The sequence below is a fragment of the Capra hircus genome, chromosome 6 (assembly GCF_001704415.2).
Source record: "Capra hircus breed San Clemente chromosome 6, ASM170441v1, whole genome shotgun sequence".
NCBI lineage: Eukaryota > Metazoa > Chordata > Mammalia > Artiodactyla > Bovidae > Capra > Capra hircus.
The window spans coordinates 85,179,500-85,467,857 of NC_030813.1; the positions used below are offsets into that span (position 1 = coordinate 85,179,500).

The 288,358-nt window shown below is 38.0% G+C and overlaps 5 protein-coding genes and 2 pseudogenes across 6 annotated transcripts; all 7 read right to left on the minus strand.

Moving 5' to 3' along the window:
- LOC102173083 (UDP-glucuronosyltransferase 2B4-like) lies at positions 1,814–24,849 on the minus strand. Its single transcript, XM_005701678.3, has 6 exons — positions 24,111–24,849; positions 23,286–23,434; positions 7,351–7,482; positions 5,591–5,678; positions 3,144–3,363; positions 1,814–3,031 (listed from the first exon to the last, which is right to left on the minus strand). The coding sequence occupies exons 1-6, from the start codon at positions 24,847–24,849 to the stop codon at positions 2,752–2,754; spliced, it is 1,608 nt and encodes a 535-aa protein (XP_005701735.2). The 3' UTR covers positions 1,814–2,751.
- On the minus strand, positions 39,677–61,080 carry LOC102174018 (annotated as a pseudogene).
- On the minus strand, positions 67,266–90,941 carry LOC102173552 (UDP-glucuronosyltransferase 2B4). The gene is made up of 6 exons (XM_005701680.3): positions 90,203–90,941; positions 89,376–89,524; positions 75,542–75,673; positions 71,882–71,969; positions 69,017–69,236; positions 67,266–68,915 (listed from the first exon to the last, which is right to left on the minus strand). Exons 1-6 carry the CDS (start codon positions 90,939–90,941, stop codon positions 68,636–68,638), a joined length of 1,608 nt encoding a protein of 535 aa, XP_005701737.2. The 3' UTR covers positions 67,266–68,635.
- On the minus strand, positions 101,330–118,009 carry LOC102174295 (annotated as a pseudogene).
- LOC106503958 (UDP-glucuronosyltransferase 2C1) lies at positions 140,351–174,443 on the minus strand. Its single transcript, XM_018049523.1, has 6 exons — positions 173,659–174,443; positions 168,334–168,482; positions 166,673–166,804; positions 148,380–148,467; positions 145,268–145,487; positions 140,351–140,876 (listed from the first exon to the last, which is right to left on the minus strand). Exons 1-6 carry the CDS (start codon positions 174,377–174,379, stop codon positions 140,597–140,599), a joined length of 1,590 nt encoding a protein of 529 aa, XP_017905012.1. The 5' UTR covers positions 174,380–174,443; the 3' UTR covers positions 140,351–140,596.
- Positions 193,282–237,837, minus strand: LOC102168532 (UDP-glucuronosyltransferase 2C1). Of its 2 annotated transcripts, none has more exons than XM_018049524.1 (6): positions 235,491–237,837; positions 215,083–215,231; positions 213,108–213,239; positions 211,146–211,233; positions 209,784–210,003; positions 193,282–194,304 (listed from the first exon to the last, which is right to left on the minus strand). In XM_018049524.1, the coding sequence occupies exons 1-6, from the start codon at positions 236,209–236,211 to the stop codon at positions 194,025–194,027; spliced, it is 1,590 nt and encodes a 529-aa protein (XP_017905013.1). In that variant the 5' UTR covers positions 236,212–237,837; the 3' UTR covers positions 193,282–194,024. The 2 variants fall into 2 exon arrangements, with proteins under 2 accessions (XP_017905013.1, XP_017905014.1); XM_018049525.1 differs by lacking the exon at positions 235,491–237,837 and adding an exon at positions 215,394–215,482.
- On the minus strand, positions 239,199–282,831 carry LOC102175670 (UDP-glucuronosyltransferase 2C1). Its single transcript, XM_018049526.1, has 6 exons — positions 281,972–282,831; positions 264,123–264,271; positions 262,165–262,296; positions 260,433–260,520; positions 258,326–258,545; positions 239,199–239,742 (listed from the first exon to the last, which is right to left on the minus strand). Exons 1-6 carry the CDS (start codon positions 282,690–282,692, stop codon positions 239,463–239,465), a joined length of 1,590 nt encoding a protein of 529 aa, XP_017905015.1. The 5' UTR covers positions 282,693–282,831; the 3' UTR covers positions 239,199–239,462.

The window sequence follows — 288,358 nt, forward strand, 5'->3', positions numbered from 1 at the left end:
TGAATCAGTTCTGATGAGATGGATGAAACTGGAGCTGATTATACAGAGTGAAGTAAGCCAGAAAGAAAAACACCAATACAGTATACTAACACATAAATATGGAATTTAGGAAGATGGCAATGTCGACCCTGTATGCAAGACAACAAAAAAGACACAGATGTGTATAACAGACTGTTGGACTCAGAGGGAGAGGGAGAGGGTGGGATGATTTGGGAGAATGGCATTCTAACATGTATACTATCATGTAAGAATCGAATCGCCAGTCTATGTCTGACGCAGGATACAGCATGCTTGGGGCTGGTGCATGGGGATGACCCAGAGATATGTTATGTGGAGGGAGGTGGGAGGGGGGTTCATGTTTGGGAACGCATGTAAGAATTAAAGTTTTTAAAATTAAAAAAAAAATAAAAAACAACTAGGTTCTACCAGATTATTTATTCTGCAAATCATCTTTTGGAAAGTAATGTACTGACTCAATTTTCATTTCCTCAAGCACAAATGAACTTTGTCACATTCTATGTAGCACTGATCATTTAACTTCTGTGAATTTCCTACTCATCTTCATTTATTTTCATATTGGGTTATTGACTCTTTGTTGGAGATTTGTAGTGGTTCTCACTACAATAGCCACCAATTCTTTGTCTGTTTAAAGAAAGTGATGTCTATACTGTTTTCATCATGACAAAAGAGTGAAAGTTTATATATAAGTCTTATGAGAGGGATGGGACAATATGCTCTGAGACAAATGACAAAAAAATGAGAAATGCTGATCTAAAGTGTGGTTATATAGAATAATAGCCATTATTTCAATTTGTGTTTAACATGTTGAATTTCACACCATAGCTGCAAGTAACTAAGTGATTCTGTGTCTTGGTTTGAAAGAATGTGTGTATATATATGTATATATGGGTGTGTGTGTGTGTGTGTGTGTGTGTGTGTAGATAGATAAATATGCATGTAAATGTAAATATATGGGCTTCCCTGGTGGCTTAGTCAGTGAAGACTCCACCTGCAATGCAGGAGACCTGGGTTTGATCACTGGGCTGGGAAGATCCCCTGGGAAGGGAATGGAAACACACTCGAGTATTATTGCCAGGAGAATCCCCACTGACAGAGGAGCCTAGCAGGCTATAGTCCATGGGGTTGCAAACTGTTGGACATGACTGACCCACTAAGCACAACATAGCACATATAGATACATGCAGGGACATTTGGAAAAAATGAACATTTCATAAGTCCCTTTAGAGTACAGGTTATATACATATATTTGATATGCAACTGAGACCTTATACACCTTATCAAGGGCTGAGTATGGTAATGAAAGCAACCAGGTGACTATTTTTTTTTTTAACATTTTACTTTATATTGGGGTATAGATGATTGACAATGTTGTAGTATTTTTAGGTGACCAGTGAAGGGATTCAGCCATATATATACATGCATTCGTTTTCCCCTCAAATACCCCTATTATCCAGGCTGCCACATAACATTAAGCAGAGTTCCATATGCTATACAGTAGGTCCTTCTCAGTTATCCATTTTAATATAGCAGTGTGTACATGTTGGGCCCAAACTCCCTAATTATACCTCCCATGCATCTGTCCCCTTGACAATCATAAGTTCATTTTCAAAGTCTGTGAGAATGTTTGTTTTGCAAGTTCATTTGTAACATTTCTTTTAAGATTCCACATATAATGGCTGCCATAGGATATATCTTTTTCTCTGTCTGACTTATTTTACTGAGTATGACAATCTCTAGGTTCATCCATGTTGCTGTAAATGGTATTATTTTATTGTTTTTAATGGCTGAGTAATATTCCATTGTATATACGTGCCTCATCTTTATCCTTTCCTCTTTCAATGGGCTTTTAATTTGCTTTCATGTCTTGGCTATTGTAAACAGTGCTACAATGACAGTGCATGCATTGTTCTGGATCATGCTTTCCTCTGGATGCATGCTAAGGAGTAGATTGCAGGGTCATATGGTAGCTCTAATTTTAGGTTTTTAAGGAAACTTCATGTCATTCTCCATAGTGTTGTACCAATTTAAACTCCCAATGAGGTGACTAATCTTAAAGATGATTAAAAATAGAGAATTAGGTAATGAAATCAAAGATTTTCAGAAATATCTCAGTTTTATACGATGAAGCAGGTAGCAGTTGCTATATTCCCAATTCCACAAATATTCCACTGTTAAACGAGTTAAACTGGATGAAGGCAAATGACTCGCCATGGCTTTAGGTTAAAAAATGATGCTGAGGCTGGATGGACAGTAAAATCCAAGTGTTAGTGGTCTCACAAATGAAATGAAGGGGTGCATATTTTGATACAATTCCAATTATTGAATAGCTTCTATAGCAAGATAAAACTATAGAATTCTATACCAAAATAGAGTAAAAATTCTGAATATCTACAAAATAATATGGATACTATGAATAGACTTGTTACTGTACTTGTAACTATGCACAACCTGTGAAACACAATTAAATTCAATGATTTCAGTATAGCTTTTGCATTAAAATAATAAATTTCATTATATACCCTATAGCTTTATTCTCACTGAAGATTTCACCAGTTTTATTCTTGGCACGACTTATTTCCAATTTGTAAACAGGAATAAAATCACTTGAAAACAATTTTGATCTGAGATGCTAAGTTGTGAATTGTTGTTTTGTCACAGGGGAAGCTCATCATAACTCTTTTGTGCTGGAATTAACTGGAGGAGTTCCATCTAGGGGCATAACGCCTTCAGCTACTCTCTCTTTTGCTTCTTTCCAGTTTTAGCAAACTTGCGGTAACAAAAGAGAAAGCACTTTGTGATGACAAATACAACAGTTGCCACACAGGCCAGCAGGAACCCAATCACATCCAGAGAGTGGTACTGGAACCAGGTGAGGTTGTGGGCGGCTGGCCTCAGGTGCTTGGCTCCTTTGTGGCGCATGACAAACTCAATCCAGAAGACTGCTCGGTCCAGGGGCTTTATAGGCTGATTGCGTTGAATGGTGGATAACCACATAGCCTTCTCTTTGTAGCTAAAGGGAAAGCAAAGAAACATCAGTTTAAAAATGAACTAGCTTCTGGCGCAACTGTTATATTTGTTGTTGTATTTGTTGTCACAAAATGGACTGAAACAAATATACTTACGAAGGATTGTTAATGACTTCCTTCAATGCACTGAGCAGATCTCTTGCTGACATTGTTTCCAAGTCCACTCTGACAGCTGCTCCCTTGGCTTTCACTCGGGCAATGTTATCAGGTTGATCAGCAAACAAAGGAAGGCCCACCATAGGGATCCCATGGTAGATGGCCTCATAAATGCCATTGGTTCCACCATGAGTTATAAAGGCTTTGGTTTTTGGGTGACCTAGAATTGTGTGAATTTCAGTAAAATTATTAATTAAAAGTCTTAAAAATAAACTAAGAAATGAGCATTATAATGCAAATGAAATAAGCAGTGCCTTTTAGATAACATACAAAACTGTATTTAGATTGCTTCAGAATTCAGAATAAGAAATCCCTAAGTCTGCTGGAGAGGTAAGTGAAGACTTCATAAAGAGCTATGTACTTGAACTTCACAAATGAATCCACGATTGGTAGGTGAAAATCCTGAAAGGGCATTCTGGGTAAAAGAAAATATTTTTGCAACAAAAACAGGGAGGGCATGTCAGAAATATAATCTCTAAAACAATAATGAAGCCATTTAGTCTGATAGGAAGTGTGTCAAGGCAACAAGAAGGGTAAATGGCAGTGGTAGTGGAACCAGAGGAAGGAAAAGCTACAATTTATCATGAAATGTGTGACCACTTGATATAAAACATATGGATGTTTTCTGATAGAAAATGGAGCGTCACAGGTAATAAAAAGAGGAATTCTTATTTCTAAGTATCATTAAAATTATCCGTAGGGAGTGATCAAAATTCTCCAAGCCAGGCTTCAGCAATACATGAACCGTGAACTTCCAGATGTTCAAGCTGGTTTTATTTATTTATTTATTTTTAAATAAATTTATTTATTTTAATTGGAGGTTAATTGCTTTAAAATATTGTATTGGTTTTGCCACACATCAACATGAATCCACCACAGGTGGTTTTAAAAAGGCAGAGGAACCAGATATCAATTTGCCAACATCTGCTGGATCATCAAAAGAAAAAGAGGGTTCCAGAAAAACATTTATTTCTGCTTTATTGACTATGCCAAAGCCTTTGACTGTGTGGATCACAATAAACTGTGGAAAATTCTGAAAGAGATGGGAAGACCACCTGACCTGCCTCTTGAGAAATCTTATGCAAGTAAGGAAGCAACAGTTAGAACTGGACATGGAAAAACAGACTGGTTCCAAATAGGAAAGGGCATACGCCAAGGCTGTATATTGTCACCCTGCTTATTTAACTTCTATGCAGAGTACATCATGAGAAACGCTGGACTGGAAGAAACATAAGCTGGAATCAAGATTGATGGGAGAAATATCAATAACTTCAGATATGCAGATGACACCACCCTTATGGCAGAAAGTGAAGAGGAACTAAAGAGCTTCTGATGAAAGTGAAAGTGGAGAGTGTAAAATTTGACTTAAACCTCAAACCTCAACATTCAGAAAATGAAGATCATGGCGTCCGGTCCCATCACTTCATGGGAAATAGATGGGGAAACAGTGGAAACAGTGTCAGACTTTATTTTGGGGGGCTCCAAAATCACTGCAGATGGTGATTGCAGCCATTAAATTAAAAGATGCTTACCCTTTGGAAGGAAAGCCTAGACAGCATATTAAAAAGCAGAGACATTACTTTGCTGACAAAGGTCCATCTAGTCAAGGCTATGATTTTTCCAGTAGCCATGTATGGATGTGAGAATTGGACTATAAAGAAAGCTGAGAGCAGAAGAATTGATTCTTTTGAACTGTGGTGTTGGAGAAGACTCTTGAGTGTCCCTTGGACTGCAAGGAGATCCAACCAGTCCATCCTAAAGGAGATCAGTCCTGGGTGTTCATTGGAAGAACTGATGTTGAAGCTGAAACTCCAATACTTTGGCCACCTGATGTGAAGAGCTGCCTCATTGGAAAAGACTCTGATGCTGGGAGGGATTTGGGGCAGGAGGAGAAGGGGATGACAGAGGATGAGATGGTTGGATGGCCTCACTGACTCAATGGACATGAGTTTGGGTAAATTCCAGGAGTTGGTGATGGACAGGGAGACCTGGTGTGCTGTGGTTCATGGGGTCACAAAGAGTCAGACACACCTGAACGACTGAACTGAACTGAACTGAAGGAATGGAAAAGATAGGAGTAAGGGGAGAATTCAGAGACAGAACAGTGCACAGTTACTTAAAATTTTACAGTGAAATGTAATTATACCATAGTAAACATATTTTGATTCTGGAGGTAAAGGATGTGACCATGTATAACACAATGCAGTTAAAATTTCTCATTGTTTTTTTCCGCTGGGGCTAAACATAGCAATGAAGGAGTAAAGTTGTCTTACTTAAACTCAAAGGAGTTTTTGAATAATAAATGCTGTATGTTTGTTTCCTATTGAAGTAGCATCACTCTGCTCAGGTGTTACTCATGTTTTCAATATTTTTCTGCCAAGTCTTACCAAGAAGGTCGTTCTGGGGTATCCACTTATACAGACGAGTATTGGGCCCTAGGGTATCTGGTGTTTTGCCATCATATCTCCAGAGAACCTGTGAAGGTAAAGGAAATACCTTATTCCATGAGTTCAACTTCAAAGTCATAGTGTTAAAATTTTAAGCAAATAAAATTTAAATGCTTCTGTCTAACATATAAGTAAATCAGAGCATGAGGCCTTAATTGTTAATAACTACTAATATACTACTGAATAGCAACACCCACATTTTACGGACTCATTTTCAGGTTCAATCTGAGATGGAATGCTATCATGACATCTCACATATGATGACATAGAAAATAGGTTTTCAATGGCGAATTCAAATATTTAAGAAATTTTTACATGGTCTTATTTCTAGGGCAGAAAGACTATGGCAAATTACTAATAAACCACATATTTTTGTTTTAGTTTGTATTCTAAATCTCATTTTAAGTTTATTCACCAATTTCTTTTTAATTGTTATGTGTTTACTTATACCCACATGTTAATATAACTTATTTTATTAGAATTTTGCAATTTTATTGCAGAGAAGAAAATGCATGCAATCAACAACTTAAGAGAAATACTCTGCTTGTTTATATTTATTAATAATAAATTAATTAGGGCTGTCTAGGAAATATAATTTCATTTGATTACAAATTGTTAAATACTACTTCCAAAAATAATGAACTGGAGGTTTGTTTTTTTTTTTTCCATAAATCTGGATTATTGGAAAAGGAAATGGCAACCCACTCCAGTATTCTTGCCTGGAGAATCCCATGGACAGAGGAGCCTGGAGGGCACAACCCATGAGATCACAAGAGTCGGACATGACAGCAACTAAACCACCACCACCAGATTATTACCACTATTATCATACTAGACTTGGAAATGTTTTACCTTTAGAAAAAAAGAGTCAATTGGTAATTTGTAAGGGACAACAAGGCTGTTGAAAAAGTTTCATAATTGTGACACTAAAGTTATTCAACTGACCCTGAATGCTTCAACAATGAAGCAGAAAGCACTGAGTATTGATTAATATGGTCTCTAGGTATAGCAGCAAAGTAAGAACCAGTTTTGTAGTTCCAAGCAATTCTCATAAGCTAGATTATAATTTACTAGCGTTTAACTTCTATTTGCTCTGTGAATGTAAAGTAACCTTAGTTTTTCAGCAAGAAATTAGCCTAAGCAATTAAGAGAAGCCAACCTTTCTCTGAATAGCAACCTGGAAAGCACACTGATTAGGTCTGTTTCAAAGCTTAGGCAATGTAAAAGGGACCAGGAATTCCTGCCAAGTTCAAACTGCAAGAAGCGCTCCAGACTTTTATCAATATTTCTTAACATTATTGAGAGGCCACATATACCATGAAAATTCAACTCCTGAGACCATCTGTCTGTGTATCGTGTCTTCAGGAGTCCTTCGGGAAAATGGGCAAATGACAAGACAGAATTTGGTGATTTCTTTTCTTGTCCACACTACCATTACAATACCAAAATTCACACTAGATCTCTTGCATATTTTCTTTGTGATTACACTGTTAATCCAAATTTAATGTCAGGAAGACATTCTATGTACTGTTCTACCATCTACCATATATATTTTATTATTTTTTTAAATATAAATCTGAGATAATTTGGAGATATCTTAATAGTTTGTCCTTCTTGCATAATATATCTGTAACCAGGGCTTTTTACAGAATTTAATAGTTTCCTTAAGTACTTATCCACTGTTAAGTCATTTTACATACTTTTTGTGGAATCTGGGCAAGAGCTGATGCAATTACATTGACTTTTTCTTCTGTTACGTTACTGATCATTGACCCCAAAGTAAACACCACAATACCATTTTCTCCAGAGCTCTGAACAAACTCTTCCATTTCCTGTGAAAAAGAATTTACTTCATTACAAATGAGCAACAACAGCATAGCAAACAATATTGAAAAGTCCGCCAGAAAAAAAAAAAAAACAAACTAAAGAGACAAAATCAGACATAGTCTAGAAATTATTAAAGTAGTCACTGTTTTTTTTTTTTTAATATCATGGTAAAATGAATATAACATAAAATTTTACCATCTTAATCATTCCTATGTGTATAGTTCAATAATGTTAATTATATTCTCACTGTGCACCAATCTCCAGAACTTTTTCATATGGCAAAGATGGAAGTCTGGTCTGTACCCATTAAGAAACTCCATTTTCGTCTTTCCTCAGTTCCTGGCAACAATTATTCTACTCTATGTTTGCACAGATTAGATAAGTTTTGATACTTTTTTCAAGTTGGATTGTACAGTCTGTCTTTTCACCTCTGGTTTAATTCACTTAGTATAAGATTCATTCATGTTGTAACATGTGTCAGAATTTTCCTTTAAAGACTGAGTAATACTCCATCTTTTTGTATCCACAACATTTTGTTTATTCTGTTTATGGATGCTTCAGTTGCTTCAGCCTCTTGGCTCTTATGAATACTGCATTCATGAATATGGTGTGAAAATATCTCATTGGGATCCTCATTTCAATTCTTTTGTATATATAACCAAAAGAGGAATTGCCACATCATATGTATCGGTGCTATGCTTCAACAGTATGTGAACTGAGAACTCCCAGGTGTACCGGCTGGCTTAGAAAAGGCAGAGGAACCAGAGATCAAATTGCCAACATCCGTTGGATCACAGGAAAAGCAAAGGAATTCCAGTAAAACATCTATTTCTGTTTTATTGATCATGCTAAAGCCTTTTGACTGTGTGAGTGACAACATACTGTGGAAAATTCTTAAAGAGATGGGAATACTGCCTTACCTGCATCCTGAGAAACCTATATGCAGGACAAGAAGCAACAGTTAGAACTGGGCATGGAACAATGAACTGGTTCAAGATTGGGAAAAGACTAACTCAAGACTGTATCTAGTCACTCTGCTTTTTTCATTAATAGAGTGTACCATGCAAAATGCCAGGCTGGATGAAATATAAGCTGGAATCAGCATTGTTGGGAGAAATATCAACAACCTCAGATAGGCAGATGACACCACCCTAATGGCAGAAAGTGAAGAGGAGCTAAAGAGCCTCTTGAGAGTGAAAGAAGGTGAAAATGCTGGCTTAAATGCAACATTCAGAAAACTAAGATCAGAGTATCTGGTCCCATCACTTCATGGCAAATAGATGGGGAAACAATGGAAACTGTGAGAGACTTTATTTTGGGGGGCTCCAAAATCACTGTGAATGATGACTGTAGCCATGAAATTAAAAGATGCTTGAAAGGAAAGTTGTGACCAACTTAGCGTATTCAAAAGCCAAGACATCACTTTGCCGACAAAGGTCCATACATTCAAAATATGGTTTTTCCAGTAGTCATGTATTGATGAAACAGTTGGACTATCAAGTTGACTGAGCACCAAAGAACTGATTGTTTTGAACTGTGGTGCTGGAGAAGACTCTTGAGAGTCCCCTGGACAGCAAGGAGATCAAACTTGTCAATCCTAAAGGATATCAATCCTGAATATTCATCAGAAGGACTGATGCTTTGGCCAATACTTTGGCCAGCTGATGCAAAGAGTTAATTCATTGGAAATGACCCTGACTCTGTGAAAGATTGAGGGTAGTGGGGGAAAGGAAGACAGAGCATGAGCTGGTTGGATAACATCGTTGACTCAATGGACATGAGTTTGAGCAAACTCCAGGAGATAGTGAAGGACAGGGAAGCCTGGCATGCTGTAGTCCATGGGGTGGCAAAGAGTCAAACACAATTGAGCAACTCAACAGAAACAGCGTGTATTGACAGGTTTTAAATTAGGAGATGTGTATTCTTACCACATACTATATAGTTAGTTTATAAATGACTATAAAGTCATTTCCCTCCTGCCCTCTTGATTCTCGAACACGCTAACTTCACATCTTTGACTTTGGTCAGTTGTGTATTTCAGTATTAAACACCAAAATTTTATTTTAGAAAAATCTGAGGAAACTCCATACTGTTTTTGAAAGTGAAAGTGTAGTCACTCAGTCCTGTTTGACTCTTTGAGACCCCATGAACTGTAGCCCACCAGGCTGCTCTGTCCATTGAGTTCTCCAGGCAAGAATACTAGAGTGGTTTGTCATTTCCTTCTCCAGGGCATCTTCATTACCCAGGGATCAAACCTGCTCTCCCTCAGTTTATGTAGGTTCTTTATCATCTAAGCCACCATGGAAGCTCCTACAGTTTGTAGTAATAGGTGTCTTTTTTAACAGGTGATATCCCTGAGGTCCTTGGGAAGGAAATAGATGAAATGAGGTCAATTTCTTCTATTATGTATATTTGTGCAAATGTGTTTGTGTATAAGCAGGAAATGAGATAGAGCCAATACACAGTGGTGACAAGGAGATACTGTGAAACAATATTATAGAGAGACTCTTTATCAGTTATGTTATTAATTACTAACAGATTCTTGGACATCTACACTGCAGGGTTTAAATCACCTCTAATTCTTTATTACTGTAGATCTAATAAACCATTTATTTATTTCAGATAGACTTTCTGAAGAACTATTTTAAACGTTAGTTTATTCATTATGATTTCATTTTCCTTACTATGAGCACTAAAAAAAATCCATGATTCAAATTTGTTTATGTCTGTCATTCTCTAACTGTCTTACATTAAACTTTGTCGTAATTTCCCAGACTCTGTCTCACTGAATTACTAATCACTGTTATTGAAGAGTCTGGCTTGTAGTTTGAAAGTTCTATGAAATAGTCCTATGAATTTAATATATAACCCAGAGATATGCTTGAATAGCAAAGAGTCAGACACGATTTAGCAATTGAATAACAGCAATGCTTGAGCAGTTACATATTTGAGTTACCATAGTACTGAGTTTGTTTATATATGACATCCTTTGTCCTGAACTAATATTGTATAATTGATGTCAGAGTACGACGTGTTATGTGAGGGACCCTAACATCATCACTTCAGTCCCCCCAGGATCACAGTGGGAGAGGTACCCCATGGCCTTCTGCAGTAGAGGTCTGGTCACGTTTTGAGTTCACTTCAAACTAAATAAAGCTCCTCAGAAGTTCACTTCAGTCACTTAGTCATGTCCGACTCTGTGACCCCATGGACTGCAGCATGCCAGCTCCTAATAAATCTGTATTTTCCTGCAATTGTTTCTGAATTATTTTGTCTTATGATTTTGACTCCATTTCATTTTTAAAAATTGTTACATTTTATTCTACTATTAACAGACTAATTCCACATTTCTCAATATACTCTATTACAAAAATTGTAGATGAGCAAAATTTTCCTGGATATCTGATCAAATCTATGTACTCACCTTTTCTTATTTCTTTTTTCTGTTTTAAATTCACTATTCTTTTCTCTCTCTAGATAATGACTGAATTCCTCTATCACAGAATGTATACTTTCTGATCCTAATTATTGGTATCAATTTTTTTCAAAACTATTTTTAACAGAAAAAGAAACGAAAAAAATGTTCAGACTTTAATATTGCAGACTATATATTGTGTAGCACATTTTTTCAGAATATAATTTCACCCTAATGATATCAGTCACAGTGATAAGGCCACTAAACTTTCTTATGACTCACATGGTGCATCCAGGTAATGTATGCATTCTAGTGACCTGTAGCAGGATTTAAATTTACTTGTCTTCAATGTTTTGTCTCAATGACTTGCTACCCAATGGTGCTTCATCCATACTGTGAAAGATGCATCTGTTTGCTATTATTATAATATATTCACTTTTTATAAATTAATTACTGATATGTACTGACTATTCTCATTCCCTGATAATTTTTATGAAAATAATACAGACTTATGGCAAAAAATATGCAAAAGCATAGAAAATTATAATAGGAAATAGATTTACTAAACTCTCTATCTAGGAATTCCTTAGTTTCAAATTCACATGTTTTTAGAAAAAAATGGAAGTATATTTTATATAGAAAATTATATAATAATTTTAGAAGATTATATAGATTATATAATTATATAAATTATATAGATAATTATATAGATTATATAATCTATATAATTATGTAGATTATATAATTATATAATTTCAGATGTATAACTTGATTTGATAATTTATATTTTATAATATGATTGCCATTTTATTATTGATTGAACCTTTATTATGTCTAATAATTATCATTGCTTTTTTGGTGGGAATAATTAAGATATAGTCCCTTGGAAAGTATGATGATTATAATATTATACTGTTGTGTATATTCACTATTCGGTACTTTAGATCTCTAGAACTTATTTACTATAAGATGCAAACATATACCCTTAAACATCTTTCCTATTCTCCTATCCTTTAGTCCTTGGTAACCTCTATATTACTTCCGTTTTTACAAGTTTGGCATTTTTATTTTTATTTATTTATTTTTTTAAAATTTTTATTTTTACTTTATTTTACTTTACAATACTGTATTGGTTTTGCCATACATTAACATGAATCTGCCACGGGTGTACATGAGTTCCCAATCCTGAAGCCCCCTCCCACCTTCCACCCCATATCATCTCTCTGGATCATCCTCGTGCACCAGCCCTAAGCATCCTGTATCCGACATTGAACATAGACTGGCGATTCATTTCCTACATGATAGTATACATGTTTCAGTGCCATTCTCCCAAATCATCCTACCCTCTCCCTCTCCCACAGAGTCCAAAAGTCCATTCTATACATCTGTGTCTCTTTTACTGTCTTGCATACAGGGTTGGGTCCAAGTGATATTATACATTATATTTTTCTGTTTTTTCAAAAAGGTAAACAAGACTGACCACATCTAACTAGATTTACCAAGAAAAAAAGGATTCAAAACATGAAAATGAAATAGGAGACATTACAACTGATATGACAAAAATATGTAGGATCATAAGAAACTACTATGATGAATTACATGATAACAAATTACACATTGGAAAAGAATAGACAGCTTCCTAGAAACAACCAAGACTGAATTAGGAAGAAATAGAAAAGCTGAACTGTCCCAATGAGTAGATATTGAATCATAAATTAAAAATCTCACAAAAATCAGAACCAGATGCGTTCATTGATAAATTCTGTGAATATTTAAAGAAAATTAATGTCAGTCCTTCAGAAAAATCTTCCCCAAAATTAAGGGGTTGGAGGGAAACTTTTCAAACTCATTCTACAAGGCCAGCATTATCCTGATACCAAGTAGATAAACACTTAACAAGAAAAGAAAACTATAGGACAATATCCAGACTGAATGTATATGCAAAGATTATCACTAAAATATCAGCAAACTGAATTTAAGAATATATTTAAAAGATTATATATCATTACCAATGGAATATATCTCTGGGATGTAAGGATGGTCCAACATACCCGAAAATATTTCTAATACATTTCATTAATAGAATGAAATATAAAATAACTTGGTCATTTCAACAGATGCACATGAACAAAAAAAAAGCATTTGAAAAGATACAACATTCTTTCATAATAGAAACTCTCATTTTTTAGGTATAGAGGGAACCTACCGCAATGCAATAAAGACTTTGTGTGTATATATATATACACGCACAAACCCAAAGTTAATGTTATCCTCAACAATGAAAACTTGAAAGCTTTTCCTCTAAGATTGGGAACAAGAAAAGGATGCCACTAGCACACTGATTCAAAATAATACTAGAAGTCTTAGTTACAGTAACTAGGCAAAATAAAGTGTAAAAGGCTTCTAGAAAAGAGGGCTTCTCAGTGGTAAAGAATCTGCCTGCCAATGCAGTAGATGCAGGAAACGTGGGTTCAATCCCTGGATAGGGAAGATTCCCCGGAAGTGGAAATGGCAACCCACACCAGTACTCTTGCCTAGAAAATTCCATGGACAGAGGAGGCTGGTGGGCTACAGTCTATGGGGTTGCAAAGTCAGACAAAACTGAGTGACGAAGCACACATGCACGCAAACAGAGAGGAAGAAGTAAACTTGTCACTTTTTGCAGATGGCATTGATTTTTGCACAGAAAAGATAGATTTAACCACAAAATTGAGCTAATCAGCAAATTCAGTAAAGTTGCAGGATGTAAAATCAGCATAGAGAAATCCATTACATTTATATGTGATATTAATGGAAAAGCTACTCCATTTACAATAGGACCAAAAACAAAAAAAATAACTAGAAATATAACCAGTAAAGTATAAGATCTTTGCAGTAATAACTCTAAGACTTTGTTGAAAGAAATAGAAGAAAACATAAATAAATGGAAAGACATCCTATGTTCATGGATCAGCATATGTATATTGTTAAAATATCCATGCTACCCAAAGCCAAAGGCATTACACCTCCAAATTTCAAATTATAGTACAAAATTGAAGTCGCCCAGTCGTGTCTGACTCTTTGTGACCCCATAGCCTGCCAGGTTCTTGCATCCATGGAATTTTCCAAGCAAGAATAATGGAGTGACTTGCCATTTCCTTCTCCAGGGAATCTTTCCAACCCAGGGATCGAACCCAGGTCTCCAGCATTGAAGGCAGATTCTTCACCAGCTGAGCCACAAGGGAAGCCCATCTACTTTGCTATGGTACAAACGGATAGCATTTAAAGCAATATGGTACTGGCCTATCAATTCCAGTACATACCAATGAAGCATAATACAGGGTCTAGAAAAAAATCTCTGCATATACAGCCAACCAAAATTCAACAAAAGAGCCAAGAATACCCAATGAGGAAAGAATAATCACTTCTTTTACTTCTGAAAAACCTGAATAAACATAGGCAAAAAAAAAAAAAAATGAAATGAGACACCTATCTTACACCCTCAAAATATTACCTCAGATTTATCAAAGACTTAAGCATAACACCAGATACCATAATACTTTTAAAGAAAATGTAGAGATGATCTTCCTTAACAGTAGTCTTGAAAGTGATTGTTTTTTTTAATATGACATCAAAAAAAAACAAAAAACAAAAAACAACAACAAGTGGGACTGCATCAAACTTAAAAGCTTCTGTGCAACAAAGGAAACAATCAACAAAATGAAAACACAACCTGAAGAATGGGAGAAAAATTTCACAACTACATATTTAGAAAAGGACTAATATCCAAAACATATATAGAACTCACAAAACACAATAGCAACAAAAAATTCAATTAAAGAATAAGCAGATAAACAAAACAGACATTTTTCAAAGAAGACATCCAAATGGTCACCAGTTATCCATATCAATATCACTAATTAGGGAAATGCAATTCAAAGTTAGAAAGTCCATCACTAAGAAGAGGAAAGTGTTGGTGAGAATGTGAATAAAAGTGAATGTTTTTACACTGGCAATTGGAATGTAAATTGGTCCCATCTTTATCAAAAACGAAGTGAAATTTCCTCAAAAAATTAAAAATAGATCTACTGTATGAGCCAGCAGTTCTACTTCTGTGTATATAACCAAAGGAAATAAAAATAAGGTAGATGAAATACATGCATTCCCATGTTTATTGCAACAATATTTGCAGTAATCAAGGAAACAACTTAAGTGCCCATCAATGGATGAATCCATATGATGTGATAAATATACACACAAATGCACGCATGAAGACACACACTCAGAATGTAATGTTATTCATCCATGAGAAAGAAGGAAATCCTGCCATTTTTGACAACCTAAATAAACATAGAGGACCTTATGTTAAAATTTGTGCTTTCATTCTAATCTTTTTTCTACTTCTATCATTAAATATGCATTTGATATATATATATAATTGTAATTCCAGCTTATATTATGTTTTATCCTAGAAGAAAATTGTGATCTTATATTTATTATTTTCCAACTAAACCTTATAGCTGACAGTGTAATTAAGCATTCTTTGATGAAATCATTGTAGTGGTATGATGTGAGCATTTACAAATTATTTAACCATTGCTTTAAGTGAAGTCGCTCAGTCATGTCTGACTCTTTGCGACCCCATGGACTGTAGCCTATCAGGCTCCTCTGTCCATGGGATTTTCCAGGCGAAAGTGCTGGAGTGGATTGCCATTTCCTTCTCCAGGGGATCTTCCTGACCCAGGAATTGAACACAGGTCTCCCACGTTGCAGGCAGATGCTTTACCATCTGAGCCACCAGGTAAGCCCTTTATTTCTATTATTTCCAGTGTTGACATTTTTAAATTATTTCCCAACATATCATGTTAGGACATCTTGATCTTGTCCGACTCTTTGCGACCCCATGGACTGTAGCCTACCAGGCTCCTCTGTCCATGGTATTTTCCGGGCAATAGTACTGGAATGGATTGCCATTTCCTTCTCCAGGGGATCGTCCCGACCCAGGGATTGAACCTAGGTCTCCTGCATTGTAGACAGATGCTTTACCGTCTGAGCCACCCTGGAAGTCCTAAATAGTGTATAGTTTCATATAAGTATATTATGAAGCAAAATCTATAAGCATTGTTATGACTTGATGCATTTTGTCAAATATCCTAATTCTTTAACAAGGGCAGAAATTTTCTTAGAATCCAATAATTACTGGAAAAGTTAATGGTGTGAATAAGCAGTTTCATTATGCAATGAAGTTCTCACAGTCATTGAGTTTGAATTAAATCTTGTCTCTTCAGCTTGGAAATAATAGCAAATATTGCTAATTTATCACAATTATACTACTATTCATGTTTCCCTTCATTCTTCTTTGTCTTCTCCTAATCTTCTCTCCTACTAACATTATCACTATCCTGAAATGAAAAAATGGAAATTTCAAAAATAGGGTTAGATAGCATAGAACTTTCACTATCTATGTCAGCCTTTGGACTCTGGGAAGATTACTATAGGTAATCCAAGCAATTTGCATTCAAAACAGATATTACACACTGCTATATCTAAAATGGATAACCAGCAAGGACCTAAAAGATAACACAGGAACTCTGCTCAATGTTATGTGGGAGCCTAGATAGGAGGGGAGTTTGTGGAAAAATGGAGACATGTACGTGCATGGCTGAGTCCCTTTGCTGTCCACCTGAAGCTATCACAACATTATTAATTAGCTACATTTCAGTAAAACTGGAATCAGTTTAAAAAACAGTTAGAACTGGACATGGAACAATAGACTGGTTCCAAATAGGAAAAGGAGTACGTCAAGGCTGTATATTATCACCCTGCTTATTTAACTTATATGCAGAATACATCATGAGAAATGCTGGTCTGGAAGAAGCACAAGCTGGAATCAAGATAGCTGGGAGAAATATCAATAACCTCAGATATGCAGATGACACCACCCTTATGGCAGAAAGTGAAGAGGAACTAAAAAGCCTCTTGATGAAAGTGAAAGTGGGGAGTGAAAAAGTTGGCTTAAAGCTCAACACTCAGAAAATGAAGATCATGGCATCTGGACCCATCACTTCATGGGAAATAGATGGGGAAACAGTGGAAACAGTGTTATACTTTATTTTTGGGGGCTCCAAAATCACTGCAGATGGTGACTGCAGCCATGAAATTAAAAGACCCTTACTCCTTAAAAGAAAAGTTATGACCAACCTCGATAGCATATTGAAAAGCAGAGACATTACTTTGTCAACAAAGGTCCATCTAGTCAAGGCTATGTTTTTCTAGCAGCCATGTGTGGATGTGAGAGTTGGACGGTGAAGAAACTTGAGTGCCGAAGAATAGATGCTTTTGAACTGTGGTGTGGGAGAAGACTCTTGAGAGTCCCTTGGACTGCAAGGAGATCCAACCAGTTCATTCTGAAGGAGATCAGCCCCGGGATTTCTTTGGAAGGAATGATGCTAAGGCTGAAACTCCAATACTTTGGCCACCTCATGCGAAGAGTTGACTCATTGGAAAAGATTCTGATGCTGAGAGGGATCGGGGGCAGGAGGAGACGGGGACGACAGAGGATGAGATGGCTAGATGGCATCACGGACTCGATGGACGTGAGTCTGAGTGAACTCCGGGAGTTGGTGATGGACAGGGTGGCCTGGCATGCTGCGCTTTACGGGGTGGCAAAGAGTTGGACATGACTGAGCGACTGAACTGAACTGAACTGAACTTGGAAAGATCTCACATGCCTCAGGGCATCCCCAGGGGCGACTAAGCACATGCACCACAACCACTGAGCCTGCAAGTCTAGAGCCTGCAAGCCACCTCAGTGAGAAACCCATGCACTGCAACTAGAGAAAGCCAGCACAGCAACGAAGACCCAGGACAGACAACATTTAACTAATTTTTAAAAAGAGACCACAAAACAGTTGGCTAAAGATTGCTTGCTTTCTATTTATGTCTTAAGTCAATTTAAAACAGACTAGATTCTTGGTTTTGTTCATAGGGAATATTACTTTATACATAGTATTCCTTATATTTTGAAACTACAGATGGTTTTAGATTCAACTGGTAGAAATTGTGGCCTCTCACTTTTATTTTTTTTAATCTGTACAGTCTTTATGGTTTGTATAGGGGTAGATTTTCTCTGTGCTCATTCTGTTAAGTATCTATGATGTTGGGACCTGCATTCCTTAAGGGAACTTTTACTGTGGTTTTCTATAGGGTTCTGGAGAAAACTCTTGAGAGTCCCTTGGACTGCAAGGAGATCAAACCAGTCAATCCTAAAGGCAATCAACCTGACTATTCTTTGGAAGGACTGATGCTGAGGCTGAAACTCCAATACTTTGGTCACCTGATGTGAAAGGCCAACTCATTAGAAAAGATCCTGATACTGGGAAAGATTGAATGCAGGAGGAGAAGGGGACGACAGAAGATGAGATGGTTGGATGGCATCACCTACTCAATGACATGAGCTTGAGGAAACTCTAGGAGATGATAAAGGACGGGGAAGCTTGGTGTGCTGCAGTCTGTGGGTTAGCAAATAGTTAGACACGACTGAGCAATTGGACAACAAGAGGATCAGTGTAGGCAGAAAACATCTGTTCTATTAAGATAGATGGAGTTATCTCTTTCATGCTGTAAGATGTAAACCCCTGGGATTTCAAATGAAGAATGGTTTAAATGCTGATGTAAAAGCAAGTAAGGTTTGGATTTGGCTGCAAATTACTAAGGCAACATTTATATTTTTGAAGAAGATTTTTCATTTTATCTAGAGCACTGGTAAGGAGCCTCAATTCTTACAAAAATTTTTTTACATTTCATCTTGCTCATCTGATTGCCAAAAACTTAAATTTCTTAATACTAAAAAAAGTTTAAATGTGAATTAAACTTTATTTAAGTAAATTTTGTTGAATTTATTAAATTATTTTTATTACCTTTTTAGGTAAGTTAACTTTTAAAATTTGCTTTTAAAAGATTCCATGGGATATGTATTCTCTGACAGTTTGCTGGATAATATTATCTTGATGATTAGGAAAATCATTTCAATTTCAATTAGAAATTAGATTTATGTGGCTGGCACACATTGGGTTATTGAAAATATGTTATAGTAACAAATTAAAGAAAATAATTAATATTTCTTCTGGATCACTGAGTATGGGCTAGTGACATTTTGGATAATTCACATGTGTTAACACATTTTTCCATCAAGGACAATATGAGGTTGGTGCTATTATTATATAGCGTGGTTACATCTCTATGGACATTTTTGACTAGTTTTCCATCACTGCCTTTATCTTGCAACTACCTGCTAAATGAGGTCCCTTTCCACTCTTGCTGCTTTATAATCCAACAAGGTAACTATATCCTGTAATTTTATTTTTAATGTGACCATCTCACCCTTTTCTTTACCCTTTTATGCCCTACTAAATGTGCCAAACTCCTTACAATTATATGTCTGCAACTTAAATCTCCAGCATTTTCTGCTTCTTTACTCAGCCTCTTCCTGTTTAGACTGAACCTGGACTTCTTGGTAACTGTCATGACTATGCTTTTCTTTTGTATCTTCCTCTACCTTCAGCTCAGTTCAGTTAGATAGAGTTCAGTTGCTCAGTCATGTTTCTCTCTTTGAGACCCCATGGACTGTAACATGCCAGGCCTCCCTGTATATCACCAACTCCCAGAGTTTACTCAAACTCATGTCCATTGAGTTGGTGATGCCATCCAACCATTTCATCCTCTATCATCTCCTTTTCCTCCCACTTTCAATCTTTTCCAGAATCAGGGTCTTTTCAAATGAGTCAGTTCTTCACATCAGGTGGCCAAAGTATTGGCTTTTCATCTTCAGCATCAGTCCTTCCAATAAATATTCAGGACTGATTTCCTTTAGGATGGACTGGTTGGATCTCCTTTAAGTCCAAGGGACTCTCAAGAGTCTGCTCCAACACCACAGTTCAAAAGCATCAGTTCTTTGGTGCTCAGCTTTCAATAGAGTCCAACTCTCACATTCACACCCTACTGGAAAAACCATAGCTTTGACTAGATGGATCTTTATTGGCAAAGAAATGTCTCTTGTTTTTTTTTTTTTTTTAACTGTATATTTGGATATCTGTATTATTTTTTCTTGTATTTTAATTTTAATTTAATTTTATTTTATTTTTTAATTTTTTTTTTAATTTTAAAATCTTTAATTCTTACATGCGTTCCCAAACATGAACCCCCCTCCCACCTCCCTCCCCACAACATCTCTCTGGGTCATCCCCATGCACCTGCCCCAAGCAAGCTGCACCCTATGTCAGACATGGACTGGCGATTCAATTCTTACATGACAGTATACATGTTAGAATTCCCATTCTCCCAAATCATCCCACCCTCTCCCTCTCCCTCTGAGTCCAAAAGTCCGGTATACACATCTGTGTCTTTTTTCCTGTCTTGCATACAGGGTCGTCATTGCCATCTTCCTAAATTCCATATATATGTGTTAGTATACTGTATTGGTGTTTTTCTTTCTGGCTTACTTCACTCTGTATAATTGGCTCCAGTTTCATCCATCTCATCAGAACTGATTCAAATGAATTCTTTTTAACGGCTGAGTAATACTCCATTGTGTATATGTACCACAGCTTTCTTATCCATTCATCTGCTGATGGACATCTAGGTTGTTTCTTGTTTTTAATATGCTACTTAGATTGGTCATAACTTTTCTTCCAAGGAGTAAGCGTCTTTTAATTTCATGGATGCAGTCACCATCTGTGGTGATTTTGGAACCCAGAAAAATAAAGTCAGCCACTGTTTCTGCTGTTTCCCCATCTATTTGCCATGAAGTGATGGGACTGGAGGCCATGATCTTCATTTTCTGAATGATGAGCTTTAAGCCAGCTTTTTCACTCTCCTCTTTCACTTTCATCAAGAGGCTCTTTAGTTCTTCTTCACTTTCTACCATAAGGGTGGTGTCATCTGCATATCTGAGGTTATTGATATTTCTCCCGACAGTCTTGACTCGAGTTTGTGCTTCTTCCAGCCCAGCGTTTCTCATGATGTACTTTGCATACAAGTTAAATAAGCAGGGTGACAATATACAGCTTTGATGTACTCCTTTCCCTATTTGGACCCAGTCTGTCGTTCCATGTCCAGTTCTAACCGTTCCATGTCCAGTTCTTGACCTGCATATAGATTTCTCACGTGGCAGGTCAGGTGGTCTGGTAGTCCCATCTCTTTAAGGATTTTCCACACTTTGTTGTGATTCATACAGTCGAAGGCTTTGTCCTAGTAAGTAAAGCAGAAATAGATGCTTTTTTGGAACACTCTTGCTTTTTTAGTAATTCAACTGAAGTTGGAAATTTTCTCTGTTTCCTCTGCCTTTTCTAAAACCAGCTTGAACATCTGGAAGTTCACGGTTCACATACTGTTGAAGCCTGGCTTGGAGAATTTTGATTATTACTTTACCAGCATGTGAGATGAGTGCAATTGTGCAGTATTTTGAGCATTCTTTGGCATTGCCTTTCTTTGGGATTGCAATGAAAACTGACCTTTTCCAGTCCTGTGGCCACTGCTGAGTTTTCCAAATTTGCTGGCATATGGAGTGCAGCACTTTCACAGTATCGTCTTTCAGGATTTGAAATAGCTCAACTGGAATTCCATCACCTCCACTAGCTTTGTTCATAGTGATGCTTTCTAAGGCCCACTTTACTTCATATTCTAGGATATCTGGTTCTAGGTGAGTGATCATACCATCATGATTATCTGGGTCATGCAGATCTTTTTTGTATAGTTCTTCTGTGTATTCTTGCCACTGCTTCTTAATATCTTCTGCTTCTGTTAGGTCCATACCATTTCTGTCCTTTATCGAGCCCATCTTTGCATGAAATCTTCCCTTGGTATCTCTAATTTTCTTGAAAAGATCTCTAGTCCTTCCCACTTTATTGTTTTCCTCTATTTCTTTGCATTGATTGCTGAGGAAGGCTTTCTTCTCTCTCCTTGCTGTTCTTTGGAACTCTGCATTTAAGTGGGTATATTTTTCCTTTTCTCCTTTTCTTTTCACTTCTCTTCTTCTCAGCTATTTGTAAGGCCTCCTCAGACAGTCATCTTGCTTTTTCTGCAATTCTTTTTCTTGGGGATGATCTTGATACCTGTCTCCTGTGTAATGTCAAACCTCCATCCATAGTGTTTCAGTCATTCTGTCTGTCAGATCTAAGCCCCTGAGTCTATTTCTCGCTTCCACTGTATAATCATAAGGGATTAAATTTAGGTCATACCTGAATGGTTTAGTGGTTTCCCCTCCTTTTTTCAATTAAAGTCTGAATTCGGCAATAAGGAGCTCATGATCTGAGCCATAGTCAGATGGATTGTTTTTGCTGACTGTATAGAGCTTCTTCATCTTTGGCTGCAAGGAATATAATTAATCTGATTTTGGTGTTGACCATCTGGTGATGTCCATGTGTAGAGTCTTCTCTTGTGTTGTTGGAAAGAGGGTGTTTGCTATGACCAAAGTATTCTCTTTGCCCTGCTTCATTCTATACTCCAAGGCCAAATTTGCCTGTTACTCCAGGTGTTTCTTGACTTCCTACTTTTGCATTCCAATGAAAAGGACATCTTTTGCGGTTGTTGATTCTAAAAGGTCTTGTAGGTCTTCATAGAACCATTCAGCTTCAGATTCTTCAGCATTACTGGTCAGGGTATAGATTTGGATTACCGTGATATTGAATGGTTTGCCTTGGAAACGAACAGAAATGATTCTGTCTTTTATGAGGTTGCATCCTAGTATCGCATTTCAGACTCTTTTGTTGACTCTGATGGCCACTCCATTTCTTCTAAGGGATTCCTGCCCACAGTAGTAGATTTAATGGTCATCTCAGTTAAATTCACCCATTCAAGATCATTTTAACTTCACTGATTCCTAAAATGTTAATATTCCTTACCTTCAATTATTCCTGAGTATCCTTTAGAATTCACCATAATTATCAATGCCTCCAAGATATTTTCTATGATTCCTGCTGAATGTTTCTTTGGCATTTTGATCTTTCTTTATAGTAACACATTTTATTATTTGCTTTCATTCTGTCTTTCTAGATAGAGTATCCAGTGGCAGAAACTGTGTCCACACCATTCCTCTGCATGTTAGCACTTATTTCTGGACTATGCTTGTCCCTTTGTAATTATTCTTTAATGAATAGTTTATCTCTATTATGTTGAATTATAAAGGCCTTAATTTAACTGACATATTTTCACAGTCTCCCAGGTATCCCACTTTATTTTGCCATGATAATGAAATTCAGGTACTTGTGTTGGTATGGAAATATATCAGTTTCTAACTGGAATGTCAATATCCAGCTTCCCATATATGATTCACTGTAACCAAAATTCTAGAATTTTTAAGATTATTCTAACTGAAAATGAAAAGTTAACAAAGCAGAAAAAAAAGGAGTAGGTGACCTTAGGCAGGGGTTTGGCAGGTTTGCAGTGGAGGCCTCCAACAAATTCAAAATTTGGCAGCACTGGGCGAGGAAATTCAAAATCCCAATAGGTTCGAATCAGCCACATATCAGCTTTTCCAATTGTCTCTAAAAATGTAGTGGGTCTTCCTTAAAGGAAAAGCAAAAACAAAAGTAACAACAAATACTAGATCAAATGAGAATATTGCCATATGAATATATTAGGTAATATGGGGAAAGGAATTTGAAATAATGTAGAGAAAGATGTTTGAAAGTATATGTTCTTTGATAAAGCAAATATATATGTGTGTGTATACATATAATATGACATGATATAATGAAATATGATTGGGAAACTTTTACGCATATAATGAATAATAAAATATATAGTATGGAAACTGAGCTACACAAGTAGAAACAGTTTCTAAATGCTACCTAGATACTTGCACTACAAATATGTTTGTAATTCCTTAATCTACTTGTCTTCATTTATCAAGATATTTTATGAGGTTTCCAGGGAACTTTTTAAGTTAAAAGATGAAGTTTCATGAGTTACATATATAATTGTTTGGAGAAATTTTAAGTGCTTCAATTTGTGGTTTAAATTTCTTGAAGTGTCCTATACTAGTAATGGGCCACAAGGTTCTATATTACCCTGTGATTTAAGTGTTTCCATAATACTTATGGGATTGATGGGTCGTTTTATATTTTCATTACCTCATTTCCTTGTAAGAGACAAAATCCTGTGGCTTTATGTTTATGTGGTCACCTTCCAAGGCACTTGGAAAATTAGGACTTCATGCTACCAACCAAAAAGATGACTTACCTAGTACTTCACTGTAAAACTCATTCCATGTCTTCATATCAAATGTCTGGAAACAGAAGTCAAAATAAAGTACATATATCATATTTTTGACCCTTTCCATAAATGTCATGTGATCACTTAATGCTGATAATATAACAGGTACATAGGATGGTGGGAATGAAAGTTGTCCACTATACTTTTCAAACAAATAGCCAGGCGAAAAACGGAGACTGTACACTAATGGTATTCCAAGTATCTCAGTCAGCAGCTCACCACAGGGTCCAACGGCATCTGCAAGAAGGACATCAAACCTTGATTCCTGTAGTTTTGTTATAAGTTTCTTTTTTGAAACAACTTCTTTACACATTTTCATAAGCATTCCAGAAAATTCCCAAAGTAAGCTTTTCAACTCGTTAAATGATAAAACATTTGTCCAAAATGAACTTTTTGCCATATATGTCCATTTCTCAATCAAATTCTTGACAGCATTCTCAAAATCATCTTTAGTTAAAGATACAGGGAAAATCTCAAACTTAAAAGCAGATGGTTTGTTGGCATCAGTAATAGTGGAAGCTGAAGATATTAGAACAGTCACCTCATGACCCCTCATGACTAGTTCATCCAGAACTGCCTTCATATTCATCCAATGACTAAATTCCACTGGCCACACCAGCACCTTTCCACAACTCCCAGAGCTAAAGTAGCAAGTCAGCTGTAGCAGCAGCAGAAGTGAGAGCCATTTCATAGACATCTTGCTCATATGCAGTACTTAAAAATTACTCTATCATTTTGGTATTGCTCATGCTTATATCCCAGGAGAAATCAATCAAAGGAAGTTAAAAGTTAACTCCTACACTTCAAATAACTAAATTTTATGAGTAGTCAGCAGCTGGGGAAATCAATTGAAAGGGCAAAGTGTAGAACATTTCATGATAACAAAGTGTTTAATATTGTTTTGTCAGTATTATCACTGATCTAAAAGTTAATGATCTTGCACATGCAATTCATCTATGTTATTAACATGTAAGAGAGAAATGTATAGACTACTATAATAACAACAGCATGTGAGTGGACCTTATGTCTGCAGTCTCCTTGACACTGAAGTAGATAAGATGACATCCACAAGTTGGAAGGTTAGGAGTTCCAAACACCTGTACCCCCAACAAAAACAATAAATGAACAAGTAGAAATCAATTTAAATTGCACTGGTTAAGTTCTGGACTACAACAAAAATAGAGCAGAAACCTTGCAGAATGCAAAAACTGAGCATGGCCATGTAGCAAAGCATGGAAAAGCTTTTTAACTAGATGACTGTATCTCCCAGTTCAGAGCTTGACACCAGCAAGGATTCTCTCAAAGGGATTTCATCCCATGGAGAAAAGGAGAATAGAACTCTGGCAAGTCTCACCATCATAGACATTTGAAGTCTTTGCTACTGAGAACTTACAGTCTTTACCAGCACTGATTCTAGCTGACAGAGCTATCCAGAGTCCTTGCTACTGTGTCTTCCAATTTTGACAAGTTGCTGTGGGGAATATCTGACCTTAGGGACCTGATACCTTCATACCCACCTTACCTTCCTTGATTGTGACCATAGTGCCCTGACAGGTATGGGATGAGAGCTGCTGCTGTGTGCTCTGCCCCCAGCTTTTATCTTAGTGCTTAGTCTTGCCATAACAAAAGCCATGCTGCTATTGCTTGAACCTGATTCTGTATTCCTAGTTGTAGCTTTGACTGGTTATTACTTAGGCTGAGCTGCTGCTATTCTACAGCTTATTCCTGGGTCCTAAATCTCAGCTTCACTTTAGCATTGTTTGGGCCACAGTGCTCCTACACTTCACCTCACACTGTGTGCTAAGTCAGTGCTTTGACCCACCACAACTGGGAACACACCACTGCTGCTCTACAGTCCACCTCATGGGTCCTGACGTGTGGCTTTAACAGGCCATCACTGGGACCATGATGCTACTACTCTGCGACTTCTCCTGAGGCCAGAGTTGGAATTTTGACTCATCATTCCAAGGCTGTGCTGCTATATGACACTGCACTCCTAGGCCTAAGCTACTGTGGAACTCTGTCATATATATATCAGGGCTTGCACCACTGCTGCATTCTCCCTGCTCCCCATGTTGCTGAAGCAAACAACAAACATAGACCCCAGTCCCATGGGAGAATTATATGTGCTTGTACCCACGAGACTGGTACTTCTGCCCCAGCCAGTACAGTTGCACCTCAGGGCCAAAGTGATACAATTGTTCCACTTCAGCCTGACCTAAGGTCTTTGGCTCTACTGCCTTTCTGAGTGCCAATTTGTATCTTCTCAGTTATAGTTACTTCCATGGGCCAAAGAGGAGAACAGTAGGGCCTCAGAAGCCTTTATTACCAAGTATCTCAATGGCCCTAGCCAACACTACCACCACCCATGAGAACTCTCTAGTTTTGGTCACAGAAGATCCATGCAGTCTGCACAGATGTTGATCTATGCTGATGGAGATGTAGAGAAATTACGCAGTCATGCACTCTCGAGAACAAAGATATTACATCCCACTCAACTAGCACCCTCACAGCCAATTTGAGGTGAAAATCTTTCCCCAACAAAGTGAGTTCAGAAAGGCTGGAGAAGGTGACAGTTACCTCTAAAACAGAGACATCATCAAAAACAATGAGAAAAGTGGAAAAATGAGGAAAATTAACATCACCAAAGGGACAAACAATTTGCTAGTAACAGACCCCAAAGAAATGGAGATCTACAAGTTACCAGAAAATAATTCAAAACAATTGTTTTAAGGAAGATATGTGACATTTCATAGGACATAGACAATTCAATGAAATCAGGAGAAACAATGCATGAGCAAACAAAAAGTTTAAAAATGAGAAAAAACTTATAAAACCAACTAAACAGAAATTACAGAGCTGAAGAATACAATGAATTAAAGAATATAATTGCTATCTCTAACTTTAACCCTTAAATTATTACAATGGATTAAAATCTAATGAGAAGCTTCAACAATAGAGTCACCAAGAGTTAATAGAAGGAAGAATATTCAAATTTGGGGACAGATCTCTTGATATTATCCAGACATGGGGAAAAATAGTAAGTATAATGAAAAAGAAGTAAACCTGTGTGAACTGTGGGACACTATCAAGGAAAGAGTATTCACATTATAGGAATCCCAAAAGGAGATGAGGGAGAAAGCAGGCAGAAAATTAATTTAAATATTTAATGGATGAAATTTCCCAAATCTGTGGAAAACTGTGGACATCTAAGTACATGAAGTCCAAATATCCCCAAACAGATTCAACCCAAATAACTCTTCATTTAAAAGTATTATAACCAGGCACTGAGAACTGAGAAATGCAGAATTTAGGAAGCATCGGTGTGCGGGGGGGGGGGGAACCTCATCATATACAAGGGAATACTGATGAAATCATCAGTAGATATCTCTGTAGGATCTTTTAGGCCAGAAGAAAGTGTATGTTGTACGCAAAGCACTCAAAGAGCATACCGTCAACCAAGAATCCCTTGTTCACCAAGTCACCCTTCAGAAATGAGATAGAAAGACTTCCCGTGACAAACAAAAACTGAAGGAATTCATTGCCATTAGACCTGCCTTAGAAGAAATGCTAAATGAGGGTCTTCAAGCTGAAACAAAAAGACATTAATTAGTACCGTGAAAACATATGACAACATAAAACTTACTGGTAAAGATACCCATATAATGCAAAACAGAGTGCTTGAATACTGCAATGATAAATTCTACTATATAGATCAAAAACAGAAATATATTAAAAAATCTGTATCTATAATATTTTATTAATGAATGAAAAGTACAAAAATATTTTAAGTAAGACATTAATAACAAAATGTGGAGGGTGCCAATTAATATGTAGAATTTTTCCATGGAATAGATGTTAAGATTTCAGTTTAGAAAGTTTTACTGTAAGACATATTATGAAAGCTTCTTGGTAATAATAAAACAGAAACATAATAACTACACAAGTAATAAAACAATAAAAGCACACTACTCCCAAAACATCAACTTACAAAGTAAAACAACAAGAGAGAAAGAAAAGAAATTACAAAAGAATCTGAAATCAATTCACAAAATGATGACATCTGTTAATAATTAAGATAAGTTTAGTTCAGTCGGTTCAGTCACTCAGTCGTGTCCGACTCTTTGCGACACCATGAATTGCAGCACGCCAGGCCTCCCTGTTCATCACCAACTCCTGGAATTCACCCAAACTCATGTGCATCGAGTCGGTGATGCCATCTAGCCATCTCATCCTCTGTCATCCCCTTCTCCTCCTGCCCCCAACCCTCCCAGCATCAGAGTCTTTTCCAATGAGTCAACTCTTTGCAGGAGGTGGCCAAACTATTGGAGTTTCAGCTTTCACATCAGTCCTTCCTAAAAACACTCAGGACTGATCTTTAGAATGGACTGATTGGATCTCCAAGTGACTCTCAAGAGTCTTCTCCAACACCACAGTTCAAAAGCATCAATTCTTCAGTGCTCAGATTTCTTCAAAGTCCAACTCTCACATCCATACATGACCACTGGAAAAACCCATAGCCTTGACTAGACGGACCTTTGTAGGCAAAGTAATGTCTCTGCTTTCCAATATTCTATCTAGGTTGGTCATAACTTTCCTTCCAAGGAGTAATTATCTTTTAATTTCAAGGCTGCAGTACCATCTGTGGTGATTTTGGAGCTCAAAAACATAAAGTCTGCCACTGTTTCTACTGTGTCCCCATCTATTTGCCATGAAGTGATGGGACCAGATGACATGATCTTCGTTTTCTGATGTTGAATTTTAAGCCAATTTTTTCACTCTCCTCTTTTACTTTCATCAAGAGGCTTTTTAGTTCCTCTTCACTTTCTGGTGTCATCTGCATATCTGAGGTTATTGATATTTCTCCTGGCAATCTTGATTCCAGCCTGGGCTTCTTCCAGCCCAGTGTTTCTCATGATGAACTCTGCATATAAGTTAAATAAGCAAGGTGACAATATATAGCCTTGACGTACTCCTTTTCCTATTTGGAACCATTCTGTTGTTTCGTGTCCAGTTCTAACTGTTGCTTCCTGACCTGCATACAGATTTCTGAAGAGGCAGGTCAGGTGGCCTGGTATTCTCATCTCTTTCAGAATTTTCCACAGTTTATTGTGATCCACACAGTCAAAGGCTTTGGCGTAGTCAATAAAGCAGAAATAGATGTTTTTCTGGAACTCGCTTGCTTTTTAATGATCCAGCGGATGTTGGCAATTTGATCGCTGGTTCCTCTGCCTTATCTAAAACTAGCTTGAACATCTGGAATTTCACGGTTCACATACTGTTGAAACCTGGCTTGGAGAATTTTAAGCATTACTTTACTAGTGTGTGAGATGAGTGCAATTGTGTGGTAGTTTGAGTATTCTTTGGCACTGCCTTTCTTTGGGATTGGAATGAAAACTGACCTTTTCCAGTCCTGTGGCCACTGCTGAGTTTTCCAAATTAGCTGGCATATTGAGTGCAGCACTTTCACAGCATCATCTTTCAGGATTTGAAAGAGCTCAACTGGAATTCCATCACCTCCACTAGCTTTGTTCATAGTGATGTTTTCTAAGGCCCACTTTACTTCACATTCCAGGGTGTCTGGCTCTAGATGAATGTGAGTAATCACACCATCATGATTATCTGGGTCATGAAGATCTTTTTTGTACAGTTCTTCTGTGTATTCTTACCATCTCTTCTTAATATCTTCTGCTTCTGTGAGGTCCATACCATTTCTGTCCTTTATTGAGCCCATCTTTGCATGAAATGTTCCCTTGGTATCTCTAATTTTCTTGAAGAGATCTCTAGTCTTTCCCACTTTATTGTTTTCCTCTATTTCTTTGCATTGATCACTGAGGAAGGCTTTCTTATCTCTCCTTGTTATTCTTTGGAACTCTGCATTCAGATGCTTATATCTTTCCTTTTCTCCTATGCTTTTAACTTCTCTTCTTTTCACAGCTATTTGTAAGCCCTCCCCAGAAAGTCATTTTGCTTTTTTGCATTTCTTTTCCATGGGGATGATCTTGATCCCTGTCTGCTCTACAATGTCACAAACCTTTGTCCATATTTCATCAGGCACTCTGTCTATCAGATCTAGTCCCTTAAATCTATTTCTCACTTCCACTGTATAATCATAAGGAATTTGACTTAGGTCATACCTGAATGGTCTAGTGGTTTTTCCTACTTTATTCAATTTAGTCTGAATTTGGCAATAAGGAGTTCATGATCTGAGCCACAGTCCGCTCCTGATCTTATTTTTGCTGACTATATAGAGCTTCTCTATCTTTGGCTGCAAAGAATATAATCAATCTGATTTTGGTGTTGACTATCTGGTGATGTCCATGTGTAGAGTCTTCTCTTGTGTTGTTGGAAGAGGGTGTTGCTATGACCAGTGTGTTCTCTTGGCAAAACTCTATTAGCCTTTGCCCTGCTTCATTCCATATTCCAAGGCCAAATTTGTCTGTTACACAGGTGTTTCTTGACTTCCTACTTTTCATTCCAGTCCCTATAATGAAAAGGACATCTCTTTTGGGTCTCAGTTCTAAAAGGTCTTGTAGGTCTTCATAGAACTGTTCAACTTCAGCTTCTTCAGCATTACTGGTTGGGGCATAGACTTGGGTTACTGTGATACTGAATGGTTTGCCTTGGAAATGAACAGAGATTATTCCATCATTTTTGAGATTGGGTCCAAGTACTGCATTTCGGACTCTTGTTGACCATGATGGCTACTTCATTTCTTCTGAGGGATTCCTGTCTACAGTAGTAGATATAATGGTCACCTGAGTTAAATTCACCCATTCCAGTTTATTTTCGTTTGCTGATTCCTAGAATGTCAACGTTCACCCTTGCCACCTCCTATTTGACCACTTCCAATTTGCCTTGATTCATGGACCTAACATTCCAGGTTCCTATGCAATATTGCTCTTTCAGCATCAGACCTTGCTTCTATCACCAGTCACATTCACAGCTGGGTATTGTTTTTACTTTGGCTCCATCCCTTCAATCTTTCTGGAGTTATTTCTCCACTGATCTCCTGTAGCTTATTGGGCACCTACTGACCCGGGGAGTTCCTCTTTCAGTATCCTATCATTTTGCCCTTTCATACTGTTCATGGGGTCCTCAAGGCAAGAATACTGAAGTGGTTTGCCATTCCCTTCTCCAGTGGACCACATTCTGTCAGACCTCTCCACCATGACCCGCCCATCTTGGGTGGCCCCACAGGGCATGGCTTAGTTTCATAGAGTTAGACAAGGCTGTGGTCTGTGTGATTAGATTGACTAGTTTTCTGTGATTATGGTTTCAGTGTGTCTGCCCTCTGATGCCTCTCACAACACCTACCATCTTACTTGGGTTTTTCTTATCTTCGACATGGGGTATTTCTTTACGGTGGCTACAGCAAAGCACAGCCGCTGCTCCTTACCTTGGATGAGGGGTATCTCCTCATGGCTGCCCCTCCTGATCTTGAAGGTAGAGTAGCTCCTCTCAGTCCTCCTGCGCCCATGCAGCCACTGCTCCTCGGGTGTGGGGTTGCTCCTCTCTACTTAATATAAGTAGACTAAATTTAATATAAGTAGACTTAATTTTATATAAGTAGACTAAATACATGAACCATGAACTTCCAGATGTTCAAGCTAGTTTTAGAAAAGGCAGAGGAACCAGAGATCAAATTGCCAACATCCGCTGGATCATGGAAAAAGCAAGAGAGTTCCCAAGAAACATCTATTTCTATGTTATTGACTATGCCAAATCCTTGGATATTGTGGATCACAATTAATTGTGGAAAATTCTGAAAGAGAAGGGACTATCAGACCGTCTGACCTGCCTCTTGAGAAATCTGCATGCAGATCAAGAAGCAAAATTATAACTGGACATAGAACAACAGACTGGTTCCAAATAGGAAAGGGAGTACACCAAGGCTGTATATTGTCACTCTTCTTATTTACCTTTGATATAGAGTACATCATGAGAAATGCTAAGCTGGAGGAAGCACAAGCTGGAATCAAGATAGCCAGGAGAAATATCAATAACCTCAGATATGCAGATGACACCACCCTAATAGCAGAAAGTGAATAAGAACTAAAGAGACTCTTGATGAAAGTGAAAGAGGAGAGTGAAAAAGTTGGCTTAAAGCTCACCATTCAGAAAACTAAGATCATGGCATCCAGTCCCATCACTTCATGGGCAAATAGATGGGGAAACAGTGGCTGACTTTATTTTTCTGGGTTCCAAATCACTGCAGATGGTGATTGCAGCCATGAAATTAAAAGACAGTTACTCCTTGGAAGGAAAGTTATGATCAATCTAGACAGCATATTAAAAAGCAGAGACCTTGCTTTGACAACGAAGGTCTGTTGTCATAGTCAAGGCTATTTTTTTTCCAATGGTCATGTATGGATGTGAGATTTGGACTATGAAGAAAGCTGAGCACCGAAGAATTGATGCCTTTGAACTGTGGTGTTGGAGAAGACTCTTGAGAGTCCCTTGGACTGCAAGGAGATCTAACCAGTCCATTCTAAAACCAATATACTATTGTAAAGTAATTAACCTCCAATTAAAATAAATAAATTTATATTAAAAAAAAAGAAAGGAAGCTATCGGTGACATTTCTAAGAAATCAGAGTTGTAAATGTCTGTCTTAATACATTCTGATAAGTTTTGTTATGTTTTTCATTTGTGTGTGTGTGTGTGTGTGTCACTCAGTCATGTTTGACTCTTTGTAACCCCATGGACTGTAGCTCCCAGGCTCCTCTGTCCATGGGATTCTTTAGACAGGAATAATGGAGTGGGTTGCAACTCCCTTCTTCAGGGGATCTTCCTGACCAAGGGATCATGAGGGTCTCCTGTAATTGCAGACAGTCTTTACCATCTGAGCCACCAATTGTTCTTAAATTATCTTTTAATTTTAATTATGTTTTCACATGTGAATCATTTATTTTTGTAATGTATTGCAAAATAGCCGTGTGTTTGTACATTTCTGAAATTTCTTTTTTGGTATTGATTTGTATTGTCATTCTGTTTTGGTCAGAGATTGTACATCATAGGATTTGAGTTGTTTTAAATTTGCTGAGACTTTTTCATTCCCCAGTGACAGCCTATCTTAGAAAACGTTATGTGCCCTTGAGTAGATTGCATATGTTACCCATTTTGAATGGGGTATTTTGCAGATATCTCCTTAAACTAGTTAGTTTATAGCATTATTGAGGTTTTCCATTTCCTAGTTCATCTTCTGCCTAGTTTTATATATATTACTGAACATAAGGCAATATAGCATCCAAATATTAGTGTTGGGTTTTTTGTTTCTCTTTTAAGTTCTCCTTTTGTAGATTTATTAATTTCTTTATTTTTGGCTATGCTGGATTCTCTAGTTGTGCTGAGCAGGGGATACTCTCGAGTTGTGGTATGCAGGTTTCTGTTTTGGTGGCTTTTCTTGTTGCAAAGCATGGACTCTAGCATGCTTGGGCTTCAGTGTCAGTTAATCGGTCATGTCCAACTCCATGGACTGTAGACCACCAGGCTCCTCTGACCATGGAATTCTCCAGGCAAGAATATGGGAGTGGGTAGCCATTCCTTTCTCCAGGGGTTCTTCTGGACCGAGGGATAAAACCCGAGTCTCCTGCACTGCAGGCAGATTCTTTACCATCTGAGCCACTAGAGAAGCCCCAAATTTATTTATTTATTTCCTTTTGGCTGCACTGGGTCTTTCTCTAGTTGCGGTGAGCAGAGGCTACTCTCTGCTTGTGGTGTGCAGGCTTCTCATATGGTAACCTCTCTTGTTGCGGAGCATGACCTCTGGGATGCTTGGGCTTTAGCAGTGCACCTTGTGGACTCTAGAGTGCAGGGTCAGTAGTTGTGGAGCACGGGCTTAGTTGCTCCGTGGCATGTAGGATCTTCCCTGACCAGGGTGTGAACCAGTGTCCTCTGCACTGGCAGTCAAACTGCTAACCGCTAGGCATATGGGAAGTCTCTTCTCCTTCAAGATCTTTTGCTTCGTGTGTTTTGATCTCTGATGTTAGGTGCATATATCTTTATAATTGATGTATACCAGCTTGGATTGGGAGTGCAGTGAGGCAGCAACTATCAGCACAAAGCTTCCCTACCCTGTTTGTTGGCAAGCCAGCACATGTGCACTCTTTAAGAACAGATTCTAAGCTTCTCTAGCCCTTCTATCTGTCTCAGCAGCCAAAAGGGCTTGTCTCCTCTGCATAAGACCTCAGGACTGGGATGTGCTGTCTATGGCTTCACTTACTTAATCCCCAGGGTAAGGGTCTGTCTCTGTTAACCTTCTCTTCCTTTCAGATCTATTCCAGGGGCAGAAGTCCCAAACCTATGTTTTTATCCATCTTACCCAGTTATATGGTAATCTTTATTATATCATTAGTTGTTAAAGAGTTTTTCCAGTTTCCAATTAGTTTCCTGTGTGAACTGTTCCACATGAAGACAAATTGTTGATATGTTTATGGGGGGAGGTGATTCACTGTCCTATTACTCCACCATCTTAATCCAATCCTGTACCATAAATTTAATTCCTACATCTTTAATAGGAAATGTTGTTATTTTCATTTACATTTGAAACATGTTATATTTAAAAATAGATCAAGTATATGTGAAGACTAAAATTATTGTGGAAATTTTCCTATGCATTTAAATGACAATTATTAACACAAATTGCATTTCACTCTATACAGCAATTATTTTTACTGCTTAACAATGTTAGCACATTCAACCTTTCATCAACCTCATGAGTTAGTTAATACCAATTGTGTGCATAGCACTGTTGTGTCCAACTCTGGGACCTCATGGACTGTAGCCCACCAGGTTCTTCTGTCCATGGAATTTTCCAGGCAAGGAAATAGAATGGGTTGCTATTTCCTCCTGCAGGGGATCTTCCTGACTCAGGGATAGAACCTGCATCTCCTGCACTGGCAGGTGGATTCTTTACCACTGCGCCAACTGGGAGGCTCAGTTAACACCGCTGCCTAATCTGTATTTCACTGAACAGCTGAAATAATGTCATTGATTAACTTGCCCAACCCTGCATAACTTTGTAATAGTTTTGCAGGGACTTAAATTTTGGCTATCTGTGTTCCAAGTGCAACCTCTAAATCATTATGGTATGGTGGCTCCCCGTTCTGGGTTACAGTTATTTTTAAAATGTAACATTGACAGTTATATTTTAATTGTAATATTATGACAAAAGTGTAATTATTGTTCTGTTATCTGTCAGTGTGTATAATTTGCCCTTAAATATACTGGCTTAAAACAACAACAATCATTTTCTCTCTCATAGTTGTGGGTGTTGGCTGGGCTTGGCTAGGTGATACTTTTACATGGTGTCTCAGATGGTTACAGTCTTGTGATGACAGGTTGCATTCATCTGAAGGACATGCCAGGTGATTGATTTGGGAAAAGTCAAACTGGTGGAAGCCTAGAACTACTGGGACTTCTTAGGCATATCTATGTCTCTCTCCACCAAATGATCATTTATCATGGAAACTTTGGGTATGAGGTGTAGGGAGACAGAAAGGTGAGAAAGAGAGAGATAAAGATAAACAGGCACAGACATAAAGATAGAGACAGAAAGAAAAATGGAGACAGAATATACTGTATTTCATAACTGAGCCATGAAAGTTAAGCTGAAACATTTGTGAGACAACAACCAGACTTAACTAAAGTTCAAAAGAGAGAAAGTTACTCAATGGGAGAGCTGTCATAGTACTTGTAGTTATGTCTCAAAAACACTACAAATCTAAATATAGATGTACAAATCTAAGCATAGATGTATGCCAGCAGAAGTCCCTAAGATATTGAAAAATTCATTAAATATTGATGCTTAAACCACAGTAGTGAAATTTTTGTGAGTTAAGATTTTACAACTATTGACATTGTAAACACAATGTGGTAATATATTTATTTATAATACTTAAAACATAAAATAGGTGTCTTAAAAAAGGCCCTAATTTGATATTAATATTATCCCAAATTTCCAGTCATTTCAATTCTTGAATTAAACTAATACATTGATAGCATGATATTAAAATCTTAGGACTTAATATCATGAATCAGTATGTTGATTTCACCAATTATTTTTAAAGTCACATAATCAATTGTGAATGTCAAATAATGAAATTTAGACAATAAAAATTTAAGTTCCCATCATTGGGAATTCAGTATATTCTTTAAGATCATTTCCTCTGTGGTTATATAAATTTACATATATTTAATTTTATTTCCAAAGGAGAGTGTCATTCTTAGGCTGTATAATTCCTAGAACTTGTTCTTTATCTAGTAATGTGATATGGAGAGCACTCAACAATATTTCCTATAATCTACCTGTTTACTCTAGTGGCCATATCACTCATACATATGCTATAGGTTTGTACACTGACAGCCATTTAGGTGCTAGTGGAAGTGTTCAGAATATAATGATGACCATACACAAGTCTTTCTGCCTGACAGATAACTAGATATAGAGTTGTAAAAACATCATATATTACTGCTTATTTACAGAATCTAGAAAAAATGGTCCTGATGAACCTACCTGCAGGGAAGGACTAGAGGTGCAGACATAAGAGAACAGACATACAGATGGGGAAGAAGAAAGGGGGTGAGTTCAGAGAGTAGCACTGACGTGTTTACACTGCGCATGTGTGCTCAGTCCCTCAACATGCCCGTCTTTGTGACTCCATGGACTGTAGCCCACCAGGCTCCTCTGCCCATGGGATTTTCCAGGCAGGAATACTGGGATGGGTTGTCATTTGCTACTCCAGGGGTCTTCCCAACCCAGAGATCGAATCTGCATCTCCTGCATTGGCAGGCAGATTCTTTACCCCTGTGTCAACTGGGAAGCCCATATATACACTCCCATGTGTAAACTAGATAGGGGCAGAAAACTGCTCTAAACACAGGGAGCTAAACTTGGTGATCTTAGAGGGGTGGGATCTAGAGTGGTGGAGTGAGAGGATGGGAGGAAGGCTCACAAGAGAGGGGATATATGTATACCAATAATTCATTCATGACATAGTAGAGCAGATACTAACAAACTGAAATGTAAATATATTCCAATAAAAAATAGCAAAAAAAGAAAAAGGAAAAAAAGTATCCATTTCCAGAGAAGTAGTTCTACCATAATATTTGTTCCACAAATCGCTTGTAGGAAAATAACTAACTGATTTAATTTGCATTTCTGAAAACATGAGTGGCCTTTGTCATTTTTTACAGGTCATTGGCCATTTCACTTCTGTCAATTTCTTGTTCATATTCTTTATTTATTTCTGTATTTTACTGTTTGACTTTTTGTTGGAGATTTGTAGTAGTTCTCACTGTACAATGACTACCGATCCTTTTTAGGTTGCCTGTGTTGCAGGATAGATTTGAGGAAGAATATTTAAGCCTACTGGGCTTCCTAGGTGACACAATGGTAAAGAATCTGTCTGCAACGTAGGAGACACTGTTCAATTCCTGGATTGGGAAGATCCCCTGGAGTAAGAAATGGCAATACACTGCAGTATTTTGCCTGGATAATTCCACTGACAGAGGAATCTGATGGGCTATAGTCCATGGGGTCCCAAAAGATTTGGACAAGTCCATGGGGTCCCAAAAGATTTGGACAAGACTTAGTGACTAAAGAACAACATAATAGGAGGCAGGTATCAGCTACTATATTTCTAACTCCACAAATATTCCACTGGGAAATGAGTTATAACCTGGATGAAGGCAAATGGCTTGCCGTGGTTTTAGATAAGAAGTGATGCTGAGGCCCGATGCACAGTAATAACCAAAAAGTTTTAGAAGTCTTAAAAATGAAACAAAATTGTGAATTTTTAAACACAATTCCAATTATTGAACAGTTTCTGTAACAAGATAAAGCTACACTATTCTGCACCAAAGTAAAGATAAAATACTTTGAATATCTTCAAAGTAACATGGATATTGGACTTCCCTGGTGGCTCAGACTGTAAAACGTCTGCCTACCGTGTGGGAGACCTGGGTTCAATCTAGACTTCTCATTGTTCTTTTGTCTATTCACAACATGTAAAACACTATCATATTCAAAGGTTTCTTTTCTGCCGGGGTCCAGCCCCGGTGGATCCAGGGAATTTGAAGGGGAGATGGCGTCGGCGAAGAGAGACTTATTTATTTAGAGATATAAAGAGAGATTAAGAAAGAATAGTGTAGAGGAGAAAATAGAGGAGAAAAGAGGCTGAAATTCTTTGGTTTACATAGAAAGCCAATAAAGCCCTGAGACAAGGGGCTTGCACCGTCTACATAGGCCACAGGCGCCCGCTTGAATAGCAGAGGATGCCCCACCTGGGGCTCCCTCTCACATGGGTCTTAGAAGCCCAGGCAAATAAGTATACACGGTGAGCCTCTATGCTCCAGATGGGAATTCAGCCTGAAAAGGGAGAATAAGAAAAGAACGACATGGGGGAGCCAAGCATCAGTGCAAGACTCACAACTTTATTTTCAAAAGCAGCTTGTATACCCCAAGTTGTGCATAAAGAAATAATGGAATATGCAGAGTTATGCAGGGGTAGCAGTCCTGACCCTTATTGAGGCCAGGCTTTCTTTTCGCATGCCTTCCCATATACAAAAGGTCTCAGGTGATTTACATTATCTTCTGGCCAGGAGGCCTGCTAACATTTTTATGTCTCTCTTCCTAGATAAATGTCTATCAACCAGAAAACTCATTTTCCCTTGAAGTGTTTTTTCTTTAATCTGCATCACCCTCAAAGTACTAAATAAAGTTACATTCCTGTAGAACAAAGGTGCATGGGTTATGACAAAGAAAGTGCTTAACTTAAAGATCTAATGTTGCTAACGCCAGGGCTATTACTTGTTTTTTCTACATACTAACTATATCAACAAATAAAAGATATGAAAACTTGGCAGCAAGTATTGGCTCAACAATGAAACCCTTAATCAGTTCTATTCTAATGATTTCGACTCCTTGGAAGCCCCTACATTCCTAGGATGTTTTAAGCTTTCTGTGCCTCTTGCAGTTGGGAGGCTGTAAACAATCACATGCGTAGCTGTAAGAATCCGGAGAGACCTGTCAGGCAGGCTAGAAAGCTATCAGAGGGGTTTTTGGATTGAAACACACTTGTTAATAAGGAGACTTATTAACTGGAGCTCCAAGTTAACTCCTTTTAGAGGAAGGTGGTGGGGAACAGCACCCCTGTAATGTTAGAAGAGTAGGTGGAAAGCATAACACAGTAAAGCAGGCAGACTCTGTTTTGGGGGGTAGATGCTCAAGAAAGTCTAGAGGGACCCCTGAGGCCTGATCCCAGCTTTGTGTTTGTCAGGCCCCTTTCCTCATGACCTTTGCCATGGGCGGGATTCCCCATGCTGGCTCCCAGCACTTTTCAGTATAACTTTTGAGTTAAAATAATAAATTTCAATATATACCCATATAATTTCATGTTTATTTTATTTTTCACCAACTTTTCTCTTGGCATGACTTATTTAAATTCTTAAACAGAAAATCCCTTGAAAACAAACTTTAATCTGAGATGCTGAATTGTGAAAAGCCATTTTGTCACAGGAGGACAGGATCCTTATAATTCCTTCTTGCTAGATGAGTTCCATCCATGGAGTAAACTTGCTACAGTTCTCAGATACAGATACTCCCTTTTCTCCTTTCCTGTTTTAGCAAACTTCCATAAACAAACCAGACAACACTTTGTGATGACAAATACAACAGTTGCCACACAGGCCAGCAGGAACCCAGTCATGTCCAGAGAGTGGTACTAGTACCAGGTGAGTTCGTGGGTGACTGGCCTCAGGTACTTGGCTCCTCTGTGGCATGTGGCAAACTCAATCCAGAAGACTGTTCAGTTCAGGGGTTTACAGGCTGATCATGGTGAATTCTTGATAGCCTCGTAGCATTTTCTTTCTATCTAAAGAAGTACAAAGTTACAAACATTGAAAGGAAGCTACTTTGCTTAAGTATACCAATGGCATAGATGGTTTTCAAAGAGTCATATAAATTATTCAAAGTAAATGTCGTAGAATTACAGAAAAGTGAAAATGAAAATTGTTCAGTCCTGTCCAACTGTTTGTGACCCCATGGACTGTACAGTCAATGGAATTATCCAGACCAGAAAACTGAAGTGAGTAGCCTTTCCCTTCTCCAGGGGATCTTCCCAACCCAGGGATTGAATCCAGGTACTCTGGCATCGCAGGCAGACTCTTTACCAGCTGAACCACAAGGGAAGCTACAATTACAGAAGTAGTAGTCTATTTTTAGTTGGATCCTCATTAAAAGTTTGACTTTTAAATTGAAATTTTATGATTGATAGTTATTTAAAAAGTGAAAATGGAAGGTCATGTGGGAAACTTCAATCTTTTCTACCATAGGAATTGATAAGAGCCATTCCAAACACTGTAAGTTGGACAGTGGAAAGGAGAGTTCAGGATGATGTTCTTGTGGAAGTATAATAGAACAGAGTAATAGTGTAATAAAAAATGAAATGACTCCTAACCAGTCCAGGTGCTTTGACTCTTCTCCATTCCACTATCTATTTTCTACCAGTGGACAAAATTACTTTTTGGAGATACCTATTAGGTAATTACATCTCTCTACTCAAAATTTCCATCTGGCTTCTTATCACATTTAGAATAAAACCCAAATCTCTTCTTTGGTCCATAGTATCTTACATGCTCAGACCCCTGGTAATCCCTTCCTTGATCACTTTGTTCAGGCACTCTGCTGTAGGCACATTGGCCTTCTAGCTGTTTCTTGATGTTGCAAATGTTTTATTACCTTAGCACCATTGAACTTGCAGTCCCTTTTGTTCTTCTGGAACATTCTTCTCCACAATACCCTGGAGCTTGTTTCAGGTTTTTGATCAAAGACTTTGTCTCAGTATTATGTTCAGAGTGGTAGAGTGTCTTTTCTTGATCACATTAAGATAGTAGTCAATGGCAATTCTTCCATTGTTTTTGTTTGTTTCTTCATTTGTTTATTTTCCTATTTACTCTGTAGACATTTTAAAATTTGTTATATATTCTAAAATAAACCCTTAACTATAAAGCATGCATGAAAGCTGCACAATTTCAATTAAACAGCTCAAAACTAAAATAAGCTAGAAAATTTTCACCAAGTGAAACACAAATATAACTCCTACCCAGATCAGGCTATAGAGTATTATAAACTCCTGATAGGCATTCCTTCCTGGTGGAAGCTTCCAGTCACTTCTCTCTTCCCCAGATTAAGTACTAGCCTGATCTCTAACACCATACAATGATTTAACTTGTGTACATATTGGAATCACATGGTATGTAGTTATTTGTGTCTGACTTGTGTAGATGTTGGTTGATTCCACTGTTGTATAGTATTCCCTTGTTTGACAGTACCACCAATTATTTATTCATTCTTTGATCACTGGGCATTTGGATTGCTAACAGCTTTTTGGTCATGGGGGTGTAATTATTCTGATATATGTATTTTGGTTTATATATTTATACATCTTTATTAGTTATACATCTAAGAGTGGAATTGCTAAGAGAAGGCTGCATGCATGTTTAGATCTCTTTAATATTACTAAACAGTTTTCTGAAGTGGTTTATTAATTTGTGTCCTCATCAGCAGTATGGAAAGGTTCGTATTTCTCTGCATTCTTGTCAATGCTTGATTGTGATAAATCTCAAATTTTAGCTTTTATGATGAAGTAAAAATGAGGTTTAATTTATATTTTCTTGATTTCTAATGAAGGGGATAAAGCAGTATATATTTTGTCAGGAAGTGTAATCATTTGTATTGCTTTTTTAATATATCTATTGTAAGATTAAAGTAATTTCTATTTTTAGTTTGCAAAATATTTCTTTTGATATCACTAATGGATGTTGATTTTTATCAATTATTTAATCACTGGACTAGTCATAATATTTTTCTCTTTTATGTTGACAATTTATTGAATTGTATTCATTTTTATACATTTAAACAAACTTTCAATCCTGGAATAAGCCCATTTTGATCAAGATGTTCTGTACTTTTTATATAGCATTCTAGTTCTGCATTTGATTTGTGGAAGGATTTGTATTAAAAGATAGTTTTTCCTGTAATGTCATTGCCTTGTTTTGATAGTAAGGATTACGGCCTCATCAAATGACCTGAAAAGACCTAATATATTTGACATTATCTAGAAGAATTTGCATAAGATTGGTCGTATTTCTTTCTTAAGTATTTAGACATATTTGGTGATGAAGACATCTGAGCTGGATATTTCCTTTGTGGGAAATTTTAACAGTTTTAACAGATTCAGTAAAGTATGGAAATATTTAATTATTAAAGATGTATTCTATCAATTTTCCTAAAAGATTGTGTTTCAGAGGACACTGGCAAGAGAAAAGTAACATACTGATGGAGAGCATATTTGTAAAACATATATCTGAAAGAGACTTGTATATATGACACATAAGCATTCTAATAGCTTAATAATAAAAAAGACAACCAAGTTAAAAAGTGGATAAAGGACTGGAAAAGACATGTCTCTAAAATGATAAAAATGGCCGATAGAAACATGAAAATATTTGCAGCATAGTAGCCATAAAGAAAATGTAAATCAAGACCACAGAGAGAATATATTCATTATCATGCCTAAAATAAAAATTATAATAGATAATAGCATGTGTTGACAACAATATGGAAGATTAAAAGAACCCTCATACACTGTTGGTGAAAATGTAGAATGTGACCCCTTTGGAAAACAGTTTGGTAGTTTCTCATAAATATAAAATTATCCCATGACCCAGTGTATGATATCTAGATAGCTACCAAAAAGCAATAAAAAGCTATGTTCACAAAAACATGTATAACAGTGTTTGTAGCTTCTTTTCATTATAGATAAAAGTGAGAAAAAAAATGAAATGTCCATCAATTGATGAATGTATTAATTAGACTGTGATATGGTATGGATATAGTACAGAATATTATTCAATAATAAAAAGTACTGGTACATGCTGCAATATAGATCTAACTAAACTTTTTTGCTAATTAAGGGAGGGAGGTGGGAGGGGGGTTAATGTTTGGGAACGCATGTAAGAATTAAAGATTTTAAAATTTAAAAAATAAATAAATTAATAAATTAAAAAAAAGAAGTCAGTTATATAAAAGAAAACACATATTGTATGATGCTATTGAAGTAAAATGTTCAGAATAAGCAAACCTATAGAGATAAGAAGATCAGCAATTCTTAGTATTTTTAGTTTCAGAAATTCTAAGCATTGAATGATAATTCCTTTCTCAATTTTCAGTCTTCTATGGATGTCCTGTGTATGCTCAGTTGCTCAGTTGTGTCTTAACTCTTTGTGACCCTTTGGACTGTAGCCTACCAGTCTCCTTCGCCTGTGGGAATTTTCAGACAAGAATACTAGAGTGGGTTGCTATTTCCTCCTCCAGGGGATCTTCCCAACCCAGGGATCAAACCCATGTCTTCCATGTCTCCTGCATTGCAGGCAGATTCTTTACCACTGAGCCATCAGGGAGCCCTTGTATGGATTCTGTCATACACTAATAAATGCATACTTGTTACAATATGTTATAGAGCTTTCAGATTTTTTTTTTTTTGGCATGGAAATTATTACACTGATTAGTTGCTCATTTGGAGAAGGAAATGGTATCCCACTTCAGTATTCTTGGCTGGGAATCCCATGGACAGAGGAGCCTGGCAGGCTATAGTCTATGGGGTGGCAAAGAGTCAGATACCACTTAGAGTCTAAACAGCAGCAGTTGCTCATTAAATCAATAGGATTAAAATAAACTTTGAAACAACTGGTTGAATGTAAAAGTAAAATTGATTGGTTGTATAATTTTAAGTATTTTAAAATTATCTTCTTAATAAGGGAAAGGAACTCATATTCACTGTTGAAAAGAGAACTTATCTATCTATAGACACTATTAAGTTAAAGAAATGTTACACGCATGAAGGGTCATATATGACAGTCCTCAATGAATTGAGCAAATCTGCACTTGACATTGTGTTCAAGTCTAATAGATGTTCCCTTTGTCTCCATGTGAGCATTATCGGGTTGATCAACAAACAGGGAGTCCCACCATGGTAAATCGCATGGTAAATGGCTCAGAGATGCCATTGCCACCACCATGAGTGATAAAAGCTTTGGTTTTCAGGTAACCTAAGAAAGATTTCAATGAGAACAATAAATTCTGAGTCCCATGGTTAGAAATATAAATTGACAGTATAAGTCAATAAAGAAAGCAATGCTTTCTGCTGAGGATTGCTATGCTCATGGGATCATGTAAACTTTTGTGAATTTCCAAAGGAAGTCTGTCTGAGGAAATGAAGGAAAGCTATACATTAGAGGGGATGTTAGTGCAGAGTTGCTTTGTCTAGAGGACAAGTGTGGACTGATTCTTGATTCAGAGAACACCATGTTCAAAATCATGGAGATGAAGAAACATTGTTTCTTAGGAATAGAGGGAATGATTCATTCTGATAATGTATGGAGAATCTCAGGGGGCATTTGGCAATAGAGGAAAAATGATAGATGTGCTGTTTACAAAGTCATCTTTTATCAGCTACACTTCTATTTTTAGGCAATGTGAGTTACTGAAAGTTCAAGGAAAAGTATGGATGTTTCTTATATCCTTTTAGATAAAAGTACTACAATAGCAGTAGAGCTGAGATAAAAGAGTGGGAAGACAAGATGACCAGTCAAGAAGCTATTGAAAATTTATAAGCAATAGATAATTGTTATCTGGTGTTGATGTTTTACCTTGCTGTTCCGCTATTGTCCCTGAGATTTTCTCTTAATTAGAATTTAGTATTTTTTTGCCACCTTCTTACCCAGAAGATCATTCTGTGGGGTCCACTTACAAAGTTTAGCATTGTTTCTTAATGTATCTGGTTTCTTCCCACTAAATCTCCACACAACCTACTATGACCAAGAAAAGGCTCAACTCCACTAATAAGATCACAGGCTCAGAACATTTTAGAAATTAAAATCTAGTAAGAATTCATCTTGCCCCACTTTTTTTCAATGAACAGATGTGGACATTTCTACTCAGGAATGTTGAATAATGTTAAATAATAGTTCAAAACAAAAATCAAAGTAGCAAAAATCTGGGACCTTGTTGATCAACTATCATTTTGTTTACTACATTATGCTATGACCAGTTCTAAAGACTTGAGCGAAATTAGGTTGTAAATAATGTAATTTGATAGTTAAAAGCATTCAGGAATCAATCAGAACTGTAGTGTATACAAAAAGTTGACTGAAATTTCTGCAACTTCATTTCATATGACTATCTTATATAACAAACTTGTGGTTTGAATCTAGAAAATACTTTGCTTGCTCAGCAGTTTCTGAGAGAAATCAGTGAAGATTTGCTTATGGTTACTTTTTCCAAGAACCATTTTGATAGAAATGGGTATCTTTCTATTTTATTTTGTGAGCAATATTATACTTTCTTCTATGTGGTATAATGAGATAAAATTTCTTCAACCAACAGAGAGAATATAAATTATTTTACGCTGCATATTGGAAAATCACTTCCTATAATCTTTGAAGGGTAAAATTATAAGACATTGTTTCATTTTTTCCTCCAAAAGTATTAATAGTGGAATTACCCATGCACATATTTTGTACAAAGCTAGGAATTGCAGAATAATAAAAGAAATAATTCTTTTTAAAAAGAGAGTACCGCATTAATTTTCATTGATCATTATAAACTGAAATAAGCAAATTACCAGTTTGTGCTGTTAAGAGATCTAATTGCATTTTTTACAATAGAAAATACTAATTTAGAATGCATCAGTGATTCTATGCCCACCCCAAAGAAATCACTGATGCTGAAATTCTCATTTCTCAATGGGATGAAATAACCCTGAATCCTAGATTAGTGGTTCATTCAGTCACTCCGTCATGTCTGACTCTTTGCGACCCCATGGACTGAGAACAGCAGGCCTCCCTGTCCATCACCAACTCCCAGACCCTATTCAAACTTATGTCCATTGTGTAGGGGATATCATCCAACCATCTCATCCTCTGCCCTCCCCTTCTCTTCCCTTCTCCAATTTTTCCAGCATCAGGGTCTTTTCCAATGAATCAGTTCTTCACGTCAGGTTGCCAGAGTACTGGAGTTTCAGATTGAGCATCAGTCCTTCCAATGAATATTCAGGACTATTTCCTTTAGTACTGACTGGTTGGATCTCCTTGCAGTCTAAGGGATTCTCAGGAGTCTTCTCCAACACCACAATTCAAAAGAATCAATTCTTCGGTGCTCAGTTTTCTTTATAGACCAACACTCAACATCCATACATGACTACTGTAAAAACCATAGCTGTGACTTGATGGACCTGCGTTGGTAAAGTAATGTCTCTGCTTTTTATTATGCTGTCTTGGTTGGTCACAGCTTTTCTTCCAAGAAACAGGCAACTTTTAATTTCATGGCTGAAGTCACCATCTGCCGTGATTTTGAGCCCAAAATAAAATCTCTCACTGTTTCCATTGTTTCCCCATCTATTTGCCATGAAGTGATAGGACCAGATGCTATGATCTTAGTTTTCTGAATGTTCAGCTTTAAGCCAACATTTTTACTTTCCTCTTTCACCAAGAGGATCTTTAGTTCTTCTTCACTTTCTGACATAAGGATGGTGTCATCAGCATATCTGAGGTTACTGATGTTTCTCCCAGCAATCTTGATTCCAGCTTGTGCTTCATCCAGCCTGGCATTTCTCATGATGTATTCTGCATAAAAGTTAAATAAGCAGGGTGACAATATACAGCTTTGACGTACTCCTTTCCTGATTTGGAACCATTCTGTCATTCCATGTCCAATTCTAACTGTTTCTTCTTGACTTGCATACAGATTTCTCAGGGGGCAGGTCAGGTGGTCTGGTATTCCCATCTCTTTAAGAATTTTCCATAGTTTGTTGTGATCCCCACAGTCAAAGTCTGTGACATAGTCAACAAAGCAAATGTAGAGGTTTTCTGGCACTCTCTTGCTTTTTTGATGATCCAGGGTATGTTTACATTTGATCTCTGGTTCCTCTGCCTTTTCTAAATCCAGCTTGAACATCTGAAAGTTAACAGTTCACATACTATTGAAGCTTGGCTGGAGAAATTTGAGCATTACTTTCCGAGCATGTGCAATGAGTGCAATTATTTGATAATTTGAAGATTTTTTGGGATTGCCACTCTTTGGGATTGGAGTGAAAACTGACCTTTTCCAGTTCTCTGGCCACTGCTGTGTTTTCCAAGTTTGCTGGCATATTGAGTTCAGCACTTTCACAGCATCATCTTTTAAGATTTGAAACAGGTCAACTAGAATTTCATCACCTCCACTCTCTTTGTTCATAGTGATGATTCCTAAGATCCACTTGACTTTGCATTCCTGGATGTCTGGCTATAGGTGAGTGACCACATCCTTGTGATTATCTGGGTCATGAAGATTTTTTTGTATAGTTAGTGGGGTAAGGCTTTTTGTTTGTTTGTTTGTTTAAGGTAGGTAGCTATCTAATACTTGTTAAGGCTGTCAGCCTGATTCCAGTTTCTCAAAGATGAAAATAGTAAGGGTTGTTTGGGGTAGTTTGAGGCAAGTAGTTCACAGCTAATGAACGAGTACTGATGGATTTATACTACCATAAATAACTACAGGACTTTAGCAGGAAGCGTCTGTCTAATTTTTTCTCCGCTAACACTGAACCTTCCATGCTTTCCAGTTTTTACCTCTCCTCTTCCTCCCCACCTCTGAGAAATAGTTGTTAATCCAGTCAGTCAGAACAGTATGTTGATTAGGTCAAGTTGCTAATGGGCAGTACTGCTGCTAAGTCGCTTCAGTTGTGTCTGACTCTGTGCGACCCCATAGATGGCAGCCCACAAAGCTCCCCCATCCCTGGGATTCTCCAGGCAAGAACACTGGAGTGGGTTGCCATTTCCTTCTCCAACGCATGAAAGTGATAAGTGACAGTGAAGTCGCTTAGTCATGTCCGACTCTTCCCAACCCCATGGACTGCAGCCTATCAGGCTACTCTGTCCGTGGGATTTTCCAGGCAAGAGTACTGGAGTGGGGTGCCATCACCTTCTCCAATGGGCAGGGCTAAGAGACCTTAAAGCTGGAGCCCATGCCCCTTCCTGTCATCTTTTTCTGTTTTAACAGGAAAAAACCCTGGATTCCAGGCTTCTCTCTTGATCTTTTCCTCAACGACTGATTTTAAGACACATGTTGTTTTTATCTTAGTAAAAGAGGGAGCAGGAGTAGGAGGAAGGGTTTCAATCTTTATGCTCCAACTCAGTCTTTTTCAAAATTCTATTTTAAATATTGAATATTGAGTGCAACTACCAATTGAACTGCAACAGGATACCTCTCAGCTGCTCAGAACTCCCACAGTCCCCCCAGGAGGTCCTCTGGGAAACATTGTGATTTGTGGGACAAGATTTGGATGTTTTTGTGTTCTTACTATTAACTTAATAGCACTAGAACACGAAACATAATCTCTAAGATATAAATGTCTCTCAGAACAAAGTAAAACTTGAATTGGAACATTTAAGCACATATGTCTCCCTTGTTCCATTTTAAAATTCAACTCCCAAAGAAAAACCAGATATACCAATTCATTTTGATCTAACCATGTCATGATATTCTCTGTTTCTCTCCCCTTTGCAAAAACCATTCTAATGGACCCACTCCAGACTTTAAAGAGATTCATTCAAGTTGTTGTTCAGTACAAAGGCAATTTAACAGACCTTCTGTGGAATCTGGGCAAGGGTCGATGCAATCATGTTAGCCCTTTCTTCTGGAAGGTTTTCAACCACTGACCCCAAACTCAGTACTACAAAGCCATCTTCTCCAGAGCTTTGGACAAACTCTTCGATTTCCTGAAAACAAATAGTTCATTCTGTTATGATGGGGAATCAGCAGAGAGAGGGTTTTCGTTTCATTCATTCTTTCTTTAGTTTGTTTGAAGAACATGAATACATACATTTCTAAAGAGAGAGAATTGCTAGAATAGCATCATCTTCTAATATACTATTAAAACCATTTAGAAAGTGATGTGATATGCAGTTTTTTTCTTTAACCAATGTATTATCATTGACTACTAACAAGAATGGTGCTTTATTTATCACTTACTAACACGGGATGTCACTAAAATGAAAGTCTCCAGTGAAGAATATTTCACATTGTGAAAACACATTGATTTTCTTCAGTGAGTTTTGAAAGCAATGTAATTTTTACTCCATATCTCAAACAATAGCAGGGCCAGGAATTTTTTTCTCATTCTCTGTTAAATATCACTAAGATCCAGAAACAATGGCTTTGTAACTTGTCCCAGGATGACAGGAGTATATGAGCACACAAGTAAAATAGTATGCTTATTAAAACATATGGCTTGCTCACCAGGACAAGATTCAGGACCTTACTCTGTCCAGAAATCCGAAGTTATCCCTTCAACTTTGCTAAATTCCAAACTGTTCCGTACATTACTAAGCTCTCCTTAATATCAGCAACCAGAACTCAACACCTTAGAATTATCTTTCTCTGATTTCCTTTTACTGAAAATTGGTGAAACTCTGTCAAAGTGCTGTCTTGTTTCCTATAATAAGTTAAACAATCCTAGCCTAGCAAGATCAAGTTATTATTACTATTTTTTTCTTTTTCTTTCTTGATTTGTTTTGGAGAAGTTGACAAAAGACAGGCATTTAAAAGGACCTGAACTCCTTACAGAATTCCTCAAATAGAATGAAAAACAGTCTGAGGCTCAGCTTCTTGAATTTATATGTCATTCTTTGTCCAATGTATTCGTTACTAAATTGATTTACTTTTCTTCTTAGCAGTTTTCAGGACAGGTCTTCTGATATATAGGCTTTCCTGATTATAAGGCTAAGTATGATAATATAAAGGTGATGGGCTTTCCCTGTGGCTCAGATAGTAAAGAATCCACCTTCAGGGTGGGAGACAGACCCAGGTTCAATTCCCAGGTAGGGAAGATCCCCTGGAAAAGGGAATGGCAACCCACTCCCATATTCTTACCTGAAGAATTCCATGGACAGAGGAACCTGGTTGGCTCTAGTCCATGGGATGGCAAAGAGTTGTACACAACTTAGTAACTAATACTTTTCCCTTTCACTTTTTCATGATAATATAAACAGAGTAAGAGTTTACATATAATTGCTTGTCAAAAGAAGAAAAGCACTCTAGTTAAATCATCTCTATATGAATAAATAAGAACTCTCAATTTATTAACAATGATTTATTATTTATTTATTGGTGTTTCAAATTCCCAATACCCACAAGTTCCCTAAATTTAAGCCTCAGCTAAGACTCTGATCTATTAAACTTCTCATGATATTACAGAAATTGAAAAAGACAAAGACTGCTGAAAGTATTTTTTTCTTGTCTTAAAATTTTATTTCTGTTTTCTACCTAGTTCATGCTCTGGTAACACTGGGTAGGCTACGTTCATTTCATCTCTGTTAAGGAAATAGCTTTTCAAAATTTCCATAGCTTATTTCACCCTATTTTTATTCAAAACCTAACGAAATTGCAATATCATATATTATCACTATTTTTATATGGGATGTTTAAATGTTGAGTATAAATTTGATTTTATTTCTGATCTTAACCCAGACATTTTAAGGATACTGATGCTATGATACACAATGAATGTGACAGATTTTGCCTGTAAGCTATTTATTTTTGGTGGGTTTTACACCATAAGAGGGTGACTACTTGGGTAAAACATCTGATCCAGCTATCTAGAACTAATAATGGTTCATGACATAAAGTTACAGAAAACTGTCATCTACATTTAAAAATGTGGATCCTATTATGCAAGTTTTGAACTGTAGTATTGGAGAAGACTCTTGAGAGTCCCTTGGATAACAAAGAGATCAAATCAGTCAGTCCTAAAGGAAATCTGTCCTGAATGTTCATTTGAAGGATGGATACTGAAACTGAAGCTCCAATATTTTGGCCAACTGATGCAAAGAACTGACTCATTAGAAAAGACGTGATGCTGGGAAAGATTGAAGACAGGAGAAGGGGATGACAGAGGATAAGGTGGTTGGATGGCATCACGATCTCAATGGACATGAGTATGAGCAAGCTCTGGGAGACGGTGAAGTATAGGGAAGGCTGGCGTGGAGCGGTCCATGGGGTGTCAAAATGTCAGACACGACTGAGCTACTGAAAAACTTCAGTGGATCTCCTGACTCTGGAATTGAGCCCACATCTCCTGTAGCTCCTACACTGGCTTGTGGTTTCTTTATCACTGGACCATAAAGAAGCCTGAACATCAATGATTTGATGCTTTCTTAAAATGCAAGACCCAGAAAACTAAGATCGTGGTATCTGGTCCCATCACTTCATGGCAAATAGATGGGCAAACAATGGAAACAGTGAGATAATTTATTTTCTTGGTCTCCAAAATCACTGAAGATGGTGACTTCAGCTATGATATTAAAGACATTTGCTCCTTGGCAGAAACTATGACCAAGCTAGACAGCTAGACAGCATGTTAAAATGCAGAGACATTGTTGACAAAGGTCTACCTAGCCGAAGCTATGGATTTTCCAGAAGTCATGTATGGATGAGAGAGTTGGACTATAAAGAAAGCTGAGCACAGAGGAATTGATGCTTTTGAACTGCGGTGTTGGAGAAGCCTCTTAAGAGTCCCTTGGACTGCAAGAAGATCCAACCAGTCCATCCTAAAGGAAATCAGTCCTTAGTATACATTGGAAAGACTGATGCTGAAGCTGAAACTTCAATACTTTGGTCACCTGATGAAAAGAACTGATTCATTAGAAAAGACCCTGATGCTGGGCAAGATTGAAGGCAGGAGGAGAAGGGGATGACAGAGGATGAGATGGTTGGATCGTATCACGATATCAATGGATATGAGTTTGAGCAAGTTCTGGGAGTTGATGATGGACAGGGAGGCCTGGCATGCTGTAGTCCATGGGATCACAAAGAGTTGGACATGACTGAGCTGAACTGGACTAAACTGGATTGTGGCACTAGAGAAGATTCTTTAGAGTTCCTTGGACAGTAAGGCGATCCAACCAATCAATTCTAATGGAAATCAATCCTTAATATTCATTGGAAGGACTGATGCTGAAGCTGAGACTCCAATACTTTAGCCACTTGATACAAAGAGCTGACTCATCAAAAAAGATCCTGATGCTGGGAAAGATTGAAGGCAAGAGATCTAACGACAGAGGAGGAGATGGTTTGATGGCATCATTGCATCAATGGACATGAGTTTGAACAAGCTCCAGGAGATGGTAAAGGACAAGGAAGCCTGGCATGCTGCAGTTGATGGGGTCGAAAAGAGTTGGACATGACCGTGCAACTGAACAGCAACAACATTGTGCAGGTTAATACTAAACCAGGCACTTCCTCCTTGCTATTTACATTACTATATTTGTTTCCAAACCTGGTGTGAGATCAGGCAGCTTGAAAAGTGAAAGTTGAAAGTTAGTCTCTCAGTCATGTCTGATTCTTTTTTTTTTTCTTTTAATTTATTTTTACTTTACAATACTGTATTGGTTTTGCCATACATTGACATGAATCTGCCACAGGGGTACATGAGTTCCCAATCCTGAATCCCCCTCCCACCACCCTCCCCATATCATCTCTCTGGGTCATCCCAGTGCACCAGCCCCAAGCATCCTGTATCCTGTATCGAACCTAGACTGGCGATTCGTTTCTTACATGATAGTATACATGTTTCAATGCCCTTTTGACCCCATGAACTGTAGACTGCCCTGCTCCTCTGTCCATGGAGTTCTCCAGGCAAGAATACTGGGGTGAATTTCTGTTTCCTTCTCCAGGGGATCTTCCCTACCCTGGGATAAAACCCAGGTCTCCTGCACTGCAGGCAGATTCTTTACCAACTATGGTATTAAAGCAATCAGGCAGTTTACATGATTGAAATAGAACTATACCTAATGAAATTAGGCATTGTGTCATGAGTGCTAAGTAACTTCACTAGATTCCAACTCTTTGCACACCTATGGACTATAGTCTGCCAGGTTTCTCTGACCATGGGATTCTACAGGCAAGAATACTGGAATGTCCTCCTCGAGGAGATCTTCCCAATCCAGGGATCCAATCTGTGACTCTTACATCTCTTGTGTTGGCGGCTCAGTACTTTGCCACTAGCACCAATTCCTGAGAGAGGCTTATTTTCATGAATTGTATTATCAGGATGCAATGATTTTGGCCTATTTTGTGTTGTGAAGTTCTTTCACCTCAGATAAGATCAGAAAAAAATACTGAAGTGCATTCACAAAGGTTTTGGGACAAAATATCATGAGTTTGACGGTATACACACACACACAACAGAAGGAATCCCTCCAGTGTAGATACTGTTGAGACTGCTTAAAACTTCAAATATTATTTTAATATTTTCTTCTGTTTTTGATTTCTGAGGCAAATTCCTTTGGTCAAAAGTTTTAAGTCATGGTGGCCAATAGTTAGGAATCACTATATTTTTGGCACTGTGTAAGTGCTTCATGTACATGTGATCTAAGTCATTCTAATTTTGTCTGACTCTTTGCGATGCTATGGACTATAATCTGCCAGATTCCTCTGCTCATAGGATTCTCCAGGCAAAAATACTAGAGTGAGTTGCCATGCCCTTCTCCAGCAGATCTTCATGACCCAGGGATTAAACCTGAGGTTCTTTACCACTAGCGCCACCTGGGAAGCCCAAGGGCTTTATGTATCTGGATTATTAACCTGGATTATTTTTATTCTCAGTAGTTATGGCCCATAAAGTACACCATACATTTCTTCCTTTATTCTCATGCATCCATGTTTTATAGGAAGGCACTATGGCAGAATCTGCTTTTTGTATATTTCCTACCTATCATAGTACCATATATTAAAGCACCAGATTCCATCAGTTCAGTTCAGTTCAGTCAATCAGTTCCATAGTCTTTAAATACTCTCCTATATTTCCAATTTTAATATGGCATTATCAGAATTTTATTCTTTTAGATATTTCATTGCAATTTACTTTAATAAAATATGAGATCACTCCCACATCACCTCAATCTTATGTATCTTTTGATTTGTACTTTATTATAAGTAATTGTTTAACATTCATATTTTTCTGGCTGACCAGTCTGTAAGATTCCCAAGGACTGCCATTGTGTCTCTCTCTTCCACCCTTCCTTCTTCTGTAAGAGTATAGAATTTGGCATTTGGCAGACAAAGAATACACATTTGTTGAGAAATTATTATTTCTCGTGTGTTGGAAGACTTTTTCATAGTGGCTATATCCATATAATCTTGCACTTCTCTCATATTTTTTATGACTTTTCATACTTTTTATACCCCAGAATATTAAGTAATAGTGAAACATGAAACACACAGTAAATGAAGGAATGGAGTGAAGAAATTTTATATATTGCCCATGTCATTTCCATAAGACAGTATTTGGGCTGGGAATGGAAAAAACTCTCTTCAAGATCAAAATTTTACCTTATGCAGGGGTCTGGCAGGTTTTCAGTGGAGTCTTCCAACAAAATCAAAATTTGGTAAGAATGATTGGGGAAATTCAAAATCCCAATAGCTTATTATCAACCAAAATCAGTTTTACCCATCAACTCATACAATGTAGTGGGTCTTCCTGAAAAAGAAAATAGGGAAAGGAATATATGGGAACTTGTGAATATATATCTATTTTTTCTTAGAAGATAGACCAATAAAGTTTCAGTTCTGCATTGGCCAAGATGAACAAATAATGCCAGTGTTTTACAATTTGAACAAACATATGTAGAGAAAAAAGAGAGGGAAAAACACGTGCAAGTGAGAAACCTATATAGCTCATAATAACTTCTTCCCTTGGCACCTTTGACTCTTTCTAGGTTCATGTGACTATTAAAGATTAACTCTTGCATCACATGTTGCAAGTTCACTAATAGATTTAATTCTAAGTCAATTTCCTTCTGTAACTACTTACATATGTGACGAATATTGCATTCTAAATGATCTTCTTGTTTTCCACTGTATAGCATTAGATTTGTATCACTTTCATGATATTTGTGCATTTTTACTTAATGTTCTGACCTTTTAAACATTTTTTAAACTAACTGAGGATCCCATCTTCCAGGGAGAACCCAGCATTGTGTGATTGCCATGAACCCATTGGCAGGGGAAGGTCCTGGTGCTAATAGTTTAGAAGGAGGATTCTAAAATGGTGTTAGCCAGGGTTGGTGTCAGAATGATGGAAGGAGATCCCAAAAATGGTTACCACCAGAGCCACATCCCCAGGTGTAGTCCCAGCTGCACAATGCCTCTCCAGGAGATGCTCCAAGATCAGCAAGTGGTTCTTACCCAGGTGTCTTTCTTTTCTTTTATTTTTTAACTTTTTTTAATTTTTTTTAAATTTTAAAATCTTTAATTCTTACATGCATTCCCAAACATGAACCCCCCTCCCACCTCCCTCCCCATAACATCTCTGTGGGTTACTGACTTTGCTGGCACTCAAACTATGTGAGATTTTGTGTACACCCTTTGAGAACAGTTTCTGTTTACAGAGTCTCCTGTTTTCTTGAATGTAAGCCCCTTTGGTTTTCAAAGCCAGACATTCTGGGGTATCAACATCTGTGATGGCTCCTTGTTTAAGGAGTGACATAAACGTTCTGGAAAGCCAGGCTAGAAAACCTGCCTTGGTTGCAAAAGTCTATTTGCACCAGTCACTTGCACCTCTGTCCCCTTACTTACCTAAAATTTCTCTAAGCTTTTTTATGACTTTGGATTATTTGCCTAATATATCTTCACACATACACTCTATTCACAGCCCAGCATTCTACTTTGATTTTTTGCTATACTTTACCATGTTTTCCTTCACTTTGCTGTGCATGTGCTTATTATGTTACTTCACTTACAAGCTGCTTTTCTATGACCTATGATTCCTGATTAACTTTTATCTTAGAAACTTTAATCTCTGAATTATTTATTTTAGAAACGTTAGTCTTTGGATTACTTGCTTAGTCTTTTATTTTAGATAGGCCTAATCATCCTCCCACTTCATTCACCAACCAGCTTTCTACACTGACAGTTTGGCATGTGATGCCCTTTGTCACTTCACATGAACTCGCATGACCCTGCTATGGAACCTCATCTAAGAGTTTATTTTCTATGACCTGTGATTCTTGGTTAATTTTTAGCAGATTTGTTCATAGACTTTGGTCTTGGTTCTATTCTTCAAGCCTTTACCTTCTATAACCTCATATAATATATATGTAATCTTAATCTTGAATATTGCATATACAATGTATATGTAATCTTAAATCAACCTTGTAAACCTTCTTAGCCATTGAGAGCAACAAAGAATTTCTGCTAAGGATGGTTTCCAAAATTTTTACAATAATTTCCAAACACAAAGATATATATATTTGAGTAAAAGGTAGTGAGGGAACATCTCTTGGCAACTGAAGTTTGCTTAGTTGAGTGATACGGAGAACGTCTGTTATGAAGACCACCACAATGAAGAGCAACTAACCTTCTCTATACTGTAGTGCACTTGATGCTTACCATATTTCTCCAAATCATAGATGGAGTTTTGAAATTAGAGTCTCCTATTTTTCCTTCATATATCGCAATATGCAAAGTGGTTACTCCGAGGCCAGACTGCTATGTTTGAATGCCATCTCTGTCACTTCTTCCTCATGAAAACTTGAATAGGTTACCTTACTTAAGTTTCTATATGTATAAAATGAGAATAATATTGCCTATGAATAAGATCTCTATGTCTCTATCTTATGAATTAATAAATGTGATGGTCTTAGATTTCCTGGAAGAGAGTAAATTCTCAACAAATATTTACTAATTTCCTTCTGCTCCTCAAATTAGTAAACAACAGCAATGAAGAGAAAGCTCGATAAATATTTGTTGTTGAAAGGATACACTCATAGAATCAAGATTAGCAATCATTCAGGTATGAAAAATCTATTGGACTCTCATCTTTTGCTTAATTTTCAAACTGCAGGTGCTATAGAATCAAAGCAAACATTGATAATTAAATATTAACCCCTGATGTTTTTTAATATTCTAATATTAATCCCTGATGTTTTAGGTTTCCATAGTCAGTTCAGTCACTCAATCCTAACCGACTCTTTACAATCCCATGGACTGCAGCATGCCAGGTTTCTTCCCTGTCCATCACCAACTCCCAGAGATTCCTCTACTTCATCTCCAAGATTTGGCGATGCCATCCAGTTATCTATCTCATCCTCTGTCATCCCCTTCTCCTCCTGCCTTCAGTCTTTTCTAGCATCAGGGTTTTTTCCAATGAGTCAGTTCTTTGTATTAGGTGGTCAAAGTACTGGAGCTTCAACTTCAGCATCAGTTCTTCCAATGAATAGTCAGGACTGATTTTCTTTAGGATTGACTAGTTTGATCTCTTTGCAGTTCGAGGGACTCTCAAGAGTCTCTCCAGCACCACAGTTCAAGAGCATCAGTTCTTTGGAGCTCAACCTTCATTATGCTCCAACTCTCATATCCATACACAACTACTGGAAAAACCATAGCTTTGACTACACTGACCTTTGTCAGCAAAGTAATGTCTCTGCTTTTTAATATGTCTAGGCTTAGTTTAATATGCTGTCTAGGTTTGTAATAGCTTCTCTTCCAAGGAGCATGTGTTTTTTAACTTCATGGAGCAGTCACTATCTTCAATGATTTTGGAGCCCAAGAAAATAAAGTCTGAAAAAGGAAATGGCAAATAACTTCAGTATTCTTGCCTTGAGAACCTCAGGAACAGTATGAAAAGGCAAAAAGATATGACACTGAAAGGTGAACTCCTTAGGTTGGTAGGTGCCCAATATGCTAATGGATAAAATGGAGTGGAAAAATAACTCCAGAAAGAATGAAGAGCCTGAGCCAAAGTGAAAACAAAACCCAGTTGTGGATGTGACTGCTGATGGAAGTAAAGTCTGATGCTGTAAAGAATATTGCCTAGGAACCTGGAATGTTAGGTCCATGATGAATCAAGGTAAATTGGAAGTGGTCAAACAGGTGGTAGCAAGAGTGATCATTGAAAGTTTAGAAATCAGTGGATAAAATGGACTAGAATGAGTTAATTTAATTCATCAGGTGAACATTATATCTACTGTGGACAAGAATCCCTTAGAAGAAATGGAAAAGCCTTCATAGTCAACAAAAGAGTCTGAAATGTAGTACTTGGATGCAGTCTCAAAAATGACAGAATGATCTCTTTGTTTCCAAAGCAAACCATTCAATATCACAGTAATCCAAGTATATGCCCCAACCACTAATGCCAAAGAAACTGAATTTGAATGGTTCTATGAAGACCCACTAGACCTTCTAGAACTAACCAAAAAATATGTTTTTTTGTTTTTTTTCATTATAGGAGGCTGGAATGCAAAAGTAGGAAGTCAAGAGATATCTGGAATAACAGGCAAGTTTGACCTTGGAGGACAAAATGAAGCAGTGCAAAGACTAACAGAGTTTTGCAGAGAACACACTGGTCATAGCAAATACCCTCTTCCAACAACACAAGAGAAGATTCTACATATGGACATCACCAGATGGTCAATACCGAAACAGATTGATTATATATTTTCTGCAGCCAAAGTTGGAGACGCTCTATATAGTCAGCAAAGACAGGATTGGGAGCTGACTGTGGCTCACATTATTAACTCCTTATTGCCAAATTCAGCCTTAAATTGAAGAAAATAGGGAAAAACACTAGACCATTCAGGTGTGACCTAAATCAAATCCCTTACGATTATACAGTGGTAGTGACAAATAGATTTAAGGGATTAGATCTGATAAACAAAGTGCCTGAAGAACCATGGGCAGAGATTCATAACATTGTACAGGAGGCAGGGACCAAAACCATCCCCCCAGAAAGAAATGCAAAAAGGCAAAATGGTTGTCTGAGGAAGCCTTATAAATAGCTGAGAAAAAAATAGAAGCTAAAGGCAAAGGAGAAAAGGCAAGATATATCCATCTGAATGCCGAGTTCCAAAGAAGAACAAGGAGGGATAAGAAAGCCTTCCTAAGTGATCAATTCCAAGGAAATAGAGGAAAGCATTAAATGGGAAAGACTAGAAGTTTACTTAGTAAATGACATTTAATCCATTGAGAGAGAAGGAATAATACTAGATAACTCTCAGAGAAACTCATCCACAGCTAAGCAATTTTTCTTCTTAATAGACTAGATGATGGAGATGTTAGAGAGATTAAAATAGTAGAAGATTTGAATCTAGAGAGAGATGTCAGGAACTTTGATTCTGAAAGCTAAAAGGAACATCAGTTCAGTTCAGTTCAGTTCAGTCGCTCAGTCATGTCTGAATCTTTGGGACATAGAAATGTTTAATTTTAAAGAAAAGTAAACACAAAGTTTATACAAAATATCAGATTGCTTTGTACATATATATATATATATATATATATATATTAAACTCATCCAGGTTTAAAAGATATTTCCTCATGACTAACCTTCATTTGATTTTTAAATATATTTAATGAAGTTTCTTACTATAGCATATTAAAAATGGCTATTACTCTTTGTAACTATTGCTATTGAGAGGTGGAGGCGATTTCTTCACCCTTTGAATTTGCTGCCTGACCTGTTTTACTAATAGAAGGTAGCAGAAGTCGTTTTGTGTGAATTTCAAATCTAGACCTATAACTTTCATACAACCTATTCTAGAATTTTGCTACCATCCAAAAAGGTCCAAGGTTTTCTGTTGGAGAGGTCACCTGGAAGAAACAATCAAAGTATCCTGCTAATCTGCCAAACCCCAGCCATGTGAGTGACACTTTCTTGGACTGTTCCACTTCTGCCACGCCTGGTAACTAACAGTATCATAAAGATTAAGCCCAGGCAAAACCCACTGAGGAGACATTTTCCTAAGCCCAGCCCAAATTTCTGATTCATAGCGTCATGAACAAACAGCATGGTTTCTCTTATAAACTGTGAGTTTTAGGATAGTTGCTTTTACAGAAATAAATAATAGATTATAATTTATAAAAAGTGCAGTGCATACATAACTTTCAAAATAAATAAGCCTCAAGAATATTAACATAGAGGACTATTACTGTCAAATAGAGAAACATTTCCAGTGTCACAGAGTTCTAGACTACTTTGCACACTCTCCTGAATAGTTGATACCTTTTGACTAAGAAGTTATTATATTTCCATTTTGACACTAAACATAAGAAAATAAAAATTATACCACTCTAACCCACACAAAGAATATAAGATTTCTTTTCATCTACTGGAGGGAAAATGTACAGACTTACTTAATACTTCACTGTAAAATTTATCCCACTTCTTGTTAAAAGTCTCAAATGAAAAGTCAAAATATAGGTCATAAACCATATTTGTCACTCTCTCCATAAATGCCATTTTGTCACTTAAGTTAAAATATTATAATAGGTATGTAGGAAGGAGGAATTATAAGCCCTCCACAGAATTTTTCTTATGTATTGCCAGTGGTAAATCGAAGACTGTAGACCAAAGGTAGGGTAGGCAGTTTAGCCAGCAGCACAGCACTAGGAGAAATTGCATCTCTAAGAACAACATCATATCTGGACTCTTTCAGTTTTTTCATAAGGTTTTTTTGTTTAAAACTGCATCTGCACAGAGCTTTTGAACAGTATCAGAATATTTGTGATATGTTTTTTGCATCTTTAAATCATATGCCCACAACGTACTCTTTGGTAAATCATATGCCCATATCTTGATCTATTTCATAAAACACAAATCAGGCTCATTCTGAGTGAAGGATGTAGGATAAGACACAAATTTAAGGGCAGAGGGTTTACTGGGATCCACCAGGATGGAAGCTGAAGATGCCAGCACAGTCACTTCATGATCGCTCTGAGCAAGTTCATCCAAAATTGTTTTAAATTGATCCAGTCACTCTATTCCACTGGACACACCAGCACCTTTTCACAGAAGTCACAGCTGAAATAAAAAGAAAGCACAAGAAGAAAAGCCCATCTCTTAGACATCTTGATAAAATCCAAACCTTCTTCATAAGCTTCCTTAACATCAGAGGTAACTCTCCCTCATATCTGGGACAGAATCAATTAAGTAGTTAAAATATAACTACCACTTGGTAAGGTCACAATGACTATGAGCTAAAGATTGTTTCCAAGAGTCTGCCTTAGCAGTTCCTCTGCAAGCTAATCTCCAGTTCAGAGGCTTTGGAAAGCAAATAGATAAAGAAAAGCATAGATGATTTTGTGCTTCTCTGTACAATAAACCCCAGTATCACTGCAAATGCTCTGGCTCTAGGGTAAGAGGAAACTACCTAGGATGTAGGGAGTTTACAGATAAGAAAGCAGCATGTTGTCAACACAGGTACATTCTGATTTATTTGAGCATTCTAAGCATTTCTTTCTGCATATTTTTACACCTATTCTATTAGCTCCATTTCATTTAGCTCACCTTTGTTCTTTTGACTGAAGTTATTCCTGTCTTTTTCCCTCTTTATATGAACATGAGCATCCTTTGAGTATAACGTCAGTCAGTTTAGTATAGCTTTAGTCACTTTCCTTTGAGAATATTGCTTCTGAATTATGATCATTTCCTTTTCTGAACATTTGTGTCCTTCCTTCTATTCCTCTCACTTCTTCAACATTTCCTCAAAACTTACTCTTCAAAAGAATTTATCCTCTAAGCACCTTCTCCTGAACTTCATTTTGTATCCTACTTTTTAAATTGAGATATATGATGTTAAAAAAATCTTATCAGAAATTCCCATCAAATTAGAAGCAGGAAGGGGAAGATGTATGTAATGGGATAGATTTGTTTTCATGATATCAATAATCTATTGACCTGAAATGAGAGGAGAATCTCTCTTAAGAAGGATTTGGATATAGGTTCTAAGCAAAACATTGATTCTATGAGTGATATAAGCTTTGATTTCCTGGACACTGAGGAAAGAGATGAAGGAAAAATATAGATTCAAAAATCTAGAAAAGGAAACGGAAATGGATACTGCGTGTCCATGATGGAGGCATTACTTTTAGTCATGACAATTTTGGTTATGAAGCCCTTGTAAGTCCCTTTAGAACACAGACCAAATCTCCCTGGGAGAGTAAAGAAGTGATATTCACAAAGTGGTGTTGGTGCAGAGAGTACTGACTATTATTTTGTCAAGTATAAAAGGTATGTATGGGGAATCTAGGTTTAGAGAGCAATGAGAAAAAGCATGAAAGCCTGAAGGAACACAGTTTCCTCTGAGTATGAGTAGAAATTTACTGTGGTTATATAAATATTTGCTCTGCAGGCTGAGAGGAGCCTTGGAAAGTTTCAATTTCTGGAGAGATATTTCCTTATTTCATTTCTGAAAATTTCTTATGACAGATTGTGAGACTCAAGATATGAGATGAAAGAACCCCACAAAAAGGGGGTTTATCTGGAAAGTCTTAAAATTTCTAGAGGAGAGGTAATTAGCACTTGAAAGAACGTGAAATTGAAAGTGCTAGTTACTCAGCCATGTCCAACTCTCTGTGACCCCATGGACTGTGGCCCACCAGGCTCCTCTGTCCACGGAACTCTCTACTGGAGTGGCTTGCCATTCCCTCCTCCAGGGAATCTTTCTGACCCAGGGATCGAACCTGCTTGGAGTCAGTGTTTGAGTTGCAAATCAAATGGTTTCTTGTTGAATTATTATTTCTCAGGTTGATTTTATTTTAGCTTTCGGTATTTGTGTCTATGAGCTATAACAAGAAGATCATTCCAGTGATCCATTTATAAAACGAGTATTGGGTCTTAAGGTGTTCTGTTTCTTATCACCATGTCTCTATAGAACCTGTTAATATAAAGAAATATTTTCCTTCCTGATGGGAAGGACAGAATCATAGAATTTAATTTTGTATTAATTAGTTATTTTTTTAAATTACTGGTGTAACAACTTACTACAAACTCAGAACTTTAAACTTTATAAATTTACTTGTTAGATCAGAAGTCTGATGAACTAAACTTCAGGTGCTGGTACAGCCAGCATGTCTTTCTGGAGGCTTAGGGGAAGAATCTGTTTCTTTTTCTTTCTCAGCTTCAGGAGGCTGCCTGCATTCCCTGGTGCATTTCTCCCCTAGTTTCTGCATTCCAACCCCTTCCTCCATTCCAAATTCAGCATCAGCAGATTGATTTCTTCTCATCTTGCTATGTTTTTGGTTCTCTGAACCTAGGTAAAGTTATCTGCTTTTAAGAAATTTTGGATGTGATTAGATGGGCTAGACCTGGATAATGCAAGATATTCTCTTCACCTCAAAGTTTTTAATTATAATAACATCTGCAAAGCTCACTAAAATTCACCATGTGTGCTGGCATTTCACAGTGTCTGGGGATTAGGGCTTAGATGTCTTTGTTGGTCATTATTCTGCTAACCACAGTCTATCCTCTGGGCCCCAGAATTTCATATTCATCACACATGCAAAATATATTCACCTCCTCCTTAGGTTTCTAAAAGTCTCAACACATTACAACATGATTTCAAAATCCTAAATCTCATCCTTTGTATCATCTCAGTCAGGTATGGGAGAAGCTCTGAATATGATCCATTATGGAGCATAATCCCTCTCCTTTGAGTCTAAGGAACAAGTTATTTGCTCCCCAAATATAATGATGACAGATCTAGCATAACACTATAGACACTGTGTTTCAAAGAACGAAATTGGGATAAAGTGGAACTTCCACCACTCCCTCTGGTTTGAATGATTCACACCTTCAGTGTCTCCAAAGAGTCTTTTGTGTGACTGAATATTCTGATCTTTGATCTTTCTAAAGTATTAGCAAAAGATTTGATAACCACACACTTGGCTTTTTCTCCAGAGCATTTTGTTTTGTTTTACAATTAGTCTCGTAATACTAGTTTCCTTTGCAATCTGGACAGACTGAATTTCATAAGTCATCAAGTCCAGGTTACCTTTTGTTTAACACTTCTTTCATCATTTTAATGTCTCTACTCTCACGTTTTACTATAAACAGCAAAAGAAACCAGTCAGTATCTTGAAGCTTTGCTTAGAAATCTCAGCTAGATGTACAAGCTTGTCACTTACAAACACTTCATTACATGTAGTCATAGTACACACTTTCTTTAAGCTTTCTGATACTATATAACAAGACTTACCTTTTGTCCAGTTTCTAATCATGTGCTTTTCATTTCATTTTGAGCACTCACTGGCAACAAATTTAATGTCAATATTTATATTAACAGCTTATTTTTTTTGATTTAGGTATTCTCTAAACCAGTTTATTTATTTTTACTATGATCCTTGTTATATTTTTTGGAGTACATATTGCAGCGACTTGCTTATCTTTCCTGCCCATAGGATATTTCTCAGGCAATTTATGTTTTTCTGTGTTGTGTACTCAATAATATATTGCCAATGTCTTGGGAGTAAGAAAACAATTAATTCTTCTTAGAGAGGCAATATAACTAACATTTAATTATATAGTAGTGGGAAAACCCATTTCCTAGTACATCATAGACAGAAATCATTGACCTCCATCTAATGTGTTTTGTCCCTGAGGGTCTAGTCAGTAGTTTTGATGTAGAAATAAGCCCATAGGAATGACAGAAATAATAATGTTATTATTCACATAGCCACAAGAAGGATCATCCATACTACAGTCAGTTTATCATTATTAGAGAAAATGTGAAAATTATCAGGATGTTCTCTCAGGTGACATAATCTTAATTTATAATCTATAAAACATCATAAACATCAAAAAATCTGTAAAACATCATAAATCTAACTAAAGCCTGATTACGCATCCAAATCCATAGAGTAAAATCCCAGAGAATCTGAAATTACTGGAATATATATATTTTAAAGACAAATTGCTATGTAGTACATGCCAGGCCAATTCTAAAATAACATTCTGTGTAGGTTGTTTGTAAGGAATTCAGATTAAGAAAGAACCTGACCTGTAGTTCAAAAAAAAAATTCTTTTTTTGAGTAAACTCAGACTGATCCTACATTTTTAAAGAAGATTTTAAAGAAAGGGGCTTATTTATTTTTTTCTGGGATAGATCTGACTCTGCCACATTTTCCGCAAATTTATACCTGTCCACTCCTACCCTAGCTGAGAAATTTAGAATTGTTTATCTGATTATTCAGAAGCCATTAGATTGATTGAGTCATATTCTGAATGGGTAAGTGAGGTGGTTCAGTGGCTAAGACTCCATACGCCCAAAGCAAGGGGCTTGGGTTTGATCCCTGGTCAGGGAACTAAATCTCACATGCTGCAGCAACTAAAGCGTTCACATGCTGCAACTAAAGATCTTGCATGTCACAACTTAAAAAAAAATCTTGCATGCAGCAGCTGTGGTTAAATAAATAAATTATTGAATGAATGGGCAAGTGAACAGACAATAAATTCAGGAAACTATGGCTTAACATTTCTATTGCCTCTTCCCACTTAAAACCAGAGAGGAACTAGCCATTGTTAGAGTGACTTTTGGTCTCTAATCTCTGTTCCACAAACAGTTTAAGTGGACTCATAGTGGCCCATGCCATCTGTCTGAGATGACACACCAAGTATGCTATTCTCCATTTTATATGGTACTCAGTTGAAAAAAGGGAACATGAGCAGGGACAGAGTTGAAAATCATTTTGAACCTGGAATCAGAGCTTGTCAACTCAGCCTTTTACCAAACTCTGCACTGAGTAGCAAGTGGTTGGAATGAGAGCAGGACTCTCTCTGGTACTTGCTTGCAAGCTTCACATTTTATTAGAAACCACTGGGACAAATGGGTTTCTCAGGTGGCGCTATTGATAAAGAACCCACCTGTCAATGCAGGTGACAAAAGAGACATGGGTTCAGTCTCTGGGTCAGGAAGACCCCTGGAGGAGGGCATGGCAACCCACTCCAGTATTCTTGCCTAGAGAATCTTACAGACAGAGGAGCCCGTCAGGCTGCAGTCCATAGAGTAGTAAAAAGTCGGACACTATTGAGGCGACATAGCACACAGCACATTGAGATGAAGTCTGATTGATGGATGAGTCTAGGCATTCTTTTGTTCCTGGTCATAATACTAAAAGCTCCTTCTTAATTTATATTCATATAAATTTCTCAACACAAAGCAAAATTTGCAAAATTTAAGCAATTTTATAAAAATATGGAACTGACTGAAAAGACTGAAAATGAAAGTCACTCAGTAGTGTTTGAGTCTTTGAACCACATGGACTATACAGTCCATGGAATTCTACAGGCCAGAATACTGGAGTGGGTAGCCCTTCCCTTCTCCAGGGGATGTTCCCAACCCCGGGATCGAACCCAGGTCTCCTGCATACAAGCAGTTTCTTTACCAGCTGAGCTACCAGGGAAGCACAAAAGATACTTGATTACACATGCATTTTGAAATTTTACCTCCTTTTGCAGTGTTGACTGGAAAAATTATGCACAACCTAAAAGCTGAGAGTTAGGTTTTAGTTGATGGGAATGTTAGGACTTGAGCCAAGAGGCAACATCTCTGGTGACCCCGGAGAGAGCTGACTCCAAGGAGATAGCATCACCAACTCAATGGACATGAATTTGAGCAAACTTTGGGAGTAGTGGAGGACAGAGGAGCCTGGCGTGCTGCAGTCTGTAGGGTTGCAGAGTTGGACACAACTTAGTGAATGAACAGCATCAATGATTGTAACAGGTATGAGGTGGGATTTTGATTTGTATTTCCTGATACTTGGTGACATGATGTCCCTTTTCACGTACCTGTTGGCCATTTGCATGTCTTCTTTGGGAAAATATCTATTCAGTACCTCTACTCATTTAGAAAAAATTGATATTGAGTAATGAGTTCCTTATATCATTTGTATATTAATCTCTTATCAGATGTATACTTTTCAAAAAATATTTTCCAATTTTGTAGGTTCCTTTTCATTTTATAGATCATTTCTTTTGCTGTGCAGAAGTTTTTGAGCTTGATACAGCCCACCTGTTGAGCTTTTCATTGGTTCCCTGTATTTTTGGTGTCATATCCCAAAATTTGTTTCTAAGACCCTTGTCAAAGAACTTTTCCTCCTGTTTTAACATAGCAGCTTTATGGTTTTGGGTCTCATGTTTAAGTCTTGAGTCTATTTCTTAGTCTATACCTTATCAAGGGCTGAATATGGGAATGAAAGCAACCAGGCAGCTTTTTTTTTTTTTAACTTTTTACTTTATATTGGGGTATAGATGATTAACAACGTTGCAATAATTTTAGGTGACCAGAGAAGGGACTTAGCCTTACATGAATATACATGTATTCATTTCCCCCACAAATATCCCTACTATTCAGGCTGCCATATAACATTAAGCAGAGTTCCATGTGCTATACAGTAGATCTTGTTGGTTATCCAACAAGATTTTAATATAGCAGTGTGTACATGTCAATCCCAAACTCCCTAACTTTCCCTTCCCTCATCCTCCCCTTGACAATTATAAGTTCGTTTTCTAAGTCTGTGGGTATCTTTCTGTTTTGTAAGTTCATTTGTAACATTTCTTTTCAGATTTCATATATAATGATGTCTTATGATAGTTCTTCTCTGTCTGACTTATTTTACTGAGGATGACAATCTCTAGATTCATCCATGTTTATACAAATGACATTATTTTATTCTTTTTAATGACAGAGTGATATTCCATTGTATATATGTACCTAATCTTTATCCATTCTGCTATGGATAGGCATTTGACTTGTATCCATACCTTGGTTATTGTAAACAGTGCTACAATGACAGTATATGCATCCTTTTGGATCATGCTTTCCTCTGGCTACATGCTAAGGAGTAGAATGCAGGGTCATATGGTAGCTCTAATTTTAGTTTTTTAAGGAAATTTCATAAGATTCTCCATAGTGGTTGTACCAATTTAAATTTCCAATAAAGTCACTAATTTTAAAGATGATGAAAAATAGAGAATTAGGTCATGGAATGAAAGATTTTCAGAAATATCTCAGTTGTATAATATGAACTAGGTAGCAGTTGCCATATTCCTAATTCCACAAATATTCTACTGTTAAATGAGTTAAATGGATGAAGGCAAATAACTTTCCATGGCTTTAGGTAAAAAGTGATGCTGAGGCTGGATGGATAGTAACAACCAAGTGTTACTGGAGTCAAACATGAAACGAAGGGGTGTATCTTTTGATACAATTCCAATTATTGAATAGCTTTGATAGTAAGATAAAACTGTAGAATTCTCAACCAAAATAAAGTAAAAATTCAGAATATCTAAAAAATAATATAGTTACTATGAATAAAATTGTTATTGTTCTCATAGCTATGCACAACCTGTGAAACAGTTAAATTAAAAGATTTCAGTATAACTTTTGAATTAAAATAATAAATTTCAATATATACCCTATAACTTTATTCTCACTGAAGATTTCACCAGTTTTATTCTTAGCATGACTTATTTCCAATTTGTAAACAGGTATAAAATCACTTGAAAACAATTTTGATCTGAGATGCTAAATTGTAAATTGTTGTTTTGTCACAGGGGAAGCTCATCATAACTCTTTTGTGCTGGAATTCACTGGAGGAGTTCCATCTAGGGGCATAACACTTTCAGCTACTCTCTCTTTTGCTTCTTTCCTGTTTTAGCAAACTTGCGGTAACAAAAGAGAAAGCATTTTGTGATGACAAATACAACAGTTGCCACACAGGCCAGCAGGAACCCAATCACATCCAGAGAGTGGTACTGGAACCAGGTGAGGTTGTGGGCGGCTGGCCTCAGGTGCTTGGCTCCTTTGTGGCGCATGACAAACTCAATCCAGAAGATTGCTCGGTCCAGGGGCTTTATAGGCTGATCGTGTTGAATGGTGGATAACCACATAGCCTTCTCTTTGTAGCTATAGGAAAAGCAAAGAAACATCAATTTATAAAATGAACTAGCTTGTGGGGCAACTGTTGTATTTGTTGCCACCAAATGGACTGAAACAGATATACTCACGAGGGATTGTTAATGACTTCCTTCAATGCATTGAGCAGATCTCTTGCTGACATTGTTTCCAAGTCCACTCTGACAGCTGCTCCCTTGGCTTTTACTCGGGCAATGTTATCAGGTTGATCAGCAAACAAAGGAAGGCCCACCATAGGGATCCCATGATGGATGGCCTCATAAATGCCATTGGTTCCACCATGAGTTATAAAGGCTTTGGTTTTTGGGTGACCTAGAATTGAGTGAATTTCAGTAAAATTGTTAATTAAAAGTCTTATAAATAAACTGAGAAATGAGCATTATAAAGCAACTGAAATGAGCAGTGTCTTTTAGATAACATACAAAACTGTATTTAAATTGCTTCAGAATTCAGAATAAGAAATCCTTAAGTCTGCTGGATAGAATATTGAAAAGCAGAGACATTATTTTGCCAACAAAGGTCCTTCTAGTTAAGGCTATGGTATTTCCAGTGGTCATGTATGGATGTGAAAGTTGGACTGTGAAGAAAGCTGAGCACCAAAGAATTGATGCTTTTGAACTGTGGTATTGGAGAAGACTCTTGAGAGTCCCTTGGACTGCAAGAGATCCAACCAGTCCATTCTGAAGGAGATCAGCCCTGGGATTTCTTTGGAAGGAATGATGCTAAAGCTGAAACTCCAGTACTTTGTCCACCACATGCAAAGAGTTGACTCATTGGAAAAGACTCTGATGCTGGGAGGGATTGGGGGAAGGAGGAGAAGGCGACGACAGAAGATGAGATGGCTGGATGGCATCACTGACTCGATAGATGTGAGTCTGAGTGAACTCCAGGAGTTGGTGATGTACAGGGAGGCCTGGCATGCTGTGATTCATGGGGTCACAAAGAGTTGGACACGACTGAGCGACTGAACCGAACTGAACGGAACTGAAGTCTGCTGGAGAGGTGAGTGAAGACTTCATAAAGAGCTATGTCACTTGAACTTCACAAATGAATCCAAGATTAGTAGGTGAAAAACCTGAAAGGGAATTCTGAGTAAAAGAAAATATTTTTACAACAAAAACAAGGAGGGCAGGTCAGAAATATAATCTCTAAAACAATAATGAAGCCATTTAGTCTGATAGGAAGTGTGTCAAGGCAACGAGAAGGGCAAATGGTAGTGGCAGTGGAACTAGAGGAAGGAAAAGCTACAACGTATCTTAAAATGTGTGAACACTTGATGTAAAAGATATGGATGTTTTCTGATAGAAAACGGAGCACCACAGGTAATAAAAAGAGGAACACTTATTTTTAAGTATCATTTAAAATATCCCTAAGGGTGCTCAAAATTCTCAAAGCCAGGCTTCAGCAATACGTGAACCATGAACTTCCAGATGGTTAAGCTGGTTTTAGAAAAGGCAGAGGAACCAGAGATCAAATTGCCAACATCCGATGAATCATCAAAAAAGCAAGAGAGTTCCAGAAAAACATATATTTCTGCTTTGTTAACTATGCCAAAGCCTTGGACTGTGTGGACCACAATAAACTGTGGAAAGTTCTGAGAGAGATGGGAATACGAGACCACTTCACCTTCCTCTTGAGAAACCTGTATGCACATCAGGAAGGAACATTTAAAACTGGACATGGAACAACAGACTGGTTCCAAATAGGAAAAAGAGTACATCAAGGCTATATATTGTCACCCTGCTTATTTAACTTATATGTAGAGTACATCATGAGAAACACTAGGCTGGATGAAGCACAAGCTGGAATCAAGAATGCCGGGAAAAATAAAAATAACCTCAAATATGCAGATGACACCACCCTTATGGCAGAAAGTGAAGAAGAACTAAAGAACCTCTTGATGAAAGTGAAAGAGGAGAGTGAAAAAGATGGCTTAAAGCTCAACATTCAGTAAACGAAGATCATGGCATCTGGTCCCATCAATTCATGGCAAATAGATGGGGAAACAGTGGAAACAGTGGCAGACGTTATTTTTCTGGGCTCCAAAATCACTCCAGATGGTGATTGCAGCCATGAAATTAAAAGACGCTTACTCCTTGGAAGGAAAGTTATGACCAACCTAGGTAGCATGTTAAAAAACAGAGACATTACTTTGCCAACAAAGGTCCATCTAGTCAAGGCTATGGTTTTTCCACTGGTCTTGTATGGATGTCAGAGTTGGACTGTGAAGACAGCTGAGCGCTGAAGAATATTTTTGAACTGTGGTGCTGGAGAAGACTCTTGAGAGTCCCTTGGACTGCAAGGAGATCCAACCAGTCCATCCTCAAGGAGATCAGTCCTGAATATTCATTGGAAGGGCTGATGTTGAGGCTGAGACTCCCATACTCTGGCTACCTGATGTGAAGAGCTGACTCATTGGAAAAGACCCTGATGCTGGGAAAGATTGAGGGCAGGAGGAGAAGGGGACAACAGAGGATGAGATGGTTGGATGGCATCACTGACTCAATGGACATGAGTTTGGGTAAACTCTGGGAGTTGGTGATGGACAGGGAGGCCTGGCGTGCTGCGGTTCATGGGGTCACAAAGTGTCTGATATGACTGAGTGACTGAACTGAACTGAAATGAAGGAGTGGAAAACACAGGCATAAGGAGGGAAATCAGAGACAGAACAATGCACAGAGTTACCTAAAATTTCACAGTGAAAAGTAATTATAGCCAAAGTAAACATATTTTGCTTCTGGATGTGAAGGATGTGACCATGTATAACACAATGCTGTTAAATTTTCTCCTTTTTTTTTCCCCCTTTGGGGGTGGAAATAGCAATGAAGGATAAAGTTTTCTTACTTAAACTCAAAGGAGTTTTTCAATAATAAATGTTGGATGTTTGTTTCATATTGAAGTAGTATCACTTTGCTTACCTGTTACTCATGTTGTTAATATTTTTTGCCAAGTCTTACCAAGAAGGTCGTTTTGGGGGATCCACTTATACAGACGGGTATTGGGCCCCAAGGTATCCGGTTTCTTGCCATCATATCTCCATAGAACCTGTTAAGGTAAAGGAAATACATTATTCCATGAGTTCAACTTCAAAGTCATAGTGTTAAAATTTTTAAATAAAATTTAAATGCTGCTGTATGACATATAAATAAATCAAAGCATAAGGACTTGATTGATAATAACTGTTAATATACTTCTTAACAGCAACACTCACATTTGATGTGCTCATTTTTAGGTTCAATCTGAGATGGAATGCAATTATGACATGTCACATACGATGACATAGACAAATAGGTTTTCAATGACAAATTCAAATATTTAAGACATTTTTTGATGATCTTATTTCTAGTGCAGAAAGACTATGGCAAATTACCAATAAACAACATATTTTTGTTTTAGTTTGTATTCTAACTCTCATTTTCAAATATATTCATCAATTTCTTTTCAACTGTTATAGAAGTGCTACAGTTCAGTTCAGTTCAGTTGCTCAATCATGTCTGACTCTTTGCAACTCCATGAAGTGCAGCACGCCAGGCCTCCCTGTCCGTCACCAACTCCCGGAGTTCACTCAGACTCACGACCATTGAGTCGGTGATGCCATCCAACCATCTCATCCTCTGTCACCCCCTTCTCCTCCTGCCCCCAATCCATCCAAGCATCAGAGTCTTTTTGAATGAGTCAGCTCTTCGCATGAGGTGGCCAAAGTACTGGAGTTTCAGCTTTAGCATCATTCCCTCCAAAGAAAACCCAAGGGCTGATCTCCTTCAGAAGGGACTGGTTGAATCTCCTTGCAGTCCAAGGGACTCTCAAGAGTCTTCTCCAACACCACAGTTCAAAAGCATCAATTCTTCAGCTTTCTTCACAGTCCAACTCTCACATCCATACATGACCACTGGAAAAACCATAGCCTTGACTGGACGGAACTTTGTTGGCAAAGTAATGTCTCTTCTTTTCAATATGCTATCTAGATTGGTCATAACTTTTTTTCCAAGGAGTAAGCGTCTTTTAATTTCATGGCTGCAGTCACCATCTGCAGTGGTTTTGGAGCCGAAAAAAATAAAGTCTGACACTGTTTCCACTGTTTCCCCATCTATTTCCCATGAAGTGATGGGACTGGATTCTATGATCTTCGTTTTCTGAATGCTGAGCTTTAAGCCAACTTTTCCACTCTCCTCTTTACTTTCATCAAGAGGCTTTTTAGTTCCTCTTCACTTTCTGCCATAAATATGGTGTCATCTGCATATCTAGGTTATTGTTATTTCTCCCGGCATTCTTGATTCCAGCTTGTGCTTCTTCCAGCCCAGGTTTCTCATGATGTACTCTGCATATAAGTTAAATAAGCAGGGTGACAATATACAACCTTGATGTACTCCTTTTCCTATTTGGAACCAGTCTGTTGTTCCATGTCCAGTTCTAACTGTTGCTTCTTGACCTGCATACAGATTTCTCAAGAGGCAGGTCAGGTGGTCTGGTGTTCCCATCTCTCTCAGAATTTTCCACAGTTTATTGTGGTCCACACAGTCCAAGGCTTTGGCATAGTTAACAAAGCAGAAATAGATGTTGTTCTGGAACTCTCTTGCTTTCTCAATGATCAAACAGATGTTGGCAATTTGATCTCTGGTTCCTCTACCTTTTGTAAAACCACCTTGAACATCTGAAAGTTCATGGTTCATGTCTTGCTGAAGCCTGGCTTGGAGAATTTTAAGCATTACTTTACTAGCGTGTGAGATGAGTGCAATTGTGCGGTAGTTTGAGCATTCTTTGGCATTGCCTTTCTTTAGGATTGGAATAAAAATTGACCTTTTCCAATCCTGTGGCCACTGCTGAGTTTTCCAAATTTGCTGGCATATTGAGTGCAGCACTTTCACAGCATCATCTTTCAGGATTTGAAATAGCTCCAATGGTATTCCATCACCTCCACTAGCTTTGTTTATAGTGATGTTTTCTGAGGCCCACTTTACTTCATATCCAGGATATCTGGCTCTAGGTGAGTGATCATACCATCATGATTATCTGGGTCATGAAGATCTTTTTTGTACAGTTCTTCTGTGTATTCTTGCCGCCTCTTAATATCTTCTGCTTCTGTTAGGTCCAGAACATTTCTGTCCTTTATAGAGCCCATCTTTGCATGAAATGTTCCCTTGGTATCTCTAATTTTCTTAAAGAGATCTCTAGTCTTTCCCATTCTGTTGTTTTCCTCTATTTTTTTGCGTTGATCGCTGAGGAAGGCTTTCTTATCTCTTCTTGCTATTCTTTGGAACTCTGCATTCAGATGCTTATATCTTTCTTTTTCTCCTTTGCTTTTTGCTTGTCTTCTTTTCACAGCTATTTGTAAGGCCTCCGGAGACAGCCATTTTCCCTTTTTGAAGTGCTTAATTTTATCCAAATGTTAATACAACTTATTTTATTAGAATTTTACAAATTTTGAAAGGAAAGAAGAAAATGCATTCAAACTGCAAATTAAGAGAAATGCTCTGCTTATTTATAGTTTATTAATAATAAGTTAATTAGGGCTGTCTAGGAAATATAATTTCATTTGATTACAAATTGTTAAATACTACTTCCAAAAAGAATGACGACTGGAATTTTTTTTTACATGAATCCAGATTATTGGAGAAAGAAATGGCAACCGACTCTAATAATCCCACCTGGAGTATCCCACGGGCAGAAGCAAGACAGACTATAGTCCATGGGATCATAAGAGTTGGTCACGACGTTGACTAAACCACCACTGCCCGATTATTACCACTAGTATCATACTAGGCTTAGAAATGTTTTACCCCTAGAAAAAAAGAGTCGGTTGGTAATCTGTAAGGGACAACAAGGCTGTTGAAAAAGTTTCAAAATAATGTCACTAAAGTTATTCAACTGACCCTGAATGCTTCAACAATGAAGCAGAAAGCACTTAGTATTGATTAATATGCTCTCTAGGTATCATAGCAAAGTAAGGACCAGTTTTGTAGTTCCAAGCAATTCTCATAAGCTAGATTATAATTTATTAGTGTTTAACTTCTATTTGATCTGTGAATGTAAAGTAACTTAGTTTTTCAGCAAAAATTAGCATAAACAATTAAGAGAAGCCAACCTTTCTCTGAATAGCAACCTAGAAAGCACACTGATTAGGTCTGTTCCAAAACTTAGGGAATGTAAAAGGGACCAGGAATTCCTGGCAAGTACAAACGGCAAAAAGCACTCCAGACTTTTATTAATATTCCTTAATATTATTGAGAGGCCACATATACCATGAAAATTCAACTCCTGAGAACATCTATGTGTCATGTCTTCAGGAGTCCTCAGGGAAAATGGGCAAATAACAAGACAGAATTTGGTGATTTTTTTTCCTGTCCACACTACCATTACAATACCAAAATTCACACTGCATCTCTTAAATATTTTTCTTTGTGATGACAGTGTTAATCTAAATTTAATGTCAGTTGAAGATATTCTACGTACTGTTCTACCATCTACCATATATATTTTGTTTTTTAATATATATAATCAGATAATTTGGAGATATCTTAATAGTGTGTCCTTCTTGCATAATATATCTGTAATCATACTTTTTACAGAATTTAATGGTTTCCTTAAGTACTTATCTACTACTAAGTTACTTTACGTACTTTTTGTGGAATCTGGGCAAGAGCTGATGCAATTACATTGACTTTTTCTTCTGTTATGTTACTGATCATTGACCCCAAAGTAAACACCACAATACCATTTTCTCCAGAGCTCTGAACAAACTCTTCCATTTCCTGTGAAAAAGAATTTACTGCATCACAAATGAGCAACAAACAACAGCATAGCGAAGACAATTGAAAAGTTTGCCAAAAAACAAAAAAACAAAAAACTAAAGAGACAAAATCAGATATAGTGTAGAAATCATTAGTCACTTTTAAAAAACATATCATGGTAAAATAAATACAACATAAAATTTTATGATCTTAATCATTCTTATCACATTGTGCATCAATCTCCAGAACTTTTCCATCTGGCAAATACGGAAGTCTGTACTCATTAAGAAACACCATTTTCATCTTTCCTCAGTCCCTGGTAACCATTATTCTACTCTATGTTTGCACAGATTAGATTATGGATACTTTTTTTCAAGTTGAATTGTACAGTCTGTCTTTTCACCTCTGGTTTAATTCACTCAGCATAAGATTCGTTCATGTTGTGACATGTGTCAGAATTTTCCTTTAAAGACTGAGTAATACTCCATCTTTTTGTATCCACAACATTTTGTTTATCCTGTTTATGGATGCTTCAGTTGCTTCAACCTCTTGGCTCTTATGAATACTGCTTTCATGAATATGGTGTGAAAATATCTCATTGGGATCCTCATTTCAATTATTTTCAATATATAACCAGAAGAGGAGTTGCCAAATCATATGTATCAGTGCTAGGCTTTAACAGCACATGAACTGAGAACTCCCAGGTGTACAGGCTGGATTAGAAAAAGTAGAGGAGGAACCAGAGATCAAATTTCCAACATCTGTTGGATCATAGGAAAAGCAAGGGAATTCCAGTGAAACATCTACTTCTGCTTTATTGACCATGCTAAAGACTTTCAGTGTGTGAGTGACAACATACTGTGGAAAATTCTTAAAGAGATGGGAATACTGCCTTACCTGCATCCTGAGAAACCTATATGCAGGACAAGAAGCAACAGTTAGAACTGGGCATGGAACAACGAACTGGTTCAAAATTGGGAAAAGACTAACTTAAGGCTGTATCTAGTCACTCTGCTTATTTAAGTAATAGACAGACTATACCATGCAAAATGACAGACTGGATGAAACAAAAGCTGAAATCAAGACTGTTGGGAGAAATATCAACAACCTCAGATATGCAGATGATACCACCCTAATGGCAGAAAGTGAAGAGGAGCTAAAGAGCCTCTTGAGGGTGAAAGGGGAGAGGGAAAACACTGGCTTAAATGCAACATTCAGAAAACTAAGATCAGGGTATTTGGTCCCATCACTTCATGACAGAGATGGAGAAACAATGGAAACAGTGAGAGACTTTATTTTGGGGGGCTCCAAAATCACTGTGAATGGTGACTGTAGCTATGAAATTAAAAGATGCTTAGAAGAAAAGCTGTGACCAACTTAGCATATTCAAAAGCCAAAACATCACTTTGCTGACAAAGGTCCATACACTGAAAATATGTTTTTTCCAGTAGTCATGTATTGATGAGAGAGTTGCATTATCGAGAAGGCTGAGCATCAAAGAACTGATTCTTTCGAACTGTGGTGCTGGAGAAGACTGTTAAGAGTCCCCTGGATAGCAAGGAGATCAAACTGGTCAATCCTAAAGGATATCAATCCTGAATATTCATTGGAAGGACTGATGCTTGGGCCAGTACTTTGGCCAGCTGATGTGAAGAGTTGATTCAATGGAAACGACCTTGATGCTGGGAAAGATTGAGGGTAGTGGGGAAGGAATGACAGAGGATGAGCTGGTTGGATAACATCATCGTCTCAATAAACATGAATTTAAGCAAACTCCAGGAGATAGTGGAGGACAGGGAAGCCTGGCATGCTGCAGTCTGTGGCATGGCAAAGAGTCAAACACAATCGAGCAACTGAATAGAAACAGTAACCTGTAGTGGCAGGTTTAAATTAAGAAGTGTGTATTATTCTTATCACATACTATATAGTTAGTTTATAAAGTGATTTCCCTCCTGCCCTCTTGATTCTTGAACATGCTAACTTCACATCGTTGACTTTGGTCAGTTGTGCTACTCAATATTAAACACCAAAAATTCATTTTAGAAAATTTTTAGCAAACTCCATACTGTTTCTGAAGGTGAAAGTGTTAGTTGCTCAGTCCTGTTGACTCTTTGTGACCCCATGAACTGTAGCCCACCAGGCTCCTCTGTCCATGGAGTTCTCCAGGCAAGAATACCAGAGTGGTTTGTCATTTACTTCTCCAGGGGATCTTTCCTACCCAGGGATCAAACCTGGGTCTCCCCCATTGCAGGCAGGTCCTTTGCCATCTGAGCCACCACGGAAGCCCCTACTATTTTTAGTAATAGCTGTCCTTTTAAACAGATGACATCCCTGAAGTCCTTGGGAAGGAAATGGATGAGAAGAGGTCAATTTCTTCTATTATGTCTATTTGTACAAACGTGTTTGTGTATAAGCAGGAAATGAGATAGACCCAATACACAGTGGTGACAAGGAGATACTGTGAAACAATATTATAGAGAGACTCTTCATCAGTTATGTTATTAATTACTAACAGATTCTTGGAAATTTACAGTGCAGGGTTTATTTCACCTCTAATTCTTTATTACTATAGATTTACTAAATGATTTATTTATTTCAGACAGATTTTCTGAAGAATTACTTTAAATTTTAGTTTCAGTCAGTTCAGTTGCTCAGTCGTGTCCGGCTCTTTGCAACCCCATGAATCGCAGCATGCCAGGACTCCCTGTCCATCACCAACTCCCGGAGTTCACTCAGACTCACATCCATCGAGTCTGTGATGCCATCCAGCCATCTCATCCTCTGTTGTCCTCTTCTCCTCCTGCCCCTAATCCCTCCTAGCATCAGAGTCTTTTCCAATGAGTCAACTCTTCGCATGAGGTGGCCAAACTACTGGAGTTTCAGCTTTAGCATCTTTCTTTCCAAAGAAATCCCAGGGCTGATCTCCTTCAGAATGGACTGGTTGGATCTCCTTGCAGTCCAAGGGACTCTCAAGAGTCTTCTCCAACACCGCAGTTCAAAAGCATCAGTTCTTCAGAGCTCAGCCTTCTTCACAGTCCAACTCTCACATCCATACATGACTGCTGGAAAAACCATAGCCTTGACTAGATGGACCTTACTTGGCAAAGTAATGTCTCTGCTTTTGAATATTCTGCCGAGGTCGGTCATAACTTTTCTTCCAAAGAGTAAGCATCTTTTAATTTCATGGCTGCAGTCACCATCTGTAGTGATTTTGGAGCCCCCAAATATAAAGTCTGACACTGTTTCCACTGTTTCCCCATCTATTTCCCATGAAGTGATGGGACCAGATGCCATGATCTTTGTTTATTCATTAGGATTTCATTTTCCTTACTGTGAGCGCTAAGAAAAATCCATGATTCAGATTTGTTTATGTCTGTCGTTCTCCCATTTTCTTACATGAAACTTTGTCATAATTTCCCCAGCTCTGTCTCTCTAAATTACTAATTACTGATATTGAAGAGTCTGGCTTATAGTTTGAAAGTTCTATGAAACAGTCTTATGAATCTTACATATAACCCAGAGTTATGCTTGAATAGCAAAGTCAGACACAATTGAGCAATTGAACAACAACAGCACTGCTGGAGCAGTTACATTTTTGAGTTATCATATTACTGGGTTTGTTTATATATGACATCCTTTGTCATGAACTAATATTATATAATTGATGTCACCGTAGAGTGTGCTATGTGTAACCACTGTGAGGGAACCTAACATCATCATCTCAGTACCCCCAGGGGCACAGTGGGAGAAGTACCCCATGGCCTTCTGCAGTAGAGGTCTGGTCACATTTTGAGTTCACTTCAAACTAAATAAAGCTCCTCAGAAGTTCAGTTCAGTCACTCAGTCATGTCCGACTCTGTGACCCCATGGAATGCAGCATGCCAGCTCCTAGTGAATCTGTATTTTCCTGCAACTGTTTCTGAATTATTTTGTCTTGTGATTCTTGACTCCACTTCATTTTTTTAAAATTTTGCATTTTATTCTACTATTAACAGAGAAATTCCACATTTCTCAATATACTCTATTACAAAAAATATAAATGAGCAAAATTTTTCCTGGCTATCTGATATAATCCATGCACATACCTTTTCTTTCTTTTTTTTAAATTTATTTATTTTAATTTCTTTTTTCTGTTTTAAATTCACTATTCTTTTCTCTGTTGAGATAATGACTGAACTCCTCTATTATAAAATGTATAGTTTCTGATCCTAATTTTTGGCATAAAATTTTTTTCAAAACTATTTTTAACAGAAAAAATTAAAAAGTGTTCAGACTTTAATATTGCAGACTACATATTGTTTAGCATTTTTTCAGAATTTAATTTCAACCTAATGATATCAGTCACAGTGATAAGGCCACTAAACTTTCTTATGTTTCACATGGTGAATCCAAGTAACATATGCATTCTAGTGACCTATAGCAGGATTTAAAGTTACTTGGCTTCAATGTTTTGTCTCAATGACTTGCTATCCAATGGTGCTTCATCTATACTCTGAAAGATGCATGTTTGTTATTATTATAATATATTCTCTTTTCACAAATTAATTACTTATATGTACTGACTAGTCTCATTCCCTGATAATTTTTATGAAAATAATACAGGCTTATTGCAAAAAAAAATGCAAAAGCATAGAAAATTAAAATAAATAGATTTACTAAACTCTCTATCCAGGAATTCCTTAGTTTCAAATTCATATGTTTTTATAAGAAATTGAAATATATTTTATACAGAAAGTATTATATAATTTCAGATCTATAACTTGATTTGATAGTTTATATTTTATAATATGATTGCCATTTTATTATTGATTAAAGCTCTATTATGTCTAGTAATTATTACTACTTTTTGTGGTGGGTATAATTAAGATATAGTCCCTTGGAAAGTATGATGATTATAATATTATACTGTTGTGTATATTCACTGTTCTGTACTTTATATCTCTAGGACTTATTTACTACAAGATGCAAACTTGTACCCTTAAATATCTCTCCTATTCTCTTGTCTTTTAGTCCTTGGTAATCTTTAAACTACTTCTGTTTTTACAAGTTTGACATTTTTAGATTCTGGGTCCAAGTGATATGATACATTGTTTTTTTCTGTTTTTTCAAAAAGATAAACAAAACTGACAACATCTGACTATATTTACCAAGGAAAAAGGATTCAAAACTTGAAAATGAAATAGGAGACATTACAACTGATATGATAAAAATATGTAGGCTCATAAGAGACTGCTATGATGAATTACATGATAACAAATTACACATTGGAAAAGAATAGACAATTTTCTAGAAACAGACAATCTAAACAACCAAGACTGAGTCAGGAAGAAATAGAAAATCTAAACTGTCACAATGAGTAAAGATACTGAATCAGAAATCAAAAATCTCCTAGCACACAAAACTCAGAACCAGATGTGTTCACTGATAAATTCTATGAATATTTAAAGAAAATTAATGTTAGTCCTTCAGAAAATTCTTCCCAAAAATTAAGGGGTTGGAGGGAATCTTTTCAAACTCATTTTACAAGGCTAGCATTACCCTGATACCAAATAGATAAGCACATTACAAGAAAAAAACTACAGGCGAATATCCAGACTGAATGTATATGCAAAGACTATCACTCAAATATCAGCAAACTGAATTTAAGAATACATCTAAAAGATTATATACCATCACCAATGGAATATTTCTCTGGGATGTAATATGGTCCAATAGACCCCAAAATATTTGTAATACATTGCAATAATAGAATGAAATGTAAAGTAACTTGGTCATTTCAACAGATGTACAAAAAATAAAAAAGCATTTGAAAAAATGTAGCATTCTTTCATGATAGAAACCCTCATTTTTTAGGTATAGAGGAAACATGCCTCAATGCAATAAAGGCTATATATATATATATATACACCCAAAGCTAACATTATCCTCAACAGTGAAAACTTGAAAGCTTTTTAGGTAAGACCAGGAACAAGAAAAGGATGTCACTCTTACACTGATTCAACATTGTACTAGAAATCCTAGTTACAGTAACTAGGCCACACAAAGAATAAAAGGCTTCTTAATCAGAAAGGAGGGCTTCTCGGTGGTAAAGAATCTGCCTGCCAATGCCATAGATATAGGAAACATGGGTTCAATCCCTGGTTTGGGAAGATTCCCTGGAAGTGGAAATGGCAACACATACCAGTACTGTAACCTGGAAAATTCCATGGACAGAGGAGGCTGGGGGTGGGGGCTACAGTTCAGACTGTGGCAAAGTCAGACACAACTGGGTACTAGAGCACACATGCAAGCAAACAGAAAGAAAGAAGTAAAATTGTCATTTTTTGCAGATGGCATAGATTTTAGCACAGAAAAAATAGATTTAACCACAAAATTGAGCTAATCAGCAAATTCAGTAAAGTTGCAGGATGTAAAATCAATACAGAGAAATCAGTAACATTCATATGTACTATTAATGGAAAAGCTACCCCATTTACAATAGGACCAAAAACAAGAAAATAACTAGAAATGTAACCAGTAAAGTGAAAGATCTTTACAGTGATAACTCTAAGACTTTGTTGAAAGAAATAGAAGAAAACATAAATAAATGGAAAGAGATCCTATGTTCATGGATCAGGATATGTATATTGTTAAAATATCCCCACTACCCAAAGCCAAAAGCATCACACCTCCAAATTTGAAATTATAGTACAAAATTGAAGTCTCTCAGTTGTGTCCGACTCTTGTGACCCCATGGAATATAGCCTGCCAGGTTCTTGCATCCATGGAATTTTCCAGGCAAGAATACTGGAGTGGCTTGCCATTTCCTTCTCCAGGGGATCTTCCCAACCCAGGGATCGAACCCAGGTCTCTAGCAGTGAAGGCAGATTCTTCACCAGCTGAGCCACAAGGGAAGTCCATCTACTTTGCTATGGTACAAAGGGATAGCATTTAAAGCAATATGGTACTGGCCTATAAATGCAAACATATCCATGAAGCATAATACAGGGTCTAGAAAAAATCCCTCCATATATAGCAAACTAAAATTCAACAAAAGAGCCAAGATCCCCAATAGGGAAAGAATAATAACTTATTTTACTTCTGAGAAACTTGAATAAACATAGGCAAAAAAATGAAATGAGACCCCTATCTTCCACCCTCAAAATATTACTTCAGATTTATCAAGGACTTAAGCATGACACCAGGTACCATAATACTTTTAAAGAAAATGTAGAGATGATCTTCCTTAACAGTAGTCTTGAAAGTGATTGGTTTTTAATATGACATTAAAAAAAAAATCAACAAGTGGCACTGCATCAAACTTAAAAGCTTCTGCACAACAGAGGAAACAATCAACAAAATGAAAACACAACCTGAAGAATGGGAGAAAAATTTCACAATCGCATACTGAGTGAGGAACTAAGGTTCAAAATATATATAGCACTCACAAAACTCAATAGCAACGAAAAATCAATTAAAGAATAGACAGATAGACAAGACAGACATTTTTCAAAAAGATGTGCAAATGGCCACCAGTTATCACTATCACTAATTATCCGGGAAATGCGAATCAAAGTTAGAACATCTACATCAAGAAGAGAAAAGTATTAATGAGAATGTTAAGAAAAGTGAATGCTTTTACATTGGCAGTGAGATGTAAATTGGTTCCACTTTTATCGAAAACAAACTGAAATTTCCTCAAAATATTAAAAATAGATCTACTGTATGATCCAGCAGTTCTACTTCTGTGTATATGACCAACGGAAATAAAAACAGGGTAGATGAAATACATGCACTCCCATGTTTATTGCAACAATATTTGTAGTAACCAAGGGAATAACTTAAGTGCCCAGCAATGGATGAATCCATAAAAATGATGTGATAAATATATACACAAACACTAACATGAACACACACACTCAGAATATAATATTATTCACCCATGAGAAAGAAGGAAATCCTGCCATTTGTGACAACCTGAATAAACACAGAGGACATTATGCTAAAATTTGTGCTTTCATTCTAATCTTTATTCTATTCCTATCATTAAATGTGCATTTGATATATATATTTGAAAATTGTAATTCCAGCTTATAATGTTTAATCCCAGAATAAAATTGTGATCTTATTATATTTTTTTTCCAACTAAACCTCATAGCTGACAGTGTAATTAAGCATTATTTGATGAAATCATTGTAATGTTATAATGTAAGTATTTATAAATTATTTAACCATTGCTTTATTTCTATTATTTCTAGTGTTGACATTTTTGAATTATTATCCAAAATATTGTGTTAGGACATCTTGATTGTTTTCTTTGTATAGTTTCATATATTATGAAGACAAAATCTATAAGCATTTTTACAACTCGATGCATTTTGTCAAATATCCTATTTCTTTAAAAAGTGCAGAAATTTTCTAGAATCCAGTAATTACTGGAAAAGTTAATAGGTGAATAAACAGTTTCCTTATGCAATGAAGTCCTCACAGTCATTGACTTGGAATTAAATATTGTTTCTTCAGCTTGATAATAATAGCAAATATTACTAATTTATCATGATTATACTACTATTCATGTTTCCCTTCATTCTTCTTCTTCTTCTCCTAACCTCCCCTCCTACTAACATTATCACTTTCCTGAAATGCAAAAATGGAAACTTCAAAAATAGCGTTAGATAGCATAGAACTTTCACTATCTTATCTCAGCCTTTGGACTCTGGGAAGGTTACTATAGGTAATCCAAACAGTTTGCAATTAAAACAGATATTACACACTGCTATATCTAAAATGGATAACCAGCAAAGACCTAAATGATAACATAGGAAACTCTGCTCAATGTTAAGAGACAGCCTACTTGGGAAGGGAGTTTTTGGGAAAATGGAGACATGTATGTGCATGGCTGAGTCCCTTTGCTGTCCACCTGAAGCTATAACAACATTGTTAATCAGCTATATTCCAATAAAATTGGAATTAGTTTAAAAAACAGAGAGGAAAAAAAACAACAGATATTGAATTTTACCCTTGAAAAAGATATCAGTTTCATTTTGCCATCAATAAAGAGTAGACGAAAATGATCTATTAAGGGTTCACAGGGCTCCAAAATCACTGCAGATGGTGCTTGCAGCCATGAAATTAAAAGACGCTTACTCCTTGGAAGAAAAGTTATGACCAACCTAGATAGCATATTCAAAAGCAAAGACATTACTTTGCCGACTAAGGTCCATCTAGTCAAGGCTATGGTTTTTCCTGTGGTCATGTATGGATGTGAGAGTTGGACTGTGAAGAAGGCTGAGCACCAAAGAATTGATGCTTTTGAACTGTGGTATTGGACAAGACTCTTGAGAGTCCCTTGGACTGCAAGGAGATCCAACCAGTCCATTCTGAAGAAGATCAGCTCTGGGATTTCTTTGGAAGGAATGATGCTAAAGCTGAAGCTCCAGTACTTTGGCCACCTCATGCGAAGAGTTGACTCATTGGAAAAGACTCTGATGGTGGGAGGGATTGGGGGCAGGAGGAGAAGGGGACGACCAAGGATGAGATGGCTGGATGGCATCACGGACTCGATGGACGTGAGTCTGAGTGAACTCTGGGAGATGGTGATGGACAGGGAGGCCTGGCGTGCTGCAATTCATGGGGTCGCAAAGAGTTGGACACGACTGAGAGACTGAGCTGAACTGAACTGAGGACCTTCCTGGTGGCCCAGTGGCTAAGAAATCTCCTGGCAGTGCAGGGAATGTGTGTTTGATCCCTGGTTTGGGAAGATCTTACATGCCTCGGGGCATCCCCGGGACAACCAAGCACGAGCACCACAACCACTGAGCCTGCAAGTCTAGAACCTGCAAGCCACCTCAGTGAGAAGCCCAAGAGCTGCAACTAGAGAATGTTGGGGCAGCAACGAAGACCCAGTATGAATAAAAATTAATTAATTTTTAAAAAGAGACCAGAAAACAGTTCGCTAAAGATTGCTTGCTTTCTATTTTGTCTTAAGTCAATTTTAAACAGACTGGATTCTTGCTTTCTTTCATAAGGAATCAGTTCAGTTCAGTTACTCAGTCGTGTCCGACTCTTTGCAACCCCATGAATCGCAGCAAGCCAGGCCTCCCTGTCCATCACCAACTCCCGGAGATCACGTCCATCAAGTCGGTGATGCCATCCAGCCATCTCATCCTTGGTCGTCCCCTTCTCCTCCTGCCTGCAATCCTTCCCAGCATCAGTGTCTTTTCCAGTGAGTCAATTCTTCACATGAGGTGGCCAAAGTATTGGAGTTTCAGCTTTACCATCAGTCTTTCCGATGAACATCCAGGACTGGTCTCTTTTAGGATGGACTTACACAACCACAAAAAAGAATGAAATGCCATTTGCATAACATGAATGAATCTACCCTATAAGTAGAATTTCTTATATTTTCAACCTACATATGGTTTTAGATTCAGTTGGTAGAAATTGTGGGCCCCCCTTAAAAAAAATCTGTGCATTATTTATGGTTCTTATATATGCAGGGTAAATTTTCTCTGGACACATTCTGTTAAGCATCTATGATGTTGAGACCTGCATTTTTAAGGAAACTTTTACTGAGGTTTTCTAAAGGGTTCTGGAGAAAACTCTTGAGAGTCCCTTGGACTGCAAGGAGTCAACCACAGTCAATCCTGAAGTCAGTCAACCCTGAATATTCTTTGGAAGGACTGATGCTGAAGCTGAAACTGCAGTACTTTGGCTACCTGATGTGAAAAGCCAATTCATTAGAAAAGACCCTGATGCTGGGAAAGATTGAGGGCACGAGGAGAAGGGGATGACAGAGGATGAGATGGTTAGATTGCATCACCTACTCAATGACATAAGTTTGAGGAAAGCCCCAGGGGATGGTAAAGGACAGGGAAGCTTGGTGTGCTGCAGTCCGTGGGGTAGCAAAGAGTCAGACATGAGTGAGCAATTGAACAACAAGAGGATTATTGGAGGAAGAAAACACCTGTTCTATTATGATAGATGGAGTTCTCTTTTATGCTGTAAGATGTAAACCGCTGGGATTTCAAATGAAGAATGGTTTAAATGCTAATGTGAAAGCAACTAAGGGTTGGATTTAGTTGCAAATTACTAAGGCATACATTTACATTGTTGAAGAAGATTTTTCATTTTATCTAGAGCACTGGTAAGGAGCCTCAATACTTACAAAAAAAAATTTACATCTTGCCCATCTGTTTGCCAAAACCTTTAAATTCTTAATATTAAAAAAGTTTAAATGTCAATTAAATTTATTAAAGTAAATTTTGTTGAAGTTATTGAATTATATTTATTACCTTTTAATTAAGTTAACTTTTAAAATTTGCTTTTAAAAGATTCCATGGGATATCTATTCTCTGACAGTTTGCTGAATAATATAATCTTGATGATTAGGAATATCATTTCAATTTCAATTAGAAGTTAGATCTATGTGGCTGGCACGCATTGGGTTATTGACAGTATGTTATAGTAATAAAATAGCAACAATGAAAATAATTAATATTTCTTCTGGATCACTGAGTATGGGCCAGTGACATTTTAGATATTTCACATGTATTAACACATTTTTTCCCTCAAGGACAATATGAGGTTGGTGTTATTATTATAAATTAGTGTGGTTATATCTCTATGAACATTTTTGTCTAGTTTCCCATCACTGCCTATATCTTGCAACAACCTGCTAAATTGCGTCTTTTTCCACTCTTGCCCCTTTGCAATCCAACCCTGTGAGTATATCCTGCGATTGTTTTTTTTAATGTGATCATCTCTCCCTTTTCTTCACCCTTTTAATTTTCTCCCTTATGTCCTACTAGATGTGCCAAACTCCTTATAATTACGTGTCTGCAACTTAACTCTCCAGCATTTTCTGCCTCTTTACTCAGCCTCTTCCTGTTTAGACTGAACTTGGACTTCTTGGGAACTGTCATGACTATGCTTTTCTTTTGTATCTTCCTCTACCTTCAGTTCAGTTCAGTTAAGTAGAGTTCAGTCACTCAGTCATGTCCGACTCTTTGTGACCCCATGGATTTCCTACTTTAGCATTCCAGTCCCCTATAATGAAAAAGATATCTTTTTTGAATGCTAGTTCTAAAAGGTCTTGTAGGTCTTCATAGAACCATTCAACTTCAGCTTCTTCAGCCTTACTGGTTGGGGCATAGACTTGGATTACTGTGATACTGAATGGTTGGAATATCAGAGATTGAACAGAGATCAGTCAGAGGTCGATGGAAATGAACAGAGATCATTCTGTCATTAATGAGATTGTATCCAAGTATTGCATTTTGGACTCTTTTGTTGACTATGATGACTACATCATTGCTTCTAAGGGATTCTTGCCCAAAGAAGTAGATATAATGGTTATCTGAGTTAAATTCACCCATTCCCATCCATTTTAGTTTGCTGATTCCTAAAATGTCAACATTCCTTACCTTCAATCATTCCTGAGCATCCTTTAGATTTAACCTTAATTATCAATGCCTCCAAGATATTTCCAGGAGAAATATCAATAACCTAAGATATGCAGATGAAACCACCCTTATGGCAGAAAGTGAAGAAGAACTAAAGAGCCTCTTGATGATGGTGAAAGAAGAGAGTGAAAAAGTTGGCTTAAAGCTCAGCATTCAGAAAACTTAGATCATGAAATCTGGTCCCGTCACTTCATGGCAAACAGATGGGGAAACAGTGGCTGACTTTATTTTTCTGGGCGTCAAAATCACTGAAGATGGTGATTACAGCCATGAAATTAAAAGACGCTTACTCCTTGGACAGAAAGTTATGACCAACCTAGACAGCATATTAAAAAACAGAGATATTAGTTTGCCAACAAAGGTCTGTCTAGTGAAGGCTATGGTTTTTCCAGTAGTCATGTATGTATGTGAGAGTTGGACTATAAAGAAAGCTGAGCACCAAAGAATTGATGCTTTTGAACTGTGGTTTTGGAGAAGACTCTTGAGAGTCCCTTGGACTGCAAGGAGACTCAACCAGTCCATTCTAAGGGAGACCAGTCCTGGGTGTTCATTGGAAGGAATGATGTTGAAGCTGAAACTCCAACATTTTGGCCACCTGATGCGAAGAACTAACTCATTGGAAAAGACCCTGATGCTAGAAAAGATTGAGGGCAGGAGGAGAAAGGGATGATAGAGGATAAGATGGTTGGATGGCATCACAGACTCAGTGGACATGGATTTTGGTGGACTCCGGGATTTAGTGATGGACAGGGAGGCCTGGTGTGCTGCGGTTCATGGGGTTGTGAAGAGTCGGACACAACTGAGCGACTGAACTGACTGTCCAGATATTTTCTATGATTCCTGCTGGATGTTTCTTTGGCATTTCAATCTTTCCTTATAGTAACACATTTTATTATTTGCTTTCATTCTGTCTTTCTAGGTAGAGTGTCAGGTGGCAGAAACTGCCCACACCATTCCTCTGCATTTTAGCACTTATTTCTAGACTAGGCTTGTCCCTTTTATTTATTTGTTAATGAATACTTGTTTCTCTATTATGTGCTTAATTATCAAGGCCTTAATTTAACTGACATAGTCTCAAAGTCTCCCAGGTATCCTACTTTATTTTGCAATGATAAAGAAATTCAGGTACTTGTTGGTATGGAAATATATGTTTCTAACTGGAAGGTCAGTTTATCCAGCTTCCCATATATGATTCACTGTAATCAAAATTCTAGAATTTTTAAGATTATTCTTATTGAAAATGCAAAGTTAACAAAGCACAACAAAGAGGAGTAGGTGACCTTAGGCAGGGGTTTGGCAGGTTTGCAGTGGAGGCCTCCAACAAATTCAAAATTTGGCAACACTGGGCGAGGAAATTCAAAGTCCCAGTAGGTTCGAATGAGCCACATATCAGCTTTTCCAACTGTCTCTAAAAATGTAGTGGGTCTTCCTTAAAGGAAAAGCAAAAAGAAAATAACAACAAATATTAGATCAAATGAGAATATTGCCATGTGAATATATTAGGTAATATGGGGATAGGAATTTGGAATAATATAGAGAAAGATATTTGAAAGTGTATGTTCTTTTATAAAACAAATATATACATGTGTGTGTGTGTATATATAATATGATATGATACAATGAAATATGATCTGGAAACATATGTATACACTGAATAATATAATATATATTATGGAAAATGAGCTACACAAGTAAAAACAATTTCTAAATGCTACCTAGATACTTGCACTACAAATATGTTTGTAATTCCTTAATCTACTTGTCTTCATTTATCAAGGTATTTTATGAGGTTTCCAGGGAACTTTTTAAGTTAAAAGATGAAGTTTCATGAGTTACATATATAATTGTTCGGAGAAATATTAAGTGCTTCATTGTGTGGTTTACAATTTCCTGGAGTGTCCTGTACTAGTAATGGGCCACAAGGTTCTACGTTACCCTATGGTTGAAGTGTTTCCACAATATTTATGGGATTGATGGGTCATTTTATATTTTCATTCCCTCATTTCCTTATAAGAGACAAAATCCTGTGGCTTTATGTTTATGTGGTCAACTTCCAAAGCACTTGGAAAATTAGGATTTCATGCTACCAGTTAAAAAGATGACTTACCCAGTACTTCACTGTAAAACTCGTTCCATGTCTTCTCATCAAATGTTTGGAACCAGAAGTCAAAATAAAGTACATATATCATATTTTTGACCCTTTCCATGAATGTCATGTCATCACTTAATGCTGAAAATATAACAGGTACATAGGATGGTGGAAATGAAAGTTGTCCACTATACTTTTCAAACAAAAAGCCAGGCGAGAAACGGAGACTGTATACTAAAGGTATTCTAAGTATCTCAGTCAGCAGCTCACCACAGGGTCCAGCAGCATCTGCAAGAAGGACATCAAACCTTGATTCCTGTAGTTTTGTTATAAGTTTCTTTTTTGAAACAACTTCTTTACACATTTTCATAAGCATTCCAGAAAATTCCCAAAGTAAGCTTTTCAATTCTCTCAATGATGAAACATTTGTCCAAAATGAATTTTTTCCCATGTATGTCCATTTCTCAATCAAATTCTTGACAGCATTCTCAAAATCATCTTTAGTTAAAGATACAGGGAAAATCTCAAACTTAAAAGCAGATGGTTTGTTGGCATCAGTAATAGTGGAAGCTGAAGATATTAGAACAGTCACCTCATGACCCCTCATGACTAGTTCATCCAGAACTGCCTTCATATTCATCCAATGACTAAATTCCACTGGCCACACCAGCACCTTTCCACAACTCCCAGAGCTAAAGTAGCAAGTCAGCTGTAGCAGCAGCAGAAGTGAGAGCCATTTCATAGACATCTTGCTCATATGCAGTAGTTAAAAATTACTCTATCATTTTGGTATTGCTCATGCTTATATCCCAGGAGAAATCAATGAGGAAGTTAAAAGTTAACTCCTACACTTCAAATAACTAAATTTTATGAGTAGTCAGCAGCTGTGGAAATTAATTGAAAGGGCAAAGTGTAGAACATTTCATGATAACAAAGTGTTTAATATTGTTTTGTCAGTATTATCACTGATTTAAAAGTTAATGATCTTGCACATGCAATTCATCTATGTTATTAACATGTAAGAGAGAAATGTATAGACTACTATAATAACAATAGCATGTGAGTGGACCTTATGTCTGCAGTCTCCTGGACACAGAAGTAGATAAGATGACATCCACAAGTTGGAAGGTTAGGAGTTCCAAACACCTGTACCCCCCACAAAAACAATAAATGAACGAGTAGAAATCAATTTAAATTACACTGGTTAAGTTCTGGACTACAACAAAAATAGAGCAGAAGCCTTGCAGAATGCAAAAACTGAGGATAGCCATGTAGCAAAACATGGGAAAGCTTTTTAATTAGATGACTGTATCTTCCAGTTCAGAGCTTGACACCAGCAAGGATTCTCTCAAAGGGATTTCATCTCATGGAAAAAAGGAGAACAGAAGTCTGGCAAGTCTCACCATCATAGACATTTGAAGTCTTTGCTACTGAGAACTTATAGTCTTTACCAACACTGATTCTAGCTGACAGAGCTGTCCAGAGTCCTTGCTACTGTGTCCTCCTTGTATTTTGACAAGTCGCTGTGGGGATACCTGATCTTGGGGACCTGATACCTTCATACCCACCTTACCTTCCTTGATTGTGACCGCAGTGCCCTGGCATGTATGGGATGAGAGCTGCTGCTGTGTGCTCTGCCCCCAGCTTCTACGTTAGTGCTTGGTCTTGCCATAACAAAAGCCATGCTGCTATTGCTTGAACCTGATTCTGTATTCCTAGTTGTAGCTTTGACTGGTTATTACTTAGGCTGAGCTGCTGCTATTCTACAGCTTATTCCTGGGTCCTAAATCTCAGCTTCACTATAGCATTGTTTGGTTCACAGTGCTCCTACACTTCACCTCACAGTGTGTGCTAGGTCAATGCTTTGACCCACCACAACTGGGAACACACCACTGCTGCTTACAGTCCACCTCATGGGTCCTGACGTGTGGCTTTGACAGGCCATCACTGGGACCATGATGCTACTACTCTGCGACTTCTCCTGAGGCCAGAGTTGGGATTTTGACTCATCATTCCAAGGCTGTGCTGCTATATGACACTGCACTCCTGGGCCTAAGCTACTGTGGAACTCTGTCATATATATATCAGGGCTTGCACCACTGCTGCATTCTCCCTGCTCCCCGTGTTGCTGAAGCAAACAACAAACATAGACCCCAGTCCCACGGGAGAATTATATGTGCTTGTACCCACGAGACTGGTACTTCTGCCCCAGCCAGTACAGTTGCACCTCAGGGCCAAAGTGATACAATTGTTCCACGTCAGCCTGACCTAAGGTCTTTGGCTCTACTTCCTTTCTGAGTGCCAATATGAATCTCCTCAGTTACAACTAACTTCCATCAGCCAAAGAGAACAGTAGGGCCTCAGAAGCCTTTATTACCAAGTACCTCAATGGCCCTAGCCAACACTGGAGAAGGCAATGGCACCCCACTCCAGTACTCTTGCCTGGAAAATCCCATGGACAGAGGAGCCTGGTAGGCTGCAGTCCATGGGGTTGCTGAGGGTCGGACACGACTGAGTGGCTTCACTTTCACTTTTTGCTTTCATGCATTGGGGAAGGAAATGGCAACCCACTCCAGTGTTCTTGCCTGGAGAATCCCAGGGATGGGGGAGCCTGGTGGGCTGCCATCTATGGGGTCTCACGGAGTCGGACACGACTGAAGTGACTTAGCAGCAGCAAGAACACTACCACTACCTGTGAGAACTCTCTAGCTTTGGTCACAGAAGACTCATGCAGTCTGCACAGATATTGATCTATGCTGATGGAGATGCAGAGAAATTATGTAGTCATGCAATCCTGAGAACAATGATATTACATCCCACTAACCTAGCACCCTCACAGCCAACTTGAGGTGAAAATCTTTCCCCAACAAAGTGAGTTCAAAAAGACTGGAGAAGGCAAAAGTTACCTCTAATACAGATACATCATCATAAACAACCAGAAAAGTGGAAAAACAAGGAACATCACCACAGTGACAAACTGCTAGTAATAGACCCTAAAGAAATGGAGATCTGCAAGTTACCAGAAAATAGCTCAAAGCAATTGTTTTAAGGAAGATATGTGACATTTTATAGGACATGGACAATTCAATAAAATCAGGAGAAACAATGCAGGAGCAAATAAAAAGTTTAAAAATGAGAAAGGACTTATAAAACCAATTAAAAAGAAATTATAGAGCTGAAGAATACAGTGAATTTAAGAATACAATTGCTATCTCTAACTTTAACTCTTAAATTATTGCAATAAATTAAAATCCAATGAGCACCTTCAACAGTAGAGTCACCAAGATTTAATAGAAGGAAGAATACTCAAATTTGGGGACAGATCTCTTGATATTATACAGAGATGGGGAAAAAAGCAAGTATAATGAAAAAAAATAAAGTAAACCTGTGTGAAGTGTGGGACACTATCAAGGAAAGAGTATTCATATCATAGGAATCCCAGAAGGAGAAGAGGGAGAAGCGCAGACAGAAAATTAATTTAAATAGTTAACAGATGAAATTTCCCGAATCTGTGGAAAGCTGTGGACATCTAATTACATGAAGTCCAAATATTCAATCCAAAGAGCTCTTCATTGAAAAGCATTATAACCAGGCACTCAGAATTCAGAAAATATAGAATTTGAGAAGCATCACGGAAAAAAAAAAGACTCCTCATATACAAGGGAATACTGATGAAATCATCAGTATATTTTCCTGTAGAACCATTCAGGCCAGAAGGAAGTATATGTTGTACTTAAAGTACTCAAAGAGAATACTGTCAACCAAGAATCCCTTGTTCACCAAGTCATCCTTCAGAAATGACAGATAAAGAAAGACTTCCCCAGACAAACAAAAGCTGAAGGAATTCACTACCATTAGACCTGTCTTAGAAGAAATGCTAAATGAGGTTCTTCAAGCTGAAACAAAAAGACATTAATTAGTACCATGAAAACATATGACAACATAAAACTTACTGGTAAAGCTTAAACACATAGTGTAACATAGAATGCTCTAATACTGCAATGGTAAACTCTACCATATAGATTTTTTCAAAATGTGTTGAAGTATCTGTATCTGCAATATTTTACTAATAAATGCACAGTACAAAAATATTTTCAGTGAGACATTAATAACATAAAATGTGCAGGGGGCCAGTTAATATGTAGAATTTTTTCACGGAATAGATGTTAAGATTTGAGTTTAAATTAGAATGTTTTACTGTAAGACATATTATGAAATCTTCATGGTAATAACAAAGCAGAAACATAGTAACTACACAAGTCATAAAAGAATAAAAGCACACTACTCCCAAAACGTCAATTTACAAAGTAAAACAGCAAGAGAGAAAGAAAAGAAATTACAAAAGAATCTGAAATCAATTCACAAAATGATGACATATGTTAATAATTATTTTAGTATAAGTAGACTAAATTGTCCAATCACAAGATACTGAGTGGTCAAATAGGTCAAAATAAAAAGACAAATCAAGATCTGACTATATGCTGCTTATAAGAGACTCATTTAGATTTTAAGGATATTCATAGACTAAAAATGAAATTATGAATAAAGATATCCATGCAAAGGGAAAGGGAAACCAAAAGAAAGTAGGGGTAACTTGTATCAGACTAAGTAGGTTTTAAATCAAGAACTCTAACATGAGGCAAAGAAGGCCATTATGTAATGGTAAAGGGATCAATTTTATGACGTGTGTTACTACTGTTAATATATGCACCCAGTATAGAAGCACCTGAATATAGTAAAAAAAAAAAAAAAAAGTCACAGATCTGCAGGGGAAAATAGCAATGCAATAATAATAAGAGACTTCAGCATCCCACTTTCAACAACAGAGAAATCATCCAGGCAGAGAATCAATAAAAAAATAATGAAAATTATGAATGATGTGAAACTAGAAACCAAAAAAAGAAGAACACTGGAAATTTTAAGTGTAAATTAAACAATGCCCCCTTGAACAATGAATGAGTCAAAGAAGAAATAAAAAAGGAAATAAATAATAAGAAATATCTTGAAACAAATGAAAATGGAAACAAAAAAAGGCCAAAATGTATGAGACACAACAAGCAGTAATATGATACAAGTTTATGGTAATAAATGCACATAGAAAAAAATCTCAAATAGCCTAACCTGAAATATGAGGAGTTAGAAAAAAGAGAATACGTTAATATAAGGAAGGAAATATTAAATATTGGAGTGAAATAAATGAAATAGAAATCAGAAAAACAAATACAAAAGCAAGGAAACTATTGGTGACATTTCTAAGAAATCACAGTTGTAAATTTTTGTTATGTTTTACATTCTCTTGTGTGTGCGTATGTGTGTTAGTCAATCAGTCATGTCTGACTCTGTGCAACCCCATGGACTGTAGTTCTCCAGGCTCCTCTGACCATGGAATTCTCCAGGCAAGAATATGGGAGTGGGATCCATTCTCTTCTCCAGGGGATCTTATGGACCCAGAGATCAAACCCGAGTTTCCCGCACTGCAGGCAGATTCTTTACCATCTGAGCCACTAGAGAAGCCCCAAATTTATTTATTTATTTCCTTTTGGCTGCACTGGGTCTTTCTCTAGTTGCGGTGAGCAGAGGCTACTCTCTGCTTGTGGTGTGCAGGCTTCTCATATGGTAACCTCTCTTATTGCGGAGCATGACCTCTGGGATGCTTGGGCTTCAGCAGTGCACCTTGTGGTCTCTAGAGTGCAGGGTCAGTAGTTGTGGAGCACGGGCTTAGTTGCTCCGTGGCATGTAGGATCTTCCCTGACCAGGGTGTGAACCAGTGTCCTCTGCACTGGCAGTCAAACTGCTAACCGCTAGGCATATGGGAAGTCTCTTCTCCTTCAAGATCTTTTGCTTCGTGTGTTTTGATCTCTGATGTTAGGTGCATATATCTTTATAATTGATGTATACCAGCTTGGATTGGGAGTGCAGTGAGGCAGCAACTATCAGCACAAAGCTTCCCTACCCTGTTTGTTGGCAAGCCAGTACATGTGCACTCTTTGAGAACAGATTCTAAGCTTCTCTAGCCCTTCTATCTGTCTCAGCAGCCAAAAGGGCTTGTCTCCTCTGCATAAGACCTCAGGACTGGGATGTGCCGTCTATGGCTTCACTTACTTAATCCCCAGGGTAAGGGTCTGTCTCTGTAAACCTTCTCTTCCTTTCAGATCCGTTCCAGGGGCAGAAGTCCCAAACCTATGTTTTTACCCATCTTACCCAGTTACATGGAAATCTGTATTATATCATTGGTTGTTAAAGAGTTTTTCCAGTTTCCAATTAGTTTCCTGTGTGAACTGTTGTACATGAAGATGTATTTTTGATATGTTTATGGGGGTAGTGATCTCACTGTCCACCTACTCCACTATCTTAGTCCAATCCCGTACCATAAATTTAATTCCAACATCTTTAATAGGAAATGTTGTTATTTTTTTATTTATATTTGAAACACATTATATTTAAAAATACATCAAGTAAATGTGAAGACTAAAATTATTGTGGCAATTTTCTGATACATTTACATGATAATAGTTAATACAAATTGCATTTCACTCTATACAGCAATTATTTTTACTGCTTAACAATGTTAGCACATTCAGTCTTTCATCAACCTCATGAGGTAGTTAACACCAATTGTGTGCATAGCGCTGTTGTGTCCAACTCTCTGGGACCTCATGGACTGTAGTCCACCAGGCTCTTCTGTCCATGGAATTTCCCAGGCAAAGAAATAGAGTGGGTTGCCATTTCCTTCTCCAGGGGATCTTCCTGACTCAGGGATAAAACCTGCATTTTCTGCACTGGCAGGTGGATTCTTTACCACTGCGCCAACTGGGAAGCTCAGTTAATACCAATACCTAATCTGTATTTCACTTAACAGCTGAAATAATGTCATTGATTAACTTGCCCAACCCCACATATGAAACTCCAGTACTTTGCCCACCTCATACGAAGAGCTGACTCATTGGAAAACTCATGCTGGGAGGGATTGGGGGGAGGAGGAGATGGGGGCGATAGAGGATGAGATGGCTGGATGGCATCACTGACTCGATGGATGTGAACTCCGGGAACTGGTGATGGACAAGGAGGCCTGGTATGCTGCAATTCATGGGGTCGCAAAGAGTCGGACACAACTGAGTGACTGAACTGAACTGAACTGAACCCCACATAACTTTGTAGAAATTTTGCAGGGACTTAAATTTTGGCTATCTGTATTCCAAGTGCAACCTCCAAATCATTATGGTATGGTGGTTCCCCTTTCTGGGTTATAGTTATTTTCAAAATGTAACATTGACAGTTACATTTTAATTGTAATATTATGACAAAAGTGTAATTATTGTTTCTGTTATGTGTTAGTGCATATAATTTGCCCTTAAATATACTAGCTTCAGTTCAGTTCGGTTCAGTTCAGTTGCTCAGTCGTGTCTGATTCTTTGCAACCCCATGAATCGCAGCACGCCAGGCCTCCCTGTCCATCACCAACTCCCGGAGTTCATTCAGACTCATGTCCATCGAGTCAGTGATGCCATCCAGCCATCTCATCCTCTGTCGTCCCCTTCTCCTCCTGCCCCCAATCCCTCCCACCATCAGAGTCTTTTCCAATGAGTCAGTTCTTCGCATGAGGTGGCCAAAGTACTGGAGTTTCAGCTTTAGCATCATTCCTTCCAAAGAAATTCCAGGGCTGATCTCCTTCAGAATGGACTGGTTGGATCTCCTTGCAGTCCAAGGGACTCTCAAGAGTCTTCTCCAACACTACAGTTCAAAAGCATCAATTCTTTGGTGCTCAGCCTTCTTCACAGTCCAACTCTCACATCCATACATGACCACAGGAAAAACCATAGCCTTGACTAGATGGACCTTAGTCAGCAAAGTAATGTCTCTGCTTTTGAATATGCTATCTAGGTTGGTCATAACTTTTCTTCCAAGGAGTAAGTGTCTTTTAATTTAGAACAACAATAATCACTTTATCTCTCATAGTTGTGGGTGTTGGCTGGGCTTGGCTAGGTGATTATTTTGCATGGTGTCTCAGATGGTTACAGTCTTCTGATGATGGGTTGTAATCATCTGAATGACATACCAGGTGATTGATTTGGGAAGAGCCAAACTGGTGGAAGCCTGGAACTACTGGGATTTCTTAGGCATATCTATGTCTCTCTTCACCAAATGGTCATTTTAATGAAAACTTTGGATATGGTGAGTAGGGAGATAGAGAGTTGAGAAAGAGAGAGAAAGATAAACAGACATAGACATTAAGACAGGGACAGAAAGAAAAATGGAGACAGAAGGTGTTGTATTTCATAACTGTGCCATGGAAGTTAAGCTGAAACATTTGTGAGACAGCAACCAGATTTAACTAGCTTAAGAGAGAGGAAATTACTTAATGAGAGAGCTGTCATAGTACTTGTAGTTATGTCTCAAAAACACTACAAATCTAAGTATAGATGTATGCCAGTAGAAGTCCCTAAGCTATTGAAAAATTCATTTAGATATGAATGCTTAAACCACAGCAATGAAATTTTTGTGAGTTAAGATTTTGACATTGTAAATACAATGTGGTAATATATCTATTTATAATACTTAAAACATAAAATAGGTGTCCTAAAACAGGCCCTAATTTGATGTTGATATTATACCCAAATTTCTAGTCATTTCAAGTCTTGAATGAAAGTAATACATTGATAGCATGATATTAAAATCTTAGGACTTAATATCATGAATTAATATGTTGATTTCACCAATTATTTTTAAAGTCACATAATTAATAAATGAAAATATAATTGTGAATATCAAATAATGAAATTTAGAGAATAAAAATTTAAGTTCCCATCATTGGAAATTAGGTATATTCTTTAAGATCATTTCCTCTGTGGTTATATAAATTTGCATATATTTAATTTTATTTCCAAAGGAGAGTGTCATGCTTAGGCTGTGTAATTCCTAGGACTTGTTCTTTATCTAGTGATGTGACATGGAGAGCACTCAACAATATTTCCTATTATCTACCTGTTTACTCTAGTGACCATATCACTCATACATACTTATGTTGTTGGTTTGTTCACTGACAGCCATTTAGGTGCTAGTGGAAGTATTCAGAATATAACGATGACCATACACAAGTCTTTCTGCCTGACAGATAACTAGATATAGAGTTGTAAAAACACCATATATTACTGCTTATTTATGGAATCTAGAAAAAATGGTCCTGATGAACCTACCTGCAGGGAAGGACTAGAGGTGCAGACATAGAGAACAGACATATAGATGGGGAAGAAGAAGGGGGTGAGTTCAGAGAGTAGCACTGACGTGTTTACACTGCGCATGTGTGCTCAGTCCCTCAACATGCCCGTCTTTGTGACTCCATGGACTGTAGCCCACCAGGCTCCTCTGTCCATGGGATTTTCCAGGCAGGAATACTGGAATGGGTTGTCATTTGCTACTCCAGGGGTTTTCCCAACCCAGAGATTGAATCTGCATCTCCTGCATTGGCAGGCAGATTCTTTACCCCTGTGTCAACTGGGAAGCCCATATATACACTCCCATGTGTAAACTAGACAGGGGCAGGAAACTGCTCTAAACACAGGGAGCTAACCTTGGTGATCTTAGAGGGGTGGGATCTAGAGTGGTGGAGTGAGGGGATGGGAGCAAGGCTCACAAGAGAGGGGATATATGTATACATATAGTTGATTTGTGATATTGTAGAGCAGAAACTAACATTGTAAAGCAAATATATTTCAATAAAAAACAGCAAAAGAAGAAAAACATATGTTCATTTCCAGAGAAGTAGTTCTACCATAATATTTGTTCCACAAATCGCTTGTAGGAAAATAACTAATTGACTTAATTTGCATTTCTAAAAGCATGAATAGCCTTTGTCATTTTTCATAGGTCATTGGCCATTTCACTTCTGTCAATTTGTTATTCATATTTTTTATTTATTTCTGTATTTTACTGTTTGACTTTTTGTTGGAGATTTGTAGTAGTTCTCACTGTACAATGACTACCAATCCTTTTTAGGTTGCCTGTGTTGCAGGATAGATTTGAGGAAGAATAGTTAAACCTACTGGGCTTCCTAGGTGGCACAGTGGTAAAGAATCTGTCCACAACGCAGGAGACACTGGTTCAACCCCTGGATTGGGAAGATACCCTGGAGTAGGAAATGTCAACTCACTCCAGTATTCTTGCCTGGAAAATTCCACGGACAGATGAATGTGACTGGCTATAGTCCATGGGGTCCCAAAAGATTTTGGACAAGAGTTAGCAACTAAACAACAACAAAATAGGAGGCAGGTATTAGCTGCTATATTTCTAATTACACCAATATTCCACTGGGAAATGAGTTAAACTGGATGAAGGCAAATGGCATGCCATGGTTTTAGATAAGAAGTGATGCTGAGGCTAGATGCACAGTAATAACCAAGAAGTTTTAGAGGTCTCACAAATGAAACAAAATTGTGAAATTTTAAACACAATTTCAATTATTGAACAGTATCTGTAGCAAAATAAGGCTATAATATTCTGCACCAAAGTAAGGATAAAATACTCTGAATATCTGCAAAGTAATAGAGATATTATAAATAGACTTCTCATTGTTCTTGTGTATATCAGTTCAGTTCAGTCACTCAGTGTTGTCTGACTCTTTCCTGACCCCATGAACCACACAGCAGGCCAGGCCTCCATGTCCATCACCAACTCCCGGAGTCCATCCAAACCCATGTCCATCGAGTTGATGATGCCATCCAACCATCTCATCCTCTGTCGTCCCCTTCTACTCCTGCCTTCAATCTTTCCCAGCATCAGGGTGTTTTCCAATGAGTCAGCTCTTCTCATCAGGTGGCCAAAGTATTGGAGTTTCAGCTTCAGTATCAGTCCTTCTAATGAACACCCAGGACTGATCTCCTTTAGGATGGACTGGTTGGATCTCTTCTGTCTATACACAACATGTAAAAAACTATTATGTTCAAAGGTTTCTTTTCATTATAACTTTTGAATTAAAAAAATAAATTTCAATATAGACCCATATAGTTTCATGTTTACTTTATTTTTCACGAGCTTTTCTCTTGGCATGACATATTTCAACTCATAAACAGAAAATCCCTTGAAAATAAACTTTAATCTGAGGTGCTGAATTGGGAAAAGTCATTTTGTCACAAGAGGATAGGATCCTTATCATAACTCCTTCTTGCTGGATGAGTTCCATCTATGGAGTAAACTTGCTCCAGTTCTCAGATACAGATATTCCCTTTTTTCCTTCTTTCCTGTTTTAGAAAACTTCCAGCAACAAAACAGACAGAACATTGTGATAATAAATACAACAGTTGCCACACAAACCAATAGGAACCCAATCATGTCCAGTGAGTGGTACTAGTACCAGGTGAGGTAGTGGGCGGCTGGCTGCAGATGCTTTGGTTCCTTTGTAGTAGATGGCAAACTCAGTCCAGAAGACTGCTTGGTCCAGGGGCTTTACAGGCTGATCATGGTGAATTCTTGATAGCCTCATAGCATTTTCTTTCTCTCTAAAGAAGAAGTACAAAGATACTAACATTGAAAGAAAGCTACTTTACATAAGCATACCAATGGCATAGATGGTTTTCAAAAAGAGTCATACAAATTCTTCAAGTAAATATACAATTATAGAAAAGTGAAAGTGAAAGTAGCTCAGTCCTGTCCAGCTGTTTGTGACCCCATGGACTGTAGAGTCCATGGAATTCTCCAGACCAGAAAACGGAAGTGAGTAACCTTTCCCTTCTCCAGGGGATCTTCCCAACCCAGAGATCAAATCCAGGTCTCCAGCATCGCAGACAGACTCTTTACCAGCTGAGCCACAAGGGAAACTACAATTACAGAAGTAGCAGTCTATTTTTAGTTGGGTCCTCATTGAAAGTTTGACTTTTAAATTGAAATTTTATGACTGACAGTTATTTAAAAAATGAAAATGGAAGGTCAGGTGGGAAACGTCAATCTTTTCTACCATAGGAATTGATAAGAGCCATTCCAAACACTGTAAGTTGGACAGTGGAAAGGCGAGTTCAAGATGATATTCTTGTGGAAGTATAATAGAACAGAGTAATAGTATAATAAAAAATGAAGTGACTCCTAACCAGTCCAGGTGCTTTGACTCTTCTCCATTCCACCATCTATTTCCTACCAGTGGACAAAATTACTTTTTGGAGATACCTATTAGGTTATTTCTTCTCTCTACTCAAAATTTCTGTCTGGCTTCTTATCACATTTAGAATAAAACCCAAATCTGTTCTTTGGTCCATAGTATCTTACATGCTCAGACCCCTGGTAATCCCTTCCTTGATCACTTTGTCAGGCACTCTGTTGTAGGCACATTGGACTTTTAGCTGTTTCTTGATGTTGCAAATGTTTTCTCACCTTAGCACCTTTGAACTTGCAGTCCCTTTTGTCCTTCTGGAATATTCTTCCCCACAACACCCTGGAGCTTGTTTCAAGCTCTTTATTGAAGTCTTTGTCTCAGTATTACGTTCAGAGTGCAGAGTGGCTTTTCTTGATCACATTAAGATAGTAGTCAATGGCAATTCTTCCATTGTTTTTGTTTGTTTCTTCACTTGTTTATTTTGTTATTTACTCTGTAGACATTTTAAAATTTGTTATATTTTCTAAAATAAACCTTTAAGTATGAAGCGTGTATGAAAACTGCACAAATTCCAAGTAAACAGCTCAAAACTAAAATAAGCTAGAAAATTTTCACCAAGTGAAACACAAATCTAACTCCTACCTAAATCAGGCTGTAGGGTATTATATACTCCTGATAGGCATTCCTTCCTGGTGGAAATTTCCAGTCACTTCTCTCTTCCCCAGATTAAGTACTAGCCTGACCACTAACACCATACAATGATTTAACTTGTGTACATATTGGAATCACATAGTATGTGGTTATTTGTGTCTGACTTGTGTAGATGTTGGTTGATTCCACTGTTGTATAGTATTCCCTTGTTTGACAGTACCACCAATTATTTATTCATTCTTTGATCATTGGGCATTTGGATTGCTAACAGCTTTTTGGTCATGGGGGTGTAATTATTCTGATATGCGTATTTTGGTTTATATATTTATACATGTTTATTAGTTATATATCTAAGAGTGGAATTGCTAAGAGAAGGCTGCATGCATGTTTAGGTCTCTTTAATATTGCTACTGCTAAGTCGCTTTAGTCATGTCTGACTCTGTGCAACCCCATAGATGGAAGCCCACCAGGCTCCCCCATCCCTGGGATTCTCCAGGCAAGAAAACTGGAATGGGTTATCATTTCCTTCTCCAAGGTATAAAAGTGAAAAGTGAAAGGGAAGTCGTGTCTGACTCTTAGCGACCCCATGGACTGCAGCCTACCAGGTTCCTCCACCAATGGGATTTTCCAGGCAAGAGTACTGGAGTGGGGTGCCATTGAATTCTCTTTAATATTATTAAACAGTTTTCTGAAGTGGTTTATTAATTTGTGTTCTCATCAGCAGTATGGAAATGTTCCTGTTTCTCCACATTCTTGTCAATGCTTGGTTGTGATAATTCTCAAATTTTAGCTTTTATGATGAAGTAAAAATGAAGTTAAACTTATATTTTCTTGATTACTAATGAAGAGGATAAAGTTGTACATATTTTGCGAGGAAGTGTAATCTTTGCATAGGTATTTTAATATATGACACCACCCTTATGGCAGAAAGTGAAGAGGAGCTAAAAAGCCCCTTGATGAAAGTGAAAGAGGAGAGTGAAAAAGTTGGCTGAAAGCTCAACATTCAGAAAATGAAGATCATGGCATCCGGTCCCATCACTTCATGGGAAATAGATGGGGAAACAGTTGAAACAGTGTCAGACTTTATTTTGGGGGGCTCCAAAATCAGTGCAGATGGTGACTGCAGCCATGAAATTAAAAGATGTTTACTCCTTGGAAGAAAAGTTATGACCAACCTAGATAGTATATTCAAAAGCAGAGACATTACTCTGCTGACTAAGGTCCATCTAGTCAAGGCTATGGTTTTTCCAGTAGTCATGTATGGATGTGAGAGTTGGACTGTGAAGAAGGCTGAGCACCAAAGAATTGATGCTTTTGAACTGTGGTGTTGGAGAAGACTCTTGAGAGTCCCTTGGACTGCAAGGAGATCCAACCAGTCCATTCTGAAGGAGATCAGCCCTGGGATTTCTTTGGAAGGAATGATGCTGAAGCTGAAACTCCAGTACTTTGGCCACCTCATGCGAAGAGTTGACTCATTGGAAAAGACTCTGATGGTGGGAAGGATTGGGGGCAGGAAGAGTAGGGGACAACCGAGGATGATATGGCTGGATGGCATCACGGACTCGATGGACGTGAGTCTGAGTGAACTTCGGGAGCTGGTGATGGACAGGGAGGCCTGGCGTGCTGCGATTCATGGGGTCGCAAAGAGTAGGACACAACTGAGCCACTGAACTGAACTGAACTGAATTGTAAGATTGAGGAAATTTCTATTTATTTTGCAAAATATTTCTTTTGATATCATGAATGGATGTTGACTTTTATCAATTATTTAATGATTGGACTGGTCATAATATTTTTTTCTTTTATGTTGACAATTTATTGAATTATATGACTCATTTTTGTACATATAAACAAACAAACTTTCAATCCTGGAATAAGTCCATTTTGATCATGGTGTTCTGTACTTTTTATATGGCATTCTAGTTCTTTTGTGTTTTATTTATGGAGGGAATTGTGTTAAATTTTTTTCTTTTCTTGTAATATCCTTATCTGTTTATGATATTAGGGATTATGGCCTCATAAAATGACCTGGAAATTGGTAATATGTTTGAATTATCTAGAAGAGTTTGTGGAAGATTGATAGTACTTATTTTCTTAATTATTTGGAAATATTTACTGATGAAGGCATCTGACCTGGGAATTTCCTCTGTGGGAAATTTTGACAGTTTTAATAGATTCAATAAAGTTCAGAAATATTTAATTATTAAAAATGTATTCTATTAAATTTCATAAAATATTGTGTTTCAGAGGACACTGGCAAGAGAAAAATAACTTACTGATGGAGAGTATATTTGCAAACCATATATCTGAAAAGAGACTTGTGTATATGACACATGAGAGTTTTAATAGCTCAATAATAAAAAAGACAACCAAATTAAAAAGTGAATAAGGGATTGGAAGAGACATGTCTCTAAAATGATACAAATGGCCAATAAAATATGAAAATAGTCTCAGCATTAGTAAACATAAGGAAAACGTAAATCAAGACCAAAGAATGATCATATTCATTACCATGCCTATATTAAAAATTATAATAGATAATAACATGTGTTGGCAATGATATGAAGGATTAGAATTCTCATACACTGTTGGTGAAAATGTAGAATGATGTGACCACTTTGGAAAAGAATTTGGTAGTTTCTTATAAATATAAAATTATCCTATGACCCAGTGCAATAAAAACCTGTGTTCACACAAACATGTATAACACTGTTTATAGGCTCTTTTCATTATAGACAAAAGTGTAAAAAAACAGACATGTCCATCAATTTATGAATGTATTAATAGAATGTGGTATGGTATGAATATACTATAAAATAGTATTCAATAACAAAAAGTACTGGTACATGCTGCAATATAGATCTAACTAAAAACTTTTTCCTTAGAAAAAGAAGTCAGTTGTAAATGACCACATATTGTATGATGCTATTTAAATAAAATGTTCAGAATAAGAAAACCTATCGAGACAGGAAGATTACTTATTCTTAGTATTTTTAGAGTTTCAGAAATTTTAAGCATTGAATTGAAATAATCTTTCTTATTTTTCAGTCTTCTATGGATGGGCTTTGTATGCTCAGTCACTCAGCTGTGTCTTAACTCTTTGTGACTGTAGCCTACCAGGCCCCTCCACCTGTGGGATTTTTCAGACTAGAGTACTGGAGTGGGTTGCCATTTCCTCCTCCAGAGGATCTTCCCAACCCAGGGATCAAACCCATGTCTCCTATCTCTCCTGCACTGCAGGCAGATTCTTTACCACTGAGCCATCAGGGAACCCTTGTATGGATTCTGTCACACTTTAAAAAATGCATGCTTGTTACAATAAGCTCTATAGAGTTCAGATTTCTTTCTTTTCTTTTCTTTTCTTTTTTTTTTGCATGGAAAATTGTTGAACTGATTAGTTGCTCTTTTGGAGAAGGAAATGGTGCCCCACTCCAGTATTCTTGCCTGCGGAATCCCATGGACAGAGGAGCCTGGTGGGCTATAGTCTATGAGGTCACAGAGTCGGATACAACTTAGCATCTGAACAGCAGTAGTTGCTCATTAAATCAGTAGGATTAAAAAGCAACTTTGAAACAACTGGTTGAATGTAAAAGTGAAATTCAGATTGGTTATATAATTTTAAGTATTTTAAAATTAGCCTCTTAATAAGGGAAATAACATATTACTGTTGAAAAGAGAACTTATTGATCTATAGATACTACCAAGTTAAAGAAATGCTAATACATACTATGGGTCATAAATGACAGTCTTCAGTGCACTGAGCAAGTCTGTACTTGACATGGTGTTCAAGTCTAATAGCTGTTCCTTTGGCCTCCATGTGAGCAGTATTATTCGGTTGGTCAACAAACATAGGGAGTCCCACCATGGGAATCGTAAGGTAAATGGCTCAGAGATGCCATTGCCACCACCATGAGTGATAAAAGCTTTGGTTTTCGGGTGACCTAAGAAAGATTCTGTGGAAAATTCTGAAAGAGATGGGAATACCAGACCACCTAACCTGCCTCTTGAGAAATCTATATGCAGGTCAGGAAGCATCAGTTAGAACTGGACATGGAACAACAGACTGGTTCCAAATAGGAAAAGGAGTGCGTCAAGGCTGTATGTTGTCACCCTGCTTATTTAACTTATATGCAGAGTACATCATGAGAAACGTTGGACTGGAAGAAACACAAGCTGGAATCAAGATTGCCAGGAGAAATATCAATAACTTCAGATATGCAGATGACACCACCCTTATGGCAGAAAGTGAAGAGGAGCTAAAAAGCCTCTTGATGAAAGTGAAAGAGGAGAGTGAAAAAGTTGGCTTAAGGCTCAACATTCAGGAAACAAAGATCATGGCATCCGGTCCCATCAATTCATGGGAAATAGATGGGGAAACAGTGAAAACAGTGTCAGACTTTATTTTGGGGGGCTCCAAAATCAGTGCAGATGGTGACTGCAGCCATGAAATTACAAGACGCTTACTCCTTGGAAGAAAAGTTATGACCAACCTAGATAGTATACTCAAAAGCAGAGACATTACTTTGCCGACTAAGGTCCGTCTAGTCAAGGCTATGGTTTTTCCAGTGTCATGTATGGATGTGACAGTTGGACTGTGAAGAAAGCTGAGCGCCGAAGAATTGATGCTTTTCAACTATGGTGTTGGAGAAGACTCTTGAGAGTCCCTTGGCCTGCAAGGAGATCCAACCAGTCCATTCTGAAGGAGATCAGCCCTGGGATTTCTTTGGAAGGAATGATGCTGAAGCTGAAACTCCAGTACTTTGGCCACCTCATGCGAAGAGTTGACTCATTGGAAAAGACTCTGATGGTGGGAGGGATTGGGGGCAGGAGGAGAAGAGGACGACCGAGGATGATATGGCTGGATGGCATCACGGACTCGATGGACGTGAGTCTGAGTGAACTCCAGGAGATGCTGATGGACAGGGAGGCCTGGCGTGCTGCGATTCATGGGGTCGCAAAGAGTCAGATACGACTGAGTGACTGAACTGAACTGAACTAAAGAAAGATTTCCATGAGAACAATAAATTCTGAGTCCCATGGTTAGAAATAGAAATTGACAGTATAAGTCAATAAAGAAGGCAATGCTTTCTGCTGAGGATTGCTATGCTCATGGGATCATGCAAACTTTTGTGAATTTTCAAAGGAAGTCTGTCTGAGGAAATGAGGGAAAGCTATATATTAGAGGGGATGTTAGTACAGAGTTGCTTTGTCCAGAGGACAAGTGTGGACTGATTCTTGATTTAAAGAAGACCGTGTTCAAAATCATGGAGATGAAGAAACATTGTTTCTTAGGAATAGAGGGAATGATTTGTTCTGATAATGTATGGAGAATCTCAGGGGGCATTTGGCAATAGAGGAAAAATGATGGATGTGCTGTTTACAAAGTCATCTTCTATTAGCTGCACTTTTATTTTTAGGCAATGTGAGTTAGAGGGAAAGTATGGATGTTTACTATAAAGAAAGCTGAACAATGAAGAACTGATTCTTTTAAATTGTGGTGTTGGAGAAGACCCTTGAGAGTCCATTGGACTGCAAGGAGATCTAACCTGTCCATCCTAAAGGAAATCAGTCCTGAATATTCATTGGAAGGACTGATGCTGAAGCGGAAACTCCAATACTTTGGCCACCTGATGTGAAGAACTGATTCATTTGAAAAGACACTGATGCTGGGAAAGATTGAAGGTGGGAGGAGAAGGGGATGACAGAGGATGAGATGGTTGGATGGCATCACCAACTCAATGCACATGAGTTTGAATAAACTCCAGGAGTTGGTGATAGAGGGGGAGGCCTGACATGCTGCAGACCATGGGGTCTCAGAGTTGGACACGACTGAGTGACTGAACGGAACTGAACCTCCCATATAATCTTAGATAAAAGCACTACAATAGTAGTAAAGCTGAGATAGAAGAGTGGGGAGACAAGAAGACCAATCAAAAAGCTATCGAAAGTTTATAAATGACAGATAATTATCATCAAGTGTTGATGTTTTACCTTTCTGTTCCACTATTGTCCTTGAGATTTAATTAGAACTTAGTATTTTTTTGCCATCTTCTTACCAAGAAGATAATTCTGTTGGATCCACTTAAAAAGCTGAGTGTTGTTTCCCAATGTATCTGGTTTCTTCCCACTGAATCTCCACACAACCTATAAGACTAAGCAAAGACTCAACTCCATGAATAAGATTACAGTCTCAGAGCATTTTAGAAGTTAAAATCTAGTAAGAAGTCATCTTGCCCCACTTCTTTCAATGAACAGATGTGGGCATTTCTTCTCAGGAAAGTTAAATAATGTTAAATAATAGTTCAAAAAAATCAAGCAGTAAAAATCTGGGACCCTGTTGATCAACTTATCATTTCGTTTACTACAACATGCTATGACTAGTTTTAAAGACTTGAGGGAAATTAGCTTGTAAATAATGTAATTTAATAGTTAAAAGCATTCAAGAATCAACCAGAACTGTAGTGTATACAAAAGTTGACTGAAATTTCTGCAACTTCATTTCATGTGACTATCTTATATAACAAACCTGTGGTTTGACTCTAGAAAATACTTTGTTTGCTCAGCAGTTTCTGAGAGAAATCGGTGAAGATTTGCTTATGTTTATTTTCTCCATGAAGCATTTTGATGGAAATGTGTATCTTTCTATTTTATTTTGTGAGCTTTATTATACTTTCTTCTATGTGGTATAATGAGATAAAATTTCTTCAACTAGTAGAGAGAATATAAATTATTTTACACTGCATATTGGTAAGTCACTTCCTATAATCTTTGAAGTATAAAATTTCTAAGACGTTATTTTATTTTTTTCCTCTAAAGGTATTAATAGTGGAAATATCCATGCACATATTTTGTACAAAGCTAGGAATTGCAGAATAATAAAAGCAATAAATTTTTTTAAAAAAGAGAGTGCCGCATTAATTTTCATTGATTATTATAAACTGAAATAAGCAATTTAGAAGTTTGTGTTGTTAAGAGATCTAATTGCATTTTTTATAATAGAAAAATACTAATTTAGAATGTATCAGCCATGCTATGTCTACCCCAAAGAAATCACTGATGCTGAAATTCTCATTTCTCAATGGAATGAAATACCCCCAAATCCTAGATTAGTGGAATAATGTTTTTTATGTTTAAGGCACATAACTGTATATTACTTGTCAAGGCTGTCAACATGAATCCAGGTCCTCAAAGATGAAAATAGTAAGGGTTGTTTGGGTTAGTTTAGGGCAAGTAGTTCACAGCTAGTGAACAAGTACTGATGGATTTATACTGCCATAAAAATAATGATAGGACTTTAGCAGGAAGCACTTCTCTCTAATTTTTTCTCCGCTAACACTGACTCTTCCATGCTTCCCAGTTTTTGCCTCTTCTCTTCCTCCTCACCTCTGAGAAAGTAGTTGTTAATCCAGTCAGTCAGAATAATATGTTGATTAGGTCAAGATGCTAATGGCCAGGACTAAGAGACCTTAAGACTTCCCTGGTGGCTCAGACATCTGCCTACAATGTGGGAGACCCAGATTCAATCCCTGGGTTGGGAAGATCTCCTGGAGAAGGAAATGGCAATCCACTCCTGTACTACTGCCTGGAAAATCCCATGAACAGAGGAGACTGGTAGGCTACAGTCCATTGGGTCGCAAAGAGTCGGACACGACTGAGCGAATTCACTTCACTTCACTTTCATAAAAGACCTTAAAGTTGGAGCCCAGGCCCCTTCCTGTCATCTTTTTCTGCTTTAACAGGAAAAAAAAAAAAAAAAAAACCTAGATCCCAGGCTTCTCTCTTGCTCTTTTCCTCAATGAATGATTTTAAGACACATGCTGTTTTCATCTTGGGAAAAGAGGGAGCAGGAGTAGGAGGAAGGATTTGAATCTTTATGCTCCAACTCAGTATTTTTCAAAATTCTATTTTAAATATCAAATATCGAGTGGAGTTACCAAGTGAACTGCAATAGGATACCTCTCAGCTGCTCAGAACTCCCACAGTCCCCCCCAGGAAGTCCTCTGGGAAGCATTGTGATTTGTGGGGCAAGATTTGGATGTTTTTGTGTTCTTACTATTAACTTAATAGCACTAGAATCTCAAAGATAATCTCTAAGATAGAAATGTCTTTCAGAACAAAGTAAAACTTGAATTGGAACATTTAAGCACGTGTCCCCCTTGTTCCATTTTAAAATTCAACTTCCAAAGAAAAAACAGATATACCAATTCATTTTGATGTAACCATGTTATGATATTCTCTGTTTCTCTCCCCTTTGCAAAAAGCATTCTAATGGACCTGCTCCATAGTTTAAAGAGATTCATTCAGTATCATGCATCGAACCTGGACTGGGGATTTGTTTCATATATGATATTATACGTGTTTCAGTGCCATTCTCCCAAATCATCCCACCCTCTCCCTCTCCCACAGAGTCCAAAAGACTGTTCTATACATTGTGTCTCTATTGCTGTCTCGCAATTTTCAGGACAGGTCTTCTGATATATTGACTTTCCTGATTATAATGCTACCTATGATAATATAAGGGTAATGGTGCTTCCCTAGTGGCTCAGATGGTAAAGAATCCACCTTCAAGGCAGGAGACCCAAGTTCAATTTCTGGGTAAGGAAGATCCCCTGGAAAAGAGAATGGCAACCCACTCCCATATTCTTACCTGAAGAATTCCATGGGCAGAGAGGTCTGGTAGGCTATAGTCCATGGGATGGCAATGAGTTGTACACAACTGAGTGACTAATACTTTCCCTTTTCCCTTTTTCATGATAATATGAACAGATTAAAGGTTACATATAATTGCTTTGGTAAAAGAAGAAAAGCATTCTTGTTAAATCATCTCTATATAATTAAATAAGAACTCTCAATTTATTAACCATGATTTATTATTTATTTATTGGTGTTTCAAATTCTCAATACCCACAATTCCCTAAATTTAAGCCTCAGCTAAGACTCTGATCTATTAAACTTCTCATATTATAGTAATTATCTGAAAGAGACAAAGACTGCTGAAAGTATTTTTTCTTGTCTTGAAAGTTTATTTCTTTTTTCTTCCTATCTCATGCTCTGATAATACTGGGTATGCTACATTAATTTCATGTATTTTAAGAAAATAGCTTTTCAAAACTTCCCATAGCTTATTTTCCCTATTTTTATTCAAAACTTAATGAAATTGCAATATTATATATTATCATTATTTTTATATAGGATGTTTAAATGTTGGGTATAAATTTGATTTTATTTCTGATCTTGGCCAAGATATTTTAAGGATACTGATGCTATGACATACAGTGAATGTGACAGATTTTGCCTATAAGCTATTTATTTTTGGTGGATTTTATGCCATGAGAGTGTGACTTATTGGGTAAAACATCTGATAAAGCTATCTAAGACTAATTATGGTTTATGACATTAAGTTAAGAAAACTTTCATTTACATTTTTAAATGTGGATCCTATAGTGCAGATTTTGAACTTGGTCTTGGAGAAGACTCTTGAGAGTCCCTTGGATAGCAAGGAGATTAAACCAGTCAATCCTACAGGAAATCAGCCTTGAATGTTCATTAGAAGGACTGATGCTGAAGCTGAAGGTCCACTACTTTGGCCACCTAATGCAAAGAACTGACTCATTAGAAAAGACCTGATGCTAGGAAAGATTGATGGCAGGACAAGGGGATGACATAGGATAAGATGCTTGGATGGCATCACCATCTCAATGGACATAACTTTGAGCAAGCTCCAGGAAATGATAAAGGACAGATAAGGATGGCATGTGGTAGTCCATGGGGTGGCAAAGAGTCAGATATGACTGAGCTACTGAAAACCTCCAGCAGATCTCCTGACTCAGGAATTGAGCCCACATCTCCTGTAGCTCTGGCATTGGCATGTGGTTACTTTATCACTGGACCATAAAGAATCCTGGACATCAAAGATTTGATGCTTTCTTGAAACTCAGCATTCATAAAACTATGATCATGCATCTGGTCCCATCACTTCATGACAAATAGATAGGGAAATAATGGAAACAGTGAGAGACTTTATTTCATTGGGCAATCACTGCAGATGGAGACTGCAGCCACAATGTTAAAAGACACTTGCTCCTTAGAAGAAAAGCTATGACCAATCTAGACAGCATATTAAAAAGCAGAGAAATTGCTGTCAAAGGTCCGTCTAGTTGAAGCTATGGTTTTTCCATAGCTTTCCATAGTAGTCATGTATGAATGTAAGAATTGGACTATAAAGAATGCAGAGTGCAGTGAACTGATACTTTTAAACTGTGGTGTTGGAAAAGACTCTTGAGGGCCCCTTGGACTGCAAGGAGATCCAATCAGTCCATTTTAAAGGAAATCAGTCCTGAATATTCATTGGAAGGACTGATGCTGAAGCTGAAATTCCAATACTTTGGCCACCTGGTGTGAAGAACTGACTCCTAGGAAAAGACCCTGATACTGGGAAAGATTGAAGGCAGTGGGGAAGCGGATGAGAGAGGACAAGATGTTTGGATGGCATTACTGCCTCAATGGACATGAGTTTGAGCAAGCTCCGGGAGATGGTGAAGGGTAGAGAAGCTAAGCATGCTGCAGTTCATGGGGTCAAAAAGAGTCAGACATGACTGGACACTGAGCAACAACAACATTGTGCAGGTTAATACTAAACCAGTCACTTTCTCCTTGGTATTTACCTTACTGTATTTGTTTCCAAGCCTGGTTAGTGAGATTAGGCAGTTTGAAAAGTGAAAGTTGAAAGTTAGTCTCTCAGTCACATCTGACTCTTTTCAACCCCATGAACTGTAGCCTGCCTGGCTCCTCTGTCCACGGAGCTCTCCAAGCAAGAATACTGAAGTGGCTTGCCATTTCCTTCTCCAGGGGGTCGTCCCTACCCAGGAATGGGATCTGAGTCTCCTCCATTGCAGGCAGATTCTTTACCAACTGTGGTACTAAAGAATCAGGCAGTTTACATGATTGAGATAGAACTATACCTAGTGAAATTAGGCATTGTGTCATGAGTACTAAGTAACTTCACTAAATTCCAACTCTTTGCACACCTATGGACTATAGCCTGCCAGGTTTCTCTGTCCATGGGATTCTCCAGGCAAGAATACTGGAATTGTTTGCTATGCCCTCCTCCAGGGGATCTTCCCTATCCCAGGATCCAATCTGTGACTCTTATCTCTCTTGCAATGGCAGGCCAGAACTTTACCACTAGCACCAATTCCTGAGAGAGGCTTATTTTCATGAGTTGTATTATCAGGATGCAATGATTTCTGGTCTGTTTTGTGTTGTGAAGTTCTTTCACCTCAGATAAGATCAGAAAAAATACTGAAATGCATTCATGAAGTTTTTGGAAAAAAATATGAGTTTGCCAGTACACACACACACACATACACACACACACACACCCCAAAAGGAATCCCTCCAGTCTAAATACTGATGACACTGCTTAAAAGTTCAAATATTATTTTAATGTTTTCTTCTTTTTTTGATTTCAGAGACAAATTCCTTTGGCCAAAAGTTCACTGAAAAAAGAAAGTCATAGTAGCCAATATTTATGAAGCACTATGTTTTCGCAGTGTGTAAGGAGAGTGAAAAATGTATACTGTCATGTAAGAAATGAATTGCCAGTCTATGTCCAATGCAGGATACAGCATGCTTGGGGCTAGTGCACGGGGATGACCCAGGGAGATGTTATGGGGAGGGAGGAGTGAGGGGGGTTCATGTTCGGGAACGCATGCACACCCATGGTGGATTCATGTCAATGTATGGGAAAACCAATACAGTATTGGAAAGTAAAGTAAAGTAAAAATAAAATTTAAAGGAAAAAAAAAAAAAGTTGGCTTAAAGCTCAACATTCAGAAAACGAAGATCATAGCATCCGGTCCCATCACTTCATGAGAAATAGATGAGGAAACACTGGAAAGTGTCAGACTTTATTTTGGGGGGCTCCAAAACCACTGCAGATGGTGACTGCAGCCATGAAATTAAAAGACGCTTACTCCTTGGAAGAAAAGTTATGACCAACCTAGATAGCATATTCAAAAGCAGAGACATTACTTTGCCGACAAAGGTCAGTCTAGTCAAGGCTTTGGTTTTTCCTGTGGCCATGTATGGATGTGAGAGTTGGACTGTGAAGAAGGCTGAGCACCGACGAAATGATGCTTTTGAACTGTGGTGTTGGAGAAGACTCTTGAGAGTCCCTTGGCCTGCAAGGAGATCCAACCAGTCCATTCTGAAGGAGATCAGCCCTGGGATTTCTTTGGAAGGAATGATGCTAAAGCTGAAGCTCCAGTACTTTGGCCACCTCATGAGAAGAGTTGACGCATTGGAAAAGACTCTGATGCTGGGAGGGATTGGGGGCAGGAGGAGACGGGGACGACAGAGGATGAGATGCCTAGATGGCATCACAGACTGGATGGACGTGAGTCTGAGTGAACTCCGGGAGTTGGTGATGGACAGGGAGGCCTGGCGTGCTGCGATTCATGGGGTCGCAAAGAGTTGGACACGACTGAGCAACTGAACTGAACTGAACTGAAGGACTTCATGTACATGCGATCTAAGTCGTTTTAATTGTGTCCACTCTTTGGGACCCTATGGACTGTAATTTGCCAGATTCCTCTGTTCTTGGGATTCTCCAGGCAAATATGCTAGAGCGGGTTCCCATGCCCTTTTCCAAGGGATCTCCATGCCCAGGGATTAAACCTGAGATTCTTTACCACTAGTGCCACCTGGGAAGCCCAAGGCCTTTATGTATCTGGTGGATTATTTTTATTCTCAGTGGTTATGGTCTATAAAGTAGACCATACTTTTCTTCCTTTATTCTCATGCATCCATATTTTTTTTAATTTTTTTTAATTTTAAAATCTTTAATTCTTACATGCGTTCCCAAACATGAACCCCCCTCCCACCTCCCTCCCCATAACATCTCTCTGGGTCATCCCCATAACATCTCTCTGGGTCATCCCCATGCACCAGCCCCAAGCATGCTGTATCCTGCGTCAGACATAGACTGGCAATTCGATTCTTACATGATAGTATACATGTTAGAATGCCATTCTCCCAAATCATCCCACCCTCTCCCTCTCCCTCTGAGTCCAACAGTCTGTAATACACATCTGTGTCTTTTTTGCTGTCTTGCATACAGGGTCGTCATTGCCATCTTTCTAAATTCCATATATATGTGTTAGTATACTGTATTGGTGTTTTTCTTTCTGGCTTACTTCACTCTGTATAATTGGCTCCAGTTTCATCCATCTCATCAGAACTGATTCAAGCATCCATATTTTATAGGAAAGATACTATGGCAGAATTTGCTTTTTGTATATTTCTTACCTAACATAGTACCATATATTAAAGCACCAGATTCCATCAGTTCAGTTCAATTCAGTCTCTCAGTTACATAGTCTTTGAATACTCTCATATATTTCCAATTTTAATATGGCATTATCAGAATTTGATTCTTTTAGATATTTCATTGCAATTTACTTTAATAAAGTATTAGAGATAACTCCCACATCACCTCAATCTAAAGTGTGTTTTGATTTGTACTTTATTATATGTGATTGTTTAACATTCGTATTTTTTCTGGCTGACCAGTCTATAAGATCCCCAAGGACTACCATTGTGTCTCTCCCTTTCACCCCTCCTTCTTCAGTACAGAGTATAGAATCTGGCATCTAGCAGACAAAGAATACACATTTGTTGAAAAAATAATATTTCTCATGTGTTGGAGACTTTATCATAGTGACTATTTCCACATAATCTTGCACTTCTCTCATATTTTTATGACTGTTATATAATCCAGAATATTCAGTAATAATGAAACATGAAACACACAGTAAGTGAAGGAATGGTGTGAACAAATTTTATATATAGCCCATGTTAGTTCAATAAGACAATATTTGGACTGGGAATGGAAAACTCCCTTCAAGATCAAAATTTTACATTATGCAGGGGTTTGGCAAGTTCTCAGTGAAATCTTCCAACAAAATCAAATTTGGTAACGATGGTTGGGGAAATTCAAAATCTCAAGAGCTTATTATCAACCAAAAATCAGTTTTCTCATTAATTCACAGATTGTAGGGGGTCTTCCTGTAGTGGAAGATAAAAAAAGGAATATATGGAAATTTGTGAATATATATCCATTTTTCTTAGATGATACAGCAATAAAGCTTCTGTGCTGTGTAGGCCAAGATGAACAAATAATGCCAGTGTTTTACAATTTGAATAAACATATATAGAGAAAAAAGAGAGGGAAAAACACATGTAAGTGAGAAACTTATATAGCTCATAATAACCTCTTCCCTTGGCACCTTTGAACCTTTCTAGGTTTATGTACTATTAAAGATTAACTCATATCACACGTTACAGGTTCACTATAGATTTTAATTCTAAGTCAATTTCCTTCTGTAATTATTTACATATGTGACGAATATTGCATTCTAAATGATCTTCTTGTTTTCCACTGTATAGCATTAGATTTGTATCACTTTCATGATATTTGTGCATTTTTAATAACATTCTGACATTTTAAACATTTTTTAAAACTAACTGAGGATCCCATCTTCCAGGGAGAAACCAGCATTGTGTGATTGCCATGCACCCATTAGCAGGCAAGCTTCTGATGCTAATAGATTAGAGGGAGGATTCTAAAATGGTGTTTGCCAGGGTTGGTGTCAGAATGGTGTAATGAGATCCCCAAAATGGCTACCACCAGAGCCACATCCCCAGGTGTAGTCCCAGCTGCACAATGCCTCTCCAGGAGATGCTCCAAGATCAGCAAGTGGTTCTTACCCAGATATCTTTCAAACCACTGACTCTTCCCTGGAACTCAGACTAAGTGAGATTTTGTGTACACCCTTTGAAAACAGAGTCTCTGTTTACAGAGTATCCTGTTTTCTCGAATGTAAGCCACCCTTGTTTTCAAAACCAGACATTCTGGGGTATAGCTTACCAAAATAGGGAGCTTGATGTGGGGGCTGAAACCACTATCTCCTGGAGGAGGACCTGTGATATTCCTCCTGTTTGTAGGTGGACAACCTAAGGTTTTGGGTCCCAGTTAGACTGTACCTCTGCTCCTCCTACTTGTCTTGTTGTGGCTCCTTCTTTATATCCGTCATTGTGGAAAGTCTTTTGGGCTAGTCTTCAGGTTGTTCTCAAAGATAATTGCTTTGTGAGTAGTTGTATCTTGGTGTGTCCATGCGAGGAGATAAGTCCAGGGTCTTTCTACTTCACCAACTTGATCTCACTCAGATAGGTATTGTTTTCTAAAGATTATTAATGACTTTCCACATTAAATATGGACCAACAGCATGAAGAATTTGCACTTCTCACACTTATTTCAATCTGGTCTTCAGGTCACCTAGTCAGCCACCAGAGGATCCTGGTTACTCATGATAACTTTTCAGAGTATAGATAAAGGCAAGAAGAGACACTCCAGTGGTTTAAGAAGCCTCTCTCAAGATGCAGATGTCACAAAGAATCAAAAGCCTTCCCTCTCATAGCTAAAGGGCTTCCCTGGTGGCTCAGAGGTTAAAGCGTCTGCCCGCAATGCGGAAGACCCAGGTTCCATCCCTGGGTCGGGAAGATCCCCTGGAGAAGGAAATGGCAATCCACTCCAGTATTCTTGCCTGGAGAATCCCATGGACGGAGAAGACTAGTAGGTTACAGTCCATGGGGTAGCAAAGAGTCGGACACGACTGAGCGACTTCACCACCACCACCACCTCATAGCTAAAGTCTCAACTTTTTTTCTGTATGTTTTGAAGAATAAAGCTTATTGTGGGACTAAATTTTTGAACCATCTCTGATCAAGAAAGTGTATGATGATCGAGATGCACTAAATGAAATGATGGCTTTTGATTCCATCTTTATGTTATTTATTTTTTCTCTCCGAGGAAATTTGAAACATTCTGACTGTGTAGATGACTACAATCTACTGGCAATGGAAGGCTGCTTGATAACTGCCTAAAAAGGAAAAAAGGATGGGCAGCTAAGGAACTATCTTTTGATTCAGTCTGTCAAGTGTGTTCCTGTGTCTAAATTTGTGTCTTTGGTCTCCAGAAAAATTATAAACATTGGAAAAACTAAAAGTAAATATTAAAAAGCACATTGGAATGAGTGATAAGGGAGATTCACCTGCTAAAGACTGATCAAAATCTTCCTTTTAGTATTTATAACTTGGTTAAAGGATCTCCTTTGTTAATTTCTATTCTTAGAGTAAATCAGCAATGCTGTGATGGCTCCTTGTTTAAGTAGTGACATAAACGTTCTGGAAAGCCAGGCTAGAAAACCTGCCTTGGTTGCAAAAGTTTATTTGCACCAGTCACTTGCACCTCTGTCCCCTTACTTACCTAAAATTTCTCTAAGCTTTTTTATGACTTTGGATTATTTTCCTAATATATCTTCACACATATGCTCCATTCACAGCCCAGCATTCTACTTTGATTTTTTGCTATACTTTACCATGTTTTCCTTCACTTTGTTGTGCATGTGCTTATCGTGTTACTTCACTTACAAGCTGCTTTTCTATGACCTATGATTCCTGATTAACTTTTATCTTAGAAACTTTAATCTCTGAATTATTTATTTTAGAAATATTGGTCTTTGGATTATTTGCTTAGTCTTTTATTTTAGATAGGCCCAATCATCCTCTAGTTCATTCACCAACCAGCTTTCTACACTGACTGTTTGGCATTTGATGCCCTTTTTCACTTCACATGAACTCACATGACCTTGCTATGGAACCTCATCTAAGAGTTTATTTTCTATGACCTGTAATTCTTGGTTAATTTTTAGCAGATTTGTTCCTAGACTTTGGCCTTGGTTCTATTCTTCAAGCCTCTACCTCCTATAACCTCATATAGTATATATGTAATCTTAACCTTGAATATTGCATATACTATATATATATATATATATATATATAATCTTTAATTAACCTTGTAATACTTCTTAGCCATTGAGAGCAATAATGAATTTCTGCCAAGGATGGTTTCCAAATTTTTACAATAATTTCCAAACACAAAGATATATATATTTGAGTAAAAGGTAGTGAGGGAACATCTCTCTTGGCGATTGAAGTTTGGTTAGTTGAGTGATATGGAGAACGTCTGTTATGAAGACCACCACAATGAAGAGAAACTAACCTTCTCTATACTGTAGCGCACTTGATGCTTACCATAATATTTCTCCAAATCATAGATGAAGTTTTGAAATTAGAGTCTCATGTTTTTTGTTTATTCATATAAAGCAATATGCAAAGTGGTTACTCCGAGGCCAGACTTCTATGTTTTAATCCCATCTCTGTCACTTCTTCCCCATGAAAACTTGAGTACGTTACCTTACTTAAGTTCATGTATGTATAAAATGAGAATAATACTGCCCATGAATAAGATTTCTATGTCTCTATCTTATGAATTAATAAATATGATGGACTTAGATGTCCTGAAAGAGAGTAAATTCTCAACAAATATTTACTAATTTCCTTCTGCTCCCCAAATTAGTAAACAACAGAAAAGAAAAGGAAGTCAAAAAATATTTGTTGTTGAGTGGATGTACTCACAGAATCAAGATTAGAAATCATCCAGATATGCATGGTATGTCTTGCTCTGGAATGGCCGATTCACATCAATATATGGCAAAAACCACTATAATATTGTAAAGTAATTAGACTCCAATAAAAATTTTTTTAAAAAAAGAAAAAAGAAAAAAAGAAATCATCCAGATATGAAGAATCTATTGGACTCACCTTTTGCTTACTTTTTCAAACTGAAGGCATTAAAATCAGAAAGCAGACATTGATAATTCAAATATTATCCCCGATGCTTTTTTATATTCTAATATTAATCTCTGATGTTTTAGGTTTACCTAGCCACTTTAGTCACTCTGTCCTAACCGACTCATTGCAATCCCATGGACTGCAGCATGCCAGGTCTTCCCTGTCCATCACCAACTCCCAGAGCTTGCTCAAACTCATGTCCAAGAGTTGGTGATGCCATCCAATCATCTCATCTTTGGTCATCCCTGTCTACTCCTGCCTTCAATCTTTTCTAACATCAGGGTCTTTTCCAAAGAGTTAGTTCTTTGTATTAGGTGGTCAAAGTATTAGAGTTTCAGCTTAAGCATCAGTTCTTCCAATGACTATTCAGGACTGACTTTCTTTAGGATTGACTAGTTTGATCTTGCTATTCAAGGGACTCTCAAGAGTCTTCTCCAATTCCACAGTTCAAAAGCATCAATTCTTCTGCACTCAACCTTCATTATGCTCCAACTCTCGGATTCATACACATCTACTGGAAAAAACATAGCTGTGACTACACTGACCATTGTTAACAAAGTAATGTCTTTATTTTTTAACATGTCTACACTTATTTTAATATACTGTCTAGGTTTGTAATAGCTTGTCTTCCAAGGAGCATGTGTCTTTTAATTTCATGGAGCAGTCACCATCTGCAACGATTTTGGAGCCCAATAAACTAAATTCTGAAGAAGGAAATGACAAACCAATTCAGTATCCTTGCCTTGAGAACCCCGGTAACAGTATGAAAAGACAAAAAGTGAAGACACTGAAAGATGAACTCCCTAGGTTGGTAGGTGCCTAATATGCTGATGGAGAAGAGTGGAATGGAGAAATAACTCCAGAAAGAATGAAGAGGCTGAGACAAAGTGAAAACAATGTCCAGTTGTGGATGTGACTGCTGATGGAAGTCAAGTCTGATGCTGTAAAGAACAATATTGCCTAAGAAACTGGAATGTTAGGTCCATGAATCAAGGTAATTTTCAAGTGACCAAACAGGAGATTTTGAAAAATTGCTTAGTTGAGTAAATTCTCAAAGTTATGACAATACAAAAAGTTATGACCATTATAGACAGCTTATTAAAAGGCAGAGACATTACTTTGCCAACAAAGGTCCGTCTACTCAAAGCTATGGTTTTTTCAGTAGTCATGTATGGATTTGAGAGTTGGACTCTAAAGAAAGCTAAGCACTGAATAATAGATACTTTTGACTTGTGGTGTTGGAGAAGTCTTGAGAGTCCCTTGGACTGAAAGGAGATCCAACCAGTCCATCCTGAAGGAGATCAGTCCTGGGTGTTCATTGGAGGTACTGATGTTGAAGCTAAAACTCCAATAATTTGGCCGCTTGATGAGAAGAACTGACTCATTTGAAAAAATGCTAATGCTGGGAAAGATTGAAGGCAGGAGGAGAAGGGTATGACAGAGGATGAGATGGTTGGATGGCATCTTCAACTCAATGGACATGAGCTTGAGTAAACTCTGGGAGTTGGAGATGGACAGGGAGGCCTGGTGTGCTGCAGTCCATGGGGTTGCCAAGAGTCGGGCATGACTGAGCGACTGAACTGAACTGAAACAGGAGATAGCAAGAGTGAACATTGACATTTTAGGAATCAGTGTACTAAAATGGAGCAGAATGAATGAATACAATTCAGATGACTATTGTATCTACTGTGGACAGAATCCCTTTTAAGAAATGGAAAAGCCTTCATAGTCAAGAAAAGAGTCTGAAATGCAATACTTGGATGCAATCTCAAAAATGACAGAAGGATCTCTGTTTGATTCCAAAGCAAATTATTCAATATCATAGTAATCCAAGTATATGCCCCAACCACTAATGCCAAAGAAGCTGAATTTGAATGGTTCTCTGAAGACCTACAAAATCTTCTAGAACTAACATCAAAAAATATGTCTTTTTCACGATAGGGGGCTGAAATGCAAAAGTAGGAAGTAACAGGCAAATATGACTTTGGAGTACAAAAATGAAGTGGGGCAAAGACTAACAGAGTTTTGCCAAGAGAACACTCTGGTCATAACAAATATCCTCTTCCAACAACACCAGAGAAGATTCTACATTGGACATCACCAGATGATGGTCAATACCAAAATCTGTTTGATTATATTTTTTGCAGCCAAATTGGTAGAAGCTTTATACCATCAGCAAAGAAAAGATTGGGAGATGACTATGGCTCAGATCATGAACTCTGTATTGCCCAATTCAACTTGAACTGAAGAAAGTAGGGAAAACCACTAGACCATTCAGGTATGACCTAAATCAAATCCCTTACGATTATACAGTGGTAGTGGCAAATAGATTCAAGGGATTAGATCTGATAGGCAAAGTGCATGAGGAATCATGAACAGCGGTTCATAACATTGTACAGGAGGCCATGATCAAAACCATTCTCCCAAAAAGAAATGCAAAACAGCAATTGGTTGTCTGAAGAGGCCTTACAAATAGCTGAGAAAAGAATAGAAGCTAAAGGCAAAGGAGAAAAGGCAAGATATATCCATTTGAACGCAGAGTTACAAAGAAGAGCAAGGAGAGATAAGAAAACCTTCCTAAGTGATCAATCCCGAGAAATAGAGAAAGCATTAAAATGGGAAAGACTAGAGGTTTACTTAGTAAATGACATTTAATCCATTGAGAGGGAAGGAGTAATACTAGATAATTCTCAGAGAAATTCATCCATGACTAAGCAATTTTTCTTCTCAATAGAGATACTAGATGATGGAGATGTTAGAGAGATTAAAATAATAGAAGAATTGAATCTAGATGAAGAAGTCAGGAACTTTGATTCTGAAAGCTAAACGGAACCTCAGCTATGAGTTCATAGAAATGTCTAATTTTAAAGGCAAGTAAACACAAAGTTTATACAATATATCAGATTGCTTTAGACATAGATTTTTCTTTTTTCACTGATCCAGGTTTAAAAAGTAAACTTCATTTTATTTTTAAGTATAGTTAATGAAATTTCTTACTATAGTATATTAAAAATGGCTAATACTCTTTGTAACTCCTCCTATTAAGAGGTGGAGGCTATTTCTTCACCCTTTGAATTTGGGCTTTCCTCCTGACCTGTTTTACCAATAGAAGATGGCAGAAGTGATTTTGCGTGACTTCCAAATCTAGTCTAAAACTTTCATGCAACCTATTCTAGAATTCTGCTATGATCTAAATAGGTCCAAGGTTTTCTGTTGGAGAGGTCACCTGGAGGAGACAATCAAAGTATCCTGATAATCTGCCAAACCCCAACCAGTTGAGTGACACTTTCTTGGACCATTCCACTTCTGCCAAGCCTGGTAACTAACAGAAGCATAAAGATTAAGCCCAGGCAAAACCCACTGAAGAGACATTTTCCCAAGCCCAGCCCAAATTTCTGATTCATAGGATCATGTGCAAACAGCATGGTTTCTTTTTTAAACTGTGAGTTTCAGGATAGCTTATTTTACAGCAATAAATAACAGACATTATGATTTATGAAAAGCACAGTGCATATGTAGCTTTCAGAATAAATAAGCCTCAAGAATATTCACATATTGGATTATTATTGTCAAACAGACGAACATCTCCAGTGTCACAGAGTTCTAGATTACTTTGCACACTCTCCTGAATAGTTGATACCTTTTGACTAAGAAGCTGTTATATTTCCATTTTGACACTAAACATAAGAAAATACAAATTATACCACTCTAACCCATGCAAAGAAAGTAAGATTTCTTTTCATCTACTGGAGGGAAAATGTAATAAACCAGACTTACCTATACTTCACTGTAAAATTTATCCCACTTATTGTTAAAACTCTCATGCAAAGTTAAAATAAAAGTCATACACCATATTTGTCACTTTCTCCATAAATGCCATTTTGTCACTTAGTTCAGATATTATAATAGGTATGTAGAAAGGAGGAAATAAAAGCCCGCCACAGAGTTTTTCATATGTATTGCCTGTGGAAAATTGAAGACTGTAAACCAAAGGTAGGGTAAACAGTTTAACCAGCAGCTCAACACAAGGAGAAATTGCAACTCTACGAACAACATCAAATCTGGCTTCTATCAGTTTTTTCATAAGTTTTTAGTTTAAAACTCCATCCACACAGAGCTTCTCAACAGTATCAGAATATTTGTGATTTTTTTTTTTTTTTTTGCATCTTTGAATCACATTCCCTTAGTGTACTCTTTGGTAATTCATATGCCCATACCCTTATTACCAAATTCAGACTTAAACTGAGGAAAGTAGGGAAAACCACTAGACCATTCAGGTATGACCTAAATCAAATCCCTTATGATTATACAGTGGAAGTGAGAAATGGATTTAAGGGCCTAGATCTGATAGATAGAGTGCCTGATGAACTATGGAATGAGGTTCGTGACATTGTACAGGAGACAGGGATCAAGACCATCCCCATGGAAAAGAAATGCAAAAAAGCAAAATGGCTGTCTGGGGAGGCCTTACAAATAGCTGTGAAAAGAAGAGAAGCAAAAAGCAAAGGAGAAAAGGAAAGATATAAGCATCTGAATGCAGAGATCCAAAGAACAGCAAGAAGAGATAAGAAAGCCTTCTTCAGTGATCAATGCAAAGAAATAGAGAAAAAGAACAGAATGGGAAAGACTAGAGATCTCTTCAAGAAAATTAGAGATACCAAGGGAACATTTGATGCAAAGATGGGCTCGATAAAGGACAGAAATGGTATGGACCTAACAGAAGCAGAAGATATTAAGAAGAGGTGGCAAGAATACACAGAAAAACTGTACAAAAAGGATCTTCACGATCCAGATAATCATGATGGTGTGATCACTCATCTAGAGCCAGACATCCTGGAATGTGAAGTCAAGTGGGCCTTAGAAAGCATCACTACAAGCAAAGCTAGTGGAGGTGATGGAATACCAGTTGAGCTGTTTCAAATCCTGAAAGATGATGCTGTGAAAGGGCTTCACTTAATATGCCAGCTAATTTGGAAAACTCAGTAGTGGCCACAGGACTGGAAAAGGTCAGTTTCCATTCCAATCCCAAGGAAAGGCAATGCCAAAGAATGCGCAAACTACCACACAATTGCACTCATCTCACATGCTAGTAAAGTAATGCTCAAAATTCTCCAAGATAGGCTTCAGCAATATGTGAACCGTAAACTTCCTGATGTTCAAGCTGGTTTTATAAAAGGCAAAGGAACCAGAGATCAAATTGCCAACATCCGCTGGATCATGGAAAAAGCAAGAGAGTTCCAGAAAAACATCTATTTCTGCTTTATTGACTATGCCAAAGCTATTGACTGTGTGGATCACAATAAAGTGTGAAAAATTCTTCAAGAGATGGGAATACCAGACCACCTGACCTGCCTCTTGAGAAATCTGTATGCAGGTCAGGAAGCAACAGTTAGAACAGGACATGGAACAACAGACTTGTTCCAAATAGGAAAAGGAGTACATCAAGGCTGTATATTGTCACCCTGCTTATTTAACTTCTATGCAGAGTACATCATGAGAAACGCGGGACTGGAAGAAACACAAGCTGGAATCAAGATTGCTGGGAGAAATATCAGTAACCTCAGATATGCAGATGACACCATATTTATGGCAGAAAGTGAAGAGGAACTAAAAAGCCTCTTGATGAGAGTGAAAGAGGACAGCGAAAAAGTTGGCTTAAAGCTCAACATTCAGAAAACGAAGATCGTGGCATCCGGTCCCATCACTTGATGGGAAATAGATGGGGAAACAGTGGAAACAGTGTCAAACTTTATTTTGGGGGGCTCCAAAATCACTGCAGACGATGATTGCAACCATGAAATTAAAAGACACTTACTCCTTGGAAGAAAAGTTATGTTTTTCCTATGGTCATGTATGGATGTGAGATTTGAACTGTGAAGAAGGCTGAGCACCAAAGAATTGATGCTTTTGAACTGTGGTGTTGGAGAAGACTCTTGAGAGTCCCTTGGACTACAAGGAGATCCAACCAGTCCATTCTGAAGGAGATCAGCCCTGGGATTTCTTCGGAAGGAATGACGCTAAAGCTGAAACTCCAGTACTTTGGCCACCTCATGCGAAGAGTTGATTCATTGGAAGAGACTCTGATGCTGGGAGGGATTGGGAGCAGGAGGAGAAGGGGATGACCGAGGATGAGATGGCTGAATGGCATCACTGACTTGACGGACGTGAGTCTGAGTGAACTCCAGGATTTGGTGATGGACAGAGAGGCCTGGTGTGCTGTGATTCATGGGGTTGCTAAGAGTCAGACACTACTGAGTGACTGAACTGAACTGATATCTTGATCTATTTCATAAAATACAAATCAGGCTCATTCTTAGTGAAGAATATAGGATAAGACACAAATTTAAGGGCAGAGGGTTTACTGGGATCCACCAGGATGGAAGCTGAAGATGCTAGCACAGTCACTTCATGATCCCTCTGAGCAAGTTCTTCCAAAATTGTCTTGAAATTGATCCAGTGAGTCTATTCAATTGGCTATACCAGCACCTTTTCACAGAAGTCACAGCTGAAATAAAAAGAAAGCACAAGAAGAAAAGCCGATCTCTTAGACATCTTAACAAAATCCAAACCTTCTTCATAAACTTCCTTAACCTCAGAGGTAACTCTCCCTCATGTCTGGGACAGAATCAATTAAGTAGTTAAAATATAACTGCCACTTGGTAAGGTCACAATGACTATCAGCTGAAGACTATTTCCAACAGTCTGCCTTAGCAATTTCTCTGCAAGCTAATCTCCAGTTCAGAGGTTTTGGAAAGCAAATAGATAAAGAAAAGCATAGATGATTTTGTGCTTCTCTGTACAATAAATCCCAGTATCACTGTAAATGCTCTGGCTCTAGGGTAAGAGCAAACTACCTAGGATGTAGGGAATTTGCAGATAAGGAGGCAGCATGTGTCAACACAGATACATTCTGATTTATTTGAGCATTCTAAGCATTTCTTTCTGCATATTTTTACATCTATTTTATTAGTTCCATTTCATTTAGCTCACCTTTGTTCTTTTGACTGAAGTTATTCCTTCCTTTTTTCCTCTTTATATGAACATGAGCATCCTTTGAGTATAACTTTAATCAGTTTAGTATAGTTTTAGTCACCTTCCTTTGAGAATATTGCTCCTGAATTATGATCATATCCTTTTCTAAATATTTGTAACCTTCCTTCTATTCCTCTCACTTCTTCAATACTTTCTCAAAACTTACTCTTCAAAAGAATGTATCCTCTAACTACCTTCTTCTGGACTTCATTTTGTATCCTACTTTTTAAATTGAGGTATGTTATATTAAAAATCTTACTAGAAATTACCATCAAATTAGAAGCAGGAAGGGGAAGAAGCATGTAATGGGATAAATTTGTTTTCATGATATCAATAATCTATTGACCTGAAATGAGAGGAGAATCTCTGCTAAGAAGGATTTGGATATAGATTCTAAGCAAAACATTCATTCTAACAGTGAAATAAGCTTTGATTTCCTGGACACTGAGGAAGGAATTAAAGGGAAAATATAGATTTGAAAATCTAGAAAAGGAAAGGGAAATGGATAGTGCATGCCTATGATGGAGGCATTAGTTTTAGTTATGACTATTTTGGTTATGAAGCCCCTTGTAAGTCCCTTTAGAACTCAGAACAAGTCTCCCTGGGAGAGTAAAGAAGTGATGTTAACAAAATGATATTTGTGCAGAGAATGAGTGCTGACTAGTGTTTTTTCAAGTATAAAATTTATGCGGGGGCAATTTAGATTTAGAGAGCAATGTGAAAAATCATGGAAGCCTGAAGGAACACAGTTTCCTCTGAGTATGAGGAGAAATTTACTGTGGTTATATAAACATTTGCTCTGTAAGCTGTGAAGAGCCTTGGAAAGCTTCAATTCCTGGAGAGATATTTCCTTACTTCATTTTTGAAAATTTTCTTGTGGTAGGTTGTGAGAATGTAGATATGAAATGAAAGAACCCCACAAAAGGCGGCTAATCTGGAGGATTAATCTGGGGCTAATCTGGACACTAATTTCCAGAGGAGAGGTAATTAGTACTTGAAAGAGCATGAAAGTGAAAGTGCTAGTTACTCAGCCATGTCCAACTCTCTGTGACCCCATGGACTGTGGCCCACCAGGCTCCTCTGTCCATGGAATTCTCCAGGCAAGAGTACTGGAGTGGCTTGCCATTCCCTCCTCCAGGGAATCTTCCTAACCCAAGGACTGAACCCTGTTTGGAGTCATTGTTTGAGCTGCAAACCAAATGGTTTCTTGTTTTATTATTATTTATCAGGTTGATTTTATTTTAGCTTTCAGTATTTGTGTCCATGAGCTATAACAAAAACATTCCAGTGATCCATTTACAAAACGAGTATTGGGTCTTAAGGTGTTCTGTTTCTTATCACCCTGTCTCTGTAGAAGCTGTTAATACAAAGAAATATTTTCCATCCATGATGGGAAGGACAGAATCATAGAATTTAATTTTGTATTAGTTTATTAGTTCTTTTTAAAAATTGCTGGTGTAACCACTTACTACACACTCAGAACTTTAAACTTTATAAATTTACTTCTTAGATCAGAAGTCTGATGAACTAAACTTCAGGTGCTGGAACAGCTAAGCATGTCTTTCTGGAGGCGTAGGGGAAGAATCTGTTTCTTTTTCTTTCTCAGCTTCAGGAGGCTGCCTGCATTCCCTGGTGCATTTCTCCCCTAGTTTCTGCTTTCCAACCCCTTCCTCCATTCCAAATTCAGCATCAGCAGATTGATTTCTTCTTATCTTGCTATGTTTCTGGTTATCTGGACCTAGGTAAAATTCTCTGCTTTTAAGAAAATTTGGATGTGATCAGATGGGCTAGACCCGGATAATGCAAGATATTCTCTTCACCTCAAAGTTTTTAATTATAATAACATCTGCAAAGTTCACTAAAACTCACCACATGTGCTGGCATTTCAGTGTCTGGGGATTAGGGGTTAGATGTCTTTGTTGGTCTTTATTCTGCTAACCACAGTCTATCCTCTGGTCCCCAGAGTTTCATGTTCCTCACACACGCAAAATATATTCACCTCATCCTTAGGTTTCTAAACATCTCCACACATTACAACATGATCTCAAGATCCTAAATCTCATCCTTTATATCAACTCAATTAGGCATTGGAGAAGCTCTGGATATGATCCATTATGGAGCATAATCCCTCTCCTTTGAGTCTAAGGAACAAGTTATCTGCTCCCCAAATATAACGACGACAGATCTAGCATAACACTATAGACATTGTGTTTCAAAGGACGAAATGGGGATAAAGTGGAACTTCCACCACTCCCTCTGGTTTGAATGATTCACACCTTCAGTGTCTCCAAAGAGTCTTTTGTGTGACTGTGTACCTTGATCTTTTGATCTTTCTGCTGCTGCTGCTGCTGTTAAATCGCTTCAGTCATGTCCTACTCTGTGCGACCCCATAGACGGCAACCCACCAGGCTCCCCTGCCCCTGGGATTCTCCAGGCAAGAACACTGGAGTGGGTTGCCATTTCCTTCTTCACTGTATGAAAGTGAAAAGTGAAAGTGAAGTCGCTCAGTCTTGCCTGACTCTTCCGACCCCATGGACTGCATGCAGCCTACCAGGCTCCTCCATCCATGGGATTTTCCAAGCAAGAGTACTGGAGGGAGTTGCCATTGCCTTCTCCAGATCTTTCTGAAGTATTAGCACAAGATTTGATAATCACACACTTGGCTCTTTCTCCAGAGCATTTTTGTTTTGTTTTACAGTGAATCTCTTAATACTAGTTTCCTTTGCAATGTGGACAGCCTGAATTTCACAAGCCATCAAGTCCAGGTTACTTTTTAACAGTTCTTTCATCACTTTACTGCCTCTCTTGTCATATTTTACTATAATCAGCAGAAGAAACCAGTCAGTATCTTGAAGCTTTTCTTGCAAATCTCAGCTAGATGTACAAGCTTGTCACTTACAAATCCTTCATTTCATGTAGGCATAGGACACAATTTCTTTAAGCTTTCTGATAAATACTTTAAGCTTTCTGATAAAAGGTTTACCTTTCCTCCATTTTCCAATCACATGCTTTTCATTTCCTTTAGAGCACTCACTGGCAGCAAATTTAATGTCAATATTTATATTAACAGTTTACTTTTTTGATTTAAGTATTCTCTAAGCCAGTTTATTTATTCATTTATTTTTACTATAATTGTTATTTTTGGGGGGAGTCTATATGTAGTCACTTGCTTATGTTTCCTACCTATAAGATATTTCTCAGGCAATTTATATCTTTCTATATTGTGTACTGAATAATACTGTCACCATTGATGCGAGTGTATGAATAAAATTTATTCTTCTTAGAGAGGCAATATAACTGATTTTTTATTATATAGTAGTGGGAAAACCAGTTTTCTTGAATATCGTAGACAGAAATCAGTGACTTGCATCTAATATGTTTCGTCACTGAGGGCCTAGTCAGTAGTTTTGATATAGAAAAATCAGGGGAGTTTGTAATTCCCTTGGTTCTGTCTCATCACAACAAAAATTTGAAGCGATGAATGGATCAGTATTACAGCCCTCAGATAAACCAGCTGCAGCTCCATGTACATGTCAGTTTTATTTAGCAAGTAAAGGAAAATACATCCTCGAGGCATGACAGCATGCTGACCCAAAAGACACAAAGGGAAGAGAGGCCCCCAGCCCAATTTTGGCTCCTCTTTTTGCATGTTTCTTTCTCCTTCCCCTGGGCCTGCCCTGTGTAAATTGGGCTAGCCGGAAGTGCTGCTTCTTTCACCTGAGGTCCTCACTCCAGTCCTCGGACCTTCCTTTGTTCTATTTTCGCAGGCTTTTCCCTTCCTTATCTTTTAGCCACCACCATTCTGGACTCCTTTTTCCTATCCTAACTACCTAACAGATATTAAAAAAAAACCCACAGGAATGACAGAAATAAAAATGTTATTATTCACATAGCCACAGGAATGATCAGCCATATTATAGTCAGTTTCTCATTATTAGAGAAAATGTGAAAATTATCAGGTTGTTCTCTCAGGTGATATAATTTACATCTATAAAACATCATAAACATCTATAAATATCTAAAACAATCTGTAAAACATCATAAATCTAACTAAAGCCTGATAATGCAACCAAATCAATAGAGTAAAATCCCAGAGAATCTGAAATTACTGGAATATATATATATTTTAAGGACAAATTGCTATGAAGTACATGCAAGACCAGTTCTAAAATAACACTCTGTGTAGGCGGTTTGGAAAGAATTCAGAACAAGAAAGAACCTAGCCTGTAGTTTAAAAAAAAACAAAAAAAAACACAAAAAAAATTGAGAAAACTCAGAGTGATCTTACAATTTTAAAGAAGATTTTAAAGAAAGGGGCTTATTTATTTTTTTCTAGGATAGACCTGACTCTGCAACTTTTTCCCCAAGTTTATACATGTTCAGTCCTAGCTGAGAAAGTCAGAATTGTTGATCTGATTATTCAGAAGCAATTACATTGATTGAGTCACATTCTGACTGGGCAGGTGAGGTAGACCAGTGGCTAAGACTCCATACTCCCAAAGCAGAGGGCTTGGGCTTGATCTGTGGTAAGAGAGTTAGATCTCACATGCTGCAGCAACTAAAGAGTTCACATGCTGCAACTAAAAGCCCTGCATGTCACAACCTAAAAAAAAAAAAAAGTCCTGCATGCTGCAACTGAGACTGCATGGTCAAATGAATAAATTAGGAAATGAATGGGCAAGTGAAGAGGCAGTAAGTAAATTCAGGAACCTATGGCTAAATTTCTCTTGCCTCTTCCCACTTAAAACCAGAGAGGAACTAACCATCTTTAGACGGACTTTTGGTCTCTAATCTCCATTTTACATTTTAAAAGGACTCATGCCATCTGTCTTAGGTGACACACCAAGTATGCTATTCCCCACTTTACATGGTACTCAATTGGAAAAAGGGAATATGAGCAGAGGCAGAGTTGAAAATCATTTTGAACCTGGAATCAGAGCTTGTTGACTCAGCCTTTTACCAAACTCTGCACTGAGTAACCAGTGCAGGACTTCTTGGAATGAGAGCAGGACTCCCTCTGGTGCTGCTTGCAGGCTTCACATTGTATTAGAAACCATTGGAATAAATGGGTTTCCCAGGTGGCACTAGTTGTAAAGAACCCACCTGCCAATGCAGGTGACATAAGAGACATAGGTTCAATCTCTGGGTCAGGGAGATCTCCTGGAGGAGGGCATGGCAACCCACTCCAGTACTTTTGAGTGGAGAATCCCATGGACAGAGGAGCCCATTAGGCTACAGTCCACAGAGCAGCAAAAAGTTGGACACTATTGAAGTGACATAGCACACAGCACACTGGGATGAAGTCTGGTTGATGGATGAGTCTAGGCATTCTTTTGTTGCTGGTCATAATACTAAAATCCCCTTCTTAATTTATATTCATATAATTTTCTGAACACAAAGCAAAATTTGCAAAACTAAGACGATTTTATAAAAATATGGAACTGACTGCAAAGACTGAAAGTGAAAGTCACTCAGTAGTGTCTGAATCTTTGAACCACAAGGACTGTACAGTCCATGGAATTCTACAAGTCCGAATACTGGAGTGGGTAGCCCTTCCCTTCTCCAGGGGATCTTCTCAACCCAGGGATCGAACCCAGGTCTCCTGCATTCAGGCAGTTTCTTTACTAGCTGAGCTACCACGGAAACCCAAAGTACTTGATTACACATGCATTTTGAAATTGTACCTCCTTTTCCAGTGTTACTGGAAAAAATATGCACAACCTGAAAGCTGAGAGTTAGGTTTTATTTGGTGGGAATATCAGGATGGAGAAGGCAATGGCACCCTACTCCAGTACTCTTGCCTGAAGGATCCCATGGACAAAGGAGCCTGGTAGGCTGCAATCCATGGTGTTCCTTAGAGTCAGACATGACTGAGCGACTTCACTTTCACTTTTCACTTTCATGCATTGGAGAAGGAAATGGCAACCCACTCCAGTGTTCTTGCCTGGAAAATCCCAAGGACGGGGAGCCTGGTGGGCTACTGTCTACGGGGTCTTATAGAGTCAGACACAACTGAAATGACTTAGCAGCAGCATCAGGACTTGAGCCAAGAGGCAGCATCTTTGGCAACCATGGAGAAAGCTGACTTCAAGGAGGTAAGAGAGAAGCTAGGCTATATAATAAGTTTGCAAAGAGGGACAGGTGATCTGAATATTAAAAGGCTACTGTTTAAAGCTAAATTTCTCACATGAAAAGATTTAGAGATCATCTATGTAATGGAAGTTGTAAACCTCTGAGCTTGCTGAAATCATTTCATTCATATGCATCTAGCTATCAGAGACCTCACAGAGACTGAACCAGACCTGCCTTTGAGTGTTTGAGTGTCTCCTGTGGAGCACGGGTCAGCAGTGGCCTGCCTTGGGGACAGGCACCCTGGCTTCAGCAGATCTGGCACACACAGTGTGTGGCATGAGTCTTCTTGGAGGAGGTTGCCATTAGCCCCACTACAGAGCCACTGAGCAGGCGACCCCCAAACTGTAGGACAATTATACCGAAGAAATTCTCACACTGCTAAGAAAGTTCTAGGACCCACAACAGATTTCCCAACCTGGGAATTTGGCAAAGGGACTGAGAACTCCCAGGGAATTTGACTTTGGAGGCCAGTGGGGCATGACTATGGCACTTCCACAGGACTGGGGAAACAGACACTTGGAGGGCATAAAGAAACCTTGTGCACACCAGGACCCAGGAGAAAGGAGCAGTGACCCCACAAGAGACTGACCTAGACTTGCCTCGGAGTGTCCAGGAGTCTCTGGCATGGGAGGACAGTGGCCTGTTGTGAGGTCAGGGCCATTGAAAACAGCAGTGAGGGCGTAAGTCCTTTTGAAGGAGGTTGCATGGAAAGGAGACAAGAATTAACTGAAGCATATTAATTGTGGTAAAGACTCTCTAGGATAGTGGGGTGGCTTCCCTTGATAAAAAAAATCGTAATTTTTATTATCTGACAAATCCTTTAAGGGTGAAAAGTGCTTTCATTTCATGTTGCCATATGGGTTACTGATATCATATACAATTTTATGTGAGAGTATTAAAGACTGTCTCTGTGGGGAAAGAACCGAGAATGAGATATTAAAATCTCAATCTCCTTGGTTAAGTTTGGAGTCAGAAACTAGAACCTTGGTAGAATTGGAGTGGATTCAGAAGCAAAGAACTTGGGAAGGAAATAAAATTGAGAAGCAGAAGGTTGATAGTAATTCAACGTGCACTGTAGAAACTGTGGTTCCCTATTTTACAATAGCAGACCTTTCTAAGTACCAATTATATTACCATTTAAAATACAGTTGATAATCTCATAAATGTAAGGAGTGTGATAAACCTGAAACACAGAAAATCATTATTTTTGGTAAAATAGATAAAACATGACAGGAAAAAAAATGCTTTCCTCATTTTAAAAAGCAAGCAAGTTTGAAATTAAAAACAGAAAATATGAGTATTTCTTAATAATGTATAGAATGTGACTTTGTGTTCACATATGTGTATATATACACTTTATTGTTCAGTCACTCAGTCATATCCAACTCTATGTGACCTCATGGACTACAGCATAGCAGGCTTCCCTGACCTTCATCAACTCCTGGAGCTTGCCCAAACTCATGTCTCTTGAGTCAGTGATGCCATCTAAACATTTCAGTCTCTGTTGACCCCTTCTCCTTCTGCCTTCAATCTTTCTCAGCATCAGGGTCTTTTCTAATGATTCCACTCTTTTCATCAGGTGGCCAAAGTATTGGAGCTTCACTTAAGCATCAGTCCTTCCAACGAATAGTCAGGATTGATTTCCTTTAGGATTGACTAGTTTAAACTTTTTGCTGTCCGAATGGTTCTCAAGAGTCTTCTCCAACACCACAGCTCAAATGCATCAATCCTTTTGTGTTCAGGATTCTTTATTATGCAACTCTCACATCCATACATGACTACTGGAAACACCACAGCTTTCACTATATGGATCTTTGTTAGCAAAGTCATGTTTCTGCATTTAAACACACTGTTTGGGTTTGTTACAGCTTTATTTCCAAGGAGCAAGCATTTTTTAATTTCATCTGCAGTGATTTTGGAGTCCAAGAAAATAAAGTCTGTCACTGTTTCCCCATCTATTTACTATAGAAAACCTTTGTCAGCAAGATAATGTCTCTGCTTTTTAATATGCTCTCTAGGTTGGTCATAGCTTTTCTTCCAAAGAGCAAGTGTCTTTTAATATCATGCCTGCAGTCATCATCTGCAGTGATTTTGGAGCCCCCCAAAATAAAGTCTGTCATGGTATCCCTTGTTTCCCCATCTATTTACCATGAAGTGGTAGAACCAGATGCCATGATCTTCATTTTTTGAATGTTGAGTTTTAAGCCAGCTCTTTCACTCTCCTCTTTCACTTTCACCAAGAGGCTCTTTAGCTCCTCTTTACTTTCTTCCATGAGGGTGGTATCATCTGCTTATCTGAGATAATTGATATTTATCCTGGCAATATTGTTTCCAGCTTATGCTCCAGCCAGCCAGGCACTTCACACGATGTACTCTGTATATAAGCTAAATAAGCAAGGAAACAATATACAGCCTGTACATACTCATTTCCTAATTTGGAACCAGTGTGTGTTCCATGTCCGGTTATAACTCTTGCTTCATAATCTACATACAGATTTCTCAGGAGGCAGGTAAGGTGCCTCAGTTCATCTATTGAAGAATTTTCCACTTTGTAGTGATCCACACAGTCAAAGTCTTTAGCATAGGCATGAAGCAGAAGTAGAAGTTTTTCTGGAACTCTTTATTGATGATCCAAAGGTGATTGGAAATTTGATCTCTGGTTCCTCTGCCTTTTCTAAATCTAGTTTACACATCTAAATGTTCTTGGTTCTCATAGTATTGAAGCCCTACTTGGAGAATTATGAGCACTGCTTTGATAGCAAACTACCACAAAATTTCCCTCATCTCATATGCTATGCCAAAGCCTTTGACTGTGTGGATCACAGTAAATTGTGGAAAATTCTGAAAGAGATGGCAATACTAGACCACCTGACCTTCCTCTTGAGAAATCTGTATGCAGGTCAGGAGACAAACTTAGAACTGGAAATGGAACAACAGACTGCTTCCAAATAGGAAAAGGGGTACATCAAGACTGTATATCATCACCCTGCTTATTTAACTTATATGCAGAGTACATCATGAGAAACGCTGGACAGGAAGAAACACAAGCTGGAATCAAGATTGCTGGGAGAAATTTCAATAACCTCAGATATGCAGATGATACCACCCTTATAGCAGAAGTGAAGAGGAACTGAAGATCCTCTTGATGAAAGTGAAAAAGGAGAGTGAAAAAGTTGGCTTAAAGCTCAGCATTCAGAAAATGAAGATTATGGCATCAGGTCCCATCACTTAATGGGAAATAGATGGGGAAACAGTAGAAACAGTGGCAGACTTTATTTTTCTGGGCTCCAAAATCACTGCAGATGGTGATTGCAGCCATGAAATTAAAAGATGCTTACTCCTTGGAAGGAAAGTTATGACCAACCTAGACCACATGTTAAAAAGCAGAGACATTACTTTGTCAACAAAAGTCCATCTAGTCAAGGCTATGGTTTTTCCAGTGGTCATGTATGGATGTGAAAGTTGGACTATAGAGAAAGCTGAGCGCCAAAGAATTGATGCTTTTGAACTGTGATGTTGGAGAAGACTCTTGAGAGTCCCTTGGCCTGCAAGGAGATGCAACCAGTGCATCCAAAAGGAGATCAGTCCTAGGTGTTCATTGGAAGGACTGACGCTGAAGTTGAAACTCTAATACTTTGGCCACCTGATGCGAAGAGCTGACTCATTGAAAAAGACCCTGATGCTGGGAAAGATTGAGGGCAGGAGGAGAAGGGGACAACAGAAGATGAGATGGTTGGATGGCATCACTGACTCAATGGACATGGGTTTGGGAGGACTCTGGGAGTTGGTGCTGGAAAGGGAGGCCTGGTGTGCTGTGGTTCATGGCATCTCAGAGTCGGACACGACTGAGCAACTGAACTGAACTGAACACACACTGGTAATATAATGCTCAAAATTCTCCAAGACAGACTTCAACAAGACTTGAACCGTGAACTTCCATATTTTTAGCTAGTTTTAGAAAAGGCAAAAGAACCAGAGATCAAATTGCCAACATCTGCTGGATCATTGAAACAGGAAGAGAGTTCCAGAAAAACATCTATTTCTGCTTTATTGACTATGCCAAAGCGTTTGACTATGTGGGTCACAATAAACTGTGGAACATTCTTCAAAAGATGGGAATAACAGACCACCTGACTTGCCTCTTGAGAAACCTGTATGCAGGTCAGGAAGAATCTGTTAGAACTGGACAGGGAACAACAGACTGGTTCCAAATAGGAAAAGGAGTACGTCAAGGTTGTATATTGTCACCATGCTTATTCAACTTATATGCAGAGTACTTCTTGAGAAATGCTGGGCAGGAAGAAAAACAAGCTGAAATCAAGATTGCTGGGAAAAATATCAATAACCTTAGATATGCAGATGACACCACCCTTATGGCAGAAAGTGAAGAACAACTAAAGAGCCTCTTGATGAAAATGAAAGAGGAGAGTGAAAAAGTTGGCTTACAATTCAACAGTCAAAAAATGAAGATTTTTTGTAATAACCAAGAAGAAACTTGAGCAGGATTTCATAAAATAGTCACATATTAAGTATAAATATTTAAAAAATGAAGTATATCAAAGCATGCTATTTTAATTAACAAGAAACATCAGAGATCATCAAACTCCTGAAAAATATTTTATCAAACTTAAACTGGATATATATGACATGTTACAAAGGTTTAGCTTGTGCATACCTAAAATTACTACGTTGTTAATATATTTAATATAATAATGTATAGATATTCAAATAGGTGAAAAGTGTTGGTCTCTACACGACAGAGTTTATTCATTTGTTTGCTATGGCAGTTCTTTTGTATAAACTCAGAAATTGTTCAAGGTATCCATGTCGTGAGTTTACTTAAACTCCTTTATGCTATCTCATTTGGTAATAACAAAAAAGTGAAGGTATATCTTGTTGGTAGAAAGTAACAAAAGTTTAAATTATGATTTTAAAGAATATTTTAGGAAAGAACATTATGTTATTGCCAGAATATAGCACTGTGGTAAATTGTAGGTTTGGTTACATTAATTTTATCATAAGCAAGACAGCATTATGTTTACACTTTTTAAACTATATACCTTAAATCATTATAATTAATTATTCAATACCTCATAAAATTGAGAATATATCTTTGTAGTTAATTCCACATCTAAAATTATGTTTATCTTTACCTTGTTCTTATTTATGCCACTGTTGTAAAAGCAGATAGCTGCCCAAGTGATTTATAATTATTCTAAGATACAGACACAAGCTTGGGTTATAAATATCAAAAGCTGTGATAGATCATTTAATGAACTTGATTACTACTGTGTAATGCTATCACGGTAAGACCGAATAATTGTTTGATCTCAAGGTCAAAACATACTGGAGGATAGACCTCAAGGGCAACATACTGGAAGATAGATTTTTTTAGAAAAGAAAGGAAAAGACATCTTTATTTTTATTAAAAATCAACTTGTATCCTCATGTTACTGCAGATTTCTGGCTGACACTGGTCAATAAGACATCTAGGTACTTGTGCTTAGTTTAGTGGTCACAGTACAGTTCATGAAAGGACCAGGAAAAGTGATGAGACAAAGGAAAAGGAAGAAATGTGCAAACTCCTGGGTTTCCATTTATTGGAGAAATATCCACATAGCAAATAGCATTTTTGAGAAATACATATTGCTCCAAAAGTATTTGAAATGTAGCTTTTTAGTAGTTTGCTTCTTCTTTTTCACATATGTACTTTGTAAGTAAAATTAATGTAGGAAAGAATTAAATAGATTTTTAAGTTAATTTAAAAGGATAGGTATTAAATTCTAATCATTACTTTTGCTCCATTGTACCATCAACCTTGCTAACATATGATAATCAGCTATTTCTCTGAAGCCAGGAAGGGTTATTAATATAATACAAATGAAGTATTATCACTATTAATACCCAAATGAAGGGGAATCTTGAAATGAAAGACAGAAAATAGTGTTTACAAATGGGAAAAAGTCTGATGTGTCATCTGAAAGAAAATTGATGGTGTAAAATGTGCTTTAGGGCTTCCCAGGTGGTGCTAGTGGTAAGGAACTTGCCTGTGTATATAGGAGACATAAGAGATGCAGATTCGATCTTTGGGTTGAGAAGATCCCCTGGAGAAGGGAATGGCAACGCACTCCAGTATTCTTGCCTGGAGAATCCCATGGACAGTGGAGCCAGGCAGGCTACAGTCCAGGGTGTCACAAAGAGTCAGACACAACTGAGGTGACTTAGCAGGCAGAAGGCAGCAAAATGTGTTGTATAGCAGAGTAGAAACTCTGAGCCTCCTGATCTTCCTGACTAGAATGGAAGCTCTGGCTAAAGTGCATTCTACACTACTCCTTGTCCAGTTTCTTTAGAGAATGAGTAATAATGAGTATATACTGAACCCAAAATCATGTTAGATTTTCAGGAAATATTCAACACAGTCAGTACTGAAAATAGAATTAATTATTACGTTCCTAAGACCTCAAACAGCAGCTCAACTTGATGAGCTGAAATTGATAAATGAAACACTGAGACTTTAATGGTAGTAACTTCCATTTGTTTAATTGCTTATATTCTCCACTTCAAGAATAGATTATTTTAAAACTTATTTCTGAATCATGCGGCATATTTTGGGAGTAAGTCTTTGATCTTTGGCTTGATAAACTGAGGAATGGACAAGAATCCAGTGGAGTAGGAGAGGAGTCTATACTAATCAATGACTGGTTACTTCAGTGAACCATTCCACGGATTCCAGGCCAACTGCTAAAAAAAAAAAAATAATATTGCTACTCTCTCTTTTTCTTCTTTGCAGTTTTACCAAACTTCCAGCAAAAAAACAGGCAACATTTAGTGACCAGGAATGTAACAGTTGCCACACAAGCTAGCAGGAAACCAATCACATCCAAAGAGTGGCGCTGGTACCAGGTGAGGTCATGAAAGGCTGGTCGAAGGTGCTTGGCTCCTTTGTGGCGCATGACAAACTCGACCCAGAAGACTGCTCGATCCAGGGGTTTCACAGGCTGATCATGGTGAATTCTTGATAACTTCATAGCATTCTCTTTATAGCTAAAATTGAATATATAAATAACAACTTGAAAAATTTATTAAGGACACCATATACCTAAAACTTTTGTATATTATTTAAAGTATATTGCATAATTATATGATAAGATGTGATAAATGAGATCACCGAGACTACAGAAAGCACATGACAATTTGTTTCCTCTTGAGATATTTCTAGATATGATGGCCTATCGTTGGAATGTGTTGGATGCTTTAGAGTCTCAGTAATTATTGGAGGTAGGAGAGAAAATAATTGCCAGTTGGAAATAGCATTCTGAAAGTACAGAAATAAGAATGGATTAATATGTAGCTTGAGAATATAGAATTTTGATCTCACTTGCTGAGTGTGGCATTGGGAACATGATAGTGTCAGGAAGCAGCATTGAGGGCAGATCTATGAAAAAGGAATCCTTCTCTCACCCCTTCACTCTTCCCTAGGTTCGATCTGGAGTATCAGTGTTAATAAGACTTCAACAGTAACAGGAAGTGGTTTTGGTCTGTGATCTTCATGGTCCTGACATTCCAGATGCAAATAAAAAGCTTCATGATATTAAAGGACTATCTATCCAAGCCTGGCACTTCTTTTAATTTTAATATAGTTTCCTTTTCCAAAGAATATATTTATTTATATGAAAACATAAAATATAAATAAAATATAATCTTTTATTATTGAAAATTTATTTTTTATGATCACAGCTAATCACCAGTTCCCCCAGAACTTATTTATTTTAATACTCAGACCTGTGCCTTATTATTCAAAGCTTGTCTCACCAGTCTCCCAAGTCCTAGGCCCTGAAAACACCACTCTCTTCTCTGTTTGAATTTCTAGATTACATGTATAATTGACATTGAAAAATATTTGTCATTCACTGTCTGACTTACTTCACTTGGCACAGTGCCATGGTTTCACAAATGACAGTATTTCCTTTGTCCTATTTGCTGAATAATGTTCCTTTACATACGTATACCACATCTTCTTTATTCATCCACTGACAAATACTAGGTTTTAGTCATGTCTTCGTTATTGTGAATCATGCTGCAGTTAGCACTGGGGTGAAGACATCTCTTCCACATTCTGTTTTCATTTCCTTAGATACATATCCAGAAGTGAGATTACTCAGTCTCAGTGAGTGAAAGTCGCTGAAAGTCGTTCAGTCGTGTCCAACTCTTTGCTACCCCATGGTCTATACAGTCCATGGAATTCTCTAGGCCAGAATAATGGAGTGGGTAGTCTTTTTCTTCTCTAGGGGATTTTCTCAACCCAGGGATTGGACCCAGCTCTGCCACACTGCAGGCAGATTCTTTACTAGCTGTGCCACAGGGGAAGCCCAAGAATACTGGAGTGGGTAGCCTATCCCTTCTCCAGCGGATCATCTAGTTGTTCTATTGCTAATCTTTTGAGGAGTTCCCATACTAATTTCCATAAGGGCTGTACTAAATTACATTCTCACCTGGAGTGCACTGGAGTTCCTCTTTTCCAACATCCTCACCAATACCTCTCAGAACTTGTGTTTTGATGATGGCCTTTCTAACAGTTTCAAGCTGGTTTGAAACTCAATATTCAAAAAACTAAGATCATGGCATCCAGCTCCATCACTTCATGTCAAATAGAAGGTGAACAATTGGAAGCAGTGGTAGCTTTAATTTTCTTGGGCTCCAAAGTCACTGGACAGTGACTGCAGCCATGAAATTAAAAGAAGCTTGTTCCTTGGAAGGAAAACTATGATAAACCTAGACAGTGTATTACAAAGCAGAGATATCACTTTGCCAACAAAGGTCCACATTGTCAAAGCTATGATTTTTCCAGTAGTCATGCATGGATGTTATTTTGTGCATGTGCGCTCAGTCAAGTCTGGCTCTTTGAGACTCCATGGACTGTAGCCCACCAGGCTCCTTTGTCCAAGGAATTTTCCAAGCAAGAATAGTGGAGTGGGTTGCCATTTTCTACTCCAAGGAATCTTCTCAACTCAGGGATTGAACCTGCATCTCCTGTGGCACCTGCATTGACACATGGATTCTTTACCACTGGACCATAAAGAAGGCTGAGCACCAAAGATTTGATGCTTTTAACTGTGGTGCCAGAGAAGACTCTTGAGAGCCTCTTGGACCACAAGAAGATCAAATCAGTTAATCTTAAGGAAATCAACTCTGAATATTCAGTGGAAGGGCTGATGCTGAAGCTGAAGCTCCAATACTGTGGTCACCTGATGCAAAGAGCCAACTCATTAGAAGAAACCCTGATACTGGCACTGATTGAAGGCAAAAGGAGAACGGGGTGGCAGAGGATGAGATGGTTAGATAGCATCACCAACTCAATGAACATGAATTTGAGCAAACTTTGGGAGATAGTGGAGGACAGAGGAGCCTGGCATGCTGCAGTCCATAGGGTCATAGAGTTGGACACAACTTAGTGAATGAACAGCATCAACAACAATTGTAACAGGTATGAGGTGGGATTTTGATTTGTATTTCCTGATGCTTAGTGACATGAAGCCCCTTTTCATGTACCTGTTGGCCATTTGCATGTCTTCTTTGGGAAAATCTCTATTCAGTACCTCTGCTCGTTATTTTTATTTTTATTTTTCCTATTGAGTAATGATTTACTTTGGAGAAGGCAATGACAACCCACTCCAGAACTCTTGCCTGGAAAATCCCATGGGCAGAGGAGCCTGGTAGGCTGCAGTCCATGGGGTCAGGAAGAGTCGGACATGACTGAGCGACTTGACTTTCACTTTTCACTTTCATGCATTGGAGAAGGAAATGGCAACCCACTCCAGTGTTCTTGCCTGGAGAATCCCAGGGATGGGGAAGCCTGGTGGGCTGCTGTCTATGGGGTCACACAGAGTCGGACACGACTGACGTGACTTAGCAGCAGCAGCAGCAATGAGTTCCTTATATCATTTGTATATTAATCTCTTATCAGATGTATACTTTTCAAAATGTTCTCCAATTTTGTAGATTCCCTTTCATTTTATAGACAATTTATTTTACTGTGCAGAAGTTTTTGAGCTTGATATAGCCCCACCTATTGAGCTTTGCATTGGTTCCTTGTATTTTTGGTGTTATATCCCAAAATTTGTTTCTAAGACACTTGTCAAGTAAATTTTCCTCCTGTTTTAAGATAGCAGCTTTATGGTTTCAGGTATTTTGCTTAAGTCTTTAGTTTATTTCTAGTCAGTTTTTATAGGTAATGTAATATGGGGGTCCAAATTTCATTCTCCTGCATATAATTATTTAGTTTCCCCAGTACTACTTATTGAATAGATAACACTTTTCCTATTGAGTATTCTTCACTTTTTTTTTCAAATATTTTCAGCTTTACATATGAGGGTTCATTTCATGGCTCCCAATCCTTTCCATTGGTCTGTATGCCTATTTTTATTCCAACAACATTTTTAAAAAATTACTATAGCTTTGTAGTACAGTTTGAAATAAGAAGTGGGATGCCTCCAACTTCATTATTTCTTGGGATTGCTTTGGCTGTTTTTGATCTCTTGTGACTTCACACAAATTTGGAATTTGTTTTTCTATTTCTGTGCCCCAGAAGGCCTTAGAAATTGGTCACTCAACTCATTCTTCATTTTCTGCCAAGGAACTCTTTCTAGCTGAAAGTTCTCTCTTGGTGATGAGTAATGCTGGCTTGGGGGATGATGCTGGTAAAATAAAACTGTCATCATTCTGTTCTTGTGTGATTTATCTCTGTTTTTTTGTTCTATCCTGTTGCTAAAATTTCTTATATGGCCTTTAAGGGTACTCCCAGAAATGATTTTCTTCATGAATAGTGTCTAATTGTTGTTCTTTGTCAGGGAATGAGGAGGCTGGGGTCTTCTCTACCTCCCTTGGATCTCTCAATTTTCCTTCATTCTCTTTCTCTGGTTTTAATTTAAAATCTACCAATATAAGAAATTTTTAACCAACAAATATAGTCCTATTTTTCAACAAAATTCTTTATATTATTTTCTATTTATAAATTAGCACAAGGAAATAGCAGAAGTTTCTAAACTGTCATTGATTATAGCTACATGAGGAGAGTTAAGTGAGTTTTTATTTTTATTTACCTTTGTTTTTGTCATATTGCCTAAACTCTTTATAGTGATAATATCTGCAATTTTTAAGAAATAAAAGCATTGTTATTAATAAAAATTTGTATCTTTTCAACAATAGCTTATTTTCTTTAAATAAATGTAGTATTTGTTCAAGATTATAGTCTATCACTCATTAGTGGTAGGTGACAAAGTACGTTCACAAAATTTAGGAAACATAAAATAATCTAATTTGCTATTAGGTATGAGCTGGTGATTATGTAAAAGTTGTCAAATTAAAAATTTATGAAACTGATTATTCTTCAAGAAACAAGATGTTTCTTCTTAGAAAAGAACATATTATCTACTCACGAAGGGTTGTTAATAACTGCTTTCAAAGCATGAAGCAGATCTGCACTTGTCATTCTTTGCAAGTCTACTTCAACAGCTGCACCTTTGGCTTTCATACGAACAACATTATCATGCTGATCACCAAACATAGGAATTCCAACCATAGGGACTCCGTGGTAAATAGCTTCATAGATCCCATTGGTTCCACAGTGAGTGATAAAAGCTCTGGTTTTTGGATGACCTAAAGATTAAAATTTAAAAAATATATATATTATTCTAAGTTGTAAGAGTGTCAGAAACAGAAAATCATGATACCTTCATAAATCATTAATTCTATTAAGTGACATCTTCTATATAATTCTGTGCCATGAGGTCTCGTATAAATTCTTATAGGCTCCAAAGAAAGTAGTAACTAATTACTCCAGGCTAAGTATAATTAGTGATTCCAGTAAGTAAGTCATTCTACAGACAACTGAGAATTTTCCTGCAGAATAAACAATGAAGAGTACTTGTCATTTGACAAGTTATTGGAAGGAGAATACATCAACAAAAAAGAATGGAGGGACTGAAGAAACCAAATATTTTTGTTAGTGGGAAAATACTTTTGTTAATGGGAAAGGGGTGGTGAGATGTGCAGGGTTTCCATACCAGAATGTTAGCATCAGTTCAGTTCAGTTCAGTTGCTCAGTCGTGTCCGACTCTTTGCGACTCCATGGACTGCAGCTCGCCAGGCTTCCCTGTCCATCACCAACTCCCGGAGTTCACTCAGACTCATGTCCATTGCATCGGTGATGCCATCCAAACATCATCCTCTGTCATCCCCTTCTCTTCCTGCCTTCAATCTTTCCCAGTATCAAGGTCTTTTCAAATGAGTCAGTTCTTCACATCAGGTGGCCAAGTATTGGAGTTTCAGCTTCAGCATCAGTCCTTCCAATGAATATTCAGGACTGATTTCCTTTAGGATGGACTGGTTGGATCTTGCAGTCCAAGGGACTCACAAGAGTCTTCTCCGACACCACAGTTCAAAAGCATCAATTCTTCAGTGCTCTGCTTTCTTTATAGTCAAGCTCTCATATCTATACATGACTACTGGAAAAACCATAGCCTTGACTAGATGGACCTTTGTCAGCAAAGCAATGTCTCTGCTTTTTAATATGCTATCTAGGTTGGTCATAACTTTTCTTTCAAGGAGTAAGCATCTTTTAATTTCATGGCTGCAATACCATCTGCAATGATTTTGGAGCCCCCCAAAATAAAGTCTGACACTGTTTGCACTGTTTCCCCATCTATTTGCCATGAAGTGATGGGACCAGATGCCATGATCTTAGTTTTCTGAGTGTTGAGTTTTAGGTCAACTTTTTCACTCTCCTCTTTCACTTTCATCAAAAGCCTCTTTAGTTCTTCTTCACTTTCTGCCATAAGGGTGGTATCATCTGCATATCTGAGATTATTGTTATTTCTCCCAGCAATCTTGATTCCAGCTTGTGCTTCATCCATTCCAGCATTTCTCATGATGTATTCTGCATATAAGTTAAATAAGCATGGTGACAACATACAGCCTTGATGTACTCCTTTCCATTTTTGGAAGCAATCTGTTGTTCCGTGTCCAGTATTAACTGTTGCTTCCTGACCTGTACAGATTTCTCAAGAGGCAGGTCAGGTGGTCTGGTATGCCCATCTTTTTCAGAATTTTCCAGTTTATTGTGATCCACACAGTCAAAGGTTTTGGCATAGTCAATGAAGCAGAAATAGAGGTTTTTCTGGAACTCTTGCTTTTTCTATGATTCAACAGATGTTGGCAATTTGATCTTTTGTTCCTCTGCCTTTTCTTTAACCAGTTTAAATATCTGGAAGTTCACAGTTCACATATTGTTGAAGCCTTGCTTGTAGAAGGCTTGGAGAATTTTGAGCATTATTTTACTAGCATGTGAGATGAGTGCAATTGTGTGATAGTTTGAGCCTTCTTGGAGAAGGAAATGGCAACCCATTCCAGTACTCTTGCCTAGAAAATCCCATGGACGGAGGAGCCTGGAGTCTATGGGGTCTCAAAGAGTCAGACACGACTGAGCGACTTCACTTTCACTTTCACTTGAGCATTTTTTGGCATTGCCTTTCTTTCAGATTGGAATGAAAACTGACCTTTTCCAGTCCTGTGGCCACTGCTGCATTTTCCAAATTTTCTGGCATATTGAGTGCATCATACAAAAAGGCTACAGCAATTACATGTGTACTCTGTTTAAGCATTCAACTCTATATAGTAATAGAGAGCCATTTGTATTATGGGTGGTGAAATGGTTTGCCAGATTTTTTTTTTTCCATATGGTTGTAGTAGGCAAAAGAGAAGAGAAGTGGGATAAAATGGATGAAGAGAATCAGGAGGTTTCTGCAATATTCTATTCAAAAGTTAATGGGAGCCTGATATAAAGATACTTTATTTGACTTTGATTCTCAGGAGGGAGAGACTATATAATAAATGAGAGAATTATAAATTTGATATTTGTGTTACAGTTTGACAAAGATCCTTGACCAAATTTTAGTCAGAATTCCCTGAATTCTTCTCCACTAGAATTTGATTTTAGTTCTACTTTATCTCTGCCTTGCCCAATTTTAGCAAGCACTCTACTAAGTCAGTTTAACAGATCAGTCTTGATGTCTGATCATCTTTTATAGCTGTCACCTCTTCTTTCACTATCCCCCAAGTGATACGTGATGACCTTAATGTGCCTTCAGTAAGAATCTAAATAGGTTCTTGCTATACTGTTCGTTTGCACCTGACATGTCCTCTTTCTAATTTTCCATACAATGAACTTCCACTCACTATACTCTTTTGTGATAAATTCTCCTATTTTCCTTTCTGCATGCAGCATTTAATCCAGGCTCTCTGTCATATTATAAAAGTCCATTGCACTAATAACTATACTTAACATGATGGTTTTGAATAAAGTTTGTCTTAGTCTTTAAAAAGTGTCAGAAATAATCTTTTACAAACTCCAGAAGAAATGTGAAGAAAACATTAAAGCTTTTTTTTGTTGTTGTTATTTTAAATACAAATTTGTTGGATTTATCTGTTATTGAGCAATCATTCACATTATCCCTCATTCATCTCTGTTTATTTTTCTTTCTTTGGTCTTACCAAGAAGATCATTCTGTGGAATCCATTTGTATAGTCGAGTGTTGGCTCCTAATGTTTCTGGTTTCTTTCCTGTGTATCTCCACAGAACCTATTAAGATAAATGTCTTTATTAGAAGATTTTTAGAATCAAATCCTGTCAAAAGAAAGCAGTTAACCAAAGATTAATCAGGTCTGATGCCTCCAGGTAATAAACAAGTAAGCTGAGGCCCTAAGTGATTAGGTAATGAGTGTTTTTAAGCCATTGACATGACAACCATATTTTCTAAGGCTTGAAACAATCCTAGTCAATAGGTTATCATCCTTGGATTAAGTCTAACTTGTAGATGAAGAAAAATGACAATCTATATCTGAAACAACAACATGCTGATATTACTAGGCTACTCTGGTAAAGGGGATTTTTGAAACAAAATTTTCAGAGGCAAAAGGAAGGGATATTATTTACCTCTTTTGATCTTTTTTTAATATAGTTACCAGTAACAGAAACTCATATAGTAAAATATTGGTAATGATATTTTTCATTTTAAAGTATTGTATCTATTGAGTCTGATGGCATTAAAAGCATCCACAATGGTGTATAAACATCAACTCTATCTGCACACTGAATATTTTCATCATCCTTCATGTCAGTTCTGTATCATTAAATAATTCCCTATTCCTCTTACTCCCTAGCCCCTGATAACTTCTGTTCTACTTTCTGTCTCTATAAATTTGATTACTTTGGTAACAAGTACAAGTGGAACCATGTTATATTTGTCTTCCACTGACTTAGCATTATTTTATTTCAGAGTTCATGGATCTTGCAACATATCAGAATTTCCTTTCTTTTTTAAGGTTGAATAATGTTTCATTATATATACATATATATACATACACGGGTTCTTAGCCGCTCAGTCATGTCCACCTCTTTGAGGCCCTATGAACCGTAGCACACTAGGCTGCTCTGTCCATAGGGATTCTCCAGGCAATAATGCTGGAGTGGGTTGCCATGCCCTTCTCCAAGGGATCATCCCAAATCAGGGATTGAACCTAGGTCTCTTGGATTGCATGTGGATTCTTTACTGTCTGACCACCGGGGAAGCCTACATATGTATATTGCAAAGCAGAAATAGAGACACAGGCATAGAGAACAAATGTATGGATACCAAGGGGGAAATCAGGTGGGATAAATTGAGAGACAAGGATTGACATATATACACTAGTGATACTATGTATAATATAGGTAACTATGGAGAATCTATTGTAAAGCATAGGGAACTCTAATCAATGCTCTGTGGTGACCTAAATTTGAATGAAATCCACTAAAGATGGGATATATGTATACATATAGCTGATTCACTTTGCTGTACAGTAGAAGCTAATACAGCATTGTAAAGCAACTATACTCCTATTAAAAAAAAAGTTCTTTATCCATTCATTTTGCTATCATAAATATTGTTGCTATGATTCAGTTCAGTTCAGTTCATTTAAGTCACTCAGTCTCATCCGATTCTGTGTGACTGCATGGACGGCAGCAGGCCAGGCTTCCCTGTCCATCGCCAATTCCCAGAGTTTACTCAAACTCATGTCCATCGAGTTGGTGATGTCATCCAACCATCTCATCCTCTGCCATACCCTTCTCCTCCTGCCCTCAATTTTTCCCAGCATCAGGGTCTTTTCAAACGAGTCAGTTCTTGGCATCAGGTGGCCAAAGTATTGGAATTTCAGCTTTAGCATCAGTCCTTCCAATGAATATTCAGCACTGATTTCCTTTAGAATGGACTGGTTGGCTCTCCTTGCAGTCCAAGGGACTCACAAGAGTCTTCTCCAACACCACAGTTCAAAAGCATCAGTTCTTCAGTGCTCTTTATAGTCAAGCTCTCACATCCATACACGACTAATGGAAAAATCATAGCTTTGACTAGATGGATCTTTGTTGGCAAAGTAATGTCTCTTGCTTTTTAATATGCTGTCTAGGTTGATCATAGCTTTTCTTTCAAGGGGCAAGCGTCTTTAATTTCAAGGCTACAGTCACCATGTGCAGTGATTTTGGAGCCCAAGAAAATAAAGTCTGCCAATGTTGACACTGTTTCCATGAAGCGGAAACATCTATTTGCCATGAAGTGATAGGACCAGATACCATGATCTTAGCTTTCTGAATGTTGAGTTTAGGTCAACTTTTTCATTTTCCTCTTTCACTTTCTTCAAGAGGCCCTTTAGTTCTTCACTTTCTGCCATAAGGATGGTGTTATCTGCATATCTGTGATTATTGATATTTCTCCCAGCAATCTTGATTCCAGGTTGTGCTTCCTCCAGCCCAGCATTTCTCATGATGTATTCTGTATATAAGTTAAATAAGCAGGGTGACAGTATACAGCCTTGACGTATTCCTTTCCTTTTTTGGAAGCAGTCTGTTGTTCCATGTCCAGTATTAACTGTTGCTTCCTGACCTGCATACATATTTCTCAAGAGGTCAGTCAGGTGGTTTGGTATTCCCATCTAAGAATTTTCCAGAGTTTGTGGTGATCCACACAACCAAGAGAGTTCCTGAAAAAAAACATCTATTTCTGCTTTATTGACTATGCCAAAGCCTTTGACTGTGTGGATCACAATAAACTGTGGTGTTGGAGAAGACTCTTGAGAGTCCCTTGGACTGCAAGGAGATTCAACCAGTCTGTTCTAAAGAAGATCAGTGTGTTCTGATCTGGGTGTTCATTGGAAGGACTGATGCTGAAGCTGAAACTCCAATACTTTGGCCACCTGATGAGAAGAGCTGACTCATTTGAAAAGACCCTGATGCTGGGAAAGATTGAGGGCAAGAGGAGAAGGGGATGACAGAGGGAGAGATGATTGGATGGCATCACTGACTCGATGGACATGGGTTTGGGTGGACTCTGAGAGTTGGTCATGGACAGGGAGGCCTGGCGTGCTGTGGTTCATGGGGTCACAAAGAGTTGGATATGACTGAGTGACTGAACTGAACTGAACACAATCAAAGGCTTTGGCATAGCCAGTTAAGCAGAAATAGATGTGTTTCTGGAACTCTCTTGCTTTTTCAGTGATCCAAAGGATGTTGGCAATTTGATCTCTGGTTCTTCTGCCTTTTCTAAAATCAGCTTGAACATCTGGAAGTTTACGGGTCACGTACTGTTGAAGCCTGGCTTGGAGAATTTTGAGAATTACTTTCCTAGCATGTGAGATGAGTACAATTCTGCAGTAGTTTGAGCATTCTTTGGCATTGCCTTTCTTTGGGATCAGAATGAAAACTGACATTTTCCAGTCCTGTTGCCACTGCTGAGTTTTCCAAAGTTGCTGGCATATTGAGTGCAGCACTTTCACAGCATCATCTTTCAGGATTTGAAATAGCTCAACCGGAATTCCACCACATCCACTAGCTTTGTTTGTAGTGATGCTTCCTAAGGCCCACTTGACTTCACATTCCAGAATGTCTGGCTCTAGGTTGGTGATCACAACTCATGATTATCTGGGTCATGAATATCTTTTTCGTACAGTTCTTCTGTGTATTTGCCACCTCTTCTTAATATCTTCTGCTTCTGTTAGGTCCATACCATTTCTGTCTTTTATTGTACCCATCTTAGCATGAAATGTTCTCTTGGTAGCTCTAATTTTCTTGAAGTGACCTCTAGACTTTCCCATTCTATTGTTTTCCTCTATTTCTTTGCCTTGATCACTGAGGCAGGCTTTCTTATCTCCTCTTGCTATTCTTTTGAACTTTACATTCAAATGGGTATGATTATTGATGTATAAATATTTGTTTTAATCCCTGGTTTAAATTCCTTTCAATACATGGACCAAGTTTAGAATTTCTAGGTCATATGATCCTATGTTTAACTTTGCAGGAAACCACAGGAATGTTTTCCACAGCAGATGCATCATTTTTCACTCCTAGTAGCAATACACCAAGTTCCATTTCTCTGCCTACACTTGTTGGTAGAGAACCAACACTTGTTATTTTCTTCTCACCAACACTTGTTACCAACTTACCAACTTGTTACCTCTTCTCACCAACACTTATTATTTTCCTTTAATTTTTTTTTTCTTTTCTGATAATAGCTATCTCAATGAGTGGTGTTATTTCTATGTGCCTTTGATTTGCATTTCCATAATGATAAATGAGCTTCTTTTCATATACTTTTGACTTTCTGTATCTTCTTTGTAAAAGTCTATTCAAGTAATTTTTCATTTTTCAGTTAGATTTTTGTTGTTGTCATTGTTATTGAGTTGTAGCAGTTTCTTATGTATTGTGCACATTCATTCCTTATCAGATACATAATTTGAAAAGATTTTCTCACAATCTGCATATTTTACCTCACTTTCTTAATAGTATCTTTTGATGCACAAAGTTCTTAATTCAAAGAAGTCTATATATTTTTTCTTTCTGCTTTTGCATTTGGTGTCTTACCTATGAAAGCAGAATCCACCATGGTGAAATTTTCCCTTAGGATTTTCTTGTAAAAGTGCTGTCGTTTTACTTCAAAATCCTCTGATAGATTTTTTACTTGATTTTTTGTATATGTCACAAGGTGACCATTCAGTTTGCTTCCTTTGCATGTGGATTCAAGGTCTTTTCTGCTAGTCTTCTGGGTATCCTCATTAATAGTTAATGAGAGCAATAAATTATTGCTCTTTGGTATGCCAGAGGGAAGCAAGCTCAGAGCCTTCCTACTCTGCCATCTCGGCTGCACTTCTATCATAGTTTCTTATAATCCTTTTCATATCTATAAAACCATTAGTAATCTCTCTAGGTTCATTTCTGGCTTGAACTATTTTCATTTATTTTTTTTCCCTTTTCCCAGTTTAGCTAATGTTTTGATAATTTGCTGATCATTTCAATGAAGTAGCTTTCAGTTTTATTGATTTGCTATTTCTTTTAACTTTCTTTTATCTCTGCGCTAACCTTCATTATTTCTTTCTACCAACTTTGGGTATAGTTTCACTTTTTTTTATAGTTCTTTAAGGTATGATATCAGAGAAGGCAATGGCAACCCACTCCAGCACTCTTGCATGGAAAATCCCATGGACGGAGGAGCCTGGTAGGCTGCAGTCCATGGGGTCCCTAAGAGTTGGACACGACTGAGTGACTTCACTTTCACTTTTCACTTTCATACATTGGAGAAGGAAATGGCAACCCACTCCAGTGTTCTTGCCTGGAGAATCCCAGGGATGGGGGAGCCTGGTGGGCTGTCATCTCTGGTGTCGCACAGAGTCGGACACGACTGAAGCGACTTAGCAGCAGCAGCAGCAGCAAGGTATGATATTAGGTTATTGATTTTAGGTCTTTCTTCATTCTAAAGTTAAGCACATTTACCTATAAATTTCCCTCTGATCCCTGCTTCCTCTGCATCTCTTGTTTCGATCTCTTCTGTTTCATTAATTTAAAAACTATTTTTAATTGTTCTTGGAATTTATTCTTTGACCTATTCTTAACTTCAAAACATACAAAAACTCTGCTCCTTAATATTTCCATCCAAGCCTTCCTGTAATTGATGTCATAAATTACATATTTAATCAGTGTTCCTAATTATATAAATTAATAATCATTTTTATGTATTTTTAAAAGTATTGAGAACATTTTTAAAAAAATGGACTTACAACTAAAAGTCCAGGAAAACAATGACTTTTGCTTTGTCCTGTTTGGCTTTTTCTTTTAAATCTTTTTTTGACCACCATCTGGCAGGTGGGAGGGCTTCTCTTGTGGCTCAGCTGGTAAAGAATCTGCCTACAGTGCAGGAGACCTGGGTTTGATTTCTGGGTTGGGAAGATTCCTGGGTTTGATTCCTGAGTTGGGAAGATTCCTGGGTTTGATTCCTCAGTTGGGAAGATCCCTTCTCCAGGGAAGAAGATCCCCTGGAGAAGTGCTACCCACTCCAGTATTGTGGCCTGAAGAGTTCCATAGACTGTATAGCCTATGGGGTCACAAAGAGTCTGACACAACTGAGTGCCTTTCACTCACAACCAAAATTAGAATGATACCAGCTTTTAAAATTACCTTTGTTTTTACCTTTACTGAAGCTATTTATTTCTTCATATGGTTTGTGTTACTTTCCAGCAGCTTTTCCTTTCAGCCAGAAAGTCCCGTTTGCATGTTTTTATTGACAGAGTCTAGTGGTAATAATGTATGCCAGCTTTAGTTTTTCTAGTAATGTCTTAATTTCTACCTCATCTTTGAAGAAAATTTTGCCCGATAAAATTCTCAGTTAACACTTTTATTTTTTTTTCCTTTCAGCAGTTGGAATTTATCAAGCTACTGCCTTCTGGATTCCAGGGTTTCTGATGAGAAATTTGCTGTCATCTTAGTGAGAATATCTTTCATGCAATGAATTACTTCTGTCTGGGCTTCCCTGTTGGCTCAGGTGGTAAAGAATCTGCCTGCAATGTGGGAGACCAGGATTCAATCCCTGTGTTGGTAAGATCCCCTGGAAGAAGGCATGGCAACTCACTCCAGTATTCTTGCCTGGAGAATCCACATGAACAGAGAAGCCTAGTGGCTCCAGAATATTTTTTCTTCTTTTAATTTCCCCCTTTATCAGTATTTTACTTCATTTCTACTTCATTTTCTGCTCTCTGTGCATCTTTAAGACAGTGGTTTTAAAGGTTTTTTTCCCAGTAATTGCAAAATCCAGGCTTCCTCAGGAATAGTTTCTCTCAATTAATTTTGTTCCTTTGATTGAAACATATTTTATCTAATATTTTATCTTTCTGTATTTGTTGAAAACTGTACTTTTGATTTTATAATGTACTAATTCTAGAAATCAGATTCACCGTTCTTCTTAGTGTCTAATTTTTAAATTTTTTGATTGTTGAAAAATTTATCTTTTCCAGGAATCAGGCTATGATTAAAGCCTTAGGACTTTAAGGTCTTTTCAGAACTTTTATGAACCTGATTATTTTCCTGGATATGAATACAGCTTTCCAAATTTTGCTGTATGTGAGTTTTTTTAAATAGCCTAATTCTTTAATGTCTGATTCTCAAATGAAGAAAAAAAGGGACAGATTTTTTTTAAATAGTGCTGATGTTTGTTTATTCCTCCAAATCCTCCAAATGAGCTGGACTTTAATTTTTTAAAAAACTTTTTTGGCTATATCTTGAGGCACGCAGAATCTTAGTTCCCAACCAGGGATGTAACTCATACTCCCTGATATAAACTGCCAGGGAAGTTTCCAGGAAGAAATCTTTACAATAACAATAATCTCAACTATTGACTGGTGATTGTGTGCTAAACACTGTAGTAAGCACTTTCATATGCTGTCTCTTTTTATTCTCCATAACAAGTCTATGAGGGAGGCATTATTTACACATTTTATATATGAGGAAAACTTCAAATTTGAGTTTATCTAATTTTCTTGTACCAGAGCCAGGATTGAAACATGATCTATATGACTCTAAGCCCATAATCTTAACTCAGTGAGCAAGTAAGTCTTTTGAGTCTGAATGCTGTCATTTGTTCTTTTTTTTCTTAATAGACTTGTTCTAATTTTTCATGGATCACAGTAGTCCCCTCCTATGTATGAATTCAACATCTTAAATAACCATTTATGCTCTAAGTACTAACAAGTTTAAGCCTCTACTTTCAGAAAGCATTCACTATTTGAAAGATGGTGTCTAATAAGTGGAACTGAATAACTGAATCTTCTTAAATGTGTCAAAAGTCTTCAAACATCCCACTCATTGCATTAATCTCTAGATTTATGTTTATTCTAATTATACTTTATCATAAAACTTAAAACATATAAGCTCCTGATAATGGGATTTGAAATAATTGTGGTCAATATGTGGGACTACAGCTCAGTGATCAAGGGCACTAATCAGCAATAAAGAACCCCAATATGTAAAGAATAGGGTCTTTATTGCACATCATGGTGCCACTAAATTACACAGGGTACACAGGCATGATGACTACCAGCAGGTTGGATAATGGAGGTTTTGAAGCTGGTGCTGTGCTAAAGGGCTGAAATGACCAAATTAACTACAGTTTACCAGTCTAGCTTTACCCTGCAAGTTGCAAGTACTCAGAGTTCCAATATGGTTACTTCAGACAGCTTCTTTAAAAAAAAAAAAAAAAAAAAAGATTTACTGGAGTATAGTTGATTTAAAATATTGTGTTAGTTTCACATGTACAGCAAGTGATTCAGTTATATATGTACATATATTCACCTTTATTAGATTTTTTCCTATGTAATTCATCATAGAGCATTGAGTAGAGTTCCTTGTGCTCTACGGTAATTCTTTTTATCTATTTTATATAAAGTATTGTGTACATGTCAATTCCAATCTCCCAATTTCTCCCCCAACCCAGTTCAGTTCAGTTCAGTTCAGTCGCTCAGTCATGTCCGACTCTTTGCGACCCCATGAATCGCAGCACACCAGGCCTCCCTGTCCATCACCAACTCCTGGAGTTCATTCAGACTCACGTCCATTGGGTCAGTGATGCCATCCAGCCATCTTATCCTCTGTCGCCCCCTTCTTCTTCTGCCCCCAATCCTTCCCAGCATCAGAGCCTTTTCCAATGAGTCAACTCTTCGCATGAGGTGGACAAAGTACTGGAGTTTCAGCTTCAGCATCATTCCCTCCAAAGAAATCCCAGGGCTGATCTCCTTCGGAATGGACTGGTTGGATCTCCTTGCAGGCCAAGGGACTCTCAAGAGTCTTCTCCAACACCACAGTTCAAAAGCATCAATTCTTTGGTCCTCAGCTTTCTTCACAGTCCAACTCTCACATCCATACATGACCACTGGAAAAACCATAACCTTGACTAGACGGATCTTTGTTGGCAAAGTAATGTCTCTGCTTTTAAATATGCTGTCTAAGTTGGTCATAACTTTTCTTCCAAAGAGTAAGCATCTTTTAATTTTAATCACCACCCTCCCATCCTTCTGGTCATCATAAGTTTGCTTTCTGTATCTATAACTTTATTTCTATTTTGCAAATAAGTTCATTTGTACCGCTTCTTTAGATTCCACATATAAGTGATATCAAATGCTCTTGGTCTTTCTCTGTCTAATTTCATTCAGTATGACAATCTCTAGGTACATTCACATTCGTGTAAATGGCATTTTTGTTCCTTTCTATGACTGAGTATTCCATTGCATGTACCACATCTTCTTCACCCAGTTCTTTGTTGATGGACATTTAGGTTGATTTCATGCCCTGACTATTGCAAACTGTGCTGCTACTGAACACGTTGGTGCATGTGTCTTCCTGAATTATGGTTTTCTCCAAATATAAGTCCAAGAATGGGATTGTTGGATCATTTGGTAGCCCTTTTAGTTTTTTAAGGGATCTCCATACTGCTCAACATAGTGGCTGTACCACTGTACATTATCACCAATATTGTAGGAGGGTTCCCCTTCCTCCTCACCCTCTCCAGCATTTATTGTATGAAGATTTTTTGATGATGGCCATTCTCTTCAGTGTGTGATGATACCCCATTACAGTTTTGATTTGTATTTCTCTAATAAGTGATGTTGTCCTAATTTTCATGTGTTTGTTGGCCATCTTATGTTTCCTTGAGAGAAATATCTAGTTAGATCTTCCATTTAAAATTTTGAAAATATATTTTAAGCTGCATGAGCTGGTTGTATATTTTAGAGATTAATTCCTTCATTTGTAATATTATTTTCCAGTTCTGATGCTTGTCTCCATTTTGTTTATGGTTTCCTTTGCTTGCAAAAACTTTTAAGTTTAAATAGGTCCCATTTGTTTGTTTGTTTGTTTGTTTGTTTTTATTTCCATTACTCTAGGTGGTGGATCAAAAAGATCTCATTGGGATTTATGTCAGAGAGTGTTCTGCTTATTTTTTCCTCTAAGAGTTTAATAGTATTTGGTGTTACATTTAGGTCTTTAATCCATTTTGAGTTTAAAATTGTGTATAGTGTTAGGGAGTTTTCTAATTTTATTCCTTTAAATGTAGCTATCCAGTTTTCCCAGCACCACTTATTGAGGAGACTGTCTTTTTTCCACTGTATATTCTTGCTTCCTTTGTGATAGATTAATTGGCCATAGGTGTGTGAGTTTATTTCTGGAGTTTCTTTCCTGTTTCATTGATCTGTATTTCTGTTTTTTGTCAGTACCATATTGTCTTTATTACTGTAGCTTTGTAGTACAGTCTGAAATTGGAGAGCCTGATTCCTCCTACTCCATTTTTATTTCTGAAGATCACTTTGGCTATTTGGGGGTTTTTGTGTCTCCATACAAAGTGTACAATTTTTGTTCTAATTCTGTGAAAAATGTCATTGGTAATTTGATAGGGATTGTATTAAATCTATAGATTGTTTTGGGTAGTATAGCAATTTTCACAGTATTGATTCTTCCAAACCAGGAACATAGCATCTCTCTCCATCTGTTTGTGTTATCTTTGATTTCTTTCATCAATATTCATAGTTTTCTGAATATAGGTCTTTTGCCTCCTTTGTTAGGTTTACTAAGGTATATTTTCTTTTTGATGTGATAGTAAATGATATTGTTTTCTTAATTTCTCTTTCTGGTCTTTGTTGTTAAGTGCATAGGAATGTGAGAGATTTCTGTGTATTGATTTTGTATCCTGCCACTTTACCAACTTCATTCTTGAGCTCTAGCATTTTTTTTTTTTTGGTAGCATATTTAGGATTTTCAATGTATAGTATCATGCCAAATTTGAAGTCCTTTTTATTTTTATTTTTTTCACTCTAATTGCCATGGTTAGTACTTCCTAAATGAACTTCTCTGGATAGTAGAAAAAGTTGAGGTGACAACTAGAAATAAGAAAACTTCAAATGGTAAAGCTACCTAGTAAGGAAAACACACAGTAAAGACAGGATAACATCCACACACAAATATGATATTGAAACCAGAAACTAGGACAAGTGGAGATTACAGATGTAGGATATTGGAAATGCATTTTGAAAAGATATTTGAAAGTAAAAGATCAACAACTTAAAACAACCTTGTTTATATATGAAAGTGAAAGTCGTTCAGTCGTGTCTGACTCTTTGCGACCCCGAGGGTATAGTACACGGAATTCTCTAGGCCAGAATACTGGAGTGGGTAACCTTTCCCTTCTCCAGGGAATCTTCCCAACCCAGGGATTGAACCCAGGTCTCCCACATTGCAGGTGGATTCTTTACCATCTGAGGAACAAGGGAAGCCAAGAATGCTGGATTGGGTAGCCTATCCTTTCTTCAGCAGATCTTCCATACCCAGAAATAGAACTGGGGTCTCCTGTATTGCAGGCAGACTCTTAACCAACTGAGCTATCAGGGAAGACCCTTGTATATATATAGACTGCTATATCAAAATCTTATGGGAAATGCAAAGCAAAATCTACAATAGATTCACATATAAAAGAGAAAAAAACAATTAAAACACAAAGCAAAATATGGTCATCCAGCCACAAGAGAAAATGGGAAAAAAGGAAAGGAAGAAAAAATCTGTGGAAACAAACCCCAAAGAATTAAGAAAATGACAATAGGAGTATACATATTGATAATTACCTTAAATGCAAATGTATTAAATGCTCTAACCAAAAGACCTAGACTGATAATTGATAAAGAAAACCAGACTCATATATATTCTGTCTACAAGATACCTACTTTAGACCTAGGGACACACACAGATTGAAAGTGATGAGATGGAAAAAGATATGCCATGCAAATGGAAAGTAAAAGAAAATTGAGGTAAATACTTATACCACACAAAATAGACTTTAAGAAAAGAATTGCTATAAGAGAAAAGGAAGGGCATTACATAATGATCAAGAGATCAATCTAAGAAGAATATATAACAGCTTTTAAAGTATATGTACCCAAGATAGGAGAGCCTCACTATATAAGGCAAATGCTAACAGCCATAAAAAGGGAAATCAACAATAGCATAATAGTGGGGGCACTTATACCAATGGGCAGATCTTCCAGACAGAAAATCAATAAGAAAACACAGGTCTTAAATGACACATTAGATTAAATAGATTTAATTAATATTTATGACATTCCATCTGAAAGCAGCAGAGTACAGTTTCTTCTCAAGTGCACACAGAGAATTCTCCAGGATAAATCACACGTTGGGTCACAAAGCAAATTTTGGTAAATTTGAGAAAATTGAAATTGTATCAAACATCTTTTTCTGATCACAACACTATGGGATTTGAAACCAGGGGAAAAAACAGGGGGAAAAAAAACTAAAATAACACAAACACATGGAGGCTAAACAATGTTACTAAATTACCAGTGGATCACTGAGGAAATAAAATAGGAAATTAAAAAATAAATCTAAAGACAAATGACAACAAAAATGCAACATCCCAAACATAGGGGACACAGCAAAAACAGTTCTAAGAAGGGAAGTTTCTAATAATACAATCTTAACTTAAGTAATAAAAAACTAAAATAAATAATCTATCCTTATACCTGAGGCAGCAAGAGAAAGAATACACAAAACCAAAGTTAGTAGAATGAAAGAAGTCATAATAATCAAAGCAGTAATAAATGAAATAGAGACAAAGAAAACAGTAGCAAAGATCAATGAGACTAAAATCTGGTTCTTTGAGAAATAAGCAAAATTAACAAAATTTTAGCCAAATTCATCAAACAGCAAAGGGAAATGGTTCAAATCAATAAAATGAGAAATAAAAAAGAAGTTACAATGCACAATACAGAAATACAAAGGATCATAAGGGACTACTAGAAAAAACTGTATGCCATTAAAAAACAACCTGAAAGAAATGGACAACTTCTTAGAAAAGTCTCCCAAAACTGAATCAGGAAGAAACAGAAAATATAAACAAACCAATCACAAGTACTAAGATTGAAACTGTGATTTGAAATGTTCCAACAAACAAATGACCAGAACCCAATAGCTTTACGGCAAATTCTGTCAAAATTTAGAGAAGAATTGACACCTATTTTTCTGAAACTCTTCCAAAAAATTGCAGAAAAAGGAACATTCTGAAGATCATTAAATGAGACCACCATCACCCTGATACCAAAAACAAAGATATCACAAAAAAAGATTACAGGCCAATATCACTGATGAACATAGATGCAAAAATCTTCAACAAAATACTAGCAAACTAAATCCAACAAGGTATAAAAGGGATCATACACCATAATCAAGTGGGATTTATTTCAGAGATGAAAAGATTGTCCAATATACACAAATCAATTGATGTGATACACCACGTTGGTAAAGAATCTTTCAGTCAGTAAAGAATCTGCCTGCAATGCAGGAGACCCAGGTCCAATTCCTGGGTCAGGAAGATCCCCTGGAGAAGGAAATGGCAACCCACTCTAGTATTCTTGCCTGGAGAATCCCATGGACAGAAAAGCCTGGCAAGCTACAGTCATGGGGTCCCGGGAGTCAGACATGACTTAATGACTAAACCACCACCACCACCACATTAACAAACTAAAGAGTAAAATCATATGATCATCTTAACTGATGCTGAAAAATCTTTTGACAAAATTCAACACCCATTTATGATAAAAACTGTAGACTGTAGGAATAGAGGGATGCTACCTCAGCATAATAAAGACCATATTCGACAAATCCAGAGCTTCCCTGATAGCTCAGTTGGCAAAGAATGAACCTGTGATGGGAGACCCCCCAGAACCATTCCTGAGTTGGAAAGATCTGCTGGAGAAGGGATAGACTACCTACTCCAATAATCTTGGGCTTCCCTTGTGGTTCAGATCATAAAGAATCTGCCTGCAATGCAGGAGACCTGGCTTAGATCCCTGGGTTGGGAAGATCCCCTGGAGAAGGGAAAGGCTGACCACTCTAGTGTTCTGGCCTACAGAGTTCCATGGAGTATACCCACAGAGTCGCAAAGATTTAGATTCGACTAAATGACTTTCACTTTCATGACAAACCCATAGCAAACATTACTCTCAATGATTAAAACTGAAAGCACTTCTTCTAAGACCAGGGACAAGACAAGGATGTTCCCTCTCACCATTTTTATTCAACATAGTTTTGGAGAGACAGTTTTTGGTTCTTCCAACCCTTCATTGACACCATTCATAAACATTGTATTTTAATGCAATTGAAAGTTCAATATTTTTATGATAATGCCTTTTAGGTTAAATGTTTAAATGGGTACTACTTCTACAAAGCAATTTTTGAAAGTAATTTGGATATAAATATAAGAATTGTCATAATTGTTTGAAACTTAAACATGTTGTAAAGGTCTGTTTTAACTAAAACTAGGAAAAAATTAAAAAGTATATAGCTGGAATATTATAAAGTATACTTATAAATCTTTTACTATATTATTAAAGTTTTAACTATTTAAGAATCATTATTGATTAGTGGCCATATATGATAAGCCCAAACCAAACATTATTCTCAATGGTGAAAAACTGAAAACATTCCCCCTAAGATCAGCAACAAGACAAGGGTGTCCACTCTCATCACTATTATTCAACATAGTTTTGGAAGTTCTAGCTACAACAATCAGAGAAGAAAAAGAAGCAAAAGGAATCCAGATTGGAAAAGAAAAAATAAAGCTCTCACTGTTTGCAGATGACATGATAGTACACATAGAAAAGCTTAAAGATACTATCAGAAAATTACTAAAACTAGTCAATGAATTTAGCAAAGCCTCAGGATACAAAATCAATACACAGAAAACACTCACATCCCTATATACCAGCAATGAAAAATCAGAAAAAGAAATTAAGGAATCAACCGCATTCACCATTACAACAAAAAGAATTAAATATCTAGGAATAGACCTACCTAACCTTGGACTGCAAGGAGATCAAACCAGTCCATTTTGAAGGAGATCAGCCCTGGGTGTTCATTGGAAGGACTGATGCTAAAGCTGAAACTCCTATACTTTGGCCCCCTCATGCGAAGAGTTGACTCATTGGAAAAGACTCTGATTCTGGGAGGGATTGCGGGCAGGAGGAGAAGGGGACGGCAGAGGATGAGATGGCTGGATGGCATCTCTGACTTGATGGACACAAGTCTGAGTGAACTCCGGGAGTTGGTGATGGACAGGGAGGCCTGGAGTGCTGCAGTTCATGGGGTTGCAAAGAGTTGGACACGACTGAGTGACTGAACTGAACTGAAGGAGACAAAAGAATTGCACACAGAAAATTAAAAGACACTGATGAAAGAAATTAAAGATGATATAAACGGATGAAGAGATTGTCCATACTCCTGGATAGGAAGAATCAATATTGTGAAAATGACTATACAACCAAATGCAATCTACAGATTCAATGCAATCTTTATCAGATTATCACTGGCATTTTTCATAGAACTAGAAGAGAAAAATTCACAATTCATATGGAAACACAAAAGACCCCAAATACCCAAAGAAGTCTTGAGAAAGAAGAATGGAGCTAGAGGAATCAAACTTCCTGATTTCAGATTATACTACAAAGTTACAGTCATTAAGACAGTATGTTACTGGCACAAAAAAAACAGAAATATAGGCCAATGGAACAAGATAGAAAGCCCAGAAATAAACTGATGCACCTATCGTTACCTTATTTTTGACCAAGGAGGCAAGAATATACAATGGAGAAAAGACAGTCTTTTCAATAAGTGTTGCTGGGAAAATTGGACAGCTACATGTAAAAGAATGAATTTAGAACAATTCCTAACACCATAAATAAAGATAAACTCAAAATGTATTACAGAGCTAAATATAAGACCCAAAACTATAAAACTCTAAGAGGAAAACATAGGCAGAGAACTCACTGACATAAATCAAGGCAAGATCCTCTATGATCCACCTCCTAGAGTAATGGAAATAAAAGCAAAAGTAGACAAATGCGACCTGGTTAACCTTAAAAGCTTTTAATAGCAAATGATACAATTGACAGAGGATTAGCTTCCAAAATATACAAGCAGCTCATATAACTCAATACCAAAAAACAAACAACTCAATAAAAAGGTGCGAAAAAGACCTAAACTGACATTTCTCCAAAGAAGACATATACATGGCTAACAAACACATAAAAAGATGCTCATCATCACTCATTATTAGAGAAATGCAAATCAAAACTACAATGAGATCACCTCACATCGGTCAGAATGGCCATCGTCAAAATGTGTACAAATAATAAATGCTGGAGAAAGTGTGGAAGAAAGGGAAACCGTTTGCACTGTTGGTGGGAATGTAAGCTGATAAAGCTACTACGGAAGACAGTATGGAGATTCTTTTAAAAATTAGGAATAAAACCACAATGTGCTGTGTTTTAGTTGCTAAATTGTGTCCAACTCTTTCAATCCCATGGACTGTGCCTGCCAGGCTCCTCTGTCCATGGGATTCTCCAGGCAAGAATATTGGAGTGGGTTGCCATTTCCTTCTCCAGGGGATCTTCCTGACCTAGGAAACGAACCCAAGTCTCCTGCATTGCAGGCAGATGATTTACCAACTGAGCTATGAGGGAAGCCCAGCTATGACCCAGCAATCTCACTCTTAGGCATATACCCTGAGGAAACCAAAACTAAAAAAGACACATGTATCCAAATATTCATTGCAGCACTATTTACAATAGCTAGAACATGAAAGCAACCTAGATGACCATTGATAGATGAATGGATAAATAAATTGTGCTACATATATATACAATGGGATATTATTGAGCCATAAAAAGGAACTCATTTGAGTCAGTTCTAATGAGGTGGATGAAACCAGAGCCTATTATATAGAGTGAAGTAAGTCAGAGATAAAAAGATAAATATTGTATACTAATGTATATATATGGACTCTAGAAGGATGGCATCAAAGAATTTATTTGCAGGGCAGCAACGGAGAAACAGACATAGAGAACAGACTTACGGACATGGGAGAGGAGACGAGAGGATGAGATATATGGAGAAAGTAACATGGAAACTTACATTACTATATGTAAAATAGATGAAGTGAAGAAGAGAACTGAAAGTTGCTCAGTTGTGTCTGACTCTTTGCGACCCATGGGTATAGTCCATGGAATTCTCCGGGCCAGAATACTGGAGTGGGTGGCTGTTCCCTTCTCCAGGGAATCTTCCCAACCCAGAGATCATACCCAATTCTCCTGCATTGCAGGGGGATTCTTTACCAGCTGAGCCACAAGGGAAGCCCAAGAATACTGGAGTGGGTAGCCTATCCCTTCTCCAGAGGATATTCCCCACCCAGGAATCCAACTGGGGTCTCCTGTCTTGCAGGCAGATTCTTTACCAGGTAAACTATCAGGGAAGGCTGTAAAATAAATAGCCAGTGGAAATTTGCTGTATGTCTCAGTGAACTCAAGCGGGGGCTCTATACCAACCAGAGAAGTAGGATGGGGAGGGAGATGGGAGGGAGTTTCAAGAGGGAAGAAACATATAGATACCTATGGCTGATTCATGTTGAGGTTTGACAGAAAACAGCAAAATTCTGTAAAGCAATTATCCTTCAGTTAAAAAATGTGAGACAGAAAAAAGAGACACAGATGTATAGAACAGTCTTTTGGACTCTGTGGGAGAGGGAGAGGGTGGGATGATTTGGGAGAATGGCATTGAAACATGTATAATATCATATAAGAAATGAATCACCAGTCTAGGTTCGACACAGGATACAGGATGCTTGGGGCTGGTGCACTGGGATGACCCAGAGAGATGGTATGGGGGGGGAGGTGGGAGGGGGGTTCAGGATTGGGAACTCATGTACACCCGTGGCGGATTCATGTTGATGTATGGCAAAACCAATACAATATTGTAAAGTTAAAAAATAAAATAAAATCTGGAAAAAAATGAATAAATTTAAAAAAAGAATCATTATTTAGGATTGCTATTTAGGATCATTTTTAGGATTCATTTTCTAGGATTATTAGAAGAATCTTTATCTAGGATTATTTTTAGAATCTAAGCTTTTAGTTTCAGGTTCAACAAGGACTCACGTTCAAAAAAATTAATCATAAGGAAGTATAGTCCCAAGACATTCTGTAAATTGGGCCTATTATTTTCATTATCTTTTCCTTTATTCTCTGTTGTGTTATTTGTAACTTGTTTATATGCTTCAGATTTAAAGAAAATATAAGAACAGCAAAAACAAGGTTAGATTACATGGATGCCTTAAAACCTATGCAAAAGCTGACTGATCATTTAACAATAGCAAATGATTAAGTTTTACCTCGTTATTTAAGGAAAATACTGTAATAAATTTTCCTGTGAATAATGCCAGTTTTAAAGCAAGGTAGCAATCAAATATCCCCTTTTAACATTTATACTTTTTCTTTAGAGTTCACTTAAATTGACATTACCAATATCAATAGCCTTTTCTATGTCTTAAAAGCATACTTTTATAGAGGTTTTAAAATAACTGTCCCTGAAAAAAATATTATCTGACCTTCTGTGGAATCTGGGCAAGGGCTGATGCGATCATATTAGACTTTTCTTCTGAGAGGTTTTTGATCATTGACCCCAGAGTAAACACCACGACTCCATCTTTTCCAGAGCTTTGAACAAACTCTTCGAATTCCTATGAAGAAAACAGTGTTTGTAATATAAAAGCTTACAGTTATAATAGATGTCACACTTTTTTCTCAATGTGTCTGAATAATTAGAACAATTCTGTACTTTCACATATTAATGATCTCACTGTATAATAGATGACCTGAAATCATTTGTTATTAAACAAATTAAAAATTATTTTTACTAATGGCTCACTTAGTAAAGCATATTTCAGGTATGTGTGTTTCTGTGCATGCATGTTTGTGTTTACAAATTATTGACCACCTGTTATCTTCTGCTATTTGCTGAACTCTTTACATGTATCATGTAGCTTACATATATGGTAATTTTATGAGATATGTATACATTTACATATTTTAGTAAGGTTAAGTAATTTGTCCAAGCCTACACAGCAGTAGGTGGCAGAGCAAATTTCTACCTTTAAGCTAAATAGTTCTGGTTCTTAGTCTTAGAAGCTAATAAGATTATCTTTCATTTTTCTGCTGAATCATGGTCAGCACAATGACATGATTTTGGTATATTTACTTTTCCTGTTTTCTAACTTTCAATTTTCTTTTATTTTGGTTATATTTGTTTTTTATATAAGCTTCCGCAAACACAATCAAGAATGAGGTAGCCAAGTAACTCCTGACCAGACAAGTAATGCAGAAATACCTATAAAACATACTCTGAGGATTATAGGAATATAGTAGAAATATATAATTTTAAGTTAAAAATAAAAACAGCATATTCAATCAAACTGAAATAAAAAGAAATCTTTTCATCCTATAAATACTAACAAAACTAAATTAACTAAATAAGACAAGAGAAAAATACGTGAGATTTAAAATGTAAAGCCAGGTAAGAGATTTATTTTCAGGGATTTCTCGCATGGTTACAGAGGCTGGCAAGTTTAATATGCACAGCAGCCCGTTAGGCTGGAGACTCAGAGAAAAGCCACTGCTGTAATTCAAGTCTGAAGGTTACCTACTGGCAGAATTCAGTCTTTTGTTCTATCCACATATTCAGCTAATAGGATGAGGCTTATCCACATAACAAAGAGTAATTCGTTTACTCAAGGTTCACATATATAAAAGTTAATGTCATCTGAAAGTAGCCTCTCAGTAACTTCCAGAAAAATGTTTGTCTAAACAGCTGAGTACCTAGCCGGAGAAGTTAATACATAAAATTACCCATTATACTATATTTATGGATGATTTGACTTAAAATATAATCTTATCTTTATTTTCAATTATAGCATGGTATTCTTGAGATACTAGAAAATATTTTAACATTTACATAAAATAGATTTTCATGAATAGTGAATGGACTTTGAACAAGAAAAGAAAACATTGAGGACTACTTCAATCAGATAATAATACATAATCCAAAATAATGGTATTCACCTTCTGATTGTAGTGTATAGTCTAAGAAAATGATAACCATTAAATTTTATTCTGTATTCTCAGTTTGCAAATCAAATCTTAATAATAATTAAGTAGAAATCATTTAAGAGATAAACACTCCAATAGGAAAATAATAAGCATGTATAATTACCTTAGGCAGGGGCTTTGCAGGCTTGCAGTGCAGTCCTCCAACAAATTCAGTATTAGGTAAATAAGGCTGAGGAAATTCAAAATCCCAGTAACTTCGAAACAACCACATGTCAGCTTTCCCCATAATCTCACATAGCGTGATTGGTTTCCCTGAATAAAAATGAAGGATAATAGAGGGGAAACAATCTGATATGGTAAATGGAAGATATTTCTCCACCTAATTTTCTAAGTAAATTCTTGAAGACCAATACTGAGCCTTTGCAACCCAGCTTATGTATCAATTGGCCTTTTACCCTGAAGAGGACACAGTCATCAGAATATGAATAAGTAAACACAGATATAAGTATGCAGCAAAACCAAAAGCCTGTTGCTTTCTTTCTGGCAATGGAATCTTTCATCTTGAGCTAACCCTGAACCCACTCATGTGCTTGTAGGAAGTACAAGAAACTTAGGCAATGATCCTCAGCCTTCTGTGGTAGAGTCACACCTTCTAAAATTCCAGTTTATCTCATCCTCATTGCCCAAAAAGTCTCTGACTATGTTGATAATCAACTTGTGTTTTATCCTTCTTTTTCCTACTGTTTTCAAGTGTGCTGTCACAAATAAATTACATCCTGAATACTTTTAGTACAATTCTTAAAGTGATTGTTTCACTTGCTATAGTAAAGGAAAGTTCTTATTTTACAAGATTTCATCCTCTTTGGTAAAGATATTGCATTGCACAATAATCTGGTGGTGAAATATTTGCTATTTTGACATATTTAGTTAACAAACAGTACAAAAGGGTTCCTTTGAACTGAACTGGAAGCCAACTGAATATTTACAAAATAAGAACTCAAATTAGTGACCCTGAATTGAATCATCTTCCTTAGTTTCAAGCAGAGTTTCATCTCTGAATTCTATATATCTACTGCAGTATACCAAACCTTACTCAGAATGTTGGTGTCCTTTTGAAATATGTGCTCTGTGTCACCAATAGGAGGAAACCATAGCTATCTGGTTTCTCACTACAAGACTTTTTTAATATTCTCCTTGATGTTCTAAGTGTGCTAAGGATTTTACTAGGAAAAATATAAGAGATTTTGAACTCCTAGGAAGATCTATCTGCATAAAAGATCAAGGCAAATTTCAGTAAATGAGGGGCTTGACTCTGGTGATTACAATATCCAGTTTCATACTCAACACATATTTTTATGAAAATGCATGCACATGTTAGGTTGTTTGTTTTTTAATTTTCTCTAACTTTTGAGTTAAAATACATTGAAATTAATTGTTAACTGGCATATTTTGGTCTGGTAGAAAATATCATTTCCAAAATTATGACTTTATTGCCCTATAGGATTTTTTTGGACCAATTTTGTGTCTAACCTAGAGGTTTATAAATAGTTTCTCAATTTTTTTAAATTAATGCTATCTTTCTGGTTTAGTCATCAATTATTTGAACATATATATGACATGCTTTAATGAAAAATTTTGTAAATTATGAGTTATACTTTTAAAATTTGAAAAACATACTTGGAATGCATTGTATAATATGATTTTAAATTCTGAATAGCCAAATTGCATCTATATCTTGTAGCTTTTTAATATATATAAGTAAGAAATATGCCTTTCTTCTATTTACCAAGTATTTAATTCTTCTCAGATTATTGATATATTCCACCAAAGAATATTCTAAGTTGATAAGAACTATGGAAGAATCACGGACAGAGTAATACCCTATCACTAGAAAAGATGTCCCTAAACTGAGTGTCAGACTGCTGGGACCAGAAGTAAACCAGTTCAATTCAGTTGTAGATCAATCAAGGATAAATCCATGACTCAGAAAATGTCAGCTTAATGAGATTTTAAATTATCTTTGCTCAGTGTTGCCTCTTGTAGCTTGAACTCTGAACATGAATTTGTGATGGTTTCTGCCCATATTTTATAGGGCCAAGTCTAGAGATATAAGCACCTGTTTCTGTCACAAAATGTGGAGAAGTTTCAGTACAACATGTCGACACCAATTAGGTAATATGCTTTTTTGAACATATTATATATTGCCAAGTGGCATAGTTCATTAGAAGCAGTCATGTTGCTTCTGCATGTTGAATAATTTCTCAGAAGAAATATTTAAATAGATACTCGAAAAAGGAAAAAGGAAGTGGCTATATAAAATAAGATATCACAACTATATTTCTTTTTTAACTTTTGGGGAATAAACACAACTTTTAGAAATGATAGGATATTAGAGATACATCTATTAAAATAAGTAACAAGGAAAATAATTTTAAAAATTCATATGAAAATGAAAAAGTTCCAAATAGAAAAATCAATCTTGAGAAAGTAAAACAAAGCTGGAGGCATCATACACTCTGATTTTAAGGGTTATTATAAAGCTATAGTAATCAAAATAATACAGCTAAAAACAGTCACTTAGTCCATTGGAGCAGAATTAAAAGCCCCCAAATAAACTCATGCATATTTATTCAACTAATATTTCACAATGGAGCCAAAAATATTCAATGAAGGAAGATAATCTTTTAAATAATTCTTGCTGAAAAAAATGGATATTCACATACAAAGGAATAAAACTAGTCCCTGATCTTATTCCACTACAAAATTATATTAAAATGGATTAAAGACTTAAATATATGACCTAAAACCATAAAATTCCTCAAGGAAAACAAATGGGAAATAATTCTTGACACTCATCATGGCAGTGAATTTAAAATGTAACACCTAAAGTATAAGTAACAAAATTTAATTAAAAATTAAAAATGAACAAGTAGAACTACTTCCAATTAGAAGGTTCTGCATACTGCACAGAAAAAGAAATGATCAACAAAATAAGAAGGCAGCCTACGAAAACAGAGAAAATATTTGCAAACCATATGCCTGTGTAGGTGCTGCCACCTAAAATATAGAAGGAACTCACACAATTCAATAGCACATAAACAAATAATTAAATTTTTAAAAGTTAGCTGAGGAACTGAATAAACATTCAGTTAGTCAATAAGAATCTGAAATGGTGCTCAACATTACTAGTGACCAAGAAAATTCAAAGCAAAACTGTAAAGAATTAACATCTCATACCTGTTATGAGGGCTATCATCAAAATGATAAGAGACAAATGCTGGTGAGGAGGTAGTGAAAAGAGACGAACAAGTTTACAGTTAGTGCAAATGTAAATCAGTACAGCCAATAAGGAAAATGTTATGGAGGTGCCTCAAAATTTAAAAATAACTTGATTTTATTTGATTTTACCATATGATCCAGAAATTCCATTCATGGGTATGAAAATAGAAAAAACAAAAACAAAAACAGATCATTGCACTCTTAAGCTCATTGCTGCAGTATTCACAATAGCCAAAATCATGGAAACAATCTAAGTGTTTATAAACACATGAATGGATAAAGAAAATATAATTACAGATAGAGTGGAACATTATTAAGTCATGAGAAACAAGGAAAACTTGCCATTTGCCTAAACATGAATGGATCTTGAGGATATTATGTTAAGGGAAGTAAGACAGGGAAATATATCACTTATATGTGGAATCTAAGAGAAAACCAAACTAAAACAAACTGTAGACACTGAAAAAATTGGTGGTTGCCGGATGCTAAGGTTGTAGCATGGTCACAATAGGTAGTTGAAGGTGGTCAAATGGTACAAAGTTCCAGTTCTAAAGTAAAAGTAATCCAGTAAGTTACAGCATGGTGACTATAGTTACTAACACTGTATTGTACTAAGAAAGTAGATCTTATGAGTTCTCAGATAAAAACCCATTTGTAACTATGTGTAGCGATGGATATTATCTACAGTGATTGTTTCACAGTATGTAGAAATATCTTATCATTATGCTGTATACATGTGATGAAACAAAATTATTTTAAGGCAAGGCAAGAAATATTTTGCATAAAAATTTCTCTGCCACTTGAGTCGGTGCCCAGCACTCCTCGTTTTAGTGCGCAATGTTCTTCTGCATTATGTATTAACTAGATCCCCACAGGAGACACAAGAAAGTTTACTCTACAAAAAAGCAATTTCCTCCTGGCCCTAGCAAGGTAGCTTGTTAGGAGTTAACATTACTTTCTTAATCCCTTAAGGGGTCACGATGACCCACTACTCACTTTTTAGGACTATATAAACTGGCAATATATTGCTTTAATGGATGATTCTTTCATGTATAACCCTTTCCCTCAAAAATTTATATAACAGTGCTTTGGCTTCTAATGTGCATAACATTCCTCAGATCTTCCTAACAGACTTTCTCCAGGGTTACAATCCTCAGATTGGCTCAGATAAAATTTTCCATTTCCTTCTTAAGTTGACTCTTGATTAATCTTTTGTCACCAACTGAAACTAACACAATGTTACATGCGAGTAACACTTAAAAAAACCTAAGTGATGTAAAAAAGGTACTTCTTTCTCAAAAGTAATTTACCTCTTATGCAAAATTTATTTAACATAATCACATAAAAATAATAAAAAATAAATTATTCAAAAGAAATGAAAGAAGGGGTAAATGGACTTTCATGAGCTCTTCCACAAAAGTTTCTTTAGTTACTGAAAGCTGGAGGATCTCCACAATATCCAGAACATTGGTATGATCAAATCAGAGTAGAGAAAAACTTTGTGCTCAGGGTCAAAAGTCACTACTTCACCTTTAATGCAATTTTAAATAGAACAAGAGAAACAAAACACCCAGGTGATTTACAAAATCTGGAAACATAGTCCTTTAGAAAATTTTTTTTTTTTACACTTTAGAAGACAAGATCAGATGAAACCAAATCACATTATTCATTTTCTAGTTTCATGTTCAACACATTGCAAACCTGGCCACCGATTAACCATTCCTTCACAGGACATAAATATAAAGCTTTAGGAAGAGCAAGTTAATCAAAAAGAAAACAGGCTGAGGAAGATGAGAAGCAAAATTCAAAGAAGTAGTCCAAGTTTATGAAAATTAAGCACACTGTCAGATTTGGGTTTTCCAGACACTCCAAGAAATCATACATAAATATAGAGAATATTCCTTCTCGGATATATCATTGGCGTTCCTCTGGTAGCTCAGATGCTAAAGAATCAGCCTGCAATGCAGGAAACCTGGGTTCAATCTCTGGGCTGGAAAGATCCCCTGGAGGAGGGAATGTTATCTGTATTCAATCATATAACACAAAACCCAAAAAAGAGTGTTATTATTTCTTAAATTCAAAACAGTGTAGCCACAGGTGCTTGGATCTTCTTCATCTAAAATACTTTTTGTAAGTTTTCATACGGTCAGATAAATATTTACATTTTTATAGGTTATAAGAATACTTATTATATACATATTTCTCTTACCTAAAACCTTGCTGTAATACTCATCCCATTCTGGAAACACGTAATATGAATATATCATGTCATTCATTGTATATAGTAACCAGTTCTCCAGCCTCTGTATAAAAGTCATCTTGTCTGTCAGTCTTGATGTGACACCAGGAACATATGAAGAAGGCATAGGAAGCCCAGCACACAGTCTTTCAAAGACATTTCCATAGAAAAACCGAAAAGTGTATACAAATGGAATATTCAGGAGTTCAGCCACTAATTCCCCACAAAAACTTAAAGGGTCAGCAATACAGACATCAAACTTGGCTGCCTGTAGCCTGCTGAGTAACTCCTTGTTAGTGACAGCACTGTCACACACTCTTTTGGTTGTTAATAAAAATTTTCTGCCTATGTTTGCCAGTTTTATTTGCATTTCCCACCATGAGAGTTTTGGCAGTGCAAACGTAGCTTCATAGAGAATGGTATTGAGCTCTTCCATGAAAGTTTCTTTAGTTACTGAAAGCTGGAGGATCTCCACATTATAGGGAACCTTAGTATCATCAATCAGAAGACTTTGTGAAGGTACCAGGACAGTTATCTCATGCCCACGAAGGTGAAGCTCTTCTAGAATAACTTGTAAATTAATCCAGTGACTAAAATCCACAGGCCATACAAGAACTTTGCCCGTCCTCCCAGAGTCAAGGAGACATAGCTGCAGGATGAAAAAGATGCAAAAGCCTTTCACAGTCTTCATGGTTAACTCTTGCTTGAATTAAATCTGGGCTTAAACCAAATGCATGAAACACAATCCAAAGATCTCTCCTTAGCAATCCCAATCAATTTATAGTGGCTGGGCTGAACTTTGAAGTGTGTACTTTGTATTATGGATTAAAATGAAAAGCAACTACTTTGATGGGGAAAAAAAAATACACTGACTTAGGAAATACATACTCAGGCGTAAACACAAATCCATAATAATTTCTAAGTAATGATAGAAAATCCAGCATTATGTGATTGAATATTCTATTAAGTCTAAAGTTTTTGAACTCTTTTGTTTGTTTTATTTGAATGCTCATTTGAACAGGAAGGTCTCTGTAGTGTTTCTTTTACTGATAATTCTGCTAGATATTGTAGGTATGGAAGAGATTATCACTTAATGCCAGAAATACGCATACTTTAAGAGATGTTAAGGCAGGGAGATTTATTTCTAATTTTATATTGGATTATAGTTGATTAGCAATGAGTTAGTTTCAGGTGTGCAGCAAAATGACTCAGTTATATATATATATATATGTATATATATTTATTCTTTTTAAAATTCTTTTTGCCTTTACTTGCTACAGAATATTAAACAGAATTTCCTGTGCCATATAATAAGTCCTTGTTGGTTCATCTATTTTAAATATAGTAGCCTGTATCTGCTAATCCCAACTCCCAATTTATTGCTCCCCCCACCTTACCTCTTTTCTAACCATAAGTTTGTTTTATTGTGTCATTCTGTTTTTGCTTTGTAAATAAGTTCATTTTTTTTTCTTTTTTAGATTGCACATATAGGCAATGTGATAGTTGTCTTTCTCTGTATTCCTTATTCACTTAGTAGGATAACCTCCAGGTTTATCTGTGCTGCTGCAATATTTTGGAGATTAATTCTTTGTTTCTTCATTTGCAAATATTTCCTCCCCCTCTAAGGGTTGCCTTCCCATTTTGCTTATGTTCTGCTTTGCTGTGCAACAGCTTTTGAGTTTAACTTGATCCCATTTGCTAGATTTTTTTCATTTCCATTACTCTGTGAAATAGATCAAAAAAATATATCATTGTAATTTATTCAGAGAATGTTTGGGTGTTCAGTCTTACATTGGTCTTTAATCCATTTTGAGTTTATTTTTTTTTTGTATAATGTCAAATAATGTTCTACTTTCATTCGTTTACATGTATTTATCCAGTTTTCCCAGTGCCACTTATTGAATAGCCAGGTTGTTCTCCATTGTAGTCTTGCTCTTTTGTCATAGATTAATTAGCAATAGGTCTGTTGGTTTATTTCTGGACATTCTATCCTGTTCATTGATTTATGCCTCAGTACCATACTGTCTTGATTCTGTAGCTTTGTAGTAAAGCCTGAAGTCAGGGAGTCATCTTATTCCTCCACCTCTGTTTTTCTTTCTCAAAATTGCTTTGACCATTCAGAGACTTTTCTGTGTGCATAATTTTTTAAAATAGTTCTAGTTTATGAAAAATATGCTTGGTAATTTGATAAGGATTGCATTGAATCTGTAGACTGCCTTGAGAACTATAATAATTTTGATAATATTGATTCTTCCAATTGTTTCCATCTGATTGTGTCATCTTTGATTTATTTCATCAGTGTCTTATCCTGTTCAGAGCACGGGTCTTTTGCTCCCTTGGCAGGATTATTCCTAGATATTTTATTCTTTTTGATGAAGTGATAATGGGATTTTTTCTTTAATTTTTTTTTGATCATTCATTGCTGGCATATAGAAATGCAACAAATTTCTCTGTGTTAATTCTGTATCTTGTTTACTTAACAAATTCATTCCTAAGATGTAGCAGCTTTGCATAGCATCTTTAGGATTTTCTATATATAGTATCATGTTTTCCATAAACAGTGATAGTTTTATTTCTTTTCCAAAAATTTTATTGGTGTATAGTTGTTTTATATTGGTGTGTTAGTTTCTGTTGTACAATAAAGTGAATCAACTATATGTATACATATGTACCCTCCCTCTTGGACCTCTTTGTGAACCCCCATCCCACCATCTAAGTCACCGCAGAGAATTAAGTTGACCCTCCTACACTATACAAAAGGTTCCCACTATTTATCTGTTTTACACATGTTAGGGTACATAAGTCAAAGCCAGTCTCCCAACATTTATTTATTATTACTTCACTCTGAATGACATACTCCAGGTCAATCCGCCTTTCTACAAATGATCCAGTTACATGTCTTTTTGTGGTTGAGTAATATTCCATTATATGTATGTACCACACCTTCTTTATCCATTCATCTGCTGATGGGCATTTAGGTTGCTTCTATGTTCTGGCTATTGTATTAGAAAATAGTGCTGCAATGACATTTGAGGTGCATATATCTTTTTCACATATGGTTTTCTTAGAATATATGACCAATGCAGAATTGCTGATCTTATGGGAGTTCTATTTTTAGTATTTTAAGGAACATGTGTATTGCTCTCCATAGTGTCCATATCAATTTACATTCCAATCAACAGTGCAAGAGAGCTCCCTTTTCTTCATTCTCTCTCCAGCATTTATTGCTTGTAGATTTTTTGGTGATAGCCATTCTGAATGGTGTGAAGTGATGCTGTTTTTCAGTTGAGCAGTCATGTCTGACTCCCTGCAACCCCATGAGCTGTGGGCACACCAGGCCTCACTGTCCTTCCCTATCTCCTGGACTTTTCTCAAACACATGTCCACTGAGTCACTGATGTCAATCAGCCATCTTATCCTCTGTCACCCCCTACTCCTCCTGCCCTCAATCTTCTCCGAAGAGTAAAGTCTTCACATCAAGTGGCCAAAATATTGGAGTTACAGCTTCAGCATCAATCATTCCAATGAATACTCAGGGTTGATTTCCTTTAGGTTTGACTGGTTTTATCTCTTTGCTGTCCAAGAGACTCTCAAGAGTCTTCTCCAGCACTAGAGTTAGAAAGCTTTCATTTTTCAGTGCTCAGCCTTCTTCATGTTCCAAATCTCACATTCATACATGACTACTGGGACAACCATAGGTCTGCCTATATGGACCATTATCAGCAAAGTGATGTCTTCACTTTTTAATACACTGTCTAGGTTTTTCATAGCTTTACACTCAAAAAGCAAGCGTCATTTAATTTCATGACTGAAGTCACTGTCTTCAGTGATTTGGGAGCCCAAGAAAATACAATCTGCACTATTTCCACTTTCCCCCCATCTGTTCATAATGAAGTTATGGGACCAGATGCCATGATCCTAGTTTCTTGAATGTTGAGTTTTAAGCCAGCATTTTCACTCTCTTCTTCCATCTTCATCAAGAGGTTCTTTACTTCCTCTTCACTTTCTGTCATTATAAGCTGGAACTTAAATAGAACTTATATTTTATTAAGCATAGTGAGGAAATGAAAGCATTTATAGCTTGTAAATCAAAATTTCTCAACCATTATAGAGTTTGTAGAAATAAACTTTCTATATAAAATATTATGCACATGGAATGAATATTTTCTCTATGGATGGGAAGAAATCCTGGTGAAGCTGCATCAACATAGAGGGCACTTACACAGCTATTGTGGCTTCCCTCCATGAAGAATCATGGTTTACATCTGAAAATTGCATTAAGTGTGAAAGGTAGATACCTGAATTTCATGGTGTCATTTTGACACTGATATTGTATCTGAGGGACATACATCCAAATTGTGGGGAAATAAATGGCAGGAACTGAGAATGAGAGATAGGATCTCAGTATATCTGGCAAAGTTTAGAGCAAGAATCTAGAACCATGGTAGAGCTGGAATGAGATTCAGAAGCAAAGAACCTAGGGAGAAAATAAAATTGAAAAGCAGAAGAAGGTAGATAGCAATTCATGTACACTGAAGAACTTAGGTTTTCTGCTCTACAAGCATCAGATACTTCTAAAGACCTACTCTATTACCATTTAGAATATCACAGTTGATACTCCCATTAATTTAGGCAATATGGTCGATCTGTGTCTGCAGATGAATTATTATCTTTGGTAAAATATATAGAACATAGTAGAAGCAAATATTTCCCTTATCTTAAAAGGCAAGGAAGTTTAACAATCAAAGCATGACACTGCATGACTAACTTTTATTTTATAACATATAGAACATGATGTTGTGGTTTTATATATATATATATATATATATATATATATATATATATGAATGTACACACAAGAGCAAAGAAACTTGTGTCTACTTATTATCATTTTATATTATCATGATCCAGAAAAACTTGAGCAGGATTTCATAATATAACCACATGTGAATTGTTAAGTAAAGACATTTTAAAGCATGTTAGTTTAACTGTGAGAGTCAGAGGTCATGAAACTCCAAATAAATAGTTTTTATTAGCACTTAGTAAAGTAATACTCAAAATTCTCCAAGCCAGGCTTCAGCAATACGTGAACCATGAACTTCCAGATGTTCCACCTGGTTTTAGAATAGGCAGAGGAACCAGAGATCAAGTTGCCAACATCCACTGGATCATCAAAAAAGCAAGAGAGTTCCAGAAAAACGTCTATTTCTGCTTTATTGACTATGCCAAAGCCTTTGACTGTGTGGACCACAATAAACTGTGGAAAAGTCTGAAAGAGATGGGAATACCAGACCACCTGACCTGCCTCTTGAGAAACCTCTATGCAGGTCAGGAAGCAACAAGTAGGACTGGACATGGAGCAACAGACTGATTTCAAATAGGAAAAGGAATGTCAAGGCTGTATATTGTCACCTTGCTTATTTAACTTCTATGCAGAGTACATCATGAGAAATGGTGGGCTGGAAGAAGCACAAGCTGGAATCAAGATTGCAGGAAGAACTATCAATAACCTCAGATATGCAGATGACACCACCCTTATGGTAGAAAGTGAAGAGGAACTAAAAAGCCTCTTGATGAAAGTAAAAGAGGAGAGTGAAAAAAATTGGCTTAAAGCTCAACATTCAGAAAAAGAAGATCATGGGACCTGGTCCCATCACTTCATGGAAATTAGATGAGGAAACAGTGGAAACAGTGTCAGGCTTTATTTTGGGGGGCTCCAAAATCACTGCAGATTGTGACTGCAGCCATGAAATTAAAAGATGCTTACTTCTTGGAGAAGGCAACGCCACCCCACTCCAGTACTCTTGCCCGGAAAATCCCATGGATGGAGGAGCCTGGTAGGCTGCAGTCCATGGGGTCGCCAAGAGTCCGACAGGACTGAGCGACTTCACTTTCACATTTCACTTTCATGCATTGGAGAAGGAAATGGCAACCCACTTCAGTGTTCTTGCCCGGAGAATCCCAGGGACAGGGGAGCCTGGTGGGCTGATGTCTGTGGGGTCGCACAGAGTCAGATATGGCTGATGTGACTTAAAATAAAAATACTCCTTGGAAGAAAAGTTATGACCAACATAGATAACATATTCAAAAGCAGAGACATTACTTTGCCAACAAAGGTCTGTCTAGTCAAGGCTATGGTTTTTCCAGTGGTCATGTATGGATGTGAGAGTTGGACTGTGAAGAAAGCTGAGCACCAAAGAATTGATGCTTTTGAACTGTGGTGTTGGAGAAGACTCTTGAGAGTCACTTGAACTGCAAGGAGATCCAACCAGTCCATTCTAAAGGAGATAGGTCCCGGGATTTCTTTGGAAGGAATGATGCTAAAGCTGAAACTCCAGTACTTTGGCCACCTCATGCGAAGAGTTGACTCATGGAAAAGACTCTGATGTTGGGTGGGATTGAGGGCAGGAGGAAAAAGGAACGACAGAGGATGAGATGGCTTGATGACATCACTGACTCCATGGACGTGGGTTTGGGTGAACTCCGGGAGTTGATGATAGATAGGGAGGCCTGGCGTGCTGCAATTCATGGGGTCACAAAGAGTCAGACATGACTGAGTGACTGAACTGAAGTGAACTGAAACTTAAAAATGTAAATTTTACAAAGGTTTAGCCTTTGCATACCTAAAATTGTCAGATTTTTAATATAATGAATATAGTGTTGTATATATGTGCTAAGTCACTTCAGTCATGTCTGAGTCTTTGCAACCCTGTGGACTGTAGCCAGCCAGGCTCCTCAGTCCATGGAATTCTCCAGCAAAAATACTGGAGTGGATTGTCATGCTCTCCTTCAGGCAATCTTCCCAACCCAGCGATCAAACCCATTTCTGTCTCCTGCATTGACAGGCAGATTCTTTACTACCAGCACCACTTGAGAAGCCCCATAATGATATATCAAAAAGTAAATATTTGTGTTTAAGGAAAACTTTGGCTACAAGATAGAATATATGCATTTAGTTGTCAGAGTAATTCTTTTAATAAACTCAGAAAATTCAGAAATAAGGTATCTAAATCCTGAGTTACTTAAATTATTTATGTTAACACCATTGTATATTAATAAAAAGCAAAGAGATATATTGAGTTTGGCATAAAATGACCAAAGATTAAACTATGATTTAAGGCTATTATAGAGATGGAGTACAAGATGGAGGAGGAGTAAGTAGGCAAGGAGTACATCTCTCTCCACGGTACATCAGGAATACACCTTCAGACATGGAAGTGCATGCAGAACACCAGCTGAGAGTGGACAGGATTACCTGACCAGAGGGAAAGAATATATAGACCATGCAAAACTCAGTAGGATGAAGAAACTAGGAAAAAAAAAACAGGAGTGTTAGTAGGACTGGGCTTGCCCTCAGTGGGTGGGGGAACTGAAGCAGGGGTCTGATCCCCACATCAGGGCAAATGTCTGGGTCAGAGGAAAAATATTTAAGGCTGAGAGTGAAACAGCTGATCTGTGGCAGCCTAAATGGAATGAGAACCAGACAGCCCTTGACACAGCCATACATACCCCAGGCAAGGATGCAGGTCCCCTAGAAGGTACAATGGCTGGGAGCTGGAGTTTAGGGATTGCAGAGCAATCACAGGGCTAGGCCTGCTGGTGACTATGGAGAGATGGAATGAGGGGAAGTGAGGAAAGAGATTGTGGTGGAAAATGCCTGTGGAGGAAAGCAAGGCTATACTGCTGGATAACACATAGTGGGTGGAACCATCACCATAGCCTCTCTCTCCCCACATGCCAGCATCAGCAGCTGAACAATAGAGAGGCTGGCCCATCAAATGCCTGGTGCACTGAACTAGAGTAGGATCCCACCCAGGGTGCTCCTTTGCGTGATGCACCAAACTATAGAGTAGGACCCCACCTAGGGTTCCACTTTAAGTGCCTGATGCACAGATCTGCAGAGTAGGATCCCAGCCAGGGGGGCCCCTCTATGTGCCTGACGTGTCGAACAACAGAGAAGGACCCTAGGCAAGGGAGCCCTCTAAGTGCCAGAATGGACAGAACTACAGAGAAAGACTTCTGAGGCCTTCTGATCACCAGCCACAAGAGGCTCTAAAAAAGACTCTGATGGGGCCATAACTCCAGCAACGGAGGCAGTTCATGTCCCTGCACACTTGGTGCCACCTGGGTCCCTGCAAACTAAGCAGCTGTGCCCCCTTCATGCTTAACCCTCACTGGGGCACAGCTGCCACAGGCAAAAAAAATCTTATGTGTATGCACACAGTGTTGCTTTGGTTGTGTCCAACTCTTTGCGACCCTGTGGACTGTGACCGGCCACACTTTTCTGTCAGGGGGTTGTTCTCCAGGCAAGAATCCTGGAGTGTATTGGCCAATAACTGGTTGCCATATCCTTCTAGAGCATTATATTTCCTGCTTCCCTAGCCAGCAATTCCCCTGAGTACCTGGTGCAGCCAGAACCCCAGCAACCCAAGCAGCTGCACCACCTCCACATCTGGTCCTCACAGGGGCAGACACAAGTCCTCCAGGGAAGCCTCAGGAGTAAACTCCTGTGGATGACCCACATGCAGAGGTGGAAATAAAACTACAATTGAAATCCAGGGGCATTGTGGCTAAGGAAAAAGACTCAAAACCTTCCCACCAGCTGTACAAACTCCAGATTAAATCCACAAGACCAACTAGGCAGACACTGTGTCTATGGAATATATTAAAGAACATTGAGAGCTCCCACAAAACAGAATGCACTAGTTCTGATAGCTGTGGACATTGGAGGCAAGAACACACAGGACTCGTACCAGATTAGAATCTGAACTGCCCCCACAGCAGATCCAGAGACCAGCACAGTGTTGGAGGACACCCTAAGGAAGTGAGGTGGACTGTGACTACCAGAGAGCGAAAGGACTCTCGCAGTTATTGGCACTATGAAATCTAATTAAGCTTTTGAGCTTTTTAATTTTTTTTTCTCAGTTGCATTTTTTATTGCTGGTATAAAACTCTTCTTCTACACTGGGCTTTTGCAGTTCTGTTGAGCTTTCCTTTTGTTGTTGTTGTTTTCTTTCTTCCTTTATTTTTTCTTTTCTCTTCTTTAATTTTAATTTTTAAAATAATAATAATTTTTTTACATTTATTTCTTTGCTTTTCTATTGTTATTTTCCCCTTGCAGTTAATTTTTAATGTATATAAATCTTTATCTACCTCTATTTAACTTTGCATCTATTCTTTCTTCCTCTTCTTTCTTTCCTTTCCTCTCAACATATTTGTTAGTTTTGTTTTCATTTATTCCCCTCTTGGCACTTTGCTTTCCAGTTTGTGCTTTATTTAGTTTTGCTCTTAACTGGTAGATACAATTTTTGGTTTCCTTTGTTTGCTGGGTCAATCTACTGTACTTTATTTAGTTGGACTGTTTTGATATTGCTTATGGGTGTATATGTATCTATGTATATTCCATTATTTTAAATATTATATGCCTGAGTTTGTAACTCCATCTGTTAGGGATTCATTTTTGATTTCTCTTTTTGGGGTATTTTTTAAAATCTCATTAATGCCATAACAAACCCCTTGTGGAATCTTCATTGCTGACCAGATATCAAGCCCTGAGCCTTTGAAGTGGGAGCACTGACTCCAAGAACCTAGACTATCAGAGAACTAACCTTAGGGAGTATCAAATGGTGAGAACTCACACAAAGGAAACCACCTGAATGTAAAACCCAGGATCACCCAACTACCAGTAGCACCCTGTACATTTAAACAACAAGCCAAACAAAAATATAAACCCAATCATCAGCAGACAGGATTACTACCTCCCTCAGCCTTGCCCATCAGAGGAAAAGGAAACAAACCCAAGAACAATTCAACACAAATCTCACTCTATAAGCTTACACAAACCACTGAACCAAAGTTCAGTTCAGTTCAGTTCAGTCGCTCAGTCGTGTCCGACTCTGCGATCCCATGAATCGCAGCACGCCAGGCCTCCATGTCCATCACCATCTCCCGAAGTTCACTCAGATTCACGTCCATTGAGTCCGTGATGCCATCCAGCCATCTCATCCTCGGTCGTCCCCTTCTCCTCCTGCCCTCAATCTTTCCCAGCATCACGGTCTTTTCCAACGAGTCAACTCTTCGCATGAGGTGGCCAAAGTACTGGAGTTTCAGCTTTAGCATCATTCCTTCCAAAGAAATCCCAGGGTTGATCTCCTTCAGAATGGGCTGGTTGGATCTCTTTGCAGTCCAAGGGACCCTCAAGAGTCTTCTCCAACACCACAGTTCAAAAGCATCAATTCTTTGGTCCTCAGCCTTCTTCACAGTCCAACTCTCACATCCATACATGACCACAGGGAAAACCATAGCCTTGACTAGGAGGACTTTAGTCGGCAAAGTAATGTCTCTGCTTTTGAATATATTATCTAGGTTGGTCATAACTTTTCTTCCAAGGAGCAAGCGTCTTTTATTTTCATCGCTGCAATCACCATCTGCAGTGATTTTGGAGCCCAAAAAATAAAGTCTGACAATGTTTCTACTGTTTCCCCATCTATTTCCCATGAAGTGACAGGACCGGATGCCATGATCTTCGTTTTCTGAATGTTGAGCTTTAAGCCAACTTTTTCACTCTCCTCTTTCACTTTCATCAAGAGGCTTTTTAGCTCCTCTTCACTTTCTGCCATAAGGATGATGTCATCTGCATAGGGAAGAAACTGAAAGGAAGAAAGAATTCAATCTTGAGGCCAGGGTAAAGGAGACCTCAAACAAAATGAGCTAAAAAAAAAAAAAAAAGGGAAAAGGCAGAGAAATACTACACAAATGAAGGAAAAAACTAGAAACACATTTCCTTCATTGGAGAAGGAAATGGCAACCCACTCCAGTGTTCTTTCCTGGAGAATCCCAGGGACAGGGGAGCCTGGTTGGCTGCTGTCTATGGGATCACACAGAGTCAGACACGACTGAAGTGACTTAGCAGCAGAAACACAGAAGTGCAAATAAATGATGAGGAAATAGGCAAACTACCTGAAAAAGAATTCAGAATAATCAAGTAAAGATGATCAAAAACGTTGAAAACAAAATGGAGAAAGTATAAGAATCAATTAACAGAGAACTAGAAGGATTAAAGAATAATCATACAGAGAAAAAAAAGCACAATTATTGAAATTAAAAATACTCTAGAAGGAATCAATAACAGAATATCTGAAACAGAAGAAGGAATCTGTGAGCTGGAAGATAAAATGGTGGAAATAACTTCTGAAGAGCAATATAAAGTAAAAAGAATGAAAAGAAGTGAGGCTAATCTCAGAGACCTCAGGGACAATATCAAATACACCAACATTCAAAGTATAGGGGTCCCAGAAGAAAAAGAGAAAAAGAAAGGGTGTGAGAAAATTTTTGAAGAGATGATAGTTGACACTTTCCCCAACATGTAAAAGGAAAGAGTCAATCAAGTTCAAGAGACCGGATAAACCCAAGGAGAAACATGCCAAGACACATGCTAATCAAACTAACAAAGACTAAACACAAAGAAAGACTATTAAAAGCAGCAAGAGAAAAGCAACAAGTAACATACAAGGAAAATCCCATATGCTTAACAGTTGGTCTTTCAGCAGAAACTCTTGCAGGCCAGAAGGGAATGGCAGGATATATTTTAAGTACAGAAAGGTAAGAACCTACAGCCAAGATTACTGTACCTGACAAGGATCTAATTCAAAATTGATGGAGAAATGAATAGCTTTGTAGACAAGCAAAAATTAAGAGAATTCAATACCACCAAACCAGTTTTACAACAAATGTTGAAGGGACTTATATTGTCAAGAAATACAAGAGAAGAAAATGATCTACAAAATCAACTCCAAACAAGAAAATGGCAATAGGAATATGCATATCAATAATTGCTTTAAATGTAAATGGATTAAACCCTTAAACCAGAAGACACAGACTTTCTGAATGTATATAAAAACAAGACTCATATATATGCTGTTTACAAGAAACCCACTTCAGACCTAAAGACACATATAAATTGACAGTAAGAGGATGGAAAAATATATTCCATCAAATGAGAAGTAAAAGAAAGTTGGAGTAACAATTCTCATATCAGACAAAATAGACCTTAAAATAAAGAATACTACAAGAGATAAGGAAAGACAGTACATAATGATCAAGGGATCAATCCAAGAGGAAGACATAACAACTGTAAATATCTATGCACCCAACATAGGAGCACCTCAATAAATAAGACAAACACTAACAGACATAAAATGAGAATCTGAAGTAACACAATAATAGTAGGAGACTTTAACACTCCATTCACACCAAAGGACAGATCATCAAAACAGAAAATTAATAAGAAAACATAAGTCTTAAATAATACATTAGATGAGATGGATCTCATTGATATCTTCATGACATTCCATCCAAATGCAGAAGAATACACCTCCTTCTCAAGTGCACGTGGAACATTCTCCAGAATAGACCACATCTTGTGTCACAAATCAAACCTCAGTAAATTTAAGAAAATTGAAATCATATCAAGCATCTCTGACCACAGCACTAGGAGACTAGGTATCAATTAGAAGAAAAAAGCTGGAAGAAACACAAACACATGGAAATTAAACAACACGTTTCTAAATAACTAATAGGTTACTGAAGAAATCAAAAGGGAAATAAAAAAATTCTAGAAACAAATGACAATGAAAACATGACAACTCAAAACCTATGTGATGCAGCAAAAGCAGTTCTAAGAGGGAAGTTTATAGCAATACAACCGTACCTCAAGAAACAAGAAAAACATCAAATAAACAATCTAGCTTCACACCTAAAACAACTGGAAAAAGAAGAAGAAAAAAAAATTAGTAGAAGGAAAAAAATCATAAAGATCACAGCAGAAATATGTGAAAAAAAAACATGAAAGAAACAATAGTAAAGATTAATAAAACTAAAAACTGGTTCTTTGAGAAGGTAAACAAAATGACAAACCTTTAGCCAGACTCATCAAAAAAAATTAAAAGAGAGAAGAATAAAATCAACAAAATTAGAAATGAAAAAAGAGAGGTTACAACAGAGTGCAGAAACACAAAGTGTTATAAGAGACTATTATGAACAACTATATGGCAACAAAGTGGATAGCCTGCAAGAAATGGACAGATTCTTAGAAAAGTTCAATCCAATCTTTCAAGACTGAACCAGGAAGAAATAGAAATTATGAACAACCCCATTACAAGCACTGAAATTGAAGCTGTGATTAAAAAAAAAAAAAAAAAGTTCCCCAAAACAAAAGCCCAGGACCAGATGGCTTCACGGGAAAATTCTATCAAACATTTGGAGAAGAGATAATGCCTGTCTTCCTAAAACTCCTTCAAAAAAATGCAGAGGAAGGAACACTTACAAACTCATTCTACGAGGTATCACCCTTCTACCAAAACCAAACAAAGACAACACAAAAAAAGAAAACTATAGGTCAATATCACTGATGAACATAGATGCAAAAATCCTCAACAAAATTTTAGCAGATAGAATTCAGCAACACATAAAAAAGCTCATACACCATTATCAGGTTGGGTTTATTCCATGGATGCAAGGATTCTACAATATACAGAGATCATTCAATGTGATATATCATATAAACAAATTAAGAGATAAAAGCCATATGATAATCTCAATAGATGCAGAAAAAGTCTTTGACAAAATTCAGCACCCATTTGTAATGAAAACTCTTTAAAAACTCTTTAAAAAATCTACCTCAACACAGTAAAGGCCATATATGATAAGCCTATAGCAAAGATTATTTTCAATGGTGAAAAACTGAAAGCATTCCCTCTAAGATCAGGAACAAGACAAGGGTGTCCACTCTCATCATTATTATTCAACATAATTCTTGAAGTCCTAGCTATAGCAATCAGAGTAGAAAAAAATAGATAAATAGAAGGAATCCAGATCAGAAAAAAAGAAGTAAAGCTCTCACTGTTTGCAGATGACATGATACTGTACATGGAAAACCCTAAAAATAGTATCAGAAAATTACTAGAGCTAATCAGTGAATTTAGCAAAGTTGCAGAAACAAAATCAATACACAGAAATCACTTGCATCTTTATATAATAACACTGAGAAATCAGAAAGAGAAATTAAGGAATCAATCCAATTGCCATTTCAACAAAAAGAATAAAATATCAAGGAATAAACTTACCCAAGGAGAAAAAAGAATTGTACACAGAAAATTTTAAGACACTGATAAAAGAAATCAAAGATGATGTAAACAGATGGAGAGATATTCCTTGTTCCTAGACAGGAAGAATCAATATTATGAAAATTACTATACTACCAAATACAATCTACAGTTTCAATGAAATCTTTATCAAATCACCAATGGCATTTTTCATAGAACAAGAACAAAAAATTTTACAATTCATATGGAACCACAAAAGACCCCCAAATAGCCAAAGCAGTCTTAAGAAAGAAGAATGGAGCTGGAGGAATCAAGCTTCCTGACTTCAGATTATACTGCAAAGCTACAGTCATCAAGACAGCATGGTGCAGGCACCAAAACAGAAATATAGACCAATGGAACAGGATAGAAAGCCCAGAAATAAACCCATGCACATATGGGTACCTTATCTTGACAAAGGAGGTAAGAAAATGCAATGGGACAAAAACAACCTCTTCAATAAATGGTTCTGGGAAAACTGCACAGCTACCTGTAACAGAATGAATTTAGAACACTTTCTAACACCATACACAAAGATAAGCTCAAAATTGGTTAAAGAGCAAAACTGGTTAAAGACCAGAAACTAAAACATTCTAAGAGGAAAACATAGGCAGAGCACTCGATGACATAAATCAAAACAAGATCGTCTATGACCCACCTCCCAGAGTAATGGAAATAAAAACAAAAGCAAACAAGTGGAACCCAATTAAACTTAAAAGCTTTTGCACAGCAAAGGAAACTATAAGCAAGGTGAAAAGACAACCCTCAGAATGGGAGAATATAATCGCAAATGAAACAACTGACAAAGGATTACTTTCCAAAATATATAAGCAGCTCATACAACTCAATAAAAGAAAAACAACCCAATGAAAAAGTGGGAAAAAGACCTAAAGAGACATTTCTCCAAATAAGACATACAGATGGCTAACAAACATATGAAAAGATGCTTCACATCACTCAGTATTCAATTCAGTTCAGTTCGGTTCAGTCGCTCATTAGTGTCTGACTCTTTGCGACCCCATGAATTGCAGCATACCAGGCCTCCTTGTCCATCACCAACTCCCGGAGTTTACTCAAACTCATGTCCATTGTGTCGGTGATGCCATGCAGCCATCTCATCCTCTCTCGTACCCTTCTCTTCCTGCCCCTGATCCCTCCCAGCATCAGGGTCTTTTCCAACGAGTCAGCTCTTCACATGAGGTGGCCGAAGTATTGGAGTTTCAGCTTTAGCATCAGTCCTTCCAATGAACACCCAGGACTGATCTTCTTTAGGATGGACTGGTTGGATCTCCTTGCAGACCAAGGGACTCTCAAGAGTCTTCTTCAACACTACAGTTCAAAAGCATCAATTCTTTGGCACTCAGCTTTCTTCACAGTCCAACTCTCACATCCATAATGACCTCTGGAAAAACCATAGCCTTGACTAGACGGACCTTTGTTGGCAAAGTAATGTCTCTGCTTTTGAATATGCTATTTAGATTGGTCATAACTCTTCTTCCAAGGAGTAAGTGTCGTTTAATTTAATGGTTGCAATTACCATCTGCAGTGATTTTGGAGCCCCCCAAAAATAAAGTCTGACACTGTTTCCATTGTTTCCCCATCTATTTCCCATGAAGTGATGGGACCAGATGCCATGATCTTCATTTTCTAAGCCAACTTTTTCACTCTCCTCTTTAACTTTTAACAAGAAGCTTTTTAGTTCTTCCTCACTTTCTGCCACAAGGGTGGTGTCATCTGGATATCTGAGGTAATTGATATTTCTCCTGGCAATCTTGATTCCAACTTGTGCTTCTTCCAGCCCAGCGTTTCTCATGATGTACTCTGCATAAAAATTAAATAAGCAGGGGTACAATATACAGCCTTGACATATTCCTTTTCCTATTTGGAACCAGTCTGTTGTTCCATATCCAGTTCTAACTGTTGCCTCCTGACCTTCACACAAGGTTTCTCAGGAGGCAAACCAGGTAGTCCAGTATTCCCATCTCAATGGCCATCATCAAAAAGTGTACAAGCAATAAATCCTAGAGAGAGTATGGAGAAAAGGAATGCTTTTGCACTGTTGATGGGAATGTAAATTGAAAAGCCACTATGGAAGATGGTATGGAGATTCCTTTAAAAACTAGGAATAAAACCACCACATGATTTAGCAAATCCACTCTTAGGCCTATATCTTGAGAAAACCAAAATTGAAAAAGACACATGTATCCCATTGTTCATTGCAGCACTATTTACAATATCTAGAACATGAAACCAACCTAGATGTCCATCAACAGATAAGTTGATAAGTAAACTGTGGTACATATACACAATGGAATATTACACATCCATAAAAAGGATCACATTTGAGTCAGTTCTTATGAATGGATGAACCTAGAGCCTGTTCTTCAGAGTGAAGTAAGTCAGAAAGAGAAAGATAAATATCATATTCTAACACACACATATATATGTGGAATCTAGAAAAATAGTACTGAAGAATTTGTTTGCAGGGCAGCAATGGAGAAACAGACATAGAGAATAGACTTATGGACATGAGGAGAGAGAAGGAGAGGGTGAGATGTATGGAAAGAGTAACATGGAAACTTACATCACCATATGTAAAATAGGTAACCAGAGGGAATTTGCTGTATGGCTCAGGAAATTCAAGCAGGGCCTCTGTATCAACCTAGTGGTGTGGAATGGGGAGGGAAATGGGAAAGAGTTTCAAAAGGGAGGGGATATATATATACCTAAACCTGATTCATGTTGAGGTTTGACAGAAAACAACAAAATTCTGTAAAACAATTATCTTTTAATTAAAAAAAATAAAGACTATTATAAGAAAGTTCATTATCATATTTCCTATGATAGTTAGGATTATGGTGTATTATTGCTTTAATTGCATACATAATATCTTTAAGCAAGTTCCATCTTTGCTTGCATTTTTAAGCTCTATTCCTTAAAGTAATGTAATTATTTACTTATTCAAAGCTTTATAAAATTGAGAAAACATATTTTTAGCTCTTATATTTCCTTACATTTAACTATTCAGCTAATAATAAATTATAATTGCTTTGTTCTAATACCTGTAAAAAGACAGATAATTGCCCAAATCATTTCTATTTATCCTGATAGTTTTATATTTGCTCTGTTTTTATATTTGGTAGACATATTTGTTCTTAGTTATTTTAGGTTTATTTTACTTAAGTTATAGATGTCAAAGTCCATGGTAAACCATTACTGAACTTGGTCAATACATAACATCAACATCATCTGAGTTAAAATGAATATTTTTTTTCCTTGTTAATAAATTATTGGAAAGCATATTGAAGATAGGTTTTTATGCTTGGGGCTGGTGCACTGGGATAACCCAGAGGGATGGTATGGGGAGGGAGGAGGGAGGGATGTTCAGGATGGGGTACACGTGTACACCTGTGGTGGATTCATATTGATGTGTGGCAAAACCAATACACTATTGTAAGGCAATTAGCCTCCAATTTGAATAGATAGGTTTGTGTTTAAAAAAATATATTTTAAAAAAGGAAAAAAATATGCTATAGGAAAAATAACAGAAAATAGTATTGTTTTAGGGGTAGGGAAGATTGCAGTGGAAGATGGCAACATTTTTTAAATGGGGCAAAAAGCAGAACAAAGTTATTGATGATGATCAAAAATAGTGTTTTGGGGTTTAGCAATTAGACTTGTAGATATATTACTTTTCGAGGAATAAACTGGAAGACCTGTACTATTATAATAAAAAGTCACACTATTCTTTTTATTATTATATTGTAAAATGCATTATAAAATAAAAAAGAAAACAAAAACAAAAAAAAAAAAACAACAACAACAAATGAAGAGATACTTTTTAAATGGAGAATTTGGTGGAACTTCAAAACAAAGACATGACCAGAACACCCCATATTCACCTACAGGATTAGAGAAGGAAAGAAAGAGAATATTCTGTTTTTAGTGACAACTATACTTTTTAAATTCAACTGTCTTCATATTTGCTGCAGGTTTCAGGCTGATGCTAGTTAATAAGAAGCCAGTACTTGTGCTTAGAATAGTGGTCACAGAACAGTTCATGAGAAGACCAGGAGAAATGCTGAGACCAAGGAAAAGAAAGAAATGGATGAGCTCTTGAGTTCCTGATGGAGAAATCATCTCCATAGAAAATAGCATTTATTAGAAGTGCATTTTCTGTTCTAAGTATCTGCAGTAGAAACTCTAAACAATTTGCTTCTTCTTTGCCATATTTATATTATAAGTAAAATTAAAGAAGGATTAAAATTAAATAATTTTTTTTTGTGGTTGTTCATGTCCAACTCTTGTGACCATATGGACTGCAGCACGTCAATCTCTTCCGTCCTTCACTGTTTCCCAGTTGTTGTTGTTTAGTTGCTAAGTCATGTTTAACTCTGTGCAATCTCATGGACTGTAGCCTGCTAGGCTCCTCTGTCCATGGGATTTCCCAGGCAAGAATACTGGAGTGGGCTGCAATTTCTTCCTCTGGGGGATCTGCCTGGAGCAGGAATCAAACACAAGTCTTCTACATTGACAGGCAGATTCTTTTCCACTAAGCCACCAGGGAAGCCCTCAAAATCTTACAGTGTTCTCTCAAATTTATGTCCATTGAGTCAGTGATGCTATTTAACCATCTCATCCTCCGCCGCCCACTTCTCCTTTTTCCCTCCATCTTTCCCATAGTCAGGGTCTTTCCCAATGAATCAGCTCTTCTTACCAGGTGGCTAAAGTATTGGAGATTCAACTGCAGCATCAGTCCTTCCAGTCAATATTCAGGGTTGATTTCCTTTAGGATTGACTGGTTTGATCTCCTTGCAGTTCAAGGGGCTCTCAAGAATCTTCTCCAGCACTACAATTCTAAAGCATCAATTCTTCACTGCTAGAACTTCTTTATGGTCCAACTCACATATATGCATGCCTATGTGGAAAACCTGACTACATAACTCTGACTACATAGACCTTTGTCACCAAAGTGATATCTCTGCTTTTTAATACACTGTCTAGGTTTGTCATAGCTTTTCTTCTGAGAAGCAAATGTCTTTTAATTTCATGGCTAGAGTCACCACCAGCAATGATTTTGGAGGACAAAAAAAAAAAAAAATACTGTTTCCACTTTTCCCCTTTCTATTTGCGTGAAGTGACGGACCAGATGCCATGATTTTCACATTTTTTAAAGCTGAGTTTCATGCCAACATGTTCGTCTTTCACCTTCATTAAGAGAGGTTTTAGTTCCTTTTTACTTTCTGCCATTAGAGAGGTATCTGTGTATCTGAAGTTGATATTTCTGCACCAATCTTGATTCCAGCTTGTGATTCAATCAGGCCAACATTTCACATGATGCACTCTGCATATAAGTTAAATAAGCAGGATGACGGTATACAGCCTTATTGTAACTTTTTTTTTAAATTTTTTTTTATTGTAACTTTTAAAGTTAGTTTAAAAGTGTAGGTATTAAATTCAAGTCATTTACTTTGGCTCATCATCCCAATAGCCATGCCAACATACAACAAACAGCTAGTTCTCTGCAGCCAAGAAGGATTACAATACAAATGAAGTACTATCATTATTAATATCCAAAAGAAGGATAGTCTTCAAATGAAAGACAAAAAATAGTGTTTTGCATTCCAAGAAGGAGAAACTCTAATGTGTGATATGGAAGAAAATTGGTGGTGTAAAATGTGCTTTACAGTAGAGTAGAAATACTAACAGGCTTCTGATTTTCCTGACTGGCAAAGAAGCTCTGGCTAAAGTGTGTTCTACATTAGTCCTTGTATAGTTCTTCTAGAGAGTATGAAATAATTATTGCATATTGAACCCTAAATTATGTTAGATATTCAAGAAATATTCAACTTGATCAGTATGAAAATACAATTAATCATTATGTTCCTGAGGCCTCAAGAAACATCTCAACTGGTTGAACTAAAAGCAATGAAGAAAGGAAAGCATGAAGTTTTTAATGGTAAAAATTTCCATATGTTTATTCACTTGTATCTTTTAAAGAATAGATTATTTTAAACCTTAATTCTGAATCACGTGGCAAATTTTTGTAGTATTTGATCTTTGATATGATAAGTTTAGGAATAGAAAAAAACCCAGAAGAACAGGGGAGAAATCTTTTTCAAATCAGTGGCTGGATTATTCAGATGGACTCTTTCAAGGTTTCTAGCCCAACTGTTTTAAAAAAATAGCAGAAGACTACTCTCTCTTTTTCTTCTTTGCTGTCTTACCAAACTTCCAGTAACAAAACAGGCAACATTTAGTGACCAGGAATACAACAGTTGCCACACAAGCTAGCAGGAAGCCAATCACATCCAAAGAGTGGTGCTGGAACCAGGTGAGGTCATGAAAGGCTGGTCGAAGGTGCTTGGCTCCTTTGTGGCGCATGACAAACTCAACCCAGAAGACTGCTCGGTCCAGGGGTTTCACAGGCTGATCATGATGAATTCTTGATAACTTCATAGCATTCTCTTTATAGCTAAAATTGAATATATAAATAGCAACTTGAAAAGTTTGTTAAGGACATGATACACCTAAAACAGTTATATATTATTAAAATATATTGCATAATTAATTATATGATAAGTTGTGTCATAAATGATATCATCAAGAATATGAAAAGCATATGAAAACTTGTTTCCTCTTATATTTCTAGATGTGATAGTTCATCAGTTCAAAAGTGTTGGGTGCTTTATAGTCTCAGTAATTATTGGAAGTGGGAGAGAACAGAATTGCCAATTGAAAATAGCATTCTGAAAGTACAGAAATAGGATGATTATTAGTATGTGTAGCTCAAGAATACAGAACTTTGATCTAACTTTCTGAGTGTGGTATTGGGAACATGATAGTGACAGGAAGCAGCATGGAGGGGAAGGTCTGAGAAGAAAGAACACTTTCCCCACTCCTTCACTCTTCCCCAGGTTTGGGCTGGAGTATCAGTGTTAACAAGACTTCAGCCGTAACAGGAAATGGTTTCAGTCTGTGATCTTCATTATCCTGACATTTCAGATGAAAGCAAAAAAGCTTCATTTGACCCTCTGGGCAAGAAGTAGCGCCTGAGACTGAACAGATAGTGGCATTTTTCTTCAGGCTAAAGAAGGCTGTGTGTTGAAAAGCAGAAACATTACTCTGCCAACAAAGGTCTGAATAGTCAAGGCTATGGTCTTCCTAGTGGTTCCATACCATTGTGAGAGCTGGACCATAAAGAAGGTAAAATGCCAAATAACTGATGCCTTCAACTGTGGTGCTAGAGAAGACTCCTGAAAGTCCCTTGGATAGCAAGGAGATCAAACCAGTCAATCATAAGGGAGATCAACCCTAAATATTCACTGGAACGACTGATGTTGACACTGAAGCCCCAGTATTCTGATCATCTGATGAGAACAGACAACTCATTGGAAAAGTCTATGATACTGGGAAAGATTGAGGGCAGAAGGAGAAGAGGATGTCAGAGGATGAGACAGTTGGATGGCAACACTTAAAATGAACATGAACTTGGGCAAACTCTGGGAGATGGTGAGAAACAGAGATCCCTGGCATGCTGCAGTTCATGGGGTTGCAAAGAGAAGACATGACTGGGCGACTGAACAACAACAATAACAGAGGGCTGCACCTGCAGTGGTGAGATGCAAGGATGGTGATACATAGAAAACTAACCCTTCTAACTTCTGTCAAGGAGCAGAAGACCCCACCAGGATTTGGGTTGATACTGGAGCTTCAGCTTCAACATCAGTCTTTCCAGTGAATATTCAGGGTTGATCTCCCTTATGATTGATTGGTTTGATCTCCTTGCTATCTTTTGAATGGCTGACTTAGAAGCAAGATTTCCTTGGGTTTGTGAAGGAGGCAAGTTATTCACCCACACCAAAGTGCAATCATCATTGATAGAGAATACAGAACATTATATTGTAGAAAGTCATGGGAAAGTATATAAAAAGTTTTCAGGAAAAGAACTATACAACATAAAAAATAAACAAAGTCTTACATGACAGTATACATGTTAGAATTCCCATTCTCCCAAATCATCCCACCCTCTCCCTCTCCCTCTGAGTCCAAAAGTCCGTTATACACATCCGTGTCTTTTTTCCTGTCTTGCATACAGGGTCGTCATTGCCATCTTCCTAAATTCCATATATATGTGTTAGTATACTGTATTGGTGTTTTTCTTTCTGGCGTACTTCACTCTGTATAATTGGCTCCAGTTTCATCCATCTCATCAGAACGGATTCAAATGAATTCTTTTTAATGGCGGAGTAATACTCCATTGTGTATATGTACCACAGCTTTCTTATCCATTCATCTGCTGATGGACATCTAGGTTGTTTCCATGTCCTGGCTATTATAAACAGTGCTGCGATGAACGTTGGGGTACATGTGTCTCTTTCAATTCTGGTTTCCTCGGTGTGTATGCCCAGCAGTGGGATTGCTGGGTCATAAGGTAGTTCTATTTGCAATTTTTTAAGGAATCTCCACACTGTTCTCCATAGTGGCTGTACTAGTTTGCATTCCCACCAACAGTGTAGGAGGGCTCCCTTTTCTCCACACCCTCTCCAGCATTTATTGCTTGCAGATTTTTGGATCGCAGCCATTCTGACTGGTGTGACATGTATACTGTCATGTAAGAATTGAATCGCCAGTCCATGTCTGACGTAGGGTGCAGCTTGCTTGGGGCTGGTGCATGGGGATGACCCAGAGAGATGTTGTGGGGAGGGAGGTGGGAGGGGGGTTCATGTTTGGGAACGCATGTAAGAATTAAAGATTTTAAAATTTAAAAAAATAAAAAAAAATAAAAAATAAAAACACACTTCCATCAAGGCCAAAAAAAAAAAAAAAAGATAAAATGAGTCAAACACTCAATTACTTCACCTCGGTGTGAAATCTACTCAAAGTGTCACCTTTTAGTAGTTTCCCTGCCTTTGGAATCCTAGTTCTCACTGAGAAATAAACAGCTTTGTCTCCTGCCAAAACAATGTCAGGCATCCAAATCATGCAAGAATGGGTGGACATAGCCTCAGAAAGTGGCCTCCAGAGGGCTGCACACTTGTACCTCAGCCCTATCTATCTGCAAGTTGATATTTCAACCTTCATAGAAAAGAGTGGCATCAGAGGAGATGGAGCATGTTCAGGTGATAAGATACAAGGAACCCAAACCTTGTGCTCTGCGAAAACCTAGAAGGGTGGTAGGAAGGGGTGGGAGATGGGAGGGAGATTGAAGAGGGAGGAGACATATATATACCTATGACTGATTCGTGTTGATGTATAGCAGAAACCAACACATATTGTAAAGTAATTGTCGTCCAACTAAAAATAAAACGAGAACTAGTGGCATCATATCAAACAAGAAAAAAAAATAAAATAAAATAAGTAAAGTCCTGCTGCCCTTTCATTTAAAAAAACAGGCAGGCCTTTCCTAATACACAGGATTATAAGGAATAAGTACCTCTGAATATATCTCAGGAAAACAAATAATAGTGCAGAAGTTGCAAGACAGATACAGAAACAAAATATTTTTTAGATAAAAAGTCAAGAAAATAAATAGATATACTCTATTAAAACATAAACTGCATCATTAGGTACATATAAATATGAAATTAATGTTAAATGATATTGGAAATTGTGGTCATGGACAAGATAAGTACATTGTAAGCTTTGATAACATTGCACTGATAATATAGCAAAAAAATAAGATGTGATGTTTAAGAGACATTGATGGAAACTGGTGCTTGTTTTAAAGAGTAAAGTAAGTCAGAAGGAGAAAAACAAACATCATATATTAATATTGTAACCTAGGAAGAAATAGTACTGATAACCCCATTTGTAGGGTAGGGATAGAAATACAGATGTAGAGAACAGATATGTGGACACAGCAGTTGGACGAATTGTACTAGTAGCGAGTAGCCCTAACATATATACACTATCATGTGTAAGGTAGACAGCCAGTTAGAAGTTGCTGTATACCACAGCCAGCTCAGCCTGGTGCTCTGGGTCTTCCTAGGTGGCACAGTGGTAAAGAATCTCATGAGAAGCAGGAGACACACATTTGATCCCTGGGTCAGGGAGATCCTCTGGAGGAAGAAAGAGCAAACCACTCCAGTATTCTGCACTGGAAAATCCTACTAACAGAGGAGCCCAGCAGGCAACAGTTGATGGGGTCAAAAAGACTTGGACACCTTAGAGATTGCCACAAAACCACAGAGGGGTGGGATGGGATGGAAGTTGGAGACAGGCTCATGAGGGAGGTATTACAAATATATATGTACTTAGCATGATTCACGGTATACATAAGAAGGGAATGGCAAACCACTACAACATTCTGCCTTGAGAAACCAATAAACAGTACAAAAAGGCAAAACAATATGAAACCAAAAGATGATCCCCAACAGGTCAGTAGGTGTCCAATATGCTACTCGAGAAGACAAAGAAACAGCCCCAAAAGGAATGAAGAGGCTGACCCAAAGTGGAAATGACAGCTATTTGCAGATGTCTCTGGTGGTAAAAGGGAGAATGTCAAGGCTGTATATTGTCACCCTGCTTATTTAACTTATACGCAGAGTACATCATGAAAAACGCTGGCCTGGAGGAAGCTCAAGCTGGAATCAAGATTGCTGGGAGAAATGTCAATAACCTCAGATATGCAGATGACACCACCCTTATGGCAGAAAGTGAAGAAGAACTAAAGAACCTCTTCATGAAGTTAAAAGAGGAGAGTGAAAAAGGTGGCTTAAAGCTCAACATTCAGAAAACAAACATCATGGCATCCAGTCCCATCACTTCATGACAAACAGATAGGGAAAAGGTGGAAACAGTGGCTCACTTTATTTTTGGGGGCTCCAAAATCACTGCAGATGGTGATTGCAGCCATTAAATTAAAAGATGCTTACTCCCTAGAAGGAAAGCTATAACCAATCTAGAGAGTATATTAAAAAGCAGAGACATTGCTTTGTCTAGAAAAGGTCTGTCTAGTCAAGGCTATGGTTTTTCCAGTGGTCATGTATGGATGTGAGCGTTGAACTGTGAAGAAAGCTGAGTGCTGAAGAATTGATGCTTCTGAAATGCGGTGCTGAAGACTCTTGAGAATCCCTTGAACTGCAAGGAGATCCAACCAGTCCATCCTAAAAGAGATCAGTCCAGGGTGTTTTTGGAAGGACTGATGTTGAAGCTGAAATTCCAATACTTTGGTCCACCTGATGTGAAGAGCTGACTCATTAGAAAAGACCCTGATGCTGGGAAAGATTGAAGGCAGGAGGAGGAGGGGACAACAGAGGATGAGATGGTTGGATGGCCTCACCGTCTCAATGGACATGTGTTTGAGAGGACTCAGAGCTGGTGATGGAAAAGGAGGCCTGGCGTGCTGCAGTTCATGGGGTTGCAAAGAATCGGACATGACTGAGCAACTGAACTGACCTGAACTGGTGGTGAAAGTAAAGTCCAATGCTGTAAAGAACAATATTGCATAGGAACCTGGAATGTTAATCCTACGAATCAAGGTAAATTGGAAGAGATCGAATGGGAGATGACAAGCGTGAACACTGAAATTTTAGGAATCAGTTGACTAAAATGGACCACAACATGTGAATTTAATTTAGCCGACCATTACATCTACTACTGTGGGAAAGCAGCACTTAGCGAAATGCAATAGCCCTCATAGTCAACAAGAGTCCAAAATGCAAAATTTGGGTGCAATCTTAAAAATGACAGAAAGATCCTGCGGTTTCAAAGCCAAACCATTCAAAACCATAGTAATTCAAGTATATGCCCCAACCAGTAATAACAAGGAAGCTGAATTTGAAGACCTACAAGACCTTCTAGAAGTAACACACAAAAAAATATGTCCTTTTCATCATAATGGACTGAAATCCAAAAATAAGAATGTAAGAGATACCTGGAGTAACAGGCAAGATTGTCCTTGGAGTACAAAACAAAGCAGGGCAAAGATTAACAGAGTTTTGCCAAGACATAGCACACTGGTCATAGCAAACACCCTCTTCCAACAACACGAGACACCTCTACACATGGACATCATCATATGGTCAATACTGAGATCAGATTGAGCTTCAGCATCAGTCCTTTCAATGAAACTTCAGGACTGATTTCCTTTAGGATTGAATGGCTGGATCTCTTTGCAGTCTAAGTGACTTTCACAGTCTTTTCCAACTCCACAGTTCAAAGCATCAACTCTGCAGTGTTCAGCTCTCTTTATGGTCCATCTCTTCCATCCATACTTGACTACTGGAAGAACCATAGCTTTCACTAGAACGACCATGGCAAATAGATGGGGAAACAATGGAAACAGTGACAGACTTTATTTTGGGGGCTCCAAAATCACTGTGGATATGACTGCAGCTATGAAATTAAAAGACAATTTCTCCTTGGAAGAAAATCTATGACAGATTTAGATAGCACACTAAAAATCAGAGACATCACTTTGCTGACAAAGGTCCATCTGGTCAAAGCTAACATTTTTCCAGTAATCCTACAGATGTGAGAGGCGGACCATAAAGAAGGCTGAGTGCTGAAAAAATGATGTTTTTCATCTGTGATGTTGGAGAGAACTCTTGAGAGTTCCTTGAACTCCAAGGAAATCAAACCAGTCAATCCTAAAGAAATCAACCCAGAATATTCATTAGAAGTATTGATGTTGAAGCTGAAGCTCCAGAACTTTGGCCACTTGATGGAGGAGCGAAATCATCTGAAAAGACTCAGATTCTGAGAAAGATTGAATGCAGGAGAAGATGGCAACAGTGGATGAGATAGTTGAAGGGTGTCACTGATTCAATGAACATGAGACCAAAGGCCTGGAGATAGTTTAGGATGGGGAAGCCTAGCGTGCTGCAGCCCATGAGATCACAAATAGTTGGACATGACTGAGCGACTTAACAACAACAACACATTGTTGCATGGTAGAAACCAAGGCAACATTTTAAATTAGTTATATCCCAATTAAAAATAAGTTAAACAAATAAGAGAGACACTGATAAGTGACTTCATAGTGATTCATAGTCATTCTTCATATTCATGACTTCATAGTCATTCAATATTTTAAAAATTTAAATATTAAATTTAAATTTAAAAATTTAAAAAATAATTTTAATCTTGAATGTTAATGCATGTTTATAGACTTACACAAAATTTCTAGTAAGAATTTATCTGATATATAGAAACATTTACAACTCTGGCAAAGATTTTAATTTTAATACAGTTTTTTTTTTCCAAAGAATATGTTTTATTTATATGAAATACAGTTACATAATAGATGTACTCTTTCATTACTGAGAATTTATTTGTCTGTCATCACAGCTAACTACCATGTTGTACAAAGTACCCCAGGATTTATTTATTTTATTACACAAAGTTTGTTCCCTATTACTCAAAGCTTGTCTTTCCATTCTTCCAACTCCTAGACCCTGGAAAACACCAGTCTACTCTCTACTTCTCTGAATTTCAATTATTAGGCTGCATGTATCAGTTCAGTTCAGTTCAGTTGCTCAGTAGTGTCCAACTCTTTTCAACCCCATGAATGACAGCACGCCAGGCCTCCCTTCCATCACCATCTCCCAGAGTTCACTCAGACTCACGTCCATTGAGTCAGTGATGCCATCCAGCCATCTCATCCTCCTTTGTCCCCTTCTCCTCTTGCCCCCAATCCCTCTCAGCATCAAAGTCTTTTCCAGTGAGTCAACTCTTCACATGAAGTGGCCAAAGTACTGGAGTTTCAGCTTCAGCATCATTCATTCCAAAGACATCACAGGACTGATCTTAAGAATGGACTGGTTGGATCTCCTTGCAGTCCAAGGGACTCTCAAGAGTCTTCTCCAACACTACAGTTCAAAAGCATCAATTCTTCGGTGCTCTGCCTTCTTCACAGTCCAACTCTCACATCCATACATGACCACTGGAAAAACCATAGCCTTGACTAGACGGACCTTAGTCGGCAAAGTAATGTTTCTGTTTTTGAATATACTATCTAGGTTGGTCGTAATTTTCCTTCCAAGGAGTAAGTGTCTTTTAATTTCATGGCTGCAAACACCATATGCAGTGATTTTGGAGCCCCCCAAAATAAAATCTGACACTATTTTCACTGTTTCCCCATCTATTTCCCATGAAGTGATGAGACTGGATGCCATGATCTTCGTTTTCTGAATGTTGAGCTTTAAGCCAACTTTTTAGCTCTCCTCTTTTACTTTCATCAAGAGGCTTTTTAGTTCCTCTACACTTTCTGTCATAAGGGTGGTGTCATCTGCATATCTGAGGTTATTGATATTTCTCCCAACAATCTTGATTCCAGCTTGTGCTTCCTGCAGCCCAGCATTTCTCATGATGTACTCTGCATATAAGTTAAATAAGCAGGGTGACAATATACAGCCTTGACGTACTCCTTTTCCTATTTGGAACCAGTCTGTTGTTCCATGTCCAGTTTTAACTGTTGCTTCCTAACCTGCATACAGATTTCTCAAGAGGCAGGTCAGGTGGTCTGATATTCCCATCTCTTTCAGAATTTTCCACAGTTTATTGTGATCCACACAGTACCTAGAGAGCATATTAAAAAGCATAGAAATTACTCTGCTTACAAAGGTCTATATAGTCAAACTATGGTTTTTCCAGCAGTCAGGTATGGATGTGAGAGTTGGACCATAATGTAAGTTGAGTGTCAGAAAATTGATGCTTTTGAAATGTTGTGTTGGGAGGCTTTTGGGAATGCCTTGGACTGCAAGGTGATCAAACCAGTCTATCCTAAAAGAAATCAACCCTGAATATTCACTGGAAGGACTGATGCTGAAGCTGAAGCGCCAATATTTTGGCCACCTGATGTGAAGTGCTGACTTATTAGAAAAGACCCTGATTATGGGAAAGATTGAAGGCAAGAGGAGAAGGGGACAAAGAGGACTAGATGCTTAGATGGCATCACTGTCTTAATGGACATTAATTTCAGTGAGCTTGGGAGATGGTGATGGGCAGGAAAGCCTGGCATGCTGCTGTCCCTGGGTTCACAATGAGTCAGACACAACTGAGTGACTGAACAATTCCAGGGGATCTCCTCACTCAGGAATCAAACCTGCCTCTCCTGTAGCAACTGCATCAGCATGTGGTTTCTTTACCAGTGAACCATAAAGAAGGCTGAGCACCAAAGATTTGATGCTTTATGATTGTGGTGCTGGAGAAGACTCTTGAGAGTCCCTTGGAGAGCAAGAGATCAAATCAATCAATCCTGAAGGAAATCAACTCTGAATATTCATAAAAGGACTGATGCTGAAGCCGAAACTCCAATACTTTGGCCACCTCATGTGAAGAACTGACTCACTGCAAAAAACCTGATGCTGGAGCAAATTGAAGGGAAAAGGAGAAGGGGGTGGCAGAGGATGAGATGGTTAGATAGCATCGCCACCTCAATGGGCATGTATTTGAGCAAACTCTAGGAGATAGTGGAGAATGGAGGAGCTTGTCATGCTGTAGTCAGTGGGGTCACAGTGTCAGACACAACTTAGTGACTGAACAATATCAACAATTCTAGTAGGTATGAGGTGGGATTTTGATTTGCATTTCTTGATGCTTAGTAGTGTCAAGCCCCTTTTCAAGTACCTGTTGGCCATGTGTATGTCTTCTTTGGGCAAATATGTATTCAGTAACTACATTCATTTAAAATATTTTTTGCTATTTAGTAATATGAGTTACTTATACCTTTTGTATATTAGTCTCTTATCAGATGTGTAATTTTCAAAATATTCTCCAATTTTGTACATTACCTTTCATTTTGTAAATCATTTATTTTGCTGTGTAGAAGCTTTTGAGCTTGATATAGCCCCACATTTTGGCTTGCATTCGTTCCTTGTATTGTTGGTGTCATATCCCAAAATTTGGTGCCAATATCCTTATCAAGAAACTTTCCTTCCTGTCTTATAATAGGAGTTTTATGGTTTCAGGTCTTCTTATGTTTAAGTTTTTAGTTAATACTAGTAAAATTGTGTAAGTAATGCAATGTGGTGGTTTAGTCACTAAGTTGTGTCTGTCTCTTGTGACACCATGGACTGCAACCAGCCAGGCTCCTCTGTCGATTGGATTCTCCAGGAAAAAATACTGGAGTGGGTTGCCATTTCCTTCTCCAGGGGCTCTTCCTGACCCCAGAATTGAACCTGGGCCTCTTGTATTGAAAACAGATCTTTACTAACTGAACTCTGAGGGAAGCAGTGTAATACAAGGTGTCAACTTTTATTCTCCTGCATATAATTATCTAGTTTCCCAGTACTACTTATTGAAAAGATAACAGTTTTCCTATTGAGTATTCTTCACTAAAGAAAAGCGCAGGCGGCTGCGAGAGCCAGCGCACTAAGCGCAGGCGGTTGCGAGGAGCTACCCCTAGTCCGAGGTCTGGGGCAGCAGCCTAGAGTGCCAGGCTATGACAGCAGAGGAACGGCCGTGAGGAGCTACCCTGTGTCTGAGGTCAGGGGCGGCAGCCAAGAGGAGCTACCCCGCATCCAAGGTCAACAGCGGCCAGGAGAAGCTACCCTGCGTCCGAGGTCAAGGGCGGCCAGGAGGAGATGCCCTGTGTCCGAGGTCACTGGCTGCCGGGAGAAGCCACCTCACCCCAAGGCTGGAGGGGTGACCCTGAGGAGCCACCCTGAGCCCGAGGCCAGGGGCGGCAGCTGGGAGAAGCCACCAACGCCCGAGGCCAGGGCTGGTGGCAGAGAGGAGCATCCCGAGGAACGGTGGCTGCACAGGTGCAGGAGGGCCTAGAGGAGCTATCCCACGTTGAAGGTCAGGAACGGCGGTGGGAAGGAGATACCCATCGTCCAAGGTAAGGAGCAGTGGCTCTGCTTTGCTGGAGCAGCCGTGAAGAGAAACCCCACGCCCAAGTTAAGAGAAACACAAGTAAGGTGGTAGATGTTGCAAGGGGGCATCAGAGGGCAGACACACTGAAACCATACTCACAGAAAACTAGTCAATTTAATCTCACTAGGACCACAGCCTTGTCTAACTCAATGAAACCAAGCCATACCTGTGGGGCAATGCAAGATGGGCGTGTCATGGTGGAGAGGTCTGACAGAGTCTGGTCCACTGAGGAATGGAATGGCAAGCCACTTCAGTATTCTTGCCTTGAGAACCCCATGAACAGTATGAAAAGGCAAAATGATAAGATACCGAAAGAGGAACTCCCCAGGTCATTAGGTGCCCAATATGCTAATGGAGATCAGTGGAGAAATAACTCCAGAAAGAATGAAGGGATGGAGCCAAAGCAAAAACAATACCCAGCTGTGGATGTGACTGGTGATAGAAGCAAGGTCTGATGCTGTAAAGAGCAATATTGCATAGGAACCTGGAATGTCAGGTCCAAGAATCAAGGAAAATTGGAAATAGTCAAACAAGAGATGGCAAGGATGAACGTCGACATTCTAGGAATCAGCGAATTAAAATGGACTGTAATGGGTGAATTTACTCAGATGACCATTATATCTACTACTGCAGGCAGGAATCCCTCAGAAGAAAAGGAGTAGCCATCACGGTCATCAAAAGAGTCCGAATGCCGTACTTGGATGCAATCTCAAAAACGACAGAATGATCTTTGTTCATCTCCAAGGTAAACCATTCAATATCACAGTAATCCAAGTCTATGCCCTAACCAGTAACGCTAAAGAAGCTGAAGTTGAACAGTTTTATGAAGACCTACAAGACCTTTTAGAACTAACACCCAAAAAAGATGTCCTTTTCATTATAGGTGACTGGAATGCAAAAGTAGGAAGTCAAGAAACACCTGGGGTAACAGGCAAATTTGGCCTTGGAATCTGGAATGAAGCAGGGCAAAGACTAATAGAGTTTTGCCAAGAAAATGCACTGGTCATAGCAAACACCCTCTTCCAACAACACAAGAGAAGACTCTACACATGGACATCACCAGATGGCCAACACTGAAATCAGATTGATTATATTCTATGCACCCAAAGATGGAGAAGCTCTATACAGTTAGCAAAAACAAGACCAGGAGCTGACTGTGGCTCAGATAATGAACTCCTTATTACCAAATTCAGACTCAAATTGAAGAAAATAGGGAAAACTGTTAGACCATTCAGGTATGACCTAAATCAAATCCCTTATGATTATACAGTGGAAGTGAGAAATAGATTTAAGGGCCTAGATCTGATAGATAGAGTGCCTTATGAACTATGGAATGAAGTTCGTGACATTGTGCAGGAGACAGGGATCAAGACCATCCCCATGGAAAAAAAATGCAAAAAAGCAAAATGGCTGTCTGGGGAGGCCGTAAAGCTGTCAAGAAGAGAGGCAAAAAGCAAAGGAGAAAAGGAAAGATATAAGCATCTGAAGGCAGAGTTCCAAAGAATAGCAAGAAGAGATAAGAAAGCCTTCTTCAGCGATCAGTGCAAAGAAATAGAGGAAAAGAACAGAATGGGAAAGACTAGAGATCTATTTAAGAAAATTAGAGATACCAAGGGAATATTTCATGCCAAGATGGGCTCGATAAAGGACAGAAGTGGTATGGACCTAACAAAAGCAGAAGATATTAAGAAGAGGTGACAAGAATACATGGAAGAACTGTACAAAAAAATATCTTCACGACCCAGATAATCATGATGGTGTGACCACTAATCTAGAGCCAGACATCCTGGAATGTGAAGTCAAGTTGGCCTTAGAAAGCATCGCTATGAACAAAGCTAGTGGAGGCGATGTAATTCCAGTTGAGCTGTTTCAAATCCTGAAAGATGATGCTGTGAAAGTGCTGCACTCAATATACCAACACATTTGGAAAACTCAGCAGTGGCCACAGGACTGGAAAAGGTCAGTTTTCATTCCAATCCCAAAGAAAGGCAATGCCAAAGAATGCTCAAACTATCACACGATTGCACTCATCTCACACGCTAGTAAAGTAATGCTCAAAATTCTCCAAGCCAGGCTTCAGCAATCCGTGAACCGTGAACTTCCAGATGTTCAAGCTGGTTTTACAAAAGGCAGAGAAACCAGAGATCAAATTGCCAACATCCACTGGATCATGGAAAAAGCAAGAGAGTTCCAGAAAAACATCTATTTCTGCTTTATTGACTATGCCAAAGCCTTTGACTGTGTGGATCACAATAAACTGTAGAAAATTCTGAAAGAGATGGGAATACCAGATCACCTGACCTGTCTCTTGAGAAACCTGTATGCAGGTCAGAAAGCAACAGTTCGAACTGGACATGGAACAACAGACTGGTTCCAAATAAGAAAAGGAGTATGTCAAGGCTGTATATTGTCACCCTGCTTATTTAACTTCTATGCAGAGTACATCATGAGAAACGCTGGGCTGTAAGAAGCACAAGCTGGAATCAGGATTGCTGGGAGAAATATCAATAACCTCAGATATGCAGATGACACCACCCTTATGACAGAAAGTGAAGAGGAGCTAAAAAGCCTCTTGATGAAAGTGAAAGAAGAGAGTGAAAAAGTTGGCTTAAAGCTCAACATTCAGAAAACTAAGATCATGGCATCCGGTCCCTTCACTTCATGGGAAATAAATGGGGAAACAGTGGAAACAGTGTGAGACTTTATTTTTCTGGGCTTCAAAATCACTGTAGATGGTGACTGCAGCCATGAAATTAAAAGACACTTACTCCTTGGAAGGAAACTTATGACCAACCTAGATAGTATATTCAAAAGCAGAGACATTATTTTGCGACTAAGGTCCATCTAGTCAAGGCTATGATTTTTCCTGTGGTCAAGTATGGATGTGAGAGTTGGACTGTGGAGAAGGCTGAGTGCCAAAGAACTGATGCTTTTGAACTGTGGTGTTAGAGAAGACTCTTGAGAGTCCCTTGGACTGTCAGGTGATCCAACCAGTCCATTCTGAAGGAGATCAACCCTGGGTGTTCTTTGGAAGGAATGATGCTAAAGCTGAAACTCCAATACTTTGGCCACCTCATGCGAAGAGTTAACTCATTGGAAAAGACTCTGATGCTGGCAGGGATTGGGGGCAGGAGGAGAAGGAGATGACCAAGGATGAGATGGCTGGATGGCATCATGGACTCCATGGACACGAGTCTGTGAACTCCGGGAGTTGGTTATGCACAGGGAGGCCTGGCGTGCTGCGATTCATGGCGTCGCAAAGAGTCGGATACGACTGAGCAACTGAATTGAACTGAACTGAACTGATTATTCACTTTTGCCAAATATTATTCAACTTTACATAGAAGGGCTGATATCAGGGCTCTCAATCCTATCCATTGGTCTGTATGTCTATTTTTATGACAATATCATCTTTTTAAAATTTCTATAAGTTTGTAGTACAGCTTTAAATAAGAATTGGGATGCCTCCAATGTCATTATTTCTTGGGACTGGTTTGGCTGTTTGAGATCTCTGTGGCTTCACACAAGTTTAGAATTTGTTTTTCTATTTCTATACTCCATAAGGCCTTAAAGATTTGTCATTCAATTCATTCTTCTTTTTCTGCCAAGGAACTCTTTCTAGCTGAAAGTTCTCTCTTGGTGATGAGTAATGCTGGCTTGGGGATGATGCTTGTAAAATAAAACTGTCATCATTCTGTTCTTATGTGATTAATCTCAGATTTTTTGTTCTACTGTGTTGCTAAAATTTCTTACATGGACTTTAGAGCACTCCCAGAGTTGATTTTGCTCATTCATAGTGTCCCAACTGTTACTCTCTATCAGGGAAAGGGAGGCTGGGGCCTTCTTTCTATTTATAAATTAACACAACGAAAGACCAGAAGTAAGTTTCTAAACTGGTATTGGTTGTAACTACCCAGATGGTGACTTCAGCCATGAGATTGAAAGATGCTTGCTGCTTGGTAAAAAAAAGCTATGACTACCTGCTGCTACTGCTGCTGCTGCTGGTGCTGCTGCTAAGTCGCTTCAGTCGTGTCCGACTCTGTGCGACCCCATAGACGGCAGCCTAGCAGGCTCCCCCGTCCCTGGGATTCTCCAGGCAAGAACACTGGAGTGGGTTGCCATTTCCTTCAATGCATGAAAGTGAAAAGTGAAAGTGAAGTCGCTCAGTCGTGTCTGACCCTCAGCGACCCCATGGACTGCAGCCTTCCAGGCTCCTCCATCCATGGGATTTTCCAGGCAAGATTACTGGAGTGGGGTGCCATTGCCTTCTCCGATGACTATCTAGACAACATATTAAAAAGCAGAGACATAACTTTGCCAACAATGGTCTATCTAGTCAATGCTATGGTTTTTCCAGTAGTCATGTATGGATGTGAGAGTTGAATATAAAGAAAGGTGAGCATCAAAGAATTAATGCTATTGAACTGTGGTGTTAGAGAAGAGGCTTGAGAGTCAGTTGGACTGCAAGGAGATCCAACCAGTCCATCCTAAAGGAAATCAGTCCTGAATATTCATGGGAAGGACTGATGCTAAAACTGAAACTCCAATACTTTGGTCACCTGATGTGAAAAACTGACTCATTGGAAAAGACCCTGATGGTGGGAAAAATTGAAGGCAGGAGGAAAAGGGGACAACAGAGGATGGCATCACAGATTCAATGGACATGAGTTTGAACAAACTCCGAGAGTTGATGTTGGACAGGGAAGCCTGGCATGCTGCAGTCCATGGGTTGCAAAGGGACACGACTGAGCGACTAAACTGAACTGAACTGACATGAGGAAACCTGAGTGGTTTTTCATTTTTATTTTTATGATTTTGTTGTATTCCCTAAATTCTTCATCATGCTAATATCTGCAATTTTTAAGAAATAAAAATATTATTGTTAATTTAAAAATTCATCTTTTAAACAATAGATTTTTTTCTTTAAATAAATGTAGTATTTCTTTGGGGTTATAATCTATCACCCAGTAGTGGTAGGTGACAAAATACTTTCACAAAATTTAGGAAGTATAATCTTATTTGATATTAGACGCACTCTAAATTATGCAAAATTTGTTAATTTCAAATTATATAAAGCTGATTATTCTTTCAAAAACAAAATGCTTCTTAGTTAAGATTAAATTCTCTACTCACAAAGGGTTGTTAATAACTGCTTTCAAAGCATTAAGCAGATCTTCACTTGTCATTCTTCGCAAGTCTGCTTCGACAGCTGCCCCTTTGGCTTTCATACGAGCAAGATTATCATGCTGATCACCAAACATAGGAATTCCAACCATAGGGACCCCATGGTAAATAGCTTCATAGATTCCATTGGTTCCACAGTGAGTGATAAAAGCTCTGGTTTTGGGATGACCTAAAATTTGAAAGAAAAAAAGTATTATTCTAAGTTGTAAGAGTGTCAGAAACAGAAAATCATGACACCTGCATAAACCAAATCCTATTAGGTAACATTTTCTATATAATTCTGTGTCATGAGAACACATACAAATTCTTATAAGTTCTGAAGAAAGCAGCAATTAATTACTCCAGGCTAAGTATAATTAGTGATTAAAGCAATTAAGTCATTCCACAGACAACTAAGAAGTTTCCTGCAAAATATATGGTGGAGAGTATTTGCCTGTTTGACAAGTTGTTGCAGGAAGAATACATCAATAAAAAAGAATGGAGGGACTGAAGAAACTAATCTTTTTGTAGGTGGGAAAGAGGAGGTGACATGTGCAGGGTTTCAATATGAAAATGTTGTCATAACAAGCTAGAAAGATAGGCTGCATTAGTTCATGGTGTACTCTGTTTAAGAAAACTGGATTTGCGTTTGACTATACACTAATATGCAGCCATTTATATTATATATGAAAATAGCTGAAAAGGTTTGCCAGATTTTTTTTTCCCCCCCATGGAGAAGAGAGGTGTGAGAACATGGTGAAGAGAATCAGGAGTGTGTTGCAATATTATATACAAAAGTTAATGAAAGCCTCATCTAAAGGTAATTTCTCTGACCTTGATCCTGAAGAGGGAGAGATTATGTCATAAATGGGAGAGTCACAAAGGTCTAGTCAGGTTCCTCTGAACTCTTCTCAACCAGAATTTGATTTTGTGGCTCCACTATCTCTGCATTGCCCAATTTTAGCAAGCATTCTACTAGGTCAGTTGAGCTCTGCACTTTTCCATCCAATGAACTTCCAATATGTTCTTTTGTGATAAATTCCCCATTTTTCTTTCTTCATACAAATTGTTTCCAGTCTCTCTGTTTAATTGTAAAAGTCCATTGCACTAATAACTCTACTTATCATGATGGTCTTGAATAAAAGTGTGCCTTACAGTCTCTAACAATTGTCATGAATAATCCTTTCTTTCGAAACTCCTGAAGCAATGTGAAGAACACATTAAAGTTTTTTTTTCTTATTTTAAATACAAATTTGTTGATATCTGTTATTGAATAATCATTCAGATTATACCTCATTCAGCTCTGTTTATGGTTCTTCTCTTTGGTCTTACCAAGAAGATCATTCTGTGGAATCCATTCATATAGCCGGGTATTGGCTCCTAGTGTTTCTGGTTTCTTTCCTGTGTATCTCCACAGAACCTATTAAGATAAATGTCTTTATTAGAAGATTTTAGAATCACATCCTAACAGAAGAAGTTAACCTACGGTGATGGTTCAGATGGTAAAGAATCTGCCCACAATACTGGAGACTGGGGTTTGACCCCTAGATCGGGAAGATCCCTTGGGGAAGGAAATGGCAACCCACTCCAGTATCCTTGCCTGGAATTCCCATGGATGGAGGAACCTGGCAGGCTATAGTCCATGGGATTGTGAAGAGTCAGACATGGCTAAGTGACTTCACTTCAATCAAAATTTTTGCCTCCAGGTAATGCACAAGCAAACTGAGTCCATATGCGATTAGGTAATGAATGTTTTTAAACCATAAACACTACAGCCGTGTTTTCAAAGGCTTGCAATGATCCTAGTCAATAGCCTTTCATCTTCGGGTTAATTCTGACTTAACCCAATGAAGACAAATGATGAAGATGTAGATGAAGAAAAATGACAATCTGTATCTGAAAGAACTATATATAGTGTTACTAAACCACTCTGGTAAAGGGATTTTTGAGACAAAGATTTCAGAGGCAAAGGGGAGGGATGTTATTTACCTCTTTTGAACTATTTTTTACATACTTACTAGTAATGTAGACTCATACAGTAAAATATTTATAATCATATTTATCATTTTAAAGTATTCTAAGTCTAGAGTTTGGCGGCATTAAAAACATCCACATTGTGTAACCATCATGGCATCCAGTCACACAGTTGTGTCCGACTCTTTGTGACCCCATGGACTGCAGCCTGCCAGGCTCCTCTGTCCATGGGGATTCTCTAGGTAAGATTACTGGATTGGGTTACCATGCTGTCCTCTGGGGGATCTTCCTGACCCATTGGAGTTGGTGATGGACAGTGAGGCCTGGCATGCTGCAACTCATGGGGTCATAAAGAGCTGGACATGACTGAGCAACTGAACTGAACTGAGAAAAAATATGTCACTCAGTTAAAACCCAGAATGGTATCAATAAAAAATGATAGTTTGCTGGAACATTGTAAAGTAAAGTAAAGTCACTCAGTCGTGTCCGACTCTTTGTGACCCCATGGACTGCAACCCACCAGGCTCCTCAGTCCATGGGATTCTCCAGGCAAGAATACTGGAGTGGGTTGTCATTTCCTTCTCCAGGGGATCTTCCCGACCCAGGGATCAAACCCGGGTCTCCCGCAATGGAGGCAGACGCTTTAACCTCTGAGCCACCAGGGAAGCTAGAACACTGTAAAGTATACTCCTAAATCTTTTACTATATTGTTAAAATTTTAAATATTGAAGAAACACTATCTAGGATTATTTTTACGATTATTTTTAGGATTCATTATTTAGCATTATTATAAAAATCATTATTTAGGATTATTTTTAGAATCTAAGCTCTTATTTCCAGGTTCAACTATGACAATGCTCAAAATCAGTAATTACTAGAAAATATAGCACCAAGACATTCTGAGAATCAAACCTATTATTTTGAATATCTTTTCCTTTATTCTCTGTCATGTTATTTGTAACTTGTTTATATGCTTCAGATTTAAAGACATATAAGAATAGCAAGAAGTGTTACGTTACATGGATGCCTTAAAACCTAATGCACAAAGCTGACTGATGATTTAACAGTAGCAAATGATTAATTTTCATTTATTATTTAAAGAAAATACTGCAATATAATTTCCTGTTAAAAGTACCAGTTTTAAAGCAAGACAGCAATCAAATATCCCCTTTTATCATTTATACATTTTCTTTAGAGCTCACTTAAGTTGAGACTGACAATACCAATACCCTTTCCTACATTGTACAAGTATACTTTTACTGTGAACTTCATGGATTTTAAAACAGCTGTCCCTGGGTGGGGGAGAGGGGGGGAAATGACCTTCTGTGGAATCTGGGCAAGGGCTGATGCAATCATATTAGACTTTTCTTCTGAGAGGTTTTTGATCATTGACCCCAGAGTAAACACCACGACTCCATCTTTTCCAGAGCTTTGAACAAACTCTTCGAACTCCTGTGAAAAAAACAGTCTTTGTAATATAAAAGCTTACAGTTATAATAGATGCCACACTCTTTTCTCAATGTGTCTGAATTATTAGAGCAATTCTGTGCTTTCATATGTTAATGATATCAGTGTATAATAGATGACCTGAAATCCTTATTAGGTGAATTAAAAATCATTGTTACTAAAAGCTCATTTGGTAAAGCATATTGAGGTATGAGTGTGTCTTTGTGCATGTGTATTTGTGTTTACAAGTTATTGACTGTTATCTTTTGCCATTTGCTGAACTCTTTGCATGTATCATTTAACTTAGATATATGGTGATTTTATGAGATATGTATACATTTACAGATGGGAGATCTATCTCTGTAAGGTTAAGTAATTTGTCCAAGTCTACATAGCAGTAGCTGGCAGAGCAAATTTCTACCTTTAAGTTAAATAATTCTGGTGCTGCAATTTTTATTTAGCCTTAGATGCTAATAAGGTTGTTTTGATTTTTTTCTGCTGAATCATGGTCAGTACAGTGACACAATTTTGGTATATTTACTGTTCTTTGTTTTCTAAACTTCTATTTTCTATTTTGATTAGATTTGTTTTTTTATATAATCTTCCACATATACCATTATGAATGAAGTAGCCATGTAACTCCTGATCAGACAAGTAATGCAGAAATACCTATAAAGCATACTCTGAGGGTTATAAGAATATAGTAGAAATATATAGCTTTGAATTAAAAATAAAGACAACATATTTAATTATACTGAAATAAATCTTTTCAACCTCTGTTTAAATACTAGCAAAACTAAGCCAATTAAGTAAGACAAAAAAAAAATGTGTTTTTGAGGCGTGAAACTGAAAAACAGGGAAGAAATTTATATTAAGGGATTTCTCACATAGTTATTGGAAAAGGAAATGGCAACCAACTCCAGTATTCTTGCCTGGAGAATCCCATGCACAGAGAAGTCTGGCAGGTTGCAGTCTATGGGGTCTCAAAGAGTCAGACCAGATTGAAGCAACTTAGCACTCATGCCCATGGTTATGGAGGATGTCAAGTTTAATCTGCAGAACAGTACATTAGGCTGGAGACTCAGAGAAGAGCCACTGCTGTAGTTCAAGTCTGAAAGCTGCCTACAGGCAGAATTCAGAATTTTGTTCTAGTCACATCTTCAACTAATAGAATGAGGCTTACCCACATAATGGAGAGTAATTTGTTTAATCAAGGTCCACATATTTCAAAGATGATTTCATCTAAAAATAGCCTCTAAATAACTTCTAAAAAAATGTTTGTCTAAATACCTGGGTACCCGGCCAGGCAAGTTGACACTTAAAAATTAACCATTACACTATGTTTAGAGATGATTTGACTAAAGATATGATAGCTTTATGTTCAATTATAGCATAATATTTATAAGATACTAGGAAATAGTTTAAAATTTATATAAAACACATTTTCATGAATAGTTAATGGACTTTGAACAAGAAAATAAAACATTGAGGACTACTTCATTAGATAACAATACATAATCCAAAATAAAGGCTATTCACCTTCTTAATATAATGTGTAGTCTAAGAAAATAATGACCATCAAATTCTATGTCTGTTTTCTCAATTTGGGGACCAAATATTGTTAACAATAAATCAGAAGTCATTTTGAGATAAATACTCATAGTTGGGTCAGGAAGATCCCTTGGAGAAGGGAATGGCAATTCCACTCCAGTATTCTTGCCTGGAAAATTCCATGGACAGAGGAGCCTGGCAGGCTACAGTTCATGGGGTCGCAAAGAGTCAGATACAACTGAATGACTAACACCTCACACTTCATTCATGTAGGACAATAATAAGCACATTTAATTACCTTAGGTAGGGGCTTTGCAGGCTTGCAGTGCAGTCCTCCAACAAATTCAGTATTAGGTAAGTAAGGTTGAGGAAATTCAAAATCCCAGTAACTTCGAAACAACCACATGTCGGCTTTCCCCATAATCTCACATAGTGTGGTAGGTTTTCCTGAATAAAAGTGAAGGATAAGAGAGGGAAAGGAATCTGATATGTTAAATTGAAGATATATCTTCACCTAATTTTCTTAGTAAATTCTTAAAGACCAGTACCGAGCCTATGCAACCCAGGTTAAATCAATTGAATCAGTTAAATCAGCTGAAAAACTTTTACCTTGAAGAGTACACATAGTCAGATTATGAATAAGTAAACACAGATTTGGGCTTCTTTTGTGGCTCAGTTGAAAATGAACCCGCCTGAAATGCCCGGAGACCTGGATTCAATCCCTGTGTTGCAAACATCGCCTTAAAAAGAGAAAGGCTACCTATACCAGTATTCTGGTCTGGAGAATTCCATGGACTGTATAGTCCAAGGGGTCGCAAAGAATCCAACAGGACTGAGCGACGTTCACTTTCACTTTCAAACACAGATTTAAGTATGGAGCAAAGCCAAGAGCCTGTTGCTTTCTCTCTGTCAATGGAGTCTTTCATCTTGATCTAAGCCTGAGCCCACTCAGGTGCTCCTATAAGTACAAGAAACTTAGGTAGTGATTCTCAACCTTCTGTGGTAGAATCGCACCTTTTTTTCTGGAATTCCAATGTATCTCATCCTCATTGCTCCAAAAGCCTCTGATTATGTTTTAAAACAACTTGCGTTTTATCCATCTTTTTTTCTATTATTTTTCAAGTGTGTTGTCACAACTAATTACATCCTGATTACTTTTAATACAATTCTTAAAATGATTGTCTCCTTTGCTATAGTAAATGAAATTTCCTATTTTACAAGATTTTGTCCTCTTTGGTGAAAATATTGCACTGCATAATAATCTGGTGGTGAAATAGTTTCTATTTTATAGCTAATCTTACCCAGAGTTTTGGTGTCCTTTAGAAATATGTGCTCCATGTCACTGATGGGAGGAAATCATAGCTATCTGGTTTCTCACTTCATGGCTTTGTGTATATTCTCCTTGATGTTCTAAGTGTGCTAAAGTTTTTATTAGAAAAATATAAGGGATTTTGCACTCCTAGGAAGATCTATCTGCAATAATAGATCAAGGCAAATCTCAGCAAATGAGGGCCTTGACTCTGGTGATTACAATATCCAGTTTCATACTCAGCACATATCTTTTGGAAAATATGTGCAGGTTTTATGTTTGTTTGGTTGGCTTTTTTTTTTTACTTTTCTCTAACTTTTGAGTTAAAATACATTGAAATTAATTGTTAACTGGTATATTTCTGTCTGGTAGAAATTATCATTTCCCAAATTATGATTTTATTGCCCTATGGGATTCTTTTGGACCATTTTTGTGTCTAACCTAGTGCTCTTATCCTAAAATTCCTTTACCCCTCAAGAGGTTTATAAATAGTTTCTCAATTTTTTTACATGAATATTTTCTTATTTATTTTCTCATCAATTATTTGAACATAACTATGACATGCTTTAATGAATAATTTTACAAATTATTTATAACTATATATAAATTTATATTTATTGCAGCCATGAAATTAAAAGACGCTTACTCCTTGGAAGAAAAGTTATGACCAACCTAGATAGCATATTGAAAAGTAGAGACATTACTTTGCCAACAAAGGTCCGTCTAGTCAAGGCTATGGTTTTTCTGGTGGTCATGCATGGATGTGAGAGTTGGACTGTGAAGAAAGCTGAGCACTGAAGAATTGATGCTTTTGAACTGTGGTGTTGGAGAAGACTCTTGAGAGTCCCTTGGACTGCAAGGAGATCCGACCAGTCCTTTCTAAAGGAGATCAGTCCTGGGTGTTATCTGGAAGGAATGATGCTAAAGCTGAAACTCCAGTACTTTGGCCACCTTATGTGAAGAGTTAACTCATTGGAAAAGACTCTGATGCTGGGAGGGATTGGGGGCAGGAGGAGAAGGGGATGACAGAGGATGAGATGGCTGGATGGCATCACCGACTCGAAGGGCGTGAGTTTGTGTGGACTCCGGGAGTTGGTGATGGACAGGGAGGCCTGGCGTGCTGCGATTCATGGGATCACAACAAGTCAGACACGACTGAGCGACTGAACTGAACTGAACTGATATTCATGCATATATTTATTATATGTTTATTTATATTTCCTTCTCCAGGGGATCTTCCCGACTCAGGAATTGAACCCGGGTCTCCCACATTGTAGGCAGACACTTTACCGTCTGAGCCACCAAGGAGGCCCTAAAATATATACAGATATATATTAATATTATATATTTATAATTTATACATAAAACATTATAAATTATGCATTATATTTTTAAATTTTGAAAAAAGTACTTGTAATACATAATATAATGAAGATTTTAAATTATGAACAGCCAAATTATATCTATAACATAACATTTTAACAGTGATGAGAGTAAAAACAAATGGTTCTTCTATTTACCACATTTTTACTCTTCTTCTCAGATTATTGATATATTCCACCAAAGAATATTCTAAATTGCTAAGAACTATGGAAGAATCAGGGACAGAGTAGTACCCTATCACTGGAGAAGATGTTCCTAAACCGAGTGTCAGACTGCTGGGATCAGAAGTAAACAAACAGCTTCAGTCCAGTTGTAGATCATTCAAGGCTTAATCCATGACCCCGAAAATGTCACTTTGATAAAGTTTTAAGTTATCTTTTCTCAATGTTGTCTTTTGTAGGTTGAACTCTCAGCATGGATGTGTGAGTTTCTGCCCACTTTTCATAGGGTCATTTCTAGAGATATAAGCACCTGTTTCTGTCACAAAATGCCCAGAAGAAGTTTCAGTGCAACATGTAGACCTTGATTAAGTCACATGACTTTTTGAACATACTCCATATTGCAGGGCAGCAGAGTTCTTAGAAGCACTCATGTTGTTTGTGAGTTGTTGCACAATTTCTCAGAGGAAATATTGCATAGACATGTTGCCACTTCCTTTTTTCCACTGAAGTGAAAGTTGTTTAGTTGTGTGTGACTCTTTGTGAACCCATGGACTATACAGTCCATGAATTCTCCAGGCCAAAATACTGGAATGGGTAGCCTTTCCCTTCTCCAGGGTGATCTTCTCAACCCAGGGATCAAACCCAGGTCTCCCACATTACAGGCAGATTCCTTACCAGACAAGCCATAAAAGATGCCCAAGAATACTGAAGTAGGTAGTTTATCCCTTCTCCAGCGAATATCCCCGACCCAGGAATTGAACTGTGATCTCCTACATTGCTGGTGAATTCTATACACTTCAATCAAAAAAAAGAAAAAGGAAGTGGATATATAAAATAAGAGATCACAACTATATCTTTTTAGTGTTTTTAGGAATAAACATAATTTTTAGTAATGATACAGTATTAGAGATACATCTGTTAAAATTAGTAACAAGGAAAATAATAAAAAGTTCATATGAATGAAAAAGTTCCAAATAGACAAATCAATCCTGAGAAAGAAAAACAAAACTGTAGGTAACACACACTCTGATTTTAAGAAATATTATAAAGCTATATTAATCAAAACAATACATGCAGGTTTAAAAACAGTCATATGGTCCATTATAACAGAAGCAAAAGCCCAAAGAAAAACTCATGCATATGTTGTCAACAAATATTTCTTAAGGAAGCCAAAAATACTCAATGAAAGAAGATAATCTTTTAAATAATTCTTACCAAAAAAAAGAAAAGATACTCACACAGTAAAGAATAAAACTAGACTCGGATCTTACTCCACTACAGAATTATATTAAAATGGATAAGAGGCTTAAATATAAGACCTAAAACCATAAATTCCTCAAAAAAAAGGGGAAATAATTATTGACATTCATTATGGCAGCGAATTTAAATATGATATCTAAAATATAAGTGGATTTCCCTGGTGGCTCAGCTAGTAAAGAATTCACCTTCAGTGTGGGAGACCTAGGTTAAATCCCTGGGTTAGGAAGATCCTCTGGAGAAGGGAAAGACTACCCGCTCCAATATTCTGGCTTGGAGAATTCCATGGACTGTATCTTGATATTAAGACGGAGTAGTAGAAGAATACGTGCTCATCTTCTCCCGTGTGAACTCCAAAATTGCAGCTAGCTGCTAAACAACCATCGACAGGAGAAGGTTGGATTCCTCCAAACAGAAGATACTCCAGGTCCAAGGGCAAAGGAGAAGCCCCAACAAGACATTTGGAGGGGCAAAATTGCAGTTAGAATCAAACTCCATACTCACCAGAGATGCTTGGAGGGGTCAAACAAAATCTTGTGCACACCAAGACACAGAGATGCCAAAGAAACTGAGCCAGGATGGCCTTTGATTGTTTGAGTTTCTCCTGCAGAGGTGCAGGTCAGCAGTGGCCTGCCTCAATGACAGGGGCTATGACTGCAGCAGACCTGGGTCATGCACCATGTGGCATAAGCCCTTGTGGAGGAGGTCGCCATTAGCCTCACCATAGAGCTGGTGAGCAGATGAGAACTGCCAGGGAATATGACTTTGGAGGCCAGTGGGACATCATTATAGAACTTCCATAGGATGGGAGACACAGACACTTGGAAAGCACAAAAACAAAACAAACAAAAAACAAACAAACAGAAAAAAAACCTTTGCACACACACCAGCAGCCGGGAGAAATGAGCAGTGTCCCCACAAGAGACTGAGTCAGACTTGCCTATGAGTGTTGTGGAGTCTCCAGTGGAGGCACAGGTTTAACAGCCAGTAACACTGAAGAAACTGAAGTTGAACAGTTCTATGAAGACATACAGACCTTTTAGTACTAACATCCAAGAAAGATGTCCTTTTCGTTATAGGAAATTGGAATGCAAAAGTAGGAAGTCAAGAAACACTTGGAGTAACAGGCAAATTTGGATTTGGAATGTGGAATGAAACAGGGCAAAGGCTAATAGAGTTTTACCAAGAGAACGCACTGGTCATAGCAAACACCCTCTTCCAACAACACAAGAGAAGACTCTACACATGGGCATCACCAGATGGTCAACACCGATATCAGATTGATTATATTCTTTGCAGCCAAAGATGGAGAAGCTCTATACAGTAAGCAAAAATAAGACCGGGAGCTGACTGTGGCTCAAATCATGACTTTCTTATTACCCAATTCAGACTTTAAGAAAGTAGGGGAAAACCATTAGACCATTCAGTTATTACCTAAATCAAATCCCATATGATGATACAGTGGAAATGACAAATAGATTCAAGAGATTAGATCTGACAGAGTGCATGAATAACTATGGGCAGGGGTTCATGACATTGTACAGGAGGCAGAGATCAAGACCATCCCCCAAAAAATGAAATGCAAAAAGGCAAAATGGTTGTCTGAGGAAGTCTTACAAATAGCTGAGAAAAGAAGAGAAGCTCAAGGCAAAGGAGAAAATGAAAGATGTATCCATCTGAATGCAGAGTTCCAAAGAATAGCAAGGAGAGATAAGAAAGCTTCTTAAGTGATCAATGCGAAGAAATAGAGGAAAACAATAGAATGGGAAAGACTAGAGATCTCTTCAAGAAAATTAGATACCAAGGGAATATTTCACGCAAAGACAGGCAAAATAAAGGACTGGAAACGGTATAGATGTAACAGAAGCAATTAAGAAGAGGTGGCACGAATACATGGAAGAACTATACAAAAAAGATCCTCATGACCCAGATAACCATGATGGTGTGATCACTCACATAGAGCCAGACATCCTGGAGTCCGAAGTTAAGTGAGCCTTAGGAAGCATCGTTATGAACAAAGCTAGTGGGGGTGATGGATTTCCGGTTGAGCTATTTGAAGTCTTAAAAGATGATGCTGTGAAAGTGCTGCACTCAATATGCCAGCAAATTTGGAAAACTCAGCAGTGGCAACAGAACTGCAAAAGGTCAGGTTTCATTCCAATCCCAAAGAAAAGCAATGCCAAAGAATGTTCAAACTACCGTAAATTTGCACCCATCTCACACACTAGCAAAGTAATGCTGAATATTCTCAAAGCCAGGCTGCAACACTGCATGAACTGAGAAATATCAGATATTCAAGCTGGAATTAAAAAAGGCTGAGGAACCAGGGATCAAATTGCCATCATCTGTTGGATCATAGAAAAAGTAAGAGAGTTCCAGAAAAACATCTTCTGCTTTATTGACTGTGCCAAAGCCTTTGACTGTGTGGATTACAAAATAATGGAAAAATTCTTCAAGAGATGGGAATATGAGACCACCTTACCTGCCTCCTGAGAAATGTGTATGCTCGTCAAGAAAAGATAGTTAGAACAGGACATGGAACAACAGACTGGTTCCATATAGGGAACGGAGTACGTCAAGGCTGTATATTGTCATCCTGCTTATTTAACTTATATACAGAGTACATCATGCAAAATGCCAGGATGGATGAAGCACAAGCTGGAATCAAGATGGCCTGTATATATGTCAATATCCTCAGATATGCAGATGACACCACAGTCCTGGCAGAAAGCCAAGAGTAACTGAGGAGCCTCTTGATGAAAGTGGATGAGAAGTGTGAAAAAGTTGTCTTAAAACTCAACATTCCAAAAACTTGGATCATAGCATCTGGCCCCATTACTTAATGGCAAATTGATGGTGAAACAATGGAAACACTGAGAGACTTTCTTTTCTCGCTCTCCAAAAGAGCTGCAGATGGTGACTGTGGCCATGAAATTAAAAGACGCTTGCTCCTTGGAAGAAAAGCTATTAGCAACCTGCTGCTGCTACTGCTGCTAAGTTGCTTCAGTCGAGTCTGACTCTGTGCGACCCCAGAGATGGCAGCCCACCAGGCTCCCCTGTCCCTGATATTCTCCACGTAAGAACACTGGAGTGGGTTGCCATTTCCTTCTCCAATGCATGAAAGTGAAAAGTGAAAGTAAAGTCACTCAGTCGTGTCCGACTCTTCACAACCCCATGGACTGCAGCCCATCAGGCTTCTCCGTCCATGAGATTTTCCAGGCAAAAGTACTGGAGTGGGGTGCCATTGCCTTCTCCAATTAACAACCTAGACAGCATATTAAAATCCAGAGACGTTAGTTTTCCAATAAAGGACCCTCTAATCAAAGCTATGGTTTTTCCAGTAGTCATGTGTGAATGTGAGATTTGGACCATAAAGAAAACTGAGCACTCAAGAATGGATGTTTTTGAACCGTGCTGTTGGGAAAAACTCTTCAGAGTACCTTGGATTGCAAGGAGATCATGCCTGTCACTCCTAAATGAAATCAGTCCAGAATATTCATTGGAAGGAGTGATGCTGAAGCTGAAGCTGCAATACGTTGGCCACCTGATGTGAAGAACTGACTCACTGGAAATGAACCTGATTCTGGGCAAGACTGAAGGCAGGAGAAAAAGGGCATGACAGAGGATGAGATGGTTGGATGGTATCACCGACTCAATGGACATGAGTTTGAGAAGGCTAAGGGAGCTGGTGATGTACAGGGAAGCCTGGCAAGCTGCTATCCATGGGGTTTCAAAGAATCAGACATGACTGAGCTACTGAACTAACCTGAAAGTATAAGGAACAAAATGAAAAATGAACTAGTTGAACTAATTCCAACTACCAGCCACTGCACACTTCACAGTAAGAGGAATGATCAACAAAACAAGAAGGCAGCCTATGAAAACAGAAAAGGTCTTTGGAAACCATATGTCTGTGTAGGTGTGGATATTGTTGTTGTTCAGTTGTTCAGTTGTTCGTTCATGTCCTACATTTTGCAGTGCCATGGACTGCAGCAATTCAGGCTTTCCTATCCTTCACCATCTCCTGGAGCCTGCTCAAACTCATGTCCACTGAGACGGTACTTACATCTGTCATCCCCATTTCCTCCTGCCCAGCATCAGGATCTTTTCTAGTAAGATGGCTCTTCATGTCAACTGGCTAAAATTTTGGAGCTTCAGCACCAGCATCAGTCCTTCCAATGAATACTCAGGATTGATTTCCTTTAGGATTGACTGGTTTGATCGCCTTGCAGTCTAAGGGACTCTCAAGAGGCTTCTCCAACACCACAGTTCAAAATCATCAATTCTTCGGTGTTTGGCCTTCTTTATGATCCAACAGTTGCATCAATAAAAAACTACTTGTTCGAACCATAGCTTTGACTATACGGACCTTTGTTGCCTAAGTAATGTCTCTGCTTTTTAATATGCTGTCTAGATTTGTCATAGTTTTCTTCCAATGTGTAAGGGTCTTTTAATTTCATGGCTGCAGTCATCATTTGCAGTGATTTTGGAGTCCAAGAAAATAAAGTCACTGTTTCCATTGCTTCCCTATCTTTTTCTATGAAATGATTGGACTGGATGCCATGATATTCATTTTTTGAACGTTGTGTTAACCCAATTTTTCACTCTCCTCTTTCACTTTCATCAAGCGTCTCTGTTGTTCCTCTTCACTTTCTGCCATAATGGTGGTGTCATCTGCAGATCTGAGCTTATTGGTATTTCTCTTAGCAATCTAGATTCCAGCTTATGCTTCATCCCTCCTGGCATTTTGCATGATGTACTCTGCATATAAGTTAAATAAGCAGGGAGTGGTTATACTTGATATATGTCAGCTTTGATGTATATCTTTCCCAATTTGAAACCAGTCTGTTGTCCCATGTCTAGTTCTTACTGTTGCTTTTGACCCCCATACAAGCTTTGCAGGAGTCAGGTAAGGTGGTCTGGCATTCCCATCTCTTGGAATTTTTTCATTATTTTGTAATCCACACAGTCAAAGGCTTTGGCACAGTCAATAAAGCAGAAGTAGATGTTTTTCTGGAACTCTCTTGTTTTTTCTATGATCCAACAGATGATGGCAATTGATCTCTGGCTCCTCAGCCTTTTCTAAATCCAGCTTGAACATCTGATATTTCTCAGTTCACGCAGTGTTGCAGCCTGGCTTTGAGAATATTCAGCATTACTTTGCTAGCGTGTGAGATGAGTGCAATTTTGCGGTAGTTTGAACATTCTTTGGCATTGCTTTTCTTTGAGATTGGAATGAAACTTGATCTTTTGCAGTCTTATTGCCACTGCTGAGTTTTCCAAATTTGTTGTTTTATTGAGTGCAGCATTTCACAGCATCATCTTTTAGGACTTGAAATAGCTCAACCGGAATTCCATCACCCCCACTAGCTTTGTTCATAGCGATGCTTCCTAAGGCCCACTTAATTTCAGACCCCAGGATGTCTGGCTCAATGTGAATGATCACAACATCATGGTTATCTGTGTCATGAGAATCTTTTTTTGTATAGTTCTTCCATGTATTCTTGCCACCTCTTCTTAATTTCTTCTGTTATGTCCATACCGTTTCTGTTCTTTATTGTGCCCATTTTTGTGTGAAATGTTCCCTTGGCATCTCTAATTTTCTTGAAGAGATCTCTGGTCTTTCCCATTCTACTTTTTTCCTCTATTTCTTTGCATTTGTCACTTAAGAAGGCTTTCTTATCTCTCCTTGCTATTCTTTGGAACTCTGCATTCAGATGGACATAGCTTTCCTTTTCTCTTTTGCCTTTAGTTTCTCTTCTTTTCTCAGCTAATTGTGATGACTCCTCAGATGTTTTGCCTTTTGTATTTCTTTTTGTTGGGGATAGTCTTGATCACTGCCTCCTGTACAATGTCATGAACCTCTGTCCATAGTTCTTCGGGCACTCTATCAGATCTCATTCCTTAAACCTATTTGTCATTTCCACTGTATAATCATATGGTATTTGATTCAGGTCATACCTGAATGGTCTAGTGGTTTCCCCTACTTTCTTCAATTAAAGTCTGAATTGGGCAATAAGGAGTTCATGGTCTGTGCCACAGTCAGCTCCAGATATTGTTTTTGCTGACTGTATAGTTATTCTCCATCTTTGACTCCAAAGAATATAACCAATCTGATTTCAGTGTTGAACATCTGGTTATGTCCATGTGTAGAGTCTTCTCTTGTGCTGATGAGGAGGGCGTTTGCTATGACCAGTTCCTTGTCTTGACTAAACTCTGTTAGCCTTTGCCCTGCTTCATTTTGTACTCCATGACCAAGTTCGTTTATTACTCCAGGTATCTCTTAACTTCCTGCTTTTTCCTTCCAGTCCCCTATGATGAAAAGGACATCAACAAACAGTACAGAAGAGTAAAAGGTCATGTGCTCATCTTCTCCTGTGTGAACTCCAAAGTTGCAACTAGCTGCTGAACAACCATGGACAGGAGAATGTTAGAGTCCACCAAAAAAAAGTTATCCCAATTCCAAGGGCAAAAGAGAAGCCCAAGTAAGATGGTAGGAGGGGCAAAATTGCATTTAGAATCAAGCCCCATACTTGCCAGAGATGCTTGGAGGACTCAAGAAAAATCTGGTGCCCACCAAGACCCAGACGTCCCTCCCACAGAGACTGAGCCAGAGTTGCCTTTGATTGTTTGAGTGTCTTGTGCACAGGTATGGGGTCAGTAGTGGCTTGCGTGGGAACAGGGACTGACTGCAGCAAACCTGGATTACCCAGTGTGTGGCATGGGCCTCATGGAGAAGGTCTCCATTAACCCTATGATAGAGCCACTGAGCAGATGACATACAACTGCAGAACAATTATGAAAAAGAAATTCTCACATTGTTAAGGAAGTTCTAGGACCCAGAACAGATTTTCCAACCTCGGAATCCAGCAAATCCAACTGAGAACCCCCAGGGAATTTGACTTTGGAGGCCATGGGAGACTGAGCCAGACTTACCTTTGAATGTTCAGGAGTCTCTGGTGGAGGCATGGGTTGAAAGTTTGGCCTCAGGCTAAACAACAGAGAAGGAACCCAGTCACACCTATCAGCAGAATATTGGATTAAAGATTCACTGAACATGGCCCCTCCCATCAGAACAAAACCCAGTTTCCCCCACAGATGTTCTCTTCCATCAGGAAACTTCCTCAAGCCTCTTATCCTTTTCATAAGAGAGCAGACAGAATGAAAACCACAATCACAGAAAACTAACCATGTTAGGACCAAACTGAAGCCAGGACAGGCTCTAAGGGGCGGGCTAGGCCTGAGAAAAGCTGAGGCTCTGGGAATTCCCGCAGGCAGTGCAGCTCGACCAATCAGAAAAAATCCCCGAAGCCCCCCTCCCCCCCCCCCGCCCGCACCAGACCTGAGCCAATCCGGATAGGGATGCGAGGTTTAAAAGTCCTGCGTGTGCATACGGTTTAACCAATCAGCTATGCTGTTACAGAAACAAAGAACCGTCTGTATAAAAGTATATGTGATTTAGAGCTCAGGGCCTTTGTCTGATTCCACTGTGCTGGATGAAACATGGGTCCTGGCTCGAGCTAGTAATAAACCCCTTTATGCTTTTGCATTGCTATGGATGTTTTATTCTCTCAGTTTTGGGGACTCGGACTCTGGGCATAACATTTGGGGGCTCGTCCAGGATCCTTTTAACTGGGAAGAATAACACTCTCCTAGTGGAAGGGGTTTCCTCACTTGGAGAAAAGCTATCTGAACACCGGTGTTAAGTTTGGTTAGCCAGCGTAAGACAGAGGCCCAGCTTACATGCTGGAAGGCAGCAGGCTCTGGTGAGAAGAGAGCTCTTGTCAGGCTTAATCAGGGGTGAATTAGTTGTCTTAGCCGGCATAAGGCCAAGGCCCAGCAACATGCTGGGAAGGCGGCTGGCTCTGTGAACGCCTTGTTGGTAAGATAACCTGGAGGGATAGGAGGGTTCAGGGGGCCCAGGAAGACCTAGTACTGTGTTCTCGGCTGAGGTTTGTCTCTCCTCTGCTCATCGCATCTTTGTGTGTGCCGGCATTGTCACTGCTCTCTGTGTGTTCGTCTTGTCTCCTGTGTTCTATCCTGTAATCATGGGGCAAGAGACTTCCACTCCGTTGTCCCTTATGACTGACCATTTTTCTGATTTTAAGTCTAGAGCACAGAGTCTATCTGTGCTGGTGAAGAAGAACAAATTAATAACTTTTTGCAGTGCAGAATGGCCGACCTTCCATGTAGGCTGGCCCTCAGAAGGCACCTTTGACTTGGGAACTGTACACCAAGTCCGAGATATCGTTTTCTGACCGCGGATCGGACACCCTGACCAAGCCCCCTCCTTGGGTAAAACCTTTTTGCCTCAACAGGGATTTTCTACCCCTCAGGTGTTGGCGACACATGTAAGAAAAGAAAAAACCAAAATCTCAAGGAGCCTGAACCAACGGCGCCACTATATACCCCATCTTCCAGGGGGAATTGTTAGGGGAAGCACACTGATTGAAACTGCCCCACCCTGGCCAGGCACCATAGTAACCATCAGGAATATGGAACTAATAAGCCTCCACCAACCGGAAGAGTTCGGGAAGGGTTTAAAGGAGACACTGCCTGTACATTGTGAGCCACGCAGCAGAGCAGTTCTCCTGGGTTTCCTTACCCTGCTGCTCTCCACCCGGGTGACCTTTCCCAATAAAATCTCTTGCTTTGTCAGCACATATGTCTCCTCGGACAATTCATTTCCGAGTGTTAGGCAAGAGCCCAGTTTTGGGCCCTGGAAAGGGTCCCTCTTCCTGCAACAAATGGTGACTCTGGTGGGATTCTTCTTCGCTGAGACTGACATCCTGACCACTCGGGGTACTCAGGGGCCAGCTCTCCTGCCAATGGACCAGACCCAGCGGCCGCAACTGGGACCCTTTTGTCCCTGGTCTCCTCCTGACGCAGACAACTGGCCAGAGTGCCCGACCGGTAAAAAACAAGAAACTTTATTGATCTCTCTCCCCTTCTCTCTCTGTCTCCTCTCCTTAACCCTTCCTATCCTTCCCTGTTTTTCTAGTCCCCTGATCCTAGACACAGAAATCTGGTCAAAGGGCCCTCAGCCTGAGCTGAGGATTGGAGACTGATCACCTCCTCTTGGCAGAAAACTCAAATTCTGGTTCTGATTTCTGGTAGGGCCGAGTTCCAGTCCTCCCTTCTCTGGAAGCCCAGGGAAAAGTCCCATAAGGCCTGGGTATTTGTAGGTGGCAGGAGACGTCTGTAAGGCCACCCCTTTTGCCCCCTCTCCCACCTCCTCCCCCTTCTTCTTTCAACCTGGCTTCCTTTCCTCCCTTAAAATCTTTGATGTTACAGAAAGGCTTGGTGGGCTACAGTCCACAGGTCGCAAACAGTCTGATAATGACTGAGCGACTTCACCTTCACTTTGATGAAGACTGCTGGGTTTATATGTGTGTTTTTTAACTCTGTGATCTGAAGATTTTTGATGGCCATTTTGCTTTGTCTGGCCACCATGTGGTTTAGACCTCCACCATTTGTTAGAACTTGATTTTCTTTCCCTGTGCCTTGAGACTAGGGCTCTTAAGAACACTTATCTAGACTATCTCTAACTCCTGACACTGAGAGAAAAAAAAAAGGACTTAAAGCTAAATCTTGCACTGTGTCTGTGTAAATATGTCTTGGTATGTCTTTGTCTCTGGATAATATTTTTGAGGTTAATTTGTATATGAGATCTATTTATTTGGCTTAAAAAAGGTAAGCGGTTACAAATCAAGTAATTCTAAATTAAAAAATAAATTCCAGGTTCATGTAAACTGGGAAATATTCAATGTTAAATACCTGATATTAATGTTTGTTTGTTGACCTATTTAATATAGACATGTCTCAGAGTACTTAACGTTAAAAAATATTTCATTGTACTTAGGTTTAATATGTTAAGTATTATATCTGTTACAAGCTTGTCAACAAAAAAATTACCTCAAGTAAAAAAAAAAAAAACTTTAAAAAAATGTAAATGAGATATGAGCTTTTAGATAGACTTTATTAAGAATAATTATGCTTTAGGAATGTCTGTCTGAAATAGTCTGTCCAAATTGGGGTAACTTGAATTGGGATTGTGCTAAACTAAGTGATGGAAGTTCACTGACTAGCTAGCTCATTTCCAAATAGAGTAAAATTTTGAAACATTTATTACTGAACATTAGTTTCCTCTTACAAAGAAGCTAAAGAAATTTGGGACTGTTAATGACTAAAAATAAGCTGGCGCAAAAACTTGAATTTGGCTTTTCTCTCTGTTAAAAGGACACACTTTCTTCAGATGTTGAACTGCATTTGACAATAGATTTAAGTTCATTTGCTTCTTAAATGGTCTGTTCTGTATTCACCTCTGAAATCCCATGTTGTTACTTTGGCTGAGTGAATAGCTATTGTTTCACAGTGACCTATAGTCCCATCTGACTGAGTGCTGAAAACCTTTCTGATATTTGTTGACAAAACTTCCTAAATTATTCTATGAAGCACTTTTGGCTTCTAGCTAACTTTGGGGTGCTTCGGAGGGCCCCTGAAGCATCCCAAAGAGAGATATTAAACTGCGTTTATTCGGTTGGTTAAATTACATAAAAAAGATTATCAAATGAGTAATACATCTGCTCATATTATAATGTAGGGTAAAATTACTAATACAGACATCCTAAAAATTATATGGAGTTATTAGCATTCTGATATGTCCTGGTATTTTAATGAAAAACCTGATGACTTCACAAAAGTTAGCAAAAGGACTGAATGAACCAGTGAATATGCTTATAACTTTTATGGTTTCTATCTGAAAAATTATGGGGTTAAATCTTATATGTTTTCAGGGAGTAGGGAAAATCTTCCTCTCAAACTAATTATGACAATACTTTGGTAAAATTAAACGTTATAAAGAAAACAATTATATTTTCTATCTGACTCCTCCAAAAATTAGAAGTTCTTAGGTTCCCAGTAAGTTTATCAAATGAGTTAGGAAGTTTATCTCACGGATACAAAAATCTCAAAAAAATTTTGAGACCTTAAAAAGGAAAAAATTCACCTAGATTTGTTAGGCAAAATCTGTGATAAGCCTTTGGTGTGAGTTTCCCAGCCCTGTTTTATTTTAAAAGTTCAGTCTGAGACTCTATAAATGTTTCAGCAAAATAAAAAGCCTATAATCAATTATGGTTATAAAAATCATCAGACCAAAATCAGTGAGAACAGACCTATTTTGTAAACAAACTAGCCTTAATTTGGTTATATTTAATAAAAATAAGGGTAACTTTAAGGAAAAAAAAAGATATTTCAAAATGTTAAATACCAGCTTGTTAATGGAGGTCTGCATCTAGTAAGACTCATCTCTTAGATAGTTCTTTGCTGTTATGAGATGTTAATATAAAATTTAATTGAATTCTTGAAGAACACCCTAAGTTTGTTTCTGAAGCTTATCTCAATAATCTATCTTTGGATGAAGATCAGATGCCTCATGACCTACAACCAAGACTGGAAAAAGACATAATTTAAGGGACTGTCTCCAACATGGGTAGAAGGACTTTTTTTTCATCAGGAGAAACTACACTACACCAGGATGAGAAGACGATGACATCAGAGGTAGACAGCTTCCCCAAGATGTGGGACCTGATTCGTATGATCATTTATGTTTTCTTGATTTCTTAGACCTTTACATATAAGTCGAATGCTCTTCTGTCATAGGCCTGATCCTATGGTAGTTTCAAAATCAATCCAATTGTTGGGTTTGTGGCCAATAACCTGTGTCTAGTTCTGGGTTATCTTGGTAAATTTCTCTATTACCAGATTTTAACTGGTTGGCCCTGAAAAAATTTACTTAAAAAATTAAATCATACTAAAGATAGTCAGTCTAGTGACACTAAAAAAAAAAAAACAAAAAAAAACCAAAACAAAAACTGGGCTATATGCCTTATAGATGGTGCCAGTATATAATTTCCCTGGAAGATAAAGATTCTACAGGGCAGACTAAGTCAGATGACCTGAAGATATACTGGGCTACATCTAATGGAAGTTCTTAACATAAGTCTTACTTGTGACTTTACTAATACTGCTGGCTATGTTATTTGTATTTCACCTGTTTTACAAAATTGCTGTTTCTTACACTGCATGTGTGTGAGGCTTCTAATAGAACAATATATAGTCCCATATGAGATCGATGATGGTAACAGTGTAACTCTAGAGATGGCAAGAAGCAACAAGAGGGAATATTTTCCTGGACCAAAAAGCTAGTAAGACAGGTGGTCCAGAGAATTTTAGATACTGTTTCATGGCCTAGTCCAGTAACAGCACATTGAGTGGCCTGTTTACCTGAAAATGGACACTCTCAGCACCCTGGGATAAAATGGTCATGACTTGCCCCCCTCATAATCATGGTCAAGTTTATGAGCAAAAAGGGGTTCTGCCAACTGAAGACTGACACTCGCCATCTGCATCTACAAAGATTAAATCATGGCCACTGCAACTGCTGACTTTCAATGCCTCTGAAAGGAGTTCAGGGTAAAAATCAGAAATGAGGCACTCTGTGCTCTGGAAAAAAACTGGCCAAACAGGCCATCAGATAGTTAGATCTTTTCAGGAAAAGATTTTATGAGTCTCAATTCTTGCATCTTCTCATATCTAGAAAAACACTGTCATTAATGGTAAAATCTGCTTTGGCTATTAAAACATAGTTTACAATTAAAAGTCAAAATAGAGTAGCTACGGTTCAGATATCCTAGAAAATAACTAGGTGATGCTATGGGTGTACTTTCAGATTAGAGCTTGTAGTGTTCCAAGCTGGGGCAGTCCTATGCCCCATTTTGACAGGAAGTTATCATAGTCATTGTTGCCTAGTTCCCTAAAATTAAAACTGAGCGGGACTCTGTGGGGCTCTGGAGTACAGATCTGCTCTGTGTTCTCCTTTTCTTGTCTGTAAGATATAGACTTTGTTCAGCCTCCTTGGCCTTCCCTGAATTCCAAAGCATAGATTCAAACAATTGTTAATCAGGGAAGGGAGTGGATACCAAAACAAAAACTATCAAAGTTTGGTACAGCCTCCAGACAGAGTCCTGGTTCCTACTCAAAGAAATATGCATAGCAATGTCTTTGAGCCCCCACCCAGGTAGAAGATGGTGACTTCAGACTAAACACAAGATTCTTGGAGCACTGCTCTGTTGCCTCACCACCAACCAATCAGAAGGGGTCACAAACCCTGTAACCCTCACCCCAAATGTTGCCTTCTGTTTCCAGGGACCAGAGATGACCATCTTGTTAGGTCTCTTGTTTGGCCCTTGTCTATTTCATCTCTGAGAGGGGCCAACTAAATTGCTGCAACTACAAGGGTAAAAGCTGGTTTCAGATGTGAAAAACCCCAACTTAGATCAGGTAGAGAGACTTCTGCTCTGCTAGGCAGGCCTACGCCCATGCACAGCAGGAAGAAATTACAGAAGAAAGAGACCTCCGCCCCAATTCCCCCAAAATACCTTGAGTATGAAGTCTCTCAGGGGGCCTATGTGCTGTGTTAGGAGAAAAACGTTGTTTTTATATAAATCACTCATGGGTAATCAGGGAGTCCCTGGCCAAGATAAAAAAGAGGGGTTAAATCAAAAAAAAAAAAAAAAAAAAGAGAGAGAGAGAGAAAAAAATGTCTCAAAATTAATTTGAGTCCTGGTTCCAACAGTCCCTGTGGTTAACAACATTAATTTCTACCCTACTCGGACCGCTCATTGTACTCCTACTCATTCTAACTTTTGGCCCATGTATTTTAAATAAATTGATAACCTTTGTAAAAAAAAACAAATCAGTACCATTCAGGTACTGAGGCAATAATATCAGGCAGTGTCTCAGAATGGAGAGGACGATTCCTCTCAAGGATAAAAAGACAGAGGGGAATGTTAGGACCAAACTGAAGCCAGGACAGGCTCTAAGGGGCAGGCTAGGCCTGAGAAAAGCTGAGGCTCTGGGAATTCCCACAGGCAGTGTAGCTCGACCAATCAGAAAAAATCCCCGAAGCCCCCGACCCGTGCCAAACCTGAGCCAATCTGGATAGGGATGCGAGGTTTCAAAGTCCCGAGTGTGCGTACGGTTTAACCAATCAGCTATGCTGTTACAGAAACAAAGAAGCATCTGTATAGAAGTATATGTGATTCAGAGCTCAGGGCCTTTGTCTGATTCCACTGTGCTGGATGAAGCATGGGTCCTGGCTCGAGCTAGTAATAAACCCCTTTATGCTTTTGCATTGCTGTGGACGTCTTATTCTCTCAGTTTTGGGGACTCGGACTCTGGGCATAACAAACCACACTGATCACATGGACCACAGCCTTGTCTAACTCAGTGAAACTGTGAGCCATGCCGTGTAGGGCCTCCCAAGACTGACGGGTCATGGTGGAAATTTTTGACAGAACCTGGTACACTGGAGAAGACAATGCCAAATCTCTTCAGTATTCTTGCCTTGAGAACCCCATGAAGAGTATGAAAAGGCAAAAAGATATGACACTGAAAGATGAAATCCCTAAGTTGGTAGATGCCCAATATGCTACTGGAGAAGAGTGGAGAAATAACTCCAGATATAATGAAGAGATGGAGCAAAAGCAAAAATAATGCCCAGGTGTAGATGTGACTGGTGATGGAAGTAAAGTCCGATGCTGTAAGAAGAATATTGCACAGGAACCTGGAATGTTCGGTCCATGAATCAGCATAAATTGGAAGTGATCAAAAAGGCAATAGCAAGAGTGAATATAGACATTTTAGGAATCAGTGAACTAAAATGAACTGGAATAGGTGAATTTAATTCAGATGACCATTATGTCGTTGACTCATTGGAACAGACTCTGATGCTGGGAAGGATTGGGGGCAAGAGGAGAAGGGGACGACCGAGGATGAGATGGCTGGATGGCATCACTGACTCGATGGACGTGAATCTGAGTGAACTCCAGGAGTTGGTGATGGACAGGGAGGCCTGGTGTGCTGTGATTCATGGAGTCGCAAAGAGTCGGACACGACTGAGCGACTGAAGTGAACTGAACTAAACTGAACTGAACCGTGGGCAAAAATCATTTAGAAGAAATGGGAGGGTCCCTCATAGTCAAGAAAAGAGTGTGAAATGAAGTACTTCGGTCCAATCTCAAAAATGACAGAAGTAGAAATTAGAAATTCTCAAATAAATATTATTTGTATCTATGTGTAGTGATAGATATTATTGAGCGCTATTTGGTGATTATTTCACAACAGGTGCAAATATCTAATCATTTTGTTGTATACCTGTGTTGAAACAAAATTATCTTAAGTCTTGGCAAGAAAAAGTTTGCATAAAAATTTCTCTGCCAGTTCAGCCACTGCCCGGCACTCCCTGTTTTAGTGTGCAGTGTGCTTCTGCATTATACATTAACTAGATCCCCTTGGAAGACGCAGGAAAGTTTACTCTACAAAAGTAATTTTCTCCTGGCACCAGCAAGATAACTCCTTATAAGCTAACATTCTTTCCTTAATCTTTTAAGGGGTCACAATGATCTAATACTCATTTTTTAGGACTACATAAACTGGCAATATAATGTTCTGATGTATAACACTTTCAAGAATAACCCCTTCTCTCAAAACTTATATGACAGTTCTTTAACTTCTAATGGGCAGAGCATTCCTCCGAGCTTCCTGACAGATTTTCTCCAGGGTTATAATCCTCATATTGGCTCAAATGAAATCTTCCATACTATTCTAGGTTGACTATTGACTAATTTTTTGTCACCATCTGAAACTAATACAATGCTGCATGTTAGTATTACCTTTAAAAAATCTAACTAAATAATACATGAAAGGTACTGATTCCTATAAGGTAATTTGCCTCTTATGCAAATTTTCCTTATCATAATCACATGAACATAAAAAATAAACTATTTGAAAGCAAAATAAAAGGGGTAAATGGGCTTGTTCAAATAGAGAAAAAATTTATGCTCAGAGTCAAAAGTCACTATTTGACTTCTAATGACCTCTAACCTTAAATAGAACAAGAAGAACAAAACACTGAAGTGAGGTAAAAATCTAGAAACATGGTCCTATAGGAAAAAGTCTTCTTTCATTTTTACACTTTTGAAAGCAAGACCAAATGAAACCAAACTACTTTATTCATTTTCTAGTTTCATGCTGATCACATTGCAAACCTGGTCATCAATTAACCATTCCTTCATAGAACACAAATATAAAGCCTTAGGAAGAGCAAGTTAATCAGAAAGAAAGTAGGTGGTGAAACAGGAGAAGCAAGAACACCAAGTACTCCAAGGTTATGGAAATTAAACATGCTGTCTGATTTGGGTTTTCCAGACACTCCAAAAACTTAACCTTAAATATAGAGAATATTCCTTCTTGGATATATATCAGGGTTCCCCTGGTGGCTCTAATGGTAAGGAATCAACCTGAAATACAGGAGACCCGGGTTCAATCTGTGGGTTGGGAAGATCCCCTAGAAGAGGGAATTTTATGATTCAATCATATAACACAAAACTAAAAAAAAAAAGGGTGTTATTAATTTTTACATTTAAAACAGTGTAGCCACCCTAAAATACCATTTGTAAGTTTTCATACAATCAGAAAAATGTTTGCATTATTTATAGAATATAAGAATATTTATTATATACATACTATTCTTACCTAAAACCTTGCTGTAATATTCATCCCATTCTGGAAATACATAATATGAATATATCATGTCACTCACTGTATACAGTAACCAGTTTTCCAGCCTCTGTATAAAAGTCATGTTGTCTGTCAGTCTTGATGAGACACAAGGAACATATGAAGAAGGCATAGGAAGCCCAGCACACAGTCTTTCAATGGCATTCCCATAGAAAAACCGAAAAGTGTATATAAATGGAATATTCAGGAGTTCAGCCACCAATTCCCCACAAAAACTTAAAGGGTCAGCAATACAGACATCAAACTTGGCTGCCTGTAGCCTGCTGAGTAACTGCTTGTTAGTGACAGCACTGTCACACACTCTTTTGGTTGTTAATAAAAATTGTCTGACTGAGTTTGCCAGTTCTATTTGCATTTCCCACCATGAGAGTTTTGGCAGTTCAAAAATTTCTTCATAGAGCATGGTATTGAGCTCTTCCATGAAAGTTTCTTCACTTATTGAAAGCTGGAGGATCTCCACATGATAGGGAATCTTGGTATGATCAATCAGAAGATTTTGTGACGGTACCAGGAGAGTTATCTCATGCCCACGAAGGTGAAGCTCTTCTAGAATAACTTGTAAATTAATCCAGTGACTAAAATCCACAGGCCATACAAGAACTTTGCCCGTCCTCCCAGAGTCAAGGAGACATAGCTGCAGCACGAAAAGGATACAGCAGCCTTGCACAGTCTTCATGGTTAACTGTTGCTTGAATTAAATTTTTACCAAATGCATGAAACTCCTAATCCAAAGATCTCTCCTTAACAGTCTAAATCAGTTTATAGATGGTTGAGCTGAACTTTGAAGTGTGTACTTTGTATTATGGACTAAAATAGAAAGCAACTGCTTTGAAGTGAAAAAAAAAAAAATCTTGATAAAACACAATACACTGAGTTAGGAAATACATACTCAGGCTTGAACACAAATCCATAATAATTTCTAAGTAATATTTGAAAACCCAACATTATGTGATTTCATATTCTATTAAGGTTAGATTATTTGTATTGTTTTTCCTGGTTTTATTTTTGTGCTCATTTGAACAGGAAGATCTCTGTAGTGTTTCTTTTGCTGATAATTCTTCTAGATATTTTAGGTACAGAAGAGATCATCACTTAATGCCAGAAATACACTTTAAGAGATGTTAAGGCAAGGAGATTTATTTTATTTTTAATTTTATATTGGATTATAGTTGATTAACAATGTATGTTTCAGGTGTACAGCAAAGTGATTCAGTTATACAAATACATATATCTGCTCTTTTCAAAATTCTGTTCATATTTATATTGCTACAGAATACTGAGCAGAATTTCCTCTGCTATATATATATAGAGAGTAAGTTCTTATTGGTTCAACTATTTGAAATATAGTAGTCTATATCTGCTAATCCCTTTTGTAACCTTAAGGTTTTTTTATTGTGTAAGTCTGTTTTTGTTTTGTAAATAAGTTCTCTTTTTTTTTTTTTTTTTGCACATGTAAGCAATGTGGTACTTATCTCTCTCTGTATTCCTTATTCACTTAGTATGATAATCTCCAGGTCTATCTGTGTTGCTGCGATATTATATTTTGAAGATTAATCCCTTGTCTCTTTCTTCATCTGTAAATGTTTTTTTCCCACTCCAAAAGTTGCCTTCCTATTTTTATTATGGTCTGTTTTGTTATGCAACAGCTTTTGAGTTTAATTTGATCCCATTTGTTAGTTTTGTTTTCATTTCCAATACTCTTGGAAATATATTTTTAAAAATATATCATTGTGATTTATTCAAAGAATGTTTTGGTGTTTGGTCTTACATTTAGGTCTTTAATCCATTTTTAGTTAGTTTTTGTGTATGATGTTAAATTATGTTCTATTTTCATTCCTTTACATGTATCTTTCCAGTTTTCCCAGAACCACCTATTAAAGATCCTGGCTTTTTATCCACAGTTAGAGATTGATGAGAGGTCTGTGGGTTTATTTCTGGACTTTCTATACTGTTCCAGTGACCTATATCTGTTTTGTGCCAGTACCATACTGTCTTGATAATTATAGCTTTGTAGTGTTGTCTGGGAAAGCTTATTTCTCTACCTATTTTTTTCTTTCTCAAAATTACTTTCATCATTCAAGGTCTTTTGTGTCTCCCTAATTTTTTTTTTAATTGTGATAGTTTATGAAAATTTCCATTGGTAATTTGGTAGGGATTACTTGGAATCTGCAGATTGCCTTGAATACTGTAGAAATTTTGATAATATTGATTCTTCCAATTCCAGACTATGGTATGTCTTTCCATGTGAAGAGCTGACTCATTGGGAAAGATCCTGATGCTGGGAAAGATTGAGGGCAGGAGGAGAAGGGGACAACAGAGGATGAGATGGTTGGATAGCATCACCGACTCAATGAACATGGGTTTGGGTGAACTCTGGGAGTTGGTGATGGACAAGGAGCCCTGCCATGCTGAGCTTCATGGGGTCACAAAGAGTCGGACATGACTGAAGGAATGAACTGAACTGAACTAGGTTTTTCATAGCTTTTTTTCTGAGGAATAAGCGTCTTTTAATTTTATTGATACAGTCACCATCCACAGTGATTTTGGAAGACACGAAAGCACTGTTTCCACTTTTCTTCCTTCTATTTGCCATGAAATGATGGGACCAGATGCCATGATATTCTTTTTTTTTTTTTTTTAACGCACACCTTTAAGCCAGCTTTTCCCTCTTTTACCCTCATCAAAAGGCTCTTTAGTTCCTTTTTACTTTCTGTCATTAGAGAGGTAGCAACTGTGTATCACCTGAGGTTGATATTTCGGCATCAATCTCAATTCCTGCTTGTAATTCATCGAGACAAGCATTTTACATGATGCACTCTGCATACAGTTAAATAAACAGAATGACAATATACAGCCTTATTTTACTTGTTATTTTAAAAGAGTGGGTATTAAAAACCAGTCATTTACTTTGGTCTATCATACCAATAACCATGCAAACATACAAGAATCAGCTAGTTTTCTGAAGCCAAGAAGTGTTACAATACAAATGAAGTACTATCATTGCTGCTAAGTCACTTCAGTCGTGTCCGACTCTGTGCAGCCCCATAGACGGCAGCCCACCAGGCTCGCCTACCCCTGGGATTCTCCAGGCGAGAACACTGGAGTGGGTTGCCATTTTCTTCTCCGATGCATGAAAATGAAAAGTGAAAGTGAAGTCGCTCAGTCGTGTCTGACTCTTAGCGACCCCATGGACTGCAGACTACCAGGCTCCTCCGTCCATGGGATTTACCAGGCAAGAGTACTGGAGTGGGGTGCCATATTAGTATCCAAATGAAAGATAATCTTCAAATGAGAAACAACAACAACAGCAAAAAAAACCAATGTTTTGTATTCCAAAGGGGACAAAGTCTAATGTGGAATAATATGGAAGGAAATTGATGATGTAAAATGTACTTTACAGAAGATTAGAAAACCTAACAGGCTTCAATATTCCTGACTGGCAAAGAAGCTCTGTCTAGAGTGTGTTCTGCATTAGTCCTTGTATAGTTCTTTTAGAGAATATGAAATAATTATTGATTATTAAACCCTAAATTATGTTAGATATTTAGGAAATATTCAACCTGATCAGTATGGAAATAGAATTAATCATTGTGTTCCTGAGGTCTCAAACAGCATCTCACCTGGTTGAACTAAAAGCAATGAATAAAATAAAGCACTAAGTCCTCAATGGTAACAATTTCCACATGTTTATTCATCTGTCATATCTTTGTAAAGAATAGATTATTTCAAACCTTAATTCTGAATCATGTGGCATATTTTTGGAGTGAGTCTTTGATATTTGACATGATAAGTTGAAGAATAGAAAAGAACCCAGAAAAACAGGAGAGAAATCTTTTCAGATCAGTGGCTGGATTATTCAGATGGACTCTGTCAAGGTTTCTAGTTCAACTGTTAAAAAAAAAAAAAAAAAAAAAAGGCAGAGAAAGACTACTCTCTCTTTGTCTTCTTTGCAGTCTTACCAAACTTCCAGTAACAAAACAGGCAACATTTAGTGACCAGGAATACAACAGGTGCCGCACAAGCTAGCAGGAAGCCAATCACATCCAAAGAGTGGTGCTGGAACCAGGTGAGGTCATGGAAGGCTGGTCGAAGGTGCTTGGCTCCTTTGTGGCGCATGACAAACTCAACCCAGAAGACTGCTCGGTCCAGGGGTTTTACAGGTTGATCATGGTGAATCCTTGATAACTTCATAGCATTGTCCTTATAGCTAAAATTAAATAAATAAATAGCAAGTTGAAAAGTTTGTTAAGGACATGATATACCTAAAGCAGTTATATATTATTAAAAATATATTGTGCAATTAATTATATGATAAGTTGTGTCATAATTTATATCACCTAGAATATGAAAAGCATATGAAAATTTGTTTCCTCTTGAGATATATCTAGATGTGATGGCTCATCAGTTTGAATGTGTTAGATGCTTTATAGTCTCAGTAATTATTGGAAGTGGGAGAGAAAATAATTTCTAGTTGGAAATATCATTCTGAAAGTACAAAAATAAAAATGATTATTAGAATGTGTAGCTTGAGAATACAGAATTTTGGTCTAACTTGCTGAGTATGGTATTGGGAACATGATATTAACAGGAAGCAGGATGTAGGGGAAGGTCTAAGAAAAAGGAACCCTTTCCCCACTCCTTCACTCTTCCCAGGTTTGGTCTGGAGTGTCAGTGCTAACAAGACTTCAGTAGTAACAGAAAACGGTTTCACTCTGTGATCTTCATGGCCCTGACATTTCTGATGAAAGCAAAAAGCTTCATGTGACCCTCTGGGCAAGAAGTAGGGCCTGAGACTGAACAGATGCTGGCATTTTTGCTTCAGGCTAAAGACGGCTGTGTGTTGAAAAGCAGAAACATTACTCTGCCAACAAAGATCTGAATAGTCAAGGCTATGGTCTTGCTAAGGTAAAATGCCAAATAATTGATGCTTTCAACTGTGGTGCTAGAGAAGACTCCTGAAAGTCCCTTGGATAGCAAGGAGATCAAACCAGTCAATCATAAGGGAGATCAACTCTGAATATTCACTGGAAGGACTGATGTTGACACTGAAGCCCAAGTATTCTGATCATCTGATGAGAACAGACAACTCATTGGAAAAGTCTATGATACTGGGAAAGATTGAGGGCAGAAGGAGAAGAGGGCATCAGAGGATGAGACAGTTGGATGGCAACACTTAAAATGAACATGAACTTGGGCAAACTCTGGGAGATGGTGAGGAACAGAGATCCCTGGCATGCTGCAATTCATGGGGTTGCAAAGAGTAGACACGACTGGGTGACTGAACAACAACAATAACAGAGGGCTGCACCTGCAGTGGTGAGATGCAAGGATGGCGATACATAGAACACAAACCCTTCTAACTTCTGTCAAGGAGCAGAAGACCCCACCCAGATTTGGGTTGATGGCTTTGAATGGCTGACTAAGAAGCAAGATTTCCTTGGGTTTGTGAAGGAGTGAAGTTATTTACCCACAGCAAAATGCAATCATCATTGACAGAGAATACAGAACATTATATTGTAGAAAATCATGGGAAAGCATGTAAAAAGTTTTGAGGACAAGAACTATACACCATAAAAAAAAATAAACAAAGCCCGGCTGCCCTTTTGTTTAAAAAAAAAAAAAAAAAAAGGCAGACCTTTCCTAATACACAGGAATTTGAGGAATAAGTACTTCTGAATACATCTCAGGAAAACTAATAATAGTGACAGAAGTTCCAAGACAGACGCAGAAACAAAATATTTATCAGATAAAAAATCAAGAAAATAAACAGATATACTCTATTAAAACATAAACTGCATCATTAAGTACATATAAATATGAAACTAATGGTAAATGATATTGGAAATTGTGGTCATGGACAAGATAAGTACATTGTAAGCTTTGATAACATTGCACTGATAATATAGTAAAAAAAAAAAAAGATGTAATGTTTAAGAGACACTGATGGAACCTGGTGCTTGTTTTAAAGAGTAAAGTAAGTCAGAAAGAGAAAAATGAACAACATATATAAATATTGTAACCTAGAAAAAAAATAGTACTGATAACCCCATTTGTAGGGTAGGAATTGAAATATAGATGTAGAGAACAGATTTGTGGATACAGCAAGAGTAGTACCCAGTTGGACGAATTGAGCGAGTAGCCCTAACATATATACACTATCATGTGTAAAGTAGACAGCCAGTTAGAAGTTGTTGTATAACACAGGCAGCTCAGCCTGGTGCTCTGGGTCTTCCTAGGTGGCACAGTGGTAAAGAATCTGCAGGAGAAGCACAGACACACATTTGATCCCTGGGTCAGGGAGATCCTCTGGAGGAAGAAATAGCAAACCACTCCAGTATTCTGCACTGGAAAATCTTACCAACAGAGGAGCCTAGCAGGCAACAGTTGATGGGGTCAAAAAGACTTGGATACCTTAGAGATTGCCACAAAAATAGAGAGGGGTGGGATGGGATGGAGGTCAGAGACAGGCTCATGAGGGAGGGGTTATTTACACACACACACACACATATATATATATATATATATATATATATATATATATACACTTAGCATGATTCACGCTGTACTTGAGAATGGAATGGCAAACCACTTCAACATTCTGCCTTGAGAAACCCACAAACAGTACGAAAAGGCAAAACAATATGGCACCAAAAGATGAACCCTCCCCAGATCAATAGGTGTCCAATATGCGACTGAAGAAGACAGAAAAACAACCCCAGAAAGAATAAAGAGGCTGACCCATAGTGGAAATGACAGCTATTTGTGGATGTATCTGGTGGTGAAAGGGAGTACGTCAAGGCTGTATATTGTCACCCTACTTATTCAACTTATATGCAGAGTACATCATGAGAAACGCTGGGCTGGTGGAAGCAGAAGCTGGAATAAAGATTGCCAGGAGAAATATTAATAACCTCAGATATGTAGATGACACCACCCTTATGGCAGAAAGTGAAGAAGAACTAAAGATCCTCTTGATGAAAGTAAAGAGGAGAGTGAAAAAGTTGGCTTAAACTCAACATTCAGAAAACTAAGATCATGGCATCTGGTCCCATCACTTCATGGCAATTAGATGGGGAAACAGTGGAAACAGTGGCTGACTTTATTTTTCTGGACTCCAAAATCACTGCAGATGGTAATTGCAGCCACGAAATTAAAAGACTCTTACTCCTTGGAAATAAAGTTATGACGAATCTAGATAACATATTCAAAAGCAGAGACATTACTTTGCCAACAAAGGTCCGTCTAGTCAAGGCTATGGTTTTTCCGGTTGTCATGTATGGATGCGAGAGTTGGACTGTGAAGAAAGCTGAGCACCAAAAAATTGATGCTTTTGAACAGTGGTGTTGGAGAAGACTCTTGAGAGTCCCTTGGATTGCAAGGAGATCCAACCAGTCCATTCTAAAGGAGATCGGTCCTGGATGTTCTTTGGAAGAAATGATGCTAAAGCTGAAACTTCAGTACTTCGGCCACCTCATGTGAAGAGTTGACTCATTGGAAAAGACTCAGATGCTGGGAGGGATTGGGGGCAGGAGGGGAAGGGGATGAAAGAGGATGAGATGGTTGGATGGCATCACCGACTTAATGGATATGGTTTTGGGTGGACTCCGGAAGTTGGTGATGGACTGGGGGCCTAGTGTGCTGCAATTCATGGGAGCACAAAGAGTCGGACATGACTGAGCAACTGAACTGACCTGAACTGGTGGTGAAAGTAAAGTGCAATGCTGTAAATAACAATATTGCATAGGAACCTGGAATCTTATGCCTACGAATCAAGGTAAATTGGAAGAGATCAAACAAGAGATGACAAGTTGAACACTGAGATTTTAGGAATCAGTGGACTGAAATGGACTGCAATAGGTAAATTTAATTTAGCTGACCATTACATCTACTACTGTGGGAAAGAATTACTTTGAGAAATACAGTAACCCTCATAGTCATCAAAAGAGCTCAAAATGCAAAACTTGGATGCAATCTCAAAAATGACAGAAACATCTCTGTGGGTTTCCAAAGCACACCATTCAAAATCACAGTAATCCAAGTATATGCCCCAACCAATAACGCCAAGGAAGCTGAATTTGAAGACCTACAAGACCTTCTAGAACTAACACCAAAAAAAAGATGTCCTTTTCACCATAAGGGCTTGGCATGCAAAAGAAGGAAGGCAAGATACCTGGAGTAACAGGCAAGGTTGGCCTTGGAGTACAAAATGAAGCAGGGCAAAGACTAACAGAGTTTTGCCAAGAGAATACATACTGGTTATGGCAAACACCCTCTTCCAACAACACGAGACAACTCTACTCATGGACATCACCAGATGGTCAATATTGAAGCCAGATTGATTAAATTCTTTGCAACCAAAGATGGAGATGCTCTATACAGTCAGCAAAAAAACAAGACTGGGAGCTGACTGTGGCTCAGATCTAAAACTTCTTATTGCCAAATTCAGACTTAAATTGAAGAAAGTAGGGAAAACCACTAGACCATTCAGGTATGACCTAAATCAAATCCCTTATGATGATTATACAGAGGAAGTGACAAATAGAGTCAAGGGTTTAGATCTGATAGACCAAGTGCCTGAAAAACTATGAATGGAAATTCCTAACATTGTACAGGAGGCCATGATTAAAACCATCCCCAGGAAATAGAAATGCAAACAAGCAAAATGGTAGTCTGAAGAGGCCTTACAAATAGCTGAGAAAAGAAGAGAAGTGAAAGACAATGGAGAAAAGAAAAGGTATATCCATCTGAATGCAGAGTTTCAAAGAATAGCAAGGAGAGATAAGATAGCTTTCCTAAGTGATCAGTGCAAAGATAGAGGAAAACAATAGAATGGGAAATACTAGAGATCTCTTCAAGAAAATTAGAGTACCAAGGAAACATTTCATGCAAATATGAGCAAAATAAAGGCAGAAATTGTAGGAACCTAACAATAGATTTAGTATTAAGAGGAGGTGGCAAGAATACACAAAAAAATTAGACAAAAAAGATCTTAATGAATCTGATAGCCACAATGTTGTGAAGACTCACCTAAAGCCAGAAATCCTGGAGTGCAAAGTCAAATGGGTCTTAGGAAGCACCACTATGAACAGAGATAGTGGAGGTGATGAAATTCCAGCTGAGCTATTTCTAATCCCAAGGAGGCTGGCATGCTATAGTCATTGAGGTCACAAAGAGTCAGACAATTTGAGTGACTAAGCACAGCACAAAATATGATACTATTAAAGTTCTGCACTTAATATGCCAGCAAACTTGGAAAACTCACCAGTGGTCATAGGACTAGAAAAGGTCAGTTTTCATTCCAATCCCAAAGAAAGAAAATGCCAAAGAATGTTCAAACTACTGCAGAATTGTACTCATCTCACATTCTACCAAAGTAATGCTCAAAATTCTCCAAGCTTGGCTTCAACAGTTTGTGAAATGAGAACTTCCAGATGCTCAAAGTGAATTTACAAAAGGCAGAGGAACCAGAGGTCAAATTGCCAACATCTGCTGGATCATAGAAAGAGCAAGGGAATTCCAGGAAAACATCAATTTCTGCTTCATTGACTACATTAAAGACTTTATTGTGTGGATCACAACAAACTGTGGAAAATTCTCATTTATTTATTATTATTATATTTTATTTTATTTTTACTTTATAATATTGTGTTGGTTTTGCCATGAGATGGAAATACCAGGTCACCATACCTGCCTCCTGCAAAACCTGTATGAAACAACAGTTAGAACCAGACATGGAACAACAGACTGGTTTTAAATTGGGAAAGGAATATGTCAAGCATGTATATTGTAACCCTGCTTATTTAACTTGCATGCAGAGTAAATCATGAGAAATGCCAGGCTGGATGAAGCTCAAGGTGGAATCAAGAGTGCTAGGAGAAATATCAATAACTCAGGTATGCAGATGACACCAGTCTTATGGCAGAAAGCAAAGAGGAACTAAAGAGCCTCTTGATGAAGATAAGGGAGGAGAGGGAGACAACTGGCTTCAAACTCAACATTCAACAAGTGAAGATCATGGCATCCAGTCTCATCAGTTCAGTTCAATCACTCAGTTGTGTCTGACTCTGTGACCCCATGGACTGCAGCATGCCAGGCTTCCCTGTCCATCATCATTTCCCATAACTTGCTCAAACTCATGTGCATAATGTCTGTGAAGTCATCCAGTCATTTCTTCCTCTGTCTTCCCCTTCTCCTCTTGCAGGGGTTAATAATCAGCTGCCTTTTGCTCTGGCTAAGCCCTAAGAAACACACCATGGGAAAAGAATAAAAGCAAAATATAGCAATACCATGTAATCCAAACAAAAGTACATCAGTTTATTAGTTGGGATCGTCATGGCCTGCTAAGCTATGTAAAAACATAATGTGGACCTGGGAATACAGGTCAGCGCAAGTTCAGAACGCTGCTTGTGCACAAACTAAGATGTTTCCCAAGGCATATTCGGGCCTAAGACCTATACCTGGGGATATTCCTTGTACAAGAACATAACAAAGATAGTTCAAAGTAAACAATAAAATGAGAGATGTGACCAGGGACATAGGAGGCTGATTTTATTGTGGCACAACAGATACTTTCTGCATGCCAAGACACTTAATAAAAGTGATGTGACTTTGAGGAACAAGTGGCCAAAGTATTGGAGCTTGAGCTTCAGCTTCAGCATCAGTTCTTCCAATGATAATTCAGGGCTGATTTCCCTTAGGATTGACTGGTTTGATCTCTTTGCAGTCCAAGTGACTCTCACCAAAGCATCAAATCTTCAGTGCTCAGCTCTCTTTATGGTCGAACTCTTCCTTCCATACATGAAACTGGAAAAACCATAGCTTTCACTAGAATAACTGTGGCAAATAGAAGGGAAAACAATGGAAACAGTGACAGTCTTTATTTTGGGGGACTCCAAAATCACTGTGGATATGACTGCAGCCATGAAATTAAAAAACAATTGCTCTTTAGAAGAAAATCTATGACAGAATTAGGTACCATATTAAAAATCAGAGACATCACTTTCCCAACAAAGGTCCAACTAGTCAAAGCTAAATTTTTTCCAGTAATCATATACAGATGTGAGAGGTGAACCATAAAGAAGGCTGAGCACTGAAAAAATGATGTTTTTCATCTGTGGCATTGGAGAAGACTCTTGAAATTCCCTTAAACTGCAAGGAAATCAAACCAGTCAATCCTAAAGGAAATCAATCCTAAATATTCATTGGAAGTATAGATGCTAAAGCTGAAGCTCCAGTACTTTGGCCACCTGATGGAGGAGCCAACTCACCTGAAAAGACTCAGATTCTGAGAAAGACTGAAGGCAGGAGAAGGGGGCGACAGTGGATGAGATGATTGGAGGGTGTCACTGATTCAATGAACATGAGACCAAAGGCCTGGAAATAGTTTAGAATGGGGATGCCTGGTGTGCTGCAGTCCATGGGATTACAGAGTTGGACACAACTGAACGATTTAACAACAAAACATTGTTGCATTGCAGAAACTAATGTAACATTTTAAATCAGTTATCTCCCAATTAAAAATAAGTTAAACAAAAAAGAGAGACACTGGTAAGTGACTTCATAGTGAAAAGTCATTCAACATTTAAAAATTTTAAATGTTTATAAAATAATTTTAATCTTTAATGTCAATGCATGTTTATAGATTTACACAAAATTAATAGTAAGAATTTATCTGATATATAGAAACATTTGTCCAACACTGGCAAATATTTTAATTTTTATATAGTTTCTTTTTTCCAAAGAATATATATGTTTTATTTATGTGAAACAAAGTTACATAATAAATGCAATCCTTCATTATTGAGAATTTATTTATTTGTCTATGATCACAGCTAACTACCATGTTGTACAATTTTTCCCAGAACTTATTTATTTTATTACTCAAAGCCTGTTCCCTATTACTCAAAGCTTGCCTCTCCACTCTTTCAACTCCTAGACCCTGGAAAACACCAGTCTACTCTGTACTTCTATGAGTTTGAATTATTAAGCAGCATGTATCAGTTCAGTTCAGTTTAGTCGCTCAGTCGTGTCCGACTCTTTGCAGCCCCATGAATCGCAGCATGCCAGGCGTCCCTGTTCATCACCATCTCCCAGAGTTCACTCAGACTCACGTCCATCGAGCCGTGATGCCATCCAGCCATCTCAACCTCGGTCGTCCCCTTCTCCTCCTGCTTCCAATCCCTCCCAGCATCAGAGTCTTTTCCAATGAGTCAACTCTTCTCATGAGGTGGCCAAAGTATAAGCCATGCTAAATAATATTTGTCATTCACTGACTTACTTCACCTAGCACAATAACATGTTTTCAAATATGGAAGTATTTCTTATGTCTTTTTTGCTAAATAATATTCCTTCGCATGCATACACCACATTTTCTTTATCTATTCATTCATTGAAAGACACTAAGGTTTAGTTCATACCTTGATTTTTGTGAATAATACAGCAATTAGTACTGGGGTGAAGCTATCAAATTGCCAACATCCATTGGATCATCAGAAAAAGCAAGAGAGTTCCAGAAAACCATCTACTTCTCTTTTATTGACTATGCCAAAGCCTTTGACTGTGTGGACCACAACAAACTCTGGAAATTCTTAAAGATATGGGAAAACCAGACCACCTGACCCATCTGTTTAGAAATCTTAAGGCAGGTCAGGAAGCAATGGTTAGAACTGGACATGAAACAACAAACTGGTTCCAAATAGGGAAGAATATGTCAAGGCTGTATATTGTCACCCTTATTTAATTTAACTTATATGCTCAGTACATCATGAGAAATGCTGAGCTGGATGAAGCACAATCTGGAATCAAGATTGCTGAAAGAAATATCAATAACCTCAGATATGCAGATGACACCACCCTTTTGGCAGAAAGTGAAGAAGAACTAAAGAGCCTCTTGATGAAAGTTGAAGTGGAGAGTGAAAAAGTTTGCTTAAAGCTCAACATTTAGAAAATTAAGATCATGGCTACCAGTCCCATCACTTCATGGCAAACAGATTGGGAAACAGTGAAAACAGTGACAGACTATTTTTTGGGTCTCCAAAATCACTGCAGATGGTGACTGCTGCCATGAAATTAAAAGACGCTTGCACCTTGGAAGAAAAGTTGTGACCAAGCCAGACAGCATATTAAAAAGCAGACACATTACTTTGCCAACAAAGTCCATCTAGTCAAAGTTGTGATTTTTCCAGTAGTCATGAATGGATGTGAAAGTTGGACTGTGAAGAAAACTGAGTGCCGAAGAATTGATGCTTTTGAACTGTGGTGTTGGAGAAGACTCTAGAGAGTCCCTTGGCCTGCATGGAGATCCAACCAGTCCATCCTAAAGGAAATCAGTCCTGAATATTCATTGGAAGGACTGATGCTGATGCTGAAACTCCATTATTTTGGCCACTTGATATGAAGAACTGACTCAATGGAAAAGACCTTAATGCTGGACAAGATTGATGGTGGGAGGAGAAGGGGCCGACAGAGGATGACATGGCTGCATGGCATCACTGACTCAATGAACATGAGTTTGAGAAAACAGGAGTTGGCGATGGACAAGGAGACCTGCCATACTGCACTCCATGAGGTTTCAAAGAGTCTCACACGACTGAGCAACTGAACTGAACTGAACTGAAGATGTCTCACCATATTCTGTTTTCTTTTCTTTAGATACGTAGCAGGAAGAGAGAACACTGAATAGTGGAGTGGTTCTACTATTGATCTTTTGAAAAGCTTCCATACCTTTTTCCATAGTGGCTGCACCAATTTACATTCTCACCTGGAGTGCAGTGGAATTTTTCTTTTTCTAAATCCTCACCTCTTCAGTTCAGTTCAGTTCAGTTACTCAGTCAGTCATGTTCGACTCTTTGCGACCCCATGAATCATAGCACGACAGGTCTCCCTGTCCATCACCAACTTCCAGAGGTCACTCAAACGCATGTCCATCGAGCTGTGATGCCATCCAGCCATCTCATCCTCTGTTGTCCCCTTCTCTTCCTGCCCTAAATCCCTCCCAGCATCAGAGTCTTTTCCAATGAGTCAACTCTTCACATGAGGTGGCCAAAGTACTGGAGTTTCAGCTTTAGCATCATTCCTTCCAAAGAAATCCCAGGGCTGATCTCCTTCAGAATGGACTGATTGGATCTCCTTGCAGTCCAAGGGACTCTCAAGTCTTCTCCAACACCACAGTTCAAAAGCATTAATTCTTCGGCACTCAACTTTCTTCACAGTCCAACTCTCACATCCATACATGACCACAGGAAAAAATATAGCCTTGACTAGACAGACCTTAGCCGGCAAAGTAATGTCTCTGCTTTTGAATATACTATCTAGGTAGGTCATAACTTTTCTTCCAAGGAGTAAGCGTCTTTTAATTTCATGGCTGCAGTCACCATCTACAGTGATTTTGGAGCCCCCCAAAATAAAGTCTGACACTGTTTCTACTGTTTCCCCATCTATTTCCCATGAAGTGACGGGACCGGATGCCATGATCTTTGGAATGTTGAGCTTTAAGCCAACTTTTTCACTTTCCTCTTTCACTTTTATCAAGAGGCTTTTTAGTTCCTCTTCACTTTCTGCCATAAGGGTGGAGTCATCTGCATATCTGAGGTTATTGATATTTCTTCTGGCAATCTTGATTCCAGCTTGTGCTTCTTCAGGCTCAGCGTTTCTCATGATTTACTCTGCATAGAAATTAAATAAGCAGGGTGCCAATATACAGCCTTGACATACTCCTTTTCCTATTTGGAACCAGTCTGTTGTTCCATGTCCAGTTCTAACTGTTGCTTCCTGACCTGCATACAGGTTTCTCAACAGGCAGGTCAGGTGGTCTGGTATTCCCATCTCTTTCAGAATTTCCCACAGTTTATTGTAATCCACACAGTCAAAGGCTTTGGCATAGTCAATAATGCAGAAATAGATGTCTTTCTGGAACTCTCTCGCTTTTTCCATGATCCAGCAGATGTTGGCAATTTGATCTCTGGTTCCTCTGTCTTTTCTAAAACCAACTTGAACAGCAGGGAGTTCATGGTTCACGTATCACTGAAGCCTGGCTTGGAGAATTTTGAGAATTACTTTCCTAGCATGCGAGATGAGTGCAATTGTGTGGTAGTTTAAGCATTCTTTTGCATTGCCTTTCTTTGGAATTTGAATGAAAACTGACCTTTTCCAGTCCTGTGGCCACTGCTGAGTTTTCCAAATTTGCTGGCATACTGAGTGCAGCACTTTCACAGCATCATCTTTCAGGATTTGAAATAGCTCAACTGGAATTCCATCACCTCCACTAGCTTTGTTCATAGTGATGCTTTCTAAGGCCCACTTGACTTCACATGCCAAGATGTCTGGCTCTAGATGAGTGATCACATCATCATGATTATCTGGATCATGAAGATCTTTTATGTACAGTTTTCCATGTATTCTTGCCGCCTCTTCTTAATATCTTCTGCTTCTGTTAGGTCCATACCATTTCTGTCCTTTATCGAGCCCATCTTTGCATGAAATGTTCCCTTGGTATCTCTCATTTTCTTGAAGAGATCTCTAGTCTTTCCCATTTTGTTGTTTTCCTCTATTTCTTTGCATTGATCGCTGAGGAAGGCTTTCTTATTTCTTCTTGCTATTCTTTGGAACTCTGCATTCAGATGCTTATATCTTTCCTTTTCTCCTTTGCTTTTCACCTCTCTAATTTTCATAGCTATTTGTAAGGCCTCCTCAGACAGCCATTTTGCTTTTTTGCATTTCTTTTCCATGGGGATGGTCTTGATCTCTGTCTCCTGTACAATGTCACGAACCTCATTCCATAGTTCATCAGGCACTCTATCTATCAGATCTAGTCCCTTAAATCTATTTCTCACTTCCACTGAATAATCATAAGAGATTTTATTTAGGTCATACCTGAATGGTCTAGGAGTTTTCCCTACTTTCTTCAATTTGAGTCTGAATTTGGTAATACGGAGTTCATGATCTGAGCCACAGTCAGCTCCTGGTCTTGTTTTTGTTGACTGTATAGAACTTCTCTATCTTTGGCTGCAAAGAATATAATCAATCTGATTTTGGTGTTGGCCATCTGGTGATGTCCATGTGTAGAGTCGTCTCTTGTGTTATTGGAAGAGGGTGTTTGCTATGACCAGTGCATTAGTCCTTCCAAAGAACACCCAGGACTGATCTCCTTTAGGATAGACTGGTTGGATTTCCTTGCAGTCCAAGGGACCTTCAAAAGTCTTCTCCTACACCACAGTTTAAAAGCATCAGTTCTTCGGTGCTCAGTTTTCTTCATCGTCCAAGTTTCACAGCCATACTTGACCACTGGAAAAACCATAGCCTTGACTAGGTGAACATTTTTTTGGCAAAGTAATATCTCTCTTTTCAATATGCTGTCTAAGTTGGTAATAATTTTCCTTCCAAGGAGTAAGTGTCTTTTAATTTCGTGGCTGCAATCACCATCTGCAGTGATTTTGCTGCCCAGAAAAATAAAATCAGCCACTGTTTCCACTGTTTCCCCATCTGTTTCCCATGAAGTGATGGGACCAGATGCCACGATATTAGTTTTCTGGATGTTGAGCTTTAAGCCAAGTTTTTCACTCTCTTCTTTCACTTTCATCAAGAGGCTTTTTAGTTCCTCTTTATTTTCTGCCATAAGGGTGCTGTCATCTGCATATCTGAGGTTATTGATATTTCTCCTGGCAATCTTGATTCCAGCTTGTACTTCTTCCAGTCCAGCATTTCTCATGATGTACTCTGCAAAGAAGTTAAATAAACAGGATGCCAACATACAGCCTTGACATACTCCTTTTCCTATTTGGAACCAGTCTGTTGTTCCATGTCCAATTCTAACTGTTGCTTCCTAACCCGCATATAGGTTTCTCAAGAGGCAGGTCAGGTGGTCTGGTATTCCCATCTCTTTCACACTTTTCCACAGTTTATTGTGGTCCACACAGTCAAAGGCTTTGGCATAGTCAATAATGCAGAAATAGATGTTTTTCTGGAACTCTCTTGCTTTTTCCCATGATCCAGCAGATGCTGGCAATTTGATCTCTGGTTCCTCTGTCTTTTCTAAAACCAGCTTGAACATCTGGAAGTTTATGGTTCACATATTGCTGAAGCCTGGCTTGGAGAATTTTGAGAATTACTTTACTAGTGTGTGAGATGAATGCAATTGTGCAGTAGTTTGAGCATGCTTTGGCATTGGCTTTCTTTGGGATTGGAATGAAAACTGACATTTTCCAGTCCTGTGGCCACTGCTGAGTTTTCCAAACTTGCTAACATATTGAGTGCAGCACTTTCACACCATCATCTTTCAGGATTTGAAATAGCTCCACTGGAATGCTGTCATTGTTCGTAGTGATGCTTTCTAAGGCCCACTTGACTTCACATTCCAGGATGTCTGGCTCTAGGTGAGTGATTACACGATCGTGATTATCTGCGTCGTGAAGATCTTTTTCGTACAGTTCTTCTGTGTATTCTTGCCATCACTTTTTAATATCTTCTGCTTCTGTTAGGTCCATCCCATTTCTGTCCTTTTTCGAGCCCATCTTTGAATGAAATGTTCCCTTGGTATCTCTAATTTTCTTGAAGAGAACTCTAGTCTTTCCTATTCTGTTTTCCTCTGTTTCTTTGCATTGATTGCTGAGGAAGGCTTTCTTATCTCTCCGTTCTCTTCTTTGGAACTCTGCATTCAGATGCTTATATCTTTTGTTTCCTCCTTTGCTTTTCACTTCTCTTCTTTTCACAGCTATTTGTAAGGCCTCCTCAGATAGCCATTTTGCTTTTTTGCATTTCTTTTCCATGCAGAAGCACGCTGGCTGAGACAGACCTCAGAGAAGTGTGCCCAAGAGGAGCTACTGGAGCGGCCGAGAGGATCTTACCCCACGTCCGAGGTCAGAGGCGGAGGCCGAGACGAGCTACTGCACACCCGAGGTCAGGGCAGTGGCCAGGAGGAGCTACCCCATGCCTGAGGTCAGGGAAGGCGGCCAAGAGGAGCAACCGTACGTCCAAGGAGCAGTGGATGCGCGGGCAAAGGAGGGTGGAGAGGAGCTACTCCTCACTTCTTAGACCGTGTCTTTTAATGATGGCCATTCTAAATGTTCCAAGCTGGCTTGAAACTCAACATTCAAAAAACTAAGAGTATGGTATATTGTCCCATCACTCTAAGGCAAATAGAAGGGGAAAACTTGGAAGCAGTGCTAGATTTTTTCTTCTTGGGCTCCAAAATCACTGCAGATTGTGACTGCTGCCATGAAATTACAAGACACTTGTCCATTCCAAGGAAAACTATGATAAACCTATACAGCACATTAAAAAGCAAGGATATCACTTTGTTGACAATGGCCCATATAGTCAAAGATATGGTTCTGCAGTAATCAGGTTTGAATGTTATTTCATACATGCATGCTCAGTTGTGTCATGCTCTTTTGGACTCCATGGATTAAAGTAGTCCAGGATCTTCCATACATGGGATTTTCCAAACAAGAATACTAGAGTGGGTTGCCATTTTCTAAACCAGGGGAAGATTTTCCAAGCAAGAACACTGAAATGGGTTCCCATTTCCTACACCATGGTTCGATCACTCTCCTAGAGCCAGACATCATGGAGTGTGAAGTCAAGTGGGCCTTAGGAAGCATCATTATGAACAAAGCTAGTGGAGGTGATGGAATTCCAGTTGAGTTACTTCAAAACCTATAACACAATGCTGTAAAAGTGCTGCATTTAATTTGCCAGCAAATATGGAAAATTCAGCAGTGGCCACAGGACTGGAAAAGGTCAATTTTCATTCCAGTCCCAAAGAAAGGCAGTAGCAAAGAATGTGCAAACTACTGCATAATTCTACTCACCTCACACACTAGCAAAGTAATGCTCAAAGTTCTCCAAGCTTGGCTTCAACAGTATATGAACTGAGAATTTCCAGATGTTCAAGCCGAATTTTTAAAAGGCAGAAGAATGAGAGATGAAATTGCATTTATCTTGCTAGAAAACAAGAGAATTCCAGGAAAAAAAATTTACTTCTGCTTCATGGACTACACTAAAACCTTTGACTGTGTGGATTAAATCAAACTATGGAAAATTCTTCAAGAGATGGGAGTACCAGACCATCTACCTGCCTCCTGCAAAACCTATATGCAGGTTGAAAAGCAACAATAAGAACCAGACATGGAAAAATGGACTGGTTTCAAACTGGGAAGAGTACTTCAAGGATGTATATGGTAAACCTGTTTATTTAACTTGTATGCATAGTACATCATGCAAAATGCTGGGCTGGATGAAGAACAAGCTGGAATCAAGATTGCCAGGAGAAATATCTATAACCTTAGATATGCAGATGACACCACCCAAATGCCAGAAAGCAAAGAGGAAATATTCTATTGATGACGGTGAAAGAGAAGAGAGAAAAAGCTGGCTTAAAGCTCAACATTCAAAAAATGAAGATCATGCCATCTAGTCCCGTCACTTCATGACAAATCGATGGGGAAACAGTGACAGACTTTATTTTCTTGGACTCCAAAATCACAGTGGATGATGTGTGCGGCCATGAAATTAAAAGAATCTTGGTCTTGGAAGAAAAGCTATGACAAACCTAGAGCGTATATTAAAAAGCATAGAAATTACTTTGCTGACAAAGGTCTATATAGTCAAACTATGGCTTTTCCCAGCAGTCAGGTATGGATGTGAGAGTTGGACCATAAAGAAGGCTTAGAGTCAAAGAATTGATGCTTTTGCACTTTGGTGTTGGACAAGACTTTTGGGAGTCCCTTGGTCTTCAAGGAGATCAAACTGGTCAATCCTAAAGGAAATCAGTCTTGAATATTCACTGGAAGGACTGATGAAGCTGAAGCTCCAATATTTTGGCCACCTGATGTGAAGTGCTGACTCATTAGAAAAGACCCTGATTATGGGAAAGATTGAAGGCAGGAGGAGAAGGGGACGAAGAGGATTAGATGCTTAGATGCATCACTGTCTCGATGACATTAATTTGAGCAAGCTCAGGAGATGGTGATGGGCAGAAAAGTCTGGGCTGCTGCAGTCCACGGGGTCGCAGAGCCAGATGCAACTGAGTGACTGAAAAATGCCATGAGATCTCCTGACTCAGGAATCGAACCTACATCTCCTGCAACAATTGCATCAGCCACTGGTTTATTTACCACTAAACCATAAAGAAGGCTGAGCACCAAAGATTTGATGCTTTCTGATTGTGGTGCTGGAGAAGACTCTTGAGAGTCCCTTGGAGAACAAGGAGATCAAATCAATCAATCCTGAAGGAAATCAACTCCAACTATTCCTAGAAAGAGGGATGCTGAAGCTGAAACTCCAATACTTTGGCCATCTCATGTGAAGAACTGACTCACTGCAAAAACCTGATGCTGGAGCAGATTGAAGAGAAAAAAGAGTAGGGGGCAGCAGAGGAAGAGATGGTTAGATAGCATCTCACCTCAATGGGCATGTATTTGAGAACATTGTAGGAGATAGTGGAGAATGGAGGAACCTGTCATGCTCTAGTGAATGGGTCACAGCGTCAGACACAACTTAGTGACTGAACAACATCAACAACAATTCTAATAGGTGTGAGGTGGGATTTTGATTTGCATTTCATGATGCTTAGTAACATCAATCCCCTTTTCAAGTACCTGTTGACCATTTATATGTCTTCTTTGGGCAAATGTGTATTCAGTAACTCCATTCATTTTAAAAAAATTTGCTATTGAGTAATATGTGTTACTTATATCTTTTGTATATCAGTCTATATCAGATGTGCAATTTTCAAAATATTCTCCAATTTTGTACATTGACCTTTATTTTGTAAATCATTTATTTTTCTGTGTAGAAGCTTCTGAGCTTGATAAAGCCCCACCTGTTGTTTTGCATTGGTTCCTTGTATTGTTGGTATCATATCCCAAAATTTCTTGCCAATACCCTTGTCAAGAAACTTTTCCTCCAGTTTCATAAGACATTTATGGCTTCAGGTCTTATGTTCAAGTCTGTAGTCCATTTCTAGTCAAGTATTGTAAGTAATGCAATGTGGTGGTTTAGTCGCTAAGTCATGTCTGTCTCTTGTGACACCATGGAGAGTATCCAACCAGGCTCCTCTGTAGATGGGATTCTCCAGGAAAGAATACTGGAGTGGGTTGCTAATTCCTTCTCCAGGAGCTCTTCCTAACCCCAGAAATGAACCTTGGTCTCCTGCATTGAAAACAGATCTTGACCAACTGAGCTTTGAGGGAAGTAATGTAATATAAGGGTCCAAGTTTTATTCTCCTGCGTATGATTATTTAGTTTCCTTAGTACTACTTATTGAAGAGATAACACTTTTCCTATTGACTATTCTTTACTTTTTGTCAAACATTATTCAACTTTACATATAAGGGTTTGTATCAGGGCTCTCAATCCTGTCCATTGGTCTGTATGTCTATTTTTATGACAGTATCACCTGTTTAAAATTGCTATAACTTTGTAGTACAGCGTTAAATAACAAGTGGGATGTCTCCAATGTCATTATTTGTTGGTACTGCTTTGGCTGTTTGAGATCTCTTGTGACTTTACACAAATTTAGAATTTGTTTTTCAATTTCTATGCCCCAGAAGGACTTAGAAATTGGTCATTCAATCCATTCTTCTTTTTCTGCCAAGAAACTCTTTCTAGCTGAAAGTTCTATCTTGGTGATGAGTAATGCTGGCTTGGGGATGATGCTGGTAAAATAAACCTACCATCATTCTGTTCTTGTGTGATTTACCTCAGATTTTTTGTTCTACTGTGTTGCTAAAACTTCTTACATGGCCTTTAGGACACCCCAGAGTTGATTTTGCTCATGGATAGTGTCCAGTTTTTATTCTCTGTCAGGGAACGAGGAGGCTGGGATCTTCCTCCTATTTATAAATTAGCAGAAGTTTTTAAACTGGTAATGGTTATAACTATGCAAATCGTGACTGCAGCCATGAAGTTAAAAGACACTTGCTCCTTGGAAGAAAAGCTATGACCAACCTAGACAGCAATTAAAAAGCAGAGACATCACTTTGTCAACAAAAGTCCGTCTAGTCAAGGCTATGGTTTTTCCAGTGGTCATGTATGGATGTGAGAGTTGGATTATAAAGAAAGCTGAGCGCCGAAGAATTGATGCTTTTGAACTGTGGTGTTTGAGAAAACTCTTGAGAGTCCCTTGGAGTGCAAGGAAACCCAACTAATCCATCCTAAAGGAAATCAGTCCTGAATATTCATTGGAAGGACTGATGCTGAAACTGAAACTCCAATACTTTGGTCACCTGATGTAAAAAAAACTGACTCATTGGAAAAGACCCTGATGCTGGGAAAAACTGAAGGTTGAGGAGAAGGGGACAACAAAGGATGGCATCACTGATTCAATGGACATGAGTTTGAGCAAGCTCGGAGAGTTGATGCTGGACAGGGAAGCCTAGTGTGCTGCAGACCATGGGGTGGCAAAGAGTCAGACATGACTAAACGACTGAACTGAACTGAACTGACATGAGGAAAGCTGAGTGGTTTTTCATTGTATTCCCTAAATTCTTATAGTGGTAATATCTGGAATTTTTAAAAACTAATAAATACGATTATTAATTTAAAAATTCATATATTTTTAACAATAGATCATTTTCTTTAAATAAATGTAGTAATTCTTTGAGGTTATAATTTATCACCAAGTAGTGGTAGGTGACAAACTACCTTCACAAAATTTAGGAAGTATAAAATAATTTTATGTGATATTAGGTGTACTCTAAATTATGCAAAATTTGTCAATTTAAAATTATATAAAACTGATTATTCCTTCAAAAACAAAATGATTGTTAGAAAAGAATATATTGTCTACTCACGAAGGGTTGTTAATAACTGCTTTCAATGCATTAAGTAGATCTGCACTTGTCAGTCTTTGCAAGTCTACTGCAACAGCTGCTCCTTTGGCTTTCATACGAGCAACATTATCATGCTGGTCACCAAACAAAGGAATTCCAACCATAGGGACCCCATGGTAAATAGCTTCATAGATCCCGTTGGTTCCACAGTGAGTGATAAAAGCTCTGGTTCTGGGATGACCTAAAAATTAAAAAAAAAAAAAAATATATATATATATATATATATATATACACACACACACACACACACACACACATATATTATTCTAAGTTATAAGAGTGGCAGAAACAGAAAATCATGACACTTACATAAGTCAAATTCTATTAGGTAACATCTATATAATTCTGTGCCATGAGAACACATACACATTCGTATAGGCTCTGAAGAAAGCAGCAATTAATTACTGCAGGCTAAGGTCCCATCACTTAATGGGAAATAGATGGGAAACAGGGGAAATAGTGTCAGACTTCATTTTGGGGGGGGCTCCAAAATCACTGCAGATGGTGATTGCCACCATGAAATCAAAAGATGTTTACTCTTTGGAAGGAAACTTATGACCAACCTAGATAGCATATTCAAAAGCAGAGACATTATTTTGCCAACAAAGGTCCATCTAGTCAAGGCTATGGTTTTTCCAGTGGTCATGTATGGATGTGAGAGTTGGACTGTGAGGAAAGCTGAGTGCTGAAGAATTGATGCTTTTGAACTGTGGTGCTGGAGAAGACTCTTGAGAGTCCCTTGGACTGCAAGGTGATCCAACCAGTCCATTCTGAAGGAGATCAGCCCTGGGATTTCTTTGGGAGGAATGATGCTAAAGCTGAAACTCCAGTACTTTGACCATCTCATGCAAAGAGTTGACTCATTGGAAAAGACTCTGATGCTGGGAGGGATTGGGGGCAGGAAGAGAAGGGGACAACAGAGGATGAGATGGTTGGATGGCATCACTGACTCATTGACATGAGTTTGAGTGAACTCTGGGAGATGGTGATAGACAGGGAGGCCTGGCGTGCTGCTATTCATGGGATTGCAAAGAGTCGGACATGACTGAGCGACTGAACTGAATTGAACTGAACTGAAGTATAATTTGTGATTCCAGCAATTAAGTCATTCCACAGACAAGAAGGTTCCTGCAGAATATATGGTGGAGAGTACTTGTCATTTGACAAGTTGTTGCAGGAAAAATATATCAATAAAAAAGAAGGGAGAGACTAAAGAAATTAATATTTTTGTAGATGTGAAAGGGGAGGGGAGATGTGCAGTGTTTCAATATGAGAATGTTGGCATAACAAGCTAAAAAGATAAGCTACATTAGTTCATGGTGTACTGTGTTTAAGAAAATAGGATTTGCACTTGAATTTATACTAATATGCAGCCATTTATTATACATGAAATATAAATGAAATGGTTGCCAGATTTTATTTTTTCCATAGAGAAGAGAGATGTGAGAAAATTGGTGAAGAAAATCAGGAGTGTGTTGCAGTATTCTATACAAAAGTTAATAAAACCTTGTCTAAACATACTTTCTCTGACCTTGACCCTGAGGAGGGAGAGATTATGTCATAAATGAGAGAGCCATAAATTTAATATTTATGTTAGAGTTTGACAAAGACCCTTGACCAAGGTCTAGTCAGGTTCCTCTGAACTCTTCTCAACTGCAATTTGATTTTGTGGCTCCACTATCTCTGCATTACCCAATTTTAGAAAGCATTCTACTAGGTCAGTTGAACTCTGCAATTTTCCATCCAATGAACTTCTACTATGTTCTTTTGTGATAAATTCCCCATTTTTCTTTCTGCATACAAACTGTTTCCAGTCTCTCTGTTTTATTGTAAAAGTCCATTGCACTAATAACTATACTTATGGTGATGGTCTTGAATAAATGTGCTTTACAGTCTTTAATAAGTGTCATGAATAAACCTTTCTTTCAAAACTCCTGAAGCAATGTGAAGATTTATTAAAGTTTTTTTTTCCTTATTTTAAATACAAATTTGTTGATATCTGTTATTGAAAAATCATTCAGATTATACCTCATTCAGCTCTGTTTATGTTTCTTCTCTTTGGTCTTACCAAGAAGATCATTCTGTGGAATCCATTCATATAGCCGGGTATTGGCTCCTAGTGTTTCTGGTTTCTTTCCTGTGTATCTCCACAGAACCTATTAAGATAAGTGTCTTTATTAGAAGATTTTAGAATCACATCCTATCAGAAGTTAACCTACCCTGATGACTCAGATGGTAAAGAGTTTTCCCACAATACTGAAGACCAGGGTTTTATCCGTGGATCAGGAAGATCCCCTGAAAAAGGAAATGGCAATCCACTCTAGTATCCTTACCTGGAATACTCCATGGATGGAGGAACCTGGCAGCCTATAGTCTATGGGGTTGAGAAGAGTCAGACATGACTGAGTGACTTCACTTCAATCAAATGTGATGCCTCCAGGTAATGCACAAGCAAACTGAGTCCATATGCGATTAGGTAATGAATGTTTTTAAACCATAAACATTACAGCCATGTTTTCAAAGGCTTGCAATGATCCTAGTCAATAGTCTTTCATCTTTGAGTTAATTCTAACTTAACCCAATGAAGAAAAATGATGAAGATGTACATGAAGAATGACAATCTGAATCTGAAAGAGCTACATACTGGTGTTACTAGGCCACTCTGGTAAAGGGGTTTTTTGAAAGAAAGATTTCAGAGGCAAGGGGACGGATGTTATTTACCTCTTTTGAACTATTGTTTATATACTTATCATTAATGTAGACTCATACAGTAAAATATTCATAATCATATTTATCATTTTAAAGTATTCTAAGTCTGGAGTTTGGCGGCATTAAAAACATCCACAAGGTGTAACCATCAACTGTATGGCATGGCATCCAGTTGCACAGTTGTGTCCGACTCTTTGTGACCCCATGAGCTGCAGCCTGCCAGGCTCCTCTGTCCAAGGGGATTCTCTAGGTAAGATTACTGGAGTTGGTTGCCATGCCCTCCTCCAGGGGATCTTCCTGACCCATTGGAGTTGGTGATGGACAGGGAGGCTTAGCACGCTGCAGTCCATGGAACAACAAAGAGTTGAACATGACTGAGCGACTGAACTGAACTGAGAAAAAAGATCACTCAGTTAAAACCTAGAATGGTATCAATAAAAAGTTATAGTTTGCTGGAGCATTGTAAAGTATACTCCTAAATCTTTTACTGTATTGTTAAAGTTTTAAATGTTGAAGAATCATTATTTAGGATTTCATTTAGGATTATTTTTAGGATTCATTATTTAGCATTATTAGAAGAATCATTATTTAGGATTATTTTTTAGAATCTAGGCTCTTATTTCCAGGTTCAATTATGACAATGCTCAAAATCAGTAATTACTAGAAAATATAGCCCCAAGACATTCTGAGAATCAAACCTATTATTTTGAATATTTTTTCCTTTATTCTCTGTCATGTTATTTGCAACTTGTTTATATGCTTCAATTTAAAGAAATATAAGAATAGCAAAAAGTGTTACATTACATGGATGCCTTAAAACCTAATGCACAAAGCTGACTGATGGTTTAACAGTAGCAAAAGATTAATTTTCATTTATTATTTAAAGACAATAATGCAATAGAATTTCCTTAATAAGGCCAGGTTTAAAGCAAGACAGCAATCAAATATCCCCTTTTATCATTTACACACTTTCATTAGAGCTCACTTGAGACTAACAATATCAATACTCTTTCCTACATTTTACAAGTATACTTTATTATGAACTTCATGGATTTTAAAACAGTTGTCTCTGAAAAAAAATATTATCTGACCTTCTGTGGAATCTGGGCAAGGGCTGATGCAATCATATTAGACTTTTCTTCTGAGAGGTTTTTGATCATTGACCCCAGAGTAAACACCACAACTCCATCTTCTCCAGAGCTTTGAACAAACTCTTCGAGCTCCTATGAAGAAAACAGTCTTTGTAATATAAAAGCTTACAGTTATAATAGATGTCACACTCTTCTCAATGTGTCTGATTTATTAGAACAATTCTGTACTTTCATATGTTAATGATTTCAGTGTATAATAGATGGCAAATTAAAAATTATTGTTACTAAAGGCTCATTTAGTAAAGCATATTTGAGGTATGAGTTTGTCTTTGGCATGTACTTGTGTTTACAAATTATTGACTGCCTGTTATCTTTTGCCATTTGCTGAGCTCTTTACATATAACATTTAACTAAGATATATGGTGATTTTATGAGATATGTACACATTTTCAGATGGGAAATCTACCTCCCTAAGGTTAAGTAATTAGTCCAAATCTACACGGCAGTAGCTGGCAGAGAAATTTCTACCTTTAAGTTAAATAGCTCTGGTGCTGCAATTTTTATTTAGCCTTAGATGCTAATAAGGTTGTTTTCATTTTTTCTGCTGAATCATGGTCAGTACATGACACAATGTTGGTATATTTACTTTTCTCTGTTTTCTAAATTTCTATTTGCTTTTACTTTGATTATATTTGTTTTTTAATGTAAGCTTCCACATATACAATTAGGAATGAGGTAGCCATGTAACTCCTGACCAGACGAGTAATGCAGAAATACCTATAAAGCATACTCTGAGGATGATAGGAATATAGTAGTAGAAATATATAGCTTTGAATTGAAAATAAAAACAACATATATAATCAGACTGAAATAAATCTTTTCATCTTCTTTTTAAATACTAGCAAAACTAAGCCAATTAAGTATGACAAAAAAAAAAAAGTGTGTGAGGCATGAAATGGAAAGACAGGGAAGATATTTATATTAAGGGACTTCTCACATGGTTATTGGAGAAGGAAATGGCAACCAATTCCAATAATCTTGCCTGGAATATCCCATGAACAGAGAAGTCTGGCAGATTGGAGTATATGAGGTCGCAAACTGTCAGACAACACTGAAGCGACTTAGCTCACACACATGGTTATGGAGGATGTCAAGTTTAATCTGCAGAACAGTACATTGGGCTGGAGACTCAAAGAGCCACTGCTGTAGTTCAAGTCTGAAGGTTGACTACTGGCATAATTCAGTCTTTTGTTCTAGTCACATCTTCAACTAATTGAATGAGGTTTACCCACATAATGGAGAGTAATTTGTTTAATCAAGGTCCGCATCTATAAAAGTTGATTTCATCTAAAAATTGCCTCTCAGTAAGTTCTAGAAAAATGTTTGTCTAAACACCTGGTTTCCTGGCCAGGTAAGTTGACACTTAAAGTTAACCATTACACTATGTTGGGAGATGATTTGACTTGAGATATAACGATATCTTTATGTTCAATTATAGCGTAGTATTTGTAAGATACTAGGAAATATTTTAAAATTTATATAAAACACATTTTCATGGATAGTTAATGGACTTTGAACAAGAAAAGAAAATTGTGAGGACTACTTCCTTAGATAATAATACATAATCCAAAATAAAGGCTACTCATCTTCTTACTGTAGTGTATAGTCTAAGAAGATAATGACCATTAAATTCTATGTCTGTTTTCTCTGTTTGGGGATCAAATATTGTTAACAATAAACCAGAAATCATTTTAAGAGATAAATACTCATAGTTGGGTTGGGAAGATCCCATGGAGAAGGGAATGGCAATTCCACTCCAGTATTCTTACCTGGAAAATTCCATGGACAGAAGAGCCTGTTGGGTTACAGTCCATGGGGTCGCAAAGAGTTGGGTATGACTGAGTAACTAACACTTCACACTTCATTCATGTAAGACAATAATAAGCACATTTAATTACCTTAGGTAGGGGCTTTGCAGGCTTGCAGTGCAGTCCTCCGACAAATTCAGTATTAGGCAAGTAAGGTTGAGGAAATTCAAAATCCCAGTAACTTCGAAACAACCACATGTCAGCTTTCCCCATAGTCTCACATAGTGTGGTGGGTTTTCCTGAGTAAAAATGAAGGATAATAGAGGGAAAGGAATCTGATATGTTAAATGAGAGATATACCTTCACCTAATTTTCTAAGTAAATTCTTAAAGACCAATACTGAACCTATGCAACCCAACGTAAATCAATTGGCCTTTTACCCTGAAGAGTACACATAGTCAGATTATGAATAAATAAGCACAGATTTGGGCTTCCCTTGTGATTCAGCTAGTAAAGAATCCGCCTGAAATGCCAGAGACCTGGGTTCGATCCCTGGGTTGGGAACATTCCTTGAGAAGGAAAAAGCTACCCACTCCAGTATTCTGGCCTGGAGAATTCCATGGACTTGTATAGCCCAAGGGATCACAAAGAATCCAACAGGACCTTTCACTTTCAAACACTGATTTAAGTATGCAGCAAGCCAAAAGCCTATTGCTTTCTCTCTGTCAATGGAGTCTTTCATCTTGATCTAAGCCTGAGCCGACTCAGGTGCTCCTATAAGTACAAGAAACTTAGGTAGTGATTCTCAGCCTTCTGTGGTAGAGTCACACCTTTTTTTTCTGGAATTCCAATTTATCTCATCCTCATTGCTCCAAAAGTCTCTGATTATGTTGAAAAACAATTTGCGTTTTATCCATCTTTTTTTCTATTATTTTCAAGTGTGTTGTCACAACTAATTACATTCTGAGTACTTTTAATACAATTTTTAAAATGATTGTCTCCTTTGCTATAGTAAACGAAATTTCCTATTTTACAAGATTCTGTCCTTTTTGGTGAAAATATTGCACTGTATAATAATCTAGTGGTGAAATAATTTCTCTTTTATAGTGTATCTTACCCAGAGTTTTGGTGTCCTTTAGAAATATGTGCTTCCTGTCACTAATAGGAGGAAACCATAGCCATGTAGTTTCTCACTACATGGCTTTTTGAATATTTTCTGTGATGTTCTAAGTGTGCTAAAGTTTTGATTAGAGAATATAAGGGATTTTGAACTCCTAGGAAGATGTATCTGCATAACAGATCCAGGCAAATCTCAGTAAAGGAGCGGTTTTATTCTGGTAATTGCAATATCCACTTTCATACTCCTACACATCTTTAGGAAAATGTACATAGGTTTTACTTTGTCATTTATTTTTTAATTTACTCTGAACTTTTGAGATAATATACTTTGAAGTTAATTGTTAATTGTTATATGTCTGTCTGGTAGAAAATACCATCTCCCAAATCATGATTCTATTGCTCTGTATGGTATTTTTCGACCATTGTTTTCTCTAACCTACTATTCTTATCCTAAAATTCTTTTATCTCCTGAAAGTTTTATAGAGAGTTTATCAAGTTTTTTAAATGAATGCTGTCGTTCTTAGTTATTTTCTCATAAATTTTTTGAACTTAACTATGCCACCCTTTAATGAATAATTCCATAAATTATTTATTAATTCATATTTTACACAGAAAGTTATATTCATGCATATATTTATTATATGTTGATATATCTTATATGTATAAATGTATATTAATTAATATATTTATAATTTTATAGATAAAATTTCCTAATTATGCATTACAACCAAGCCAGGCTTCAGCAATGTGAACTGTGAACTCCCTGATGTTCAAGCTGGTTTTAAAAAAGGCAGAGGAACAAGAGATCAAATTGCCAATATCAGCTGGATCATGGAAAAAGCAAGAGAGTTCCAGAAAAACATCTATTTCTGCTTTATTGACTATGCCAAAGCCTTTGACTGTGTGGATCACAATAAACTGTGGAAAAGTGTGAAAGTGATGGTAATACCAGACCACCTAACCTGCCTCTTGAGAAATCTGTATGCAGGTCAGGAAGCAACAGTTAGAACTGCACATGGAACAACAGACTGGTTCCAAATAGGAAAAGAAGTACGTCAAGGCTGTATATTGTCACCCTGCTTATTTAACTTCTATGCAGAGTACATCATGAGAAACGCTGGGCTGGAATAAGCACAAGCTGGAATCAAGATTGCCAGGAGAAATAGCAAAAACCTCATATATGCAGATGACACCACCCTTATGGCAGAAAGTGAAGAGGAACTAAATAGCCTCTTGATGAAAGTAAAAGAGAACAGCGAAAAAGTTGGCTTAAAGCTCAACATCCAGAAAACGAAGATCATGGCATCTGGCCCCATCACTTCATGGGAAATAGATGGGGAAACAGTGGAAACAGTGTCAGACTTTATCTTTTTGGGCTCCAAAACAACTGCAGATGGTGACTGCAGCCATGAAATTAAAAGACGCTTACTCCTTGGAAGAAAAGTTATGACCAACCTAGACAGTATATTCAAAAGCAGAGACATTACTTTGCCGACTAAGGTCTGTCTAGTCAAGGCTATGGTGTTTCCTGTGGTCATGTATGGATGTGAGAGTTGGACTGTGGAGAAGGCTGAGCGCCAAAGAATTGATGCTTTTGAACTGTGATGTTGGAGAAGACTCTTGAGAGTCCCTTGGACTGCAAGGAGATCCAATCAGTCCATTCTGAAGGAGATCAGCCCTGGGATTTCTTTGGAAGGAATGATGCTAAAGCTGAAACTCCAGTACTTTGGCCACCTCATGCGAAGAGTTGACTCGTTGGAAAAGACTCTGATGCTGGGAGGGATTGGGGGCAGGAGGAGAAGGGGATGACAGAGGATGAGATGGCTGGATGGCATCACGGACTCGATGGACATGAGTCTGAGTGAACTCTGGCAGATGGTGATGGACAGGGAGGCCTGGCATGCTGCAATTCATAGGGTTGCAAAGAGTCGGACACGACTGAGTAACTGAACTGAACTGAACTGAACTGAACTGAACTGAATATATAATATAATGAAAATTTTAAAGTCTGAATAGCCAAATTATATCCATAACTTATAGCATTTTAACACTGATGAGAATAAGAAGAAATGTGTTTCTTCTGTTTACCAAGTATTTATTAAATATGACTTAAAACCATAAAATTACTCAAAGAAAACAAAGGGAAATAATTCTTGACATTCATAGTATCAGTGAATTTTGATATGATACCTAAAATATAAGTGGGCTTCCCTGGTGGCTCAGCTGGTAAAGAATCTGCTTATAATGTGGGAGACCTGGGTTTGATCCCTGGGTTAGGAAGATCCTCTGGAGAAGGGAAAGGCTACCCACTCCAATATTCTGTCCTGGAGAATTCCAGGACTGTATCTTGATATTAAGATAGTGAAGTAGAAGGATGTGCACTCATCTTCTCCTGTGTGAACTCTAAAATTGCAACTAGCTGCTAAACAACCATTGACAGGAGAAGGTTGGATTCCCCCCGAAAAGAAGATACCCCAGGCCCAAGGGCAAAAGAGAAGCCCCAACAAGACAGTAGAAGGGGGGAAGTTGCAGTTAGAATCAAATGCCATACTCACCAGAAATGCTTGGAGAGCTCAAACAAAATCTTGTGCACACCAAGACCCAGAGGTCCCAATGAAACTGAGCCAGAACTGCCCTTGATTGTCTCCTGCCCTTGACTGAGTTATAGGTCAGCAGTGGCCTGCTGCAGTGACAGGGGCTATGACTGCAGCAGACCTGTGTCATGCACCATGTGGCATAAGCCCTCTTGGAGGAGGTCACCATTAGCCCCACCATAGAGCTGGTGAGCAGATGAGAACCCCCAGGGAATATAACTTTGGAGGTTAGTGGGACATCATTATAGAACTTTCTATAATGTTCTTCCACAGGATTGGAGAAACAGACACTTGGAGAGCACAAAAAACAATCTTGCAACACCAGCAACCGGGAGAAATGAGTAGTGTCCCCACAAGAGACTGAGTCAGACTTGCTTATGAATGTTGAGGAGTCTCCAGTGGAGGCATGGGTTTGACGACCAGTAATGTTAAAGATTTTGGCACCTGATGTGAAGTGCTGACTCATTTGAAAAGACCCTGATGCTAGGAAAGATTACAAGTGAGATGAGAAGGGGATGACAGAGGATAAGATGGTTGGATGGCATCGCCAACTCAATGGACATGAGTTTGAATGAACTCCGGGAGTTGGTGATGGACAGGGAGACCTGGCATGCTGTAGGCCATGGGGTGGCAAAGAGTCTGATACAACTGAGTGACTGAACTGACTGACTGACAATGCTGAGGAAGATGAATTTGAATGGTTCTATGATGACCTACAAGACCTTCAAGAACTAACACCCAAAAAAGATGTTCCTTTCATTATAGGGGACTGGAATGCAAAAGCAGGAGGTCAAGATATACCTGGAGTAACAGGCAAGTTTGGCATTGGAGTACAGATTTAAGCAGGGCAAAGACTAATAGAGTTCTGCCAAGAGAATGCACTGTTCATAGAAAACACCCTCTTCCAACAACACAAGGAAAGACTCTACACATGCATAACACCAGATGGTCAAAACCAAAATCAGATTTATTATACTCTGCAGTGAAAGATGGAGAAGCTCTATACAAGTCAGCAAAAACAAGACTGGAAGCTGACTGTGACTAAGATCATGAACTCCTTATGGCCAAATTCAGATAAATTGAAGAAAGTAGGGAAAGCCACTAGATCATTCAGGTATGACCTAAATCAAATCCCTTACTATACACTGGAAGTGAGAAATAGGTTCAAGGGATTAAATCTGATAGACAGAGTGCCTGATGAACTATGCTTAGAGGTTCCTGACATTGTACAGGAGACAAGGATCAAGACCATCACCAAGAAAAGAAATGCAAAAAGCAAAATAGTAGTCTGAGGAGGCCTTAAAAATAGCTGTGAAAAGAAGAGAAGCAAAAAAAAAAAAAAAAAGAGAGAGAGAGAGAGAAAAAGAAAGATATATCCATCTGAATGCAGAGTTCCAAAGAATAGCAAATAGAGATAGGAAAGCCTTCCTTGGGGATCCGTGGAAAGAAATAGAGAAAAACAAAATAATGAGAAAGACTAGAGATCTTTTCAAGAAAATTAGAGATACTAAGGGAACATTTACTGTAAAGATGGGCTCAATATAGACCAAAAAATGGTATGAACCTAATAGAAGAAGAAAATATTAAGAAGAGGAGGCAAGAATATACAGAAGAAGTATACAAAAAAGATCTTCACAACCCAGATAATCATGATTGTGTGATCACTAAGCTAAAGCCAGATAATCTGGAATGCGAAGTCAAGTGGGCCTTAGAAAGCATCACTATGAAGAAAGCTAGTGGAGGTGATGGAATTCCAGTTGAGCTATTTCAAATGAAAGATGATGCTGTGAAAGGGCTGCACTGAATATGCCAGCAAATTTGGAAAATTCAGCAGTGGCCACAGGACTGGAAAAGTCAGTTTTCATTCCAATCACAAAGAAAGGCAATGCCAAAGAATGCTCAACCTACTGCACAATTGCACTCATCTCACACACTAATAAAGTAATGTTCAAAATTCTCCAAGCCAGGCTTCAGCAATACATGAACCGTGAAATTCCAAATGTTCAAGCTGATTTTAGAAATAACGAGAGACCAAATTGCCAACATCCGCTGGATCATGGAAAAAGCAAGAGAGTTCCAGAAAAGCATCTATTTCTGGTTTATTGACTATGCCAAAGCCTTTGACTGTGTGGATCACAATAAACTGTGGAAAATTCTTTAAGAGATGGGAATACTAGACCACCTGACCTGCCTCTTGAGAAATCTGTATGCAGGTCAGGAAGCAACAGTTAGAACTGGACATGGAACAACAGACTGGTTCCAAATAGGAAAAGAAGCATGTCAAGGCTGCATATTGTAACCCTTGCTTATTTAACTTCTATGCAGAGTACATCATGAGAAACGCTGGGCTGGAAGAAGCACAAGCTGGAATCAAGATTGCCGGGAGAAATATCAATAACCTCAGATGTGCAGATGACACCATATTTATGGCAGAAAGTGAAGAGGAGCTGAAAAGCCTCTTGATGAAAAGTGAAAGAGGAGAGTGAAAAAGATGGCTTAAAGCTCAACATCCAGAAAACGAAGATCATGGCATCTGGTCCCATCACTTCATGGGAAATAGATGGAGACACAGTGGAAACAGTTTCAGGCTTTATATTTTGGGGCTCCAAAATCACTGTAGATGGTGACTGCAGCCATGAAATTAAAAGACGCTTACTCCTTGGAAGAAAAGTTATGACCAACCTCGATAACATATTCAAAAGCAAAGACATTACTTTGCCAACAAAGGTCCGTCTAGTCAAGGCTATGGTTTTTCCTGTGGTCATGTATGGATGTGAGAGTTGGACTGTGAAGAAAGCTGAGCACGAAGAATTGATGCTTTTGAACTGTGGTGTTGGAGAAGACTCTTGAGAGTCCCTTGGACTGCAAGGATATCCAACCAGTCCATTCTGAAGGAGATCAGCCCTGGGATTTCTTTGGAAGGAATGATGCTAAAGCTGAAACTCCAGTACTTTGGTCATCTCATGTGAAGAGTTGACTCATTGGAAAAGACTCTGATGCTGGGACGGATCGGGGACAGGAGGAGAAGGGGACGACCCAGGATGAGATGGCTGGATGGCATCACAGACTCGATGGATGTGAGTCTGAGTGAACCACAGGAGTTGGTGATGGACAGGGAGGCCTGGCGTGCTGTGATTCATGGGATCGCAGAGTCAGACACGACTGAGAGACTGAACTGAACTAAATTGAACACAGCCCCACCCATCAGGATAAAATTGGATTAAAGTTTGACTGAGTATGGCCCCGCGCATTAGAACAAGACCCAATTTCCCCCACAATTGGGCTCTCCCATCATTTCAGTTCAGTTCACTCGCTCAGTCATTCCTGATTCTTTGCGACCCCATGAACCACAGCACACCAGGCCTCGCTGTCCATCACCAACTCACAGAGTCCACCCAGACCCATGTCCACTGAGTCGATGATGCCATCCAACCATCAGTTTGAGATTAATGCAGTCTCAAAAATGACAGAATGATCTCTGTTTGTTTCCAAGGGAAACCATTCAATATCATGGTAATCCAAGACTCTCCCATCAGGAAGCTTCATAAGCCTCTTATCCTTATTCATCAAAGGGCAGGCAGAATGAAAACCACAATCATACAAAACAAATAAAAGTGACATGGACCACAGCCTCGTCTAACTCAATGAAACTGTGAGCCATGACATTTAGGGCTGCACAGACGGAGCGGTCATGATGGAAAGTTCTGACAAAATGTAGTCCACTGAAGAAGAGAATGGCAAACCACATAAATATTATTTCCTTGAGAACGCCATGAGCAATATGAAAAGGCAAAAAGATATGACACTGAAAGATGAATACTTCAGTCTGGTAGGTGCCCAATATGCTACTGGAGAAGAGTGGAGAAATAACCCAAGAAAGAATGAAGTGATGGACCAAAAGCAAAAACAATGCCCAGGTGTAAATGTGACTGGTGATTGAAGTAAATCTGATGCTGTAAAGAACATTATTGCACCAGCTCAGTTCACTTCAGTCGGTCAGTCATGTCTGACTCTTTGTGACTCTATGGACTTCAGCATGCCAGGCTTCCCTGTCCATCACCAACTCGTAGAGATACTCAAACTCATGTCGATTGAATCGGTGATGCCATCCAACTATCTCATCTTCTGTCATCCCCTTCTCCTCCCTTCAGTCTTTCCCAGCCCAAGGTCTTTTCAAATGAGCCAGTTTTTCACATCATGTGACCAAAGTATTGAAGTTTCAGCTTGAGCATCAGTCCTTCCAACAAATATTCAAGACTGATTTCCTTTAAGATGGACTAGTTGGATCTCCATGTAGTCCAAGGGACTCTCAAGAGTCTTCTCCAACACCACAGTTCAAAAGCATCAAAAGCATTCTTCAGTGCTCAGATTTTTTTAGAGTCCAACACTCATATCCATATATTACTACTGAAAAACCCATAGTTTTGACTAGATGGGCCTTTGTTGGCAAAGAAATGTCTTTGCATTTTAATAAGCTGTCTAGGTTGGTCATAATTTATCTTTCAAGGAGCAAGTGTTCTTATAATTTCATGGCTGTAGTCACCACCTGCAGTGATTTTGAAGCCCCCAAAATCAAAGTCTGTCACTTTTTCCACTGTTTTCCTATTTGCCATGAAGTGATGGGATTAGATGCCATGATCTTAGTTTACTGAATGTTGAGTTTTAAACAAACTTTTTCACTCTCTTCTACTACTACTACATCTACTTCTGCTTTATTGACTATCTCAAAGCCCTTGACTGTGTGGATTACAAAATAATGGAAAAATTCTTCAAGAGATGGGAATATCAGACCAACATACTTGCCTCCTGAGAAATCTGTGTGCAGATCAAGAAGCAACAATTAGAACTGGATATGGAATGACAGACTTGTTCCAAATAGGGAAAAGAGTATGTCAAAGTTGTATACTGTCACCCTGCTTATTTAACTTATATGCAGAGTACATCTTGAAAAATGCCAGGATAGATGAAGCACAAGCTGGAATGAAGATGGCAGGGACATATATCAGTAACTTCAGATATGCAGATGACACCACCATCCTGGCAGAAAACCAACAGTAACTAAGGAGCCTCTTGATGAAAGTGAATGAGGAGAGTGAAAAAGTTGTCTTAAAACTCAATATTTAAAAAATGAGGATCATAGCACCTAGTCCCATGACTTAATGGCAAATTGATGGTGAAACAATGGAAACACTGAGAGACTTTATTTTGGGGGGCACCTAAATCACTGTAGATAATGATTGCAGAAATGAAGTTAAAAGATGCTTGCTCATTGGAAGAAAAGCTATGAACAACCTAGACAGCATGTTAAAGTCCAGAGACATTACTTTTCTGATAATGGGCCATCTAATCAAAGCTATGGTTTTTCCAGTAGTCATGTATAAATGGATTTGGACTGTAAAGAAAACTGAGCATTGAAGAATGGATAATTTTGAACTGTGCTGTTGGAACAAATTCTTGAGCATACCTTCGATTGCAAGGAGATCAAACCCGTCATTCCTAAACGAAATCAGTCCTGAATATTCATTGGAAGAAGTGATGCTGAAGCTGAAGCTCCAATACGTTGGCCACCTGATGCAAAGAACTGACTCACTGGAAATGAACCTGATGCTGGGCAAGACTGAAGGCAGGAGAAGAAGTGGATGACAGAGGATAAGATGGTTGGATGGCATCACTGACTCTATGGATGTGAGTTTGAATAGGCTAAGGGAATTGCTGATGTACAGGGAAGCCTGTCATGCTGCTATCCATGGGGTTTCAAGGAATCAGACATGACTAAGCTACTGAACTGAACTGAAAGTATAATTAACAAAATTTAAAAAATGAATTAGGTGAACTACTTCCAAATAGTGGCCGCTGCACACTGCACAGTAAGAGAAATGATCAACAAACAAGAAGGCAGCCTATGAAAATAGAAAAAAAAAAATATTTGCAAACTCTTTGTCTGTGTAGGTGTGGTTATTGTTCTTGTTCAGTCATTCATTCATGTCCTACATTTCGTGGTGCCATCAACTACAGCAATCCAGGCTTTCCTATTCTTCACCATCTCCCGGAGCCTGAAAATACTCATGTTCACTGAGATGGTAGTTCCATCCAAACAGCTGATCCTCTGTCATCTCCATTTCCTCCTGCCTTAAATCTTGCCCAGCATCAGGATCTTTTCTAGTAAGTCGGTTCTTCACATCAGGTGGCCAAAATATTGAAGCTTCAGCTTTAGCATCAGTCCTTCCAATGAATACTCAGGATTGATTTCCTTTAGGATTGACTGGTTTGATCTCCTTGCAGTCTAAGGGACCCTTAAGATGTTTTTCCAACACCGCAGTTCAAAAGGATCAATTCTTCTATGATCAGCCTTCTTTATGGTCCAACTGTTGCATCAATATAAAACTACTGGTCAAACCATAACTTTGATTATATGGACATTTGTTACTTAAATAATGTCTCTGCTTTTTAATATGCTGTCTAGTTTTGTCATAGCTTTTCTTCCAAAGTGTAAGGGTCTTTTAATTTCATGGCTGCAATCATTATCTGCAGTGATTTTGGAGCCCAAGAAAACAAAGTCTCTCACTGTTTCCATTGTTTTCCCCATCTTTTTCCGTTAAGTGATGGGCCAGATGCCATGATCTTCATTTTTTGAATGTTGTGTTAAACCAATTTTTCACTCTCCTTTTGCACCTTCATCAAGTGTCTCTGTTGTTCCTCTTGACTTTCTGCCATAAGGGTGGTGTCATTTGCATATCTGAGGTTTTTGGTATTTCTCTTGGCAATCTAGATTCCAGCTTGTGCTTCATCGATCCTGGCATTTTTCATGATGTACTCTGCATATAATTTAAATAAGCAGGGAGAGGATATACAGCCTTGATGTACTCCTTTCCCTATTTGGAACCAGTTTGTTGTTCCATTTCCAGTTCTGACTATTCCTTTTGAACTCCATATAAGGTTTGCAGGAGTCAGGTAAGGTAGTCTGGTATTCCCATCTCTTGAAGAATTTTTGCATTATTTTGTAATCCACACAGTCAAAGTTTTTGATGTTTCAATAAGGTGGTACTAGATGTTTTTCTGGAGCTCTCAATTTTTCTATGATCCAACAGATGATGGAGATTTGATCTCTGGTTCTTTGGCCTTTTCTAAATCCAGCTTGAACATCCGCAGTGTTGCAGCCTGGCTTTGAGAATATTCAGCATTACTTTGCTAGCATGTGAGATGAGTGCAATTGTGCAGAGGTCTGAGCATTCTTTGGCATTGCTTTTCTTTGGGACTGGATGAAAACTGACCTTTTCCAGTCCTGTGGCCACTGCTGAGTTTTCCAAATTTGCTGGCATATTGAGTGTGGCACTTTCACAGCATCATCTTTTAGGACTTAAAATAGTTCAGCTGGAATTCCATCACCTCCACTAGCTTTGTTCATAGTGATGCTTCCTAAGGCCCACTTACTTCAGACTCCAGGATGTCTGGCTCTATGTGCGTTAATACACCATCATGGTTATCTGGGTCATGAGGATCTTTTTCATGCAGTCCTCTGTGTATTCTTGCCACCTCTTCTTATTATCTTCTGCTTCTGTTAGGTACATACCATTTCTGTCCTTTATTGTGCCCATCTTTGCATGAAATATTTCCTTGGTATCTTTAATTTTCTTGAAGAGATCTTTAATCTTTCCTATTGTATTATCTTCCTCTATTTCTTTGCACTGTTCACTTAGGAAAGTTTTCTTATCTCTCTTTGCTATTCTTTGGAACTCTGCATTCAGATGGATATATCTTTCCTTTTCTCCTTTGCCTTTAGCTTCTCTTCTTTTGTCAGCTAATTGTGAGGATTCCTCAGATGTTTAGCCTTTTGCATTTCTTTTTCCTGGAGATAGTCTTCATCACTGCTTCCTGTACAATGTCATGAACCTCCATCCTTAGTTCTTCAGGCACTCTATCTATTAGATCTCATCCCTTAAATCTATTTGTCATTTCTACTGTGTACTCGCAGTAGATTTGATTTAGGTCATACCTGAATGGCCCAGTGGCTTTCCCTACTTTCTTCAATTAAAGTCTGAATTGAGTAATAAGGAGTTCATGATCTGAGCCAGAATCAACTCCCAGTCTTGTTTTTGCTATCTGTATAGTTCTTCTCCATCTTCTACTCTAAGGAATATAATCAATCAGATTTTGGTTTTGACCATCTGGTGATGTCCATGTCTAGAGACTTCTCTTGTGCTGTTGAAGAGGGTGTTTGCTATGACCATTGCCTTCTCTTGACAAAACCCTGTTAGCCTTTGCCCCACTTCATTTTGTACTCCATAGCAAATTTGCCTGTTGCTCCAGCTATCTCTTGACTTCCTGCTTTTGCCTGTCACTCCCTTATGATGAAAAGGACATCAACAAACAAGATGGCAGACTAAAAGGTCATGTGCTCATCTTCTCCTGTGTGAACTCCAAAGTTACAACTAGCTGCTTTACAACCATGGACAGAATGTTGGATTCCACCAATAAATAAATAAATAAATAAATAAATAACAACCCCAATTCCAACGGCAAAGGAGAAGCCCCAATAAGATGGTAGGAGGGACAAAATTGTTTTTAGAATCAAACCTCATACTCACCAGAGATGCTTGGAGGACTCAAACAAACTTGTGCACACCAAGACCCAGAAGTCCCACAGAGACTGAAAGAGACCTACCTTTGATTGTTTGAGTGTCTCCTGCAGAAGCATGGGTCAGCAGTGGCCTACTGTGGGGACAGGGACTCTAACTGCAGCAGGCCTGGATTACCCAATATGTGGCCTGAGACTCATGGTGGAGGTCACCATTAGCCCCACCATAAAGCCGCTGAGCAGATGATCAACAAACTACAAAACAATTATACTAAAGATTTTCCCACGCTGTTAAAAAAGTTCAGATTTTCTTAGGACAGATTTTCCATTCCGGGAATCTGGCAATGTAACTGATAACCCGCAGGGAATTTGACTTTGGAGGCTGTGGGAGACCGAGCCAGACTTGCCTTTGAGTGTCCAGGAGTCTCTGATAGAGGCATGTGTTGAAAGTTTGGCCTCAAGGTAAACAACAGGGAAGGAACCCATCCCTGCCCATCAGCAGAAAATTGGATTAAAGGTTCACTGAGCATGGCCCTGCCAATCAGAACAGAACCACTTCCCCCACAACAGGCTCTACCATCAGGAAACTTGCATAAGCCTCTTATTGCTGGGAGCCAGCATGGGGAATCCCACCCATGGCAAAGGTCATGAGGAAGAGGCCTGATAGGCAAAGGTGAGATCAAGCCTTGAGAAAACCCCCCTGGGCTTTCTCTAGCATCTACCCCAAACCAAGAATCTGTCTGTCTTATTAATTTATGACTTTCACCAACATGTCAGACATTAACAGGGGCTATCCCCGACCACCTTTCTCTGGAAAAAGTTAACTTAAAGCTCCAGTTAATAGTCTCCTGCATATAAAAGGAGTGTCTCAGCTCAAACCCCTCTGATGGCTCTCTAATTTGCCTGACAGGTTTACCTGGATTTTTACAACTACGCATGTGATTGTTTACAGCCCCCCAACTGCAAGAGGCACAAAGCTTAAAAAAACATCTTAAAGATGTCATCAAGACAGTATGGTACTGGCACAAAGACAGAAATATAGACAAATGGAACAAAATAGAAAGCCCAGAGATAAATCCACACACCTATGGACACCTTATCTTCAACAAAGGAGGCAAGAATATACAATGGAGTAAAGACAATCTCTTTAACAAGTGGTGCTGGGAAAACTGGTCAACCACTTGTAAAAGAATGAAACTAGATCACTTTCTAACATCATACACAAAAATAAACTCAAAATGGATTAAAGATCTAAATGTATGACCAAAAACTATAAAACTCCTAGAGGAGAACATAGGCAAAACACTCTCTGACATAAATCACAGCAGGATCCTCTATGACCCACCTCCCAGAATACTGGAAATAAAAGCAAAAATAGATAAATGGGATCTAATTAAAATTAAAAGCTTCTGCACAACAAAGGAAACTATAAGCAAGGTGAAAAGACAGCTTTCTGAATGGGAGAAAATAATAGCAAATGAAACAACTGACAAACAACTAATCTCAAAAATATACAAGCAACTTATGCAGCTCAACTTCAGAAAAATAAATGACCCAATCAAAAAATGAGCAAAGAACTAAATAGACATTTCTCCAAAGAAGACATACGGATGACTAACAAACACATGGAAAGATGCTCAACATCACTCATTGTCAGAGAAACGCAAATCAAAACCACAATGAGGTGCCATCTTATGCCAGTCAGAATGGCTGCAATCCAAAAGTCTACAAGCAATAAATGCTGGAGAGGCTGTGGAGAAAAGGGAACCCTCTTATGCTGTTGGTGGAAATGTAAACTAGTACAGCCACTATGGAGAACAGTGTGGAGATTCCTTAAAAAATTGTAAATAGAATTGCCTTATGACCCAGCAATCCCACTGGTGGGCATACACACCGAGGAAACCAGAATTGAAAGAGATACGTGTACCCCAATGTTCATCGCAGCACTGTTTATAATAGCCAGGACATGGAAACAACCTAGATGTCCATCAGCAGATGAATGGATAAGAAATCTGTGGTACATATACACAATGGAGTATTACTCAGCCATTAAAATGAATACATTTGAATCAGTTCTAATGAGGTGGATGAAACTGGAGCCTATTATACAGAGTGAAGTAAGCCAGAAAGAAAAACACCAATACAGTATACTAAACATATATATGGAATTTAGAAAGATGGTAATGATAACCCTGTATGTGAGACAGCAAAAGAGACACAGATGTAAAGAATGGACTTTTGGACTCTGTGGGAGAAGGAGAGGGTGGGATGATTTGGGAGAATGGCATTGAAATATGTATACTATCATGTAAGAAACGAATCACCAGTCTATGTTCGATACAGGATACAGGATGCTTGGGGCTAGTGCATGGGGATGATCCAGAGAGATGATATGGAGTGGGAGGTGGGAGGGGGGTTCAGGATTGGGAACTCATATACACCTGCGGCTGATTCATGTCAATGTATGGCAAAACCAATACAGTATTGTAAAGCAAAATAAAGTAAAAATAAAAATTTAAAAATAAAAATGTAGGAATTTGAAAAAAATAAAAATAAAAATTTTAGTATAAAGAAAAAGCATCTTAAAGATATAGAGACCTTTTTAAGGAGCTAAGAATTCTACTGGTGGATGGTTTTCATTGTTGAGTTAATGACTCCTTCCAGGCCTCCATATCCTTTATCTTTTAGGTCCCTGGAGGATAAAATCAATGTAACCCAGATGTAGAAAAAGAATATAGTAGTTTTGATGTCAGCAATACTAGATTTTTGAGTTAATGAATTTTCTCTTTGTTATAAATTTCTTTACTCCTCTTTCTTTGTTATAAATTGTTGTGTCCTTGCTATGTAAGAATGTAATCTTAATTAGTAATTTCTGAGAGTGGCACCAGACTTTAGTAAAAACAACACTTTTAGGGCAAATAAGTTTTCTGGTTGACAGACCCTTATCAGAAAAGGGCCATAAAATGCTAATAGGCCTCCTGGCCAGAAGATGATGTAAATCATCTAAGACCTCTGTATACAGCTAGGTATGCAGAGAGAAAGCCTGGTCTCGATAAGGGTCAGGGCTGCTGACCCTGCATGACTTTGTATAATCCCTTGATCTCTATTTACAAAAAAGTATAAAAGCTTTCCTGGAAAATAAAGGACGAACCTGTTTCTCAAAAATCTGGCTTCCCCCATGTCTTCATTTCTTTCTTACTTTATTTTCTGGCTGATTCCCATCTGGAGCATAGAGGCTTATCGTGTCTACTTATTTGCCTGGGCTTCTAAGACACAAACCAGAGGGAACCCAAGGAGGGGCACCCTCCTCTATTCAAGCGGGCACCTGTGGCCTTATATAGATGGTGTAAGTCTCTTGTCTGAGGCTTTATTGGCTTTCTACGTAAACCGAAGAATACAGCCTCTTTCTCTCCTCTATTCTCTTAACTGCAAACTATTTCCTTATCGCTCCCTAAATCTAGATATCTTTCTCGCCACACTGTCTCCGCCTTGAATTACCCTGGATCCACCAGGGCTGGTCCCCAGAATCTTATCCTTTTCATCAGAGGGCAGACAGAATGAAAACCACAATGAAAAACACGGAAAACTAACCAAACTGATCACATGCGCCACAGCCTTGTCTAACCCAAAGAAACTGTGAGTCCTGCCCTGTAGGGCCACCCAAGACGAGTGGGTCACAGCAGAAAGTTCTGGCAAAACCTGATACACTGGAGAAGACAATGCCACATCACTTCAGTATTCTTGCCTTGAGAACCCTACGAACAGTATGAAAAGGCAAAAAGATATGACACTGAAAGACAAACTCCCTAGGTCGGTAGATGCCCAATATGGTACTGGAGAAGAATAGAAAAATAACTCCAGATACAATGAAGAGATGGAGTGAAAGCAAAAATAATGTCCAGGTTTAAATGTAACTGATGATGGAAGTAAAGTCCGATGCTGTAAGAAGAATATTGCATAGGAATCGGGAATGTTCAGCCCACAAATCAACATAAATTGGAAGTGATCAAAAAGGAGAGTGAACATAGACATTTTGGGAATCAGTGAACTAAAATGAACTGGAATGGGTGAATTTAATTCAGATGACCATTGCATCTACTACCATGGGCAAGAATCACTTAGAAGAAATGGGAGGGTCCCTCATAGTCAAGAAAGGAGTGTGAAATGCAGTATTTTGGTCCAATCTCAAAAATAACAAAAGTAGAAATTAAGAGTTTTCAAATAAATAGCATTTGTATTTATGTGTAGTGAGGGATATCATCTACAGTTATTTGGTGATTATTTCACAATAGGTGCAAATATCTAATCATCTTGTTGTATACCTGTGTTGAAACAAAATTATTTTAAGTTGGCAAGCAAAATTATGCATAAAAAATTCTCTATCACTTGAGCCACTACCCGGCACTCCCTGTTTTAGTGTGCAATGTGCTTCTGCATTATACATTAACTAGATCCCCTCGGAAGACACAGGAAAGTTTACTCTGCAAAAAAAGTAATTTCCTCCTGGCACCAGCAAGGTAACTCATTATAAGCTAACATTCTTTCCTTAATCTTTTAAGGGGTCACATTGACCCACTACTCACTTTTTAGGACTACATAAACTGGCAATATAATGTTCTGATATATAACACTTTCAAGAATAACCACTTCCCTCAAAAACTTATATGACAGTTCTTTAACTTCTAATGGGCAGAGCATTCCTCCGAGCTTCTTGACAGATTTTCTCCAGGGTTATAATCCTCAGATTGACTCAAATGAAATCTTCCATACTATTCTAGGTTGACTATTGACTAATTTTTTGTCACTATCTGAAACTAATACAGTGTTGCATGTTAATAATACCTCAAAAAAATCTAACTAAATAATATATGAAAGGTACTGCTTTCTCAAAGGTAAATTACCTCTTATGCAAAATTTCCTTATCATAATCACATAAACATAATGAAAAATAAATTCTTCAAAAGCAAACTAGAAGGGGGACATGGGCTTGCGAAAATAGAGAAAAATTTTGTGCTCAGGGTCAAAAGTCAATAGTTGACTTCCAATGAACTCTAATCTTAAATAGAAGAAGAACAAAACACTGAAATGAGTTAAAAAATCTAGAAGCATGGTCCTATAGGAAAAATAAAAAATCGTCTTTGGTTTTCACACTTTTGAAGACAAGAACAAATGAAACCAAACTACATTATTTATTTTCTAGTTTCGTGCTCACCACATTGCAAACCTGGTCATCAATTAACTATTCTTTCATAGAACACAAATATAAAGCCTTAAGAAGAACAGGTTAATCAGAAAGAAATCAGGTTGTGAAAGAGGAGAAGCAGAACACAGAGTACTCCAAGGTTATGGAAATTAAGCATGCTGTCTGATTTGGGTTTTCCAGACACTCCAAAAACTGAAGCCTAAATATAAAGAATATTCCTTCTTGGATATGTGGCAGGGTTCCCCTGGTGCCTCTAATGGTAAAGGATCAGCCTGCAATGCAGGAGACCTGGGTTCGATCTCTGGGTTGGGAAGATCCCCTAGAAGATGGAATGTTATCATTATTTAATCATATAACACAAAACAAAACAAAAAAATAGTCTTATTAATTTTTACATTCAAAACAGTGTAGTCACCCTAAAATACCATTTGTAAATTTTCATAGTCAGATAAATGTTTGCATTATTTATAGAATATAAGAATATTTATTATATACATATTATTCTTACCTAAAACCTTGCTGTAATATTCATCCCATTCTGGAAATACATAATATGAATATATTATATCACTCACTGTATACAGTAACCAGTTCTCCAGCCTCCGTATAAAAGTCATCTTGTCTGTCAGTCTTGATGTGACACCAGGAACATATGAAGGAGGCATAGGAAGCCCAGCACACAGTCTTTCAATGACATTCCCAGAGAAAAACCGAAAAGTGTATATAAATGGAATATTCAGGAGTTCAGACACAAGTTCCCCACAAAAACTTAAAGGGTCGGCAATACAGACATCAAACTTGGCTGCCTGTAGCCTGCCGAGTAACTCCTTGTTTGTGATAGCACTGTCACACACTCTTTTGCTTGTTAATAAAAATTTTTTGTCCAGGTTTGCCAGTTTTATTTGCACTTCCCACCATGAGAGTTTTGGCAGTTCAAAAATTTCTTCATAGAGCATGGTACTGAGCTCTTCTATGAAAATTTCTTTAGTCACTGAAACCTGGAGGATCTCCACATGATAGGGAATCTTCGTACGATCAATCACAGGACTTTGTGACGGTACCAGGAGAGTTATCTCATGCCCACGAAGGTGAAGCTCTTCTAGAATAACCTGTAAATTAATCCAGTGACTAAAATCCATAGGCCATACAAGAACTTTGCCCGTCCTCCCAGAGTCAAGGAGACATAGCTGCAGCACGAAAAGGATGCAGAAGCCTTGCACAGTCTTCATGCTTAACTCCTGCTTGAATTAAATCTTAAACCAAATGCATGAAACTCACAATTCAAAGATTTCTCCTTAACAATTCCAATGAGTTTATAGTAGGTTGAGCCGAACTTTGAAGTGTGTACTTTGTATTATGGATTAAAATCGAAAGCAAATGCTTTGACGTGAGAAAAAAAAAAAAAAAATACTTGATAAAACACAATACACTGAGTTAGGAAATATTTACTCAGGCTTAAACACAAATCCATAATAATTTCTAATATTTGGAAACCTGACATTATGTGATTGCATATTCTATTAGAGCTAGATTTTTTGGAATTTTTTTCTGGTTTTATTTTTATGATCATTTGAAAAGGAAGATCTCTGTAGTGTTTCTTTTACTGATAACTCTTCTAGATATTTTAGGTACAGAAGAGATCATCACTTAATGCCAGAAATACACATACTGTAAGAGATGTTAAGGCAAGGAGATTTGTTCTATTTTTAATTTTAATTTTATGTTGGATTATAGTTGGTCTAGTGGAGAAGGCGATGGCACCCCACTCCAGTGTTGTTGCCCGGAAAATCCCTTGGATGGAGGAGCCTGGTGGGCTGCAGTCCATGGGTTGGTGAAGAGTCGGACATGACTGAGCGACTTCACAACAATCTTAGTTTCATATATACAGCAAAGTGATTCAGTTATACATATACATATATTTGCTCTTTTCAAAATTCTTTTCACATTTATGTTGCTACAGAATATTGAGCAGAATTTCCTGTGCTTTATACTAAGTATAGTAAGTCCTTGTTGGTTCATCTGCATTAAATACAGTAGCCTATATCTGCTAACCCAGATTCGCAATTTATTGCTCCCCCTACCTTGCCCATTTTGTAACCATAAGTTTGTTTATAGTGTGTGTCTCTTTTTGTTTTGTAAATAAGTTCTTTTTTCAATTTTTAGATTGCACATATAAGCAATGTGATCATTATCTTTCTCTCCATTCCTTAATCACTTAGTATGATAACTTTCAGGTCTCTCTGTGTTGATGGAATATTTCGGAGATTAATCCCTTGTCAATTTATTCATCTGTAAATTTTTTTCCCACTCTGAGGATTGCCTTCCTATTTTGCTTATGTTCTGCTTTGCTGTGCAACAGCTTTTGAGTTTAATTTGATCCCATTTGTAAGTTTTGTTTCCATTTCCAATACTCTGGGAAATGAATCAAAAAGGATATCATTGTGATTTATTCAAAGAATGTTTTGGTGTTTGGTGTTACATTTAGGTCTTTAATCCATTTCAAGTTAATTTTTGTATATGATGTTAAATAGTGTTCTATTTTCATTCCATTAATATATCTTTCCTTCTGGGAGCCGGCATGGGGAATCCCGCCTGTGGCAAATGTCATGAGGAAAGGGGCCTGACAAAACGCAAAGGTGGGATCAGGCCTCAGGGGTCTCTCTGGACTTTCTCGAGCATCTACCCCCAAAACCAGAGTCTGCCTGCCTTACATCATTATGCTTTCCACCTATTCTTCTGACATTATACTGGGGGCAATCCCTGATCACCTTTCTCAGGAAAAAAGTTAACTGAGAGCTCCAGTTATTAGTCTTCTGCCTATAAAAGGAGTGTCTCAGCTCAAACCCCTCTTATGGCTCTCTAACTTGCCTGACAGGTTTACCTGGACTTTTACAATTACGCATGTGATTGTTTACAGCCCCCCAGCCGTGAGAGGCATGGGAAGCCTAAAATATAAAGCCTTTCAAAGAGTTAAAAGCTGTTAGAATAGTGCTGGTATAAGATTTCACTGTTGAGCCAACGCTTGCTGCTAAGTTCCCATGTCCCTTATCCACTGTGCACTGGGAGAGCATTAGTTAACATAGTCGGAATGCAAGAAAAACAAGTGCAGCCTTGAAACTAACCACATCAGAACTTTGAGCTAATTGGTCCTTTCTTTGTGGTAACTTGCTGCACCTTTGCGTCGTGAAAATGTAACTCTGTTTGATACTTTCTGAGGCTAACGTAGATTAGAAATATAAAGAAAAAACACCAAGGGAAAATAAGTTTTCTGGTTGAGTAGCCTTTATCAAAAGAGGGTCATAAAATGTCCACAGGCTTCCAAGGCCAGAAGATAATATACACAACATTGTTTGTGGGAAAGGTATGCAGAAAAAAAGTCTGGTCTCCATAAGGGTCAGGGCTGCCGACCCTGCCTGACTTTGTATTATCCATTGATCTCTATGTACAAATTAAAGTCTAAAAGCTTTCCTAGAAAATAAAAGGATGGACCAGTTTCTTGGAAATCTGCCTCCCCCTGTGTCAATTCTCTCTCTCTCTCTTTCTCCCTCTCTCTCTCTCTCTTTCTCCCTGTCTCTCCCTCTCCTTTTCAGGCTGAATTCCCGTCTGGAACACAAAGGCTTGCCATGTCTACTTATTTGCCTGGGCTTCTAAGACCCACACAAGAGGGAGCCTAAGGTGGGGCATCCTCCACTATTCAAGCAGGTACCAGTGGCCCTACGTAGATGGTGTAAGTCCCTTGTCTCGGGGCTTTATTGGCTTTCTATGTAAACCAAGGAATACAGCCTCTTTCTCTCTTCTATTCTCTTAACTGCAAATTCTTTCCTTATCTCTCTCTACATCTATATATCTCTCTCGCTCCGCGGTCCCCACTTCAAATTCCCTGGATCCACTGGGGCTGGACCCCAGCAAGTGGTGCCTGGAACAGGTTATTTGAAGATAGGTCTCCTTCAGTGCACAGTTTTTGGGACAGCTAGGACCCCACTCAGGGTGTCGCAGACCCTCTGCATAAGATAGGTAGGGATCAAGGGGTGGGAAGTTTTGGTTGAAAGAAACCCAGTTGAAGGGTTGAAATGAAACCTGATTTCTAAGGGTTGAAATGAAACCTGCTTTCCAAGGGATTGAAAAGAAACCCCCTTTTTACAAAGGTTGAAACGAAACCTTCTTTACAAGTCAGAAATCTTTCTTTCTTATAGAAATCTCCGACATGGGTAACAGTGAGTTAAAAGAATGACAATTCTTTATAGAAGTAATCTTGTAATTAATTAAGAGGAAATAATTAAGTTGAATTAAAGTTAATAAAGCCAATATTCAATCCCTTTTTACATTTGTACAAGAACAATGTCCTTAGTTTTCAAAAGAAGGCACTGTTAATTTAGATACTTGGGTGAAGGTAGGGAAACAGCTAAAAGCATATTAAGCTTTTGCTCTGTAGAATATGATTAGAAATGTTCTGAACCCTCGTCATGAGGCTGTTAGATAGCCTATGGGAGAGGCTATAGTGGTGGATGGTAGTGGGTCTCCACCTTCTACGCAGATCATATTTTCTGCCATTGATGAAGAAAAAGAGGGAGACTGTGCTCTACCTCCCGAGGAAGGAAAGGGCTTACAGGACACTGTGGCCAGGCACCCTGGCAAGCCCCCTCTCACTCTACACAAACCTTTAAAGATTTATCTGATTTAAGGCGACCACCACCACCTCCCTCTTGCTCCTCCCCAGGGCTCAGGAATTCCCCACTTTGCCTCCAAAGCCTCCGAGATCATTGCCTAAGGCTGAAAAAGATAAAAAGTTTTTGAACAAAGGAACTGTGAAAGCTGTGCACAATATGCAGAGCCTGCTCCTAGGAGAAAATCCCCTTAAAGGGGCCTCACCCAGGCTAGGAGAGAAGGAGCGAAAAGGAGACTTGGCAACAATATTAACCCCTGACATGCAGGTTACTCTGATTCCAGCAGGAGTGGCTGGCCCCCTGCCTGAGGGCGTTATAAGACTTGCGCTGGGGCGTAGCTTGCTTTCTTTTCAAGGAATTTCAGTGGTGCCTGGTGTAGTAGATTCTGATTATACTGAGGAAATTAAAGTTTTGATCTTGCCGCCTGCTAAAACTGCAAATTAATAAAGGTCAAAGAATCACACAGCTTTTGCATTTACCTTATTATCAGACAGAAAAACCTTGACTTCTCAAGCTAGGGGCCCCAGAGGATTTGGATCTAGTGATCTAGCTTTTTGAGTGCAGGAAATTACAGCTTCTAGGCCTTTAAAAGATGTTTTAATTCAAGGAAATAAAATGTCAGGGCTGTTAGACACTAGAGCAGACATCTCTTGCATTGCTGGGAAAGACTGGACCAGCTCCTGGCCAACACATCTTACTGAAAATGAGTTGGTGAGATTAGAGAAAATGATATGTGGGGTGGGGGTGCTGCAGAAGAAAAGGTGAGGGAAAATTTAGAACCTTGGGGAGTAGTGAGTTCCCCGTTGCTGGGGGTATTCAAGCAAAGATTAGATGGTTGCTTGTCATCTAAAAAGCTATAGACCAGATTTAGGTTATGGAAGGATAACTGGAGAAGCTTATAAAGATGTTGTGCAACACCTCTTTACTTGCTTCTCATATTTACGTCTGCTAAAAGTTTTGAAAACTGGTAATGCCCCTTTGAAGCTGCGGCGAGACTGTTTACTAACTTTAAATGATTTCCAAAAATTATTAGGGGATATTAATTAGATACACCCGCATTTAAAACTGACTACTGCAGATTTAAAGCCTTTGTTTAATTGCTTTAAAAGCGATCCTAATCCCAGTTCTAAGGGAAAGTTGACTAGTGAGACAGAGTTGGCTCTTGTTAAAGTAGATGAAGCTTTAAAAGATCAGTTAATTAGGATTAATATTACCAAACAATGAGATTAAATTATCCTTGCCACAAAACATACACCTACAGGATGCTTGTGACAAGAAGGCCCATTGGTTCCATCTACCAGTGACCCCAAGAAAAATAGTTTCATCTTATCCCAGCTTGGTGGCACAATTAATTTTAAAAGGAAGAAAAAGAAGTGTGAAACTTTTGGAAAACAAGTAGCAAAGATAGTAATTCCATTCAATAAGGATCAACTGCAAGTCTTTTACAAAATAGTAATGATTGGCAAGTTGCCGTGATAGATTTCAGGGGTCAAATTTTGTTTCATTTGCCCTCAAGCCCCCTATCGCATTTTTTGAAAACACATCCAGTAATTTTTCTGAAAACAATTTTCTATTCAGCCTTTGAAAGGGGCTACTACTCGGCCTCTGGTTAAGTGAAAAGATCTCCTTACAGGAGAGTGGAAAGGGCCAGCTATAGTGCTACTTGTGGGAGGGACGTTCTGTCTCAAATAAGAGTTGCTCGGAGAAGGGTTTTCTCAATTTCTTAGTTATCAACAGGCGGTACAATTAACGATATTTTATGTATTGCTATAAATACATAATATATTTAAATATAAATATATTTGCCTAATTACAGTTTGCCTAATTAGGTATGGGTATAAATAAAATATAATAAAGGTATACCTAATTCTATTTACAAATTTATACTTAATTAATTTGTATATAAGTTAATATGTACACTATATATACATATTAAATATATACTGTATAATTATATTATATATATAATATATATATTGTGGTAATATAATGTCTATGTAGCTGATATTAATTGGTATAGATTGATGTGCTGTGATAAAATATATTATATATACTGTATAGTTATATTATATATATGTGACATATATTATTACAGTACATTGGTTTGTGTTGGTTGGTATTAGTTGTGTGCATGTTATATTGCTACAATACATATTGATTAATATATTAATTATAAAGATTAATTCAAGTATATTGATTTATATATATTATATGTCAATAAGTTTATACTT

What these genes read in the sequence shown, in the direction of transcription:
- LOC102173552 (XM_005701680.3), bottom strand. Translation starts at nt 90,941, where the DNA reads ATGAGCAAGATGTCTATGAAATGGCTCTCACTTCTGCTGCTGCTACAG. An exon ending in CTGCCAAACCCCTGCCTAAG is followed by an intron (nt 75,674 to 89,375) that starts GTCACCTACTCC and finishes TCTTTTTCACAG; the next exon opens with GAAATGGAAGAGTTTGTTCA. An exon ending in GAAGTCATTAACAATCCCTC is followed by an intron (nt 68,916 to 69,016) that starts GTGAGTATATCT and finishes CTTTTCCTATAG; the next exon opens with CTACAAAGAGAAGGCTATGT.
- LOC102168532 (XM_018049524.1), bottom strand. Translation starts at nt 236,211, where the DNA reads ATGAAGACTGTGCAAGGCTGCTGTATCCTTTTCGTGCTGCAGCTATGT. An exon ending in ATATTACAGCAAGGTTTTAG is followed by an intron (nt 215,232 to 235,490) that starts GTAAGAATAGTA and finishes ACTTTTATTCAG; the next exon opens with GAAAACCTACCACACTATGT. An exon ending in TTGCCCAGATTCCACAGAAG is followed by an intron (nt 211,234 to 213,107) that starts GTCATTTCCCCC and finishes TTATCTTAATAG; the next exon opens with GTTCTGTGGAGATACACAGG.
- LOC106503958 (XM_018049523.1), bottom strand. Translation starts at nt 174,379, where the DNA reads ATGAAGACTGTGAAAGGCTTTTGCATCTTTTTCATCCTGCAGCTATGT. An exon ending in GTATTACAGCAAGGTTTTAG is followed by an intron (nt 168,483 to 173,658) that starts GTAAGAGAAATA and finishes ATTTTTATTCAG; the next exon opens with GGAAACCAATCACGCTATGT. An exon ending in TTGCCCAGATTCCACAGAAG is followed by an intron (nt 148,468 to 166,672) that starts GTCAGATAATAT and finishes TTATCTTAATAG; the next exon opens with GTTCTGTGGAGATACACAGG.
- LOC102175670 (XM_018049526.1), bottom strand. Translation starts at nt 282,692, where the DNA reads ATGAAGACTGTGCAAGGCTTCTGCATCCTTTTCGTGCTGCAGCTATGT. An exon ending in ATATTACAGCAAGGTTTTAG is followed by an intron (nt 264,272 to 281,971) that starts GTAAGAATAATA and finishes ATTTTTACTCAG; the next exon opens with GAAAACCCACCACACTATGT. An exon ending in GCAGTTATTAACAACCCTTC is followed by an intron (nt 239,743 to 258,325) that starts GTGAGTAGACAA and finishes ATTTAATTTTAG; the next exon opens with CTATAAGGACAATGCTATGA.
- LOC102173083 (XM_005701678.3), bottom strand. Translation starts at nt 24,849, where the DNA reads ATGAGCAAGATGTCTATGAAATGGCTCTCACTTCTGCTGCTGCTACAG. An exon ending in GTTTTACAGTGAAGTACTAG is followed by an intron (nt 23,435 to 24,110) that starts GTAAGTCATCTT and finishes TTTTCCTTTAAG; the next exon opens with GAAGACCCACTACATTTTTA. An exon ending in GAAGTCATTAACAATCCTTC is followed by an intron (nt 3,032 to 3,143) that starts GTAAGTATATTT and finishes CTTTCCCTTTAG; the next exon opens with CTACAAAGAGAAGGCTATGT.